The sequence below is a fragment of the Callithrix jacchus genome, chromosome 1, assembly GCF_049354715.1.
Source record: "Callithrix jacchus isolate 240 chromosome 1, calJac240_pri, whole genome shotgun sequence".
Classification (NCBI taxonomy): Eukaryota; Metazoa; Chordata; class Mammalia; order Primates; family Cebidae; genus Callithrix; species Callithrix jacchus.
The window spans coordinates 205842851-206130459 of record NC_133502.1 but is presented as its reverse complement, the minus strand read 5'-3'; the positions used below and the strand labels follow the sequence as shown (position 1 = coordinate 206130459).

Genomic DNA, 287609 nt, shown 5'->3' with positions numbered 1-287609 from the left:
ACATTTCTTAGTTTGAAACAGTCTTCAGAGAGAGAGGAAGAGATGTCATTTACAGGCGAGAACACAATTTTTCCGATTTGCCATGGAGAACTCGGACCAATGGGTGGAAATTACAGTGTGCAGAACTTGATTTAATATAAAGAACGCCAGGGGCGGTGGCTCACACCTGTAATCCCAGCACTTTGGGAGGCTGAGGCGGGCGGATCACCTGACGTCAGGAATTCCAGACTAGCCTGGCCAACGTGGCGAAATCCCGTCTCCACTAAAAATACAAACATTAGTCAGGCGTGGTGGCGGACGCCTGTAGTCCCAGCTACTCTGGAGGCTGAGGCAGGAGAAGCGCTTGAACCCAGGAGGTAGTGGTTGCAGTGAGCCGAGATCAAGCCACTGCACTCCAGCCTGGGCGACAGCGAGACTCCGTCTGAAATATATATATGTATGTATATATGTATGTATGTATATATATATATATATATGAAGAACTTATTTTTCTAGTACAGTTCAATAGTATAATGGCCTTCCTTGTGAGTAGTGGGCTCCCTTTCACTGGAGGAGCTCAACAGAAGCTGGTGTTACTGTTAAGCAGAGAGGTTAGAGATGTAGATTGGCTTCTAGAGTTGTGAACCCCATGCAACATAAAATCGTGCGTTTGTGCAATGTGCAATGTGTATTTTCCTGGGGCCGAGGCCCCAACAAAAATTAAGAACCCCTGTCCTAGCAGATTTATCATTGCAGAATTAGGTGAGTGCTTGAAAATGATGTGGTCATGAGACCACACTTGGCCGAATTACTCTGCCTCCCAAAGTGCTGGGATTACAGGCCTTGGCCACCACACTTGGCCGAATTACTCTGCCTCCCAAAGTGCTGGGATTACAGGCCTTGGCCACCACACTTGGCCGAATTATTCCATTTACAATGTGCCACAACCCCCTGATTTGAATATTTTGCAAATGTGAATGTTCTCATTTGGTTTTCGATTCAGTTCAGTGAATGTCTGTTACTAAGTATTGTTATTATAGTGTTAATTATTGTTATTACTTAACTGTAATTGAGTTCTTACCATAAGCCAGACTTTGGGTTAAACACATAACATGCAGATTTAGTTAATTCTCATGACGAGTCTGTAAGATGGGCACTTACAGACTTCTTATGAGAATTAACTAAATGTTACAGATGAGAAAACTGAGGCAGACCGAGGTTAAGTAGATGACTCAACCCCACATGAACAGCAAGTTCTGGAGTTAGGAGTCAGACTTCGCAGCCGACGCTCCTAATCACAAGTAGTGTTGCTCTTCAGGACGGACTTCGCATGCAAGTCCAGTGACTGTCTACAAGGCACTGGTGATTAAACAATGAGGCCTTAAACAGGTGAATGGTTAAGCAGACTGTGGCACGTCCACATCGTGGAATCCAATTCAGCAGCAGCAAGGAATGAGCACTATTGACCCACACAGTAACCTGAATGACTCTCCAGAGAATTATGCTGACTGCAAACAGGCAATCCCCAAGAGTTACACACTCTATGAGTCATTTATTTATTTTGAGACAGTCTTGCTTTGTCCCCCTGGCTGGAGTGCATTGGTGTGATCTCATCTTACTGCAACCTCCGCCTCATGAATTCAAGCGATTCTCCTGCCTCAGCCTCCCAAGTAGCTGGGACTTCAGGCATGCACCACCATGCTCAGCTAATTTTTATATTTTTGGTAGAGATGGGGTTTCACCATGTTGGCCAGGCTGGTCTTGAACTTATGACCTCAGATGATCGACCCACCCTGGACTCCCAAAGTGCTGGGATTACAGGTGTGAGCCACCTTGCCTGGCAAAGTATGAGAAGGGGGAAAGAGTAGAACAAGGAGTTTGACCTGCTCTGTGAATCTCCAATCAAGATAATGCACCACCTTTGGACCAGCCGATACCATTTATATAACATTCTTAAATGGATCTGATTACAGACTAGATTAGCAATTGCCAAGGCTTAAGTAGGGATTGGCGAGGGAGAGAAGTGGGTGTGGCTATAAAAGGGCAACAGGGATCCTCATACTGATGGAAATATTCACTATCTTGATTATATCAATGTCAGTGTCCTGGCTATGATACTGAAGAGGCCAAAGCTGCATTTGGTACAATAAAATACAATTAGCAGCCCATAACCCCAAAGGAGACAACTGGCCGGCTGTGTATTAAATCTTTGTGTGTTTGCATATATGACATTTAAATGCTTAATTTATATGCCGACATTTAGCATTTTTGTGAGATGTTACCGTTGATGGAAACTGAATGAAGGGTACATGGGATCTCTCTGGATTACTTTGTATAAATGCAAACAAAAATGTTAATTTAAAAAATAGAGTGAGGCCAGGTGTAGTGGCTCATGCTTGTAATCCCAGAGCTTTGAAAGACCAAGGTGGGAGGATCGATTGAAGCCAGGAGTTCAAGACCAGCCTGGCCAACATGGCAAGGCCCCATCTCTACAAAAAACTAAAAACTTTAGCTGGGCATGCTGGCATATACCTGTAATCCTAGCTACTCCAGAGGCTGAGGCAGGAGAATCGCTTGAGCCTGGGAGGTCGAGGCTGCGGTGAGCTGTGATGGTGCCACTGTACTCTAGCCTGGGCAACAGGGCAAGAGAATGAGGCAGGGGGAAGCCCAGCCTGGCAGGAAAGGGAGGTTGTATTAATCAGGGTTCTCTAGAGGGACAGAACTCACAGGACAGATGTATACAGAGGGGAGTTTATTAAGGAGCACTGACTCACACCACCACATGGGGAAGTCGCTCAATCAGCTGTTCACAAATCGAGGAGCAAGGAAGCCAGCCTGAGCCCCCAAACCTCTAAAGTAGGGAAGCTGACTTTTAGTCACAGCTTTTAGTCTGTGGCCAAGGCCTGAGAGCCCCTGGCAAACCACTGGTGTAAGTCCAAGAGTCCAAAAGCCAAAGAGGAGCCTGGAGTCTGACGTTCAAGGGCAGGAAGCACCCAGCACGGGAGAAAAGCTGTGCAAGGGAGTGAAGGCTCAGCAAGCTGGGTCCTTCCAACTTCTGCCCGCTTGATTCTAGCTGTGCTGGCAGCTGCTTAGATGGTGCCCACCCAGACTGAGGGTGGGTCTGGCTGTCCCAGGCCACCGATTCAAATGTTCATCTCCCTTGGCCACAGCCTCACAGACACACCCAGGATCAATACTGTGCATCCTTCAGTCCAATCAAGTTGACACTCAGTATTAGCTATCGTGGAGGGCTTCCAGAGCAGTGACAGCTGACCTCAAGGTTAGTCTGAAGGACAGAAGGGAGAGAAGGACAGGAGGCCTGAGGCAGGCAGGACAGCATGTGACAATGGGCTGCCTGGATCTTCCTTCCCCAAAGTCACCCTGGGGCAGTGAGATCTTGGGCCATTCATACCATTGCACAGATGCATTAATGCAGGTTGTCTTCCAGCTTGTTCATAAAAATGTCAAGTGAGGGGCTGGGTTCAGTGGCTCATGCTTATAATTTCAGCACTTTGGGAGGACAAGGCAGGTGGATCATAAGATCAGGAGTTTGTTCGAAGTAGAATTTTTGATGCCACAAAAGAAGTAGCATTTGAATATAAATTTCCTCAGCAAGGCAATTTGCTTCTATAGAAGCATGCGGCTCACAGATGGAAGAATGGTGAGCGCATGCCTGGACAAGGAGGGGAAGGGCTTAAAAGCCTGATGGAGGTTGCCCCTACTGCTGGGCTGTTCCCCTATTGGCTAGGGTTAGACCCCACCGTCTAGTGTAATTCTGATTGGCTGTTTTAAAGGGAGCAGTGGGATTAGCCAAAGTGGGGTGGGTATTTGGCTGGAAGGATGGTTATAGGCAGGTCAGAGCAGGTAAGTGGGTGTCAAGCCAGGTGACTGGGGTGAGTCAGGGCAGGGCAGAGGACCAGGGGAGCAGATGTGAACTACTGGTTAGAACTGAAACTACAAGGAAGTTAAGCTTTAAAATAGAGAATTAAGGAATAAGAGAGCTGAACATATGGACATACTGATTCTTTGAAGAGAAACTTGGGGTTCACTATAGCTAACAAGTTCGAGACCATCCTGGCCAACATGGTGAAACCCCATCTCTACTAAAAATACAAAAATTAGCCAGGTGTGGTGGCGGTGCCTGTAATCCCAACTACGTGGGAGGCTGAGGCAGGAGAATTGCTTGAACCCAGGAGATGGAGGTTGCAGTGAGCTGAGATGGCGCCGCTGCACTCCAGCCTGGGTTATAGAACAGAGTCCATCTTGGAAAATATAAAATGCTAAGTGTCAGACAAAATGATGTCTTTACATGTTTCTTAAACCTTTGGTTCCTGCTGCTGCTTATCTCATCAGAGGAGAAAATGAAGGAATATTCCCTTGTCCAACATCACATCGGAGAGCAAGTGTCTTTATTCGGTCTATCAGGATCATCTTTCACATTCAATTCAGGAAAACTGCAGGTGTTAATGTTTTTAAAATGTTTGGTTTCCTCCCCCGCTTGGTATGCCTAGTCCTGCTTTTTATACTGTGACATGGCAAAAGCCCCATAAAACTGCTTGCCTCAACCATACCTCGGCTTTCTGTTGAAACTGCTCTCTGAAACTCTGATGTGACAGGCAAGCAGTCCAAACCCACGCCATCTTGGCCCTTGCGACTTGTAATAAGTAACTAAGGTCTGTAATTTCCACCCTACCCACGCAATGTGTTAACTACGCTTATCTTGACATCTGTGAACCACTTAAGTGACAATCGGAATGTCTGAAGCCCCTCACCCTCACCCCTGCCCAGGAGGTATTTTACAGAATGTTCAAAGTCCACTGGCCCTTGGAATGTCCAAAGCCCCTCGCCCCCACCCCTGCCCAGGAGATGGTTTGCGGGCATAAAAGGTCTTGACAGCCTCCTTTCGGGGCCATGGGTTGGAGAGATGCGAGTCCTCCGTGGCCGCCGGCAATAACGACCCTTCAATTTGGCATACTTTTGTCTTGGTGTTGACTTTCTATGCTCGCTCCAGTACAACAATAGAATAACAGCTTAGGGGTGGAAAGAGTGAGAGTTTGGGGGACAGGGAACCCTACATTTGAATCTTAATTCCACCACTTATAGGCTATGGTTATGACCTTTAGTCCGTCTCCCTGAGTTTCACTGCCTGAGGCTAATTACACAGAATAGGCCAGTATTGCCAAATCCCAGTGCTAGGATGGGGATAATGAGAAAACACTTGCCAAGAAACCTACTATACCTAGTATAATACCTGACACATAGTAGGTGCTCAATAAGTGATGCTCGTTGTTGTTTTTTTTTTCTTTTTTTAGCTGGAATCTTACTCTGTTGCTGAGGTTGGAGCACAGTGACATGATCTCAGGTCACTGCAACCTCCACCTCCCAGGTTGAAATGATTCTCTTGCCTCGGGCTCCTGAGTAGCTGGGATTATAGGTATGCACCACCACTCAAGGCTACTTTTTGTATTTTTAGTAGAGATGGGGTTTCACCATGTTGGCCACGCTGGTCTCAAACTCCTGACCTTAGGAGTTTGCCTTGGCCTCCCAAAGTGCTGGGATTACAGTTGTGAGCCACCACACCTGGTCAGTAAGTGATACTCATTGTTAGTAACTATTCTAGTTTATCTAAGGAATTGAAGCTCTGTACCTTTCATAGTGCTCTACAAACAGCTCCCCGATTCCTAGGAGCTTTGCTTATATCAGCCAGGATAGTCTAGGTTATGCTGCAGTAAAAAAAGCCCCCAGGTTGGGTGTGGTGGCTCACGCCTGTAATCCTAGCACTTAGGGAGGTCAAGGCAGGTGGATCACTTGAGGTCAGGAGTTCAAACCAGCCTGACCAACATGGTGGAACCCTGTCTCTACCAAAAATACAAAAAAATCAGCCAGGTATGGTGGCACACACTTGTAATCCCAGCTACTTGGGAGGCTGAGGCAGGAGAATCGCTTGAACCTGGGAGTTGGAGGTTGCAGTGAGCTGAGATCGGGCCATTACACTCCAGCCTGAGCCACAAGAGTGAAACTCCATCTCAAACAAACAAAAAACAACCAAGCCCCCTATCTCAGTGGTTCACAACAACAAAGGTTTCTTCTTGCTCACACTACATGTCCATCATGGGGCAGGCGTAGCTCTGTTCCCATTGTCTTTCCTCCTGGACTCAGGATCGTGGAGCAACCAGTTTCTGGAAGATTGCTGGTTGCCACAGTAGAGAAAAAGGGTCAGTTTTTTTTTTTGAGACGGAGTTTCGCTCTTGTTGCCCAGGCTGGAGTGCCATGGCACCATTTCGGCTCACTGCAACATCCACCTCCCAGGTTCAAGTGATTCTCCTGCCTCAGCCTCCTGAGTAGCTGGGATTATAGGCATGTGCCACCATGCCCGGCTAATTTTGTATTTTTAGTAGAGACAGGTGTCTCCATGTTGGTCAGGCTGGTCTCGACCTCAGATGATCGCCCTCCTCGGCCACCCAAAGTGCTGGGATTACAGGCCTAAGCCACTGAGCCCAGCCGAAAAGGGTCTTATATCAGCATTCAATGCTATGGCTTAGAAATGACACATATTATTTCCATTCAAAAATCTTTTGTCCAGAGCTGGCTACATACTCTCACCCAACCATAAGGAGACCAAGAGGAATAATCCCACCATGCATCTGGAGAAAGCCCGACAAATGTGGCCAACGGCCCCAGTGACAAACACAGTGCTTTTGAAAACCACTGCCCAGAGCAGAGGGAGGGAAGCTCAGCATGGGGGTGGGAGGAAGGGTAGAGCCAGAGGGGAATGGGGAGGAGCCAGAGATGCCTGGTATGGAGAGCCATTCTTGTCAATGTGCAGGGCTGAGTCGGGTGCCTTTCTGGACCCAGACCTAGACAGACCCTGGGCCATTCTGTTCTGCAGGCAAACAAGCTAGTCTCGTTAGAAGGTGGCAATCACAGGCTTTCCACATGGACAGTGAAGCTGCCTGGACACTGTTTTTGTTTTGTTTTGTTTGAGACAGAGTCTTGCTCTGTCGCCCAGGCTGGAGTGCAGTGGTGTGATCTCGGCTCACTGCAACCTCCCCTTCCCGGGTTCAAGCAATTCTCCAGCCTCAGCCTCCAGAGTGGCTGGGACAACAGGCGGCTAACTTTCGTATTTTTTATTAGAGATGGGGTTTCACCATATTGGCCAGGCTGGTCTCAAACTCCTGATCTTGTGATCCGTCTGCCTCAGCCTCCTAAAGTGCTGGGATTACAGGCGTGAGCCACCCACTGCGCCTGGCAGATGCTGTTTTTTGTGTTGTTCCTGTTTGTTTTTTTGAGACGGAGTCTTGCTCTGTCACCCAGACTGGAGTGCAGTGGCACGATCTCGGCTGACTAGCCTCCCTGGTTCAAGTGATTCGCCTGCCTCAGCCTCCTGAGTAGCTGGGATTACAGGCATACACTACCGCACCTGGCTAATTTCTGTATTTTTAGTAGAGACCGGGTTTCACCATGTTAGCCAGGGTGGTCTCGAACTCCCGACCTCAAGCCATCCGCCCGCCTTGGCCTCCCAAAGTGCTGGAATTACAGGCGTGAGCCGAGCCCAGCCAGATGCTGTGTTTTCCTGGCACTCCACTTTATGAACAAAACTGTCACCTGTATGTCCCTGGCTCCACCCCTTCGGCTCTGCTGCATTCCTGGACCTACTCACTAATTCAAAGTGTTCTCAGTTTGGCCTCCTTGGCTCCTTCCTGGTGCAGCCGTTTACTCCCCTGCTCAGGCTTTGTGTCTCTGTAACTGCTGACGTCACAAGCAGCAGCTCTACCTGCCTGTCATCCAAGGTCCGGGACTGCGGCTTCGCAGCGCTAACAGCGCGATGTATGTGCCGACAGTGCCACCTCCTGGCCCTGCCGAGGCTGCCCGCAACAGGCAGGGCTCACAGTGCGCCCTTTTTTCTGCTGCAGTCCTTGAGATTCAGCAGGAGGCCTGGCTAGGGGAGCTTGAGCGGCTGGCACGGGGGTCTGGCCCGTTTCCATTCTGACCCATGCTGTCCTTCTTTCAGATTCTAGAACTTAATTCTTCTCTGGACCTCCCTCTCAGCCACAGGCCTTTGAATGTGCTGGGCTGCAGCTGGGATCCCCTCATCACCACTCTTCTCCCCAAACTTCTTCATCCCTTGGCCGACCTTGAAGACTTAGCTGAGGCTGGTGTGGTGGTTCATGCCTGTAATCCCAGCACTCTGGGAGGCTGAGGCAGCTGCATCACTTGAGGTCAGGAATTCAGGACCAGTCTGGCCAACATGGTGAACCCCTGTCTCTACTAAAAATACAAAAGTTAGCTGGGTGTGGTGGTGGGTTCCTGTACTCCCAGCTACTGGGGAGGTTGAGGCAACACAATTGCTTGTATCTGGGAGGTGGAGGTCGCAGTGAGCCAAGATGGCAAGCCACTGCCCTCCAGCCTGGGCAACAGAGCAAGATCCTGTCTCAAAAAAAAAAAGTTTTAGCTGAAATGTTACTCCCTCGACTCCTGGGACTTAGTCAAGCCTCCCTGCTATGAGATCTCTCCCCTTCTTGCTGGATGGGTGGGCAATGCTGGAGGATCTGGAGAGAGGAACATTCATGGTTCAAGAGCATTTCCAAACAGCAAACAGAGGTTTCAGAACCCTGTGAGCACCGATGCCTCCCCGCTGAGAAGCTGCTCACACACGCTTAGTGACCCTCCCAGGAGAGATGGAGGCCTGTCAGACACGCCGGCCTTGGTGAGAAAGCCTCTGTGCATTTCTAGTTTATCCCAATAAGCTGATTCAGGAAAGGGAGCATCGACTTCCTTCTGTTTACTGTGGAGGACTCACATCTTCCTTCTGCCCAGGAGAGTGGCCACCTCCTTGCCAGTGCAGACCTAGTGCTCACTGGAGGCTGGAGAAGGCACCCCCAAGAAATGTTCAAGCATGATAGTTACCCGAGGCCCCTAGTGCCCCAGGAGCTGCTCATCAGCCCAATTTTGTTCCTAATATTAAAAAAAAAAAGTAAGGAAATTCAGTGAAAGTGTAAGCGTACAGGCATATGTAGTAGGTAACCTGGGATTCACTCTTACTGGGGGAATGCCACCCAGGTTTTGACAAAATACAGAAGGCAAAAGAAACTGCATTTGGTATAATAAAATACAATCAGGCAGAGCAAGGTGGCTCACACCTGTAATCCCGGCACTTTGGAAGGCCGAGGCAGGTGGACCGCCTGAGCTCAGGAGTTTGAAATCAGCCTGGGCAACATGGTAAAACCCTGAGTCTACAAAAAATACAAAACTTAGCAAGACACGGTGGTACACACCAGTCATCCCAGTTTCCAGCAGGGCTGGGGTGGGAGGATCGCTCGGAGGTCACGGCTGCAGTGAGCTGTGTTCACACCACTGCACTCCAGTCTGGGTGACAAAGCAAGACCCTGTCTTGAAAAAAACATTAGCAGCCTATAATTCCAAAGCAGAAAACCAGCTGGCTGGTTGTGCACTAAATCTGACCAGCCGTTATGTGTACGCTGTGTGCGTGTGCAAGTGCGTGTGCAAGTGCGTGTTTGCATATGTGTCGTTTAAATACTTTACTTACCAACATTTACATTTCAGGAAATTTCACATCAAATAATCTATAGGATCTTTTTAAACATGAAGTGGGCAACATGAGATCCCCACTTCTTTTTTTTTTTTTTAAGATGGAGTCTTGCTCTATACCCCAGGCTGGAGTGCAGTGGCATGATCTCGGCTCACTGCAACCTCCACCTCCCGGGTTCAAGCAATTCCTTACCTCAGCCTGCTGAGTAGCTGGGATTACAGGTGTGTGCCACCATATCTGGCTAATTTTTTTTGTATTTTATAGTAGAGACAGTGTTTCACCATCTTGACCATGCTGGTCTTGAACTCCTGACCTTGTGATCCACCCACCTCGGCTTCCCAAAGTGCTGGGATTACAGGCATGTAAAGGAAGCTTTTTTTTTTTTTTTTTTTTTTTTTGAGACAGAGTCTTACTCTGTTGTTCAGGCTGGAGTGCAATGGTACAATTTTGGCTCACTGCAACCTCCGCCTCCTGGGTTCAGGTGATTCTCTTGCCTCAGCCTTCAAAGTAGCTGGGACAACAGGTACGCATCACCATGCCCGGCTAATTTTTGTATTTTAGTAAAGACAGGGTTTCACCATATTGGCTCCTCACCTCGTGATCTGCCCACCTCAGCCTCCCAAAGCCGTGGGATTCCAGGCGTGAGCCACCATGCCTGGCCAAGACCCCCACTTCTATCAGTAGCCATGCTGGCTGGATCCAGGTAGGCTGCTTGTGTTTCCAGTTCACCCCAGTCCCTGCCTGGCCTCTGCAGGCCTCTGGGTTTGCAATCCTAGCTCTCCACCACCGCCGCTACTACTGAGAGTGTGCCCCTCCACTACTCAGAACCTCATTGCTAAGCCCATCTATCAGGTGAAAAACCTGAAGCCCAGAGAGAGAAAGTGACTTACCTAGAGACACACAGCTCTTAGTAAGCAGAGTGGAGGCCAACCCCGCACATTCCCACTCTGATATTTAAGAAAAAAAATGATTTAATAATCCCAAAGTTTCTTCCCTCCCTCTCTCCCTCCCTCCCTCCCTTCCTTCCTTCCTTCCTTCCCCTTCCCTTCCCTCTTCCTTTCTTCCCTTTCTTTCTTTTCTTCTCTCTCTCTCTCTCTTTGAGACAGGATCTCAGTCCTCACTCTGTCACTGAGGCTAGAGTACAGTGGCGTGATCACGGCTCACTGTAGCCTCGACTTCCTTGGGTTCAAGGGAGCCTCCCACCTCCGCTTCCCAAGTGGCTGGAACCACAGGCACGGGCCACCACCATACCCGGCTAATTTTTTGTAGAGATGGGGTTTCACCATGTTGCCCAAGCTGGTCTCAAACTCCTGGGCTCAGGGAGGCCTCTTGCCTCGGCTTCCCAAAGTGCTGGGATTACAGCCGTGAGCCACCGTGCCCGGCCAATCGCAAAGTTTCTGAGTAAGAAATGGGATTCCATTCCATCCCCAGCTCACTGTTCCTAGCCGCTGGTGGCAGCCTGGTTTGTCTCCTGCTTGGACAAACACAGAAGCCTAAGCTCACACTTTTTCTTTTTTACGGTTTAAAAAAAATTATTTTCTATTTTTTTTCCCTATGACGTAGCTCCAGGAGATCCTGAGAACACGTGCCCTACAGTTTGGCTTTCAATCTTCTGATTGCAAAGCTGGGATCATCCTGCAGATGCCATGCTACAGTGTACCCTTCCCACCAACCCAGCCCCCACGAAAGCCCCTGAATGGCCATCTTTCCCATTCAGGACACACAGCACAGTGTCTTTCTTTCTCCTGTCACCCCACAGGCCTGAACAGAGGGCCAGAGAGGCAGAGTCCTGCGATTCACCTGCTCAGTCTCCCATCACAGGACCCTGGGCAAGTCACTCCTCTTCCAGAGCCTCAGTTTCCCTGCAGGAAAGAGGAGGTGCTCAGAGGCAAGGTGGATGAAACAATTTCTGGGCTTCTTGTATCTCAAAAGAAATTCTCTTCCCATGGCCGGGCACGGTGGTTCACACCTGTAATCCCAGCACTTAGGGAGGCTGAGGCGGGTGGATCACCTGAGGTCAGGAGTTCAAGACCAGCCTGGCCAACATGGTGAAACCCTGTCTCCACAAAAAAACACAAAAATTAGCCGGGCATGGTGGCACACCCCTGTAATCCCAGTTAATTGAGAGGCTGAGGCAGGAGAATCGCTTGAATCAGGGTTTAAAGGGATCAGAAACAGTGATTCCTGTGATTCACCTGTTCACCTCTCCAGCATGACCAGTTCTCAACAGGGAAACTACTGTTTTCCAACAGCAGAACAAAGTAGGAAGCTCATCAATGGAAGCTGCAATTCCTCAGCTGTTCCTGTTAATGAAGGAAATGAACGCAGCCTGCCGCTCTCGGTCTGTACCAACCGGGCTTCTTGGTCAAGCAGAGGCACCAACTCTGTTTTTTTAGGGCAGGAAACAACATGAAATTCACTGGAATAATATCAGAAGAACCCCACCTGCTCAGGAGTCTGGAGATTGGCTTAGAAAATTAACAGACGCTAAGACAGCAGCATGGTGTCCAAGGCAGCAAGCACAAGAGCCCCGCTTTGTGGGCTCACAGGAGTGACGCGGCCACAGCGCTGCCCCACCACCTGCGGACGTCATCTCTGCCGGCACAGGACTTGTCGCGCCCATCTCTATTCCCCTCTGGGGCGTTCCTGCTGCTCTCACTGGGAATGGGTTCTGAGCACCCGGGGTTGGCCTTGCCTGCTCGGGATTCAGGATCCCACGTGGAAGCAGCCAGTTAGTCAGCCTAAGCCTTGTCTAGAGCCCTGGATGTCAGGGGAAAACACTGTTTTTCCTTCCATCCTCCAACCTGTCCTCGGTCACATCCGATGAATCGTCAGCTTTGCTTAAGACAACTAGACCCTGTTTCTGTGGCTTGCAGCAGATACTCACAGTAGAGTGGAATTGCATCAAATGCGGAAAACGTGGTGGCATTTTTACTATAAGCGTCAGGGGCAAAATGCTGATGGATCACTGAGGAAGTAAATTGCTCAGTGCTGGAAATCTTCAGTGAAATGGATGAAAAATTGTGAATTAGCCGAGAACTGATGAATAGTTGACAAATGACACACATTGTTCCTGAGTTAGGCAAGTCAGTGGCTGTGGCTCTGTTGACTTCTTCAGGAAGAAATGGGTGAATCAACTGAATGTCAGGGGAACCTCGGCTGACGGGGAGTTACAGGGACTGAGGCAAGTCGTCTGCTCCATGCTACACACACAAAAACTAAGTAGGCCTTAAGGCACTTTTTGAGTCACTCAGGAGAGGTTCTGCCATGATTTCGTGCATCTTGTATCTCTCGCCCCTGCTCTGGGCTCCAGCCAAGGTGTCCACAGGTTCTATACATGGAAATATAGATAATTAATGCCCGCGGAGCAAGCCCATCAAGAACAGGAGCAGTGGTTAGAGGCCTCCCTCTCTGCTCCCTGTAGGGGAAAATTCTGAGGATGCTCCTTGAAGCCTCCTCAGGAGGTCTCCAATCACCCTATCAAATGCTTCTCCAGGCATCCGTCTTTCATTCTTCTCTGTATCACTCCTCCCAGACCCCACGTCCTGCCGCTAGAATCGCTTCCCAAACATATTCTCTGCATGTGAGCTTTGCCTACGGCTCTCTCTTTCGGGGACCCCAGGCCACAGTTAGGCAGCATGAAGGCCCTGGGCTTTTGTGCTAAAAGTAATGGGAAGCCACCACAGAATCGGAAGCAGGTGTTGATGAAATCTATGTTCTTAAGGGCCAATCTGGCCCAGGGTGGAGGATGGGCTGGGATAGCGGCAAAAGCTGTGTAACAGGGAAGACCATTCTGGAAGCTCTTGCAGGAGTCTGGGCAAAATGAGAGGGCACCCTGGATAAGGGTGTTTGCAGACTGAATGAGGGTGTTTGCTGTCTGGCTGTCTCTGTCCCTTTATGTGTCATGGACTTCCTTTTCATTTTTGTTTTTTTTTTTTGAGACGGAGTTTCGCTCTTGTTACCCAGGCTGGAGGGCAATAGCGCGATCTCGGCTCACCACGAGCTCTGCCTCCTGGGTTCAAGAAATTCTCCTACCTCAGCCTCCCGAGTATCTGGGACTACAGGCATGTGCCACCATGCCCAGCTAATTTTTGTACTTTTAGTAGAGACGGGGTTTCACCATGTTGACCAGGATGGTGTCGATCTCTTAACCTCGTGATCCACCTGCCTCAGCCTCCCAAAGTGCTGGGATTACAGGGGTGAGCCACCGCACCCGGCCCCAGACTTTCTTTTAATCTACACACAGGCTCCTCTGATTTTAGTAGCCGCATGTGACCCATGTCACTCTCAGGCCCTGGCTGCTAGATGGGGACCACACATGGGCTCGGCCCAAGCCAGATGTCTATAAGCTTTTCCTGAGTGCCTCGGGGGGACACTGGGCACTGGGGTCTCAGAGTAATGACGGGCCAGGAGAGCAAACAGAAGGGGCCGTGGAGACCTAGCTCCCTGAGACACTGGAAAAAGGATCGTGAGGAAAGAAGGCAGGCACCTAGAGCCCGGGGGAGCCTCCATCAGCACCACAAAGGTACAGGCATCAGTCAGTGTTGCTTAAACCTGAATCTCCAGAACGCAAGAGGGGAGAGCCAGGTAGACCTGAGCTCATCATCTCATCCTGCCCCCTTTCCCAGCTGATGAGCAAACGGAGGCGCAGAGACGCAGGATCTCTTGACTGCAGGCTGGGTTATCTTTTCAATGCACCACGAAGTTACTTGACTTGTTGCTGGCATCTGGTTTTGCTTTTATTTTCCTTCACTAATCAACTACTTTTCAAATACGGCATTTGGAGCTTCACTGGAATGTCATCGGCCCCTCAGCGTACCCTGTTCTTAAGGAGAACCAAGCACGTGTCAAATTCTCGCACCGTCGGCTGACATCACCACCATCAGCTTTACCACTGTTAGGACAAAAACTTGAGACGGTAACTTGCCCCCAAAGTGGGAAAGGAGCCGTGAGACTGAGGAATGACTCGAACAAGTCCAGCTTGGCCAGCAGGTGAGTTTATTAGGACGTCCACACAGGGCGCTCAGCAGGACGGCTCTAGAGATCCATTCCGCCTTCGGTCTCCAAACTGCTTTTCAGTTGACTTTCCCGCTCTTTGCCTACCGTGTATGAGCCACTTTTTCTTGTTGTCTCTCATGTTCTCCAGGATGTTTAGATTCTCAGAGGCACCTGGTCCTCAGCTGGGGACCATGGCCATGGCTCATTACCTGGCTTTCAGGGTTCAAGCAGGGGACATACACCCTTAAATAACCTAAAAGGGGACCCATCACACTACAACCACCACCAAGAAGGCCCTGTCTAACTGAGACACACCCCGGAAGGACAAGGGGGAGTGGATGCTGGAGAGACAGGGTGGGAGCCCATTGCCAGGGAAAGGCTTCATTCTTAGAAAAACATTGAACGAATGGGCAGGTCTGCATTTTGGCTCTTTCTCTTCCTGGCCTCCTCATTGGTTGTTCCTGCATGCCTCCCCTCTATTCCTCCCCCCATGTACTCTTTAGCCTAAAGCAAACTGTTTCTTCCCATTCCCCACACTATCCAGTCCACTCTTTTCCCTGATTCCAGGCTCCGGCGTTCCTGCCTTCTCTTTGGCACACTTGCCATCTGCATTAACCGCTCCCCTGCTGTGCTCAGCTACAGAAATGCCAAAGTCCCTAACACTCAGTTCCATTGACTTTGCCTCCCCCTCCTTATCCCTCTAATAAAATGTGTGCATTTTGTCCTGGCCTGTGTTCAGCTCGTCTCCCCTTGTGGCCACACTGCTCTGGAGTTCCCCACTACATTATAGGTTCAGATGCCGATAGAGCTGAGAGAGCACCTTTAGATTTGCCTCTAGCATCTGAGCCTGCTGCCTCAGCTGCTCCGCTGACTGTGAATTTGCCCCCTCAAGCAAGTGCTTTGACTTGTACACAAGGTTGACCACCTCCAGCACGAGCAGGATGCCTGTAGAGGCTGTATTTACCATCCGGCCTCCTCTGCCTGCCAGCCAGTTGGTGGGTCCACTTGTTAAGACTAAATCAGCACTATTTTGAGCTGAGGTTTGCCTAGGGTGTTGGGCACCGGCTCTGGCTCCCCTCATGGCACGGACCTGCTCCCCAATGACTTCTGTGGCTATATAAAAATCAGTAACGCGGGAACGCGAGTTGGGTGTCATTTCATGCATAAGTTCACTAAATTCTTTCAGTTTGTCAATGCTGGTCCCAGACAGCCTGCTGGCTTTGGCTTGTGCTGATGATGTGTGTGAGTGCTCCACGGCGTTGGTGATGAACCTAGCCACAACAGACAGTGTTCCCAGCCCTGCCCCAGCTGCAGTGAGGGCCAGACTCGTCCCTCCTGTAAATGGTGCCAAAACAAGGCCGAGAATAGACATGATGCCAGAGGCAGTGCCAGTGGCGGAGGACACCACATTGGAGATGGTGGAGTCTCTGTGGACCTTTGCAATCCTATCTGCAAGGGCATAAATCTCCCTTATGGACTCCTGAATATCCCTTCGGAGTCGAGGAAAATTTTTCAAAAACCACTCTCTAAACTGCCGGTCTTTTTGCCTCTTGTCTTTGTCGTCAATATCCTCATGTGTTGTAAGTGTCTTCAGAGCTTCATAGAGAGCATCTGCTTCATCTCTGTACCGATAAAGGACAGATGATTAAGAAAGGCAGCTACTTATCTGTAAAATGAGCTCAATAAGATCCATTCTACCTCAATCACAGAACTGTTACTGGAAGTCAAATGGAAATAAAGTTTTAAAATATAAATAATTTTTCAAGGCTAAACATGTTTTGTACGTCATAGATACGCCACGGTACTTACTCAGTGTGGGGAGAAATCAGTTAAAGTCATCTTCAGATGCACCTTACTGGCAGGTGTTGGATAAAGACGGCTCCCCATGCAGGGAGGTCAGCACCGTCAAGACCAGAGTGTGTGAGAGGGGAAACGTTGTAGCAAAACAGAGAAGTCGGATGGGAGCAAAAAGACCTTCATTCAGAGCATCACAGAACAGTGAGAAATTAACTGCATCGGAAGAGCGGTCCTGTGCCCCTGGGAAGTGGTCTCTGGGGCCCTGGAATGTCCTGCCTGGTAGGAACGTCTTTAATTCCCTTGTGGTTTGGCTTCAGGACACTATAGCACTGTGATGGATGATGGGAGTTTGGGGATTCTGGGTTTCTCTCCTGGCCGTCAGAAGAAGTGGAGACTAAGGGAGTGAGGCCTTGGAGATGGACTGGAGACTCCATGTCAGCCACGGGGCCAGTTCGTGCTCCAGACCCGGGAAGAGCTCTGCATTGAGGCACGGGTTGAAAAAGACTTTCTCTTTGTCCAAACTCCAGTTGGGTTGTTCTGAGCCTCTTCTCCTCTAAGCGCCGACCTTGGCCTTCCACACCCATGCTGTGCTTTCTGGGCCTGCACCACCCCAGCTCAGCAAGATTCCCCCAAGTCAGTTTAGGGAGGGTCCTCCCCTGTTGCTGTCCGAGCACCCTTGCTATCCGATCACAGCCTTCATCCGCTCATTGGATGGGTGAGTGTCTGACCTGCCTTTAGGGAGAATCCTCTCAAGCCAGTTTAGGGCAAACCCCCCACTCTGCTGTCTTCTGTCAGTCAGGTTTCATCTCCCACCCCTCACCCTGGTGTCGGCTGTGACTCCCCTCTGTCTTTACTGTATTCAAAGCTGCACTCAGTCTCTCTCTTCTGTAAAAACAATCCTGATAAAGGCTTCCCTCCTGACTTAATGTGATTCTCAGGAACTTTTCCTTAACTGGGTCGTCTTCGCCGCTTGGCAGAACCCCACGTGTTTTGACCCACACTGACACGGGAGAACACAGCGTCCTGGGGACAGTGGAAGCTTCACACCTGAAACCCTCCCAGACTCCTCCCCGTGTGTCTCTTGCTTAGACTGATTTTAATCTATGTTCTTTTCCTGTGATAAACCACAATCCTGCAATAACAGTTTTCAGTGAGTTACATGAGTCCTTGTATCGAATTATTTAGCCTGAGGGGAGCTTAAAGCCCCTCAAGTTTGCCACTGGTGTCAGAAGTTCAAAAGGTGTACTCAGACGTTGCATTTTGGCTAAATCTGAGTACTTAAGAATTCAAACTAAACCTCAGACAGGAGGCATCACTTTGCCCGGTGTGTCCTCTCTTCCAATGCCTCATGCCCTTTGACCTTTCAACTGAAGGCCATTGGGTCCAGTCAATGTCCTTTTTGACTGAAAAGTAGAAGACCTGGCTATGAATCCTGGCTCCACACAAACTCTGCAGCCACCTTACTGCCTCCTGATCTGGCACCTCCACACTTCGGAGACTCCCTCTCACATGTCACCAGCCAAACTAATCTCTTGGCAAGTGACAGCTTCAACTGTATGCATGCCAAGGCCATGTGCAATTTCGTGGACCCTCTTGAGGACTCATGAGACTTTGAAACTCATCTCTGTCAATCACTAATGCTGAAAAGACCCAAATTTGGACCAGATGGTAGAGAAGGTGTTTTTCTCTTTGGTTGGGGACTTGTGAGTCTCCTGAGCACCTACTATGTGTCAGTCATCATGCCAAGCACCTTCCCTTGTTTTTCTCACAATAAAGCTCAATGGATGAAGAAAGGCAGAAAGTAGTCAAGTAACCTGCACCTACTTGTAACCAGTAGGTGGCAGAAATGACCCTGCCCTTACAGGCTTCCTCTCCTCTCGGCCTGAGGCCACTCACTGCCAGTGAAGGACTTGGAGGAAATATTCCTCCTGGACTACTGAGAGGGGTGACCTCAGGCTCAGCAGAGGGGGCTGCCTGGAGGAGGTGTGCCTGAAACAGAAAACCAGCCCAGGGTAGATCTGGGTGTCATCGTGGGGGCACCCCATAAAGGTAACCCCCTGAAAGTTACCTGGGCAATCCAGCCACAGCCACAAATCTTTGCCAGGCTTCACTGTCAGTCCGCAGGATTTCCAGATGTGCTGGATCAACTTCCTTCTGGAAGAATTCGGCGATGTTTTCAGTAAAGTATCTAATTTCTAGTTGGAAGCAAGAAGGATAAGATTGGAGGAAAGTTTGCTGCAGTGCAAACGGCATTGAGCACAAGGTGGTTCCGTGTTAATCCTCCTGACCAGCTGTCACATGGGGTATTTTTGATGGAGGCATCAGTTCTATAGACTGAAATGTATCCCCTCCAAATTCTTCTACTGAGTGATTGTATTTGGACATTGAGCCTTTGGGAAGTCATTAACTTAAAGGAGATTGTAAGGGTCGGACCCTAATCTTGCAGGGCTGGTGTCTAATTAAAAGAAATACAGAGACATAAGATCTCTCTACTCCCTCTCTTTCTGCTCTGTCTTGCCCTCTCGCCCTCTCTCCCTCATTCCTTCCCTTTCTCTTTCTTTCTTTTTTTGAGACGGATTTTTGCTCTTGTTACCTAGGCTGGAGTGCAATGGCCCGATCTCGGCTCACCGCAACCTCCGCCTCCTGGGTTCAGGCAATTCTCCTGCTTCAGCCTCCTGAGTAGCTGGGATTACAGGCACGCACCACCATGCCCAGCTAATTTTTTGTATTTTTAGTAGAGACGGGGTTTCACCATGTTGACCAGGATGGTCTCGATCTCTTGACCTCGTGATCCACCCGTCTCAGCCTCCCAAAGTGCTGGGATTACAGGCATGAGCCATTGCGCCCGGCCCTCTCTCTCTCTCTCTCTCTCTCTCACGCGCGCGCACACACACACACACACACACACACACACACACACACAGAAACATGGGGGAAGACCATGTGAGGACACAACACTGAGGCAGCTTCTGCAAGCCAGGAACAGAGCCCTTTCCAGACACCAACCCTGCTAACACCTTCACCTTGGACTTCTTGCCTCCAGAACTTTGAGAAAATAAGTCAGTTGTTGAAGCCATCCAGCCTGTGGCATTTTCCTAGGGCAGGCCGAGAAAAGTAATTTACCAGGGAAATGCCATGGTGCTTTGGGGAGGAACCCATCTATTTCAGCTGGCCTCTCTTGGGGCTTGGGGCAGACTCATTGGCTCCTTCTTCATCCGGGTTCCTCTGGGGCTCACTGGCTCTGGAGGCACCACCTTTCATTCTAGGTGTGAGTAGGAACCAGCCAGGGAAGAGGAGGTGAGCCTACCTGAGTCTATGATGCCAGCGACAAGGTCACTGAGAGGCTTACCTGGGAGCTCTGCAGCCGCTGTCCAGTCTGGACGGTTTTGCTGCACCCTTGAGGAGGAGAAAACAAATTGTGGGATCGAATGTGAGCCACCTGTGGACAGCGGGAGGTTCGAGCAGCCGAGCTCTGCAGATCCCTCTGGGGTGGCGGCAAATGACAAGGCCAACCTAACCCAGATAGTTTCTCTGTCACCTGGCCCCCATCATCTGCTCTTTATAGACACTCAACTCGCTCCAACTCCCTCTGCCCTCACTCCCACACCAAGGCAAAGTCAGATTGTCCAGCTGGGGTATGAGCAGAAGATAATCAGAGGACGGGCAGCTATCTGACAATAACAGAAACTACAGAATCTATACGCAGAAAGAGAGATGGAAAGGAACGTTGTGACAGTGACCTGGGCCTGGGCACGTGTGTGATAACTAATGGATGACAGCCAGTGTGTGCTGAGTGTCTGTGGTGCACAGGGCCTCTTCCACGTGTCTCATTAGATGACCACACACAGGCCAGGAGGTGGGGGCCACTTTCCCACTTGAACGCAGAGGAATCCACAAAAGTCAGGGAACCTGCCGGTGTTTTCACAACAGTGCTAGAGCCAGGCCTCCTGCTTCAATCCCATGTCTTCAGTGACTCTGCTCTACTCCCTTAAATAACCCATACTGAGTCATGGATTCGAGCTCATTGTAAGTAATGCCTCACTGCAAATCCATGTCTCACATCTGTGCCTAACCCTTGGTCTTGGTGAATTCACTGGTGCTGCAGAGGATGGCCAGCACCCCTGTTGCTTCTCTAAGATCCTTCATCCCACAAAGTCCTGGATCCTGCCAGATGCTGGCCCGGCCCCTGCTGTGGCTGCGGCACCCTCCTGGTGCTGCCCTGTTCCCTCTGCTGTCCTCCCCTAGCTGATGGACCTCACAGTGTTTCTAATTCTTCTTCTAAATTTAGCTATGAAGTGTTCTTTCCAGTAAAACTTTGCCCACATCTGAGATGATTTCCTTAAGATATCTGTAGGAGAAGAATGACTAGGTCAGAGGCTATCAACATCTCAGAAGGTTTTATACCTAGAGCCACACTGTACGCAAATTGTACCAGTTCACACTCAGACTGGCAGTCTCTGGAGATGCCCATTCATTCAGTCTTACTAGCTCTCAGCAGTCTCTTCTTTAGGACGAAAAATACATACACAACCTATAAATATGAGAACTAGATATACTTGTTATCAATACAAATTAGGACAAAATTTTAAGCACAAAGGCAGCAGTTGGGATGTGAAGCACGAATGAAGGAGAAGGAGGATTAACATTGTCATTTTTAAAAGAGGGAAGTTAAGAAACACTGGGTACAACTGAGCATATAGGAAAGTTGTAAGTAAATTGTTTCCAGCTAGAATGTTGCTCATGGAAGACATCAAACTGGCGAGACAGTGTCAGAAAAAGGTGGCGAGGAGAGGGAGGGGCAGTGTGCACGCAGGATGAGAATGACTAATAATGGCACTGTAGGTAATAACACTGACACCGCTTCAGCCCGTCACAGTTAGGGGCGGCTCCAAGCATTACCATTTTTCTTTCCTCACAGTGTGTCTCTGCTCACTCCCTGGCACAGCCAGTTCCAGATTAACAGCACAGTGGTTCACGGGGGCTCTGATGGGGCTCTATCCTCCAGGTCTCATACAAAAGCCGCCTTCTCAAAAGCCACTCACCTCTCTTTCCCCTTCCTGCCTTTGTCTCAGGGTTCAGGCCCCCAGATGTGTGTCTTCTGGGTCCCCCATGAAGCAAGGGTAAAAGGGGGACTCAGTCCTGAACAGAAGTTCACCAGGGGAGTATGCAGAGGGGTGTCTGGGCGCTCGCTGCTGTAAGGAACAGGCGTGAGAGGAGAGGGGCTTTTCTTCCCCTTCCTCCTGTTGTTCTCTATGTGACCCTCTAGGCCAGGGCAGCTGTCTTAACACCATGAGCCAGGAGGACCAGGAGAGAACAGAGGAGCAGGAGGGCAGAGACAGCTGGGGCCTTGGACACGCCCCACACTTGTGAGGAGCTGCACCTGGGATCCCATCCTTCCTGGTCATTGTTGGCCTCCGCTGAATATTAAGGCTGGATCTAGGACAGCAGGTGTCCTAGTCCTGGGCAAGTCTGCCGGTCGGTCAATTCTTGGAAGAAACTTTGGTTCCTGGAAGAAGCCCAGATGGTGCCTGGTCCAGCCCACGCCCTGCCCAACTGTGTGGCCCAGACAGGGAGCCCTCCCTCCTGCCTCAGCGCTCTGAGCCAAGCTCACCAGATGCAGAGGACATAGACTCTCAGACTGGGCGCGTTGGCTCATGCCTGTAATCCCAGCACTTTGGGATGGGTGGATCACGAGGTCAGGAGTTCAAGACCAGCCTGGCCAACATGGTGAAACCCTGTCTCTACTAAAAATACAAAAATTAGCTGGGCATGGTGGCGTGTGCCTGCAGTCCCAGCTACTCGGAAGGCTGAGGCAGGAGAATTGCTTGAACCCGGGAGGTGGAGGTTGCAGTGAGCCAAGATTGTGCCACAGCACTCCAGCCTGGCGCCTGGCAACAGAGTGCGATTCTGTCTCAAAAAAAAGAAAGAAAGAAAGAAAAAGAAAGAAAAAATATATATGTAAAAGAGATGAGATCTCACTATATTAACTGGGCTACTCTTGAACTCCCGGCCTCAAGTGATCCTCGCACCTTGGCATGAGCCACTGCACCAGGCCTGCTTTTGTTGAATGCCATGCCTTGTGGCTTCTAGACATTTGCTTATGAGGGTCTTCTACCAGCAGCACCTGCTTCCCCCACTTGGAAAAATCATGCTCATCCTTCAATGACAAAATCAGGAACTGCTTTTTTTCAGAAACCCCCAGCGTCCTCCCAGCAGGGGCCACTGCCCCGAGTTCCACTCCCAAGGAGCACTCGGTAGAGGAACTGAGACCACTGCTCAGCCACACTTCCACAGCTAAGAAGTCGGGTCACCAGATTGCCGTCAGACTTTTCTGCTTTGCCGCAGGCAGAAGAAGGGCCTCAGAAATGGCATGCTGCCAGTGTAACAGTTACACAACCGACTACCTGTATTTGTACTGCCGCCGGCAGATGCCCAGTCCATCACGTACAGCGTACCTGATGTGACATTGCCCTGCTCTAGCCTGAACAGAAACCATTTCTGGGAGTGTGCACGGTGGCTCACGCCTCTAATCCCAGCACTTTGGAAGGCCAAGATAGGTGGATGACCTGAGGTCAGGAAATTGATTTCAATGTGGCCAACATGATGAAACCTTGTTCCTGCTAAAAGTACAAAAATTATCCAGGCATGGTTGTGCACGCCTGTAATCTCAGCCACTCAGGAGGCTGAGACAGGAGAATTGCTTGAACCCAGGAAATGGAGGTTGCACTGAGCCAAGACCCTGCCACTGCCCTCTAGCCTGAATTACAGAACAAGACTTCGTCTCAAGAAAAAAAAAAAACAAACAAGGAAATTGTTTCTGGGTTTTCTTGTGAGCAGAGAACTCACTGTGGGATGTGCCGTGACGACACAAGGGAGGCGGGTGGGAAACCTTGTACCAACCGTAGGAGTGTCTCCAAGTCCCCACCTTATCCACTGGGGTGCGCCATGGTGGGCCTGCCGAGGAGAAGGGCAGCCGCTCCCCGCACACCCAGCGGTCCGTTTTGTTCTGGGCCACAGTCTGCATCCAGTCTGCAAAGAAATCTGCTGTGTGCCCGCTATGGACAACAGGTGAGATGTTGAGCAGGCACTAGAAGGGGAGTCACAGCTATTCAACAAGACATAGGAGGGGGTGTCCTTTTGACAGAGCCACACCCAGGCAGCGGTCAGGTGCCTGTCCTGCAATAACAAATGGATTGGTGCCCCCTGCGAGGTGTTGCAGGAGACCACAGTAGGACAGTGGAGGCATTACAATGTCCCATTAAGACGGGGTGATTGTCCTGTTGCATAGTGGAGGATCCGGGCCCACTATTTCAGAAGTGCAAGGGATAGTAGGATGTAATAGGGAATGACTTGTAAATCCTCCTCCAGGCACTTTCCTCCTGGGGTAGAAAAACTGAACCAGTGGGAACTGGTTTGTTATTTCCAAGGTACTTAGTCATTGGCTGCCTGGCGCATAAGTCCTGTGGCAAGGGCAGCAGCAGCTTACCTGGAGTCCCAGGTGGGAGGCAAAGGAGTACTGTCCCCAACACTGTCGACCTGGTTCCTGATGGTGGCGTCAGGCCCTTGTGTCAGAAGAGTGTATGCTGGGGTGCTGAGAACGTGCACAGGCTCATTCAGGCTTAATACAGCTGCTGGTGAGCAGCAGGCCCACAGAACCAGATAGCAGAATTGTCTCATGACGAGCTGTCTGTGTCCCAAGCCTGCTGAGAAATAGGGCCCTGCCCCTTCTGTATGAAGGAGGGGTTTGTGGAGGTTCCGCCACCCCGTCAAAGCCTCCCTTGGCCGTCACACAGGTGACAGAGCGAGCGCCGAGTGAAGCAGCGTACTCACGAGCCTGCTGCTCAGTGTGCTCCTTAGTTCAAGGATTCTTGTCACTTAGCAACAGTTGGTGTTTGCACATTCCTGGATTTTGGTTTCTGGAAAGTGTCTCTCCACCATCCTGTTATTTGGCACTGGTGTGTACTGGCACTGGGGACGCCTCGGAAATGACCTGCACTTGCTGGAGGGCGTGATATATTGGCCTGAGTTGTTACAGCCAGCTCTGGCTCCTTCCATGGTTGGGACCAGAATGGTAAAGGGACATGTTTCTGTCCCCGTCTTTGCCACAGGTCCCACCCAAGCCCCTCAGCGGCAACTGGCTGTGTCCAGTTGACAAGGCTGTTCCTGCACTGATTCTCCTGGGGCTTGTGTTTGCTTCGCTGCAGCCTCAGCTTGCTCAGAAGTCCCATTCTCTTTTGTGGGCCAGTCCACTGGGCTCCCTTCTTGACCAGGCTCTATAGGGGCTCATGGAGTGGGCTATTTGGGGGTCCAGTCGTTCAGAGGCTTATGAATATTTGCAATTGCTTTCGTGGAGTGGAGCATGCATTTCACTACCCTAACTCTCAGCTGGAATTCCTTAGAAGTCATTTGGAGTGTGAAATATGATAAAATAGCCATGCCCAGAATGCATTTTGGAATGAGAATTATGTATACCAAATAGGGTTTTTGTGGCAATCTCTCAATGAGTAATATAAACTGCACCTGCCTCACCATCACAGCTGCTTCTCCTAACCACTTATGAGTGTCATAAGCCCTTGCAACAAATGGATCTTTTTTTTCTTATTTTTGAGATGGAGTTTTGCTCTTGTCACCAAGGCTGGAGTGCAATGGCGCAATCTCGGCTCACTGCAACCTCCGCCTCCTGGGTTCAGGCAATTCCCCTGCCTCAGCCTCCTGAGTAGCTGGGATTACAGGCATGTGCCACCATGCCCAGCTAATTTTTTGTATTTTTAGTAGAGACGGGGTTTCACCATGTTGACCAGGATGGTCTCGATCTCTTGACCTCATGATCCACCCGCCTCGGCCTCCCAAAGTGCTGGGATTACAGGCGTGAGCCACTGCGCCTGGCCCAAATGGATCTTAACATACAGATAATAGAGCACTTGGCTCCCATGTCCACTAGGACAAGAACGGTCTGTTTCAATACATAGCGGGTTCTACATGTGTTCTCCAGTCCCCAGATACCTTGGCCGCCATTATTCTTATTAGGAGCCTAAAGTCCTGGTCCTTATCCTGATCTAAAGGGTTGGTGCCTGTGGGAAGGCAGTGAGCTATTCCCGTGGTTCTTTAGGAAAGTGCTGCTCTGGCTTAAGTTTCTGGCACATGCAAACATCGCAGCATTGGGCAGTTCCCCTGCCTTTCCAGTAGCTTTTCTTGTCGCCACCTTGATCGGGGGAGTCGCTGTAAAGGCCTTTTTGCTGCCTCCTTTCCCTTTGCTTCCTTGTCTTTTATCTCAACTGTGCACTCTCTGCATTTGAGGTGATCCTTGTAGAACACCCCAAACGAATGCCCTGAGTAGCCACCCCTGGCTCCATATCTCACAGCAGCGAACAAACATTCATTAAGGAACATGTGGTCATTCCTGGGATATTCCAGAGTCGTTTTCTGGCAAGACATGCCCACAATACAACATCTGACAGTGTTTCCTGTATGATTTTAACGTACCAGATAAGCCAACCACGTCTTTTCTAGACTTCAGGGGACCTAATATCTAAAAAGTTAAAAAGGTCAAAAGACCAAATTTGGATTTGGATTTTGGAAAGTTTGTCAAATATCAAAGGCTTACAACACTCTATATTACTAAATAAGTTATTGTAAAATAAGTCATTCTTTTAGCCAAAGCAATAATTCAGATATTTCAAAGCAGCGAAAAAAAAATTTTTTTTTGAGACGGAGTTTCACTCTTGTTACCCAGGCTGGAGTGTAATGGTGCGATCTCGGCTCACTGCAACCTCTGCCTCCTGGGTTCAGGCAATTCTCCTGCCTCAGCCTCCTGAGTAGCTGGGACTACAGGCATGCGCCACCATGCCCAGCTAATTTTTTGTATTTTTAGTAGAGATGGGGTTTCACCATATTGACCAGGATGGTCTCGATCTCTTGATCCACCCACCTCGGCCTCCCAAAGTGCTGGGATTACAGGCGTGACCCACTGCACCCAGCCCCAAAGCAGCAAAATTTATTACTCTTTGATAGAGGAAGAGTCTCACTTTCCCAAACAGTAAGATCTCATAAAGACAGCATGAGGTCAATGGAATCTGCCTTTCTCGCTCTACTTTTGATGCAGCTTACTCAAAAGGCAAAAAAAAAAAAAAAAAAAAAAAATTACTCTCTCTTACAAGAAAATCTTATTTAAAAGAGAAAATGAAGATTTACCTTTGCATAGTGTATTATTGTATTAGTCCATTTTTACGCTGCCGATAAGGACATATCCATGCCTCGGCAATTTACAAAAGAAAGAGGTTTATTGGACTTACAATTTCCTCAAGGCTATGGAGACCTCAAAATCGTGGCCAATGGTAAAAGCGCATCTCACAGGGAGGCAGACAAGAGAAGATATCGTGTTCAGGGAAACTCTAGTTTTTAAAATTATCAGATCTTGTGAGACTTATTCACTATCACAAGAACCGAATAGGAGTGACCTGCCACCGTGATTCAGTTATCTCCCACGGGGACCCTCCAACGACAGGAAGGAATTATGGGAGCTACAAGATAAGTTTGGGTGCAGACACAAAGCCAAATCATATTATTTCTAATTACTTCTAATCTTGCCTTCCCAACAGTCCCCCAAAATCTTAACTCATTTCAGCATTGACCCAAAAGTCCACTGTCCAAAGTCTCATCTGAGATAGGGCAAGTCCCTTCCACCTATGAGTCTATAAAATCAAAAGGAAGTCAGTTACTTCCTAGATACAATGAAGCCTGTACCCCATTGGGTAAATACAGTGATTCCAAGTGAGAGAAATTGCCCAAAAGCAAAGGGGCTCCAGGTTCCAGGCAAGTCTGAAATACAGCAGGTCAGTCAATCAAAGCTCCAAAAGGATCTGCTTTGATTCCATGTCTCAGGACCAGGTCATACTGCTGCAGGAGGCATAGTCTTGGGCAGCTCTGCTCTGTGTCTTTGCGGGGTACAGCCTCCATCCCAGCTGCTTTCATGGACTGGCGTTTAGTGTCTGTGGCTTTTCCAGGCACACGGTGCAAGCTGTCAGTGGATCTACCATTCCGGAATGTGGAGGACAGTGGCCCTCTCTCACGGCCGCATTAGGCCGTGCCCCTGTAGAGACCCTGTGTGGGAGCTCCAACTCCACATTTTCCTTCGGCACTGCCCTAGCAGAGGTTCTCCATGAGAGCACTGCCCCGGAGGCAACCTCTGCCTGGATATCCAGGCATTTCCATACATCCTCTAAAACCTAGGGGGAGGTTCCCAAACCCCAGTTCTTCACTTCTGTGCAGTGGCAGGCTCAGCACCACGTGGAAGCTGCCAAGGCTTGAGGCCTGCACTGTCTGAAGCCGTGGCCTGAGCTCCAAACTGCCCTAGTTTTCATCCACTGGCTCCTCTTTCTCTCCATAGGTCAGCCAGACTGTGTTTCTGTTCCCTGTAAACAAAAGAATCTCCGCTGACACAGGCATTACAGCAGAACCGCATCAAATGCAGCTAGCATGATGAAGTTTCATAAGGTTTCAGGGGTAAATGGGTGCGTTATTCTTATAAAATAAGTCAATTACTCAGAGACTGAAACCCTCGATGCCCAAGTGAAATCTGTGAAAGGAAGTAAATTATCCAAGAATTGGTAAAGAAGTGAAACATCGTTTATGCCATCAGGCAAGTGGGTGGCCATGGCTCTCTCACCTTCTTCAGGAAGAAATCAAGAAATCAATTGAAGCCTCAGGAAAACATTGGTTGATGGAGAGTTGGAGGGACTGAGGCAAGTCTTCTGCAGAATGTGACACACAAAATAACTCAGTAGGCCCTGGATCTAATTTATGAGTGACTTAGGGGAGGTTCTAGGGTGATTCTGTTCATCCATGTGATGAGGCTTGGATGTTTGTTTCTCAATACTTATGCTGAAGTGTGACTTCCAATGTTGGAGGTGGGACCTCATGAAAGGTATGGGGTCATGGGGACAAATACCTCATGAATGGTACAGCACCATTTCCTAGGCGATGAGAGAGTTCTCAGTTCGCACGAGATCGGATTGTTTAAGAGTCTGGGCCCTCTGACCAGACCCTTCCTCCCTCTCTCAACATGTGACATGCTGGGTACCCTGGCCCCAAATAGAGCCACTTGCCACGTCCTCCCCCTCTCTGCCATTCTCAACACCATCTTCACCACTGTTAGGACAAAATCATGGAAATGCCACATCCTCCCCAAAGCCGGAAACGAACCACAAGATCAATGAATGACTTGAACAACTCCAGCTTGACAAGTAGGTGAGTTTATCAGGGTTTACATACAGGGCACTCCTGGGCTGTAGCAAGAACGCGCTGGAGATCCATGTTTTCTCCTGTCTCTAAACTGCTTCTAAGCCAGGATTCGGGCTCTTCACCAACCGTGTATGAGCGATGAGAATGTTCTTGGTTGGTTCTCAGATACTCTTCAGGATGTTTGGTTTCTCACATACACTAATTTCTCAGCTGGGGACCATGGCCTTGATCCCCCACCTGGCCTTCAGGGTTCAAGCAGGGGACATACCCTCAAGTAACATGAAGGGACCTGTCACACTCCAACCAGCACCACCACCACCATCAAGAAACCGCTGCCTGACAAACCAGTAGGAGGGCAATAAAGAGCAGATGCTCGAAGGACAGGGTCGGGGACCATCACCAGGGAAAGACTTCATTCCTCGAAGGACATCAAATTGGGAGGTGGGTCAGTAGGGGAGCCGCTGCTTGTTCTCCTGTATTCACCTGTTCCAAGTCTTCAGCTTTCCCCGTTTGCAGCCCTTTCTTTTCCTGGCCTTCTCATTGCTTGTTCCTGCAAGCCTCTTCTTTCTTCCTCCCCTGCTATATTCTGTAGTCCAGAGTAAACTGCTTCTTCCTATTCCCCACACTCTCCAGTCCCCTCTCCTCCCTTACTGCAGGCTCCAGCATTGCTGCCATCTCCCTGGTGTACTTGCCGTCTGCATTAACCCCTCCCCGGTGTGCTCAGCTACAGAAATGCCAAACTCTTTAACACTCAGTTCCAGCAACTTTACCTCACCCCCTTTATCCCTCTAATAAAATGTCTGCATTTTGTCGCTGCCTGTGCCTGGCACACCTCCCCTGGTGGCTGCACTGCTCTGGGGTCACTGAGCCAGGCATGGCTGAAGACTCTCATGGATGTGGGTGAGCTTCCTTAGCTTCCCCTCCAGCTCCTGAGCCAACTCAGACTTTGCCCCCTCGTGAAAGTGCTTTGACTCAGTGAGTTAAAGTCGTCTCAGATGCACTTTAGTGATAGGTATTTGATAAATATGCCACCTCACTCAAGGACAAGCCAGCACTATCACTTGCAAAGTACTAGTAGAGTGGAAACTCAGTAGATGAACAAAAAGCAGTGATATTGGAGCCAGAAGACCTTGTTCTGTAGAGTGAAGAATTAACTTTACCTGAAGAGAGGTCTTCCCTTTGTCCTTGGCTGAGTGGTGGTTGCCAGGGGCCAAGGGCAGAGATGGAGAACGAGCCGTTCTTGTTTAGTAAATACAAAGCTTGAGTTTTGCTGCCAGAGCCTGGGGAGAGCGAATGAGGAGTTATTGCTTACTGGATACAGAGTTTCAATTTTGCAAGAAGAAGCGTTCTGCAGGTGATGGAGGTTGCAGCAATGTGAATGTAAGTCCACTGAGCGGTACACTTCCACATGGTTAAAATGCTCAATTTTAGGTCAGGAATATTTTACCACAATTTTAAAATTGTAAAAAATTCTTTAAAACCCAACCTTGGCAGAAAAAAAATTAATAGCACCTGAGCTCTTTAGGTTTGCTAAACATTTTCACTCACGTAATCATATCAGTTTCAACAACAGCCCTGTGATGAAAATATTTGCTAACCTGGTTTCCCAGAAGAGAAATCCAAGGTTCAAATGGGGTGAAATGACTTACTTAGAAACAGGCGGAGCTGGACTTGTAGCCAGGCCTTTCTGGTTCTTGTTCTGTTTTCTGGACCAGCCTATTGCCCCAAAAGACAGTGACTTCCCAGAATCTTTCAAGTGTTCTGAAAATGTGATTTTCTTGCTCACTTTCACCTTGTTGCCTTGAGATGGACTCCAAATACCACCAGGATGTGTTGCCCAAGTCCCGCCTGGCCTGTGGCTGATGGCCACAGGGACCTGGGTCTGGCTGGGCCGGTGACGACCAACTGTAACCCACATCAAAAACTAACGTGCTTCCAAAACAGAACCCATGTCTTGCAATTTGCAAAAGTTGCCCTGAAATGTTGACCTCACAGAGAGTGCCGCAACGTCCTGTCCAGCTCTTCCTCCCTCTTGGGAGCTGGAGAGGATATTTGGCCTCACACAGATAGCTGGAATTCACTTTCCCTAGTTTTTGGCTTCATGACTCAGTTTCCTGGCTTGTAGAATAAAGCTGATAATAGGGTTTACCTCCCAGTATGTCTAAGAGAATAAATTGAGGCAGGGTGGGGAATATGCACCCACCCTGCTCACCTAGATGCTCAATAAACAGGAATCAATATCTCAGAGCACTCACTCTATACAGGCAGTGAGCAACCAGCACGTCCGCATTATCTCCATTTGTAACTGAAGGAAAGTTCAGCTGCTTACTGTTTGCAAAGCCAAATGAACAAGAACGAGAAACGGTGAAAGGAAAGTGACTTCATTCTAAAAGCCAGTCTCTGGGGATGAGGTCAGGCTCGTGCCATTTCAGATTTTGAGCTGAGGGCAGGGCTTTCAAAGGGGAAACTTGATAAGACAAGCACGCAAGAGTGGTGAGGAGGTGCCCGTCTACGTGACTTGTTCCAATGACCAACTCTGTTATTGCCTCGCGTACCGGCAGGGGGCATCTCCAGTACAGCCAGGTTGAAAATTCAGTGTAGCCTTGAGGTCCTTGCGTAGCTTCGTGGATGGTTTCCAGATTGATTTGCTGGAATTTCTAAGCAATCACATGATTAAATAAAACAGAGTGCATGGGAGGGGAGTTCCTGGTAGAAAAGGAGAGTAGAGTCACACATTACTAAAAGCAAAACAAGAGATGGACAAAGAAAGGAGACCAAAAACAACAACAAAAAACACTTAAAATGGGTACTTGGTGACATCTTCATCTTCTCAGTGCCCCCTCTAGTACTCTTGATGTTTCTCCTAGCCCCACTGCAGACCAGAAACAGACTTTGAAAAGGAAATCATTTCCCCAAGGCCATACAGCTGGCCACGGCTTCCCTTTTCCCCCTTTTTCTTTAGAGACAGGATCTCACTCTGTTGCCCAGGCTGGAGTGCAGCAGCAGAATCACGGCTCGCTGAAGCCTCAAACACCTGGGCTCAAGTGCTCCCCTCACTTTAGGAACCCAAGCAGCTGAAACTACAGGCACGTGCCACCAGGCCTGGCTAATTTTTCAACTTTTTGGTAGAAATGAGGTCTCACTATGTTGCCCAGGCTGGTCTTAAACTCCTAGCCTCAAGTGACCCTTCCGCTCCAGCCTCCCAATGTACTGGAGTCGTAACCGAGTTTCCCAGCATTAAATGTACTTAAACGTTACTTTTCATTCTGACCTAATCTCAGAATGTAGCCTTAAAATGTACTTCAAAACTGTATTCCCCTCCCTTTCTCACCGGGCTCTCCTGTGCACAGTGCTGACTTTTCTAATGATGTGGGTGTCCAGAAATTCCAGAAGCTAATTTTGAAAAAAACAAAACAAGGCCGGGTACGGTGGCTCACATCTGTAATCCAGCACTTTGGGAGGCCGAGACGGGTGGATCATGAGGTCAAGAGATCGAGACCATCCTGGTCAACATAGTGAAACCCCATCTCTACTAAAAATTAAAAAAAATTAGCTGGGCATGGTGGCATGTGCCTGTAATCCCAGCTACTCAGGAGGCTGAGGCAGGAGAATTGCCTGAACCCAGAAGGCAGAGGTTGCAGTGAGCCGAGATCGCACCATTGCACTCCAGCCTGGATAACAAGAGTGAAACTCTGTCTCAAAAAAAAAAAAGGAAAACAAACAAACAAAAAATCAGGCAGAGAAACCCAGCTGCAAAATCCTTCTGCTTAGCGGAGGTTACCAACAATTAATCCACCACCAACAGGGTGAAGTCAAAACGATGCCAATAGGATCTCCTGATGGGCTATTTCTCAAGATAGTCATTGGAACAACACACGGATCTGCGCCCTCCTGCGCCACTCCCACACACCTCCCATTCCAACTTTCCCTTTCTAAACCCCTCTCTCTAGCCTCAGGTAGAAATGATCTCTTAAGAGTGTGAGCCTGGCCATTTCCCCACTGCGCAAAAACTGCAGAAAAAAAAAAGTTAAAAAACAAAAATCTGTCAGCACCCTCTGAAAATAACTATTCACTGTAGCAGCTGCCATGTTCTATCTGTAACAAGATATTTCTTCCCTAAGTAGTACACTCACTCAGGGTATTTTCTCACAGTGCGAAGTGATTTCTGATACACACTCAAAAGCCAAAAGATCAGGTAACAGCATAGAAAAGAAAAAAGAATTTTCCTTTAATCAATCAACCTCAGGCCAGTGCTTTTTTCATAGTGATCAGAGCTGCTCTTGTCTTCCAGAAGTTACAATGATGAGAACCCAGGCACCTGAGCTGCCGGGAAAAGGGTAGATATTTCCTACTAGCCAGGGTCCTGTCTTCCCTCTGTGCACTGCAGGAGAGCAAATGGTAGAAATCACTGTTTGCCTCGTCTGCAAGGTTTTGATGAATGGGGAAAAAAAAAAAAAAAAAAAAAAAGGCTTGTGTGTGACTCGTCTTGGTCTAGAAACTCTGGTCTAGAACATTTGGTACTTTGTGATCTATTGAAATCAAGGATGCCAGGGAAAATTCTAACCATTAATGGCCAAAAGACAGATAAAAATAATTTTCTAAATAACTGATTGGAAACTCAACATTGAAAAAGAACACATAGCATCACAGCTCCTTTTGAGAAATTGATTCAGGGAACCCTGATATAAAAATTAAAATCCCGCCAGGTGCAGTGGCTCGCAACTGTAATCCCAAGACTTTGGGAGGCCAAGGCGGGGGTGGGGTGGATCATTTTAGGTCAGAAGTTTGAAACCAGCCTGGCCAACATGGTAAAACCCCATCTCTACTAAAAAATATGAAAATTAGCTGGATGTGGTGGCGTGTACCTGTAATCCCAGCTACTTGGGAGGCTGAAGCAGGAGAGTCGCTTGAGCCCAGGAGGCGGAAGTTGCCGAGAGCAGAGATCCTGTCATTGCACTCCAGCCTGAATGACAGAGCAAGACTCTCTTTAAAAAAAAAAAAAGAATTAAAATCCCTTTCAAGCTTTACTGCCTGCTCTGGATTCCAGTTTGATATTTGTGTGATTTTGCCTTTCACACATTCTTCTCCCCTCCACAGATAGCTTTCATTTCTGTGAGGGATATGCGGAGAATTTTTGTCCTTGTGTATAGGAGCTCAGCTATTCTGCATCTTAAAAACAAACAAAAACACCTACCTGCCACCTCCCTGGAGACACCTCAGGCACCCATGATTAAGTTACAATGTTACTTAAAGCTTACTGGTTTCACTCGGGAGGTTGCCTTTCATAAATGAGTTCAAACACCAGAAACATCAGCTGGTACTTTGTGATCTCTTGAAACAAAGGACACCAGGGAAAATTCTAACCATTGGCCAACATTTGGTAGTAAGAGGTTTGAAAGGATTTTTTTCAGAGCTCTTAAGTCACAAGTTGACTTCATTGAAACTGATATTGAGGTTGTGTGTGTGTGTGTGTGTGTGTGTGTGTGTGTGTATCTCTGTCTATCTGTAGGGTTAAGGCCATTAATCCCTCTCTGTAAAAATGTCTCAGCACCTAAATTCTGTCTGTTTCTCTGTTTACTTCTGTCTTTCCCTCCTTCCCTTTGCCATCCTCAGGGCAATCATGACAGAACCTTCAATAATTTCTAACTGCTAAGATCTCTTGGGAAAAACAGAAAAAGCACCACTGACCCTGCTGGGGAGAAACCTCTGTTTTCCTCATGGAATCTCCAGAGTTGGAAGCAGACAGATTCTTCTCAAATTCAAAGCTGTTCTCTCTTATCCTGTCATCTCTGTTTAAAGCACTTTTCCTGGATGTCTTAACTAAAGGTGGCTTATATCACTTTGTAATCAGGTAGCTTATCTTCAAAATGCATTTTAAACTTTTTTTTTTTTTCAGTTTCAAAATTTATCTTGAAGGAGACTGCAGAACCTTTCCTCTCAGCCTTAAAATCAACTCCACATTCCTCCCTTTCTCGTCAGATACACTCCCTTCATATTTATCCGACTGTGGCAACACCTAATCGTGTGCTTTCTCTGAAGTTCATGGGCTAATCTTGAGACACATAGACCAAGCCTGGAGACCCAGCTGCATAAGTCCAGAGAGTACTCACGGTATCCAATTAGCAACCCAGCCATCGTTGAGATGATGCCAGCCCAAGATCCAGGTGGACTGAGACCAAGAGAGCCACTGGAACAGGACGTACACACGTTGTCCTCAGCACAATTCTTGCGTGCGTTCCTTATCAAACTTTCCTTTTTAAACTCTGGACTTTGCCGGGGATGGTGGCTCAGGTCTGTAATCCAAGCACTTTGGAGGCCAAGGCGGGCCAATCACCTGAGGTCGGGAGTTCAAGACCAGCCTGACAAAAATGGTGAAACCCCATCTTTAAAAAATAAAAATAAATAAATAAAAATAAACTCTGAACTGCATCCAAAAAAATCAAAGCAGTTGCATTTTGTTTTCAACTGAAAGTTTGATTTTCTTTTTCTTCAACTCTTAAGTTTCAGGTACCTGTGCAGGATGTGCAGGTTTGTGACATTGGTAAACGTAGGCTGCACAGATCCACCCATCACCTAGGTACTAAGGCCAGCATCCATTAGCTATTCTTCCTGATGCTCTCCCCGCCAACCCACCCCCTCAAAAGGCCCCAGTGTGTGTTGTTCCTCCTCATGTGTTCCTGTGCTTTCATCATTCAGCTCCCACTTTTATTTTTATTTATTTATTTATTTTGAGATGGAGTTTCACTTTTGTTACCCAGGCTGAGTGCAATGGCACGATCTCGGCTCACTGCAACCTCCGCCTCCTGGGTTCAAGCAATTCTCCCGCCTCAGCCTCCTGAGTAGCTGGGATTACAGGCACGCGCCACCATGCCCAGCTAATTTTTTGTATTTTTAGTAGAGACGGGGTTTCACCTTGTTGACCAGGATGGTCTCGATCTCTTGACCTCGTGATTCACCCACCTCGGCCTCCCAAAGTGCCGAGATTACAGGCTTGAGCCACCGCGCCCAGCCTGGGATCCCTTAAAGTAAGTTCAGGTGGAGGGGGATCAAAAGGAGCTGGACTCAGGAGTTCTGATTATAAAGTCTGAATTTAACACTTGCTGTTAGAATCTGGCTCACTCTGTAAGCCTTAGAGAATAAACTTATGGGCCTCATTTGGTACAGCATTTCAAGTGGTACTAAGTTGGTGTTTTCAGTTTTATTTCAGGATTTACAGCTGGAGACAGGCCCCAGCGTACTGTGAAGTTAATAAAATGGGAAACAATAAAATGTCCTTTTTGGCGGGGCATGATGGCTCATGTCTCTAATCCCAGCACTTTGGGAGGCGGAGGCAGGTGGATCACCTGAGTTCAGGAGTTGGAGACCAACCTGGCCAACATGGCAAAACCCCATCTCTACTAAAAATACAAAATTGGCTAGGTGTTGTGGCAGGCACCTGTAATCCCAGCTACTCAAAATGCTGAGGCAGGAGAATTGCTTGAACCCAGTAGGTAGAGGTTGCAGCGTGCCGAGATCACACCACTGCTCTCCAACCTTGGTGAGAGTGTCACTGTCTCAAAAAAAAAAAAAAAAAAAGTTGTTAATGTTTCTGTGTGGAGGATGTCTCAGCTCTTTTCAGTTTAAACACCACTGTTACACTTGGATCACCTTGCTGGACTACTTTAGAGCAGCAGTCCCCAACCTGTTTGGCACCAGGGACTGGTTTCATGCTAGACAATTTTTCTACAGATCAGGTTTGCAGGGGCGCGGATGGTTTTGGGGTGAAACTCTTCCACCTCAAATCATCAGGCACTAGATTCTCATAAGGAGTGTGCAGCCTAGATCCCTCACATGTGCAGCTCAATGTAGGGTTTGCGTTCCTATGAGAATCAAATGTAGCTGCTGATCTGACAGGAGCCAGAGTGCTAGCGGTAATTTTCTCCCCTCTCTGTGACCCAGTTTCTAACAGGGCATGGACCACTCTGGTCAGCAGCCAGGGCATGGAGAACCCCAGCTTTAGAGGACATATTTAAACTGCAGAGAAGTTTTCAAAATACACATGCCTCGGGTAGTTACCAAGTGATTTTTTTTTTCCCTAAGAGACAGGGTCTCACTCTCACCTAGGCTCCAGTGCAGTAATGCAATCAGAGCTCACTGAAGCCTCAAACTCCTGGGCTTGAGCAGTCCTCCTGCCTCAGTCTCCCGAGTAGCCGGGACTGCAGCCATTCTCCACCATCCTGGGCCAATTATTTCATTCTGTGGAGACAGGAGTCTCACTTTGCTGTCCAGGCTGGTCTCAGACTCCTGGCCTCAAGTGATCCTTTCACCTTGGCCTCCCAAAGTGCTGGAATTCTACAAGCGTGAGCCACCATGCCTCTCCCCAAGAGGAGTTTTAAATGTTTGTCAGTGACATGATATTTACACACCTGTGGTAAATACCTCCTGTTGAGTGTCTCTGTGCTCAAGATTAAATACAAAAAAAAAAAACAAAAAAACAAAAAAAAAAACCACGGAGGTTTTAGAGCTTTTCATTTACTTTATATATGTTGATGGCCCTCTTCTTTCTTAACTGATTTCTTAAAAATGTTTGCTTTTAGATAAAACATATAAATATTTCTTTTACTTACCAATACAGATCGAACACTGAGACTGTAGTTAATATGCGGTTTCAGGCCATTTAGTTTCGAGCACGTTTGATCTTTATGATGCTGTTGCCCTTCCAATCTGGAGAGTGGGTTGCTGTCTTTAGGTTTAGCCTTCCTAGCAGCCATGTGGTCCTGGCCAGCAAGAGCCTGGGAAGGAAGCCTTCCTTGCGTTTTCTTTTTACTAATGATGGTTTGAGTTTTCTCTAAGTAGGGAAAAAAAGTGACTGCTCCTTGTTTTCCCATGGGCACATTCAGGAAGCGTGAGCCCTGTCTGTGTTTGGGAGGCTTTATGCCAAAAGAACGGTGGATAATATTTGCAGGTGAAAATGACAATAACTATGGAGTTTTATTCAGTACAATGTATTTGGGAAGATAGTAAAACTGACCTCTTCCCTTGTCCTGGAACTCTTAGAAAGTTAGAGGGTTCCAGCACATGTCTGCACATGAAGTTTTGGATATCCAAATGTATCCAGATGGTTCTTGAGAGTGGTGAAAAATGACACAAACAGTATACATAATCTTCATTTAAAGATTGATTTGTTTATAGTGGAATTCAAGTAATGATAGGTTTAATGTATAAAACCTATGACTGTTAAAGAAGATTGAAACAATATTTAACATGGAAACGTGAAAGTCCTGGGAACTCCTTTTGTGCGGCTCTATATGAAGTAAGATCTGGGAGCTCATACAGTGTAATTGTCTGTGGGGTGCGGTGGCTCACACCTGTAATCCCAGCACTTCGAGAGGCCAAGGTGGAGGATTGCTTTGGCCTAAGAGTTCAAGACTAGCCTTGGCCACATAGGGGGACACAGTCTCTTAAAAAAAAAAAAAAAAAAAAGGAAGTGGAATCAGGCATACTAACCTGTGATTTCTTTTACTTTGGATTTTTATTTTTAATAAAGTCTGGTTTGATTTCATAGTTAGAATATATTTTTCATTTTAAAATTTTAATCATGGAAAATTTCAAGCAGATATAAAAGTAAAGAGAATAGTATGATGAATCATTATTGTCCAGCTTCAGTGTTTACCAACACAGGGCCATTTTTTTTTTTCATCTATTTCCCTTTTTTCCCTTCCGTTTCCACCCTCGTATTATAGTAAAGCAAATTCTAAACATAATTCATCCATAAAATTTTCAACATGTATCCCTGAAAAATTAGGACACTCCTCTTTTTACTAAACTCCAGTACCAGTACTAGAGCTTTAAAAAAGCGCAATTTAGTAGACAATACTCACAGAATTTTAAAACATAGGACCTTGGTATGATTAATCACTTCCTTGGTACCTGTCTGTATCTGTGAGTGTACTAAGGGCTTGACATTATTGTCACTCCTTGTGACAACACTGGTAGGTACCTATTACTGTCCCATTTCATGTGTCAGGAAACTGAAGTTTAGATGTAATTGTCTGGTCAGAGCTATCCAGTGGTTCTGTGTGGAGAATGTGGGCTGCCTGACAATGAAACACATCCTTTTTCCACTCTACCACGTATTTATTTATGTCTGTGGCCACCAGTGATTTTTTACAGAAGAGAAAGTCCTCCTTTATGTGCAAGGCATTTTATTTTCTTCTGGTTTTTCATTTTTGTAGCCTGAAATCTCTCACATATGGTGATATACAATTTTCCGTCTGTTTTAGATTAACAAGTGGTGGAATAACCTTAAGTGATGGCCGGCAGACTGTGGCAGGTTTGTGTGAGCTTGCACATCTTACCCACTTAAGAGAAGAGGAATCAAACCAAAAAATACAGTGTGTCACAGGCGACGGCTTTTGTTCCATGCTCAGCAGTGGTTTAGAAGACAGTCTCTGTACCTATAGGCGAATGTAAGAGCATATAAAGAAGTGAGGTATGAAGGTTTCCATGATGCTGCGGGTCAGTTACTTTCTCACTTTGATGCAGTATGATGCTGATTGGTTCGTTTTGTTGTAGAACACCAGCTTGTGGAATAGCTAATTATTAATGATTACTTCCCTTTTTAAAGAAACTAACAGAAACATTAAGTGCTTCAGGATGCTGTAAAACACATTCTGTCCCTTCTCAGAGTTGCTCAGAGTAGCTGTCTCCCTTTTTACAGATGAGGAAACCGACTTTCAGAGAAGGAACTTTTGAAGGTCAAACTGCTAGTCAGCAGTAGAGCTGAGTTTCAAAACCCAAGTCTGTCTCATTCTAAAGCCAGTTTTCTCTCTTCTCCCCCATGCTATTGTTAAGACCCTGTTTAAATGGAAGCATGACATGCATGTCAGCATAATTTTTGTTCTTTATAAATTGTTGGGGAAAGACAGTTCTGGCTCTTCAAGGTAACACCTCTGCAGTATTTTACGAACTTAGTTATTTGAGAAACTTGAAAATGGATTTTTGCTAGGAACAGTGGCTCACACCTGCAATCCCAACACTTTGGGAGGTCGAGGTGAGCGGATCCCTTGAGCTCAGGAGTTCAAGGCCCGCCCGGGCAACATGACAAAACCCCGTCTCTACCAAAAATACAAAAAATTAGCCGGGTGTGGTGTTGCACCACTGTGGTCGCAGCTACTTGGGAGGTTGAACGGGGAGAATTGCTTGAGCCTGGGAGGTAGAGATTGCAGTGAACTATGGTCACACCATTGCACTCCAACCTGGCTGACAGAGTGAGACTCAAAAAAAAAATTAACTTTTTAACGATTGTGTAGAGAAGAAAAAATTATTTCTAGAGAACTGCAAAGTATTTTCTCAAATTTGATTAGACTTATTTGGTACTTTTAATTTTCTGTACTTTAAGTAAAGAAAGTATGTTTAGCTTTCTGCATTCAAACTGTTTCTTCTCCCTGGAAGGCTAAATTTTTCTGACTTCATTGGAACCCGATCCAGCTTTCAGGCTTATGGTTCAGACATTGCTTCCTCTAGAAAGTGCTTGCTCTTTTTCTGAACTCACAGCAGGTTTCGTCATTGATAATGCAATGTGCTTTCTGTAATTGTGGTGTAACATCCTCAAGGGCAATGTAAGCAACTGGAGGACAACAATGAGATTTTAAATTTTGTTAGAGCACCTAGCATATATCATGTGCACAGTAAAGGCACTCATAATCAGTTGGGTGAATGAATGGTGAATGGAATCTTAACCAACGGATGGAGATTTTTCAATGTTGCCATACCTGAGACCACAGAATTGATAGGTTGGCGACATCTTAAAATGATTACTTCAAAGAGTTCTGTAGTAGGACATCTGTTTCCACTAAATTAATGTATTTTGTTTACTTATTTTATGAAAGTAATGAGGCTGAGTGCAGTCATGCCTGTAGTCCCAGCACTTTGGGAGGCCACGGCAGGCGGATCACCTGAAGTGAAGAGGTCCAGACCAGCCTGGCCAACATGGTGAAACCGTTTGTACTAAAAATACAAAAAATTAGCTGAATCTGTAGTCCCAGCTACTAGGGAGGCTGAGGCAGGGGAATCACTTGAACCCAGAAGGCAGAGGTTGCCGTGAGCTGAGATTGTGCCTCTGTACTCCAGCCTGGATGACAGAGCAAAACTCTACCAAAAAAGAAAGTAATGAAATTAAGATTTCTTTAGGGTGGCAAGATTTTGCTTTCACAAGTAATTGATACCTCACATTCTTTAAAGTGTTCGTCATTTTATGCCATTTAACGTGAAGAATCCTGGGGTCAGAGTTTAAAACCTTTTCTCATGCTGATGATTAGTTTATTCAAAGAAGCTGGAGGTAATGAAAACCCAGAATTCTTTCCTCCTAGTCTTTTTCAGTTTTGAAATCAAATCAGTCTTTGGCCTGAAGAGCATAGCAGTAGACAGAAATACTTGTGATCTATCTTGCAACTTGAATGTAAACTGCTTTGAACAACATAAATGTGAACAATCACGCTGCAGGTCTTAAATCTTTGTTGTTAGGTTATCTGCATGACCTGACTGTAACCTCAGGAAATGCTCTTTGAACTGGTTTGTGTCACCTCACACTTTTCTTGTCGGAAATAATTCTAGTAATAATGATTCTAGCTTTACAACGTCTATAAGCGCTGCTTAGTCAATTAACTGCATCTGATATTCTCAAGAACAAACTGTTGATTTCGTATGTCTTTTTTTGTTTCTGAAGTGCCAATTAGTGCAGCTTTCCTTGCTGAGCACTCCTGATGGCTTCCTGTGGACTGCAAAGTGAAGTTGGCTCAGCTCCTGATTTTACTCTGTGATAGATTTCTTTCTTTGGATTAGAGGTGTTTTCCGAATGCGGTGGGGTTTTTTCTCGTTTTATATTTTGAAAGAACTTGACAGGTCTGACCTAGAGAGTTTTTAAAGCTCTGTAAGACCAGTGTGCTGCTCTGCTTTGTAGGAGTCATTCCTAGACAAAGGCAGCGTGAAAGCCCTAGTAGGTTAAAGATTTCTCACTACCACAGCAAACACTTCATGTGAGCATTCCTTGCTGTTGAATCCGTTGAGCTCCTGAATTTGGATGGAAAGATTTTGGATGTAGTAAGTTCAAACAGTAAAGTGTTAATCCAAATACATGTAGTTTCTGAGTTTCAGATAAAGAGGGATATCTCAAATTTATCCACGTCTCTCTGGTTTCTAGGTATAGATAAGAATAGTCAGATTGTGAGGCATACCTATAATTTGTTGTTAAGGTGGCATCTGGTGGTGAGGTAAAAAACCTCCATTTCTAGTCAGGTGCTGTGGTTCATGCCTGTAATCCCAGCACTTTGGGAGGCCGAGGTGGGTGGATCACCTGAGATCAGGAGTTTGAGATCAACCTGATCAACATGGCAAAACCCCGTCTCTACTAAAAATACAAAAAAATCAGTCGGGTGTGGTGGCACATGCCTGTAATCCCAGCTACTCAGGAGGTTGAGACAGGAGAATCACTTGAACCTGGGAGGCGGAGGTTGCAGTGAGCTGGGACAGGGCCACTGCTCTCCAGCCTGGGCGACAAGGTGAGACTCTGTCTTGGCGGGGAGAAGATTCTGATAAAATGCTGTGAAGATCATCTGCAGACCTTGTTAATGTGAAGTCTGAGTCAGGGTAGGGGGTGGGGTCTGAGATCCTTTCTAGGCAGTTCTCACGGGGAGCCAATGCTGCCTGTGCAAGGACCACCATCCAGCAGCAAAGATCCACTGTACTTCGCAGACAAGGAAGCTGGCCGGAGAGGGAGTGACTTGTCCAGGGTGACAGGGCAGGGTGGCATATATGAAGCTAAGGGCCCGGGAATGTGCATGCAGCTATTTTGCCAAATTTTGTCCCCTCCTTAAGCTGACCCCGGATAGTGTCTACTATTTATTTTTATTTTTTGAGACTGAATTTCATTCTATCCCCCACGCTGGAATGCAGAGGCACAAAGCTGACTGCAAGCTCTGCCTCCTGGGTTCAAGTGATTATCTTGCCTCAGCCACTCGAGTAGCTGGGATTACAGGCGTGTGCCACCACGCCTGGCTAATTTTTTTTGTATTTTTAGTAGAAACGGGGTTTCACCACTTGGGTCAGGCTGGTCTCGAACTCCTGACCTTGTGATCCACCCACCTCAGCCTCCCAAAGTGCTGGGATTACAAGCGTGGAGCATGGGCCACCACACCCAGCCTTTTTATTTTATTTTTGCATTTCAATAGAATCAGCTTTATTGATGTATTAAAGCCAAAGAAACGGTCTAAAAGCAAATACATATATGTACCAAGGGATAGTGGACATGACCTGATACTTACAAGGGAACTGATGTGTCATAATGGAAACAGCATAATAGAAGAAAAAAATATATATATTTTGAGACAAAGTTTTATTCTTGTTGCCCAAGCTGGAGTGCAATGGCATGATCTCAGCTCACGCAACTGCTTCTTAAGTTCAAGAGATTCTCCTGCCTCAGCCTCCTGAGCAGCTAGGATTACAGGCATGCGCCACCACACCCAGCTAATTTTGTATTTTTAGTAGAGATGGGGTTTTGCCATGTTGGTCGGGGTAGTCTCAATCTCCCAACCTAAGGTGATCCCCGCCTTGGCCTCCCAAAGTGCTGGAATTACGGGTGTGAGCCACCTCACCTGGCCAAAAAATAGCATCTCGTGCTGTCTGCTTGAGTTATCTGGAGATGGAAGTTAACTGAAAGGTGCTCCCACCAATGCCATTCTCCCTCCAACAGGGTGTCTCACACAGTGGAGACAATGAGCAGATAGCACCTAAATCCCACTGACAAGTAAGGTGATAAATATTTGCTTCAAGCTTGTCAAACTACGTCCTTCTAAACATGGTTTGAAAGGAAAGGCAGTGAGAAAGCCTTGGAATTTTATCATTTACTACAAGAAAGGAAGAGAATACTTTTTCTTTCAAAAATATCTGTGTGGGTGGCAGTTATTCATTCATTCATTTATTTCAGTTTCGCTTGTCGCCCAGGCTGGAGTGCAATGTTCACTGCCACCTCTGCCTCCCGGGCTCAAGCAATTCTCTTGCCTCAGCCTTCTGAGTAGCTGGAATTACAGGCATCTGCCACGCCTGGCTAATTTACATTTCTAGCAGAGAAGGGGTTTAACAATGTTGGCCACCAGGCTGGTCATAAACTTTTGATCTCAGATTATCCACCTGCCTCGGCTTCCCAAAGTGCTGGGATTACAGGCCTGAGCCACTGCCCCCCGTCAATTTTTTAAACCATTCTGTGTCAATGGTGCAGATGAACTACCCTTGTGCCCAGGAGAAAGCAGTAGGGCATTCAAACCTCAGGCCACCGAAGCAGACCCCTGAAACGTGAGCCATGGTGAGAAATAAGCACAGAGGCAAAGCCCCTTGCCCGGTGTCACAGGAAGTGGTGGAGCTGGAACCTGACCTGGAAGTGTCTGATGTATACAAGCATGGACCGACTCTGTAGCCTGAAACTCCAACATTATTGAAGGAAAAGAGAACCACACAAAGCTCTCCAGTGCCCAGTCTCAGCAGCTCTCCCGTCATTTCCTCCTCCCTGCCCAGGGGCTGAAAGGGAACCTGCTCAGAGGCTGCACAGGTTTCTGTCGGAGGCCTGAACGGTGTCCTGTGTAGCAGCACGAGGTTTCCCTAGCAACCCCACCAGCCAAATGCACACATTACAGAGAATGCCACAGCCTTCTCCAAGGAAAGCCTCTTCCCTGCAACCAATCACAGGAGCATCTGCCTTAATTGCCCTCCTACTCCCCGCACGTAGCAAGGGGCTGGTTAACGCTCAGGCTCTGTTGAAAGAATGAATGAACAAAAGCTTTGTCAGTCCTATGAAGAGCTTCCAATCCCCACTGGGCGTCCGCAGCACCAGGCTGCCCCTCCATAGAGCAGGTGTGTTGTTCACTAAGTAGGAAAGATCCCACGTGTTAGGGCCTGGGCCCATTTTGTGCCTCTGTCCCTAACGCAGCTCAGCGTGCTGCACTTAGTAGGTGCTCAGAACTCAAATAAACCAGGGTTTCTTTTTATCCCTGACAGAGTTTTGCTCTCATTGCTCAGGCTGGAGTTTAATGGCACAATCTTGGCTCACTGCAATTCTCCTGCCTCAGCCTCCCACCATGTCCAGCTTTTTTTTTTTTTTTAGACGGAGTCTCGCTCTGTTGCCAGGCTGGAGTAGTGGCATGATCTTGGTTCACTGCAACCTCCAACTCCCTGGTTAGACTGATTCTCCTGCCTCAGCCTCCTGAGTAGCTGGGATTACAGGCACACACCACACCCCGCTAATGTTTGTATTTTTAATAGAGACAGGGTTTCACCATGTCAGCCAGGATGGTCTCAAACTCCTGACCTCAGGTGATCCACCTTTCTAGGCCTCCCAAGGTGCTGGGATTATAGGCATGAGCCACCGCGCCAGCCTTAAACCAAGGTTTCTAAGATGCTCTCAGCCTCCTCAGATCTGGCCCAGCCCACCTTTCCACCTTACCTTTTCTGCACAACTGCCCACAGCTAGCCCAGCCTACGCAACAGCCAATCTGGCTCCCCCACAATGCAGAGCCGGCACTGGCCACAGGAGCCAGGCCCAGTCCCATCCAGGGCCTGCCTGCCGCAGACGAATGCTACAGACACAGCTGGTAGCACACGGCAGTTTATTGTGACGCACGGTGGAAAACATCTGTAGACCAGTTTACTGCAGTGGTGACCGCTGCAACACATGCTCAGGCACTTTTATTATATAAAATAGGGGGGAGGGCGGGAGTTCCACCCGCTCCTTTGTGACAGCAACTGGGACCTGAACTGAATTCAGGTCCTTGTAGGCATATGCAGCTTTCGTATCGCTTCATGATTTGAGAGTTTGTTTCCTTTTTAAAAAAATGCCTTCTTGCCGTAAGTCTCAATGCAGCATATAGAAAACGGTTAGGAATACAGGTAAATTTGGCAACCAGTGTAGACCACTGAGGACAAGCTACTCTCTTCTAAAGAAAGGCAGTGAGAAAGCCTCAGAATTTTTTTTATTAGTAGAAAGGGGAAAAAAGAAAACTTTTTGTTTTTCTGCTTTCAAAAATATCTGTGCAGGTGGCAGATTTTTAACCCATACTGCATCTACCGTGCAGGTAAACTACCCTCGGGCCTGGAGGGAGACGGGATGGGGGTGGGAGGCACGTTCACAACAGTCCCAAGGTCGAGGGAGGTGTGCGGCAGGGTCTGGGAAGGGGAGGCTGCAGTGTCCGCCTGTCCATGTGTCTCAGGCTGCAGGAGAGGAGGCTTATTCAAAGGTTTGGCCTCAGCTCCATCCGCTTTGCCATCCACCTCCTCATCCGAGCATTCGTCGGGGCAAACGGCAGGTCCCCACACCTGGGGGCAGAGGCAGAGGCAGAGTCAGCAGGGAGTTTGTGTGCTGTGCTCCCCTGGCCAGGGAGGCCGCAGCACAACACACAAATCCCAAAGCAAATTCGAGAGGGAAATCAGGCACCTGGCTGCTCCCACCAGAAAGAAGCAAGGCGGAGCCTTGGGAGCCACAGCTCAGCTGGACAGGAACGCTCTCAAAAACCTCTTCCCGCAAAATATTTAGTGGTCAGACATCTTCATACACAACAGCAGCACACAAACAGTTCAGGCAAACAGGAACACTTACAACAAGAAAGGCAGAAAAGTGTAAAATGCCACCTTCTGTTCCAACTCATAAAACAGGTGAACCACAGCGGGTACACAGGTAAACCACAGCGGGTTCACACAGACAGGCACCTTCTATCCCATGGCAGGAAATTCACATCCAATACTGACTACTGGTGCTTAAAAAAAGGCCCCATGAAGGCCAGACATGGTGGTGCATGCTTGTAATCCCAGCACTTTGGGAGACCGAGGCAGGTGGATCACCTGAGGTCAGGAGTTTGAGACCAGCCTGACCAACATGGTGAAACTCCATCCCTATTAAAAATAGAAAAATTAGCCAGGTGTGGTGGCAGGCTCCTGTAATCCCAGCTACTGGGGAGGCTGAGGCAGGAGAATCGCTTCAACCCAGGAGGCGGAGGCTGTAGTAAGCCAAGATTCTGCCATTGGACTCCAGCCTGGGCAATCAGAGTGAAGTCTCCAAAATAACAAAAATTCCCATGAAAAAGAGGTAAGAAATGAGAATCTCAGAAAATAAGATCCTCTGCTGCAAAGCCGCTTGCCCAGTGTCACAGGAAATGGACGTGTGATGTGGGACCCTGGTTAGAAGCTCTGGGCGTGCGGCCCACCAGCCCCACTGCCCCGCCTGCTGCCCCTCTGGATGCCCCCAGCGCCCGAACCTGGTCCTTGTACTGCTCGGCGTTCCTCGGCTTATCATCCACCTGCAGCAGCATATCCTTCAGCTGCTTCTCTGTCCGACGCACCTGCTTACAGGCTGCCTGGCGCTCCCTGTGTGGTAGACAAGGTGGCTCAGAGGGAACACCCTCCTTCAGAGGGTCAGGCCAACACATCCTAATCTGGTCACCCCACCCATTCCCCGGGCCTCACTGGCATCTAGGGATCACCTAGGGAGGCCTTTGCTGGACACCTACGACGTGCCTGGCTTCTTACAAGGGGCACTGCAAATAGCCCCATTTACAAATGAGGAAACAGGCCTCAAAGAGCATCTATGTAGCTGGAAAAGAGGTTTGGGGCCTGGTGTAACTCCCATTGTCTCAGTCCTGCTGAGCCCAGAGATCAGCTGTCCTGGTGGGCAGGACTGCCCTCTACCTCCTCATCCTTAGACATAGCCACCAAAGCTCCTGGCTTTAGAGGTGGAACAGATGATCCTGTTCAAACCCCACAAGCTCCCCCCACCACCCATCCAGTGGAAGGGATGAGGGCCCCATCAGGAGGGAGGAAAACAGCCCCCAGGACTGAGAAGACACAGCTACACAGCTGGTTGCTGACCCAAATCTGGGAAGGACTATAGAGGGGCTGGAGGTTTTTCCAGGCCAGTGCGGGTAGAAGCAGGGGCAGGAGCACGTACTTAGTCTCATTCTCCAGTTGCTCCTCCAGCTGTGCCATCTTGGCCTCGAGGGCAGTGAGGGAGGCCTTGTACATTAACTTCACAGAGCCCTCCATCTCCTGCAGCTGGACCTTGAGCTCCTCGTTCTGCTGCTCCAGTTGCTGCCGAGCGTTCTCGATCTTCTGGGCGTGGCTGCGCTCCAGATTCAGGTCAGTGTTGATCTGGTCGATCTGCAGGAGGAGGAGGGCCCTGGCTGGAGGGTATAAGCAGGGCAGGAGGAAGGTGGCAGTAGGATGCCACCACACCCTCGACACCCAGCAAAGAAGCCGGAGAGTGATCTTTCATGTCCAGTTGCCTGGACATACTCCCTCAAGCGGCGGGGAAGCGGCGGCACGTGGCCTGTGCATCTGCTGGCTAGGTCCGAGGCCAGCTCCACCAGGGTGGCTCCAGAGCCGAATGGGAGAAGGCTGGCCGGCGCTGGCACTCACCTGCAGGATGGCCTTCTGCAGGCAGTCATAGATCAGCTCCGTGTTGCCCTGCTCCTCCTCCAGCTCCTCGATTAGGGCTGCCAGGGCTCTGTGGGGTGGGTGGGAGGAGTGAGGGGCCCAGCCCAGGGACACACCTGGTCCCTCCCAACTCTGCCCCCTTACTTAGCTCACCCTTTGCCGTGGGTGTTGGCAATCTCGTCGGCCAGCTCGTCCCGCTCCTGCTGGGCCTGGCGCTTGGCACGCTCCACGGCTGCCAGTTCCTGCCACAGAGATCCAGAATGTGACCTGAAGGCAGCCACAGCCCTACAAGACCATCCTTCCCAGCCCTGGGCACCCTCCTCTCAAGCCCTTCCCCAGCCCCACTTCCCCAGAAAGCTCTTCCTCCGGGATTCCTCTAGCTCACAGGGCTGGTGCCCCTCTAAAGTCATAGCTTAAAAGCATTGTATGTTTATAAAACTCAACTACATTTAAGTGCTAGGAATCAAGCCAGGTGCCAGGCTGTGTTGATGACTTAACAAGTGTCCTGGCCTAACCAGGGCAGACCACATGGATAGAGCCGCTCACTGCTGCCCCAGCCCTGTTCTGCGTAGCCAGAGCCCAGAGTCAGCTCCGGAGCCTGCAGGCAGGAGACGGCTATAACCTGGGCGCACTCACACCCGGCAAGTCACACTGCAGGGCACCCTCTAGACCCAGGGAACACTTCAGGACTGGCTCAGGTGCGACACGGACAGGGCAGCCACGGGGATGCTGAGACCCTCCGTCACCAGGAAACGGTCACGGTAGAAGGCGGTGGCAGCCACGGAGCCTCATCTGATGTGAGGCATTTCACTCACACACAATCTCATACCAGGGAGGCCCGCTATGTAACGGAACCCTGGAGGGAATCCTTTTGTAACCTGAGAGCTGTCCCCAGCCAATTCCTGGAGCTGAGTCGGACCCTAGCCCTGCCCTCTGCTGAAAGCCCTGTGCTGCCACCTGCTGGCTGCAGGGCAGCAGTGCCACTCTCCACTGCCGCCCCACCCACCTCCTCCAGCTGGATCATCTTGGCCTCCATGATCTTCAGGTTCCTCTCATTCTCTTTGGCCTGGGCCAGGATCTCCTCGTGAGAGGCGCGGGTGTCATCCAGCTCACGCGTGAAGTCTTTGACCTGAGCCTAGGGCAGGGACAGAGGCTTGGCACCCCACCCAGGTCCTTGGCCCTCGGCCCTCCACCCCCACCCTCCCGCGTCATTTCACACACAGGGATGTTGGCTGTGCTCTGCTCGATATTTAACCAACTAACCGTGGTGACAGGGAGAAAAAGCAACTGAGGACAAAAATCTGTGTCCCATTTCATAACGCACACTGACAGTGTTGGTCACAGTGGACGCAAGCCCAGGCTGAGCTTCATTTTCCACTTCTGTCCCCTCTGTAGGCCGGACACCGGTGCCCACAGTGCCACCCCTAATGCACACCTGCCGCTTGAAACCAGTGCCCAGCCTGGCAGGTGTCCCCACCACAGGCAGGAAACACCTTTCCTTTTGTTACTCATCTCCTATTTGTTTTAATGCTAAAGATTTTTGGCAAATACTCTTTTTTTCCATTTGCAGATAACTCCAAAAACAGATTCCTCAAGCCAAAGCGCATGACTGGGTGTGTGCAGCCAGACCGCAGCAGCAGAACATGCCAACAGCAGAGTATCTGTGCCCCACAACCTTGCCCACAGTTAGCTTTTACAGATTTTTTTTTTTGCCCAGGCACAGCAGCTAACGCCTGTAATCCCAGTCCTTTGGGAGGCCGAGGCTGTCAGATCACGAGGTCAGGAGTTTGAAACCACCCTGACCAACTCATTGAACCACTGTCTCTACTAAAAATATGAAAATTAGCCAGGCATGGGGACACGCACCTATAATCCCAGCTACTCAAGAGGCTGAGGCAAAAGAATCGCCTGAACCCAAGAGGCAGAGGTTGTGGTGACTCAAGATTGCGCCACTGCACTCCAGCCTGGGCAAAAGAGCAAGACTCTGACTCAAATGTATTTTAAACCTAGGGTTATTCTTGCTACATGATATGACATATCAGAGCTGTTTTTATGTGTTCATTATTCTTCAATTATTGGTGACAATTTCCAAGTATGTATCCCACACTCTAGGCTGCTTCTCGGAACCATCACGCCGGAGCCCAGAAGGCTGGAGCGTCAGGACGCGGCTGATGCTGGAGTCTGCGCTGGGTGAGGCCTTCTGAACTCCCCCATGCCTGGGCCTGCACTTGCCTGTTTGCTTCTGCGTTTCATGTACTCAGCCATGCACCGTTCTGCAAGTTTGCTGTTGGACTATTGTTTCCACTCACCTCTGAGCCTGTGTCTCCATCAGTGAGATTGGACTGGAAGCACCCAAAACCTCCCCAAGAGGCTCCACCCTGCCAGGTTCCTGCCCTCGCATGTAGCTGGCTCAGCTGGGCACCGCCTGCCCTCACCCGCCACTTCTGCAGCTGCTCGATGGCTTCATCTCGGTTCTTGTTGGCCGAGTCGATGTCAGCCTCCAGGTCCATCTCCAGCTTCTTCCGGGCGGCCACTGCCATGAAGTGCCGCTTCCTCTCGTGCTCCAGCGCTGCCTCCATCTCCCGCACCTGGAGGAAGGAATGCCGACACCTTCGGAAGCTGGACCCACTCAGAGACCCTGCTCTGGCTCTGAACCCAGGTGCCTCTGCAGGATCTGCGGGGCCTCCGGAAGCCAGTGGCGATTACTGACTCGAAGAACTCTAAGAAGGTGAGTTGCTGACCCAAATGACAGGGGACTGGACAGGAGAGACAGGGGAGGGGAGGCATGGTCCAGGGCAACCCTGACCACCGTGGGGTAGCAGGAGCCCACGCATACCTGTCTGACCAGCTGCAGCTGCTTCTCCTCAATCTGCTCGTCCCGGAACTGCAGGTTCCGCTCAAACTGGGCCTTCATGGCCGGCAGGTTGACCTCCAGCTGCAGATTGGCGTCTTCAGTGTCTCGCAGCTTATCCTCCAGCTCCTCCATCTGGGTCTCCATCTCCTCCACCTGCTGCTTCAGAGCCTGCCTGGACTTCAGCTTATAGACCTGAGCCCCAGAGAGCCCAAGTCAGGAGCAAAGGGACTGGCAGGGACCTGGGACTGCTAGACCCGGAACGTGTGTATGTGTTGCCCTCTGTGATGACCCCGCTCGGGCCCCTCCCAAGGCCTGGCTGCCAGGCCCAGCACTCACGCTCTGGCCCTTGGAGATCCTGATGTCCTCTATCTCCATGTGGAACTGCTTGTTGAGCTGCTCCAGCTCCACCTTCTGCTCCATTACTTCCTCCAGGGCCCGGGCCAGCGACAGCGCCTTGGTCTCCTTCTCTCGGGCCTCGGCCTTGGCCCAGTCACGCTCCTCTGCATACTTGGCAGAGATGGTCTTCTCCTCTGCCAGGAGCTGGGAAAGAGGGGCACCATGAGGCTCAGCCCCACAGGCTCCGAGCTACAGCCCCCAGCAGGGCAGAGCAGCTGGGCCCAAGCTAATTTTTGTATTCTTAGTACAGATGGGGTTTCACCATGTTGGCCAGGCTTCCCTCAGATCTTTTGGAATAAGGAAGCAATATGAGTGCACAAATAAATGGTGTAAATGGCAGGAAAACCAGTTCATTATAGAAAATCTGAAAAACGTTCCTCCTCAACCCATGAAGACACCCTCTTCCGCTGGCCTTCTCCCCAAGCCCCTCAACAAGCCAGAGACTAGGGGTCCTCTAAGTGCTGGCCCCGCACGACCCCTCCCGGGCAAGGTCTCGAGGGAGCCCAGGCTTTCTCTGATGAGGCCCTCGCCTTGGGCTGAGTGCCGGAAGGAGAGGAAATGCAAAGGATGGGGTGGATGGCTACATACCTGGTCAAACTTCTTCTGCTTCTCCTGCAGGTTGCACACCCTCTGGCGCTGGTGGTCCAGCTCCTGCTGCAGCCATGTCTTGGTATTCTCCATCTCCTCATACCACTGACTCAGGCCCTCCAGGTCCTCCCGGACCTGCCCCTTCACCTCCTCTGCGGTTTCCAGGCACCCCACACTGTCAATTCTCTTCTTCATGTCGGCCACCTGGGCAGGAGCAAGGAGTAAGCAGATGCCCGAGATGGCACATACCTGTCCCTGGGGCAGCTAAGAGCCTGCCTGCCACACTGTGAAAGGGGAACCAGGGATCTGCCCAGTTATGAAACTGCCTCCCCCAGTCACTTCCCTCTCCATGGCGGGGGAGACAAATGAAGTTTCTGCACAAAGGCATCCATCTAGTGTGTGAAGCTGCGGGGAGGCTGACTCCTAGGCCCGCTGTGGGGACTCCAAGCCCTCATCCATACCAAGCCTCTCGCTCTCTGGGGGACCACTCCCAGACAGCAAGGCCAGTGCCCTGTGAGGGTGTACACAAGGTCCCCATCACTAGACCCTTGCATCTGCAGATAAACCTGCACCCACATGCGCTCGAAGGCGACTCCTACCCTGACTTTGGAATGAACTCCCAGCCCATCCCGAGGTGGGTCAGGCCTTCTGGCCTGCCACGTGGAGGCCTAAGATAGAATCTATGACAGGGGCCCTGACATTAGTCTAGGGACCCCTTGACAGTCTATAGAGAGGACTAGGGACTCCTTCTCATGACAATGTTTTAACAGGCATGAAATAAACATAAGGAATCACCCAGGCAACCAGTATAGAGAAATGCAGTTGCCATCACTCAGGAAGCCATGTGACGCCAGGTAGCACATCAGATAGCAAACTCAGCGCAGGCCTGGCAATCACGAGGCCAAGGAGCTCAGCCATGACCCTGACAGGGTAACTGGCCATTTCTCCAGGTGACAAGGGCGCAGGGACTGCCAGCATTATGACTACGTTCATAATGGAAGCAGTGCTACATTGTAGCTAGACTGGCGAACATTAAGTGTAAATTGCAGTGAAAATAGTGGTGTCCCCCATCTAAGTCCACAGACCCATGGATTCCTCTTATAAATTCAGGCTAAGAGCACTGACATGAGACAGCTGGGGGGGGGTTCCTAAGAAAGAGGGCAATGGGCTGGCCCAGCGGTAGGCTGTCCTGCAGTGCCCAGGCAGGCAGCTCTCCTGAATATCTAACTGAAAAAATTCTTTTCATCCTCCACCTGCTTGAGCTGCTCAGGCCCAGCTTCTGCCGGTTCTCCTCCCGCAGCAGCTCCTAATCCCGGGATGAGATGAATGTGGGTGCTCAGAAGAGCAGTTTCTGAACCCCAGAAACCCCACGCCCTGGAGAAAAGGAAGGAGCCGGTCCTGCTGATTCACGGGATGATCATGTAAAGACCTGGTGGGAGCTGGGAGCACGCAGAGACCGCCCCCTCCAGGATGAAAAGGAGAATGGGCAATCTGACCGGCTCTAGAGCTAATAGGCCGAGGGGCCTTCCTAAATGAGTCCACCTTCCAAAAACCTGGGTTTCCATGGGATATTGAGCAAGTCCATGTTGGCTGCCAAATACAAAATTGTTTTTCAGGAAGAAAATGTTGCTACTGAGAAATAGGCTCACTACTAGCTTGTCAGTGATGTCACCTTTTGTCCGACATCATCAATCAGGCCTCAGTTGGTCATAAGCTCCAGTGACTGGTAGCTGGAGTCCATGACAGCTGAGGCCGGATTCACAGTGGCAGTCAAAAATGATAGTCCCTTGATATTCTAGAGCCCCAAAGACATCTCTCTTCAAGACAAAGAAATGCATCTTACCACGTGAGGTGACGTCTCCTCCGGAGGCCCCTTGGTCGTACCCTCCTCCGGGTCTTGAACGGAGCTAGGAGGAAACAGAGAGACAGTCAGTGCACTGGTGCCGCTGAGGAATCCCACGAGGAGGCTTGGGGGATGTGGACCGAAGCTGCAGTGTACGGAGCGGCGCTGCTGACAAGCATGGACTGAGCTGCTCCTGGACCACTCTCCTTGGTGTTGAAGGAAGGCAAAGGACAGGGGCACAAATGAACCAAAGAGCCTTGGGCTTTCTAGCTACAGCAACCTCATCACTGTGAGACAGTCACCTTAAGGACCGGCTAATACAGAAAGGCACTTTATATAGAAACAAGAAGTACATTAGGGCTGCCTATAACCGGGGTGCAAGGTTGGGAAAAACAGAGGGGGGTCTACTAATGAGGTTTCTTTGAGGAGGAATGAAGAGGTTTTGAAATTAGATTGTAACATGCGTGCATAGCCTATAAACATAGTAAAAACACCAATCACCCCCTCTAAATGGGTGAATTGGGTTGCGGGTCCACTACATCCCAATGAAGCCATGTTCAACAGAGAATACGTACGGTGGTGATATTCACAGGCTGCATCTTCCTGCATGAGAGGGGGGAAAAAAACCATCATGAGGATGAGATCATACTGGGTCCCGACTGCACCAGGTATCAAACAGTGATCAAGTCACTGACCCCCAAATACAGCCTAGAGGATGCCTGGAGAAAGGGCTGTGGGTTTCTGTCTTTGGTTTTGGACAGATTCTTGCTCTGTCACCCAGGCTGGAGTGCAGTGGCATGATCTTGGCTCACTGCAACCTCAGCTTCCCGGGTTCAAGCATTTCTCCTGCCTCACTCAGCCTTCCAAGTAGCTGTGACCACAGGGGCCTGCCACCACGCCCGGCTAGTGTTTGCATTTATAGCAGAGATGGGGTTTCATTATATTGGCCCTGTCTGCCTCAGCCTCCCAAAGTGCTGGGATTCCATGTGTGAGCCACCGAGGCAGTAGGTTTCCATGGGATACTGAGCAAGGCTGCCAAATACAAAATTATTTTTCAGGAAGAAAATGTTGCTACTGAGAAATAGGCTCACTACTAGCTTGTCAGTGATGTCACCTTTTGTCCGACATCATCAATCAGGCCTCAGTTGGTCATAAGCTCCAGTGACTGGTAGCTGGAGTCCATGACAGCTGAGGCCGGATTCACAGCGGCAGTCAAAAATGATAGTCCCTTGATATCTCTCTTCAAGACAAAGAAATGCATCTTACCACGTGAGGTGACGTCTCCTCCGGAGGCCCCTCGGTCTTACCCTCCTCCGGGTCTTGAACAGGAGCTAGGAGGAAACAGAGAGACAGTCAGTGCACTGGTGCTGCTGAGGAATCCCACGAGGAGGCTTGCGGGATGTGGACCGAAGCTGCAGTGTACGGAGCTGCGCTGCTGACGAGCATGGACTGAGCTGCTCCTGGACCACTCTCCTTGGTGTTGAAGGAAGGCAAAGGACAGGGGCACAAATGAACCAAAGAGCCTTGGGCTTTCTAGCTACGGCAACCTCATCACTGTGAAATAGTCTGAGAACCGGTTAACACAGAAAGGCACTGCATGGCTCAGCGAGAGCATCTCATCAGACCTGCTGCCCACGTGAAGGTCTAGGCGAATCCCAACATTTTATGAAACGTTACAGGATTATTTAACTTCTGTGGATCTGCATATCCTGATACTACAATTATCATTCATCCTGTTTTATTTTTAAAATTGTAGTAAAGCATACATACTTATTATTTTTGTTATTAATTGTGCATTTTAATGATATTATATTCAATGAGTAACATTCATGATGCTGTGTCAATAATGAGAAAAATCTAAATTCATAATCTAGCTTCCACTTTGGGCAATGAAAGAAAAACAGCAGTGTAATGTCAAATAGAGGAAAAATACATAATGATTGCAGAAATTAAAGGAATAAAAAACAGGAAATCATCAGAGAAAATCAACAAAACCAAAAACCAATTCTTTGAAAAGATCAAAAACATTGATAAACCTCTACCTTGTCTAACCACAAAGGAAAAGAAGGAAGTCACGATGTATCAATAACTGTAAACACATCTGTGCTCACACTTGGATACATTATATGAAATGAACTAATTTTTTGGATCTGTTTCAGAAGGTTTAAAATCTTCTCAGGATAAATGAATCATCTGAATAGGCCTATATTTAATTTAGAAATTGAATCAATAATTAGTATCCTCTCAAAAAAAAAAAAAAAAAAAAAAAAAAAAAAAAACAGAAAACACTACCTTCAGATGAATTCACCGGTAAATTCTACCAAAATTCTCACAAAGAAAGGTAGTCTTACCATACAAGCAAGTAACCATAATTTTAGCATTGCCTTAGTTACATTGTAAAAATTATGTTTCCAAACAAGACACAAGAAGGTTTATAACTGCTGTATTCATAATTGCCCAAACTGAAAGCAAATGTCTAAATATTTGGGATGTCCTTTACTATCAAAAGTGAACCAAGCCTGGGCAACATGGTGAAATCCTGTCTCTACAAAAAAAGTAACATTAAAAAAAATAGCTTGGTATAATGGCATGTGCATTACAGCCAAATTGCTTGGGAGGCTGAGGTAGAAGGATCAGCTGAACATGGGGAGGTCAAGATTGCAATGAGCTGTGATTGCACCAATGCACTCCTGGGTGACAAAATGAGACCTTCTCACAAAAATAAAGAAACAAAAAGAACCAAACTCTAAGCTGTCAACGTAACTTTCCTTGTGTAGTTGCATCACCCGTTGATTAAATGCATTTCAATGGGCACGAACGAAATAAATGAAGAACCTGACATAGCATTTACTGAGCTTCTCTCATATGGGACACTGGATGAGTAAACTGAAATTATTTGCTTCAATCAACTTCATGATATAATTTCCACCCTACCTTCATTTTCACTGCAGCAAATTTTCTTACGCCTCCTTTTTGCTGCCCAGCTCCTGGCGCGGCCAGCCAAACCTGCAAGGCAGAAATGCATCATAATAGACAGTGCTTGACATCTTGCTGGCAGAGGACCACGGAGAAATTAGTAAAAACGTTCTCAGTTTAAAGTTTTGATCCTAGTTTTCACCGACTGCTTTTCAATGAGACCTGAATTAGATCTGGGTTCTAGGAAGATTTGTTTGTGCAGGCAAATACCTTTATTCAGATGAGACAATACAGAGAAGCAGAAGTTCCAAGTTACCAAAAAATAGGCTGGGTTCAAATCCTACTTAGAATCTGCACATACCTGGGAGAGGGATATGAACCCATCTGTGCCTCTCTTCCCTATTCTCAGATGTGGAAACATTAGTAGATCTAGGCTATAGACCTAAGGTCTATAGTGTCTAAAAGAATGAAATGCAGATAAAGACTTAAATAGACTCATGTTTTTGGAAATGCCCTAAAATGTTCAATCAATGTCGAGAAGAATAATCCGACATTTGGTAGTGGTTGAATACAGAGAGGGAGCTTGCATGTCTCTGTGCAGGGTTAGGATGGAAAGTGCAGGGTTAGGATTGTTCTGCTTTCCCAGCTCTGACAATCCTAATTCTGGCTTCCAAACCAATCCTGTACATCCCTCTCTGTTCTCAGACTTGCCTCAACTGTTGGATATTTTAATCACTGTTGTGACCATGACTGAACGGTGACATTTCATATGCCATAGTATATGTTTATCTTTTTACATATTTCTTAATAGTATTTAACTTATTGTTTCAGACTTTTAGGAACATTTCTGGGCTAGGTGTGCTGGCCCATGGCTGTAATCCTGACAGTTTTGGAGGTTAAGGCAGAAGAACTGCTTGAGGTCAGACGTTTGAGACCAACCTGGGCAACACAGTGAGACCTCGTCTCTACAAAAAATCTACAAATTACCAGATGTGGCGGTGAGCCCTTGTATCCCTAGCTACATGGAAGACTGTTGTGGGAAGATCGTTTGAGCCTAGAAGATTGAGGCTGCAGTGAGCTATGATCATGCCACTGCCTGGGTGACAAAGCAAGACCCTGTCTTTTCACAATAAAAAGCATTACTGTGTCACAAGTATCCCCATTTTATTTCTCATTATCTAATATTGCTATTTTCATCCTGAGGCTTAATTGCTTTAGTAAGCTAAGAAAAAAAAAGTTTTTTTTTTTTTTTTTTTTTTTTTTTTTAAGAAAAGGTACTATTTAAAGCAGGTCATATGCATGCCCTTTTGTAAATCCTAGTTTTATATGCCATATATCTAGAATTTACACTCTTGATGTACTGAGTCTTCTTCTTAGAACCAGCCTCCTCTTATGTAACACAGTATAATTCCCATTTTACACCTGACTCAAAACATTGAGAGGATAGAATAAAATGCAAGAGCAGTCTGTATACCACATAATGCACAATGAATCACAAAGCGAAGTTTTCTCTAACTCAAAGGCGAAAAGTGCACAGTTAGCGTCCTCTGCAGAACCCATAGCAAAATGAAATTTTGAGAAAATATGCACTTTGGCTGCCCAGTGAAGTTAGAAGGAAACTGTCACAGGTCATCATCAAGACTTCCCCAACATTGGCTTTTATTTTTAAATAATGAAATACACATGATTTCACCTGCTTTCTTTCGTGTATATTACTGCATGTTCTCTTTGCTTTTCTGCATACCCTATCTTGGGCATCACTCCATAGCAATAAAAAGACATCTTACTCTTTTTTACAGCTCCATACTTCTCCTTTATGTAGAAATACCAGCTTATTTTTTTTTTTTTCTTAGAAACATTTAATAAGGACTGATTAACAGAAGCCATGTCTGTGTCTTGAGGGGTGGCAAGACAAGATGGTGGATCCCTGTGCCATTACCCCTCACAGCCCTCAGACCGAGGGCGTGTATACCATAGGGAAGGAAGGTGTGGGACAATTGAAGGTCTTTTTACATTAAAATCTTTTTACCTATAGGCAGGGTTTAGAGTAAGTACTGCTCTACACAGTGGCTCACAATGCCCCGCCCCACAGCCCCACCCAGGTGCTCACAATGCCCCGCCCAACAGCCCCACCCAGGTGCTCACAATGCCCCACCCCACAGCCCCACCCAGTGGCTCACAATGCCCATCCCTGCTTCTGCCCACCTGTGTGGGCAGAAGTCCCCTCTGTGTGACTGCATTATTCATCCTGGGCTGCCTGAGCTTTCCAGTCCTGAGAAAAGTGTGTGTGTGGAGAGGAGGGTGGTTGTTATTAAAAGTCACCCTGGGCACTGAACTCAGTAGAAAACCCTGGTTACTAATGTCAGTTCCATTAGCATCTCTGGTTTTCTGAGTCTGGTAGCTTCCATTTGCTCAACGAACATAGTGATACACAAATGTTTGACTGATTTTGTACCTAAATGCTCCTCTCCTGTCTTACAAGTGTTAGTTTTTGTCTTCAATTTGACCACAGCAAAAACATGAAATGTTTCCTCTCTCCTCCCCTTTTCCATCCTGTAGGAAGGGGAGCCATGAAAACAAACTCTTTTCCACAGGCAGGGTCTGGCCTTCTAACTCCAAGTCTTTACCTTCCAAATTCAAGTCTAAAGTCATTTCATCTCTTTTGGAACCTGTAACCATGAGCTAGCTCTACCTTTCAGAACAAGGAGGTAAACTAAGCCCGTGAAGTTACTGGAGTAGGGCTGAAGAGACATTCATGTCAAAGTGGGAATGTTGAAGCAATCAGAGCTCCACGGCTAAACTTTTGGGTAAAACCACAACAAAAACAACTTTTTTACAGCTCGGGCAGTAACATTTCATACCTTTTGCAGTCTTTAAGCATGTCCCTCAATTTTTCCTTCGGTTTTCAAATTACAATTGGAAGACATAAAGCTGCTTCTGTCAAGGTGACTTAAAACCATCTATTAAGAACACCATATAATCTCTTCCATGGTAAACTCTATTTAATATTTAAGAAGTCTCCAAATATTTGAGTCTGAATTATCCCAATTATTAGCTTCTCTATCAAATAGGAGAAAAGAAATCATTGGGCCTTTAACCGGCTCCTTCACTGAGGTGCCATGGTAGCTGGACAGCCAAGGCTAGAGAATGGGATGGAGACTCCAAAACTGGAGTATCTGAATTTTCATCGGGGAAAGGGAGAGACTAGACCAAAAAGGCCTCAAGCAAGAAGGCTCAACAACGAAGACAAGAGGCAGGACTCGCCTTTGTCCCCCATGCCCAGCCCCGGGAAAGCTGGCTATAGGCAGGAGGGAGCTGGAAGCTGAGGATGTCTCTGGCTGGGGTGAGGGGATGGGAAGGAGGCGGGGAGGTGGTGGCCAGAGATGTGCCAAAGAGCAAATGGCACCCATGGCTTCTTTACCTTTCCGCCTCTTAGATTTTATGGGCTGCGTGTCCTCGACCTCCACCACTCCGGGATGTATCATGGCAGGCTCTGCAGTGGTGGATGCCACAGACTGGCCACCAGGCCCGCAGCAGGCACAACTGGGGGCAGCGCTGGGACGTAGACAATTCCCCATGTGTGATCCACAAGGGGACTTTAAAAACAAAGCAACACAAAATAAAATAAAATAAAATAAAAACAAAAACAAACAAAAGAAAACAAAACAAAGCAACACGCAAAAAAAAAAAAAAAAAAGAAAAAAAGAAAAAACAAAGCAACAGACAAAATAAAATAAAACAAAGGAAAAAACAAAGCAACAGAGCAAGCGCCAAGGGCACAAACACTTCCGTGAGAGCAGTCGGAGCTCCTCCTCCTCCCACTACCAGCTTCCGACTGAAGGCTGCTGGTCCTGGCTGATGCCTGTCCCCCACAAAGCCTCCTATGTCACCTGATTGCCAGGAAACCACAAAGTCAGGCCAGTGACTCACAATGCCACTTCTCACAACCCCATCCAATGGCTCACAATGCCCATTCCTGATGCTGGCCACCTGTGGCCACCCTGCCCCTCTTGGTGACTGCATTATTCATCCTGAGCTGCCTGAGATCATCCATTTTTCACTACAAGCCTCAAAAAATTCAGCAATGTCCCTTCATAGATTCTATATAGAGTGTGTCTAACCTGTGAATAAAAACAAAGGTTTCATTCTGCGTGATAAATCCACAAACACAAAGCATTTTCACAGAATCCTTTGGGGCCCAACTCTCACCTTCAGCGTCCCCTTCTTAGTTATTTGGGCTTCTGTCTTGTATGATCTGTCAGGTTCTAGGCCTTGTAAGGGTCAGTTCCATGTCTCCACTCACATGTGCCCAAGACGGTTAGCTCTTGGGAGGCTCTTCATGGTGATTGAGGCCATTGATCCTTCACACTGTTCCTTGAATCCACTTGACACGAAATACTCATCCTGAAATGATGCTTTGAAAGCGATGCTTCCAGTCAATTGTGGGTCCACTGTATTATGGATCCCTAGTACCCAATACACGGCATATAAGAAATGAATGATAAATGAGGGCATGGACTCAAGTGTGCCCACAAGGTGAGAGAAAAGGGCCCTACTTACTAGGTGTGCTACGAAGGCACCTGGGACCATTGGCTTTGCTATTTCATAGCAGGCCTGGGGCTTTGAAGGCTGGTATTTCCTCATTCTAAACCTCAGAGTCCAGTGAATTACCAAGTGGACAAAGGTCCATGGGCCAGAGCTCTTGGTGTGAACAACATACCTTTTTTGGGTGTGATTCATGGACGGGGACTATACAAAACTAAGAACCATGTTTGTGTGCTGACTACCTGCAAGCTGTGGTGAGAAAACACTCTGTATACATGATCTTATTCAATGCTTGTTACAAATCCCTAAAGTGGATTTTTAGACAAACTTTCTATTCTAGAGCTTTTTGGAACAAGAGGCTAGTGTAGTGAGCTTCCACCTACTCAGCAGCAGATTCAGATATTTGTTATCTGACGGCCAATCGCGTTACATGTATGCTCCTACATGCTTCTCCTCTTCCTCTCGTGATTTTATAGCAAATCCCATACATCATGGAATTTCCTCCCTGACCATCTTGGTGGATGTCTGTAAAAGATATGATTCTTGTTTGTTCTTTCACCACGAGGTCTCTGTCACCCAGGCTGGAGTTCAGTGGCATGATCTTGGTTCACTGTGGCCTCTCCTGCCTCAACTTCCTGAGTAGCTGCAACTACAGACTCACACCATGCCCAGCTCATCTTTTTATTTGTATTTTAGTGGAGACAGGGTCTTGCTATGTTGCCTGGGCTGGTCTACAATTCCTGGATTAAAGGATCTTCCCACCTTGACCTCCCACACTACTGAGATTAAAGGTGTGAACCGCCGTGCCTGGAGACAAGAAGTCATTAAAAAATAGAATCCCAATACCATCATCAACCAACTATCTCACACCATTGCTCTTTATCACTGTCAACTCTCCTTCTAGCTCCAAATTTCCAGTCCTTTCACGTATTTATTGTTTGAATCAGGATCCAAATAAAGTCTCTCTTTGGGATTGTGTGATTCGCCTCTTAGGGTTTTTTGATCCTGACAGCGTCCCACTTTGATCTCTGTGCTGTCCCTTGCAGTCCATTTATTGAATAAATCAGGCCATTTCCCCATACTTTGAATTATGCTAAGTGTATTCTCATTATGCTGTTTCTCATACTGTGAATTTCGCTAATTGTATCTTATGATGTTGGTTAACTTGCTCTTCACTTTGTTCTAGTTTTGATAAATTAGTAGTTTAATCTCAAGACTTGGTGAGATTCAGGCTGGACTTGATTCAGGGCAAAAAGGCTGTGCTAGTTTCTTCTGGGAGGAGGTGTGTACTCTCTGGATATCTTTTTTTTTTTTAATTGGTGGTGTTAATGGCCACTGATCAATTACGGATTGAACAATGAAGGCATTGTTGTATCATTCCTTCTTCGTTTATGAGCTGCCACCCGTCGAAGAGATACTGCTACCCTAAGAAGGGCCGTACATGAAGAGACACTGCTACCCCAAGCAGAGCCTTGCATTAAGAAAAAAATGAAGTAAATTTAAAAAAGAGATGCTGCTTCTTATGAACTGTTACTCACTTGTACAACTTATATAGAAAACACCAGTTCATGGCTTGATTTCTTGTTTACCATTTTTCAAAATCATGGGCTGTTTCATTTATATCCTTCAATGGTGACCACTTCTATTAATTAATTTTTTTAGACAGGGAGGGTCTAGCTCTGTTGCCCAGGTTGGTATGCAGAGAAGCAGTCATGCCACTATAGCCTCAAACTTCTAGGCTCAGGTGACCCTCCCCATCTCAGCTTCCTGAGTAGCTGAGACCAAAGACACGGGCCCTCAAACCTGAGTAATTTAAAAAATCTTTTCTTGAGACAAAGTCCCCGTGTTGCACAGGCTGGTCTTGAACTCCTGGATGAAGTGATTCTCCTAACTCAGCCTCCCAGAGTGTTGAAATTACAGGCACGAGGAGCTGTGCCAGCCCACTTTTATTTTTTCAAAAGGATCATTATGAATGCAGATATTCAAACATATCTGATATATCTCAATTCACTGCAACTATTATCCTAACTAATGTACAAAATGTCCTATCTTTGGTTAGAAGGAGGCCCTTCAGATTGGCCCTTTGGACATGTTGAAATCATCCTAATAATCTTTGATGGATTCTTTGCTATCCAGAGTGATAGTATGTTCCAGGCTCCTTACACATTTCCGGCCTGGACCTGGAATCAGCACTTTGTCCAGGAAGCCTTGTTTCCTTTCATTGGGCAATGGTATTTTGAGACCACAATCTTGGTGCTAGGGGCAAATAGTATAATTTTAGAACTTAAAAAACTGCCTGGCTCGTGTCTGTAATCCTAGCACTTTGGGAGGCCGAGATGGGTGGATCACCTGAGGTCACGACTTTCAGACCAGCCTAAACAACATAATGAAACCCCATCTGTACTAAAAATACTAAAAATTAGCCAGGCATCATAGCGGGAGCCTGGAATCCCAGCTACTTGGGAGGCTGAGGCAGGAGAATCACTTGAACCTGAGAGGTGGAGGTTGTGGTGAGCTGAGATTGCGTCATTGCACTCCAGCCTAGGTAAAAACAGCAAAACTCTGTCTCAAAAAAAAATAAAATAAAAATAAAAATAATTTATAAATTAACAGCTTTATAGAGGTGTAATTTACAAACTAAAATCTACCCATTTTAAGTGTACAATGATTGTGTGAGAGAGAGAGAGAGAGAGAGAGAGAGACAGGGTTATCACTGATACCAACGCTGGAAGGCAGTGGTGCCATCATGGCTCACAGCAGCCTCAATCTCTTGGGATCAGGTGATTCTCCTGCCTCAGCTTGTGCCACCACACCTGTTAAAGCGTTTAAATTATTTGCAGAGATGTTTCCCAGGCTGTTCTTGAACTCCTGGGCTCAAGTGATCTTGCCGTGGCCTCCCAAAGTGTTGGGATTACAGGTGTGAGCCACTGCAGTAAGTCCAATTCAATGATTTATAGTATATTTAGAATATTAACAGAATTATGTAACAATCACCAAAATCTAGTTTAAGGACATTTCATCATCCCAGAAAGAAACTCATGCCCATCAGCCACTTTTCAGTCTCATTCCCAGCCCTAGTCAACCAGTAAGCTGCTTTCTATCTCTGTATTAGGCTATTCTGGACCTTTCATATAAACGAAATCATGTGATGTGTGTTCTTTTGCACCTGGCTTCTTTCATGAAGCCTTGCGTTGCTGAGGTTGATCACTCTGGTAGCATGCCTCAGAACTCATTTTTGATTGCTGAATAGTATTCCTTTGTACTCCCCACATTTGAATTCCTTCATCAGTTGGTGGGCATTTGGCTTGTCTCCACTGTTTGGTTCTTATGAGTGGCGTTGTTGTGAACATTCACCCACAAGTCTTTGTGGGAACATACATTTTCATTGTTCCTGGTTAGATACCTAGAAGTAAAGTTGCTGACTTTAAGGCAATTTGACTTTGTTTTATTTTACTATTATTTTTGTCCTGAGCCCCTTGCAGTTCTGCTAGAGAAGGCGATTTTATTTTTAACGTTTTGAGAAACTGTCATACTATCTTCAAAAAAAGTGGCTGTACCATTTTACGTTCCCACTGGCAGTGTATGAGGGCTCTGTTCTCCACGTCCTCTCCAGCACTTGGTGTCATGCGTCTGCTTGGTTGTATTCTAGTGGGTGGAAAGAGACATCGTGTTTTGGATTAATTTGCATTTTCCTAGTGACTGACGATGTTGAGCACTTTATAATGTGCTTCTTGGACATTAAAATATTATCTTTGGAGAAATGTTTCTTCATGTTCTTTTCCCATTTTTAAGTTGGATGTCTTTTAATATTGAGTTGTAGGAGTTCTCCTGGATATATCGGTTGTTAGACATATGATTTATAAATCTTTTCTCCCATTCTGCGGCTGTCTTCCCCTTCCTTGATTGTATCTTTTGCTGTGCCAAAGGTTTAAATTCAGCTGATGCTCAATTTTTTATTTTCTTGCTTTTTCCCTTTCCTCCTTTTCCGGGTCTCACTAGGTGGCCCTGACTGGTCTTAAACTGCGCGTTTGATGTTGTATCTAAGACATCAGTGCCTTACACAAGATCACAAGGATTTACTCTTACGTTTTCTAAGAGTTTCATTGTTTTTAGTTTTACATTTAGGTCTGTGATCCCTTTTCAGTTAATTTTTGTGTATGGTGTTAGGCAGGGACCCAGATTAATTTATTTGTACATGAATATCCAGTTGCCTCACCACCGTTTGTTGAAAAGTCTATTCGTGGTTGGAAACGGTGGTGGGAGGCCAAGGCTGGAGTATTGCTCGAGTCCAGGAGTTTAAGGCTGACATCTGCCTAATTCTCCCCATAATTTCTCCAACATCTGCCTAATTCTTCCCCCACACCCAGCCCGGGGTAAACACCATTCTACTCTCTGCTTCTATGACTTCAACATTTTTTCTTTTTTCCTTTTTCTTTTTCTTTCTTTCTTTCCATTTTCTTTAATGAATCAGTTCCTAAGCAGAGTTCAACTTTTTAAGGATCCACACATGAATGACATCATGCAGGGTTTGTCTTTCGGTGCTCTGCTTATTTCACTTAGCATCATTTCGTCCAGTTTCATCCATGTCATCGCAAATGCAACAATTTTTAGGCAGGTGTGGGAGAAATTATGGGGAGAATTAGGCAGATGTCAGCCTTAAACTCCTGGACTCGAGCAATACTCCAGCCTTGGCCTCCCACCACCGTTTCCAACCACGAATAGACTTTTCAACAAACGGTGGTGAGGCAACTGGATATTCATGTACAAATAAATTAATTTGGGTCCCTGCCTAACACCATACACAAAAATTAACTGAAAAGGGATCACAGATCTAAATGTAAAACTAAAAACAATGAAACTCTTAGAAAACGTAAGAGTAAATCCTTGTGATCTTGTGTAAGGCACTGATGTCTTAGATACAACATCAAACGTGCAGTTGAAGACCAGTCAGGGCCACCTAGTGAGACCTGGAAAAGGAGGAAAGGGAAAAAGCAAGAAAATAAAAAATTGAGCATCAGCTGACTTTAAACCTTTGGCACAGCAAAAGATACAATCAAGGAAGGGGAAGACAGCCGCAGAATGGGAGAAAAGATTTATAAATCATGTGTCTAACAACCGATATATCCAGAAGAACTCCTACAACTCAATATTAAAAGACATCCAACTTAAAAATGGGAAAAGAACATGAAGAAACATTTCTCCAAAGATAATATTTTAATGTCCAAGAAGCACATTATAAAGTGCTCAACATCGTCAGTCACTAGGAAAATGCAAATTAATCCAAAACACGATGTCTCTTTCCACCCACTAGAATACAACCAAGCAGACGCATGACACCAAGTGCTGGAGAGGACGTGGAGAACAGAGCCCTCATACACTGCCAGTGGGAACGTAAAATGGTACAGCCACTTTTTTTGAAGATAGTATGACAGTTTCTCAAAATGTTAAAAATAAAATCGCCTTCTCTAGCAGAAAACTGCAAGGGGCTCAGGACAAAAATAATAATAAAATAAAATAAAGTCAAATTGCCTTAAAGTCAGCAACTTTACTTCTAGGTATCTAACCAGGAACAATGAAAATGTATGTTCCCACAAAGACTTGTGGGTGAATGTTCACAACAACACCACTCACAAGAACCAAACAGTGGAGACAAGCCAAATGCCCATCAACTGACGAAGGAATTCAAATGTGGAGAGTACAACGGAATACTATTCAGCAATCAAAAATGAGTTCTGAGGCATGCTACCAGAGTGATCAACCTCAGCAACGCAAAGCTTCGGGAAAAAAGCCAGATGCAAAAGAACATACGTCGCATGATTTCGTTTATATGAAAGGTTCAGAACAGCCGAATATAGAGATAGAAAGCAGCTTACTGGTTGACTAGGGCTGGGAATGAGACTGAAAAGTGACTCTGATGGGCATGAGTTTCTTTCTGGGATGATGAAATGTCCTTAAACTAGATTTTGGTGATTGTTACATAATTCTGTAAATATACTAAATATACTAAAATCATTGAATTGGACTAACTGCAGTGGCTCACACCTGTAATCCCAACACTTTGGGAGGCCACGGCAAGAAGATCACTTGAGCCCAGGAGTTCAAGAACAGCCTGGGAAACATAAAGAAACTCCATCTCTACAAATAATTTAAACACTGAAAGTTAAAGGATGGAAAATATATTCCCCACAAATAGTAACCAAAAGAGAACTTGGGTTGTTATACTAATATCAGACAAAATAAACTTTATGTCAAAAAAAAATTGCAAAAGATAAGGATGTTACATTAATATAAAGGCCAATTCACCAAGAAAACATGATAATCATAAACATATATGTCATAAACTTCCCAGCCCTAAAATGCATTAAGCAAACTGACAAAATTTAAGGAAGAAATACAGTTCTAAAAAAAACAGTTGGAGACCTTAATATTCCACTTTTTTTTTTTTTTTTTTGAGACAGAGTCTCACTCTGTTGCCCAGGCTGGAGTGTAATGGTGTGATCTTGGCTCACTGCAACCTCTGCCTCCCAGGTTCAAGTGATTCTCCTGCCTCAGCCTCCCAAGTAGCTGGGATTACAGGTGCCTGCCACCATGCCTGGCTCTTTTTTTTATTTTTAGTAGAGATAGGGTTTCGCCTTCTTGGCCAGGCTGGTCTCGACCTCCCGACCTCAGGTGATCTGCCCACCTTGGCCTCCCAAAATGCTAGGATTACAGGCATGAGCCAACACACCCAGCCCTCATATGCGACTTTTAACAATGAGTAGAAAACTAGACTGAAGATCATTAAGAAAATAAAACAACACCATCAACCGATTGGACCTAGCAGACATACACAGGACACTGCATCCAACAGCAGAACACACATTTTTCTCAAGTGCACATGGAACATTCTCAAGGATGGACAATATATTAGCCCAGAAGAGAAGGATTAATCAACTTTAAAGACAGAAAGTATACAAAGCATCATATCTAGTCACATTAAATTAATTAACAGGAGAACTTTTAAAAAATCACAAATGTTTCCATTGTTTGAAAAATCAGATTAGATGTGGTAACTCACACCTGTACTCCCAGCACTTTGGGAAGCCAAGGTGGGTGGATCACCTGAGGTCGAGAGTCCAGGACTAGTCTGGCCAACCTGGTGAAACCCTGTTTGTAATAAAAATATAAAAATTAGCTGGGCATGCTGGCGGGCCCCTGTAATCACAGCTACTTGGGAGGCTAAAGCATGAAAGTCACTTGAACCTGGAAGTCAGAGGGAGGCTGCAGTGAGCAGAGATTGCACCACTGCCATCCAGCCTGGGTGACAGAGCGAGACCCTGTCTCAATAAATAAAAAGAAAAGAAAAACTAAACAACATACTCTTAACTAGCCAATGTATCAAAAAAGAAATCACAAGGGAAGTCAGAAATTATCTTGAGATAAAAGAAATAAAAAACATAACGTACCAAAAACTTACAGATTCGAGCAAACGCAGTGCTAAGAAGGTAATTACACACATACCGTTTTAGCCCATTCAGGCTGCTGTAACGAAATGTCATAAACTGGGTGGGTTATAAACAATAGACATTATTAGAGTTCTGGAGGCTGGGAATTTCACATCATCTCACCAAAAAATTTGGTGTCTGGTGAGGGTTCATCGACAGATGTCTTGTTGTTGCCTCGGCTGGGAGCAGTGGCTCACGCCTGTATTCCCAGCACCTTGGGAGGCTGAGGTGGGTGGATCACCTGAGATCAGGAGTTGGAGACCAGCCTGACCAATATGGTGAAACCCTGTCTCTACTAAAAATAGAAAAATCAGCTGGGCATGGTGGCAGGCACCTGTAGTCCCAACTACTCGGGAGGCTGAGACGGGAGAACTGCTTGAACTCAGAAGGCAGAGGTTGCAGTGAGCAAAGATCGTGCCACTGCACTCCAGCCTGGGCAAGAGTCAGCCTTCATGTCGAAATTAAAATAAATAGAAATTTAGCTGTCTTGTTGTGGTCTCATATGGAGAATGAAACAAGGAAACTACTGAAGTCTCTATTTAAAGGGCACTAACATCACTAATCAAGGAAATGCAAATGAAAACCGCAGTGAGATACAACCTTACTCCTGCAAGAACTGCCACAATTAAAAAGCTGAAAACCAACATCAGCTTGAATGTGAAGAGGGAACTTTTACACGACTGGTGGGAATGTAAATTAGCACAACCAGTATGGAAAACAGCATGGAGAGTCCTTAAAGAAGTAAAAGCAGAACTACCATTTCATCCAGCAATCCCACTACTGGGTATCTACCCAAAGGAAAAGAAGTAGTCACATGAAAAAAGACACAAAGACACGTGCAAATGCATGTTTATAGTACAATTTGCAACTGCAAAGATACGGAACCAACCTAAGTGCCCATTGACTGATGAGGCATACAGGAACAGTGGTGCACACACACCATGGGCTACTCCTCAGACATCAAAAGGGATGAAATGATGCCTTTTGCAGCAACTTGGAGGAAGCTGGAGGCCATTCTTCTAAGTGAAGTAACTCAGAAATGGAAAACCAAAATATCGTATGTTCCGTCACTTTACTTGATGCCAGTAAATTGTGTGTTATGTTTTACGTAAATAAGGAGAAAAAACAAGTCTCAATGGAGGCATACCAATGTTTCATGGGCATGTAGATATGGTATACTCAGAGAAATAACACAGAGCAATATACTGATGTTTTTAATCAGCTAGCTAGTTTGTAATTTATGTTAGAACATCCATTTAATTTGTTCTCTTTTAGCTGTTGCAACACTTTCTTAAAAGGATTAGATTTGCTCTTCTATGATGTGCTGGGACATGAACCCAGGTAAAGATAGAAGGCTGAGGCCTCATTCAGCATGGGCCTATATTACTTTTCTGGGTGTTAAGATCATAGAAACACCATCAAAATTATAAGTTAAAGTGCACTGACTGAATTTTTTAAATAATGAGACACAAAAAAGTTACATTTCTGCTGAAACAAATGTTTTATAATTGTTGTAATCTTTCTGAGAGACACGGTCATGCTACGTTGCCCAGGCTGAAGTGAGAGAGTGGCTACTCACCGGCACCGTATTTCACACTACAGCCTGGAATTCCTGGGCTCAAGGAATCTTCCTGCCTCAACTTCTGGAGTAGTTGGGACTAGAGTTGTGCACCACTGCACCTGGCTTTTGGGATTTTCCCACAGTTGAAAAACAGCCAAACCCTAGACAAATTTCTTAGTAAGTCAAGTATTACTGTTTTTTTTTCTTACCAACTCTATCACCGATACACCTTTTACTTTTATATCCCTATGTCCTATTTGTCTGTAGTATTCTATGTGCCTCAATCCAGTTAATGATCTTATATCACTCTTACATGTCCTTCCAGAATTTGGGGGAAATTTTTAACTGTTTTATAACTCTTATATAGTTTAAGTCACATTTGTTTACTGAATTATTATTTTTTTTTTGAGATGGGGTCTCACTCTGTACCCCAGGCTGGAGTGCAATGGCATAATCTCGGCTCATTGCAACCTCCACCTCCCGGGTTAAAGCTATCCTCCAGCCTCAGCTCTTGAATAGCTGGGATTACAGGTGTCTGCCACCACGCCTGGCTAATATTTGTATTTTTAGTAGGAATGGGGTTTCACCATGTTGACCAGGCTGGTCTCAAACTCCTAACTTCAGGTGATTTGCCTACCTCGGCCTCCCAAAGTGCTGGGATTACAGGCGTGAGTCACTGTGCCCAGCCTACTGAATTTTTGATACTGGAACTTATTTGTGCATAAGTCCTCTTTTGATAAATGTCTTTGTTATTTCTACCATTTCACTAACATTTACCCCAATTTAGATGATCAACTGATGAACCACCCGACTAGTACTGTGTGCACAATATTGTTAACTGAAGTAAATGTAGGTACTCTTTTACCAAATCAAGGTGGAAAGCTACAGAAAAAGAAAACAAAACAAAACTTACCCTGACCCTTTCTATCTGTTAGTGACATAAACACAGAAAGATCACCAAATGGACCAAATGAAGGAGCCAGACAATCAGACCAAAATGATATAAACACATTTTTCAGAAACACACCAAAGGCACCCAGGTTGAGAAACCTGGCTATTAACATGCAGAGGACTGAAGTGAGACCCTTACGTTGCACAAGAATACAAACATCAACACAAAACCAACTCAGCACCTAAGTTTAATCCTGAAACTTAACAAGCTCTCAGGAAAATACATAGGGTGAGTGTCTATTTTGGGAAGACTTGAATCTGTGTACAACAGTTGCAGAAAGGAAAAATTAGAAAGAATATACCCATAAATAATACAACATTTTCGTCATCTCGCTCGCTTTATTTCCCAATGGGAAACAGAAATCCCTGCTAACAAAAGCAAATATAAACAGGTTAGACAAAGGACAACTTTAAAATTTATAAACAAGGAGAAAATGGTGAACCCAAAGAAAAGGCACCCTACAGATTGGGATAAAATTACAGAAAATCATGTATCCGAAAAGAACTGTTTTCTACCATATGCAAGACACTAAAGGCACTGAGTGAGCATAATGATAAAATAACGAAAACCTCTATTTTTCCAAACAACCTGCCACTGGCATAAAAACAGAAAGGCTACCCAACGGACAGAATGAGGGAGTCCCACATGCCACCCAAATGAATGTACACTGAACACATTTTTTAACACAACACAAATAGACACAATGGGAAAAGAATAAATGATTTTGAGCAAACTGAATAACCACATGAAAAACACTGAAATAGGACAAAAATCGATGTAAATTACATGGAAGGCCTAAACTCAATCTTGAAACCATTTCCTTCCCTCAGGAAACAATGGGTAAGCACATAGTTTAGAAGACTAATCTATGCACACAAGCTGCAAAATGTAAAATATAAAAAGAAAAAGAAAATTAGAAGGAAAAAAAACATAGACAATGCCATGGATTGGCAATCTTTTTCACCGGTTTTAACTGCACACGGAAGTCACCACTAACATGTAAACACGTGGAAGTACGGAAAACATCAGATCTTATGCTGCGAAAAGAAAACAATGAACAGAAGAGAAGGTGCCTCACAGACTGAAAGAAAACTATGGAAAATCCTGTCTTTGAAAGGGGTTGTTATAAAATTTGGGAAAGACACTGACACTACCATGTGGGGGGAAACAAAAACAAACACCCAAGCAAAGTCTGGGCAAAGGACCTGAACAGACGTCTCTGTGAAGCAGATGGGAAACTGACTCACAGGTAAAAGAAAAGTCTCTCAAAAGCGCTAATCCTCACAAGAATGTCAAGGAAACCTGTACTGAGATGCCGCTTCCATCCACATCTAATGAATGCTACCTAAAACAGAAATAAAAGTTTTAAAAGGAAACCACTAGTACAGACTTTCAGAAGGGGAAACTCTTCTCATACACTATTGGTGGGAATGTCAGTGTCTACACACACTACAAAAAACAGCTGGAAGTGCCTCAAACAAAGTAAAAACGCCATTTCATCCAGCCATCATTCCATTCCTACGTGGAAGAGATACCTGCCTTACCCTCTGTACTGCAGTACTCACGATAGCCAAGATAGGAAATACACCTACCTGTTCTTCCATTGATGAAGGGATGAAGAAGCTGCAATATACATCCAGAGCAGAATATTCTTCAATCGTAGAAATGGGTGAAATCTCGTCACTTGCGGCCACGTGGAAAAACCTGAGGAACGTTATGTTAAATGAAATAAGCCAGGCAGAGAAAGGCATATACTGCATGATCTCATGCATGTGGAATCTGAAACAACTTGACCTCACAGAAGCACAAAGTTCAATAGTGGTTACCAGAGGCTGTGGGGAAGGGGCGCCTAGGCAGGGATTGGTCATGGGTACAAAGTTACACTTAGAAAACAGATGAGTCCTGCCCTTCTCTTCTATAGCAGAGAGACCAGGGTAAATATTGTAGTGAATTTTCCAAATAGCTGGAAAGGATTATGAGTATCATCTCCACAGACAAATAATACCTAGAGGACTTCACAGATGCTAAATATTGTGATTCGATCAATATGCTAGGTGCACCCATATCAAAATGGCCCCTGTATCTTCTAGTTATATACATATGCTCTAGGGTAATCTCTTTTTTTAAAAAAAAAAAGAATACCAATGACGCTAAAATTTACATGGAAGCATGAAACACCCTGAATTTCAAAGCAACCCTGAAAAAACAAAGTACATGGAATGCATCACTATCCTCCATTTGAAATTATATTATAAGAAGCCAGTTATCTAAACAATAGATGACTGGCACTAACCGAGAAACCCAGACCAACAGACAGAATGAGGGAGCTCAATCACAAACCCAAATTCCTAGGTGGTGTATACGTTTTGTAAAAGAACACCGACAGACACAATGAAGAGGGGGGAATCTGTTTAGTCAATGGATTTGAAAACTGGATATCCCTACGTAAGTAGAATAGGACCCCAACTGTGTAAAAAGACCAAGGATTAACTCCAAATGAATTAGAGACTGATCAACAAAAGTCGAAAGCATCAAACTCTTCCAATGAGAAGACACATGGTGTGGGTATATTTAGATCAACGTGGATCTGTGCTCACAGTGTGCCAAAAAAAAATAAAAAATACAGGGGGAAAAACTCATAGGTGATGAATAGTTTGGTCATGATTCTGTTTTTCCTCATCAGTCACCTACATCAAAGGACAACAAGAAAAAAGACACACGTGGGACTACATCATACGTTAGAGTTTGTGCCCAAGCAGATTTCTAAAAAATCTATCCCATCACCTATGAGTTTTTCCCCCTGTATTGTTGATCAGTCTCTAATTCATTTTGAGTTAATCCTTGGTCAGGAGGCTGAGGCAGGAGAATTGCCTGAACCCAGGAGGCGGAGGTTGCGGTTAGCCGAGATCGCGCCATTGCACTCCAGCCTGGGTAACAAGAGCGAAACTCCGTCTCAAAAAAAAAAAATTATCCGTAAGTTTACAAGAAAGGTTTCGGCAAACCTACATATGATGAAAGGTTGTCTTCAAAATGTCTAAGCAACAAACGCTACTTACTAGCAAAAACACAAAAGAGAAACTAATAACTAAACAAAATGGGACCAAATAACCTAAACAGACATTTCTGCAAAGAAGACGTAATGTTGAAAACAAGTTTTCAAAACTTAGATAATATCACAAATCATGAGAAAGATGTAAATCAAAACACACATGATCTCACTATAATTCATACGGGTGTTATCAAAGCAATCAAATACATTAAAAGAGACACAAATGCTGCTGTCAATTTCCACAGAGGAGCTCATTTGGTAAGAATGTTAGTATACATACTACAGACACCAGTGGGAGCTTCCTCCAAAAGTTTAACCTACGACTACCACTTCATCTAACAAGTCTACTACTAAGTATACTTTCAGGACGAAAGAAATCAGTCCATGCAAGAGGCATCTGCCATCCTATGTGGACTGCAGCACTATTCACAATTGCCAAGACAAAGAATAGACTTACCTGCCCATCCACACATGAAGGGATACCAGGTGTATGTGCACAAATAGAATCGTCTTCAGCTAGAAAACCGGAATGAAATGTCATCATTTGGAGCCACACTGTTGAACGTGGAGGACATCATATATGACCTAAGACAGGCAGAAAAGGAACAACTAATGTAGAATCCAAAATAAAAGGCTTTATTGCATAGGTCTAGAAAGCACAATAGTAGTTACTAAAGGTTGGAGGGAAGAAGGGGCACGGGCAGAAGTCAGAAATAGGCACAAAGTTACACTTAGATGAGAGGAATGAATTGTTCCTCGCTGATCCACAGCCAAGTGACCAGAGGTTAACACAACATCACACCCTTTTAACAAAACCTGGGAGATTCCAAATGTTTTCACCACAGAGAAATTCACAACTGTTTCTGATAAGAGAGGCTCTAAAGATCCTGATTTGATCATTCCTCTGTGTCTGCATTAATCAAAATGCCCCACTCTAACTCCCCGCATTGTGTACCTTCACTATATGACCAACCTTTTAAAAACGATGTCAATACGCAATGCTAAAATTCATGTGGCCCATAAAACACACTGAATTTCCAAAGCAATCCTGAGAAATCCCAACTACCTCGGTTGTGTCACACTTCCTGATGTTAAATTTCATTGAAAAGCTAGGGACCCCGTTCCACACAGAGCAGTGGAACAGATTAGAGGACCCAGACTGAAACCCTCACCCCTAACACCATCTGATCTTCAACAAAATCCACAAAAAGAAGCTTTGGAGAAAGGACTCCCTCCTTTCAATAGACGGCGCTGGCATAAATGACTAGCCAGCTGCAGAAGAAAAACAGTGGGCCCCGTGTCTCACGGTGTACAGACAAACTCAAGATGAATGAAAGATGTAAATGCAAGACCTCAAACTATGAAAAGCCTGCAAGAGAACCTAGAAACGCCCATCCTGACAGAGGATTTGACACAGCGTGGATGTGTCTCAGTCTCCGAGAGCAAGTGCAACTAAAACAATTATTGCCCAGTGGCACCTAATACACAAAGAGCTGCTGCACAGAAGAAATGACCAACAGAGTGAACAGACGGCCCGCACAACGGGAGAAAATGTTCCTGCGCATGCATCTCATGAAGGCTAATATCCCGGATCTACCTTAAAGATGTTAAGCAAATAAACCAGGAAAACAAAAACTCAATGAAGAAAGGGCAAGGGGCATGAAAACATGCGCCTCGAAAGAAGGCTTACAGCAACCAACAGACATGACAACACTTCTCTGCCTCAGTCAGCATCAGAAAGAGGCAAAGCAAAAGGCCCACGAGATAGTATTTCACAGTGGCCAGAATGACGATTAGGATACAGTCCACAAGAACGAATGCAGGCGAGGCAGAGGACAGGGACGCTGCTCTGCTGCTGGTGCAAATGCAAACCAGTTCAGGCACCATGGAAAGCAACGTGGGGATTTCTCAAATGACTTTCTCCACATCACTAATACTCACAAAAATGTCCATGGAAACCATGCTAAGATTCCGTCTCCTTCCACTCGCTATGAATACTACCAAAAACAAAACACAAATTTTGGAAGGTGCCAGCCAGTGTAGACTTACAGAAAGGTAACCTCTTCAACACTATTGGTGAGGCGTAAACTAGTATACACACACTGAGAAACAGCAAGAGGTTCCTGAAAAACTTCACGGTACAACTACCATGTCAGCTGGCAGCCCCACCACTGGTTCCACATTTAAAGCAGTTGAAATCCCTGGGCTGAAGAGAGCTATCTGCCTTCCATTGGTACTGAAGCACTTGTAACTGTGGCCAAAGTACCAAACCAACCTACCTGTCCACCCACAGCTGCAGGGATGAAGAAACTGCTGTTCAGATACACCATGGAGTATGTTCCAGCCATAAAGCTCTGGGAATCCTGCCATCTGCAGCCACATGAAGAAACCTGGAGAACATCAGGTCCAATGGATGAGCCTGGTAGAGAAAGTCCCATTCCACACGATCTCAGGCATGCAGACTGAAAACATCTTCATCTCCTACAAGCAGAAAGTTCAACAGGGGTTACTAGAGGTCACTAGGAAGATGGAGAGGGTCTGGGAAGGAATCAGTAATGGGTAAAAACTTCCCCTCAGATGAGAGCAATCAATTCTGGTCTTCTATTCCACAGCAGGGTGACTGGCCTTAACACAAACGTATCATATGTCTCAAAGCAGCTAGAAGAAAATATTCTGAATGTTGTTACCACAAAAAAAAATCATAACTATACGAGGTGAAGAGATGCTAAATAACCCAATTTGATCATTACTCAGAATACACATGTATCAAAATCTTCCCTGTACCCTCTAATTATATACATTTATATATGGCAAATGGTGTTTTAACATATATATAAAGAAAACAATGCCAAAATTTATATGGAAATGGGAAACACCCTGAATTTCCACAGTTACCCTGAGAAACACAAACCATGTGGCATGTATCACATTCCCTGAGTTCTAATTAAATGAAAATCCCTAACCAACCCATATGCTACTGGTAAACACAGAGAAACACAGACCAGTGAGCAAAATGAAGGTGCTTAATAATAAACAGAAATTTATATAGAGTGAATACATTTTTTCAAAACACTACCAAACTGACACAATGGGGAAGGTTTTCAAAACTAGGTATCCATATGCAAAAGAATACTACAGGACTCTCATGGTATGAAATACACAATAATCAACTGAAAAGGATTAAAGATTATACACAAAACTTGCAACCATAAAGCTCCTATAAAGACAACCTCGGTGTGCGGATATTTATTGCAACTTGGATGTATGCTCATGATTTGCAAAAACAAAAATACAAGGAAAAGAAAATCGTGGACAATGGACTGCTTTGGTAGTAATTGAGTTTTTTCTTCATTAGTAACCAACAGCACAGCTAACCAAGAAATCATACACATGTGGGGCCACGTCACACTGAAGAGTTTGTGTCTAACAAACAATGAACAAAATGAAAAAGCATACTAAAAACTGTAAGAAACATTTGGGCAAACATTCAGTTGGATAAGAGGTTATTTTTGAAAAGGTACAAGCCAGTAACACTACCAGCTGGCCAAAAAAAAAAAAGGACAAAAATAACCAAACCAAATAACCTGAAGAGATATTTGTGCAGACAAGAAACTGATGCAACATTTGCAAAAATGTGGTTACCGTTACTATGCATGAGAAAAATGAAGATCAAAATCACACTCAGACCTTATCTCACTCCAACTAGAATGAACATTACAAACAGATTAAAATATTTAAAAAGACAACTTCTAGTATGAATTTCCACAAAGGGGAACTGTTTGTGGAAACGTAAATTAGTATTAACGCTGTAAACAGTTGGGGGTCCTGCAAAGAATAGAAAGGAAAAACAGCATACCAGCTAGCATTCCCTCTACTGGGTATACATTCTACCTACCTGTCCATCCACAACGGCATCAAGAAACTCTCGTATGCATACACTACGAAATATTCTTCGGCCACCGAAATGATGAAACAGTGTCATGTGGAGCAACCCAGATGAACCTGGAAAACATTATGTTAAACATAATGAGCTGGGCCAAGAAAGACAAACACTGAATCTTAAGATGTCTCTCTTAAAGAGGTAAAAAGCACAATATTGGTTACCAGGGTCTAGGAGACAGAGGGGGAGTAGGATTGGTTATGGAAGCAAAGTTATCTTAACTTTAAAGGAATCAAACTGAGTGTTCTCCTCAGCCTGGTGACCGGAGTTAACAATATTATATTTTTCAAAAGAACAAGAAAGGAGAATTTTATGTGTTCTCACCACAGAAAAATAATACCTTATGAAGAAGGAATAGAGATCCTAAGTACCCTGATTTGTTCATTACCCAATCTATACGTGTGAAAATGTACCCCTAATTATGCACCTTTATGTTGTGGAAAAAAAGTTAACAGAAATAAATACATATTGCTAAAAATCACAGGGAACCATAAAAGCAATTCATATCTAAAGGAATCCTGAGAAATACAATCAAAGTGAGGACCCACAATCCTCGATATTAAATCACACTGACAAGCTGCAGTCATGCAGCACATATATGGTACCTGGATAAAAACAATACCTAGAATTGTGGATGAAAATGGGGAGGCCAAAACAAGATCAACGCAAATATGAACATAGTCAACTCACTTTGATAAAGACCACCGCAGTGTGGCAGGCAGAGTCTGCTCAATGAATACCTTTGAGAAAAATGTTAACTGAATGCAGAAGAGAGAAAAAGGACCCTGATTTTACATGGTATATGAAAATCAACACCCCCCCGCCGCAAAAAAACAAACAAGCCAAAAAAACCCCCGAAGACCAGAACAAAAGACCATAAAGCACAAAATGTTTTTAACTAAAACACAGGTTGAGCATATATTCTGGGTCACTTGACTCTCTGCTCACCTTTGCAAAGAGAGAAAGAAACAAACACCCTGGAAGAGAAACCTCCTTGACAATTAAATGCTTTGTCACTGATAAGTATTTTCTTATATGGGTGACCTAATTACATGCATAAAACGCAAAAATAAACATGGACTACATCAACCTGAAAAGTTTCTGCACGGCAAAGAAACTACCTTCCAAATTAAAAAAGCATCCTATAGATTAGGCAAAAATTTCAGGTAGTCATGTAATTCATGAGTTGTCATCTAAGGTGTACACAAAAAAACACTACAAAGTAGCAAAACAATCTAATATTTCGCAAAGGACCTGAACAGACAATTCTGCGACAGAAAATCGAACAACAGATAAAAGGTCCTCAAAATTAACTATCCAACAAAGTTAATTAACTGTGTGTGGTTTAATTGAAACCCACACACAGATAATCTCACACTTATTAAATATCCCTAGAAAGTTTCTCAAAAATAGGAGAGGCCAGGCTCAGTGGCTTATGCCAGTAATCCCAGAACTTTTGGGAGTCCGAAGCAGCAGATCACCTGAGGTCAAGAGTTGGAGACCAGCCTGATCAATATGGAGAAACCCCGTCTTTACTACTGATACAAAAATTAGCCTGGCGTGGTGGCGGGCCCCTGTAGTCCCAGCTACTCAGGAGGCTGAGACAGGAAAATTGCTTGAACCCGGGAGCGCAGGTTGCAGTGAGGTCAGATGGCACCACTGCACTCCGGCGGGGCAGAACGAGATTGTCTCCAAAGGAAAAAAAAAAAAGGAACACGGGTATGGTTTTGGAAAAAAGGGAACTCATACACTGTAAATGAAAATCAGAATAGACACTACGGAAAACAGCGAACTACCTGGAGACTCCTCAAAGAATTCACACTACAAATGTCACCTGTTCTATTGGGTTCTAGCGAGGTCTCTCTCTTAAGGTCCTGAAACACCAAAATAACCCTGGACCTCAGCTCAGAGGGCCAGGGGCTCCGAGAGTCCCAGGTCCCGCGCTTCACCGCGGCCTCTGGGCCAGGTGCTATAGGCTGGACGCGGGTCGCACACCGTTCCCGGCCAGGGTGCGCACGCTGCGGCGGCCAGGACCCCACAACCACCGCCACGCAGACTACTGGGGCCCAGATGCCCACAAGGAGTCAGGGCCCAAAAGCGAGCGGTGGGGAAGGAGCAGCGGGGCCCGGAGCATTCCGTGGGGGGGGGGGGGGTCCATGCCCCGCCACTTACCGCGGAAGCGTCCCTCCTGCTTCCCCATCACATGGAAGCCACCACGGCTTCTCCGAAGCTCGCCGTTTCTGCTCGCTGCGACGTCGACTGCACTTCTGCCCACTAGGACTACGCCCCAGACTCTGGCCGCCGCTTTGGCTCGCTCCGACCACATCGCCGCTGCTTCCGTTCGCTTCAGCAACGCCGCGGCTTTTGCCAGGGCCCCGCGGAAAGCGCCGCCTCGGCTTTGGAAGAGGCGCGCAGCGACCCTAGCGACTGGCTGAAGCACCACCCCCTCTTAAAGGGGCCGCGGCTCGTACTCCACAGAAACGGCTTCGCGTTGCGGCACAGGCTGAGCCTCTGCCCAGCCCCACCGGTGGACGAAAGGTACGCAGTGTCTCCTCCCGGCTCTAGGGCCCTAGAGATCACAGGAGTGGAGCCCTGTGACCCCAGCCCCGAGATTGGCTCCCTTTGCCTGCGGAGCTTCCAGGACCTGCCCCTGCCCTCCTCTGGACCTCAGCTTCACGATCCGCAAAGGAAGCGGCCTGGCCGGAGCTCTGGGGTCCCTCAAGCGCGGCGCCTCAGGATGCAGGGAGGGCTCCCTGGTCCCTTTGCAGAGGGGGCCCTTAGAACCACGGAAAGCTGGGGGCTTGAGGGACAGACAGTCCAGCCTCCCTCAAGCCTCCCTGTCCGCATCCGTCCTGTAGGAGCCCGGGGCCTCACCGGGGCTGCCTGGGTCACCCGGCTCCCCAGGAGGCAGGCAGGGGTCCTGGGGTCCAGCGCCGCCGCACCTCAACTCCATCCTAAGTCAGCGCCAGGAGGGGCCCTGCGGACTGGACCCAGCCCGCCCCTTCCCAGGGAGAGGGACCCGCATCGCATCTCTCTGACACCCATGGGAGGGCCGTGCTGGCCTCTCCCGGGGATCTGGGGTGAGGCGGAGGAATCCCAGCCACCTGGTCATCATGCTGAAACCTCGTCTCTACTAAAAATACAAAACTTAACCGGGAGTGGTGGCGCCCGCCTGTAATCCCAGCTACTGGAGGGGCTGAGGCAGCAGAAGCGCTTGAACCCGAGGAGGAGGTTGCAGATCTGGGGTCACTGCAGTCTCCGCCTCCTAGGCTCAAGCAATTTTCCTGCCTCAGCTTCCCGAGTAGCTGGGATTACAGGCACCCGCCACAGTGCGTGGCTAATGTTTGTATTTTTAGCCAATGCAGGAGGATGGCTTGAGTCCAGGAATTCAAGGTTATACTAAGCTTTGATCACACCACTGCGTTCCAGACTAGACAACAGAGCAAGACCCTATCTAAAAAAAAAAAAAAAACAGGCCAGGCCAGAGGTGGTGGCTCACGCCTGTAATCCCAGCACTTTGGGAGGCCGAGGTGGGTGGATCACCTGAGGTCAGGAGTTCAAGACCAGCCTGGTCAACAGACGGGGTGAAATCCCGTCTCTACGAAAAATACAAAACTTAGCCAGGCATGATGGTGGCACCTATAATCCCAGCTACTTGGGAGGCTGAGGCAGGAGAATCGCTTGAACCCGGGAGGCAGAGGTTGCAGTGAGCCAATATCGTGCCACTGCACTCCAGCCTGGACAAGAGCAAGACTGTCTCAAAAACAAAAAGAAGAAAAAGAAAAAACAACAAACAAACAAACAAATTAAAAGGCCAGGATCAAGATATCATTTTTACTTCAGCTTGTGAAAAATCAAAGTATGGCAACATAATAGAAAAACGTCCCTCTGATACTCAGCAACACCTATCAAAAGTTTAAATGTGCAGACCCTTGGAAAACAATTCCACTTCTCAGAATCTGTCCCCTTGTTCTTACCTTATGCGCACAGCAATATATATACAAGCAGCGTTGTTTCTAATAGCAAAAGTCTGGAAATGAGCTAAATGTCGAGCAATAGAACATGCTTAAACAAATTATGATTGAAAAAAACAAAAAACATAAAACCTTACTATGTAATACTATGTAGTCATTTAAAAGAATTAGGTTGAGTAACAAATAAAATGTTCTCTAAGACATTTTCTTCGGTGAAAAATAAGGAAGAATCTTTTGGTATATAAACGGGGTATAAATCTATAAATATTTATGTGCACAGAATTTCTCCAGAACATAAAAGAAACTACTAATGCTTCTATCACACCAACACTCCAAAAAGAACTTCAGGACTCTTCTAGTTGAGATGGAGTCTCACTCCATCACCCAGGCTGGAGTGCAGTGGCACAATCTCAGCTAACTGCAACCTCTGCCTCCCAGTTTCAAGTGATCTTCCTGCCTCAGTCTCCTGAATATCTGGGATTACAGACATACACCACTACACTCAGCTTTTTTTTTTTTTTGTATGTTTGTAAAGATGGGATTTCACCATGTTGGCCAGGCTGGTCTCGAACTTCTAACCTCAGATGATCCCCCAACCTTGGCCTCCCGAAGTGCTGGGATTACAGGCATGAGCCACCACGCCCAGCAGGACTCTTCTAGTCTAAATAGCTCCTACATTAGTTAAGTTTTTCCAATTACTAATTTGCAATTACTTTCTTAAAAAGATTCTCCTTTCTTCAAAAGACACTCTTTGAACCCCTATACAATGAAGCTGTTCCTTCTCCAACTTCGTCTTCTGACAGCTTATCAACTGGGCCTGCTGGCACCCCCTTCTCTGTTCTTATAACTTTGATTTTTTCTTCACTCTTTTCTTCTTTCACATCCTGACATCAACTCATTATTCCCATAAACATACTTTGCAGCTTTCCAAAGCCTGAAGACCATTACTAGGAGTTGGCATTATTTTTGCTCCTCATTCATTTATTGGTTCAATTCATTCAATATTCAGCAACACAGCTGAGTGACAACTGTGTACCTTGTATTATAATAATTCAAAAAGAAAAACCAAAAACCTGGTCCCTATCGTAAGAAACTTGCAGCCTAGGACATATTTTCAAAACTAAACTTCTTAGCATGGCATAAAAGAGGGGGAAAAAAACTAGATGTAGGGAAGCAACCTCCAAATGTCCAGCTACACGTATTAAACTGACAGCACTGGGTACCTCGGAAAGAACGGAGATTGGAGGTGGCGGTCAAAGTGGCCACTGGCCTCATACATTTGAGTTGTTGGCTTTTTATTTCTAAGAATATACTTGCATATTAATTCACAGTTAAAAATAAACTTTAATCAGAACAAGGATCACTAAGGGGGAAGAAAAAAAAAAAACTTTAAGAAAGAGGTGATGCCTAATTAATTTTATATTCCTAATGACTACCTAGCATGGTACCTTTGCACATAAATGGAGCTCCATAAACGGTCACTAAATGAAGGAACAAATGGATGTGGAGAGCTCTACAAAGCAGTGTAGAAGGGGAGAGAAACAGTCACATGCAACAACCATTCCCTTTACTTAACAATTGCTCTTTTAAAGATACTGCAGAGTTTCTCAACCTCGGCATTACTGACATTTTGTGCCAGATAATTCTTCATTGTAGGGGACTGCCTTGTGCATCTGAGGGTGTTAAAATAACATCTCTGGCTTCCACCCTCCTGATGCCAGTGAGTCCTCCACGATTATAAAACTCACAAATGTCTCCAGAAATTGCCAATGTCCACTGAGGGGACAAAATTGCCCCAGTTGAGAGTCACTGAGTTAACCACTTACACCTCATTCTTTCCACTTTCCCAGGCTCCATGACTTTCTCTCGATTTGCCCGGTGATTTCAGTGCTTAGACCCAGATCATTTCAACACTCAAGGTGACAACACTCTCAAAAGCTAGACTCCAAGTTCTTCAACCTACTTATTTCCTGGGGGCTCTACCTAAACCAAACTCATCCATTGGATCCTTACACTTCATTGCTACCCCAAACTCTTCTAATGTCAAGATCTCAAACTTGTATGAAAAGCTCCTCCTGTCCTTTGTATTCTCCCACCCCCTTATTCCACCTGAACCGGTTCAACCCAGTTTATCGATACTTGGCCCTAGGTAATGTGCACTCAGCTAAACTCACGGACTTCTGAGTACTGTCTGATAGAGTTAAAAAACAGCCAGGTGCAGTGGCTCACGCCTGTAAGGCGAAGACAGGTGGATCACCTGACATCAGGAGTTTGAGACCAGCCTGGCCAATACAGTAAAACCCGGTCTCTACTAAAACTATAAAAATTACCTGGGCATGGGTGGCAGGAGCCTATAATCCCAGCTACTTAGGAGGCTGAGGCAGGAGAATCACTTTAACTTGAGTGGTAGAGGTTGCAGTGAGCCAAGATCACGCCATTGCACTCCAGCCCAGGCAACAAGAGCAAAACTCTGTCTCAAAAAAAAAAATTAAAACTATCAGGATCAACTCAATCCCAGCTGGCACTTCACTGAGACTTAGCAATCCTTTCATCCCACTTCTTGATGAATCCTTATTACACAGGAATAGCAGCTACTTCTAAAACTTCTCTCTCTCCTCAAAGGGTCAATACCACCTCTGCCTGCAGACTCCCATTCTCTAACTGGAGAAAGGTTGAGTTCCTCTCACATAAGCCCATTCAACTTCTCTTCTCATAACCCCATACACATTAGATGCTCAATAAATAGGTGTTAAAATTAGGAAGAAAACCCATCCTGGCTTAATTCTGGCTGTATTCGAAAGAATGTTTACAGGGAAAAACAACTCTCTCTGAATTTCATCCTAATTCAGGATTTTATTCTACAATACTAAGCAACCTTAAGGAAAGTCAACATGCCTCTCTAGTTTCTCAAGGCTACGACCACCAATCAGTGGCATACACTGCTGCTGCAAAGGAATCCTCTGGATAATCTTTAAAGCATACTGAGGGTCCAGAAGAAAGTATAAAATATAAACTCCGATGATAAATGGTCACACTGCAAATAGAAGGTGCTGCTCACAAATGTGAGTGATTCTTAATTCTACAATTCAGTGAGATGCAAAGAAGTAACTTCACAAAATGACAGAACACTGACGACAATTCCACATGCTAAACACCCATCACTTGGCACTTTGTGGGGTCTGACAAATATTCCGAGATCAAAAATTGCTCTGCAACAGAAGATAAGGATTTTAAATAATTAATTGGCATAGGCAATGTATAACAGCTTTAGAATTAAGTGTCCAATTTTCACCTAAACCTAGAGCCTTCCAGAGGTACAAATTCATTGTCAGAAGAGATAGGCAGCATATGTGTTCCACTCAAAGATTCTCTAGGTCCCCACGGAATCTAAAGCATACCACTTTCAACAGCTTTTGACTCATGAGGTAATTACAGAATAGGAGGTTTGGCAAAGACTTTAGCAAAATACAGCCAATCGGTTCCCATAATGTGTTCTAAACTTTTTTCTTGACCTTTAGCTTATGGTAGCTTAGACAAGTATCTTAAAAAGCATTTCTAGTCGGCCATTTTTGGTAACTTGTGAGCAAAATTATTTTTAGCTGAAAGAGTTTATTTCAATCCCTCTCTCATAACACAGAAGCATCTGACCAGGTTTAGCTCAAGCTTTCCAGAATAATTTGTCTTTGAGTGGAATTAAAGCATAAAACATTTCAGCTTCAAAGGAGAAATTCTCTCCTTAATTAACAGAAAGAGCAACCAAAAGGTGCAAATATGTAGGATATGTGAAAATAGTATCACCGGCCTACCTGCTGCTAGCCCTAGTATACTGTAGAAACTAAGCACTTAAATGTTGATAAAATTTTTGAAAGCCTCTAATGGACAAAACAATGGTGTTACAGCATTCCATGATATGAAGAGCAAAATGCCCACATGGTAGAAAGTGCTTCATGTAAACTCAAATATAATAAAACAAAACATAAGTTTCAAGTTGTTTTCATGAGGCACTGAACCTGTGGTTCCAAACAGAGGGAAAGTTTCTTGGAGGATGCAGACAGATGAGAAACAGAAAATAAGATTGTCTGCTGGAAGTGAGCACAACTCTATGTATACAACATAACCAAATACAGATTTTCTTTGTTCTTTTCTGTTTTCTCTTTTTTTTCCTTAATGAACAAAGACTATACTACTACACCTACCCTTTTAAGGATATGTTCCTGAAGTGGCAGGATAATCCAATCACCGGTACCTTATTTTAGTTAGCAGATTTCCTGTCAAAGAGCATGTTTGTTTCTTCAACCTTCTACTATTTCAAATAATGCTATAATGCATATTCTTACACACAGATGCAAGAGTATCTGTTGGATAAATTCCTAGAAGTGGAACTGTTGAGTCAACAAGTATGTGCATTTTACATTTTAATAGACATTGATAAATAGCTCTTCATGGAAGTTATGTGACTTTTCACCACTACAAGCAATCTGAGTTCCTGTTTCTCTACTTACACCCTTATCAATACACTGTTATCAAATTTTTATTCTAATTTTACAGCTGTTCTATACACCTCTCCTAAAACTCAAGTTTCCTAAGAACACTCCATTAACTCTGTAACTAACCCCAGCCTCTAGTAGTGCTTAACGTGTGGTAAACATTCAAATTTTGTTAAATAAAATTTTGTCTCCAAGCAAAAGAAGGACAAGGGCTCTTACACAGTAAGAGAGGATTACATTTAATATAAATAACGAAAGTGTTTAAAATGTTAGCACTTTTTCCCTTTTAGAGAAAAACGAACAGAGAGAAGGAAGAAAGGATGGATGAATGGATTGATTCTGATCTAAAATGGTTTCTCCTACAGGTTTAACAAAAAATAGGGGCCGAGAGCAGTGGTTCATGCTTTTTTTTTTTTTTTTTTTTTAATTTTTTATTGGATTATAGGTTTTGGGGTACATGAGCAGAGCATACAAGACAGTTGCGTAGGTACACACATGGCAGTGTGCTTTGCTTTTCTTCTCCCCTTCACCCACATTTGGCATTTCTCCCCAGGCTATCCCTCCCCACCTCCCCCTCCCACTGGCCCTCCCCTTTTCCCCCCAATAGACCCCAGTGTTTAGTACTCCCCTTTCTGTGTCCATGTGTTCTCATTTTTCATCACCCACCTATGAGTGAGAATATGCGGTGTTGGTTCATGCTTTTTATCTCAGCACTTTGGCAGGTGGATCACTTGAGGCCAGGAGTTCAAGACCAGCCTGGCTAACACAATGAAGCCCCATCTCTACTAAAAATAGAAAAAAATAGGTGGGCATGGTGGCACACATCTGCAATCCCAGCTACTCAGGAGGCTGAGGCACGAGAATCATTTGAACCTGGGAGGAGGAGGGGGCAGTGAGATTAGACCACGGCACTCCAGCCTGGGCCACAGAGATACTACCTCAAAGAAAAAAAAACAAGGAAAGATTCATACCTGTCTGAAATAGTTAAGTATTGTCCTACCTTAAAGTAAAATACACAATCTATCTTCAAAATGCCAAGAAAGCTAAAGGGGGGAAGGGGGGATGGGGGAAAGGGGGGAAGGGAGAAGAGGGGAAGGGGGGAAGGAAGGAGGGAAAGAAGGAAGGAAACAAGGAAGGAAGGAAGGAAGAAAGAAAGATTCCTTCTCTGAAACTGCCACAGGACACTGAAACTTCTCACATCAATGTTCTTTTTATACAGTTTCAAAAACATTGACTCTCATCATATATTTTACACAGTCACACAGTTAACATCTCACCATTTGCTTCTGTATGTACCCAGCACAGTTAACACTAAAAGTCTTTCCGTGAATACAATAAACACTGAACTCTGCAGCCCTCCAGTCATCCTGTGTTTGCCATGGTCTCTGGTGCCTGTTCTTTGTGCTGTAACAACCACCGTAACCACAGATAACACACAAAACTGTGATGACTCATTTAATACAACAACCTAATTTATTATCTACATTTTACAAATAAAAAACCAAGCACAGAGGGATTAAGTAACTTGCCTAAAGGACACACAGCTAAGTAAGATTAGAGACAGAACTTCTGCTACCAGAAAGGGCCTTCCTTTTTTTTGGAGACAAGGTTTCGCTCTGTTGCCCAGCTTGGAGTACAGTGGTGCAATCATGGCTCACTGCAGCATCTGCTCAAGCGGTCCTCCCACCTCAGCCTACAAAGTAGCTGGGACTAACGGCACACACCACTATACCCAAGTTGTTGTTTTGTTTTTTTGTAGAGGCAGGGTTTCACCATGTTGCCCAGACTAGTCTCGCACTCCTGGGCTCAAGTGACCCACCCACTTGACCTCCCAAAGTGCTGGGATTACAGGCATGAGCCACTGTGCCCAGACAGAAAGGGCCTTCATGACCCAATATTTTAATACAGTGTGCTTTAATACAGTGTATGCTAATACAGTATACTGTATTAAAATATTAAAGATAACTTCTCAGACAGAGGTATTCACAGAGTATATGTTACCACAGAACCACCTGCCACTACACTTCCACATATACTCTATGAATACTTCCATCCAAGCAATGATCACAGTGTATTAAAATTATCTATATATATCCACTGTCCCCAGCAAATTTAAGTCACCGTGCCTTGCAATATGAGACTCAATAAATTCTTCAACTGGGTTTTAGGTTACCAGGTGGGGTAAGAAAACACCATTTCCATTTCTCAGGTCCACACTTTGCCCTTCCTATGCTGGTACTTCTTTCACTCCTGTGTGCCACCATTCCCTAAAACCCTTCTCTTCTAAGGTAAAATCTGCATCTCAATGTGTGCTGCTGCCCTAGAGATGCTGGCCAGACCTCCCAACTTGCCTTGGTTTCATTCTTGGAGTCCTAAAACACTACTGAGACCCACATCATTCCTGCTGGGCAAAATGCAGGCAGTATAACTCCCACCCCTCAGCAGCCACTAGCCCAGATTGATTGCTCTTATCAAGAATATGGGAGTAACCCGAGCCACCTGCCAACCCATCTCTGGACTGCTATCAAGTTGCACAAATGCCTGGAAACCTTATACCGGGTGTGAAGGAAAAAGCAATAGGGGAAACAACACAGCATCTGGTGCCCTGCCTGCTTCCATTCACTGCTTGGGGAAGGAACACCAACCTGTGTGACTCGGGCCACAGAGACTGAGCGGGCCTAATTCATCTACTGCACAGCCTTGGGACCACCAAGACTGTATGGTGAGATCAGAAATGAGTAGAGGTCAACATTCACCTAGAGAGTGAGACACAACCCCACTGGCCTCATTATCATTCTCTCAACAGCTAAAACAATACCTCTTCTATATTTTCATGAAGAAAAAGGGCTATTGCAGATGCCAACTCTAAAAAAGCAAATTTATTTCATATCTTTAAATGCAGAAGTCTATAAAGGTTAACTGAACTACAGTCAAGCCTGCGCCTGACATCAATTCTACATCTGAATCAGAATCCAATTACTGTTCAGTATACACACACATATGTGTGTGTTTATATTCTCTATTTGTTGAACCAAATCTACTTACTTCCCATCAAGTCTGAGTCACGGAGAGGCCACAGCCCAGGGAAGAAGAGCATTCACTCAATCCTAGGACTTCCCACAGACAAGGGGTTAAGGGTAGCCTGCAGCAATGATGGCTGCTGAGATGGGAACACCTACTGGAAACTAAACCTTCCTTTCTCACAATTCAACACAAAACTTGGTTCACTGAACAGCATCTTGACATCAGTGGCATTCAATCAGGATAAACCCAGGCATCTGGGAAACATCTGGTATACAAGATGTCATCATGAATAAAAATCACACTGCAGTTAGATTCCATGTACAATGACTCATGGCAGATGCTGAGTATAATTACTAACTCAATGACATATACAATATCTCGCCCATAGTGCGCTCTACCAGTGCAAAAAGACCAGAGACAGCTGACTGGGGCACATGGAGAGATGAGGATTTCAATCTTTCACTCAGACATCTCTAAAAGGTTATCACCATCAGGTATTTGTAGGGTATTCATGTGAAAGAATAGAGATGTAGATTAGATCTCCCATCCTGTGATTTCATGATTCCATTAAAATGCAGAATCATACTGTATGAGGTCCTGTACTAACAGTCCAGAAAGTGAATGAATAGAAGAAAAATCTACAAACTGATATGAAATGATTTTCAAACAGAAAAGCAAAGCAAAGTGCAAAATAGTAGGCATACTAATACTATCAATTAAGTTTTTTAACAACGTATTATGTAGGCACTATCTCTGGAAGGATACACACATAATGAATGATACTAGTCACTTTCAAAAAAATAAAATGGGCAGCTAGGAGAAAGCAGAGAGTTTTGACTCTTCTACCTGTTGCATATTTGGAATCATTAACCATGTGAATATATATGCATTAAGGAAATGTAAAAGGAAGAAGAAGAAAATACTCCATACAAGAAACTCTCAGAAAAATCATACCAAGAAATAAGACTAAGAAATGAAAGGTTCTACTGAGCCTTAAAGCCAAAGTTTGAATTTACTGTTTGCTATCATTCTCTCTCAGCCTGAGATATATGTTGTCCACAAAAATGAGTACACTATTTTCCATGACTAACACAAAGGGCTGGTCCAGATAATTTCTAGATGCCTTCAGCTCTGATTTTTTTAAAATTTTTTATTTTTTGGTTTTAAAGAGTGGAGAGTTTAATGGGCAAGAAGTAAAGAGAGAAGACAGAAGGAAGAAGCTCCCCTGTACAGAGACAAAGAGACAGCTCTGTTGATTTTCTACTACCCACAATTATCAATCTATTGATCTGTTGTCGATCTGTTGTTCAACTAACAATAAAATTAGAAATGGAATAACTTTGAGGTTAAAAAAAAAAAAACCAACAAACAACAACAAATTATCACGAATACCACAACAAATTATCCCAGTTCTACATGTATCAGCTGCCAGGTAACAGGTAAAATGTTTTCCATATTAAACATTTGGCATGCCAAACCAATGAAGTCCCTATTCGCTCCATTCTTCATCAGTCATACTGTTTCAGTCTTAAGCATCATGAAAAGGCACTGGATAAAGAGCCTCAAGAGCTGCGTAAGAGCATCAGCTTTGCCACATCCCAGTCTTAAGCTTTAACGAGGTATATTTTAGCTGAAACACGGGAAGAATCATCACCTATCTTTCAGGGTTGTAGAGAATAAACAAGGGCCTGCACGAAAGCATTTTATAAACTGTAAAATGCATTTTATAAAGTGTAACATGGAAGCTGGGTGCAGCTACTCAGAAGGCTAAGGGGGGAGAATCACTTGAGTTCAAGGCTGCAACTAAGCTATGATCCTACTGCACTCTAGCCTGAGTGACTGACCGAATGAGAGTATCTCTTAAAAATAATAAAATACATTTTTTTTTCAGATGGAGTCTCACTCTGTTAACAGGCTGGAGTGCTGTGGCTCAATCTTGGATCACTGCAATCTTTGCCTCCCCAGTTCAAGCCATTCTCCTGCCTCAGCCTCCCAAGTAGATGGGATTACAGGCATGTGCCATCACACTCAGCTAATTTTTGTGTTTTTAGTACAGACGGGATTTCACCATGTTTGCCAGGATGGTCTTATCTCTTGGCCTCGTGATCCACCTGCCTTGGCCTCCCAAAGTGTTGGGATTACCCAGCGTGAGCCACCATGGCTGTAGGAAGCAGTAGCCATCTGGCTATCTTAAAGGTGATGATAAGCAGTCTTGTGGCCTTGTTATCTCTCCACATCCTGCCCCATTTATCTCTCCACATCCTGCCCCACTTATCTCTCCACTTATCTCTTCTCCACTTTCTTCTTAATCACGAGGCCAGTCTGTGCCTCATCTCCATGGTTACTCTCTGACTCGATTACCCCAAGTTTTCCCGCCTTTGCTTGCTTATAAGCTGCTGCTTTGTGCCTAATAAATGAGACTTGATCAGATCCCTTGACTTGTCTCCATTCTTCGCGTCTCCTGTCTCTCCCATAATCCCCACTTCCTCCCTAGGGTCCGCATCACCCGGCCATTAACAACATAAAAGTATCAAGTGCAATTTTAGTCACCATGCTTCAAATCTGGAGGATGACTATAGAAAAAGCAACACAAATTATTAAGAAGATTTTTTAAAATAGATTGTATAAAATGTTTGTTTTTCAACAAACATTTACTCAGTTCTTATTATATTATATCCTAGGCACAAGGCTACAAAAATTAAGAGATTTTCCCTTAGCTGGGTATGGTGGCATATGCCCATGCTCTCAGCTACTTGGGAGGGTGAGATAGAGGACTGCTTGAGCTTAGGAGTTCAAGGTTGCAGTGAACTATGATAGCACCACTGCACTCCAGACTGGGGGACCAAGTGAGACCCTCCAGAAGAAAAAAAAATGCTCCTACCTTTAAGAAGAATTCAAAAAGCACTTGGGGACAAGAATAAGAAAATAGGACTGAGTCATAATAATAAAAATGGCTATTATATAATAGAATACCTACTATGTGTCAGGCCCTGAACTAAGCACATTACATACAGTACCTCCTTTTAATTCTTACACTGACCCTATAACATATTTTACAAAGAAAGCTGAGGCTTAGATAGGCTAAGTAACTTAATGAAGATCCCACAGCTGTGAAGTGGAAATGATGGTACATCACCTCAGGGTTGTCTGTCTGCAGGTCCTTTCTACTTTTTAAAATCTCAGAGTGGGCCGGACATGGTGGCTCACGCCTATAATCCCAGCACTTTGGGAGGCAGAGGCAGGTGGATCACGAGGTCAAGAGATCGAGACCATCCTGGTTAACAAGATGAAACCCTGTCTCTACTAAAAATACAAAAATTAGCTGGGCACGGTGGTGCGCGCCTGTAGTCCCAGCTACTCGAAAGGCTGAGGCAGGAGAATGCTTGAACCCAGTAGGCGGAGGTTGCAATGAGCCGAGATCGTGCCATTGCACTCCAGTCTGGGTAAGAACAGCGAAACTCCGTCTCAAAAAAAAAAAAAAAAAAAAAAAAAATCTCAGAGTGGTAAAACTTTCACTAAGCAACACACACACACACACACACACACAAATGAAAACTTTAATAGACCCTATTGCATTTGAAAGATTAGCCTCTGATACAGTAAATGGAAAAAAGCAAGGAGCAAAAAAGAGTATATAGCGTATGCTACTGTTTGTGTTAAAGAGAGAGGAGGAGGGATAACAAACTAATAATAGTGGTTACTTGTTTGGTAAAGGGGATCGGGACAGGTAGGAAGCAGAAATGAGAGTGAGACATTTCACCACATATGTATTCATGAATTTAAGAGTTGGGAATTAACTTATAGGTAGGGAACTTGGGTGTAAATCCTGGTTTGGAAAAGTCAGTTTGGAAAATGCTACATAGTATCTCAGCATCACAGCACCTGCTTATGAAAAGTATAGTGTGATAGGTTTTTTTAAAAATATGTTTAATTCTAATGTCCGAAGTTATGTAACTTTTTTAGTAGAGGGCTTGGGCATGGGCAGGATGATACCTATTATTATTTCTCAAAGAGCTAAAATTAAAAATACAATACAGCTAAAATTAAATAATTTCCTATCTTAGAATGCTGAATCAAATTTTTTAGGTTTAAGCTCTGGGATACTGCTAAACCAAAGTATTTACCATTTGCCTCTAAAACTGCAAAAAATAATTCATAGTAAAGCTAAAATCCAGAATGGATAAATGATACATACATCAAACTCAAGAAAGTCAAATAAGGGATTTCTTAAAATAGGCTCCCCAGGATTGAAAAACAAACTACTCCTAGAGAGAGAAATGCAGAGTGAGCATAAAAGAAAATGGTGCATGCACACACAGAAAACAGGTTATCTATTAATCACAGCATTTTTATACAGCTGACAAAAATCACTAAGAGTCCCTGATGAGCACCTTTCTGAAGGGCTGCTACATGCACTTAACACACTTTAATGCTTAAGTCTGAAGGTAAGAAATGCCAACGTTAACCAACTGATCTCCAACACTGTACAACACAGCCAGCTCAAAGCTAAAATGCTGCAGCAAAAAGATCTATTCAGTATCACAACAAGCAACTAAAGACTTTTAACAAAGTAGAGAAACAGAAGAGGTCTATAGTAAGTAGTGAACAGCACCTGGGAATGGAGAGGAGCTAGCTAACAGAAAAATTAGTTTCTAAACCCAAATATAGACCTTTTGAATATAACCGGCATTACCTCAAAGTCTTGGATGATATCAAAATTTGCCAATTTACTATCAGCTTAATAAGAGTCATGAGTAAGACTATGACTTCAAGTTCAAATATAACACAAAACATACAGTAAAATCTTATGTAAGTATGTAACAAATACAGACGTATATGAAATGGCCTGCTTAAGCAATAGCTGTATAATAGTACTCTGCATTCTTTTAAACAATGTGTGCGTAGCATAAGACCAGGCTCAGATTTTCAGAACAAGTACTATCAACTCCCTGTAAGCTTTGCCAAAGGGGAGACTTCCTGAAGTTCCAACAAAGCCTCAAACCCACTGTGCCAGCCACTAACGGTAACCATGTTCCTGGAAGCTTGTATGAGGTGCAAACCAACGAGTTAAGCTTTGTGGATGTTGAGAATCACCACAAAACATCTTTCAATTTTGCCAGTTTTCACTCTGAAATCACACAATCCTACTACCTCATCCCCTAGAAACTAAGAAACAGCAGGTGAAAGCTGTCAAAGCCACATATTCAGATGAATTCAGGGACAGGCCAGTCTGACTAGACAATAGCGACCTCATTTGCAGATGTTTTTGCAGATGAGGGAGAAGCTGAATATGGAGAAGTTGAATGAGAGGTGGGGGAGAAGTGGGCCTAAAAAAAATCTACAATTCCTGCCCTCCAGCCGAAATTATTACCCACCCTCCCAAGAATTTCTGTGGACCACTGAACTGAAGAAGGGAAAAAAAAGAAACGGGGGGAAAACAAACTTTAGGCTGTTTAAGTATGACTGTATAAAAATCCCCAAGAGAGGGTGAACTATGAAACTAAACTCCATGCAACAGGGCTAACTATGCAGCTGCTTTTCCACTTGCCTAATGGCCCAAGATAAATAGAGCAGGCCCATCCCAAAGTCCCAGCAACTTCCAGGAAAATGGAAGCAAAATCCTCCTGTCTCAGAACAAGCCACACAGCCCTGAAAGTAACCCCTAATGAAATCCATATAGATCTACTTTGAAAACCATTCTGGCTGACGTCAATTAATGCCCACTCCTTCAAACTGCCAATTGGTACAGGGAAAAGATTCTCAAAAATAAATAAATAAATAAACTGAAAGAAATTCCCATGAGCCTCTGTCCAAAAGTATTCAACTCAAGCAATAGCTACAGGCCACATTTGGACATCCCCAGTCTCTCCAGGCCCTGTCTGTAGCTCCCCTAGTTTTACCAGCGTAGCTTTTGCCTCCACCCCAATCCCCAGAGCTAGGACAGTCCCACAGCCACACCACCCATCCCTCATGATAAATCATGCTTTGCTTGTGGTATTTCCAATTAGAATCTGAAAAAAATCAATGAAGCCAGAAAAAATAAACAAACAGTATGTCTCCTCAAAAACCACACGCCTGGAATAAAATATCCAATACCCGGTGCAAAATCTCTCTTCTTCAACAAAGGAGAAACCAAGGAACCAGCCTATACATGGGAAAAATCCCACATAGCAAGGTGTTATCTGGGAACCTACATCCCTAAAACAACCCAAGTCTTATCGTTGAACACACCCATGTGGAAGTCTAAACTTCGAAAGCTGTTTTCCACCCTTGGGAAAATAGGCTTTTAAGCAGTTATTCAATCATTATCATTTGACAATTCAAGAATGTCATCTACTTCATCAGTGGTATTTATCATGTGTCCTGTGCCTTGAATTTCCGGCAGAAATTTCTAGCTGCCATGTAAGTGCAAAGAAAGTGATATATTATAGGCTGCTGTCTCTCATTCCCTTCTCAGAATCACCTTTATTCATTTAGAATAAAAAATGCCAGAGGCACTATAAAGTATAATCATTTACAGCTAAAGAGGCCCCTACTAAACTGGCTAGAACAGACAAGGATTATCCAGGACCCTAAACCAGAAGCTGAAAGTAAAGTAGGAGGGGAGAACTAGGGCCAGAGAGAATTCTTACAAAATACTTCTATAAATCTATCTCCAAAACTGAGATTTAAGAGAATACCAAACTTCCTTATTTTCAAACACATCCAATATGAGTGATGTGAAAAATACCATGTATTGTGAAGTGTCTCCGCTTGGTATTTTCCCCAGATCCATGAAAACAAGCTACAGGGCTGGGCGCAGTCCCAGCACTTTGGGAGGCAGGCAAATCACGAGGTCAGGAGTTCGTGACCAGCCTGGCCAACATGGTGAAACCCTGTCTCTACTAAAAATACAAAAATGAGGCTGGGTATGGTGGCTCAAGCCTATAATCCCAGCACTTTGGGAGGCCGAGGTGGGTGGATCACGAGGTCAAGAGATCGAGACCATCCTGGTCAACATGATGAAACCCCATCTCTACTAAAAATATTAAAAATTAGCTGGGCATGGTGGTGCATGCCTGTAATCCCAGCTACTCAGGAGGCTGAGGCAGAAGAATCGTTTGAACTCAGGAGAGGAGGAGGTTGCAGTGAGCGGAGATCACACCATTGTACTCCAGACTGGGTAATAAGAGCGAAACTCCGTCTCAAAAAAAAAAAAAAAAATAATAATAATAATACAAAAGTGAGCTGGGCGTGGCGGCGCATGCCTGCAATGGCAACTACTCAGGAGGCATCTCAAAAAAACAAAAACAAAACAAACAAAAAACAAGTTATAGCATCTGACAAAATTCACTGGTTGAGAATGGAAAGGTTAAAGTCCCTAGCTGATCAAATCGTTCTCACCCCAAACAGTGGTAATATATGCGAACTACTACTGTAAAAAAGGAAATCAACAGCCTGCTCCAATGAACTGAAACAGGTTGGCTGTAATTGCCCCTCTCACTTGTGTTGCTCCTCTTTTCTCCTTAACCACACTATCACAAAGGAGCTTTTCATACATATACACGTGCACTCAATTAGTATCTGAACACAGGAAACTAAGTATCAGGTTGCCATGCCTACCCAACACATTCAGCAGTTAAATTCTCCTCCAGCTTCTGTTTTCAGAGACACCTCTCTCACCTTTAACCCTGATATCAATGAGAAGATCAGGTAACATTCACATATCACACAACATGCAGTCTTCACAGGGGATGGAAAGCAGACCAAGGGCCAGACCCCCCCAGGGAAAATCTGGATAAACTATTAAAGCCATCTGCAGGCCCCAACTGAGAAGCAGGAAGACAAAGTTCAATTTAACAAAAATGGACAGTTTCTTTACTACTTAGTGAAGGGGCCTAGGCATGGTGCTAAATCCTACAGATTCCTAAGGGTCTTCCTGTCTGGGTAAGTGTGGCGGGGTAAACTTTCAATCAAGTATTAATCTAAAAAGTCCTTTAACAGAACTATGGACATGATGTTTTGGAAGACAGCAGGAGAGTGAGAGAGAAGAGAGTAGTCACAAAAGGCATCCAGGAGGAATCAATATCCAAATGCATTATTGAAAATGGAGACTTCCGAATGTGGGATAGAAGAGATGAAGCAGGAACTTTGGGTAGAAGGAAAAGAAACAAAAGCACAGAAGTATTCATTAACCTGGGGTGCACGATTTGCTCAGAAAACTATAATCCCCTGGACGTGGACTTGGAGTGTAGAAAGAGATGGAGCTTGAAAGTTAATGCAGAAATCAGCCCAAACGAGAGAACAGACAATACTCTTTAAGTGAGGAGTAACAAATTGGCTGTTTTGTTTCATTTTTGAGACAGAGTCTTGCTCTGTCATCCAGGATGGAGTGCAGTGGCAGGATCTCCACTCACTCCAACCTCCGTCTCCTGAGTTCAAGCAATTTTCCTGACTCAGGCTCCCAAATAACTGGGATTACAAGCATGCACCACAACACCCAGCTAATTTTTATATTTTTAGTAAAGGCAGAGTTTCACCATGTTGGCCAGGCTGGTCAACAGAACTCAAGTCATCTGCCCACCTCGGCCTCCCAAAGTGCTGGGATTACAGGCGTGACCCATTGCGCCCGGCCAGATTGGCTCTTTTAGACAGATCACTGTGTTAGTCTGGAGAGTGGGTTTGAAGAGACTGAAATGAGACAACGAGAAACAACACAAAGGCATCCCAGCTCAATTTCCATAGACAAAATGAGAACAAAAAGTGCCACTTTGAACCAGCATACTTACCAAAACCTATAAAATTTGAAACACAGCATTTTCACTGTTCCTGCATTCCACATACCACTAAAACAGCCAGTGAATCTGTCACCAACCCTCCCAGCAGAGATCCCACGGGTTCTGGGAAACCTAGGTCCCCAATGTAGATACTGTGATACTGCAGCAGTCCTTTTACTCCTTAGCAAAGAATGGTCTGCCCTTCCTCTGACAAGAGAGACCACAATGAACAGATTCACTCCGCTCCTCCACCAGGGATGATGAGCAAATGAGACTTCTCCTTTAACACGTGCTCATCTCCAGTAGTTCCCAACTCTGGCACTTCATCAATCCGAAGCATGTTAACCACTCCACACAGATTAAACAGTAAGCAGGAACTTAGTGAGTGCTGCATAGCAGGATATAAGAAAAGGAAGAAATAAACATGTAGTGCACTTTAAAGAATCTCAGTTATTCATCATAGCAGTTTATAAGAGTGTATGTTAATTCTCCCAGTTCACAGATGTGTGAGCAGGAGCTCAGAGATGCTGAATAGGTCATTCATTTGGTAAGCAGAGAAGCCAGGATTCAAATCCCAATATGAGAAACTCTAACAGGTGTTTCTTTACTACATCATATTTCAAGTATACATGGATAACAAATATAATTACATATTAAGTTTGGCAACAAAAATATCTCCCCTTTTAAAACAAAGAAGGGACACATCTGCTATGGTCGCAGATTAAGGGATCACTCACAAAAGTCACAATTAAACAATCACAAAAAAAAAAAAAAAAAAAAAGCCAGGCGGAGTGGCTCTCACACCTGTAATCCCAGCACTTTGGGAGGCCGAGGTGTGTGGATCACAAGGTCAGGAGTTTAAGACCAGCCTGGCTAGTATAGTGAAACCACATTTCTATTTTTAATAAATAAATAAATAAATAACGGGTATCTCCAAATGCTACTAAAAGGTCACTTCTGAGCATCAGTGACCAAAAAATGTTCACACTCAAATGATCAATCAATCTGGCTATACTCTAGAGAAATGTATCAAATCCTCCACACACTTTCCCCTCAAGAGTCCCTAAGACAACATGAAAAAACTCATGGCTGAGTAAATAACTTCCCAAACTACTTTGCCCACCCAAATTACAGAAATGCATCCAGGATTCACATGGCAGTTCTGATCCGATTTGTCCCAATCCTGGCTCAAGCAGCTTTGCACTACTTTCCTAACTAGATCAGCATCAGCCAATGGGTTTATTCAAGCTGATCTGTGATGGATTAGATAATGAAACCTTAGCCATGTAAGTTGCCTGCTTGTATTGGGGTGATAGGGGAGAATAAGAAACTCAGTACTCCTAGGGGCCACCTAAAACACCAAATGCACTCACTATCCATCCCTCACTCCATCTGTCTGCTCATGCTCCAATTACTGCCATTTCCTTCCAATCATGTCTGTGGCTCTTCCCTCCTGTCTTTGAAGGAAGTGCACATTTGCCCCAGAATAAAGATGTTTTCTATGCTTTACACCAAATGTATATCAACAAAAATTCAAAGAAATCTGCTTACTAAAATGACTGTCTTTTTCTACAATTAAAGCCTGACATGAAACTGAAGGCCTGAGAGATGTTAAACTAGAGATTCACTAGTGACGTTTTTGTTTATACCAAGTAGTAGAACTGAATTTCTCCACAGTCCTATAATCTTGAGGCCTGTCTGCACCAGTCTGCTTTATAACAAAATGAAAGTTAAATTTCTAGTTAGCTTCTGTTGTATTCACATGTCAGTGTGATAGTGAAAAAAAACGACGGTAGCTAGAAAATGGGAAGGAGTTGGGAGACAAATTCAACTCAGGCTAAATCTCGAGTCACCCTGAAGAATAATCCTATTTTGAAATCAAACCTGACTTTCTCCTTCTCAAATACATTTCCAGTTTTACATTTGCAGACTTCTTGCGAGACCTGAGGAAAAAAACAACAATTTTTACATGACTGTGCCTCAGTTTCTCCATCTACAATATGACCACTCTGAAAGTGTTATGGGTTTAATGTCTGTGTCCCTCCAAATTTCCTATGTTGAAGCCCTAACTGCAATGTAATGGCATTTGGAGGTGAGGCCTCTAGAATTAGGTTTAGATTGGGTCATGAGGGTGGGACCCATGTGACAAAATCAGTGCCCTTATAAGAAGGGGAAGAGACCACTGACTCTCCCTCCTCGAGAGCACACATTGAGGAAAGACCATGTGAGCTCACAGCAAGAAGGCAGCTATCCACACACCAAGAGGTGGGTCCTCACTAGACACAAAATCTGCTGGCACCTTGATAGGACTTCCCAGCCTCCAGAACTGCAAGAAATAAACATCTGTTGTTTAAGCCAGCCAGTCCATAGTATTTTGCTGTGGCAGCCCAAGGAGACTAGGACAGGGAGAGATGAAAAATTCAGTAATTTCAGTGAAATATACAAAATTACTTGTAAAGGAAAAAAAAAGCACATTATTTTTATAACTCTTCTCAAATGTAGCACCAGGCTTAGTTTCAGCACCAAATACCCAAATGAAGGTACAAAGAGATATCCGCCTATGAGGAAATAAGCCATAAATGAGCAAATGGAAAGATAAACTACTTCAATAAATACAGCATCTACAAAGCAACTCCAGGCTATCTGGAACCCCTTCCCTGAAACCTGCGACAAAGTCATCCTGCTACTAGAATCGGCTGCTAACAGGAGTAACTGCTGAACTACTTGGCTAAACTGGATTTATGACTCTATGGTGAGAAGCGGTTACTCAGCCACATAATAATTATACCATATCAACAATTCACTGACATAAAGAATTTTGCTGAAAGCTATAATAAGGTGTACCTTACCTTATACAGCAGCTAAACTCTTAGAAAACCGCAGAAAAATAAAATTTTCGTTAATCAAATTGTTCACTAGAAAAGCTGACCAAAAGAACTCATTCCCCCAGTACGCTTCATCCAGCCTCAATGTCATACATACTAGACTTAAAGTGAAACGTAGCTCTAATTTACATGTAACTCAATTCACTTCCCCCCAAGCTTGAGTACCGTATTTCTAAGTACTCTCTTTAACTACATTTCTCAAACTGTCCATCAACTTTCCAGTTGAGTTTGTCACTTCTCTCCTACTCTGTGGTTTAGGTTTCTCTATTTCTATACTATTTCCAGGGCTGCACTGACTCCTCTTCCACTCACATCAAGATTCTATATACTGCCCTTGAAAGCACTGACCCTTCCTCTCTTTCTCCCAGGGTTCCTTCTGAGTCTAACAATTATAATAACAGCATCACAGACTCTCCGGAGTTTCCTAAACTCCATTCTGGGAAGTGATGATTTACTCCAAAAGCTTAGTGCTAGAACTTAACAGGTTCACCTTTGGAATCTGAAGCTCAGCACTACAGCTCCATTTGGTAAGCAGCCTTGGGAATGACTCCCGTAAATGACTCTATTCTATAAAAACGGGGTTAATCTTTTGACATTCAAAGGGTCTGAAAAATTCTGTGATGATACTCTCACTCTGGAATTTCATAATTTTTTTTAACCCTTAGCGATTTGTAAAAGGTAAATTTCAATTTCAATTTTACAGGCATTGAGCACTTACCACTTACCCAAAACTGTTAGGTATTACAAAGGATAAATACAAAGGACACATAGTTTCTATCTTTCAGAAGCTTACAATCTTAGTAGTGAAACAAGAATAATGAAACAATTAAGGGACAATAAAAGATGACACACAATTAAGCATTAATATAGCAGGAGGCAAGAGTAGGATCTGAATGCGGTGAACTAAGCTGTCAGGGAAGGCTTCACAGAAGGAGCTAGAAAAGGTGTTAAGAAAACAGGCCGGGCGCGGTGGCTCATGCCTATAATCTCAGCACTTTGGGATGCCAAAGTGGGCAAAATCACCTGAGGTCAGGAGTTCGACACCAGCCTGGCCAACATGGTGAAACCTCGTCTCTACTATGAACACAAAAATTAGCAGGGTGTGGTAGCGCACACCTGTAATCCCAGCTACTCAGGAGGCTGAGACACAAGAATTGCTTGAACCCAGGAGGCGGAGGTTGCAGTGAGCTGAGATCGCGGCACTGCACTGCAGCCTGGGTAACAGTGAGACTCCATCTCAAAAAAAATGAAAGAAAGAAAGAAAAAGAAAAAACATGTATTTTAAGACAAACCACATACCCAAAACACTAGATACACTAAGAGTTTTCTTTGTTTGAGACGGAGTCTCGCTCTGTCACCCAGGCTGGAGTCCAGTGGCACGATCCTGGCTCACTGCAACCTCCGCCTCCTGAGTTCAAATGATTCTCCTGACTCAGTCTCCTGAGCAGCTGGGATCACAGGCACATGCCACCACACCTGGCTAATTTTTGTATTTTTAGTGGAGACGGAATTTCACCAAGTTAGTCAGGCTGGTCTCACACTCTGTGATCCATCTGCCTCAGCCTCCCAAAGTGCTGGGATTACAGGGCTGAGCCACCAAGCCTGGCCCTACACTACGATTTTTCAAGTGTGTATTTACCTAGGGCCGATAGGTATTTCTACAACGCTGATATCATCTCCTAAGACTCCCTGCCCCTGCTCATTCTGCTCCAGCTATTAATACACTGGTCTCCTGTTCTCAAACAAAGCAATCTTCTTTCTCAATGCCTCTGTACCCTCATCTCCTTCTACCTGAACCCTCTTTCCAAAAGCAACTGAATGGCCCATTCCCGCACTTCATTCATAAGCCATCTATCAGAGAGGTCTTCATCTTCATTCTCTCCCTTTCCCTGCTCTATTTTTCTTTTTAGCCCTTATCACCACACAACTATAGGTGCTGATTTATTAGATGTCTCTTCCCATTCAATGAGTTCCACGAGAGCGGGGGGTTTTGTTGTTATCGTTCACTATCATATCTCTTAGGGTTAAACAGTGCCTGGCATGTAGCAGCTGCTCAGTAAATGTTAGCTCAATGAATAAACATTAAATATATTCATTTAATACTCAAACTTCCTTAAAAATGTACACTTCTTTAAACAAACCTTTCACCCATTTGTCTCCTAACACAGATTGCATGTACCTTAAGGACAGTGAACTGACTTACATCTTTCGGAAGGTAACTTAGAAATCATCTGTACATATAGTTTATTTTACAAACAAGGAAAACAAGAGGCCCCAAAATGAGAGATTTCTCCAGAACCATTCAGCTAGTTGAAGGCAAGGGCTAAATTAATGATGATTTGAATACTTATATGACATAGGGGAATGAAACTACAATGAGAATGTACAGAAGGCCGGGTGCAGTGGTTCACCCCTGTAATTCCATCACTTTTGGAGGCCGAGGCAGGTGGATCACCTGAGGTCAGGAGTTCGAGACCAGCCTGGCCAACCTAGTGAAACACTGTCTCTACTAAAAATACAAAAAAATACACCTGTAATCCCAGCTACTTGGGAGGCTGAAGCAGGAGAATCACTTAAACCCAGAGGTGGAGGATGCAGTGAGCTGAGATCGTGCTATTGCACTCCAGCCTGGGCAACAAAAGCAAAACTCTGTCCCAATAAAAAAAAAAGGGGGGGTGGAATGTAGAGAAAGAAAATAAAGAACACCCACAAATATACAGAGTGAAAAAAGGATTCTCAGAGGAGGGACAGATCTCAGTTGCCTATTTGTACCCCAAGGACCTAATCCACTCTTTCCTCTGCATACCCGCACGAAGTCCCTACACACTGCTCCATTTCCAAATATGACTCTCTTTAGCCAGTGTGAAGGCAGCAGATAACAGGCCCCAGGAGTAAAGGAGGGAAAGGGATGTGGGGAGGGGGGTCTCAGTATTAACTATGATTGAAACAAATGATAAATGAATACATACAGACATAGATAAAAATATATATACACACCCAGGAGAACCTGCTCACCAGCACCTACATCCAGTCTTCCCTTCTTACCATCCAATAGTTAGGTCACCTCACCTCAAGTCTCCCTCATTGCTGTCTCTTTTTCCATGGTCCTGAGCTTTCACTTCTCACAGTCCCTCTGCCTGACAGTTCTAATGGAAAATAAAAGCAGGCAAACAAAACAAAAGAATTCAAAAACAAACACCAAGAGGTGTTTACCCAAACCAACAGAAGTGACAGGGTAAACTCTACAGAGGAGACCAAGAAGCACACAACAAATACGCTAGGCTTAAATACAGCTCCCTCTCTAACACAGGAAGTCAGGCAGAGGCTTGCAAAGCAGGGAGCAGAGCACAGGAAGTCTTTTAGCACTGCAGAGATTTCCAAGAGTGGTGTAATGGAGAGAGCACAGGAATAGGAATTAGAAGACCAGGCTTCTAGTTCTCCTTTTACTATCAGCTAACTGGGCGGCTTTACCCAAGCCACTCATCTTCTCTGGACTTCTGATTCCCCATCTATAAAATAAGGTGGTTAAAACAAGCTGGGACTGGAATCCCCTCCCGAGAAAATCTATCGACTCTCCTCCACCGAAAAGTGAACATCAACTATCCTAAGAACCTTCCAAGTCTGTCCAGGTTAAGAACCCCTGGAAAAGATGTTGTCTAGTCCTATCTCAAACATCCTATGACTGAGAGAACTAGGTACATGTCTGCGCAACTGCTGATAGGTGAGCCTCACCATTTCATCGCAGTATTTTCTCAACAGAGACCAAACCCTACAACCTACAAAGATTTCAAGCTGTTCCTCAAAACTATAAAGTCGGCTCAGATGATCAATACCTTTCCCATTCCCTACCCAAATTAACCAGCTTTATCTTTGAATCCACAATTGAGAATCCAGTCTTCTAACAGCCCTATAATTTTTTTTATTACCCAGGACATTAAAGAGCTATTTTGTGTCCGGGCGATGGAGGATCCAGTTGGCAAAGTACAGGAGGGACATGTCTGGTGTCTCCCTTCAGACTCATTAGTATGCTCCACAAAGTTAATGAGACTGAGCACCACCGTGTTCCCACAACACTACCAAACTCCTTGTACTTCTCACACACACTGTGTGACCTAACCCACAATCCCAGCCACATCCCCTTAGGGCTCTCTCGAGTTTTCTTGCTTTTCACTCCTCTCCTTCAAATGCCACTTCCCTTACCCATCCCAGCGCGCGCCCAGGGCTGCCAAAAGGTACTCCCTCTTCTTGGGAGGTTCCCCACCAGGTCCCCTTTTCCTCGACTCAGTCCAGAAGACCCAGGATTTCCCAGCTTCCACTCCACGCAAAGGCAGTAAGGAAGGATTTGAAGAAATGGAATCCATCTCAAGCATGTTTGATTTCCCCAAAAAACCTGTCCACTCGTCGCGCCTCCTCGCCGCTCAGGAATCAGGACCCGCGGGCACACACCGGGATCCTCCTGCAACCTTCGTTCCTAGCCCGACCTCGCCCCACCTTCCAACCAGGCCCCGACCGGCCCCCGATTCCACCTCCAACCCAGGACCCCTGGAGGCCCTCCCTCTCTCCAAGCCGGGGAGCCCGGGGCCGCCCCTCACGGCCCCACTCCGCACCCCCGCGATAACTGGGCGCCTCGTCCCGCGCGGTCACCTGCATCCCGCCACCGCCGTCGGTCGCCGCCTCCTCAGTGCGAGGCCGCTTGCTCAGGCCCGGCTCGGCTCCGTCTCCTCCCGCTCCGGGCACCGGCAGCTCCAGCTCCGACTCCCGCTTCATGCCCCGGGCGGCACCGCCGGGCCCTAGCTGAGGCGGCTGCTGCGGCTGGGCGCCCTCCGCCATCCGCCCGCGCCCCCTTCGCCTCCGGGAGCCGGGCGACCCGCGACAGGCCACCTCCCCCTGGGCCTCGGCCCCGACTGTCGCGACAGGCGGGCGCGCGCCTGCCCCCGCCCCCCGCGTGCGTGCGTGCGTGCGCGCGGGCGGACTCCGCGCCCCTCTGTGGCTCGCGCTCGCCGCTCCTTGCCTGGTGGCTCGCTAGCCCGGCCGCCCGCCCGCCGGCTAGTCGGCGGGGGGCCACTGGCGGGTCGCGATGGGCACTCGCTCGCGCCCTCGCACGCACACGCGACACCCGGCCTGGCCCGCCGCGCGGCCCCGCCTCTCGCACTACCGGAGCTCGCCCGCCGGCCGCGCTGGCTCACACTCTCCCTCACAACACGCCGTCCGAGGAAGGAAGGGGGCGGTCCGGGCTCCCAAGGCGTGGGGAGGGCTGTTTATTTGTGGGGAGGAGGGGCGCGAGGCAGGAACGAGCTGACTGGCCGGGATCCTCCGACCCGCCACTGTGGCAGCACTGGGAAGGCGGGGAGAGAGAAAGAGGGAGGGAGGGACCGGGATGTAGGACTCCAGCCCGCGCGGGAGTCTGTGGCTAGGGGGGCGGTAGCGGCCCGTTGAGGGGGCGGGGCCATCCCCCTCGGCAATCTCCGCCGCCTCCGCGCCAACTGCCGGAGGGAAGCCGGGAAGCGATCGGGGAAGCTCGGGAATCTCCGGTACGGGCCCGGGATTGTCCTGAAGGCTCAGAGCAGCTGGAGTGTCTGCCAGCGCGGAGCGGGCGGGGTCTCGCTCCTTCTGGGCGGGGCCATAGCCTGAAGCAGGCGGGGTTTGAGAGACCTAAGGGCCAGGGAGGGCTCCTGCTTGCGGGACTAGTACAGAGTTGTGGCCTGAATTTACCAACCTGAGCACCTTGGTTCTCGGGGAAGAAAGAGGCACTCTGTGAGAGCCGGGCTATCTGCCTGCTTCCCCGCCCGCAGAAGAAGAAAGGTCTCGAGTTGGAAGGTCGAGAAACGAAGCCACCCCTCTATACCTCACCCCGGTTTTGAGAGCTTTAACTCTAATCATAACTATCACATTCCTAATGAACTTAGTGATAATACCCGATGTTTGCAAGAGCTTGACGGTTTGCACAGTGTATCCACAGACCCGTTATCAAACTGGTGATATAAGTAGATATCATGATCTCCATGTCATTGATGAAACTGAACCTTAGGTAAATCCTGCAGCAAAGAAGTGGCAGATCCGGAGTTCAGAACACCAGAACATATTCTCTTTCTCTACACTTTGCTGCCTGAGAAGCTATGACTTACTAACTTCCTGCACATAGAGATATCTGTGCAATAGAGTCTCTGCCCTACCAGACTGTGAGGACAAGGACCGCATTGACTTTCTGTGGGTTCCACATCATGCCCTGTACATTATAGGAATAAAAGGATATTGCATGAATGACCTGGATTCTAATTTTGGCTTTGCTAACTAGCTTAAACTAGTTGCTTCATCTCTTTGGACCTAAGCTCTATCATTTGTAAAATTACATGGTTTGGATCAGTGGCTTTCAACCAAGAAGGAATTTTGCCATTCCACCACCTCTGCTGCCACATTTGTCAGTGACTGAAGGCTTTTTTTTTTTTTTTTTTGAGACGGAGTCTCCCAGGTTGGACTACAGTGGTGATCTCGGCTCACTGCAACTTCCACAACCTGGGTTCAAGCGGTTCTCCTGCCTCAGCCTCCCCAGTAGCTGGGATTACAGGTGTGTGCCACCAAGCCCAACTAATTTTTGTATTTTTTGTAGAGTTGGGGTGTCACCATGTTGGCCAGGCTGGTCTCGATCTCCTGACCTCAAGTGATCCGCCTGCCTCAGCCTCCAAAGTGCTGGGATTACAGGCGTGAGCTACTGGAGTGAGCCACCAAACCCAGCCGACTGAAGGCATTTTTGATTGTTACAACTGGGAGATGCTGCCAGCGTCTAGTGGATAGAAGCCAGGAATGTTGTTTGACATCCTATCATGCACAGGACGGTACCTTCAGGAGAGTTTTCCAGCCCCAAATGTCAATAGTGTGGAGGTTGAGAAACGCTGGGTTAGATGATTTCCAAGGTCATTTCCAACCTGTCTTTGATTTGGCCTTTGAAATTGGGTTTAACCTTGCTAGGGCTGAAACAGTATAGCAGTAAATATCCCTGCTTTACAGTCAGACCAACCTAGATGCCAAATGAGAACCCAGGCTTCACCACCTCCTTAATTTTTTTAAGAGACAAGTCTTGGACAGGGCGCGGTGGCTCAAGCCTTTAATCCCAGCACTTTGGGAGGCTGAGACGGGTGGATCACAAGGTCAAGAAATTGAGACCATCCTGGTCAATATGGTGAAACCCCGTCTCTACTAAAAATACAAAAAATTAGCTGGGCATGGTGGCATGTGCCTGTAATCCCAGCTACTCAGGAGGCTGAGGCAGGAGAATTGCCTGAACCCAGGAGGCGGAGGTTGCGGTGAGCCGAGATTGCGCCATTGCACTCCAGCCTGGGTAACAAGAGGGAGACTCCATCTCAAAAAAAAAAAAAAAAAAAAGACAAGTCTTGCTCTGTCACCAGGCTGGAGTGCAGTGGTACGATCTCCGCTCACTGCAACCTCTGCTTCCTGGGTTCAAGCAATTCCCTGCCTCAGCCTCCCAAGTAGGTCGGACTACAGGCGCACCACAACACCTCACTAATTTTTTGTATTTTAGTGGAGACAGGGTTTCACCATGTTGGCCAGGATGGCCTCAAACTCCTGACCTCGTGATCCACCCGCCTCAGCCTCCCAAAGTGCTGGGATTACAGGCATGAGCCACTGCGCCCGGCCAGGACTAAGAATTTCTATATAAAAGGTGTCGAGGGATTGTAGACTAATTAGAAGGGAAGTCTGGAGGACTTACCTTGAAGGTGAGCTGTTGTAGTGAGCATATTGCTTGTATTAGTTAGGCTGTATTATAAACAAATAAAAATGGCCAAGTTTTAGCTCTGCCACCTACAAGTCATGATGCCTTATGACAACTACTTACCCTCTCTGTGTCTCAATTTCTTCATCTGCAAATTAGGATAACAACACCTTCTATAAAGATTATTGTAAGAATGCAATGTTATCATGTGTTTAGAACATCAAAAGAATGATTTAAGATAAGCACTCCATAAATATTAGCTATTATCATTATTATTATTTTTTTTTTTGAGATAGAGTCGCTCCCTGTTGCCCAGGCTGGAGTGCAGTGGCGCGATCTTGGCTTACTGTAACCTCTGCCTCCAGGTTCAAACAACTCTCCTGTCTCAGCCTCCCTCCCGAGTAGCTGGGATTAGAGGCGTGTGCTGCCACGCCTGACTAATTTTTTTGTATTTTAGTAGAGATGGAGTTTCACTGTGTTGCCCAGGCTAATCTTGAACTCCGGAGCTCAGGCAATCCACCTGCCTCGGCCTCCCAAAGTGCTAGAATTACAGGCGTGAGCCACCATGCCTGGCCAGCTGTTATTATTACAACCATTATCATTTTATTCACTTTTTTTTCAGATGGAGTCTCGCTTTGTCACCCACATCGGAGTGTAGTGGCTTAATCTCGACTTACTGCAACCTCCACTTATTGGGATTCAAGCGATTCTTGTGCCTCAACCTCCCAAGTAGCTGGGATTACAGGTGCCTGCCACCACACCCAGCTAATTTTTTTGTTTTTAGTAGAGACAAGGTTTCACCATGTTGGTCAGGCTGGTCTCAAACTCCTGACCTCAAGTGATCTGCCCCCGCTTGGCCTCCCAAAGTTCTGGGATTACAGGCATGAGCCACCAAGCCTGGCCTTTATTCACATTTTAAATGAGAGTGAAGAAACATTCATTGGCAAGATCAAGGAATATCATTATCCTTGGGCTATTTTTTTTTATATAAGATGGCTTGAGTGGGGCTGCTAGAGATTCACCTGGGGCAGACAAAGCACCCGAGTAACCCCTTGGTGCAAACACTACGCTGGGCAAATTATTTCATTTCACTAAGGCTTCCATTTCTCATCTGTAGGATAACACTAATAATAGTCACAGTGTTGTTCTAAGGATTAAATGGGACAAAATTAAACACCTAGCACAGTGCCTAACATATAGTAGTAACTGCTTAATAGGTGGTAATTATTCATCATCTAATTTGGTTAGTGATATAGTGACAGTAAGCTGTTAACTAGGAGCCTTGGAAAGAGAAGCCTAAACGTATTTTTTTTTTTTTTGAAACAGGTTCTCACTGTCTCCCAGGATGGAGTCCAGTGGCCTAATCGTAGCTCACTGCAACCTCCACCTGCCGGGATCAAGCAATTCTCTTGCCTCAGCCTCTCAAGCAGCTGAGACTACAGGTGCTCACCACCATGCCCAGCTAATTTTTGTATTTTCAGTAGAGATGGGGTTTCGCCATGTTGGCCAGGCTGGTCCCAAACTCTTGGCCTTAAGTGATTCTCCTGCCTCAGCCTCCTAAAGTGCTGGCATTACAGGCATGAGCCACCACACCCAGCCCAGAAACGTCTCTTAATATTATTATTTGGACCACCAAGTGAAAGTCCAAGTGCTTGAAGCTTGTTCTTGTGCTGAATTAGACAGCCCCAACCTAAGTCAGGGGTTTTCCAGTTGGCAGCACCCCACAACCTGATCCTGTCCGACCAAGAAGTGTGGCCTTGAAGGGTAATGAGGATATTTCCTGGTGGCCTATGAAACCACAGTGGTTTTTTGTTTTTGTGTCTTTTCTTTAGCCTAGGGACTTTAGCAGTTGGTTTTCTGAAAATTTTATTTATTGAACTGATAGCATAAGAATTCTCCTTTCCCAACTGGGCACAGTGGCTCACACCTGTAATCCCAGCACTTTAGGAGGCCGAGGCAGGAAGATCACTTGAGGCCAGGAGTTCAAGACCAGACTAGGCAAAATAGTGAAACCCCATCTCTACCAAAAATACAAAAAAATTAGCCAGGCATGGTGGCAGATAAGCACTCCATAAATTCCAGCTACTCAGGAGGCTGAGGCAGTAGAATCGCTTGAACCTGGGAGGCAGAGGTTGCAGTAAGCCAAGATCATGCCACTGCATTCCAGCTTGGGCTACAGAGCCCTGTCTCCAAAAAAAAAAGAGAGAGAGAAAGAGAGAGAGAGAGAGAGAGAGAGAGAGAGAAGGAGGAAAGAAGGAAAAGAAAGAAGAAAGAAAGAAAGAAAGAAAGATTGATTCTCCCTTCAGTACTTGCCTTGCCAAAATACTGAAATCACTTAAATCTAAATGATGTTAGATCCTTCCTGGGCTGCCCCATGACCCAGCAAGAAATGAGATTTGAGACCAGAGCTACCTGTGACTCAAATTATTGTTATTCAAGTAGTGCTCCAGTCCCTAAGAAATAGAGCCATGCAGTATAGGAACATCTGAATGACCCGACAGAACAAAGAGAAACTGGACCTTGCCCTGTAAACAAGCATTATATATTTAGGGAGAGAGTGGAGAATTAAACACCTACGAATCGCAGAAGAGGCAAAATGCATCCGTGGCAGCACAAAGACCAGGGTCATTTCTTTTCTATACATCTGCAGCCACCTGTTTGGAAACAGGTAGTTATGAACCATCACAGAGGAAGAGGACATTAAAGAATATTTTCGGCCAGTGGCTCATGCCTGTAATCCCAGCACTTCGGGAGGCTGAGGCGGGCAAATGACCTGAGGTCAGGAGTCAAGACCAGCCTGGCCAAAACCCCATCTGTAATAAAAATACAAAAATTAGCTGAGCGTGCTGGCATGCACCTGTAATCCCAGGTACTCCGGAGGCTGAGGCAGGAGAACAGCTTGAACCCAGAAGGCGGAGGTTGTAGTGAGCTGAGATTGCGCCACTGCACTCCAGCCTGGAGACAAAGCAAGACTCTGTCTCAAAAAAAAAAGAATATTTTCCTAGAAAGAATTTTTAGCTGCAGAAGCTACTGCAGTCCTAACATTTATTCATTTATTCAGTCAACAAATTATGGGCAGGAGTCTGGAATACCGAGATGGAAAAAAAATTATTCTTAGTCCCAAGGAGCTCACAATCTAGGGCGGAAGAGATGAACAAATCCAAAGGCAATTGCAATGCGTCGTGATGAGGAAGTCAGCGCTCACACAGACTCTGTCACACAACATGGGTCTGGGTCTGACCTTGCCATCTATCTGATTTTGGACAAGACCCTTAGCATCTCTAAGGCCTGGTTTCTTCATTTATGTGGCAGGCACTGGTAGTGACCAACCCAATATTTATTCTTCTCTTACTCCATCCTAGCAGACAGGACATCTTGTTCAGGACAGAAATCTGCTCAGCAATAAAAAAGAAAAGGAACAAGAATACCCTGGTTCCCTGGAAGCTAAGGGTGGCCACATAACACCATCCTGGCCAATGAGATGTGGGTGGAAGCTAGCATTCCTTCCCAGTTAATAAGACAAAACCACTGGCCATTTTGGGAGGCTAAGGCGGGTAGATCACCTGAGGTCAGGACTTCGGGACCGGCCTAACTAACATGGTGAAACCCCGTCGCTACTAAATACAAAGAATTATCTGGGTATAATGACATATGCTTGTATCCCAGCTACTTGGGAAGCGGAGACAGGAGAATCGCTTGAACCCGACAGGCAGAGCTTGCAGTGAGCCGAGATTGCACCACTACATTCCAGCAGGGGCAACAAGAACGAAACTCTGTTTCAAAAAAAAAAAAAAGAAGAAGAAGACAAAACCACAAGAAGAAAAGGCTCTTTTGTCCTTTGTCCTTTGCCCTTTGCCCTTTGCCCTTCACCCTTTCTTCTGCCTGGAGCACACACTGGGAAAACGGCAGACATCTTGTCTTCAAAATAGCAAAAGCCACATGCTAAGAACAGTATGACAGCCAAGGCGTGGGGGCTCATACCTGTAATCCCAGTCCTTTGCGATGCCAAGGTGGGCAGATCATCTAAGGTCAGGAGTTTGAGACCAGCCTGGTCAACATGGAGAAACACCATCTCTACTAAATATAAAAATTAGCCGGTATGGTGCCTTATGCTTCAGACTCCCAAGTAGTGGTCCCCACTTAGGTCTCTAAAAAAAAAAACAAAAAAAACAAAAACATATATATATATATAGTAGACCCACCATATCAGCCCGAGCCTGTCTATACTAATTTATTGTTATTTGAGAAAAACAAGTTCCCATTTGGTTAAGCCGCTGCAGACAGGTTTCAACATGCAGCCACACTTAACTCCCAACTGATAGAATCTATAAACCAAACACAGTAATACTGTCTCCCCTGACATTCTTTTGACCATTAAATAATGCATGTCAAACCCTTAGCGTGACACCTGGTTCACAAACACAGTTAGTGTTAACTCAGACCATTTTACTACTATTATTGCACCGACTATCTTTATTAATAGGATTAATATATGGGCCAAAAGCAATAGGGGTATTACAGAAGGATGTAACTCACTCTGCCTGGGGGAGACAGAACAAGTTTCATCCAGAGTGTTACACTTGACCTGGGTCTTTCAAAATAAGGAGGAACTTCCCAGCGTATGCTCTCTGATAAAAGGTAGTAAATTCTTGTGTGCCCTGTAAATTCTTGTGTGCCCTTCCATGGGCTTGGAAGAGTTTGGCACTGCCCACTGGGTTGCTACCAAGAGGAAACTCAGCAGAGGGCTTGGAGCCAAAGGACCAGGACTGGAGTCCACCGTGGTCTTCGGTGGAACAAAGACTGGGAGCGGTAGGTAGGCTGTTCATCTGTGAAAATGGAGCCAGAGTATACCCAGCCTCAGAGCTCTTGTGAGGTCTTTAAGAGATAAGCCATCTTAGGGAAACATCTATTCCAGAGCCAGCGGCAGTTAACCCAGTACTCTGGTTACCTACAACCTGGTGGTGTAAATCTCTTTGCGTTCTTTGAGAACATGAGCACTTTCTTAATTCCTTTTTTTGGTTTCTGCGTTCCTAGCACCTAGCACTGAGCTTGACATAAAGCGTATCTTTTCCAAGACTCCTGAAGATATTAAAAAACATGGCTGCCGGCCTGAGATTTTCTCTGGAAAAACGGAAAAGACCCAGAGCAGATAATACTATCTTAACCAGGCACTCCTCTGAAGAAAGACAGAGCCCAGGTCCTTCCCCAAAATTGATCACCTTTCTAATCAGAGAGAGGAGAGGAGATATAATTAGAAGAGACCATTTCGACTCCAAAGCTTTCTTTAACCAAAAAAAAAAAAAAGACAAAAAACAGGCAGAAATACCCCTGATAATTCACTGGCCAGAGGAAGTAGAAGCAGCTCCTGGCATGTGCCTGGCTGATCTGGGAGCAGATACAGAGTCTAATGAGAAACTGAATTCAGTCAAAAAGGAGCGTGTGATGTTTAAGCCTCATTAGGACTGTAAACCAGCGTTCTGACAAAGAAAAAAAGAAAAAAAACTGCTATTGACTTTGACCTCCCTTCCCTACCTCCCTGTTCGTGGGATTATCGAACCAGGGTTTTTCCTATAGGCCAGAACCTTGCCAGCTCTTTTGCCCTTCACATAATGTGTTTGTCTGGTTTCTATTTCTGTAGTTTGATGAAGGATGATAGCAGGGTATTGAGTTGTTGCTTTTCATTGAGTGCAGTCACCGCCCTCACCCTGCCCACCACCCCCAGCCCCGCTCTCAAGTCATTTTCTTTGTCTGTTTTGTGCCTTGAGGTTTTTATTGTTTCTTCCCCAGAGTGGAAGAAGGCTTTGTTTCATTTTGTTTTCCAGGCGCTGGTATATGTAACCTCATGTATCCATCTTTCCTGCAAAGAATTATGGTGTTTCTAAATGGGCAACAATTGAAAGGGAAAGGCAGGGAAGGTTCAGCTATTTGCTGAGCCCCTAACTACCAGGTGCAGAACTCAGCCGGGAAGCGGGGGAAGTTTGTTTTGTTTTTCGGATTTTTTTGCATTTAATCCTCACAAGCAGCCAGAGGAGCAGGTAGCATTACATCTTATTTTACAGATGAGAAAACTGAGAACCAGAGAGGTGAAATGACCAGCTCAAGGTCACACAAGATGGCCAGTGACAAAGAAACTCTTGTCCCCTCACTCCACATCCACTGCCTTCCAGCGCCCCACCCTGCCTTTCAGAACTTTTTAGGGTGTTTTGATTTGGGGAGATACAAATCTCATAGGGAAGAGGGGACAGAAGAGCCAACCATTTTTTTCTGTCAACTGGAAGTTACGTTTCTTCATCCTGCTTTCCATTGGGAGTATAAGCTGCTGGATTTTTGTTTTGTTGAGGCATGAGGTTGTCATTGTCTTTCTTGTCCCTGCTGGCACTTGCTCAGGTATCTTCCTCTGGGTCCCTGTCCTGCTGTCAGTATTGATCCAGGCTGGGCTCCACCCAGCCATCCCATGTGATTCTTGTTGTTGAGCCACTGACATTGCCATTGTCAAGGACATGGGGAAACCCTGGCTGCTCCCACTGCTCTGGAGGCCTTGGGAATCTCCAAGAGGCTATCTTGGGCCCCTGTGGTGTAGACACAAAAAAGGCATCCCTCGCTGGGAGGGGAAACACTGCAAGAGCCACCGCCTCCAGGGCCCGTGACAAGAAGTGAGGCACAGGTCTCCACTCCTTCCAGATGCCACAGCGACCCCCTGGGCTCTGTTTCTCCCTCTTTCCTCCCTGAAGCTCCATCTGGAAAGAGGCAGGTGACAAGGATCCTCCAGAGACCCATACCAGGCTCTGCTTCACCTCCTCTCTGTCCTCAGCCCGGCCGCCTTGCCTCTCCTAGGTGGGGCTGCCACACCCATCCTGCAGATTCTGCTTCTTTTGAACCTCTAGATTTTATAGAACACAGACTTCCAGAATCACATAGGATTCAAGCTTCTGGAGTAAAAAAGATGCAACTTTTGAAACACGGAGACTTTTCTCTCTAGCCACACATTTGAAATTTAAAAATATTGAATGTTGAAATTTAAAAGCTGAGTTCTGACTCTTCTTTCTCTTTGCATTTCCACTCTAATTGTTTTATTCCTGAGGGTGAGAACGAGGGAAGATACCTGGGAGAGTGAGGAGAAGAAGAACATATGTTAGTATCTGTGGCAATGACAATATCTGGACTACATCCTTCTGTGAATGCAGGGAGATAGGTCCAAACTTTTATGCTGTGCTTCCTCTTGAAAGCTTTGCCACTTAGAAATTTCTTTCACCAGATATCCTAACTCATCTCTCTCAAGTTCAAAGATCCACAGATCTCTAGGGCAGGGGCAAAATGCCACCAGTCTCTTTGCATAACAAGAGTGACCTTTGCTCCAGTTCTCAACAAGTTCCTCATCTCCATCCGAGACCACCTCAGCCTGGACTTCATTGTCCATCTCACTATCAGCATTTTGGTCAAAGCCATTCAACAAGTCTCCAGGAAGTTCCAAACTTTCCCACATTTTCCTGTCTTCTTCTGAGCCCTCCAAACTGTTTCAACTCTGCTACCAAGTTCCAAAGTTGCTTCCACATTTTCAGGTTTCTTTAGAGCAGCACCCCACTGTCTAAGGTACCAATTCACCGTATTAGTTTGTTCTCACACTGCTGTGAAGAAATACCTGAGACTGGGTAATGTATAAAGGAAACAGATTTAATTGACTCACAATTTAGCATGGCTGGGGAGACCTCAGGAAACTTACAATCATGATGGAAGAGGAAGCAAATATGTCCTTCTTCACATGGCACCAGGAAGGAGATGTACAGAGCAAAGGGGAGAAAAAACCCTTATTAAACCATCAGACCACCGGGTATGGCAGCTCATGCCTATGATCTTAGCACTTTGGGAGGCTGAGGCAGGTGGATCACTTAAAGTCAGGAGTTCAAGACCAGCCTGGCCAGTATAGTGAAACCCTGTCTCCACTAAAAATACAAAAATTAGCCGAGTGTTGGTCAGGAAACTTATAATCATGGTGGGAGGCATCTCTTCACAGGGTGGCAGAAGAGAGAATGAGTGCCAGCAAGGGAACTTGCTGTGGAACAAGGTGTGGTGGCTCATGCCTGTAGTCCCAGCACTTTGGGAGACCAAGGCAGATGGCTCACCTGAGGTCAGGAGTTGAAGACCAGCCTGACCAACATGGTGAAACCCCATCTCTACTAAAAATACAAAAATTAGCCAGGCTTGGTGGTGTGTGCCTGTACTTTTAGCCTACTTGGGAGGCTGAGACAGGAAAATTGATTGAACCCAGGAGGCAGAGGTTGCAGTTAGCCAAGATCATGCTACTGCACTCCAGCCTGGGTGACAGCAAGACTCTGTCTCAAAAAAGAAAAAAAAAAAGGCTGGGCGCCGTGGCTCAAGCCTGTAATCCCAGCACTTTGGGAGGCTGAGGCAGGTGGATCAAGAGGTCAACATGGTGAAACCCCATCTCTACTAAAAATACAAAAAAAAATTACCTGGGCATGGTGGTGTGTGCCTGTAATCCCAGCTACTCAGGAGGCTGAGGCAGGAGAATTGCCCGAACCCAGGAGGTGGAGGTTGCGGTTAGCCGAGATCACGCCATTGCACTCCAGCCCGGGTAACAAGAACAAAACTCCGTCTCAAAAAAAAAAAAAAAAAAAATTTAGCTGAGTGCTGTGGCAGGTGCCTAAAATCTCGGCTACTGGAGAGGCTGAGGCAGGAGAATCACTGGACCCTGGGAGATGGAGGTTGCAGTGAGTCGAGAGCACACCACTGCACTCCAGCCTGGGCAGCAGAATGAGAGTCCATCTCAAAGTAAACTCGTGAGACTCATTATCTCGTGATAGTATGGGGAGAACAGCATGGGGAAACTGCTCCCATGATTCAGTTACCTCTTACCAGGGCCCTCCACAACACGTGGGGATTATGGGAACTACAATTCAGGATGAGATTTGGGTGGGGACACAGCCAAACCACTTCAATTGCTAAGACTGGAATCATGAAAAAAGGTTTTTGGGTTTTGAAGGAGCTCAGTGAATACTACTTCTCTTCCCCATCAGGTCAGGAACAAATTTAGAGACAGACACAGGAGACAGAGAGAGGGAATAAAAATGTTTGATTTATTTATTTATTTATTTTTTGAGACAGAGTTTCACTGTTGTTACCCAGACTGGAGTGCAATGGCACCATCTCAGCTCACTGCAACCTCCGCCTCCTGGGTTCAAACAATTCTCCTGCCTCAGCCTCCCGAGTAACTGGGACTACAGGCGCGCGCCACCATGCCCAGCTAATTTTTGTATTTTTAGTAGAGACAGGGTTTCACCATGTTGACCAGGAGGGTCTCGATCTCTTGACCTTGTGATCCACCCGCCTCGGCCTCCCAAAGTGCTGGGATAATAGGCGTGAGCCACCACGCCCGGCCAAAATGTTTGATTTATTACCAATAAACACTAGGTCTGAGTTTATGCAGCTAAACTGGGCATACAGCCTAGGCTGTGCTATGAATGGATGTGCTGTGATGGAAAAATGAACCTTGACTATGAACTTTCACTCTTACATTAGACAGACTCAAAGACCAAGTCATGGCATAGCTGGAAAACCACAAGCTGCCCCAAACAGAGTTACCGTATTAGTATGTTCTCACACTGCTGTGACGAAATGCCTGAGACTGGGTAATTTATAAAGGAAACAGGCTTAATTGACTCACAATTTAGCATGGTTGGGGAGACCTAACCACATGACAAAAAGCAAACCAGAAATCTCCTTCTCAGTGGTCAGGCAAATTTAAAGAAAGGGTCAGGAAGGAGTTGAGCCAAGCCATTTCCAGAAATCACTCCATCAGTCGGCTTTGGCTAAGATACGCAGCATGAATAAACAGCCCCAAATGGTCAGTGACTTACAACCAGAAAGAACAGGAACAGGTCAGGCGCGCGGTGGCTCATACCTGTAATCCCAGCACTTTGGGAAGCCAAGTGGGGGATGGATCACTTGAGACGAGGAATTCGAGACCAGCCTGACCAACATGGTGAAACCCTGTCTTTACCAAAAATACAAAAACCAGGCTGGGCACGGTGGCTCACGCCTGTAATCCCAGCACTTTGGGAGTCTTAGGCGGAGGGATCACAAGGTCAGGCGTTGGAGATCAGCCTGGCCAACATGGTGAAACCCCGTCTCTGCTAATACTACAAATATTAACCTGGCATGGTGATGGGTGACTGTAATTCCAGCGACTTGGGAGGCTGAGGCAGAAGAATCACTTGAACCTGGGAGGCGGAAGTTGCAGTGAGCCAAGACTGCACCACTGCACTCCAGCCCGGGTGACAGTGTGAGACTGTCTCAAAAAAAAAAAAAAAAAAAAATTAGTTTGTAATCCCAGCTACTCGGGAGGCTGAGGCAGGAGAATCGCTTGAACCTGTGAGGCAGAGGTTGCAGTGAGCCAAGATTGTACCATTGCACTCCAGCCTGGGTAAAAAGAACAAAACTCCATCTCAAAAAAAAAAATTAGCTGGGCATGTTGGCGTGTACCTTAATTCCAGCTACTCAGAAGGCTGAGGCAGGAGAAAAGCCTGAACTCAGGAGGTGGATGTTGCAGTAAGCCAAGACTGTACCACTGCACTCTAGCCTATGCAAGAGAGCAAGACGCTATCTCAATAAAAAGAAAAGAAAAGAAAAAAGAATGAGAACAAAGGTTCTTGTTCACCCACCCATTATTGGTTGGCTACGTACTGTCTTCACTCTGGGACCTAGGCTAATGGTCACTGCTGGTCTGTGGCAGAGGGAAGAGAAGGAGACACAATAGAAGATACAAGGGTCACGTTGGTATTCCGCTTTCGTTCTGTTGGCTAAAGCAAGTGACCCGGCCAAACCTGCCCTCAACGGGGTGGGGACAGTTTATCCTCCGAAGAGTTTCACTCTTGTTGCCCAGGCTGGAGTGCAATAACACAATCTCGGCTCACTGCAACCTCTGCCTTTCATGTTCAAGCAATTCTCCTGCTCAGCCTCCCAGGTAGCTGGGATTACAGGCATGTGCCACCACAGCTGGTTAATTTTATTTTGAGACGGAGTTTCGCTCTTGTTACCCAGGCTGGAGTGCAATGGCGCGATCTCGGCTCACTGCAACCTCCGCCTCCTGGGTTCAAGCAATTCTCTTGCCTCACCCTCCCAAGTAGCTAGGACTACAGGTGTGTGCCACCATGCCCAGCTAATTTTTTTGTATTTTTAGTAGAGACGGGGTTTCACTATGTTGACCAGGAGGGTCTCGATCTCTTGACCTTGTGATCCACCTGCCTCGGCCTCCCAAAGTGCTGGGATTATAGGCGTGAGCCACCACACCCAGTCTAATTTTTTGTATTTTTAGTAAAGATGTGTTTTCACCATGTTGGCCAGGTTGGTCTTGAACTCCTGACCTCAAGTGATTCACCCATCTTGGCCTCCCAAAGTGCTGGGATTATAACCAAGGAGAAAAAGAAGTGGCATATACATTTCTCAGCCTCCACATCTGTTGGTAAGACAAATTTTTTTTTTTTTTTTTGAGACAGAGTTTTATTCTGTTGCCCAGGCTGGAGTACAGTGGTGCAATCTTGGCTCACTGCAACCTCTGCCTCCTGGGTTCAAGCAATTCTCCTGCCTCAGCCTCTGAGCAGATGGGACTGCAGGCATGCACCACCACACCTGGCTATTTTTTTTTTTTTTTGTATTTTTAGTATAGAAACAGGGTTTCACCACATCGGTCAGGCTGGTCTTGAACTCCTGACCTCAGACGATCGCCTGCCTCAGCCTCCCAAAGTACTCATAGGCATGAACCACCACACCTGGTGGTAGGACAGTTTTGAGAGACACAGCCTCTCAGAGGACTCAGTGGGAATGAGTGCTGTTTGTCCACAATGGTAACTTGACCATTAATGCCCCTTTTCCTCTCTTTTCTTCTCTTTCTTCTTTCCCCACTGCCTCACTGAGTAACCTGGGATCACCTCCCAAATAGCCACTGCACCCAAATCCCTGGGTGCCTCTGTTTTGAAGGAACCCAGCTAAAACAGGAATGGAAGTTTCTCCTCTCAAAGTCCTATTTCCTGAGCAATGGATTTAAAAAAAAACCTGTGGGGTGTATACACAATGGAATACTATTCAGCCTTTAAAAAAAAAGGAAATCCTGTCATGAATGAGCATTACACTAAATAGAATAAGCCAGGCACAGGAAGACAGGCACCGCCTGATCTCGCTTTATATGGAATCTAAAAAAGTTGAATTCAGAGAAGCAGAGTGAAGAATGGTGGTTTCCAGAGACTGGTGGGGGAGAGGGGAATGGGAGCTGCTAGTCAAAGGGTAGAAAGTTTCTGTTAGGCAGGAGGAATAAGTTCTGAAGAGGTATTGCTCAACATGGTGACTACAGTTATGTTAATGGTTTTGTTTTGTTTTTGAGACGGAGTCTCACTCTGTCACCCAGGCTGGAGTGCAGTGGCGCAATCTCAGCTCACTGTAACCTCCACCTCCTGGGTTCAAGCCATTCTCCTGCCTCAGCCTCCTGAGTAGCTGGGATTACAAGGCGCATGCCACCACACCCAGCAAATTTTTGTATTTTTAGTAGAGATGGGGTTTCACCATGTTGGCTGGGCTACTCTTGAACTCCCAACCTCAAGTGATCCACCCACCTTGGCCTCCCAAAGTGATGGGATTCCAGGCATGAGCCACCACACCTGGCCACTAATGCATTATGTACTTAGAATTATATACTTGAAGAGTAGATTTAAAATGTTCACACCACAATAAATGATAAGTATATGAGGTGATGAGTGTATAATGTGTTTAATTATTCCACAATGTATACATATATGAAAAGATCACATTGTATATCATAAATATATTAAAAAACTGACAAACTTTTATTTGTCATTTAAAAAATAAATAAATAATTTTTTAAAGACTTATTTTTCTTTTTAAAAAACCTTTTCAGTTCAGAGGTACATGTGCAGGTTTGTATATATAGTAAACTTGTGTCATGGGGGTTTGCTCTACAGAGTCTTTCACCACCCAGGTATTAAGCCTAGTACTGGTCAGTGACTCTTCCTGGTCCTCTCACTCCTGCCACTCTCTACCCTCCAATAAGCTTCAGTGTCTGTTGTTCCCCTCTATGTGCCCAGGTGTTCTCATCACTTAGCTCCAACTTATAAGTGAAAACGTGTGGTATTTGGTTTTCTGTTTCTGTGTTAGTTTGCTAAGGATAATGGCCTCCAGCTCCATCCATGTTCCTGCAAAGGACATAATCTCACTTTTTTATGCCTGCATACTATTCCACGGTGTATATGTACCACATTTTCTCTATCCAATCTACCACTGATGGGCATTTAGGTTGATTCCATATCTTTGCTATTGTGACTAGGGCTGCAATGAACATACACATGCCTGATTCTTTATGATAGAACGATGTCTGTTTCTTTGGGTATATATCCAGTAATGGGATTGTAGGGTTGAATGGTATTTCTGTTTTTAGGCCTTTGAAGAATCACCACATTGTTTCCACAATGGTTGAATGAATTTACACTCCCACAGTGTATGAGTATTCTTTTTCCTCTGAAGCTTTGCCAGCATCTGTTATTTTTTGACTTTTTAGTATTAGTCATTCTGCCTGGTGTGAGATGGTATCTCTGCATTTCTCTAATGATCGGTGATGTTGAGCTTTTCTCATAAGCTTGCTGGCTGCATGTATGTCTTTTCCTTTTTCTTTCTTTCTTTCTTTCTTTCTGGTTTTTTTTTTTTTTTGAGGTGGAGTTTCACTCTTGTTACCCAGGCTGGAGTTTAGTGATTCAATCTTGGCTCACTGCAACCTCTGCCTCCCAGGTTCAAGTGATTCTCCTGCCCCAACCTCCGAAGTAGTTGGGATTACAGGTGCACATCACCACACCTGGCTAATTTTTGTATTTTTCATAGAGATAGGGTCTCACCATGTTGGCCAGGCTGGTCTCGAACTCCTGACCTCAGGTGATCCACGTCTCAGCCTACCAAAGTGCTGAGATTACATGCATGAGCCACCGTGCCCCACATTTTTTTTTTTTGAGACTGAGTCTTGCTTTGTTGTCTAGGCTGGAGTGCAGTGGCAGGATCTCGGCTCACTGTAACCTCTGTCTCCCGGGTTCAAACAATTCTCCTGCTTCAGCCTCCTGAGTAGCTTGGACTACAGGTGCATGCCATCATGCCCAGCTAATTTTTTGGCATCATTGGTTGAGATGGGTTTTCACATGTTGGCCAGGCTGGTTTTGAACTCCTGGCCTCAAGCGATCCACCACCTCAGCTTCCCAAAGGGCTGGGATTACAGTTTTGAGCCACTGCTCCTAGCTCATGTATGCCTTGTTTTGAAAAGTGTCTGTTTATGTCCCTTTGCCCGCCTTTTAATGGGATTTTTTTTTCTTGTAAATTCATTTAAGTTCCTTTTGGATGCCAGATACTAGACCTTTGTCAGATGGATAGACTGCAAGAAATTTTCTCCCGTTCTGTAGGTTGTCTGTTTACTCTGTTGAGCAATTATTCTTCTGCCTACTCATCCTTACGGCACAAAATAGGCAGTGTGAGTGCCAGTTACTCTTAAGCATAACATTGATATCTCTGGCCACTGAGCCTCTGACACCCAGTGCTGGCTCCACCCACGCTCATGGAGAGGCTTCTGGCTTCTCGTCAACACCTTGGCTTTGTGGCCATCGTAGCTAGTGACAGCCACTCTCCATCTTGGATGTCTTGGGAGCCCTTTCTTCCTAGCCTGTAATTTAGAAAGTTCTCAACTGTCCCTTGGTATCCATCAGCATGCTTCATGCATAGTTCACTCACATTCAACAAACGCTGAGTGGCTCCTATTGGCAGGAATGTTCCAGGGACTGAGAATGTGACCGTGAAGATGACAGACAGATCCCTAGTCTCCTAAAATGTATATTCTAGGGAGGAAAGAGGAAAAATGAACAACAGAAATGTTAGATAAGCCAGGCGCGGTGGCTCAGGCCTGTAATCCCAGCACTTTGGAAGGCTGAGGCAGGGGAATTGCTTACCCAGGAGTTCGAGACCAGCCTGGGCAACATAGTGAAACCCCATCTCCACAAAAAATACGAAATAGTCAGGCGTGGTGGCATGTGCCTGTAGCCCCAGCTACTTGGGAGGCCAACAAGGGAGGGTTGCTCTAGCCCAGGGGGGTCAAAGCTACACTGAGCCATGTTTGCACCACTGCACTCCAGCCCGAGGGACAAAGCAAGACCCTGTCTCAAAAAATAAAAATAAAATAATTAGTTGGGCGCAGTGGCTCACACCTGTAATCTCAGCACTTTGGGAGGCCGAGGTGGGCAGATCATTTGGGGTCAGGAGTTTAAGACCAGCCTAGTCAATGTGGTGAAACCCTACCTCTAATAAAAATACAAAAATTAGCTGGGTATAGTTGCACACACCTGTAGTCCCAGTGACTTGGGAGGCTGAAGCATGAGAATTGCTTGAACCTGGGAGACGGAGGTTGCAGTGAGCCAAGATTGCGTCCACTCCAGCTTGGGTGACAGAGTGAGACTCCATCTCAAAAATTAATTAATTAATTAAATTTAATAATAATTTTTTAGAAGACCCTACTGTGGCACTGTAGTATGCCTTACAATCATTGCACTGGAATTCTACACTCTATTTTTGCTCCCTGCCTCCCTCCTAGACTGGGGGCCCTGTGCTGGCTGGAATCTCTCTCTCCCTCATTCTCTCCATCCCCATCTCACCACCCCCACTTTAAGAATGGAATGTTTGGGACATACAGTAAGTGTGTCATGGGACCCCCCACCCTCCTCCTTGCCCGCTTAGAACTTTTCAATAGTTCCAGTGAAGTACTAAACACAGCTTTACTTTTTTTTTCTTTTTTGATACAGAGTCTCCCTCCGTCACCCAAGCGAGAGTACAATGGCGCAATCTTGGCTCACTGCAACCTTCACCTCCAGGGTTCAAGTGATTCTCCCTGCCTCAGCCTCCAGAGTAGCTGGGATTACAGGCGCCAGCCACCACACCCAGCTAAGTTTTGTATTTTTAGTGGAGAGGGGTTTTCACCATGTTGGCCAGGCTGGTCTCAAACTTCTGACCTCAAGTGATCTGCCCTCCTTGGCCTCCCAAAGTGCTGGGGTTGCAGGTGTGAGCCGTGGCGCCCGGCCACATCCTTATTTATTAACATGTATAGCCTGCCTTTCAACTGAACACCAAGGGTGGCAAATTCAGATGCCTACAGGGGCCAGGCAGGGAAAGTGCATGATTGTGAAAATAGATAAATTGACTCTCCCACAGTGTATAAGTATTCCTTTTTCTCTGCAGCCTCGCCAGCATCTGTTATTTTTTGACTTTTTAACATTAGCCATTCTGGCGTGTGTGAGATGGTATCTCATTGCGGGTTTGATTTGCATTTCTCTAATGATCAGTGGTACTGAGCTTTGTTCCTGTGCTTGCTGGCTGCATGTATGTACACTGGGAGGCAAAGGCCGCAGTGAGGCGAGATCGCGCCATTGCACTCCAGCCTGGGCAACAGAAGGGGACTCCGTCTCAAACAAACAAAACAAAAAAGAATATCTGTTAAATGAATGAATAAACCAAACAAATGAGTGTGAATCAGATCAGCTTTTCTCGCTGGAGTCCATCTACGACTTAGTGTCTTCATTTGGCTTAGCCAAGATCAGACCAGATGAAATGGAAGGTAGGCTTAGTTTTCTTTTTCATATCAGGTGATAGGGTTGTTGCCTCACTACCCTAAATGACTCCAGTGGCCCTGGGGCTTTCTGGGAAGGAGCTCAAATGTCTCTGAAACAGGCTAACTCCCACAGGTGGCTCAGCTGGGTTCATACACGAATCAGACAGAGGACTCACCACTAAGCACTTAGACTCCAGATATGTTGCACTGACATTAATATTTGTTGAATGAATGACAGCTGAGAGTACTACTACTGTTATCAGTGGTCATTCATTCAACAAATATTTTCTTTTTCTTTTTCTGTTTGCTTTGAGACGGAGTCTCCCTCTGTTGCCCAGGCTGGAGTGCAATGGCACGATCTCGGCTCACTGCAGCCCACCCGGTGTACTAGACTAGACATTACTTGTGCAACCCCAGTTAGCAGAGGAGGAAACTGATTGGGAAAGTGACCTACCCAAGGACTCCTATTCTGGGAGGCCATCTCTCTTCCATCCACTGCTTTCTTTGGCTCTGCTCAGATGGGAGCCATATGTACTCATCTTTCACCATTTCCAAGGCAGTGACTATTCGAAGGAACGCCCAAGTATGTTATAAGCCTCCAGACCCGTTGACAGCGTGGGCTGGCTATAGTCCTTGGATTAACACCAGGACTGCTACCCTGAAAGGGCTTCTCTAGAAACAGAGAATTGGATTGAATACAAATATTCTACTACCAGAATCCCAGCAAAGGAATCTGGGGGATGTGAGTCAAGGAGAGGAATTGGCTCTGTCCTATTTTTGTATCACCAATAGCACCTAGCAACAGGCTTTCTGTGTAATAGACACCAAGTGCGTGTGCGTTGAGCAGTGCCTACTACGTGCTGGGTATTGTTCTAAATAATGTTTCTCAGTATTATCCGGGTGCCCCTGGGCCCTTTCAGGGGAGCCTCAAAAAAAAAAAAAAAGCTGTTATTTACTTTTTTCACTGTCATTCTCTCCTGGGTGTACAATGGAGCTTTCCAAAGGTGACTCGATGTTCAAGAGCTTATAGAACCTGCGCCTGGCCAGGTGTGGTGGCTCACACCTGTAATCCCAGCACTTTACGAGGCTGAGGCGGTGGTTCACCTGAGTTTATAAGTTCAAGATCAGCCTGACCAACACGGTGAAACCCTGTCTCTACTAAAAATACAAAAATTAGCTGGGCGTGGTGGCGTGTGCCTGCAGTCCCAGCTACTTGGGAGGCTGAGGCAGGAGAGTTGCTTGAACCCAGGAGGCAGAAGAGTTGCTTGAACCCAGGAGGCAGAAGTTGCAGGTCATTCTGTTTATTTTAAATTTTTCTCTGTTTTAATTTCAAATATGGTAAATATCAACAGGTACAACCCATTATAACAAGTTAATTTGAAGTCTTCAATAATATTTAATAGCATAACATTTTTAAACCAAAAATGTTGAGAGGGCACTATTCTAGGGGATAGAAGCAGTTAAAAAGAACTATTTTTAAAAAAGAAGAGTTAGAGCAGAGTAAGAGGAATTGAAGGGGCTTGGGATAGGTGTGAGTGAGGCGGGAGGAGTAGCTAGTATTAGGAGTAGCTAGCATTAAACAGAGTGATAAGAGAAATAAACCTATAAATCAAATATCTGGCCCAGCGTGGTGGCTCCCACCTGTAATCCCTGCACTTTAGGAGGCCGAGGTGGGCAGATCACCTGAGGTCTGGAGTTTGAGACCAGCTTGGCCAATACAGTGAAACCCTGTCTCTACTAAAAATATGAAAATTAGACAGGCATGGTGGTGCATGCCTGTAATCCCAGCTACTTGGGAGGCTGAGTCAGGAGAATCGCTTGAACCTGGGAGGCGGAGGTTGCAGTGAGCCAAGGTCATGCCACTGCACTCCAGCGTGGGCAACAAGAGCCAAACTCTGTCGCAAAAAAGAAAAAAAAAAAAAATCTCTGAATTGTCACTTAAAATCCCCTCACTTATCCTAAATTTAAAGGTTTTTATTGTGAATTGAGTCTTCAATGTATAAGAATCGATAGACCGTCTGGGTGCAGTGGCTCACGCCTGTAATCCCAGCACTTTGGGAGGCCAAGGCCAGTGGATCACGAGGTCAAGAGATTGAGACCATCCTGGTCAACATGGTGAAACCCCGTCTCTAGTAAAAATACAAAAGATTAGCTGGGCATGGTGGCGCGTGCCTGTAATCCCAGCTACTCAGGAGGCTGAGGCAGGAGAATTGCCTGAACCCAGGAGGTGGAGGTTGCAGTGAGCCGAGATCGTGCCATTGCACTCCAGCCTGAGTAACAAGAGCGAAACTCCGTCTCAAAAAAAAGAAAAAAAAAAAAAAAAAAAAAAGAATCGATAGACCAGGAATTTGAGACCAGCCTGGGCAACAAAGCAAGACCCCATTTCTACAAATTAAAACATAAATAAATAAGAAATAAAAGGGGTGTGGTGGCTCATGCCTGTAATTCTAGTATTTGGGGATGCTAAGGCAGGCAGATCACCTGAGGTCAGGAGTTCGAGACCAGCCTGGGGAACATAAGGGGCACCCCCCCTTTCTCTCTCTCTCTCTCTCTCTTTGAGATGGAGTTTCACTCTTGTTGCCTAAGCTGGAGTACAACGGCGGGATCTCAGCTCACCACAACCTCTACCTCCTGGGTTCAAGCGATTCTCCTCCCTCAGCCTTCCAAGTAGCTGGGATTACAGGCATGTGCCACCACACCCGGCTAATTTTGTATTTTTAGTAGAGATGGGGTTTCTCCATGTTGGTCAGGCTGGTCTTGAACTCCCGACCTCAGGTGATCCGCCCACCTCGGCCTCCCAAACTGCTGGGATTACAGGCATGAGCCACTATGCCTAGACTTTTTTTTGTTTTTTGTTTTTTTTCTGAGACAGAGTCTCGCTCTGTCACCCAGGCGGGAGTGCAGTGGTGCCATCTCCCTTACAACTGCTGCTTCCAGGGCTCAAGCGATTCTCCAGCCTCAGGCTCCTGGAGACCCTGTCTCTATACAAAAATAAAAATATTTCCAGCACTTAAAAATTCTACTATGAGCCCTCCAAGATAGCATCACTTTCTGTTTCCCGAAGGGTAACCACATTCAGGTTTCAAAAATTAATTCACTGGCTGGGCACAGTGGCTCATGCCTGTAATCCCAGCACGCTGGGAAGCCAAGGCAGGCAGATCACCTGAGGTCAGGAGTTCAAGACCAGCCTGGACAACATGATGAAACCCTATCTCTACTAAAAATACAAAAATTAGCTTGGCATGATGGTGACTGCCTGTAATCCCAGCTACTTGGGAGGCTGAGGCAGGAAAATCAAGGGAATCCAGGAGGCGGAGATTGCAGTGAGCTGATATCGTGCCATTGTACCTCCAGCCTGGGCGACAAGGGGGAAACTTGGTTTCAAAAACAAAAAACAAACATAAAAAAATTATCCAGGTGTGGTGGCGGGTACTGTAGTCCCAGCTACTAGGAAGGTTGAGGCAGGAGAACTGTGTGAACCTGGGAGGCAGAGGTTTCAGTGAACCAAGATTGTGCCACGGCACTCCAGCTCTGTCTCAGAAAAAAAAAAGCTAATTTATATTATTATAAAGAAAGAGTCTTGCTATATTGCCCAGGCTGGTCTTGAACTCCTGGCCTCAAGTTATCCTCCCATCTCAGTCTCTCAGAGTTCTGGTATTACAGGTGTGAGTCACTGCACAGGCCCCTTTTTTTAAGTTAAACATTCCCTTGCACTCCTGGGCAATTTTACCATCTATATGTGTATCCATATCTCGTTTAGTTTTCAAAAATCAAGAAGCGGCCAGGCGCGGTGGCTCACGCCTGTAATCCCAGCACTTTGGGAGGCTGAGGCGGGTGGATCACGAGGTCAAGAGATTGAGACCATCCTGGTCAACATGGTGAAACCCCGTTTGTACTAAAGATACAAAAAAATTAGCTGGGCACGGTGGTGCGTGCCTGTAATCCCAGCTACTCAGGAGGCTGAGGCAGGAGAATTGCCTGAACCCAGGAGGCGGAGGTTGCGGTGAGCTGAGATCGCACCATTGCACTCCAGCCTGGGTAACAAGAGCCAAACTCCATCTCAAAAAAAAGAAAAAAACCAAGAAGCAAGCTCAAACGGTAGTAAGGAAAAGGCGATATTGCTAGTACTAGATGAGGTTTCCCAGGAAAAAAAAAAACAAGCAGAAAGTGTGGATCATGGTCTGCCTCCAGCTGTCTGCAAGAGGGGCTTCCAGGGAAGTCTGTGCATATGGGGGCATCTGAAAGTGCTGCAGGGTGAGCCCTGAACTGCAGTGTGGCAGAGAAACACTGAAGGGGAGGAGTCTGCTCCATTTCTGGTTGGTTTGTCTTGGCCTGTCTTCAGGTCTCTGGAGCGGGCCAAAGCTGAAGACTGACACAGAGCTGAAATGCCTGCAGGGAGAACGGAAACTACCAGCACCTGGTCCAGGCAAGTCAGACCTGGACATAGTTAGAACGCCACATCTCTGAGCATTTTCTTTTCTTTGCTTTTTTCTTTCTTTTTTTTTTTAGATGGAGTTTCGCTCTTGTTGCCCAGGCTGGAGTGCAGTGGCACAATGTCGGCTCACTGCAACCGCCGCCTCCTGGGTTCAAGCCATTCGCCTGCCTCAGCCTCCCGAGCAGCTGGGATTACAAGGCACCCACCACCACGCCCAGCTAATTTTGTATTTTTGGTAGATATAGGGTTTCTCCATGTTGGTCAGGCTGGAACTCCCGACTTCAGGTGATCCGCCCGCCTCGGCTTCCCAAAGTCCTGGGATTACAGGTGTGAGCCCCCGCGCACGGCCATCTCTGAGCATTTTCTTCCTCAAACTCGAGCTAGGATCTTGGTGGTAACACCCAAACATGTCTGCCTATCTGCTGAGTCATAGGACTTCCTGGGGACTGGTTGGACTGGTTGCCCTCCCTCCACACTGTCTGGGGTATGACTGTCACTCTGTCAGGTAATAGATCTCTGGCTTACTGGACCCACACCTTCCCATTCCCTAACCTGTACTCTTCGTTTCAATGGAGCGTCTCCTCCTATAGCTTGCTGACAAAGCCTGCGTGGGAAGGTATTTTGAGATCGTAGATGTTTGGAAGTTTTTATGTCTAAACATTTTCAAATATTCATGCCTGGTTAATACGTGCACTGAGAATAGAGTTTTACCTTATAGATTACAGATCATTTTCATTCCGACCTTAGACATCACTGGGTCATCGTCTGGCCCTCAGTGTTGCTATGAGAAGGCTGAAGCTATTCTGGTTCTGTTTTTTCTTCTTTAGAAGTTTATAGAATCTTCCTTTTTCCCCTGAGCATTCTGAAATTTTAGTGACGTACCTTAACATGGGTCTATTTTCATCCATCTTCCTTGGTACTTGTGAGGCTCCTTCGGTGTGGAAATTTGCATTCTGCAGAATTTCTTAAATTGAGCATTAATACTTTCCTCCCTGGGGCTCATGCCTGTAATCCCAGCACTTTGGGAGGCCAAGGTGGGTGGATCCCGAGGTCAAGAGATCGAGACCATCCTGGTCAACATGGTGAAACCCCGTCTCTACTAAAAATACAAAAAGTTAGCTGGGCATGGTGGTGTGTGCCTGTAATCCCAGCTACTCAGGAGGCTGAGGCAGGAGAATTGCCTGAACCCAGGCGGCGGAGGTTGCGGTGAGCCGAGATCGCGCCATTGCACTCCAGCCTGGGTAACAAGAGTGAAACTCCGTCTCAAAAAAAAAAAAAAATTATTATTACTATTTTAGAGACAGGGCTTTTTTATGTTGCCCAAGCTGGTCTTGAACTCCTAAGCTCAAGTGACCCTCTCATCTCGGCCTCCCAAAGTGCTAAGATTATAGGTGCAAGCCAACATACCTGGCCCTTGCTCTAATTTTTTTAATCATTCCTCAACTTGATCTTCCAATTCTGTTACTGAGTTTTAAAAATTTCAATGATCCTGTCTTTGATTTCTAAAGCCCTTTCTAAACCTTCGAATGTTATCTAATGGAGCCCTGTTTTTGTTCCAGTTTTGGGATGCAGTAATGTGTTATCTCTCTGAAGACAAAATGTTTTTTTTTTAACTCCGGGCATGGTGTTTGGTGTCTGTTTCTTTCTTTCCTTTTTTCTTTTTTTTTTGAGGTGGAGTTTCGCTGTGTTGCCCAGGCTGGAGTGCAGTGGTGCAATCTTGGCTCACTGCAACCTCCACCTCCCAGGTTCAAGTGATCCTCCTATCTCAGCCTCCCAAGTAGCTGGGATTATAGGCACACACCACCAAGCCCGGCTAAATTTTGTATGTTTAGTAGAGATGGGTTTCACCATGTTGGCCAGGCTGGTCTCAAACTTCTGACCTCAGGTGATCCACACGCCTCAAGCCTCCCAAAGTGCTGGGATTATAGATGTGAGCCACCGTGCCCGGTCCATGGTGTCTGTTTCTTCCTGGTTGCTTTGATCCTGTCTGATCCTGTCTGTTTTGGTCTCTCTTCCATGTTCAAGGTTTTCCTTGAATGTGAGGTATTTCTTAGCTCTCTTCTCGATGAAAAGCTGAGTTGGAAGCTTGAGCACCAGGCACCATCCACTGAAACTTCACAGCAGGGTGGTCCGGGTGGCCATTTGCTGGAAAACCCAGTCCAGTGTTCTTGCTTTCCCTTTAAGCCAGTCATCTTCCAGTCCTCTTTCTGGGGCGGGGGGAGTGGTGGTAAGAGTTCGATTGTCAGGGTCCCAGGAAACAAGCAGAGTGGCAGACCTGGAAGGCCACATTCGCTATTAAGATACATTTGACTACTTTTTTTTTTTTGAGACGGAATCTTGCTCTGTCACCGGGGGAGTACAGTGGCACAATCTCAGCACACTGTAACCTCCAGCTCCTGGGTTCAAGCAATTCTCCTGCCACAGCCTCCCGAGTAGCTGGGACAACAGGTGCAGCCACCATACCTGGCTAATTTTTGTATTTTTAGTAGAGACCAGGTTTCACCATGTTGCCCAGCATGGTCTCTATCTCTTGACCTCGTGATCTGCCTGCCTCGGCCTCCCAAAGTGCTGGGATTACAGGTGTGAGCCATTGTGCCTGGCCAGTCTCGTTCTGTTGCCCAGACTGGAGTGCAGGCACCATCTCAGCTCACTGCAACCTCTGCCTCCCAGGTTCAAGGGATATTTCTGTCTCAGCCTCCCGAGTAGCTGGGATTACAGGAGTGTGCCACCACCATCCAGCTAATTTTTGTATTTTTAGTAGAGTTGGGGTTTTACCATGTTAGCCAGGCTGGTCTCGAACTTCTGACCTCAAGTGATCTGCCCGCCTCGGTCTCCCAAAGTGCTGGGATTACAGTTGTGAGCCACCATGCTTGGCCCATTTGACTTCTTTATCCCTGGTTTTTCTGAGCAGTACTCATGTCCTCAATATGCCTGGCGTCCCCTGATTCAGAACAGCTCTGTTTTACCCTCTTCTGAGAATAAAATTCCAGACTTCCACTGTGGGGGCGTGGGAGGTTGTGCGGTGGGAGGGGATCTAGGGATCTAAGAGCTTCCTAAATAGCTCCCCTGACCAGTTTTTCTTATTTTAGCACCATCCCCACCCCCTTCACTCACAGAGGGACCCGGCCCTGCCAGCCCTCTGTCTTTGCCAGAGTCTGCCGTGTCAATCGTATACATGCTTAGCCTTCCCACGGCTGCCTGGGACTTGCTTGTCAGGCTTTCCCAGGCCTGACAACCAGTGACCCCTGTCCCTCTCCTCTTGTGGCCGTGCTTTCCCATCCTGCTTTTCTCAACATTGTGGGTTTATGTCTTTTTAAAAAAGAATTCCTCTTCCAGAAGTTCTAATGGGGTTTCAGGAGGCAGCAAAGTTAGATGCATATGTGCAGTCTGTCATAACCCGAACTCTACCCTGCAATCCTGAGATCCAGTCTGCTCCTGAAAATTTGCTGTGGGACTTTCCCATACAGTTATGGGAATTCATAAGCTCAACTTATGCCACAGACTTTGCGGCATGTGACCACACAGCAGGCACTCTGCTGGAATCTGGGATACAGATGTGTTTAGGGCATGCTACCCTCCTAGCAGATATCAGCTAAGGAGAAGAGGTGAGCATATTCAAGGGAATAGAACACAAGCCCAGAATTCCTCACCCAAATCCTTGGGAGTCATATAGGTTTAGATTCCAGAATTTGTCAGATTTTAGAAAGGTAATATGGGGCCTCCATGTATCATGAGTCTCATGGCACTCTAAGGAGGCCAAAGCAACACATTGATATCAAACACAATATTGCTGCAGTGAAATGTGTGGATATTCACAATAAATTAGATTTTTTTTTTTTTTTTTTGAGACAGAGTCTTACTCTGTCGCCCAGGTTGGAGTGCAATGGCATGATCTTGGCTCACTGCAACCTCCGCCTCCCGGGTTCAAGCGATTCTCCTGCCTCAGCCTCCTGAGTAGCTGGGATTACAAGTGCGTGCCACCGGGCTTGGCTAATTTTTGTATTTTTAGTAGAAATGGGGTTTCACCATCTTGGCCAGGCTAATCTTGAACTCCTGACCTTGTGATACACCGCCTCCACTTCCCAAAGTGCTGAGATTACAGGCATAAGCCACCCCGCCCAGCCTAAATAAGATTTTTTTTAGAAAAGATGATCAATGACCTCACATCCATTTAGGACAAGCTTGAAAACTGAATATGTTAATAAATGAGGTCCAGTTTTCAGTTTGGGGATTTCTGAGTTGTTGATAAGGCCCTATGAACTGGAATGTCTTAGTCTGTCTGGCTGCTATCACAAAATTCCTTAGACTGCATAATTAATAAATAATAGAAACTCATTCCTCATAGTTCTGTAGGCCGGGAAGTCCAGGATGGAGGCCCTGGCAGTTCTGGTGTCTGGTAAGGGCTTGTTCCCTGCTCCATAGATGGTACCTTGTGGGTACATCCTCACATGGGGAAAGGGGAAGACAGCTTTCTGGAAATAAATTTTAAAAACATTTAGGCTATGGCCAGGCGTGGTGGCTCATGCCTATAATCCCAGCACTTTGGGAGGATGAGGCGGGTGGATCACGAGGTCAAAAGATCGAGACCATCCTGGTCAACATGGTGAAACCCGTCTCTACCAAAAATACAAAAATTAGCTGGGCATGGTGGCACGTGCCTGTAATCCCAGCTACTCGGGAGAGTGAGGCAGGAGAATTGCTTGAACCCAGAAGGCGGAGGTTGCGGTGAGCTGAGATCGTGCCATTGCACTCCAGCCTGGGCAACAAGACTGAAACTCTGTCTCAAAATAAAAAGAGGAAGGAAGGAAGAAAAGGAAGGAAGGAAGGAAGGAAGGAAGGAAAGAAGGAGGAAGGAAGGAAGGAAGGGAAGAAAGAGGTTCAATGACTTACAGTTCCACTGGCTGGGGAAGCTTCACAATCATGGCGGAAGGCAAGGAGAAGCAAGTCAGTGCTTACATGGATGGCAGCAGGCAAAAGAAAAAACAAAAAAAACAACAGGTTATGCAGAGAAACTCCTGTTTTTTAAAACAATCACATCACTTCAGACCCATTCACTGTCACAGGAACAGCACAGGAAAGGCCCACCCCCGTGATTCAATCATCTCTCACTGGGTTCCTCCCACAACACATGGCAATTATGGGAGCTACAAGATGAGATTTGGGTGGGCACACAGAGCCAAACCATATCACCCAGAGGTTGGAAGCATGAAAGAATGTCACTTCTTGCTGGGTGTGGTGGCTCAGGCCTGTAATCCTAGCACTTTGGGAGGGTGAGGCAGGCAGATTACCTGAGGTCGGAGTATAAGACCAGCCTGACCAACATTTTTAGTCTCTACTAAAAATACAAAAAAATTAGCTGGGTGGTGGCGCATGCCGGTAATCCCAGCTACTCGGGACGCTGAGGCAGGAGAATCACTTGAACCTGGGAAGCAGAGGTTGCGGTGAGCTGAGATTGCACCATTGCACTCCAGCCTGAGCAACAGGAGTGAAACTCCATCTCAAAATAAATAAATAAATAAAAATTTAAAAAGAATGTCACTTCTCGAGCAACTAGGCAGCTTGGTTCCGGTTCGAGAGCCACGTCTCTTTCTCTGCAGAATGAGTCTGTTCTTCCCAGCTGAAGCATGGGCTGCAGTAGAGATGGAATGGTCTGAGAGAACAGGCTGGAGAGGTTGGCAGGGGCAGGTCATGGAGAGCCATCTGGGCCACACCAAGAAGTTTGGTGCCTGTAAGGCATCATTTCTCAAAGTGTGGTCTCCAAATCCTCTCAAGAAGTCCAAGAGGTCAAAATCGTTTTTGCAATAATGCTAACACATTATTTGCTCTTTTAACTTTGTTGACATTTGTAATGATGGTGCCAGAGCAATATTGAGCTGGGCCGGGTGCAGTGGCTCACACTTGTAATCCCAGCACTTTGGGAGGCTGAGGCGGGTGGATCTCTTGAGATCGGGAGTTTGAGACCAGCCTGGCTAACATGGTGAAACTTTGTCTCTACTAAAAGTACAAAAATTAGCCCGGTGTGGTGGCAAGTGCCTGTAATTTCAGCTACTCGGGAGGCTGAAAGCAGGAGAATCCTTGAATCCGGGAGGTGGAGGTTTCAGAGAGCCGAGATCCCACCACTGCATAAGACTTTGCCTCACAAGCAAGCAAGCAAACAAAAATCCCACAAAATCACATCATCAGAGGGATAGACTAGTTGACTTCTTGGCCTAAACTTCCTGCCTAGACATTTCAAGATGCTTTGACAGTCTCTGTTGTAGGCATCAAATTTGCACACTGTTGATGTGCAGAAACTTTCTGTTGTTTCACATTGAACTGAGTTTTGGGTTGGGCTTGGTGGCTCAGGCCTGAATCCCAGCACTTTGGGAGGCCAAGGTGGGCAGATCCCTTGAGGTCAGGAGTTCAAGACCAGCCTGGCCAACATGGTGAAACCCTGTCTCCACTAAAAACACAAAATTAGCCAGATGTGGTGGTGGGTGCCTGTAATCCCAGCTACTTGGGAGGCTGAGGCAGAACTGCTTGAACCCAGGCAGAGGCTGCAATGAGCCGTGATCATTGCTTTTGCCTGGAGGACAAGAGCGAGACTGAGTCTTTAAAAAAAAAAGGGGGCTGGACGCAGTGGCTAATGCCTATAATCCTGGCGATTTGGCAGCCCAAGGCAGGCGGATCACAAAGTCAAGAGATCAAGACCATCCTGGCCAACATGGTGAAACCCCATCTCTACTAAAAATGCAAAAATTAGCAGGGCATGGTAGCGTGTGTCTGTAATCCCAACTACTTGGGAGGCTGAGGCAGGAGAATCGCTTGAACCGTGGAGGTGGAGGTTACAGTGAGCTGATATTACGCCACTGCACTCCAGCCTAGGTGACAGAGTGAGACTCTGTCTCAAAAAAAAAAAACAAAGAAAAAAGAAAAAAAAATCAGTGGTAATATCAGTGGTAACATGAATTAATGAGATTTTTCAACTAATAAAATTTATCAGCATTCAACAGTGTAATGAAATATATCAATCTTAAGTTAGTGAATCAATATCTTCCACGAGATCAATGCATGATACTGTCAAATCATCCATGGATGAAATATCTATTAAAAATGCAAGATAGATCAATGGATTTTAACGTAACAGAGTAAGAAAAGTCTTTGTATATTGAAATCTTATCCCACATTGCAACTAACCTTTAAGGAACTATCACTTGAACGATCACAAGTTGAGTTTTGGTGTAGAATTTAAGAAGACAATTATCTGAAAGTCTATAAAAATAGTCCTCATTTGGCCAGGTGCGGTGGCTCATAACTGTAATCCCAGCACTTTGGGAGGCCGAGGCAGGTGGATCACGAGGTCAGAAGTTCAAGACCAGCCTGATCAACAGGTGAAACCTCATCTCTACTAAAAAATACCAAAATTAGGCCGGGCATGGTGGCTCATGCCTATAATCCCAGCACTTTGGGAGGCTGAGGAGGGTGGATCACGAGATCAAGAGATCGAGACCATCCTGGTCAAGGTGAAATCCTGTCTCTACTAAAAATACAAAAATTAGCTGGGCATGGTGGTGCACACCTGTAGTCCCAGCTACTTGGGACACTGAGGCAGGAGAATTGCTTGAACCCAGGAGGCAGAGGTTGGGGTGAGCCGAGATCGTGCCATTGCACTCCAGTCTGGGTAACAACAGCGAAACTCCATTTCAAAAAAAAAACAAAACCAAAATTAGCTGGGTGCAGTGGCAGGTGCCTGTAATCCCAGCTACTCAGGAGGCTGAGGCAGAGAATTGCTTGAACCTGGGAGGCGGAGGTTGCAGTGAGCTGAGACTGTGCTATTGCACTCCAGCCTGGGCAACAGAGCAAGACTCTGTCTCAAAAAAAAAAAAAAAAAAAAAGTCCTCATTTTACCCCAAGTACATATTTGTGTGAGGTCCAATCTTCTCATAAACTTCAACCGAAACAATAAATTGCAACAGATGGACTGCAGAAGCAAAGATGAGAATTGAGATGTTTTCTGTTTAAGCCAAGCAACAAAAAGACTTACAAAGCCATGTTGCTCACTAATTATTTTTGTCTTGGAAGATTTAGCTATTTTTCACAAAAATCTTTACATGTAATGGGCTTACTATTTTATTTATTTATTTATTTTGAGATGGAGTCTTGTTACATTGCCCAGGCTGGAGTGCAGTGGCACAATCTCAGCTCACTGCAACCTCTGCCTCCTGGGTTCAAGCGATTCTCCTGCTTCAACCTTCCAAGTAGCTGGGACTACAGGTGCCCATCATCATGTCTGGCTAATTTTTGCATTTTTTGTAGAGACGGGGTTTCATCCTGTTGGCCAGGCTGGTCTCGAACTCCTGACCTCAAGTGATCCACCTGCCTCGGCCTCCCAAAGCGTTGGAATTACAGGCGTGAGCCACTGCACCTGCTCTTCAGTAACTTTTATAGCTGTAAAGGGGTCCTAAGACCAAAAAGTTTGAAAACCCTTGCTGCAATGAGCTACAATGAAAGAAAATTCAGTGTCAGATTTGAACAAGAGGTGGGATTTTATTCTAGAAAGATCCTTCTAAAGGCATATGGAAGCAAGGCCAGAGTGGAACCAGGTTGCAGGCAGGTGCCCCAGTCAGGGAGTGAGACATAAGAATGGAAGTGGGCTGGATGCAGTGGCTCATGCCTGTAATCCCAACACTTTGGGAGGCCGAGGAAGGAGGATTGCTTGAGCCCAGAGAAGTTCAAGACCAGCCTGGGCATCATGGCGAAACCCCATCTCTACAAAAGATACAAAAATTAGCCGGACATGGTGGTACACACCTGTAGTCCCAGCTCCTTGGGAGGCTGAGTTGGGAGGATTACTTAAGGCCGGGAGGTTGAGGCTGCAGTGAGCCAAAATCACGTCACTGAACTCCAGCCTGTGTGTCAGAGCGAGACCCTGTCTCCAGAAAAATAAAGAATGGAAGCGGTAATGAGGATGGGAGAAGAGAGGATTTTTGCAAAGGAGCATTCTGTAAGTTGAAATGACAGGACATGTTGGCTATCTGCCCACGCTCAGCCAGTCATTGCTCCTCCCCATAGCAGTATCAGTTTCATCTAAATTCCTTGTAGTCTTGGCTGTCCTGTCTAATGGGCTTCAAGCTCAATGTGTCCCAAAACAGATTCTTGATTTCCCTCAATCCAAACTTCTTCCTAGAGTCTTCCTCATCTTACAAATAAATACATATGTAGCAACTCCATTCTTCCAGTTGCTTAGACCCAAAACCTTGGAGGCATTAAATCCAGCAGCCAGTCCTGTTAGCCCCATCTTTTCTTTTTCTTTTTTCGAGACAGAGTCTTGCTCTGTCGCCAGGCTGGAGTGCAGTGGCATGATTTCTGCTCAGTGCAACCTCCACCTTCCGGGTTCAAGCAATTCTCCTGCCTCAGCCTCCTGGGCAGCTGAGACTACAGGGGTGCACCACCACGCCTGGCTAATTTTTGTATTTTTACTAGAGACGGGATTTTGCCACGTCGGCCAGGATGGTCTCCAACTCCTGACCTCAAGGGAGATCCGCCCACCTCCGCCTCTCAAAGTGCTGGGATTACAGGTGTGAGCCACTGCGCCCGGCCTAGTCCACATTCTTAACCAGTCTGCCGTGATACTTGGATTTGGGAGCACCCTAAACATCTAGTATTAAGGGGTTGGACCATGAACTCTAAGATGCTTCCAGTTCTCTGGGTCTGTGAGCTTGAGATTCTACCTACTTAAAATATTCATTGTTACTTGAATATTCATTGATTACTCAGAATATTTTGTTACTTGAATTAGTTAGCTAATTCATTTCTTCAACACGTATTTATTAGCTATTCGTTGCATGCTAGGTTCTGTGCTAGGCACTTCTCACATATTTTCTTTAATCCTGAGAAGTAGGAATTATGACGCCCAACTTATAGATGAGGAATCTGAGGCTTACAGAATTTAAGAATTTATCCAGCGTTCCCCACATTAGCAGGAACAAGATTCCAGGTCTGGTCTCACGTCTGCTTGTTTTCAAAACTCAAGCTCCTCCCCTGACCCTCGCCTGCTTCTCTTCCAGCTTGCAGGGAGCCTAGGTGCATGAAGTTTCAGTGAACTCAGAGAGAGGCCTGCAGGGGCAGGGGACAGGGGCTGCCTCTTCCCCTCCGAGGCAGGATTTCAGAGCCTGAGGGCATCAGCTTGGTCCAGAAACCCTGGCTGGGAAATTAGTAAAGGGGCAAGAATTCGCAAACCCTCACGAGGTTTGTGAATTGTTTTGTCCCGATCCTTTCCTTTCCCTCCAGCCTGCTGTGGCCAGCGTCAACCACTGCGGCAAATATCGTGCCACATCAGCAGAGGCCAGGCCAGGATCCCCAGATACTTTGACAGCAGGGGACTTTCACCATCGGACTGCTTTCCGATCAGGGAGCACTGAGGCTAATTAAAGCTCCCTCTGCCTCAGGGAAAAGGGAGACGGGCACCACCAAATCTAAAGACATGCTTGTCCGGGAATCAGGCGAGGGAGGCACAGGAAGAAGCCCAGCTCCGAGGAGCTCACAGCGGGGCCTGCAGGCAGGACCCGGTCACGTGACTGGTGGCCCTCCGGCTGGCCACGCAAATGGAGTCGCAGCCCTAGCAATACCCCGGATTGCAAACTCTCGAGGTCTCCGCCCATTTCATGGCAGGAAATCAGTGTTTTCCTAGGGCTTTCCAAGAACGCCCAGGGGCGCGGACACCGGCCTGAGTCCCGCCGCCCACTGCTCTCCAGCGGCCGGAGCAGCAGCTCGGTGGCGCCCCCTGGAGGCCGCCCTCCTGGCGCCGTCCCCCCCCCCCGTTCCCCCCTCCCCCGCTGTGAAGGCCGTGGCGCGCCTCCCTCCCGGATGAGCGCTGTGGGAGCCTAGGACGTGCCTATTAAAGGTATCGTTTGAAGTGAGAGGGACAAGAAAACGTCTTGCCTTTATGCGACTCTCTGGCCCCCATCAAAGCTGCCAGGGTCCTCCCCAACGACCGTAGTTTCTCCTTCACTCTAGGTTCCCCTGACGTCCTCTAGGGGGCTCGCGCGCACATGGCCAGGGCGACTTTGGGGTCCACAGCCCACGTGCTGCGCGTGGGCTCTTCTCCAGGCCACCTCGCTTGCCTAGCGATGCGCAGGGGGGCAGGAAAATTACGCAGCCTCCCTTACTGGTGGAGATCTGAGAGAAGAGATCTCAACGACCCCGGAAGACCCCTGCACCCAGAGTGGAGTGGGAGCAGGATGAGAGAGAATATTGCTTGACTGTGCCCTGCCAGCCGCTGTTCTAAGCACTTTTTCCTTGTTCTTGCTGATTTGTTCCTCACAACAACCATATGAAGTGGAGACTATGATTATCCCGTTGCACAGTAAGGAAACTGAGGCAAAAAGAGGTTAGTTAGGTAACTTGGTGATGTCTCCCTGCTAGGGATGGCAGCGGAGAACAGAAACGCAGGCCATGTGGCTGGGTGCAGTGGCTCACACCTTTAATCCTAGCATTTAGGGAGGTCGAGGCGGGTGGATCACCTGAGGTCGGCAGTTCAAGACCAGCCTGGCCATCATGGTGAAACCCCATCTCTACTAAAAATACTAAAATTAGTCATGGTGGGCTCCTGTAATCTCAGCTATTCGGGAGGCTGAGGGAGGAGAATCACTGGAACCGGGAGGCAGAAGTGGCAGTGAGCGGAAATCACGCCTGAGCGACAGAAGGAGACTCTGTCTCAAAAACAAACAAAACAAAAAAAAAACCAACACAAGCCACCCAGTGGTGGTCCCTATGCTCCTCCCACATCCCCACTGTGCTTGTTGGTGAGGTGGTGGGGGTGTGGAGTGGGGCACATCAGAGATTGCAAATCGACTATGGTCTGTTTTGTGTCAGGTTTTTTTTTTTTTTTTTTTTGAGACGGGGTTTCGCTCTTGTTACCCAGGCTGGAGTGCAATGGTGCAATCTCAGCTCACCGCAGCCTCCGCCTCCTGGGTTAGGCAATTCTCCTGCCTCAGCCTCCTGAGTAGCTGGGATTACAGGCACGTGCCACCGTGCCCAGCTAATTTTTTTTTTTTTTTTTTTTTTTTTAGTAGAGACGGGTTTTCACCATGTTGACCAGGATGGTCTCGATCTCTTGACCTCGTGATCCGCCCGCCTAGGACTCCCAAAGTGCTGGGATTACAGGCGTGAGCCACCGTGCCCGGCCCTTTGTGTCAGTTTTATGTGTCAACTTGACTACACTGTGGTCTCTTGTTATTTGATCAAACACTAATCTAGTTTTTATTTTTTATTGTTTCCTTTTATTTACAAAAAATAATTAAATAAATAAATCCTGGCCATTTTCTTGTAGAGATGGGGTTTTGCCATGTTGCCCAGGCTGGCCTCAAGCCCCTGGGCTCAAGTGATCTGCCACCATGCCTAGCCTCAAACACTAACCTGGATGTTGCTTGAAGGTATTTTGCACATGTGATTGATCTGCAATTAGTTTACTTTAAGTAAGGGAGATTGTCCCAGATAATCTGGGTGGGTCTGAAAGACTTTAGGAGTAGAACTGAGGTGCCCTCGAGGAAGAAATTCTGCCAGCCGACAGCAGTTTCAGCTTGTGCTGGAGAGTTCCAGCCTCCCTAACAATCAGCCCACAAATTTAGGATTGCCTAGCCAGCCCGTGAGTATAAACCAATTCCTTGCAATAATCGCACCCCCACCCTCACCCTGCCCCCCATATATATATATATATATACATATATAGAGAGAGGGAGAGAGAACACAAAAGTCATATGTGCATATCATGTATCTCCTACTGGTGCTCTCTCTTTAATTTCTGTAGTTGAACCCTGACTGATGCATTGGCCAAATAACAGGCAGGTGCCCGAGGGGGCGTTTATATCACCTCTCCTAGGATTTAGCTCAATCTGAGTCCCTTGCGAGTCCCTCCAATGGCCATCTGTCCCACCCTGAGGACAGTGGGAAAATCCCAAATTGACTAAGAGTACATTTCCATCATCAACAGGAATGGAGAATCAATAAAGAAATTGAGTTTAGATATTGAAAAATGAAGAAAGTCACATTTTTTGCACCATCGAGTTTATGGGCTAAGATTCACACCTCAATTTAACACCCTACATCTATTTCTGGGTGCACCAGAAGGACAGTAACACTGACCAAACCACAGTAAAAGCAGCAATAGTTGCTACAAATATCTGCAAATAACCAGATAATATATCTGATTAGGGTTTTGTATCCAGAATATATAAAGAGCTCTTGTTGCAACAACAAGTAGAAAACAGATCAATTTAAGGGCCGGCGTGGCTCACCCCTGTAATCCCAGCACTTTGGGAGGCCAAGGCAGGCGGATCACGAGGTGAGGAGTTCAAGACCATCCTGGCTAACATGGTGAAACCCCATCTCCGCTAAAAATACAAAAAATTAGTCTGGCATGGTGGCATGCACCTGTAGTTCTAGCTACTCCGGAGGCTGAAGTAGAAGAATTGCTTGAACCCAGGAGGTGGAGGTTGCAGTGACCCGAGATCACACCACTGTACTCCAGCCTGGGTGACAGAGCAAGATTTCATCTCGAAAAAAATGAATTTAAAAATGGGCAAAGGCAGCCCAGGCACGGTGGCTCACCCCTGTAATCCCAGCACTTTGGGGGCCGAAGTGGGTGGATCACCTGAGGTCAGGAATTTGAGATCAGCCTGGCCAACGTGGCAAAACTCTGTCTCTACTAAAAATACAAAATTGAGCCGGGTGTGGTGGCAGGCAAATGTAATCCCAGCTACTCAGAGGCTGAGACAGGAGAATTGGTTGAACCTGGGAGATGGAGGTTGCAGTGAGCCCAGATCACGCCATTGCACTCTAGCCTGGGCAACAAGAGCAAGACTCTGTTTCAAAATAAAATAAAATAAAATAAAATAAAATAAAATAAAATAAGCAAAGGTCTTGAATATCTAAAGAAGATAAATGAACGGTCAATAAGCAAACAACACCTTCAAGCACAAAAGACGCTCACCATAATTAGTCATCAAGGAGCAGGGGAATCAGAACCATAGTGGGACTCACTTCACATCCGCTAGGATGGCTATAGTCCTTACGGTAAGAGAATACGGGTGGCGGGTCTCGTGCTTTACTTGTATTATTTTCATTTTCTTGAGACGGAGTCTCGCACTGTCACCCGGGCTGGTGTGCAGTGGGGTGTGATCTCCACTCGCGGCAACCTCCACGTCCCAGGTTCAAGCGAATCTTTGGCTTCAGCCTCCCGAGTAGCTGGGACGACAGTCATGTGCAACCAGGTGCAGCTAATCTTTTGTAGTTTCAGTAAAGATGAGGTGTTACCATGTTGCCAGACTGGTCTCGAACTCCTGACCTCAGGTGATCCACCTGCCTCAGCCTCCCAAAGTGCTGGGATTATAGGCATGAGCCACTGCGCCCAGCCCATTCCTTTATTTTTAAATTTTATTTATTTATTTAGATACAAGGTCTAGCTCTGTAGCCCAGGCTAGAGCGCAGTAGTGGTATGATCACGGCTCACTGCAGACTCAACCTCTTGGGCTCAAGCAGTTCTCCCTCCTCAGCCTCCTAAGCAGTTGGGACTATAGGTGCATGCTACCACGCCCAGCTAATTTTATATACATATACATATATATATATATATATATTTATTTATTTTATTTTTTAGAGACAGGATTTCATCATGTTGCCCAGGCTGGCCTCAAGTGATCCTCCTACCTCCTTCTACCTCGGTCTTTCAAAGTGGTAGGATTGCTGGCGTGAGCCACTGCGCCAGGCCCAAAACAGTTACTGATTTCCATAGTAACCACCATTTAGCATTCCAACCAGTACTATGCAAGGGTTTCAGTCTCTCCACATCTCACCAGTACTGATCGTTTTCTGGTTTTTGGATTATAGTCATCCTAGTGGATGGGAAGTGATATCTCGTTTTGATTTGCATTTCCTTAATGACTAAGTATATTGAGCAGCTTTTCATGTGCTTATTGGCCATCTGTTATCTTCTTTGTTTTTGTGTTTGCTTTTTGTTTTTGTTTTTTGGGACAGAGTCATGCTCTGTCACCCTGGCTGGAGTGCAGCAGTGTGATCTCAGCTCACAGCAACCTCTGCCTTCTGGGTTCAAGCAATTTTCCTGCCTCAGCCTCCCAAGTAGCTGGGATTACAGGTGCCCACCACCACACCCGGCTAATTTATTGTATTTTTAGTAGAGACAGGGTTTCACCGTGTTGGCCAGGCTAGTCCGGAACGCCTGACCTCAAGTGATCCACCCACCTCAGCCTGCCAAAGTGCAGGGATTACAGGTGTGAGCCACCATGCTGGGCCAAGTGTGTCTTTATTAGCAGTGTAAGAACAGACTAATACATATGGGCCTTGTGACTGATTTGGTTAATGGAATACAGCATAAGTGATGCTGTATGGTTTCAAGGTCCAAGTCTTAAGAGACCATCTGTTTCCATTTTTGGTTTCTTAGAACATTCAATCTTGAAACGAAGCTTCCTTGCCAGAAGGAAACTCAAGTATCCTTGAGAAGTCCACATGGCGAGGAACTGAGGTCCCTAGTAGATAGTCCCAGCCAGCAGCCTACCTCAACTCACCAGTCATGTGAGGAAACCACCCTAAAAGTGAATATTCCAGTTCCAGTTAGGCCGCCCCAGCTGACGCTGCACAGAGCAGAGATGTGCTGCCCCATGGAGCCCTCCCAAAAATCCTAATTTCAGGAATAAAATACATGATTATTGTTGTTTCAAGCCACCGAGTTTTAGGGAGGGTGTAAAACAGCACTAGATGGTCACAGCCATGTTGAATAAATAAATATGTGTTGATGGCCTATGACTGTTGATAATCCATGATTGTTGGAGGTATAGAGGTAACACTCATTATCCTATTTAACTTCTCAACAATTCTGTTGATGAGCCGACTTGCCCAAGATCATATGCTAGTAAGTGGTAGAGCTGGGATTAGACCTTTCTGATGTCAGAACTAGATTTCCACCTCTATTTTCACCATACCCTGTCACATGTCCCCAGAGAACTAGCATGCTGAGTAGCTGGAATTACAGGCATGTGCCACCACACCCAGCTAATTTTTGTGTTTTTAGCAGAGATCAGGTTTCATCATGTTGGCCAGGCTGGTCTCGAACTCCTGACCTCAGGTGATCCACCCACCTCAGCCTCCCAAAGTGCTGGGATTACAGGCGTGAGCCAGTGCACCCCACCAACTGGGAGGTCAGCTAGGCTGCACACGGCCTCTCTATGTATCTCTTCACATGGGTACATTTGGGCTTCCTCGGAGCATGGTGGCTCTGTGAGTGTCCCAAGAGAGCAAGGTGGAAATATATAGCATTTTTATAACCCAGAAGTCAGAAGCCTCAGAAGTCACATTTTTTTTTCTTTTCTTTTTTCTTTCTTTCTTTTTTTTTTGAGATGGAGTTTCTCGCTCTTGTTACCCAGGCTGGAGTGCAATGGCGCGATCTCGGCTCACCACAACCTCCGTCTCCTGGGTTCAGGCAATTCTGGCTCAGCCTCCTGAGTAGCTGGGATTACAGGCACGTGCCACCATGCCCAGCAAATTTTTTTGTGTTTTTAGTAGAGACGGGGTTTCACCATGTTGATCAGGATGGTCTTGATCTCTTGACCTCGTGATCCACCTGCCTCAGCCTCCTAAAGTGCTGGGATTACAGGCATGAGCCACCGTGCCCGGCCCCTAGAAGTCACAGTTTTTCTTCTGCCATGAGGCAGTCATAAATATCTTCCCTGGCTCAAGCAGAGAAGAAGACATAGATTAAATGGTTGATATTTGGTATCCATTGTTTATAAATATGACCTGCTACAATGCATCTCATTGACATATTTGAAGAAAATACAAATCTCACATCCGGATCTTTCCTGTGCAATCTTGCTAGACAGGGTGGGCAGTTGTGATGGGGGTTAAATTCATAATACTCAACAATACTTCCTTAAATGATCTTTCTTGGAGGTGGGATGGAGATGGTAGACTGAGCACCTGCTTTTTTTTTTTTGAGCCGGAGTTTTGCTTTTGTTTACCCAGGCTGGAGTGCAATGGCATGATCTCAACTCACCGCAACCTCCGCCTCCTGGGTTCAGGCAATTCTCCTGCCTCAGCCTCCTGAGTAGCTGGGATTACAGGCACGCGCCACTGTGCCCAGCTAATTTTTTGTATTTTTAGTAGAGATGGGGTTTCACCAGGATGGTCTTGATCTCTTGACCTCGTGATCCACCCGCCTCGGCCTCCCAAAGTGCTGGGATTACAGGCGTGAGCCACCGTGCCTGGCCAGCACCTGCTTTTACTACTACTTTCTTTTAGTTTTTGTTTTTTGTATTTTTTAAAACACAGTCTCGCTCTGTCGCCCAGGCTGCAGTGCCGTGGCACTACACTGCACCTCACTCGGCTCACTGCAATCTCCCCCTCCCGGGTTCAACCTATTTTCCCGCTTCAACCTCCCCAGCAGCTGGGACTACAGGCATGTGCCACCACACTTGGCTAATTTTTTGTATTTTTAGCAGAGACGGGATTTCACTGTGGTAGCCAGGATGGTTTCGATCTATTGGCCTTGTCATCTGTCTGCCTTGGCCTCCCAAAATGCTGGGATTACAGGGGTGTGCCACAGTGCCTGGCCACTTTTACTACTACTTTTATTTCCCATCCCTAGCAGTGACAGAAAAGAAACACTTTAAAATACAGACTCATAACAGGGCTGGAAAACTGAAGATGTTAGTGAACCACTAATGTTGAAGAATCTCTGAAGGATGGAAAGCCTCAATTTGGGGCCAGGCACAGTAGCTCACGTCTGTAATTCCAGCACTTTGGGAGGCCGAGGCAGTTGGATCATGAGGTCAGGAGTTCAAGCCCAGCCTGGCCAACATGGTGAAACCGTGTCTCTTAAAAAAAAAAAAAAAAAGGAAAGCCTCAGTTTGTTGAAGAATCAATTTGTTAGACACACACACACACAGCTCAAAACATGCGCAGAAGGGGACAGCCATGAACAACAGGAATTTTTCTGAGAGTTTCCCAACTTAGAGGCAATGAATCTGAAGAGCAAGACGAGACTTTGAAGTTATCTTGAGGGTGTCTGTTTGAGTAGCAGCGTTTAGAACGAGACAGGTTAACCCTTGCCAAGCAGCAAGCAGCAATGGTAATTGGCCCCAGACCGCAGCTGTGTTGTCTTGGACTTGGGGGGAGAACCAAGATATAGGACAATATGGGACAGTGTCCTAGGCAGCTGGTGGAACCCAGGAATAATGGAAGGCCCCCTCATCTCAAAATACAGCTTCTATATCATATTCCCGCAGTTTTTCTTTTCACCATCACTGGCCCCAGTCATGTGACAAACTTCCCTCAAGACAATAAAAGCAAAAACATAAAAAAAAAAAAAAAAAGCTGACCAGGTGCAGTGACTCATGCCTGTAATCCCAGCACTTTGGGAGGCCGAGGTGAGCGGATCATAAGGTCAGGTGTTTGAGACCAGCTTGGCTAACATGGCAAAACACCATCTCTACTAAAAATACAAAAAACTTAGCCAGGCGTGGTTGTGGGCACCTGTAATCCCAGCTACTTGGGAGGCTGAGGCAGGAGAATCACTTGAATCCAGGAGGCGGATGTGGTAGTGAGCCGAGATTATGCCACTGCCCTCCAGCCTGGAAGGCAGCAAGACCCCATCACAAAAACAAAAAAAAGAAAAGCTCCAAGCTCTACAAAAGCTGCACTGGCATTTAAGGAAATAGAAAGGAGTTTCATAGAAGTTGTTCAGTGTGCCCAGGAATACAAGATCATAGAGTGTCCATGAAATAAGATGTAATAGACACCCTGCCCATGTCCCCTTGTTCTCTCTATTTTGGTTCACAGTGACCTGATTCTAACGGCCAGTACCTCTATTTCCTTCCCTGAGGTATTCCCCCTCCTTGTCCTCTTGTTATCTAGGGCCAATTAGTGTGGCATGGCTGAAGTGCTGAGGAATTAGCATCCTCTATCCCAAAAGCAGCCCTCAACCAATGACCAGTGGGATCTGGTAGGAATACCCCAGTCCCCTGACCCCTGGGGTGGAATTAGCCAGGTGTGGTGGTGTGTGCCTGTAATCTTAGCTATTCGGGAGGCTGAGGCAGGAGAATCGCTTGAACCCCGTGGGTGGAGATTGCAGTGAGCTGAGATTGCACCATTGCATTCTGGCCTGGGCAACAGGAGGGAAACTCCATCTCAATAAATAAATAAATTAAATAAAGTGTATAAAATGAAAAACAAATGGTGGTGTGCACCTGTAATTCCAGTCAGTCGGGCGACAGAGGCAGGAGAATTGCTTGAATCTGGGAGGTGGAGGTTGCAGTGAGCTGAGATGGTGCCATTGCATCCCAGCCCAGGAGGCAGAGACTCCATCTCAAAAAAAAAAATCCTCTAGCCTTCCTTCCTAGTCCCCCAGTTTCCTTTCCAGAGGCAATGACTTACCAATTCATTGTCTCTTCCACAGACACCCGGTGAATATGCAGGTGTTTTGTGCCCCTTTGTAAGAGGAAGGATAACCCTCCTATAAGGAGTGAGACCCCGGGGGAACATCCCGGCTTCATGGTAACTCCTCAGGTCTGTGTTCTGCTGCCCCTCATCTCCTCTGCATCCGAGCTGGCTGGGAGGGCAGGTGGGAGTCTCTCTTTTTTTTGGATCAGCTCTGCCTGACACCACCACGCAGCAGGCTGTACTGTGAGCCCCACTTTACAGGGGAGAGAAGCGAGGTACAGAAAGGCATGTAACTTGCTTTAAGACATTGGACCGGCAAGAGGTGTAGCTGGGATTCAAACTCAGGCAGTGGAGGTCTGGAGTCCCTACTTTTAGCTACTACATGACACTGTCTCTCAATGTATTATTTTTATATATTTAAAACGTCAAAGCAGTTTTCTGTGTTAGAGTGCCTTTTTTTTTCTCAATTCTTCACATGCTTAAAAAAAAAAAAAGAAACAGGGGCCAGGTATAGTGGCTCACTCCCGTAATCCCAGCACTTTGAGAGGTGGAGGTGGGTGATTACCTGAGCTCAGGAGTTCGAGACCAGCCTGGCCAACATGGTGAAACCCTGTCTCTACTAAAAATACAAAAATTAGCCGGACATGGTGGTGCATGCCTGTAGTCCCAGCTGCTCAGGAGGCTGAGGCAGGAGAATCACTTGAGCCCGGGAGGTGGAGGTTGCAGTGAGCTGAGATCATGTCACTGTACTTCAGCCTGGGTGACAGTGATGAAGGGAGACTTCATCTCAACAAAACAAAACAAAACAAAACAAAAAAACAGGCCAGGCCTGATAGCTTACGCCTGTAATCCTAGCACTTTGGGAGGCGGAGGCATGCAGATCACAAGGTCAGGAGTTCAAGACCAGCCTGGCCAACATGTTGAAACCCTGTCTCTATTAAAAATACAAAAATTAGCTGGATATGGTGGCACATGCCTATAATCCCAGGTACTCAGGAGGCTGAGGCAGAAGAATTACTTGCACCAAGATGTGGGACGCAGAGGTTGCAGAGAGTCATCGTGCCATTGCACTCCAGCCTGGGTTACAGAGCGAGACTCCATCCCCAAAAAACAAAAATGAAAACAAAAACAAAAAAACCCAGGAACACTGCATAGCCCATGATGAAGTGTTTTATATCTGCGATTCTTATTGTTCATTGGTTGCTTCTGTTCCTCCCTGACCACAGCCTGATGGGAGCACAGGCAAGCGAAGAACGTGGCTTTGGGAACTGGGGGACCCTCATTCTCATCCCAGCTCTGCACAAACTGCCGCACGACCTTGGCCAGGCCCCTTGCCCTCCTTGGCCTCAGCCTCCATCTGTAGAGCTGGGCTGATGCCGGAGCCGATGACCTCCTGCACAAGGATTCTCTGCCTCTTTCTGATCTATTTTTGCCTGATGCCTCTCCCAGGGGCCTGTGGACCAGAGCTAATTTTCCTGGCTGACCCCAATCCAGGCAGCTCAGGTGGAGAGTGCCAAGCTAATGAGGCCAAGGTCATGGTCCAGTTAGTGTCTCCCAGAGGAACTGTGGCTTTTCAGCCAGAATGTAGCTCCCTGACCAGTCACTGGGCTCAGGTAGAGGCAGGCCCCAGAGGGAAGGACAAAAGCAAAGCTGGATCCTTCAGGTTACCACTTCCAATAGGAGCTGCTCGGGGCCCAGGTCCCAGATACCGTTTGTGACTGCAGGAAAGCCTGTCAGGGCTCACGTCAACATACCAGGGGGACTCAAGGAATGTGTAGGTTGGGGGATAGGGAGAGGACCAGGTGGTTCATCAGGTACCTGCAGGTACACCCACACCTGTCAAGTCAGGAAGATGAGAACCAATTCTATCTTTAAATCTAAAGCAGGTTGGGAGGCCAAGGCAGGCGTATCACCTGAGGTCAGGAGTTCGAGACCAGCCTGGCCAACATGGCAAAACCCCATCTCTACTAAAAATATAAAAATTAGCCGGCTGTGGTGGCAGGCACCTGTCATCCCAGCTACTCGGGAGGCTGAGGCATGAGAATTGCTTGAACCTGGGAGGCGAAGGTTGCATTGAGCTGAGATCGTGCCATTGCACCCCACCCTGAGGGGTTGAGCGAGACTCTGTCTCAAAACAAAAAGAAAAACAATCTAAAGCAGAGTGCACGTCCACATTCTCTCCAGGTGACCCACGGCATGGCTCCTGCTTCTGACATCAGAAATTTCCTTCTTTCTACGTGAGGCGTTTCCACCACTTTTTAATCAGAAGAAAGACAGAGTAGGGCTTCCTCTTTTGTGTTGTTAGCTGCCATGAGGGCGGGGCTTGTCTATTTCTTCCCTAATACATCCCTGGCACCTAGACCCACGCCTGGCATACCTACACTAGGAGCTCAGTCAGTATTGTTTGAGTGAATCAGATCACCACTGTTCCAGAGTGAGTGGCCACAGTATCGCCAGTGAGTTCGACCCAGTTTTGTTCAACTATTTCAATTTCTTTTTCTTTTTTTTGAGCGAGTCTTGCTCTGTAGCCCAGGCTGGAGCACAATAGCGCAATCTTGGCTGACTGCAACCGCCACCTCCTGGGTTCAGGTGATTCTCCTGCCTCAGCCTCCAAAGTAGCTGGGATTACAGGCACCTGCCACCATGCCCAGCTAATATTTTTGTATTTTTAGTAGAGACAAGTTTCACCACGTTGGTCAGGCTGGTCTCAAACTATTGACCTCAAATGATACACCTGCCTCGGCCTCCCAAAGTGCTGGGATCACAGGCGTGAGCCACCACGTCTGGCCTCAAATATTTCTACTTCAATGAGTCTAGAGAAGCTTGTTATTTAGAGAGAAATATGTGAAGGCTCTAGAAAAAGTGATTCTCCTGCCTCAGCCTCCCGAGTTGAGTAGCTGGGACTACAGCCGCCCGCCACCACACCTGGCCAAGTTTTGTATTTTTAGTAGAGGCGGGGTTTTACCATGTTAATCAGGATGGTCTCGATCTCCTGACCTCAAGTGATCTGCCCTCCTCTGTCTCCCAAAGTGCTGGGATTACAGGCCTTGGCCACCACACTTGGCCGAATTACTCTGCCTCCCAAAGTGCTGGGATTACAGGCCTTGCCACCACACTTGGCCGAATTACTCTGCCTCCCAAAGTGCTGGGATTACAGGCATTGGCCACCACACTTGGCCGAATTACTCTGCCTACCAAAGTGCTGGGATTACAGGCCTTGCCACCACACTTGGCCGAATTACTCTGCCTCCCAAAGTGCTGGGATTACAGGCCTTGCCACCACACTTGGCCGAATTACTCTGCCTCCCAAAGTGCTGGGATTACAGGCCTTGCCACCACACTTGGCCGAATTACTCTGCCTCCCAAAGTGCTGGGATTACAGGCCTTGGCCACCACACTTGGCCGAATTACTCTGCCTCCCAAAGTGCTGAGATTACAGGCGTTGCTGTACAACAGAAGCAAGGTGATTTGTCTGAGACCACACTGCTAATTCGCGAGCAGATACAGATTAAAAGCCAGATTGTTGGACTCTTGTTGGTTCAGTGCTTTTTGTTATGTCATGCTCTCTCTTCCTCTGCACTGAGTAGAAGACTGATTCTGTTTCTTACAGATGCTGAGATGCTGAGATGTTAAAACACCTGAGTTAATGTTGCTGAAATTATTTGCAAAATGTAACCGCAAATACTTAATAAAACTAGCATGCCTTTTCCTCTGCAGCTCCCATCGTACTCACCAAAAAGACAGGCAGTGAGTTTCACCAAAAGGTGTTAGACTGCATTTCTGAGATACTTTGCCTGACATTAGGATTCCTGTTGAGATTTTGTTTGTTTGTTTGACTGGAGTCTCGCTCTGTCTGGAGTGCAGTGGTGCAATCTTGGCTCACTGTAATCTGCCTCCCAGGTTCAAATGATTCTTCTGCCTCCAGCTCCTGAGTAGCTGGGACTACGGGCACCCATCACCACGCCTGGCTAATTTGGGTAGAAATGGGGTCTCACTATGTTGGCCAGGCTGGTCTCAAACTCCTGACCTTGTGATCCGCCCACCTCAGCGTCCCAAAGTGCTGGGATTACAGGCGTGAGCCACTGCGCCTGGCCTCCCTTTGAGGTATTTAAGAGCCCTAATGATGTATTTCCTTTTCATTCTTTAGAATCCTAAATCCATTGGTCAGAATGATTTCAGTTGTGACAGAAACCCAATTCCATGTAGTTCCCCAGAAGAGGGGAATTTATTGGCTCACACGATTGAAATTTCCAGTCCCTGCAGACATGGTCACATCCAGCGATATAACTCAAGCTGGTCCCTTGATGTCTCTGTGGTGCTTTCCTCTGAGTTAGCTTTATTCTCTGATTCAGGTGATGACTCCAGCAGCCCCAAGCTTCATGCTCTTTCCTGCTAGCAGGGTCCCTGGAGACAGAGGTTTTGTTTGTTTTGAGATAGGGTCTTTCTTTGTCACCCAAGCTGGAGTGCAGTGGCATGATCACAGCTCACTGCAGCCTCCACCTCCTGGGTTCAAGCAATCCTCCCACATCAGCCCCCCAAGTAGCTGGGACCATGGGTATACACCACCATGTCCAGCTAATTTTTGCATTTTTTGTAGAGATGGGGTTTTTACCATGTTGCCCAGGCTGGTCAAGCTCCTAGACTCAAGTGATCCACCTGCCTTGGCCTCCCAGAGTGCTGGGATTAGAGGTGTGAGCTACCAAGCCTTATCTGGGAGGGAGTTTCTTTATCCTTTTTGCTTTGGCAAAAGGCATGGGATTGACTCTTATTGCCTGAACTGGATCGTGTGTCTAGACAAAAAACAATCCCTATGAGCAAAGGCGTTGGGTCTGCTGATTGGCTAAATTAGGTCACTTGCTTACTTCCAAAAGTAGGTCGGGGTAGACACAAGGAAAATTAGGGGTTGTTGTCAGAAGGGTGAGTACATGCTAGGAAGGCAAAAACAGTAACTGTCCCCACAGTGTACCACTAGCTTGGACCTAAAAGCCTTATGAGTCCCATTGGTCCCATTGCTTCTTTTATTCCACCTGAAGATGGGGTATATCAGGTTCTTGCTTATCTTAAGCTCCTGGAGACCTGAAGTCAGATCTCTCCTCAGCCTGTTCTCTCAATCACAAAATGCTATTAACTTGTTCCCAGTCATGGATCATGCATGTCCATTCATTAAACAGATATTTATTGAGAACACAGCACGTAGCAGGCACTATCCTAGGTGTTGGGAATAGAACAGTGGACAGAATTGAGAGTGCTTGGCCCCCCAGAAGCTTACATTCCAGTTGGATTGGGGGACACAAAATTAAGATAGAAATACTACATTCAGTGATAATCAGAGGTGGAGAAATGATGCCAGGTTGGCTAAGAGATTACTAGCTGGGGATGAGGGTAGGAACAACTTGTTCTTTGAATTAGTAATCAGGGAGGTTTCTTTGTTGAGGTGCATACCGGAGCTAGCTCAGCCAGAAGTGGGTTGGTGGTGGGAGCCAGGAGGTCATAGTTCTTCGAATGGATTCAAGTGCTTCCTCTGTACCTTGGTGGAAAAGTATTCACAGTTCTCTTGCATTTTTGAAACTTGGAAAGAGAGTAAAGAGGACCCCCTGGGGTGGCTTAGTCATGGTGGAGGTTTGTGAATATGAATGCCTTTTCCCAGCCAGGCGCAGTGGCTCACACCTGTAATCCCAGCACTTTGGGAGGCCGAGATGGGCAGATCATGAGGTCAAGAGATTGAGACCATCCTGGCCAACATGGGGAAACCTGGTCTTTACTAAAAATACAAAAATCAGCTGGGCTTGGTGGCGCATGCCTGTAGTCCCAGCTACTCAGGAGGCTGAGGCAGGAGAATGGCTTGAACCTGGGAGGTGGAGGTTGCAGTGAGCCAAGATTGTGCCATTGTACTCCAGCCTGAGGACTGCGTGAGACTCTGTCTCAAAAAAAAAAAAAAAAAAAAAAAAGGAGAAAAAGAAAGAAAAGAATGCCTTTTCCCATGGCAAGTGAGGATGACATCTAGGATATGTGAAGATGGAACACCCCTAAGTGTGGGCTTTTCTCTGGTCCACTTGACCTCAGGAAAACTGCCCGGTGCATGGCAGCAGCAGGTGGGGGCCTATCAAATTGTGCTTTGTTTGGGCATCTCCTTCTTCAGATCATTTTTCTGTGCTCTGCTCTTTCCAGATATGTTTTGAGCTGCTTCTTTGTATTAGATTTGATGGGAGGTTGCCATCCTGGGTACATACATCAGACAGGGCCTTTTGCTAGAAGTGACAGGACCTACGTATAACTACGTTAAGAGACAGGCAGAGGGACATAGCACAGATACTCAGTCTGTGTGTATACCCTAAATTGCAAAATGAAAAAATAAAGAGACCAGTAGAAATATATGTAACTCATGTAAAAAACAAAACAAAACAGAAACCACTCAGAGCCAGAGAGAAGCAGGCCTTCTGGAAAGCTGGGTCCAGGGATTCAAATCCTTCCCTTCTAACTCTGTTCTCTCAGGCTGGCAGTCTCTAGAGGCCTGGAATCATGGCCACAGGTGGCCTAGGCTTATGTCTTTATCGTCTCCTGACCAGAGAGGAAAGAGCATGTTCCCACATCAGCAGCACACACACACACACACACACACACACACACACACACACACACCCCCCAGAGAAGAACGCCAATTGGCTGGCATGGGGTCATGTGATTATTATATTATATTATAGTATTATTATAGACTGTTCATGGCACAACATAAAGTTGCAATAGGGTGTTAGTCCTTTCACAAAAGAAAGAGGATCTATTCTGGGAAGACAAATAATAAATGTCTCCTATGGTGAAGCAATGATACTTTTTTCCTGCTTTCGAGCAACTTATTATCTTCTTTGTATATGTGTGTATTTTGTGGGCAATGTCAATCAAGTCCAAGTGCATAATTAACATGGTACAAATGTAAAAGATAGATGTGCCTCAATAGATGGGCCATCTCTCATTGGGGTATTACAATAGCTTCCTAATTGATTTTTATCTTCAGGGCCTCCTCCCCACTTCCAAGTCCATCCGCCATTGCCATCAGGATAAAGCCCGGCTAACGTGTGCTTATACTCCAGCTAATGACTTATTTTCCCTCCCTCCCTCCCTCCCTCCCTCCCTTCCTTCTCTTTCTTTCTAGACGGAATTTTGCTCTTGTCACTCAGGCTGAAGTGCAGTGGCACAATCTTGGCTCACTACAACCTCTGCCTCCTGGCTTTAAGCAATTCTCCTGCCTCAGCCTCCCGAGTAGCTGGGATTACAGGCATTGCCACCATGCCCAGCAAATTTTTGTGTTTTTAGTAGAGATGGGCTTTCACCATGTTAGCCAGGCTGGTCTTGAACTCCTGACCTCAAACTCCTGACCAGCCTGGCCAACATGGTGAAACCCCATCTCTACTAAAAATACAAAAATTAGCCAGACATGGTGGCACGCATCTGTAGTCCCAGCTACTTGGAAGGCTGAGGCACGAGAATGCTTGAACTTGGGAAGCGGAAGTTTCAGTGAGCTGAGACCATGCCACTGTACTCCAGCCTGGGCGATAGAGCGAGACTCAGTCTCAAAAAAACAAACAACAAAAAAAAATTAAGAGGGTAGCTCTCATGTTAAGTGTTTTTTCTTTGCTTGTTTGTTCTTGAGACAGAGTCTCTCTCTGTGCCCAGGCTGGAGTGCAGTGACATGATCTTGGCTCACCGCAGCCTCCACCTCCTGGGCTCAAGTGATTGTCCCGCCTCAGCCTCCCAAGTAGCTGGGACTACAGGTGCCCACCACTACATCTGGCTAATTTTTGTATTTTTAATAGAGATGAGGTTTCACTATGTTAGCCAGGCTTGTCTCTAACTCCTGACCTCAGGTGATCCACCTGCTTCGGCTTCCCAAAGTGGTAGGATTATAGGAATGAGCCACTGTACCTGGTCAAAACTACCAGGTACAGTGGTTTTTTTAACCACCAAAACCAAGCCAAACCAAAACACCAAAAACAAAAACAAAGGGACACAGGGAAACTTTGGGAGGTGGTGGATATGTCTATTAACTTGATTTTGATGATGGTATCATGGGTGTTTGCATATGTCTCAGTCATCAAGTTTTACACATTAAATATGTACAGTTCTTTATATATCATTTATACTTCAATAAAGCTGTTTTTTTTGTGGGGGAGGAAGGGAGGGAAGAAGGACAGTAGGGAGGAAGGAAGGGATGAAGGAAGGAAGGAAGGGAGGAAGCGGGGAGGGAGGGAGGGAGGGAGAGAAGGGAAGGAAGGAAATCAAGCAATGAGAGAGACATTGCCGACCTGGATCTAGAGGTTTACAAGTTGATTTCTTTTTTTTTTTGAGAGAAGGAAAGAAAAAAAAATAAGTAAAGGAGAGGAAGAAAGAGGAAGAGAAAGAGGGAGAGTAAATGGAAATATTGCTAATAAAGCTGTTTTAAACAGATCAGCTAAAGCCACAAAAAGAATCTAATTTGAATGCCCCCTCTCCAAGTCATCTGATTTTCCTACACACCTAGTAGCATGTATCTATTCCTGCACTTCCCATGTTGCATTGCAACAATCTTTTTACACACCTTGTTCCCTGTTCCTCAAGGACAGGGCCTGTTTCTAAGTCATCTTTGTCCCTCTGGGTACATGGTAGGTACAGTATTCAATGAATCCTTTTGATTGGATGTCACTGAATGAAGAGTAGACAAACAACTTTTCTTGGGACTCAGAGTGGGCAGATGAGAGTTGTTTGGGAAAGTTATAGGAGGTCTATTGAAAATGAGTTTGGTTCACCCAGTCCATCCCCCATTGTCTGTAGCAGAAAATGCCACTGCCAGGAGTGGGCAGATAACTCCAGCCAAGGTAATCGTAATATATCACTTGAGCTTTCCCATAGATGTCTGAAAACTTCAGAAGGAGGCAAAAGGCCCTCTGTAGTTCTCATCAAGTGGTGAGGATTATGGGGAAACAGGGGCTGCTCTAAGCCATGTAGGGAGAGACTATGAAAATGAGAAATTCACAGAAAGAGGCTCGAAGATGCTTGGTGACTGGATCATGTCATCCCTGAGGTCCCTGCCCCTGCCCCTTCTGTGTTATGTCACGTGAGCCAAGAATCTCCCCCTTCTCCTCTTTGTGTAAGCTGGCTGGTTTTCTCCTCTGTCATTTAGAACCAAGAGGACCTCCCAGTTCATATGGTGATATGGTTTGGATGTCATGTCCCCTCCAAATCTCATGTTGAAATGTGACCCCCAAATTTGGAGGTGGGCCTAGTGGGAGGTGTTTTGACCTGCCTATATATCATATTTGAAGTGAAGGGAGATGTTTGGGTCATGGGGGCAGATCCCTCATGAATGGCTTGGTGCTGTGCTCGTGTAATGAGTGAGTTCTCACTCTAAATATACATAATGAATGAGTTCTTGCCCTATGAGTTCATGTAAGATCTGCTTGTTAAAAGAGCCTGGAACATCCTCCTCTCTCTCTTGCCCCTGCTCTCTCCATGTAACAGGCTGACTCTCTTTCCACCACGATTGTAAGTTTCCAAGGCCCTCACCAGAAGCAGATGCTGACACTAATGCTTCGTGTACAGCCTGCAGAACTGTGAGCCAAGTAAACCTGTCTTATAAATGGCCCAGTCTCAAGTATTCCTTTATAGCAATGCAAATGAACTAGTACTTGTGGCTTCAGGGAAGAGGGGGCCTTTGAGCTGGTCCTTGTCTGTGGGTTGGAGTGTGGTGGGGTACGATGGGAGGACATTCCTGATGGGAGAAACTGGGTGAAAGGAGGTAAGGAGGGTCAGCACTGCCTTGTGTCTTTGGGATGACAAGCAGTGGCATTGTCTGGTGTGTGGTGTCAATTCCTGAGAGTTCTAAGGGAAGGTTGGGACCATGCTGAGGGTTTGTACTTAGCCTGGAAGGACCTGGGCCAGCCCCCACCTTCTCTTCCAGAACTGCCTAAGATAATGAAATCAACAACGACAAAAAGTCTAATAGTGGTTTTCAGACATTATTTCAGGTATCAGGCAGCACAAGGGAGTGACCTCCGAGACAGGGAGACAAACGAGGTGAGCCCTATGGCTGCCTTGGCTTCCTACCTGGAGAGTTTCCAGAACAGTTTATTGAGGAGTGACCTCTTTGGAGCCCCAAGGTCTCTCTGAGTTGAGGAGATGGAAGGGGAGTCTGGGGAGGCCAACGTGGCTGGCACTCACAGGCTGACATGGAAGCAGAGAGTGCTGACTGGAGAGTGACAGTTCCAGTTCTTCAGGGAGTCACTCTTGTGTCTTCAGCAAATACTGACCAGTTAATGCAGGCAAAGACAGCACCCAAGGCTGGAGAGGGCCACCTAAAGGATGGCAGGGAACAATCTCTGTAGCTCATGGAGTGCTGGAATCACCTGGTTCCCATCAGTCAGGATGGACATCTGGTGGTGCACTCGGGAGTGTGGAAAATTAACTCTAGTGTAAAGGCCTCTCTGATCTGTCTAACAGGCTTAAAAACAAACCTTGAAGGGATCGAACTGTTTTCCAGTATCTTCACTGTGTCACAGAACAAAGCTCAAGGCAGTCTATAGGAATACAAATATCTAGTGCCCAAACCAGGTGAAATGCACAACACCTGGCATTCAATAAAAAAAATTACCGGGCATGGAAACAAAGCAGGAAAATGTGACCCACAATGGCAATCCATATAGACAGACCCAGAAAAGTTAGATGACAGATGACAGAATTAGAAGACAAGGACAATAAACGCAGTCATTACAAGTATATTCCATAGGTTCAGGAAGGTGGAGGGAAGCTTAAGTGTGCTGAGCAGGGACACATAAGATGTAAAAGGGACTCAAGAAGTCATCTGGTTCCAGGCTAATATACCAATTAAAAATAGATATATGCAGAGAATATTTAAAAACAGCCCAATTACATGATGTCTACCAAAAATTCATTTCAAATATGATATATAGGCAGGTCGAAAATAAAAGGATGGGAAAAGATACACTATGCAAATAATAATCGAATGTAGGAGTGATTTTATTAATATCGGATAAAGTAAACCTCAGTGTACAGAAAATAAGCAGACACAGAGTGAGACATTATACAGATCAAAGGGTCGATCCATCAGAAAATATAGTCATCCTAAATGTATAAGGACCAATCAACAGAGTTGAAAAATATGTGAAGCAAAAACTGACAGAAGTGAAAGAAGAACAGAAATACAGTTTTGACAACCTAGATGAAATGGATCAATTCTTCAATAAAAACACACACTATGACAAATAGGTCTTTCTACTGGCCCTATAAACTATTGAGGAGACCAAAATAATAATTTGAAAATTTTCAAAAATTAAATCTCCATGTCCAGATGATTTTGCTAGAGAATTCTCCTAAATGTTTAAAGAAGAATTAAAATAAAGTCTATAAAATCTCTTTCAGAAGACAGAAGAGGAGAGAACACTTTCCAGTGTATTTTATAAAGCTGGTATTACCCTGAGAGCAAAACCGGAGGAGACTGTAGAAAAAAAGACTCTACAAACATTCCTCGTGAATACAGGCACAAACATCTCTAACAAAATATTGGCTGTCAGGCCTCTGAGTCCAAGCCTGACTAGTATAGCCTTGCTGACCTGCATGTACACCTCTGGGCGGTCCCCAGAAGCCAGAAAATCTTGGGTAACCACAAGTAACCAGGTGGCCACAGAAAGAAGTGAAACAACTTGTTCCTGCCTCAACTCATTTCTCTCCACCTGCAACCTGCAACCATTGTTCCTGCTCAGCCTTGCAGAATTTCCGCCTTGGACATTGGGTTTCTCAAGACCCCAACTCCTGTAATTATGGAATTTACCATACCCTCCCCTCTGCTTGCAACCGATAACCCACACCCTTATGATCATGCCTGTTTGTAATAGATAACCCCTACCCTGGTGAGCATGCATCCCATGATGCCCTTCCCGTCCCTAAAAGAGATTACCACCCTTAACTGACCACTTGCCCCAATCTATAAAACCAACTCCTATCCCACCACCCTCTGCTGACACCCTTTTCAGCCTCAGCCTGCCCGCACCCAGGTGAATAAACAGCCATGTTTGCTCCCACAGAGCCTGTTTGGGAGGGTCTCTCCATTCAGTGCTCACATTTTAACATTAGCAAGACCAGGGATCCTGGCGGACAGGAAGCAGGATGAGATGGAAGCTCCGGACAGAGCAGTATGCAGAGGATTGCACTGTGGATTTGAGCTTGAGATCGACTGCAAGAACAAAGCAGCAATCCTGAGAGGACCCGCAGACCCTCTGAAGGAAGTGGACTGCTCCTGCAGGACCCTGGAGACACCCCAAATACTGTGAGTGCCCCAACTGTGGAAGTGGGAAAGGGAGACCCTCCTCTCCCCAACCCACACACTCCCAGTGGAGAAGCTGAAGGTCTGTTTGAGGGAGAAGTTCTTGACTTTACCTGGTGCTGAGTCAAGTTAGAGAGCCGAGCGGAGTGAAATGCAGGGGTGGAGGAAGCAACAGGGAGGCCTTGGGCGCTTGGTGGATCCTCAAGCAACCCTTTCCTGCCTGGCACCACTGGGATCTGTCCAGAGACTGACCAAAGGAGCAGGGGGCAAAACTGCACAGGGACAAGGCCTTCTCTAGCTGAACTTTGTAACAATTTGAATGGGGCAAGAAGCCTCCTGGCCAGTACTCGGGGGAGGGCATGACTCTGGCTTGCAGACGTCACAGACAGAGGAAGAACTAAAGCCGTTTTCTTTCCCAGCTGGGAGGCAAAAAAGCCTTGGGCAAGTTTTCAAGCTCAACTTGCCCTCCCCCGGAAACAGATTTGGGGCTTTTGCGGGGGTGGGAGTGAGACTGGCCCTTCAGTTTGCGTGGGAGCTGGATTAGGCCTGTGACTGGCTTTTCCCCATTTATCTGACAACCTGCATGACTCAGCAGAGGCAGCCATAATCCTCCTAAATACACAACTCCAGTGACCTGGGAATCTCACCCCCATCTCCCATAGCAGCCTCAGCAAGACCTGCCCAAGGAGAGACTGAGCTCAGACATGCCTAGCCCTGCTCCCACTTGATATCAGGTCCTTCCCTACCCAACCTGATAGCTGTAGACAAAGGACATATAATTTTGAGAGTTCTAGGGCCCTGCCCACTGCCAGTCCTGCTCTGTACTACAATATCTGATGCTTTCTGGAAAGCACCACCTCCTGGCAGGAGGCCAAGCAGCACAAAAATAGAGCATAAAAATCACCAAGGCTAAGGACTCCCATGGAGTCCATTGCACCCTCGGCCACCTCCACTGGAACAGGCTCTGCTGGTATCCACAGCTCAGAGACCCATGGACAGTTCACATCACAGGACTCTGTGCAGACAGCCCCCAGTACTAGCCCCCAGTACAGAGCTGGGTAGACTCACTGGATGGCTAGACCCAGAAGAGAGAAAACAATCACTGCAGTTCAGCTCACAGGAAGCCACATACACAGGAAAAGAGGGAGAGTACTACATCAGGGGAATACCCTGTGGGACAAAAAAATCTGAACAACCAGCCTTCAGCCCTAGACTTCCCTCTGACAGAGCCTACCCAAATGAGAAGGAACCAGAAAACCAACCCTGGTAATATGACAAAACAAGGCTCATCAATACCCCCCACTAAAGTCACACTAGTTCACCAGCAATGAATCCAAACTAAGAAGAATTTCCTGATTTATTTGAAAAGGAATTTAGGAAGTTAGTTATTAAGGTAATCAGGGAGGGACCAGAGAAAGGCAAAGCCCAATGCAAGGAAATCCAAAAAATGACACAAGAAATGAAAAGAGAAATATTCTAGAAGATAGATAGCTTAAAGAAAAGATAAAAAAAATCAAGAAACTTTATATACACTTTTAGAAATGTGAAATATTCTGGAAAGTCTCAGCAATAGAACTGAACAAGTAGAAGAAAGAAATTTAGAGCTTGAAGACAAGGTCTTCAAATTAACCCAATCCAACAAAGACAAAGAAAAAAGAATAAGGAAATATGAACAAAGCCTCCCAGAAGTCTGGGATTGTGTTGAATAACCAAGCCTAAGAATAATCAGTGTACCTGAGGAAGAAGACAATTCTAAGGCTTTGAAACTGTATTTGGGGGAATGATTGAGGAAAGCTTCCCTGGCCTTGCTAGAGACCTAGACATGCGAATACAAGAAACACAAAGAACCCCTGGGAAATTCTTCACAAAAAGATCTTTGCCTAGGCACATTGTCATTAGGTTATCCAAAGTTAAGACGAAGGAAAGAATCTTAAGGGCTGTGAGACAGAAGCACCAGGTAATCTATAAAAGAAAATCTATGAGATTAACAGCAGATTTCTTAGCATAAACCCTACAAGCTAGAAGGGATTGGGGCCCTATCTTCAGCCTCCTCAAACAAAACAGTTATCAGCCAAGAATTTTGTATCCAGTGAAACTAACCATCATCTATGAAGGAAAGATACAGTAATTTTCAGTTAAAACAGTCATCAGCCAAGAATTTTGTATCCAGTGAAACTAACCATCATATATGAAGGAAAGATACAGTCATTTTCAGACAAACAAATGCTGAGAGAATTTGTCATTACCAAACCACCACTAAAAGAACTGCTAAAAGTTTGAGTTCTAGATCTTGAAACAAATCCTGGAAACACATCAAAACAGAACTTCTTTAAAGCATAAATCACACAGAACCTATAAAACAAAAATACAAGTTTAAAAAGCAGAAACAAAAAACAAACCCAAAGTATGCAGGCAACAAAGAGCATGATGAATACAATGGCACCTCACTTTTCAATACTAACATTGAAAATAGAGCATAAAATCACCAAAGCTGAGGACTCCCATGGAGTCCATTGCACCCTCTGCCACCTCCACTGGAACAGGCTCTGCTGGTATCCATGGCTCAGAGACCCATGGACGGTTCACATCACAGGACTCTGCAGTCATCATGTAAATGGCCTAAATACTCCACTTAAAAGACACAGAACCACAGAATGGATAAGAACTCACTGGCCAGGTGCGGTGGCTCATGCCTGTAATCCCAGCACTTTGGGAGGCCGAGGTGGGTGGATCACGAGGTCAAGAGATCGAGACCATCCTGGTCGACATGGTGAAACCCCGTCTCTACTAAAAATACAAAAACTTAGCTGGGCATGGTGGCGCGTGCCTGTAATCCCAGCTACTCGGGAGGCTGAGGCAGGAGAATTGCCTGATCCCAGGAGGCAGAGGTTGCGGTGAGCCGAGATCACGCCATTGCACTCCAGACTGGGTAACAACAGCGAAACTCCGACTCAAAAAAAAAAAAAGAACTCACCAACTAAGTATCTGCTGCCTTCAGGAGACTCACCTAACACATAAGGACTAACGTAAACCTAAAGGGTGGAAAAAGGCATTTCATGTGAATGGACACCAAAAGCAAGCAGGGGTAGCTATTCTTATAGCAGACAAAACAAACTTTAAAGCAACACAGTGCTTAAAAGAGTCAAAGAGGGACATTACAGAATGGTAAAAGGCCTTGTCCAACAGGAAAATATCACAATCCTAAACATATATGCACCTAACGCTAGAGCTCCCAGATTTATCAAATGATAACTAATAGGCCTAAGACTGAGCTAGACGGCAACACATTAATAGTGGGGAGCTTCAGTGCTCCACTGACAGCACTAGACAGGTCATCAAGATAGAAAGTCAACAAAGAAGGGCCGGGTGCGGCGGCTCACGCCTGTAATCCCAGCACTTTGGGAGGCCGAGGCGGGTGGATCACGAGGTCAAGAGATCGAGACCATCCTGGTCAACATGGTGAAACCACGTCTCTACTAAAAATACAAAAAATTAGCTGGGCATGGTGGCGCGTGCCTGTAATCCCAGCTACTCGGGAGGCTGAGGCAGGAGAATTGCCTGAACCCAGGAGGCGGAGGTTGCCGTGAGCCGAGATTGTGCCATTGCACTCCAGCCTGGGTAACAAGAGCGAAACTCCATCTCAAAAAAAAAAAAAAAAAAAGAAAGTCAACAAAGAAACAATGGATTTAAACTATACCTTGGAACAAATGGACGTAACAGATATACACAGAACATTTCATCCAACAACTGCAGAATACACATTCTATTCAGCAGCACGTGAAACTTTCTCCAAGAGAGACCATATGAAAGGCCATAAAAGGAGCCTCAATAAATTGAAGAAAATTGAAATTATGTCAAGCATTCTCTCAGACCACAGTGGAATAAAACTGGAAATCAACTCCAAAAGGAACCTTCAAAACCATGCAGGTACATGGAGATTAAATAACCTGCTTGTGAATGAGCACTGGGTCAAAAATGAAATCAAGGTGGAAATTTAAACATTCTTTAAACTGAGTGACAATAATGACACAATCTATCAAAACCTCTGGGATATGGCTAAGGCAGTACTAAGAGGAATGTTCATAGCCCTTAACGCCTACATCAAAAAGTCTGAAAGGGCACAGACAATCTAAGGTCACACCTCAAGGAACTAGAGAAACAAGAACAAACCAAACCCAAACCCAGCAGGAGAAAGAAAATAACCAAGATCAGAAGCAGAACTAAATGAAATTGAAACAAACAAGCAAACAAATACAAAAGATAAATGAAAGAAAATGCTGATTCTTTGAAAAGATAAATAAAATTGATAGACCATTAGCAAGATCACCCGAGAGAGAAAATCCAAGTAACCTCACTGAGAAACGAAACAGGAGATATTCCAACTGACACCACATAAATACAAAAGCTCATTCGAGGCTATTATGAACACCTTCACATGCTTAAGTCAGAAAACCCAGAAGGGATGGATAAATCCCTGGAAAAATACAACCCTCCTAGCTTAAATCAGAAAGAATTAGATACCGTGAACAGACGAATAACAAGTAGCGAGATTGAAATGGTAATTAAAAAATTACCAACAACAAAAAAGCCAAGGACCAGATGGAGTCACAGCAGAATTCTACCAGACATTCAAAGAATTGGTACCAATTCTTTTGACACCATACCACCATATAGAAAGAAGGAACCTTCCCTAATTCATTTTATGAAGCCAGCATCACCCTAATACCAAAACCAAGAAAGGACACAACCAAAAAAGAAAACTACAGACTGATATCCTAAAATCCTTATAGATCAGAAAGAAAGAAAGAAAACTGTTTCTATTTGCAGATGACGTGATTGTTTATATAGAAAATCTCAAGATATCAACCAAAAACTTTGAACTAGTGAGTCTATCAGCATCACAGAATACCATATAAACATGTAAAAATCAATTGTATTTCTACATGCTTGCTAGTATATGTATGCCATATACTAGCAAGGAACATGCAGATACCAACATTTAAAATATAATACCATTTATAATCATTCAAAAAATAAAATATCACTTAAAATTGCTAAAAAAAGAGAAACAGGTTTAAATCTAACAAAACATGTATGGGGATTTTATGATGAACACTACAAAATGCTGATGAATAAATTTAAAGACTATGTAAATAAATGGAGAGACATGTTTCCATGGCCTGGGAGACTTAACATAGTATAGATGTCAGTTCTCCCCAAATGATATGTAGGTTTAACACAGTTCCTGGGAAGATTTCTGCAAGATTTTTTTGTAGCTATGGGCCAGATTATTCTAAAATTTATATAGAAAGACGGACAAACTAGAATAATTTTCAAAATAAACTATTTTGAAAAAGAAGAATATAGTATGAGAAATGAGTCTACCTGATTTCAAGACTTATTACACACCTACAGTAATTGCCAGTACCTTCTGCATTGGCGGAGGCGGAGATACACAGATCATTGGAACAGATTACAGAACATAGAAATTAACTCATACAAATATACCCGTCTGACTTTAAAAAAAGTTATTATTATTTTTTGAGACAGAGTTTCACTCTGTTGCGCAGGCTGGAGTACAGTGGTGCAATCTCGGCTCACAGCAACCTCCACTTCCCAGGTTCAAGCGATTCTAAATAGATATTTTTCCAAATATAAAAATGGTCCACAGACATACAAAAATGTGCACAGCATCGCTAGGGTAAATGCAACTCAAAACCGCAAGTAGCTATCACCTCAAACCTATTAGAATGGCCATTATCAAAAAGGCAAGATGTAACACATGTTGGTGAGGACGTGGGGAAAGGGAACCCTCTTACACTGTGGATGGGAATGTAAATTGGTACAGCCATTAAGGAAAACAGTGTGGAGGCTCCTCCTGAGGGCTTCAGCGCTTCTGAGTAGCTGGCACTACAGACATGTGCCACCATGCTGGGCTAATTTTTGTGTTTTTAGTGAAGAAGTTTCACCATGTCGGTCAGGTTGGTCTCAAACTGCTGACATAAAGTGATCCGCCCACCTCAGGCTCCCAGTGTGCTGGGATTACAGGCATGAGCCACCCTGCTTGGCCAAATACGCCCTACTGACTTTTAACAAATGGGAACAAATGACCCAATAAAGGAAAGGCAACCTTTTCAACAAGTCATGCTGTAATAACTGGACACCCAAAGGCAAAACAACAATGACAACAAAACCTTGAACTAAGTCTCACACTTTGTACAAAAATGAAAACTTAGGAAAACTTTGGAAAAAAGCACGGGGGAAAACCTTTAGAACCTACTGCTGGGGAAAGAGTTCTTACACTTGACATCAACTAAATGATCCATAAAAGGAAAAAGGTGATTAATTAGACTTTATCAAAATGAATAACCATTGCTTTGTGAAAGACTGGTAAGAGGATGGAAAGATACTCTACACAGTGGGAGAAAATATTAGCAAAGCACGTGTCTGAAAAAGGACCAGAATATAGAATACATAAAGAACTCTCAACAGGACATGACTTGCAGATATTTTCTTCCATCTGTAGGCTACCTTTTGGTCTTGTTGATTGTTTTCTTTGCTATGCAGAAGCATTTTCGTTTGCTGTAATTTCACTTAATTATTTTTGCTTTGGTTGCCTGAGTTTTAGCTGTGATATTAATAAAAAAATCACTGCCAAGGTCAGTATCAAGAAACTTCCCCCCGTTTTCTTCTGGCAGTTTTACATTTTCAGGTCTTGTGTCTAGGTCTATAATATATTTTGAGTTAATTTTTATATGATAAAATCTGAGTCCAGTGTTATTCTTTTGCATGTGGATCTAGTTTCCCCTGCATCATTTATTGAAGAGATTCTCCTTTTGTGTCTTCTTAGTGGCCTCGTTAAAAACTAGTTAACTGTATATGCTTGGGTTTATTTCTGGGCTTTCTACTCTTGTTCCATTGGTCTATATGTGTATTTTTATGCCAGTACCATATGGTTTTGATTACTGTAGCTTTGTAATATAATTTGAAATTAGAAAGTGTGATGCCTCCAACTTTTTCTTTCTCAACATTGCGGGAGGGGTTAATATCCAAAATATATAAGGAACTCGCACAACTTAATAGCAAATAAAGAAACAACACAAGTAAATTGATTAAAATACAGGCAAAGAAACAAAATAGATATTTTTCCAATATAAAGACAGTCAACAGATATACAAAAAGGTGCACAGCATCACTACTCATTAGGATAAATGCAAATCAAAGCCACAAGAGGCTATCACCTGAAACCTATTAGAACAGCCATTATCAAAAAGGCAAAATATAACACATGTTGGTGAGGATGTGGAGAAAAGGGAATCCTCTTACACTGTTGGTGGGAATGTAAATGGTACAACCATTACGGAAAACAGTGTGGAGGCTCCTCAAAAATGAAGAATAGAATAAAAGGTTAGAAGTTGCCAGGTATTAAAGAGGGAATGGTGTCAGGAAGGAAGTGGATTATGGCTATAAAAGGACAAACATGAGGAATCTTTGTGAAGATGGAAATATTCTGTATCTTGGCTGTATCAATGTCAATATCCTGGTTTTGGTATCGTACTCTCATTTTGCAAGAGGATACCAATGGGAGAAACTGGGTAAAGAGTGTGTGGAGCTCTCTATGTCTTACAACCACACGAGAATCTACAATATGGGGGGAAGCCAACTAATGAATGGAGAAAAAATGATGGAATTAAGTCAGTCACCATTTGGCAATCATCATCATCATCATCACCATCACCTATTCAGGTGGGAGTGGTCAAAGGATGCTAACGCAAGTGGGTGGAAGTTTGAAGAGAAGAGGACAGTTACATAATCTCAAATTAGCTCCCTGTAAGAAACTTATTAATTACAGAGGAAAAAATTGTTATGGAACAGTGGAGCAACCTGGAAGATGCCATTTCAGCCAAGTGATCAAAGTGCAGCTGCTCACAACTGTGATCCCAGCACTCTGGGAGGGCGAGGCGGGTGGATCCCTGAGCCCAGGAGTTCTAGCCCAGTTTGGGCAATATAGTGAAATCTCAGTCTCTCCAAAACTACCAAAATTAGCCGAGTGTAGTGGCACGTGTGGGTAGTCTCAGTGACTGGGGAGGCTTGAGCCTGGAAGGTTGAGGCTGTAGTGAGCCCTGATTGTATCACTGCCCTCCAGCCTGGGTGACAGAGTGACACCCTGTCTCAAAAGAAAAAACGTTAACATTACCTGTAATGGAACCAGTCGACACCATGAGCTACCCCATAGGAATCGCTGAGAAGAAGAAACCATCTCTCTTGTGATATTCCTACCGGAAGTGCATAAACTGAATCTAATGACGAGGAGACATCAGGCAAAGCCCCAATTAAGGACGTCCCGCAACAGAACGGACCAGCACTCTTTGAGAAAAGTCAGTGTCATGAGATGGGCTCACACGTACACACATGCAGCTGAGGAACTGTTGCAGATCAACAAAGATCGAAAAGAGGTAACAGCTGACCTTGACTGTCTGCCGCGTGGAACAAGCTGTTTGTCAATGTTTGTTGAATGAATGAAATAAAGGAGGTTGAAGTGGTTAGGCTCTGCATCCCCACCCCATCTCATCTTCACCTGTACTCCCCAGGGGTTGAGAGAAGAATCTGGTCAGACCGAAAAGAGGTATCCTGTTATCTTCAAACTTCCACGAACTTGCACTAGCAACCTTTGACCACTCCCACCTGAATAGGTGATGATGATGAGGATGAGGAGGATGACTGCCAAATGGTGACTGACTAATTCCATCATTTGTTTTCTATTTATTAGTTTGCTCCTCCCCCACCCCCCGTGAGGAAGCGCCTTCCCTTCTAGTGCATTGTTTACTTACTTTTATCAGTGGACTCAACTTCCTATCACAGGAAGCTGACCCGTTTCTTCATGTCACAGGAATGCTGTGCATGATCCCGGGTTTGACATTATTGGGACCAATTGGTAAAAGATAATAAGGTTTGTAGGGTAGATAACGGTATTGTATTTATGCTAATTTCCTGATTTTGAGGATTGAATTGTAGTTATATAAGGGGACGTCCTTTTTAGGAAATACGTACTGAAGATTTGGGGGCAAAAGAGGACTACATCTGTAGCCACCTGCAGACGGTTCAGAAGACGAGGCACACACAGGCATATCAAGAGAGAAAAGGGCAGAGGACACGGAGGGCTCTGAGTTTAATGTGCATGTTTTGGAGAATTGGAGGAAGAGACCCTGAGACTTCATCATTCATTATTCTTGCAACTTTTCTCTAAATCTGAAATTATGTCAAAATATAAAATTAGAAGAAAAAAGAAAGAGCACTCACTTAGTGTTCATTCACCTCATACCTACATTGTACCCTCTCCAGACATTCAACCATGAAGTGACTTTTTCCAAAGCCTGAGATGGGCCGTGAGCCAGGGATGTGCTGGAGGGAATGGGGAGATGAATGAACTCCCACCTCCCTCTTTTGGGGTCTGTGGAACGGTGCATGAGACAGACACACACCTTGGGGCTTGCGTGGTCCTTTGTGAGTGTGCAGTAAGGGCGATATCTTTAGAAGAGTTCATGCAGAAGCAGAAAAATATGGCCACATGAATACATTTTCTTTAAAAAATAACTTACATATCGGGAGGCTGAGGCAGGAGAATCGCTTGAACCCGGGAGGCAGAGGTTGCTGTGAGCCAAGATCGTGCCATTGCAGTCCAGCCTGGGCAACTAGAGTGAAACTCCATCTCACACACACACACACACACACCCCTTACATATCAAAGTGCCCTTTGTATAAAGCACTTACAAGTGAGTCCTTTTTTTAATTTCAGAGCTATCACAAGAGTGAGTCATCTTATTTAATTTTTTACACGCATCCTCTGAAGTAGATACGTATTTAATTTTATGAAGATGCGACGTATTTGCAGGAAAGGAAACTGAAGCTTGGAAGGGTAAAGTTACTTGCCCCAAATCAAGGAACTACAAGGAACTGTACATCTGGACGCTGAGCTCTGAGTTTCTAATAGTAATTATATACTTCTAGGATTAGGAAGGGCAGGTCTATAGGCTGAGGAGAAAGTGTCTAGGAAGCTGATGGCCAAATTTACCCGCGTGGCTTTATGCTGCCTGCGTGGATGTGTCTGAAGCGCAGAGCTCCTTGAGGCCTTCCTCTGTGGATCCACTAGAGGGCGCTGCTGGCCCGGTTCAGAAATAGGTTTTTGCCCTTGAATTCAGGTGTGGTCAGGGAAGGAATTGCTGTAAAAGGGAAAGCAGCTTAAGTGTCAGGACTTCTCACCTGTACAGGCCCTTTCTACTTTTGTACCCAATTTTGCATTTATAATTTTGCGTCATTTCCCCATAAGAGGGCTTCCTGAATAAGCTGCAGGCTCTTCAAAGCCGTAGTCCCCCCTGCTTCTGCCAATACTTTGGTAACTCAGGCTGGGGGACTGGGACACTGACCGTCTTGAGCATCATGAAGTGCAGATTTCCAGGGGTATCTCGCTATCCCTTTTCCAGCTGTGGACTCCCGGAGAGCAGAGGCTCCGCCCTGTTTGACCTTGACTGTCTACTGTGTAGAACAAGCTGTTTGTAAATGTTTGTTAAACGAATGAAATAAAGAAGGTTGAGATGGTTAGGCTGTGTCCCCACCCCCATCTCATCTTGACCAGGCGTTGAGGGAGGAACCTGGTGGGAGGTGATTGGATCATGACGGTGGTTTCCGCAATGCTGCTCTCGTGATAGTGAGTGAGTTCTCACGAGATCTGATAGTTTTATAAGGGACTCCTCCCCCTTCACTTCCTTCACAAGCTCTCTGCTTCCCCTTCCACCATGACTGTAAGTTTTCTGAGGTCCCCCCCAGCCATGTAGAACCCTGCATCAATTAAACCTCTTTTCTTTATAAATTAGCCAGTCTCAGGCAATTCTTTATAACTATGTGAAAATGGACTAATACAGAAATAAACAGCCCCCCCAGCACCACCACCGCTGCTTCGATCTTCTCTTTGGGTCTCAGTTTCCCAACTTTAAAGGTGGGAGTGGGCATTGGATTAGAGTTCATCTCTAAGTCTCTTTCCAGTCCGATGTTTAGGATTTCCTCCCTGTCCTCTCTCCTTTTCTCACCTCTACCACCTGTCATTTCATTGTGTTTTATTTTTCTAGTTCTGTTCTCCTCTCCAGCCCATGCCTTCCCATGGCAGAGCCTGCTTGGCTCTGCTAACGCCTTTGGAGGGAGGTCTTGAGCTCTCCATGGGAAGTGGTTTTCTGGGTTTCTGTATTTGAGGAACCAAGGATAGCACTGTTGAATGCAGTGGGCGGGGAAGGGGGAGCGAGCTCAGTCTCTCTTTCTGCAGCACTGAGAAAGGATCTGCTCCCTCCCTCCCTGATCCACCTCTGCCTTCTCCACTAGCTCCACCCCTCCTCCAGGCTTTTCAGGCCACATCAGCCTGGGAAAAGTCAAGGACTTAGATAACAGCCCTATGGTCACTTCTTGGACACTACTTCTGATTTTCCTTCCACTGCTCTGATTTTTTTTTTTTTTTTTTTGCAGTCTCATTCCTGAGCTTGCCCCATAAGTATTGGGGTTCTGCAAGGTTGCACCCTCCGTCTTCTGCCCTCCTTGCCCTTTGAACCCTCCCTAGTAACCTCATTCACTTCCCAGGTGCCTCTCATAGACATCCCTGAGACTGGCACGTCTCTGCAGCCCACACGCCTTCTCTGAGCTCCGGCCCCATCTCCAGCATCATATTGCCCTGGGGCCTCCAACACAAGGCACGCAACAGTTTTATCAGCTCGATGTAGGCAAAATTTATATAAAATCAATCATTTTAAGTTCTGACAAATGCATACTGTAGTGTAACCACCACCACGATCATGGCATAGAACATTCCTTTCTCAGTGGGGGTCTTGCTCTGTTGTTCAGACTGGAAGGCAGTGGCATGATCATAACTCAGTGTAACCTTGAACTTCTGGGCTCAAATCATCCTCCAGCCTCAGCCTCTGGAGTGGCTGGGACTACAGGTGCACGCCACCATGCTCGGCTATCTTTTTAAAAATTATTTTTTGTAGACACAGGGTCTCACTACATTGCCCTGCCTGGTCTTAAAGTCTTGGCCTCCCAAAGTGCTGGGATTACATGAATGAGCTGGAACACCTGGCCATGGTATAGAACATTTCTGTCACCCCGAAGAGCTTCCACATGCCCCATTGCTTCTCTAATCTCTGGCCTCTGGCAACTTCTGATCTGGTCTCCGGCAGTGTGTTTTGCCGTTTCTAGAATTTCATATAAGTGGAATCCTGCAGAAAGTAGTCTTTTGCGTCTGTCTCCTTTCATTCAGCATAATGTTTTTGTGATCCATCCAGGTGCTGTCCTGCATCTGCCCTCCATTCCTTCTTATTACTGAGTAGTGTTCTACGGATGGGTGTACCATAATTCACCTCCCAGTTGATGAGCAAGGCACCAAAATTACAATGGCCCGAGTTTGAAGTTAGCCTCTGCTATGCATTGGCCATATGATCCTGGGTAAACTGTGTAGTGCCTCCAAGCCTCGTACTTCTCAGCTGTACAGTAGGGAGAGTAATACTTTCCCCTCAGGTTGCTGAGAGGATTAGGTGAGCTCAGCTCTGAGGAACACCTTGCTGTGTGTCTGCTACTCAATAGCTGTTTGTCATTAAGGGTGTATTGAACTGTCTGAGCCAGGTGGGGGCATATTCTGCTCTGTTCTATCTTTCTAACAATACTGTAGGCAGATCCTGGAGATTTTTGGCCATTTGCAGCTAAATACTTCAACCCTATATTCCATTTAATGCTCCTTTCTCCCACCCTCCAGCTCAGGCTCGATCCAGTCCCAAGGACCTGCACCAGGACAGGGAGGGGGATGGTTGGGAGCAACGGGCAAGGTGCTAGCTCTTTCTTGGGGCACCTGTGTGGGTTCCTCAGAGATCCCCATGAAGAGCTCTTGTCGGAGCCCTGGACCGCCCCTTAGCCCTCATCGTTGCCATGGGTAGCCCACAGCTTCTTGTCCCTCAGGCTCCCTTGGGTGATGATTAGGATCTTTGGACATGGAAACTGCTCAAGCCTTGGTCTTTCTGTGGTGGGATGTGATGCATCAGTCTCCCAAAGGCAGGTGTGTTCTCTCTGCCTATGGGAGACTGATGCATCTTTGCCTTGCTATAGTGGGAGTGCCTGCTGCTGCACCTCCACCTCCTACCCTGTGCCTCTTTGCTCCCCTTTTCTGTTACACTTAAAGAGCAGATTAGAGAATCTGCTGCAGAAGCACAGATCTAGAGTCCTTTTCTTTCAGGCAGTCCGTAGCAGATGCTGGGGCATGGGTGAGGTCTCCTACCCACATTCCTTGGCTTTGCTAAAGTGCTTGCTCACTGGCTGACCTCCAGGGCAGCCCCTGTATCTCTTTGCCTGAGGGCTTTCCACAGTGGCCAGGATCCCGGCCAGAGTAGTGGGCCTAAGTACCAGGATGACTGGTGAGGGTTGGTGTATATTAATACATACCCAGGTCCCTTGCCCCTGGTGGGATGACTCTCAGGGTGGTCTTCCTCACTGGCTCCCAGCGTTTCACAGCAGGATGACTTCTCTGCTGTGAAACGCTGGGAGCCAGTGAGGAAGACCACCCTCAGAGTCTTCACTGTTATCCACAGTGGTCGATTCTCAGTAACAACACCCTTTTCATTGCCTTTCTTTCTCTAACTCTCTTTCTCATTCCCCTCCAGGAGTTTACCTGGATAATCTCTCAAGTTAGTCACTTGTCCTTGGATTCTTGCCTCAAAGTCTCCTTCTGGGGAACCCAAACTATGTCATAGCCCTAATGTTTCCAAATGGCTTTCTTGAAGTTGGCTCTGGTGGAGGCCACGGCTGCACAGGAGGTACGGAAAAGACACAGCATTCTCGTCATGGTTCAGATACTCCCTTGGCTAGGGAGTCCTCTGGAATTCCTCCAGGTCTTTTGCTGATAAAGGTTGGAGGGGCTTGGGAAGGGGTGATGCCCATGGAGCAGAGGTGCTTCTGTGCTTTCTTGGCTCATCTTGTGTGGCTATGTCACTGTGCTTTTTAGAATGTGAGAGGATTTCATGCCCATTGTCCCTGGTTTGGGGGTTTATGCACAATTTTGGGACAATAGGGAAAAATCTGTTTTTTTTTTAGCACAATACACAGCATTTATATATTAGTTTGCTCAGGCTGCCATAATGAAATACCATAGACAGGGTGGCTTAAATACCAGCCATTGATTTCTCACAGTTCTGGAGGCTGGGAAGTCCAAGATCAGGGTGCAACATGGTTGAGTCTGGTGAGGACCTTTTTCCAGGCTTGTAGACAGCTGCCATTTCACTGGGTCCTCAAAGGCAGAGGGGGAGCTCTGATGTCTCTTTCTCTTCTTATAAGGGCACTAATCCCATCATGAGGACCCCACCCTCACGATCTCATTAAGGCTAATTATCTCCCAAAGGCCCCACCCCCAACTACCATCTCATTGAAAGTTAAGGCTTCAATGTAGGAATTTGGGGTAACAGTATGGTCTGAAGCAGCTTATTGAAATGATGATGACACACCTCTGATTTTACCACTGAAATCTGTTTCTCCTCTTGTATTCCTTACATTGGGAAAAACATTCTTTCCTCCCTGATCCCTCCTCCCCTCGTGTCTAGTTAGGCATGAAGTCTTGTCGATTCTACCACCTCCTAAGTACTGAGTACCAAGTACTTCCTCTCTTCTGTCCTCCACAACTTCTCTAGGCCAGGCCGTCATCCCTCATATTGATCAGGATTGAGTAACAGAAAACGCTGCTCCAGTGCTTACAAAGGGAAAGAACGTATTGATTATGTGGAAAAGGAAGCCTGGGGCGGGCAGTCCAGAACTGGAACAAATGCCCAAAAATGTCATCAGGGACCCTGACCCCTCCTCCTGTTTCTACTCCACTGTCCTCACTGTTGGCATTGGGAACGGTACCAACAGTGGTTCTCATGGTCACAGGGTAGTTGTTGCTTCTCCAAGCATCACTTTCTCATTCCGGCCATAACTCCTAATTGAGAGCCTTTGTCTTTTTGCTGGGGAAGGGAGCCCCTTCCCAGGGTCTGCCATCTGCATTGGCCAGAAGCCATGTCACGTGACTCCCTAGCTGCAAGGGAGTCTGGGCAGGTGAATAACTCCCCAGCCTCTATCACAGAGGGAGGAGCTTGAGCAAGGGGTGTGCAGATGGCTTTGAGTAGCCAGTTCCTGGGAATCGTTACATCATCTCTTACCACAGCTGCCTCCTAACTGATCTTTCCGCCTCCATTTTCACTGGCACATTCTTGTTGACAGCATGTCCATCGATAGGCAGTAAGAAACCATTCTACCTAGCAAGTCAATGACAAGACAAACAGTAACCATAATACCAAAGGCAAGTACTTATTAGGGGTGGAACTCGCATGTGGAACATTCAGTGCTTATAAGGGATACTCATGAAAGCTGCTTTTTATTGTTTCATCTGTCCCTCTAATGCTGGCTGGAGAGGGCTGCCCTTCTCCTGCCCCTGGATAAAAAAACTCTGATGGTCTCCACGACTCTGTCTGTCTTTTGAGGCAAGAGAAAGCCCTATGGTCACTGGGAGGTGCAAAACAGAACCTGGGTCTCTTCCCAAGGTAACACTCCTCCCTCCGCTATCCAGCTGGGACTAGCTGCAGATAGGACTCTGGCTTTGGGAAGGGGGAGAGCCTTTTTCTCTTTTTCACTAAGATCTGCTATTTCTGATGCCTCTGGGGACAGTAGAATATTGAGTAGAGAAGAGCAGAAAGAAGGAAAATGGGTCAGCCCCGTTTGTATGTGCCTGTGAATGTCATCATCTGGCTTCGTGACCTTAGGCTTGATATGAGATGGGAGCTGACTGTCTGCCAGGCACTTGAGTTTTCTGGAGATTCCCTTGCTGCCCTCAACTCCCATCCTGTGCCCCTGGGCACTGCCACCCCACTTCAGCTGCTGGATTTTCCAGAATCTACTCACACAGACACAGAGACCCTCTCAGATGGTTGAGGTCCCCTGGCTGCAAACCCAGGGGCTGCTCCTGAGATGCACATTCATGTACAAATGGTGTATTCAGGAGGTGCTCCCAGGAGAAAGCTATGAGCAAATTGGGACAGACGGAAAGGAAAGGGAGAAAAGCCAAGCAAGGTGGTGAGTTCAGGTGAAGTCCCAGCGTCAGTCTGACTCTGTGGGCAGCTCTGCAGTGTGTATTTGACCTTGGAGTTCTTTCCAACTCAGTGAGGTTGCCTGCCTTTCATATCCCCACACTACATAGTCATTGGTTCAGGGCTGCTTTCCAGAGAGACTCAGCAGGTGCAGCCTTTAGAAGCAAAGGCACACAGGACCCAGTAAGAATCATAAAAAGGCCAGGTGCGGTGGCTCACATCTGTAATCCCAGCACTTTGAAAGGCTGAGGTAGGCGAATCACTTGCGTTCAGGAGTTCAAGACCAGCCTGGCCACCATGGTAAAACTCCGTTTCTACTAAAAATACAAAAATTACCTGGGTGTGGTGGCACATGCCTGTAATCCCAGCTACTTGGGAGGCTGAGGCAGGAGAATTGCTTGAACCTGAGACATGGAGGCTGCAGTGAGCCAAGATTGCACCAGTGCATCCCAGCCTGGGTGACAGAGCAAGACTCCATAGACCCCACCACAAAAAAAAATTATAAAAAAAATACAAGAAGAGCACCTACAGTGTCCCCAATATCATGCTTACTGAGTTCTGGGGGCTGTTTATTTTATTGTCCAAACTTGTTTTTCCAGCGACCATCTCCTCTTGTTTATCTGACCCTAGCTTTCCACCTTTAAAACTTATTTTTTTTTTTTGAGACAGAGTTTCTCTCTTGTTACCCAGGCTGGAGTGCAATGGCATGATCTCCGCTTACTGCAACCTCCGCCTCCTGGGTTCAGGCAATTCTCCTGCCTCAGCCTCCTGAGAAGCTGGGATTACAGGCACACGCCACCATGCCCAGCTAATTTTTTGTATTTTTAGTGGAGACGGGGTTTCACCATGTTGACCAGGATGGTCTCGATCTCTTGACCTTGTGATCCACCTGCCTCGGCCTCCCAGAGTGCTGGGATTACAGGCTTGAGCCACCTTTAAAACTTCTGTCTGAGAGGCTGAGGCCAGCTGCAGTGGAAGGAAAAGGGTATACAGAGAATGTCACTCTTTCTGAGGCCACTGATATACACCCCCCCCACTCTACTCCCCATTCTTCCAACATTTATCACAACTCATCACCATTAACATAAACTTTGACACACACTTTGTGTATTTCCATAATGTCAGCTGCCCATATAGCATCGAGAATATATTTCCCCATTCTAGAGTGCCGGTAACTCAATTTATAGCAATTTATTCCACAAACACAGACAGTAACTCAACTGTTGGGAGAAGGAAAAAAAAAAAAGGATCATACCAAACCACCACTGTCTCATCACTGGAAATCAGAATGGTAATGCATGGAATAGATTTCTGTGAGTAATAGGCTTGGTCGGCAGACGTGCGAGCTGATAAATGCCTTCTAAGTAAATCTCAGCATGAATTACCTGTTCACTCAGACATACATGCACGGAGACTGGAGGCTGTGTGGAAAGATGGCACATGCTGTAACTTCCATTATTCCACACTGATGTTCTTTGTGAATACCTGCAGTCAAAGGAACTGGATATTTTCCGATCACTGTGACAGGTGGCTACCAGTGTGAGTAGAGGCATCCATCCATCCATCCATCCATCCATCCATCCATCCATGCATCCATTCATCCATCCATCCATCCATCCATCCATCCATCCATCCATCCATTCCTCAAGCCTTTGTGAGGCCCCAGGTATGCCAAGCATTGTGTGCCATGTTGAAGGTGCAGAGATGCAGAGATGAATCAGACAAGGTCCCTGCCCTGTGGACTTCAAAATCTGGTGGTGGGGACAGAGCAGTGGGCAGGTCAGGTGGTGAATGTTAGCTCGCTGCAAAAGCTCATGCTCACTGCAACCTCCGCCTCCTGGGTTCAAGTGATTTTCCTGCCTCAGCCTCCTGAGTAGCTGGGATTACTGGTACCCACCACCATGCCCAGCTAATTTTTGTACTTATCACAACAGGTAAGGTTGCAGGCTCTGCAGTCACCAGCAGTGTTGGAATCCAGGGTCTGCTACTAGCTTGGTTGGGGAAGATGCTTCACCTCAGTTTCCTCATCTATAAAATGGGGCTAGAAATAATGTCTACCTAAGGGTGGATGTGAGGATGAGGTGACATAGGATAAAATGCATAGCAGAGGCTGGGCATGGAGGCTCACGCCTGTAATCCCAGCACTTTGGGAGGCCGAGGCGGGCAGATCACTTCAGGTCAGGAGTTCGAGACCAGCATGGCCAACATGTAGAAACCCTGTCCTACTAAAAATAAAAAAATATCTGGGTGTGGTGGCACATGCCTGTAGTCCAGCTGCTCAGGAGACAGGGAGGAGAATCGCTTGAACCTGGGAGGCAGAGGTTGCAGTGAGCAGATACTGTGCTGCTACACTCCAGCCTGGGTGACAGAGCAACACCCTGTCTCAAAAAAAAAAAGGAAAAAGTACATAGCAGAGAGCCTGATTATAGAAAGTAAGTGCTCGGTAAATGTCAGTTGATATCCAGGAGACCAGAGAGGTACCAGTGGGTGAAACGGGAAGATTTTATTAAGGAGGACACCAGCTCAGAGGATAAGCATCCCAAGTCTGAGCTCCAGAGAAAGAAAATCGGGTACTTTTAGGATGAGGTAGCAGCTTTACAGAAGCCAGAACAAAGAACAGTTAATTAATTTGCAACATGTCTTGTGATGTACGTTACATTTGAAAAATAGCATTTTGAGAAATGCATTGTACATTCTTTGGATGTCATCTTGCCCTGTGACCTTGCAGCTGGTTAGCAAGAAAAACAGGAGCCTTGAGATGCCTGGGAACTTTGCTGAGAACATGGGGAGAACAGATAAGGGAGGTTTTACAGGGAGTTAGTTAATTTTAAGCAGAGCTGGGGGTTACAGCACACAACACAGCACGATTTATTATATGGTAACTACAAATTATAAGGTTTTATTTTTCCTATTATTGCTATTTAATTCCCTTCCTCAGCGCTGTTACTGACCTCCATACACAGCTCAATGGAAGGAGAGTCAGGAATATTTTTGTTGTACACACTTCAGGCGGGCGACAGTCCAATGACCACAACCAAGGAAGATTTCCCGCGGGGATTTCATTGCCTGCAACAAGGAATGAGGACGTTGGGGACAGTGCCCAAAGCAGTGCCTCCCCAAACAGAGGTGCAAACAGGGCATTAATTAGGCTGATTAGCTGATCCTTATACATACAGGTGCACTTGCCAATCGTGCTTTTACGGCGGACATCGCATCTGCAGAAAATGACCAATAAGCTCCTCCCTGGGTGGGGGTTTTAGTGTGGTGATGAGGAGGATTCCCCAAAGTTTACTCCGATTCGGGCATCTCCGGGTCCTACCAGTTTTTGTGTTTCTGGAGTTAGGCTTCTTTTTGAAATTTTTTGAAACAGCAAACACTCAAGGTGCAACAGTTAAAAGTGGGTACTTTTTCACAGTGGGTCTCCCCAAATCCAGGGTCCCTGGGTTACGTTTTGGTGGAGGAGGTGATGCCCACTGAGGGATTTGAACCCGTGTTGGTACACCTGAGTCAGGACTGAAGTGCACATGAACGAGGCTCAGAGTGAGCGGGAGCTGAAGCAGCAGACATTTATTTTCTGTGGTTCTCAGCGCTAGAAGTCCATGATCAGGGTTGTGGCCATTTCTGTTTTTGGTAAGGACTGTATTCCTGGCTTGTACACAGCTGCCTCTTGCTGTGTTCTTGCACTGCCTTTCCTCTGTGCGTGTGCAAACAGAGATTAAGATCTATGTGTCTCTTCCTTTCTTTTACCTTTTTTTTTTTTTTTTAAATGGACTTTTGCTCTGTCACCCAGGCTGGAATATTGTGGCACCATCTTGGCTCACTGCAACCTCCATCTCCCGGGTGCAAGTGATTCTCCTGCCTTAGCCTCCCAAGTAGCTGGGATTACAGGCACCTGTTACCATGCCCAGCTAATTTTTGTATTTTTGGTAGAGACAGGGTTTCACCATTCTGACCAGGCTGATCTTGAACTCCTGACCACAGGTGATCTGCCCACTTTGGCCTCCCAAAGCACTGGGATTGCAGGTATGAGCCACCGTGCCCAGCCCCTTCTTCTTCTTCTTTTTTTTTTTTTTTTTTAGCAGAATGTCTGAAGTGAGAACAAATTCTTTATCTTTTTTTTTTAAGACAAGGTCTCACTCTGTTGCCCGGGCTGGAGTGTGGTGGGGCAATCACAGCTCACTGCAGCCTCAACCTTCTGGGTCCAAACAATTCTCCTACCTTGGCCTCCTGTGTGGCTAAGACTACAGGTGAATGCTGCCACACCTGGCTTATTTTTAAATTTTGTGTAGAGATGGGGTCTCACTATGTTACCCAGGCTGGTCTTGAACTCTTGCCAAAAGTGATCCTCCTGCTTCACCCTCCCAAAGTGCTGGGATTACAGGAATGAGCCATGGTGCCCACCCTCTCTTACTTCTTTTTTTGAGACAGAGTCTCATTCTGTCATCCAGGCTGGAGTGCAGTGGTGCAATCTTGGCTCACTGCAACCTCTGCCTCCCGGGTTCGAGCAGGAAGGGAAGCATCCCAAGTAGCTGGGGCTATAGGCACGTACCACCACACCTGGCTCCTTTTTTGTATTTTTAGTAGAGATGGGGTTTCACTGTGTTAGCCAGGATAGTCTCGATCTCCTGACCTTGTGATCTGCCCACCTCAGCCTCCCAAAGTGCTGGAATTAGAGGCATGAGCCACTTCTCCTGGCTAGCCTCTCTTCTTATAAGGAAACCAATCCTATCAGATAAGGCCCTGCCCTTCTGACCCTAATCACCTTCCTAATGATCTCATCTCCAAATACGGTCACATTAGGGGTTAGGGCATCAACATATGAATTTTGGGAGGACCCAAACATTCAGTCAATGACAGAGTCATTGGAAAACTGTGGCACATGTTTCCCTACTTACTAGCTGTGTGACCTTAGGATCTATACAATTAGGTCATTAGGCCAATAGTGGCTGACTCTTGGGACGTTTGTATGGATTAATCCAGGGAACATGTTGTGTTGGAGTGACAGGAGATGTTGAAGCATGGGGTTGTTTAGGAAAATGATGGGGCAGGACATGGCTCACAGCAGCAGGAGGAGAGCAAAATGGGTGCAGGAACATTTTTGGCACCCACGAGTGATGAGGATGTCCCAGTGACATGCAGAGTCTCTGGAGAAGTCTGCGCATACTCACGTGTGTGCAGAAATTCTAACTGAAGCTGTCCAAGACTTCCGCATCTGTTGTGGCAGATAACCCATCCTGCAAGAGCTGTGGGGGCCTTTTGTACCAAAAGATGTTGTGTGTGCCACCAGCCAATCGAAATGAGACATCGCACATCTCATCAGTCCTTTCTCAATTCAGTACATTCTGACTCCTTCCTTAGCAGGAGTATGAATGCAACATGACAAAGAAAATTGGATGAGCCAAGACCAGACAACAAGCCTACCTGAGATCCATGAACCTCAGAAATGCTCTGTAGTAGCCGGGCTTACAGCATGGCAGTAGTTGTGCATGGAAGAGTCATCCTACACAAGACTGGTATCTCAAAGCTATCACTTCCAATTGACTATCGACAATGTTAAAAATCTCATAACTCATATGAATTGTAGGCCACCTTGTGTCCAGACTCAGGGCTGCAAAGAAACCTCAGTCTAGACTTCAAAAGCAACTGAAAAGTCGATTTAATTTTTTAGTATGGTCCTTTTAAGAATGGTGCAGGGGATTTATATAAAAAGGCAAGACAAAACCTTAAACTCCTTTATCCTTCTTCCTCATCCTTTCAGTATTTCCCTCATATAAAGCCTTCTTTACTCTCTCCTCCCAGCTTCCCCCCCTCCCATGTAGTTCAATTACTTATTTATTGATTTAAATTTTTATTGTGTCTGTTTTATGTGCCAAGATCTGTGACGGACAAGATAGAACAGAGTCATGGCTGTTGCTTCTTCAAGTTGATACCCTTTGGGGTTATGGGTATCTAGTATCTTTTCCACTCTCCCCTGGAAGATTCCTAAAAGCCACGGGTCTTACATGAAATCGATACTTTGAAAAGGATCATCAGGACAAGAAAAACAGGTCTTACATTTGCTTACATTTTATTTTATTTTGTTTTGAGATGGAGTTTTGCTCCTGTTGCCCAGGCTGAAGTACAATGGCACCATCTCGGCTCACTGTAACCTCAGCCTCTGGGTTCAAGCGATTCTCTTGCCTCAGCCTCCTGAGTAGCTGGGATTACAGGTGTGCCTCCCCCACTACCACGCCCAGCTAATTTTTGTATTTTTAGTAGAGACGGGGTTTCTCAGTGAGCTGAGATCGTGCCATTGCACTCCAGCCTGGCAACAGAGCAAGACTCCATCTCAGAAAAAAAAAAAAAAAAAAAAAAAGAGTAAGGACGTTGTTAGTGAACAGGAAGATAGATACTTCCAGAACTGCTTCAACTACTCAGTGATGTCCTAGACCCAGATCTTTATCTGTCTGCTCCATCATTCTCAGCATGCTAGGTGATGACTCCTAAGTGAGGCATCAGGTCCTCACCGCAATGACCCAGCAGTAAGGAAGAGGGTGTCTGTCTCTTACTGGGGAGAAATCGCTTTCCCAGAAGCACTCAGTAGACTTCCCTGAGCATCTCATTTTCCAGAACTGGGTCAAATGCCCATTCCTGGACCTAGTATCTGGGAAAGCGAGATAAGATTGCGTGACTGTTTTGGACTGTATCATAATTCATGTCCCGAGGCTGGATACGTTGCTACTAGAATAAAACCGATGTTTTATTAATAAGAAAGAAGGGAGAAATGACAACTAGAGAGGCCACCATCGGTAGCTGCCAGGTCAATACTGCCTGTCAACAGGGGGTTTTTATGACCTTTTCCCCACATTAAGCCTGCATATCAGGCCTCTTCTTTCAGTCTGGCAGGAGCTAGAAGGAACTTTTTCTCCCTCTGGCTGATAGCTGTGGTCACCACCAATTCCCAGTGCATTGTGGAATGCAGGGCAGTGCATCTGATGATAACAGACCTCCAGTTCTCAGGGTTGGGACCCCTTTGGCCATGTCTTTTCTCCCTAATTCAAATGAAAAAAAATCCACAGGTGTTATAAAAGGATGGCAGACCTCCGTCTAATGAGCCAGTCAATGTCAAAATCTGGCTTGTCATCGTCTGCAGTGTTAAACTGGAAAAAGAACTTAACTCTGTGAGCTTCAATCGCCTTATCGGTAAAATGAGGGTAATAACAACATCTACCTCTTATGGGTAATGTGAAGATTGAATAAGAAGCCACATGCTAAGCACCTAGCATGGTGCCTACTGTGTAGTGAGTCCTTCCTATAGCAGTCAGGCATCTGCCGAAATAATGCCGAGTAACAAACAGTCTCCAAACTTGCTGGCATACAGCCACAAGCAGTGACTTTTGCACGGTCCTGTGGGTCAGCTGTGGTTTTGCTGGGCTCTTGTGGGGTTGGCTGGGCTTGGCTCCAGGTTCAGGCCTGTTGTACATGTCCATATTCTGGTACTAGCAGCTCCAAAGACAGGCTTTTCTCAAGGCACTAATGGAGCACGAGAAACCAGGCCAAACCACGCAAGTACATTGAAAGTCTCTGTCCATTTCATGTCCGCGCACAATCTGCTGGCCAAGGCGAGACACACAATGAGACTAAACGTCGATGGGTGGAGAAATATACTCCATAGGGAGGCCCCGTGGAATCATACAACAAAGGGCATGCACTTGTATACATGGAGAGTGGGAAGAATTGTGAACAATAATGGAATCCATCTCAGTGGAACAGCACTATTACCCCTTGCGTGCAAAAAATAAATGCTTGTTTTAAGGCTCTGAGTTTAGGGGTTAATTGTGCAGCATTATTGCTGCAGAAGCATGACTGATACACACCTTTTCCTCCTTCCCGCGGCATCAAAGCAGGAAAATGTGTACTTCTCATTGTCTGTGCTCTAAGCCCCACTCGACGGTGTGACCCTTGGAGGGTCCAGGGGAGGGATCCCTGGTTCACAGCCACCCCTCTTAGACACAGGTCACCGCTCAGCGTTTTTTTACAGTAGCCAGTCACATGAGACAGAAATTCACTTCGAACTAGTTTGGGCAAAAAAGGAATGTTTTGGCTCAGATGACCATAAGGAAAATAGGGGCTTAGTCGTGCTTCAGGAGCAATAGAAACGGGGGTTTTGGATGCCGCAAGGACTCTCTCCCCATCCTATTTTTGTTGTATTTGTTTGTCAGCTTCATTCTCTCAGACTGGCTTCATCCCAATGACAGTAGTAGAGACTGTCATTGCTTAATTTCATCACCAGAAAGGGGCTGAGATTTGTTTTCCCTGCCCAGCTTCTGAGGGAAGGGTTCTGATTGGTTTGGTGTGAGTCAAAGGCCAACTCTGGGCCAGTCCCTGACCAGGGTGGTGGGCTCCTACACTAATCCATTTGAAGTTATGGCAGGAGCAGAAGGCTGAGCAAGTAGCAGCTCCCTTGGTTGGGTGGTGTGGAAATGTCCTCCAGGAGGTAGCTGTGATTTCAGACAAAGTAATGTGCTCCCACCTACTACCTTCTGAAGCCCTCAAACTTAAGAGTGCATTGAGAAATGGAAAGACCTTTTTTTTGAGATGGAGTCTTGCTCTGTTGCCAGGTTGGAGTGCAGTGGCGCAATCTTGGCTCACTGCAATCTCTGCTTCTCAGGTTCAAGCGATCCTCCTGCCTCGGCTTCCTGAGTAGCAGGGACTACAGGTGTGCACCACCATGCCCAGCTAGTTTTTTGTATTTTTAGTAGAGACGGGGTTTTACCGTGTTGGCCAGTATGGTCTTGATCTCTTGACCTCTTAATCCGCCCGCCTTGGCCTCCCAAAGTGTTGGGATTACAGGTGTGAGCCACAGCACCTGGCCGGGGGGACCATCTTTGACTTGTCAGCAGCACCCATTTAATTATTGTTAAAAACTTTCTTCTTCTAAAGCTAATATCTGGGGTTTTCTAAAGGACTATGCAAGTGTTTTAACCAGGGGACTCCTGGGGACTTCAATTGGGACTTGCTGCCAAGGACCTATTCACTGCATTTGGAAACTATTCTGGCCTGAAAACCCACTTGCTACTGCTAACAATGCTCTCTCTCCTTTCCTTCTTTCCAGAAAGGACAATTCACTTTTTCTTTCTAGATGATATCTGGTGTGTGGCTTCATGCTATGATTCAGTCCAGAGAATGGTTCAGACTTTCTCAGTGGGGTGGGGAGCCGGATGGACTTGTTAACAGAGTGAGGTTTAGCTGGGAAGCGACAGGAATGCACACTGAGCTACTGCAAATGGGCGCGCCAAACTACCATCCACATGAACTTCCTGCTATCAACGGAGTGTTTTTGTTCTCCCCTCTGCATGACCCCTGCCCACTGGAATTAGTGTCCTTATCAAAGAGATGCCAGAGAGATCTCTTGTCTCCTCTGCTGTGTGAAGATAACAGGGAGAAGACAGCCATGTAGGAACCGGGAAGTGGGTCCTCACCAAACACCAAATCTGCCCACACTTTGATCTAGGACTTCCCAGCCTCCAGAACTGTGAGAAATACATTTCTGTTGTTTATAAACCACCTGGTCTATGGCTGTTTGTTATAGCAGCCCAAATAGACTAAGATATGTCTCCAAAATGCCCCTTTGGAGAGGGTCATGTCTTAGGTCCCAGCTGCACCTAGCTTGTTTCCCTAGAGCAGCTGATAAAGGCAGACATCTGGAAGCAGAGCCTCTGCTAAAGTGAAGTCTGCACTGGATGTAAGGACAGGCGGCTGCAGGGGCCAGGATGTTGTCTACTAGACCAGCAAGTCTCAAATGCACATTAGGATCATTTGGGAAGTTTATAAAAATCCCAGTGCCCAGGCTGAACCCCATGCCAGCTACATCAGAGTCTCTAGGAATAGGGTCCAGACATCAGACATTGGACATCAGATGCCAGACATCTCTAGGAGTGGGATCCAGACATTAAAACTCCATCGGTGGTTCCAATGTACAACCACATTTGAGAACCTTGATCATTCTATAGAGAGGTCAGCAAATATCTTCTTGGCGAAGGGCCTGATAGTGGATATTTTCAGCTTAGGCCATGAGATCCCTGATGTGAATACTTAACTCTGCTGTTGTTGTTAAAATAAATGACTGAGGTTGTGTTTGTTCATTCATTTGTTTTTTGAGACAAGGGTCTTGCTCTGTTGCGGAGGCTGGAGTACAGTGGCTCACTGCAGCATTGACTTCCTAGGCTCAAGCATTCCTTCCACCTCAGCCTTCCAAGTAGCTGAGACCACAGGTCAGTGCCACCATGCCTGGCTAATTTTTTAATTTTTTGTTGCAACAGGGTTTCATTATGTTGCTCAGGCTGATCTCGAACTTCTAGGCTCAAAGAATTATCCCATCTCAGCCTCCCAGTGTGCTAGGATTACAGGCATGAACCACCATGTGTGGCCGAGGTTGTGTTCTAATAAAACTTTATGTACAAAATAGGTGATAGGCTGGGTTTGGCCTGTGGGATCTAGTTTGCTGACCCCTGTCTGTTGTTTGGGTTATAAGCATCACCTGGGAGCTTGTTGGAAATGCAGTCTTGGACCCCATTCAGACCTATGGGACTAGCTTCTTTATTTTAATGGGACACTCCAAATTGGTTTGTATGTACATTGAAGTTTATAATGCACTAATCCAGACCAGCAGTTCTCAAAGCATGGTCCCTAAGTCAGTACCATCAGATCTCCTGGGAGCTTGTTAGAAATGCAACCCTCAGATTTACATCAGACCTGTCGATTCAGAAACTGGATGACTCTGGGGTGCCTTAAATGTTGAGAACCACTGATCTAAACAAGTGATTCTCAAACATTAACTCATCTGAAGAGGTTTAAATAATCCCCAGGCTTAGGCCTCACCTTGGACCAATTATCGGAATGTCTGTGATACAGACCTAGGCATCAGTATTAAAAAAAAAATTATCCAAGCAATTCCAAGGTGCAGGTGAGTTTGAGAACCAGTGCTGTAGGAAGAATGGGTTTATCAGGAGTGTGGTTCCCTAGCCCCACTTTAGTGCAGCAGGCAGTATCAGAAAGGCGCACCCTGGGTAGCAGGCCTGTGGCAGACACTGTTGGCTGGGGAGCCAACAGCTGCTCCTAAATTATTTTCCTTCTGAGAGAAACCATGTGCTTTAGTAGATGCTGGGTCCCTTCTCAGCCTCAGGGAGGAGATCATGATTAGCCAGGCTGGTGAATGGTTTAGGCATGGATGTAGGAGTCAATCTTGGCCCAAGAAACTGAGAGCAAGTCTGCTGTAGGGAACTCCTTTGTTTTTGCCAGATGCAATATGTGATGCCTGGAAGTGCTGCAGACTTTTCATGCCCATGGGTCATGCTGAAGCTCAGAGAGCAGGAAGAAAGTACCTGAATCCTTGAAGATGATGTTGAACCACTGAGTTACCTGACCCTGGAGAAATATTTGAGACTGGGTAATTTATAAAGAAAAGAGATTTAATTGCTTCACAGTTCTGTATGGCTGGGGAGGCCTCAGGAAACTTACAATCATGGTGAAAGGGGAAGCAAACATGTTCTTCTTCACATGGCCATGGGAAGGAGAAGAATGAGAGAAGTGTAGAATGAAGTGGGGGGAAAAGCCTCTCCCCAAACCATCAGCTCTTGTGAGAACACACTCACTATCATGAGAACAGCATAAGGGAACCACCCTCATGATCCAATCACCTTCCATGAGGTCCCTCCCCCAACACATGCAAATTATAATTCAAGATGAGATTTGGGTGGGGACACAGAACCAGATCATATCATCCTCTAAGCCACTTTCAGTTGGGTCTTCCGTTAACTGTAGCCCAGAGCATCCTAACAGATTTGGGGAATAATCACCGATTTGTGATGTCAGGATTATAGAGGTTTTTCTGAAGGTTTGCCACAGCCATCTGTGGGTGGGTCAGTGAAGAAGAACTAAGACATATTGAACACCTACCTTGGGCCAACACCTTTTTCTTCTGTGATCTCATGAAGCCCTGCAACGGAAGCTTATTGTTTCCATTTCATAAGCAGGATGTAGAAAGTTTGCCATTTACTTCAAGCGAATACAAACTCTGGTCTTTTAAATTTCAATGTCTACACACAGAAGCTTCCTTTCTCTTCTGATGAGACTGTAGGATTTTAGACTGAGGCTCCTGGTCACAGAGAGCCTGGGCTGGTAGGCAGTCCTCCCAACCCCTGCGAAAGCATTTAGTCACAAGAAACAATGCAGGTATCTTGTTATCATAAGTGGAATGCAGGTAGAATTTTTCTTGGAAAGTAGGCAATACTCTAGTTACACAAGTCGGCAGCAGGGAAGATTCAGGCAAGGTGTGTGGGCAACTGGAGGTTGCATCCTAAAATAAGGCTCGAGGCTGCTGTCTCCTGGGCATTCCCTGCACATCTCATAAGAGTACACATTCTGGTTCAGAAGGTCTTGGATTCTGCATTTCTAGCAAGCTCCCAGATGATGCTGCCAGCCTGGGGACCACACTGAGTTTCAAGCGCTTACATTCTCCCTGCTGAGGCTCAGTTCTCACTCTGTGTCTGTTTTGGTGGGGGCTGAACTCACAGCAGGGGCAGAGTTGTGGGGCGAGGAGAGCCCTGTGGTTTAGGATCCCAGCAAGAAACCAAGACTGGTTTTTTGGTGGGGCCCCAGGACTAATCTCATGCCACCATTGAAAATGGTTTCTGGAATTCCTGTCAGGGAATCACCTCCAATCCAGTTCAGCCATCTCTGCGGGGAAGTGAGAAGGAAATTCAGAGAAGGGTCCTTTGTGGATGGGTCTTTTGTTTCAGAAGTAGTATTGGCCTTGGGGGCAGTGTAAAATGTTGAAAAATGTGTGTGTGTGTGTTGGAGGCATCTGTTCATGTATGTAGGTGTGCATGTGTGCACTCAAGCAGGCATTCATGTGTGCAGTGGTGATGTGGCAGGGTCTTTCTAGGTCTCTGGCTCTAGCCTTGGACAACCCACTCTTATTTTTCTGATTCTTCATTTCCTCATCTGTTAAATGGGGGTGAATGGTCACCTATTGGGCTTCTTATAAGGATTAGATGAAATCTAAGGGAAACTGCTTTTTAGACTATAAGAAGCTACCAGGAATGTGGGGGAAGATTATGTGTGTTTTCTCATTCACCACACCCTCCAGAACCTTCTCCTCTGAACCAGCAGTTCCTCACCAGGTGTTCCTAGAGGCAGTGTTGGCAGGAGATGCTCTCGGAACTTCTGAGTCATGGCTGACTTTCGAAAATGCACAGCTTTGTTGCCTTCCAGCTGCTGATGGCATTCTGTCTTTTTCAGGTGGATTCCTTGGCCCTTGTGCAGGGCTGCGATAATGAGTTGGGGGAAGGAAAGAAAGCTGCTGAGGCTGGCTGGACTGGTGACTGGTTTATGCTGGGAAGAAAAAGAAGCATAGAGAAATAAAGCTCTTAAGGAAGATATTTTGGAAAGACACAAACATCCTCTTAAGGAAAAGACTGCATTTAAAATTAAGGCATTCATGGCAGGCTGGGAGCATGGCTTCCCCACAGTCAGTGTCTTCCCACCTCCTCTCTTCTTAGGGCATCCAGGCTTTGCTCAAGGGGTGGGTGCCCAGGTGCTTCAGGTTCTTCCCTTTACTGGAGGGACGGGAATGCTGATTGGTATAAACTGAACACAGAATTCCATTCCCTTGGCCAGTGATGGGTTGAGGCACAGGCATGTGACTCAAACTGCCCAATGAGGCTGCTGGAGGCTACTGGGCAGGTTTTCCTCATCCCTATAAAGGGGCAGAGGGCAGAGACTTGTCCTTCCTGTCCTAGGGCACTGTCACATGAAGGCACAGTGCTTTGGGTGGTAAACCTTGTAAGTGTCCACATAGTGCCATCTCTGCTGCCACACAGAGTGCACAAGCAGGGGCAGCATGGTTGGCTACCTCCTTGTAGATTTCAAGGAATGCCCTAGAGAGACTCAGGGCCAAAACGGAGAACTGCTGCAGAACAATGCCTGTGAGATTCCCCACGAGGGCAAAGCCCAGCAGAACCATGGGGTGGGGCTGACCCTGAGAGCCCAGACCAGTAGAGCCATCAGCCAGGGATTCCTCTCTGGAAGAGCCATGGGCATGCAACTCCAATCAGTAAGAGCTGCTGCATGGGCTGTACCCAGAAAAGTCATGGGGGGCAGGACAACTTGGAATCTTGGGAGCCTAACCCCTGCCCCAGTGTGTTCCAAAGACACAGAGTCAAAGATTCTTCTCCAGCCCTGAGACTTGATGTTGTTTGCCCTGTTGGGGTTTGGTCTTACATGGGACAAGCTATTCCTTTTTTCCTTCTTATTTTTCCTATTTAGAATGGGAATGCCTATCCTGTGCTTGTCCCATGCTTGTGTTTTAGAAGCAGACAGCTTGTTTGATTCAGTGGGCTCATAGTTGGGGAGAGATTTGCCTCAGGATGAATTATACCTGAGTCACACACAGATCTGATTTAGATGCTGCTTAGATGACACTTTGGACTTCGACTTTAAAGTTGATGCTGGAAAGAAGTGAGATTTTTGGGGCTATTGAGATGAAATATATTTAGCGTGTGGGAAGTGCATGATTTTGGGGAGCAGGGGTGGAATGCAATGGCTTGATGTTTGTGTCGCTCCAAAATTCGTATGTTTTTTTTTTTTTAATTTTTTATTGGATTTTAGGTTTTGGGGTACATGAGCAGAGCATGCAAGACAGTTGCGTAGATACACACATGGCAGTGTGCTTTGCTTTTCTTCTCCCCTTCACCCACATTTGGCTTTTCTCCCCAGGCTATCCCTCCCCACATCCCCCTCCCACTGGCCCTCCCCTTTTCCCCCCAATAGACCCCTGTGTTTAGTACTCCCCTTTCTGTGTCCATGTGTTCTCATTTTTCATCACCCGCCTATGAGTGAGAATATGCGGTGTTTCATTTTCTGTTCTTGTGTCAGTTTGCTGAGGATGATGTTCTCCAGATTCATCCATGTCCCTACAAACGACACAAACTCATCATTTCTGATTGCTGCATAATATTCCATGGTGTATATGTGCCACATTTTTCCAATCCAGTCTATTATCAATGGGCATTTGGGTTGATTCCAGGTCTTTGCTATTGTAAACAGTGCTGCAATGAACATTCGTGTACATGTGTCCTTATAGTAGAACGATTTATAGTCTTTTGGATATATACCCAGTAATGGGATTGCTGGATCAAATGGAATTTCTATTTCTAAGGCCTTGAGGAATTGCCACACTGTCTTCCACAATGGTTGAACTAATTTACACTCCCACCAACAGTGTAAAAGTGTTCCTTTTTCTCCACATCCTCTCCAGCATCTGTTGTCTCCAGATTTTTTAATGATCGCCATTCTAACTGGCGTGAGATGGTATCTCATGTGGTTTTGATTTGCATCTCTCTGATGACCAGTGACGATGAGCCTTTTTTCATATGATTGTTGGCCTCATATATGTCTTCTTTCGTAAAGTATCTGTTCATATCCTTTGCCCACTTTTGAATGGGCTTGTTTGTTTTTTTCCTGTAAATGCGTTTGAGTTCTTTGTAAATTCTGGATATCAGCCCTTTGTCAGATGGGTAGACTGCGAAAATTTTTTCCCATTCTGTTGGTTGCCAATCCACTCTAGTGACTGTTTCTTTTGCCGTGCAGAAGCTGTGGAGTTTCATTAGGTCCCATTTGTCTAATTTGGCTTTTGTTGCCAATGCTTTTGGTGTTTTGTTCATGAAGTCCTTGCCTACTCCTATGTCCTGGATAGTTTTGCCTAGATTTCCTTCTAGGGTTTTTATGGTGCCAGGTCTTATGTTTAAGTCTTTAATCCATCTGGAGTTAATTTTAGTGTAAGGTGTCAGGAAGGGGTCCAGTTTCTGCTTTCTGCACATGGCTAGCCAGTTTTCCCAACACCATTTGTTAAACATGGAATCCTTTCCCCATTGCTTGTTTTTGTCAGGTTTATCAAAGATTGTATAGTTGTATGTATGTTGTGTTGCCTCCGGTGCCTCTGTTTTGTTCCATTGGTCTATATCTCTGTTTTGGTACCAGTACCATGCTGTTTTGATTACTGTAGCCTTGTAGTATAGTTTGAAATCCGGTAGTGTGATGCCCCCCGCTGTGTTCTTTTTGCTTAGAATTGACTTGGCTATGCGGGCTCTCTTTTGGTTCCATATGAAGTTCATGGTGGTTTTTTCCAGTTCTGTGAAGAAAGTCAATGGTATCTTGATGGGGATAGCGTTGATTCTGTAAATTACTTTGGGCAGTATAGCCATTTTCACGATATTAATTCTTCCTAACCATGAACATGGAATGTTTCTCCATCTGTTTGTGTCCTCTCTGATTTCGTTGAGCGGTGCTTTGTAGTTCTCCTTGAAGAGGTCCCTTACGTTCCTTGTGAGTTGTATTCCAAGGTATTTTATTCTTTGTGTAGCAATTGCAAATGGCAGTTCGTTCTTGATTTGGCTTTCTTTAAGTCTGTTATTGGTGTAGATGAATGCTTGTGATTTTTGCACATTGATTTTATATCCTGAGACTTTGCTGAAGTTGCTTATCAGTTTCAGGAGTTTTTGGGCTGAGGCAATGGGGTCTTCTAGGTATACTATCATGTCGTCTGCAAATAGAGACAATTTGGCTTCCACCTTTCCTATTTGAATACCCTTTATTTCTTTTTCTTGCCTGATTGCTCTGGCTAGAACTTCCAGTACTATATTGAATAGGAGTGGTGAAAGAGGGCATCCTTGTCTAGTGCCAGATTTCAAAGGGAATGCTTCCAGTTTTTGCCCATTCAGTATGATATTGGCTGTTGGTTTGTCATAAATAGCTTTTATTACTTTGAGATACGTTCCATCGATACCGAGTTTATTGAGGGTTTTTAGCATAAAGGGCTGTTGAATTTTGTCAAATGCCTTCTCTGTGTCAATTGAGATAATCATGTGGTTTTTGTTTTTGGTTCTGTTTATGTGGTGAATTACGTTGATAGACTTGCGTATGTTGAACCAGCCTTGCATCCCCGGGATGAATCCTACTTGATCATGATGAATAAGTTTTTTGATTTGCTGTTGCAATCGGCTTGCCAATATTTTATTGAAGATTTTTGCATCTATATTCATCATGGATATTGGCCTAAAGTTTTCTTTTCTTGTTGGGTCTCTGCCGGGTTTTGGTATCAGAATGATGTTGGTCTCATAAAATGATTTGGGAAGGATTCCCTCTTTTTGGATTGTTTGAAATAGTTTTAGAAGGAATGGTACCAGCTCCTCCTTGTGTGCCTGGTAGAATTCGGCTGTGAACCCGTCTGGACCTGGGCTTTTTTTGTGTGGTAGGCTCTTAATTGCTCCCTCAACTTCTGACCTTGTTATTGGTCTATTCATAGTTTCAGCTTCCTCCTGGTTTAGGCTTGGGAGGACACAGGAGTCCAGGAATTTATCCATTTCTTCCAGGTTTACTAGTTTATGTGCATAGAGTTGTTTGTAATATTCTCTGATGATGGTTTGAATTTCTGTGGAATCTGTGGTGATTTCCCCTTTATCATTTTTTATTGCATCTATTTGGTTGTTCTCTCTTTTCTTTTTAATCAATCTGGCTAGTGGTCTGTCTATTTTGTTGATCTTTTCAAAAAACCAGCTCTTGGATTTATTGATTTTTTGAAGGGTTTTTCATGTCTCAATCTCCTTCAGCTCAGCTCTGATCTTAGTTATTTCTTGTCTTCTGCTGGGTTTTGAGTTTTTTTGATCTTGCTTCTCTAGCTCTTTCAATTTTGACGATAGGGTGTCAATTTTGGATTTCTCCATTCTCCTCATATGGGCACTTATTGCTATATACTTTCCTCTAGAGACTGCTTTAAACGTGTCCCAGAGGTTCTGGCATGTTGTGTCTTCGTTCTCATTGGTTTCGAAGAACTTCTTTATTTCTGCCTTCATTTCGTTGTTTACCCAGTCAACATTCAAGAGCCAGTTGTTCAGTTTCCATGAAGCTGTGCGGTTCTGGGTCGGTTTCTGTATTCTGAGTTCTAACTTGATTGCACTATGGTCTGAGAGGCTGTTTGTTATGATTTCAGTTGTTTTGCATTTGTTGAGCAGTGCTTTACTTCCAATTATGTGGTCAGTTTTAGAGTAGGTGTGATGTGGTGCTGAGAAGAATGTGTATTCTGTGGATTTGGGGTGGAGAGTTCTGTAAATGTCTATCAGGTTTGCTTGCTGCAGGTCTGAGTTCAAGCCCTGGATATCCTTGTTGATTTTCTGTCTGGTTGATCTGTCTAGTATTGACAGTGGAGTGTTAAAGTCTCCCACTGTTATTGTTTGGGAGTCTAAGTCCTTCTGTAAGTCATTAAGAACTTGCCTTATGTATCTGGGTTCTCCTGCATTGGGTCCATATATGTTTAGGATCGTTAGCTCTTTTTGTTGTATCGATCCTTTTACCATTATGTAATGGCCTTCTTTGTCTCTTTTGATCTTTGTTGCTTTAAAGTCTATTTTATCAGAGATGAGAACTGCAACTCCTGCTTTTTTTTGCTCTCCATTTGCTTGGTAAATCTTCCTCCATCCCTTTATTTTGAGCCTTTGTGTGTCCTTGCATGTGAGATGGGTTTCCTGGATACAGCACACTGATGGGTTTTGGATTTTTATCCAATTTGCCAGTCTGTGTCTTTTGATTGGTGCATTTAGTCCATTTACATTTAGGGTTAATATTGTTATGTGTGAATTTGATACTGCCATTTTGATGCTACGTGGCTGTTTTGCCTGTTAGTTGTTGTAGATTCTTCATTATGTTGATGCTCTTTAGCATTCAGTGTGATTTTGGAATGGCTGGTACTGGTTGATCCTTTCTATGTGTAGTGCCTCTTTTAGGAGCTCTTGTAAAGCAGGCCTGGTGGTGACAAAATCTCTGAGTACTTGCTTGTTCGCAAAGGATTTTATTTTTCTTTCACTTCTGAAGCTCAGTTTGGCTGGATATGAAATTCTGGGTTGAAAGTTCTTTTCTTTAAGAATGTTGAATATTGGCCCCCACTCTCTTCTGGCTTGTAGTGTTTCTGCCGAGAGCTCTGCTGTGAGTCTGATGGGCTTCCCTTTGTGGGTAACTCGACCTTTCTCTCTGGCTGCCCTTAGTATTTTCTCCTTTATTTCAACCTTGTTGAATCTGACGATTATGTGCCTTGGGATTGCTCTTCTTGCAGAATATCTTTGTGGTGTTCTCTGTTTTTCCTGCATTTGAGTGTTGGCCTGTCTTGCTAGGTGGGGGAAATTTTCCTGGATAATGTCCTGAAGAGTATTTTCCATCTTGGATTCATTCTCTTCGTCCCCTTCTGGCACACCTATCAAACGTAGGTTAGGTCTTTTCACATAGTCCCACATTTCTTGGAGACTTTGTTCATTCCTTTTTGCGCTTTTTTCTCTAATCTTGGTTTCTTGTTTAATTTCATTGAGTTGGTCTTCGACTTCAGATATTCTTTCTTCTGCTTGGTCAATTCGGCTACTGAAACTTGTGCATGCTTTGCGAAGTTCTCGTATTGTGTTTTTCAGTTCCTTTAATTCATTCATATTCCTCTCTAAGTTATCCATTCTTGTTATCATTTCCTCATATCTTTTTTTAAGTTCCTTAGTTTCTTTGCATTGATTTAATACATGTTCTTTTAGCTCACAAAAGTTTCTCATTATCCACCTTCTGAAGTCTAATTCCGTCATTTCGTCACAGTCATTCTCCGTCCAGCTTTGTTCCCTTGCTGGTGAGGAGTTTTGGTTCTTTCTAGGAGGCGAGGTGTTCTGGTTTTGGGTGTTTTCTTCCTTTTTGCGCTGGTTTCTTCTTTGTGTATTTGTCCGCTTGTCGTCTGCATAGTTGCTGACTTTTCGATTGGGTCTCTGAGTGGACACCCAGAATGTTGATGATGAATTATTTCTGTTGCTTGTTTTTCCTTCTACCAGTCTAGCCCCTTCGCTGTATGACTGCTGAGGTCCGCTCCAGACCCTGCTTGTCTGGGGTGCATGTCTAGCAGCTGTGGCACAGCGAGGGATGCTACCAGTTTCTTTTTCTGCTATCTTTGTCCCAGGATGATGCCTGCCTAATGTCAGTCTTTTGGATATAGAGGGGTCAGGGAGCTGCTTTTGGATATAGAGGAGACAGTTTGTACTTTATAGGAGCTCAATTGCTGAGCTGTGAACTCTGTTGTTCATTCAGGGCTGTTAGGCTGCTATGTTTGATTCTGCTGCAACAGAGCTCATTAAAAAAACCCTTTTTTTCCTCAAATGCTCTGTGTTGAGGGGTTTGGGCTTTATTTTTGGATGTCCGTTGAGGTCCTGCCCAGCTAGGACGCAGACTAGCCACTGTTTGCCTGCCGAGGCTCTGCCCTGCTGTTGTGAGGCTCGCCCTGGCTCTGCTGTTCTGCTGTGTTCTCCGCCAGCCCTGCGGCGGAGTCTCTCTGTTGTAGCGGGTTGCCTTGGCAACGGCAGGCTGCGTCAGCAGTGGGCGTGTATCTCAGTAGGGACGGGTTGCCTCGGCAACGGCTGGCTGCATCAGCAATGGGCGTGTATCTCAGTTGGGGCGGGTTGCCTCGGTAATGGTGGATGCCCCTTCCCCATAGAGCGTTTCGGGCCGTCTGCACGGGGCTTGTTTGAAATCGTGGTTTTGTTTCTCCCACTAGGCCACCCCTAACGCTCTGTCCCTGCAATCCCCTGGGCTGGCCCACTGTCCAAGTCTAGCTCAGTCTCAAGTCCAGCCCTCTCACGTATCTGGTTGCCGGTTCAACAGGGTACCTGGACAAGCGCGCCCTGTGGGGAGCGCTGGGCAGGGCCGGCCGTGGCCACCCCGGCTGCTGGCTTTGCCAGGCGGAGGTTCTGCCTGGTGTCCCGCGTCTCCTCTTCACTTGGGAATTTCCCCGTTCCGTGGGCAACAAAGATCAGTCTCGAAATGCAGCTCCGACTCACCTCTCCGCAGACTCAACGCGAGCTCCAATCCTGGGTTGTTCTCACAGCGCCATCTTGAGTCCTCCCAAAATTCATATGTTGAAACCTGAACCCCAGTATGGTGGTGGTAAGAGGTGGGACCTTTTGGAGGTGAATGGATGATGAGGGTAGAGTCCTTGTGAATGGGATTATCGTCCTTATGAAAGGCTCAGGAAAGCTTGTTTGCCCCTTTTTGCCATTCTGTCAGGATATAGGAGTTGCCGTCTAAGAACGGGCCCTCACCAGACATGGACTATGCTTGCCTCTTGACCTTGGACTTCCCACCTACAGAACTATAAGCAATACATTTCTGTTGTTTGTAAATTACCCAGTTGAAGGTATTTTATAGAGCACCCTGAAGGGACTAAGGCAACCACCTAGGGTCACGATGGGAATAAGGATAAGCAGGATAACGGTAGCATTTCTGGGATGGGTAGAGGATAAAACGTTAAGAACCTGAGCTGTTGGTAAGAACCTGAGCTGCACCCCGCTCCTCCACTTCCTAGCTGTGTGAAGTCAGGTGAGGGCATGACGTGGAGCCTCAGTTTACCCATCTATCGAACGGGTATATTAATAACATCTACATTGTGGGATCATTGGAATCTGAGAAAAAGTATGCCCGTGAAGCTCTTGTACAGTGTCTTGTGCATAGGAAAGCTTCATTCCAAGTTTCCATCATTGCGGTTACTCCTATTATTCCAGGTTACGTGACTTTCGACTGGAAGACTCTATCCTGGACATGCCTACAATCTTAGGACAAGGAGAGACAACCCAGGAATCTTGATCCCCCAGTGTCTCTTATAGTTTTAACTTCCTTCCTTTCAGACGAGGCTCTAGAGTCTCCAGCCTACCACTTGGTACTGATGAACTGAGCTGCCAGTTCCAGAGCAAGGAGCAGGGGAGGAGCTATTTTAGACAGGGTGGTCAGAGGCAGCTTCTCCAAGGAGGTCACCCTTGAGTGGAGGCTCCAGTGATGTCAGCATGGGGTATGTCTGCAGAAGTCATACACTGACTCAGTGTCAGAGAGGTAGTTCATCAGGTTCAATGCTTCCCATTTTACAGGTGAGGAAACCGAGACTCAGACCAGGATCGTGGACCTAGATGGTAGAAGAGCCCAGTTGTCTGCCTATGGGTCAGCACTCCTTTCATTTCCCTGCACTGTGAGCTGGCTAATCGTGGGATGTGAGTGGATGTCTGCTGGGAGGTGAGGGCAGGGCTGCTGAGAAAGCTTTTGCTTCACTGGTAAAGGGGACAGGTGGATTTACCTTTACTTGAACCCCCAGTGTCTCCCTTTCATCCTACTTGGGTGTGATGTCTGGAGCTCTAGCTGCCATCTAATAACCATGAGGGGAAGGCCAAGAGGATTGGAGGGACACTGCCCTGACATCACTGAGCTACTGAATGGACCTGTGGGCTCCTCATTTCTGTTAGTCAGATGTTCTGTTACTGGCAGCAGAAAGCATTTCTAACTGATAGAGCAGCTCTGCTTTTCCCTTGTTGAGCTCCATCTTATAGGAGAAACTTCGGATAGGAGAGGGAGACTGCCCTTTTCTTTCCTTCTTCTTTTTAGAGTCAAGCTCTTGCTCTGTTGCCCAGGCTGGAATGTAGCGGCAAGATCATAGCTCACTGTGGCCTCACACTCCTGAGCTCAAGCCATCCTCTTGTGTAGCTGGGACTACAGGCATGCACCATCATGCCTGGCTAATTTCTCTTTTTTTTAAAATTGAGATGGGGTCTTGCTTTGTTGCCCAGGCTGATCTCAAACTGCTGGCCTGAAGGAATCTTCCCACCTCGGTGTCCCAAAGTGCTGGAATTACAGACATAAGCCACTGTGCCTGGCCTGATGTAGCCATTTTTAAAAGCAACTTTCAGTTCTTGCTCGCCTTGGGGGCCTCATTCCAGCCTGTGACTTAGGGCTGAAAGCTCCGTTACCAGTTAATAACGCAGGCTGCCGCAAGATAATGCTTGCATGCCCTCCTTGCTGAACAATTATGATCCCTCCCCTGGCCCTCTGAGCTGCCAGGAGCCAATGAGAATGAACCATTTCACTTGTCCAAGAGACAGCAAGAGAAATGTAATTTTGATTTAATTCTTGGCTCCTCTGAAATGTGCCTGTACACTGCTCAGATGTTGGGGGGAGGAGAGAGTATGGTAGGAACACTTCTCATGAATGGAAAGGAGAGAAATGGCGGTTTGAAGGAGGATCAGGCCCCATTTAAAGGCCCATTTACCGTGTGACACTTTATAAATTATTTCAAATATGATCTTAATATAATCAACAGTTCCTTTCTGCCTCCTCCCTGCACACCCACTTCTTCTTGCACCTCTTTTCAGAGGAAAAGAGCTTGGCTAAGGCTGCCCTTGCATCGATTCCTCTGAAGTTGCAGGAAGCTGAAATTACAGGGTAAATTACCTCTTAACTTGAATGAGGGCAAATTTATGCTGACCACAAAGAGGGGACAAAGTAGGTTTGAATTCTGTAGCCAGAGTGGTTCTATCTCCCTCCCCTTAATTCCATGAATGATGCATTAATTTATTACGGAATTCTGCACAGGGCACTCACTCTATTTCAGGCACCTGGTCTACTCCGAGAACAGTGACTGCCTTTTTTTTTTTTTTACCTCCATGATGAAAAGTCTGTTTAGTTAGTGATCAAGTGACAGACTCTGTACCGGGTGTCCTATATTCCAGCCCTGGCTCTGGCATGTTGCTGCTTGACTCAGGGCAAGTTAATTTGCCTCTCTGTGCATTAGTTTCCTTATCTGTAAACTGGGAATACTCATAATACATAACCTCCTGAGCTTGTTAGAAAGCTTACGTGAAATGATACGTGTAAAGCTCTTAGCTATAGCACTGGATGTGTTAGCTGTGTCACTCACCGTGCCTGGCACGGGGCTGGGGTATGGTTAACGCTCAGGAGGAATGACTGCAGAAGAAGTATTCCAAAGAGCGCCTAACAGTGACTGAGCCCTCACCCTTACCAAGGCACTTTGTTATGCTCGTTCTACCCATGATTTCAATGAATTCCTATGCTGACACATCACTCCTTCATTCACTCCCATTCATTCATCCCTCATGGTTATCAGAAGCCCTGGCTCTGCCAGACATTGTGCACTCGCTGGAAACTCAAACAATAAGGCTGCAAGCCAGTGACTTCAGTTACATTCCGATGGGGAGAAAGATGATAGGTTCACAGAGAGGTGACAAATGTTGTAAAGTGACAGGAAAGGTGCTCTGAAGAGAAGCTGGTGGCCTGGGAAGAAGGGCATCACTGGAGGAGCTATTTTAGACAGGGTGGTCAGGGGCATCTTCTCCAAGGAGGTCAGTTTTGAATGGAGGCCCCCATGATGGAAACAAGTGGACTTCTTTGGGTGCGACAGATGGAGAAACAAGCAGAGCTGAACTCCAAGTCCCATCTGGACTGGGAGGGTTTATGCAGATGTTCCTGCTCTCATGAGGCTCCTGCTTTTGTGGGAAGTCAGATGTGCAGCCTGGACCTAGAATGAAGGATGACATAAGTATTCAGAGGAAAAGTGCAGGGTGCTGTGAGGACACACAGAAGAGGGGCCAGACTGGGTGGGGGCCAGATTGTCTTTCCTCTGCAAATGACAGAAACCTCATTCAACTGGGTTAATCAAAAGTGGGTGTTACTGGCTCGGGTAAGTGACAAGCTGAGGTTAGGGTTGGCTTCAGGCATGGCTACATCCTTTTGTTCAAATTGGCTTTAGCATGATGCCTCTGCTGAGTTTGCCCCTGCGTGAACTTTGTTCTTAGCAGCCTGTCAAAGTGGCACTGTCAACCCCACATGGATGGTCAGGAGGACGGTCAGCATGCTCTCATTGGCCAGGTGGAGTCCTGTGCCCACTGCCAGAGAATGAAGAGTAGATTTCCCAAAGGAAATTCAGGCTGTCGTGACAGCAGAAGGACTGCTGGGAGGATGGAACCAGCAGGTGTTCTGTACAGGTTCAGAGGACCGAGGACAGGGCCCTTTGCAGAAGGGACATTTAAGCAAGTTCTGTAGGATGACAGCTGAAGAGGCTGGAGAGAGGTGACAGGGTAGAATCCCAGAGTGTCAGAATTGAGAGGGGCTTTACGATTAGGGGTCCATACCATTTATTTCCCACTCTTAGACACTTTCAGGAAGGAAAGTAGCAGGAATAACAACTACATGGGGGCAACAGGCATAACAGGAACTGTTGGGAGAACTGGAATATAGGATCAGTCTACCTAAAGTCATCCACTTTGAGGATGTGGAGAAATAGGAACGCTTTTACACTGTTGGTGGGAGTGTAAATTAGTTCAACCATTGTGGAAGACAGTGTGGTGATTCCTCAAGGATCTAGAACTAGAAACACCATTTGACCCAGAAATCTCATTACTGGGTATATACCCAAAGGATTATACAACATTCAGTTATAAAGATACATGCACACATATGTTTATTGCAGCACTGTTTACAATAGCAAAGACTTGGAACCAACCCAAATGCTCATCAGTGATACACTGGATAAAGAAAATGTGGCACATATACACCATGGATTACTATGCAGCCATAAAAAGGATGAGTTCGTGTCCTTTGCAGGGACATGGATGAAGCTGAAAACCATCACCATCAACAAACTGACAGAAGAACAGAATATCAAACACTGCATGTTCTCACTCATAAGTGGGTATTGAACAATGAGAGCACATGGACACAGGGAGGGAACATCACACACTAGAGCCTGTCAGGGTTTGGGGGGGCGTGCTCTGGGAGGGATAGCAGGAGGTGGGGGGATTGAGGAAGGATAACATTAGGAGAAATACCTAATACAGATGATGGGACGATGGATGCAGCAAACCACCATGGCAGGTGTATACCTACGTAACAAACCTGCACGTTCTGCACATGGACCCTAGAACTTAAAGTATAATAATGAGAAAAAGTAAAAAAAGTCATCCCCTTTGAACCTCCTCCGAGACTCAGCTCTCTCTCAGATCCCTGTTGGGTGTTGTTCAGGCCTTGGCTTGCACGCCTCCAAGGCCGGGACTGTATTGCTTTCTGCATAAGCCCATGGTCTTGGAGTTCAGCTATGCTTGTTTCTCCATCTGTTACACCCAAATTTGCTATTTGATGCTTCCACCCATTGATCAAGCCTCCAGTTAATTGTTTGAAGATGAAGACAAGGATTGAATCTCCTGGAAATGTCTGCTCTGCAGTCTAAATCCAACCACTTCAGCCTGATGAAATTTATTCATCAAGAAACTGTGGATGGTGATGATCACTGCCCCCGCTGAGTCAGTGGAGCTCTCTCCCTCTCTTTGCCTGCTCCCTCTCCAAATCCCACTCTACCTTTGCAGTCTGGGTTACAACTTACTTTCCCCAGGAAATGTTCTCTGACTTGATTCATGCAAGCCGAGATCCCATCTCACATCACTCCCTCTTGTCTCTTGCTCCAGTCACACTGCCCTTGCCTCTGACCTTGGAAACCACTCATTCTAACCTCAAGGTTTTGGCATTGGCTACTGTCTCAGTCTGTTCTCACGCTGCTGATAAAGACATACCAGAGAGTGGGTACTTTATAAAGGAAAGAGGTTTAATTATGTCAGAGTTCTGCAAGGCTGGGGAGGCCTCACAATCACGGCAAAATAGGAAGGAATGTCTTACATGGTGGTAGGCAAGTGAGAGCTTGTGCGGGAGAACTCCCCTTAAAAAAAACCCGATCTGAGATTGATTCACTATGATGAGAAGAGCATGGGAAAGACCTGCCCCATGATTCAATTACCTCCCACCAGGTCCTTCTCAGGACAGATGGGAATTGTGAGAGCTATAGTTCAAGATGAGATTTGGGTGGGGACACAGCCAAACTGTATCAACTACACTCCCTGAAATGCTCTTCCCTTAGAACTCTGCTTGGTCCCATTCTTTTCAGCACATGTGTAGGAGGGAACATGCGTAGGAGGCCTTCCCTGCCCATCTCTTTCAGGCTTCATTTACTCAGCCATCCCCTACTCTTCATTACATAATCTGTTTTATTTTTGTCATAGCATGAAATCATTTTCTGAGACTGTCTTATCATTTGTTTACCTGCTTACAGTTGATTTCCCCACCGTGGGGGTAGGAGCCTTATTTTCCTAGGTCACTTTTGTTTCTCTGGTGTCTAGCTTAGGGCCTGCCACTTGGTAGTTGCTTAATAAATGCTGGTCAAATGAATGATTGATGAGTTCCCATCCCTGCACAGTTCTCAATTTTATGATATTTCCTGTATGTTTCTGATTTCCTCCTTCTATACCTTCTCCAACCCCTTCAGCACGAGTAGTCTGTTTAACATTGAGTGATACACATGAGCATCGCATTAGGATTCAGATGATATGGGATCCAGTTCTCTCTTGGCCTTTTACTAACTGCAGGAACCTTGGGGAAGTCACTGACTCTGAGCTTCAGTTTTCTCATCTGTAAAATGGTGACAAGAAAAGCGCCTAAAGCTTAGCCAGGTTGGTGGTGCACACCTGTAGTCCCAGCTGATCAAGAGGCTGAGGCAGGAGGATTGCTTGAGCCCAGGAGGTTGAGCTGAAGTGCGCTATGATAGTGCCATTGTATTCCAGCCTAGGCAAGAGTGAGACCCCCATCTCTACACAAATGTAAGTGCCTAAAGCTCAGAGAGTGTGAGGCTTATATGAGATCATGGGCATAAAAGCATCCTGCAAAGTGAATATGCTGTTCAGATATTAGAAAATGAGGTTGCTTATAGGTAAGCTTGTATTATTAATTATTTGGTTGTACCATATGGAATTACCAATATCCAGCCATTTTGACCTACTGTATTAGTCTGTTTTCATGCTGATGATAAAGATATACCTGAGACTGGCCAATCTACAAAGAAAGACTTAATTGGACTTACGGTTCCACGTGGCTGGGGAAGCTTCACAATCATGGTGGAAGACAAGGAGGAGCAAGTCACGTCTTACATGGATGGCAGCAGGCAAAGGGAGAATGAGAAAGACACAAAAGTGGAAACCATCAGATCTCATGAGACTTATTCACTACCACGAGAACAGCATGTGGGAAACCACCCCATGATTCAGTTATTTTCCACTGGGTCCCTCTCACAACACGTGGGAATTATGAGAGTACAATTCAAGATGAGATTTGGGTAGGGACACAGCCAAACCATATAGCCTACTAAAATGGCAATTTCATGTCATTTCATCGAATATTTTTCCACCTAAAAGTAGGTTTTGTTCCCCCTGCCACACCCCATAACTAGAGTACTCTGGTAAGTTCTTTGAGGGCAGTCATTGTATTCTTCACCAAGCTTAACAGACTGCCTTGTATACAGTAGTTGTTTGCATGTGTGTATTTGGATAATTCATCTTCCTGAAGAGTGATCAGAGGTTAAATCAACAGTGTTTAGAGGGCTCAAGGAAATCTTCCTAAAGGAGGCTCCATTGGAGCTGAGACTTAAAGGTTGAGTAGCTGTTCAGCAGGTGGACAAGAGGACAGGGGCATCCCAGGTAGAGGGAGGAACATGTGCAAACGTGTGGAGGTGGAGAAGTACAGTGCATTCTGGGAACTCCAATTCACTGTCTCTGGGTGGCATAAAACCTTTCCAAATCAAACCAACTGTCCCTGTCTCTCCCTCCCCAGCATCTCAGGTCACTCACTATCTTTACTATTCACTTGGCCCTTTGCACACCTGTTGTGGTGGTTTTTTTTTTTTTTTTCCTGAGACGGAGTCTCACTCTGTCACCCAGACTGGAGTGCAGCTGTTTGATTTCAGCTCACTGCAGCACTGCAACCTCCACCTCCCAGATTACAGCAATTCTCCAGCCTCATCCTCCTGAGTAGCTGGAACACAGGCATGCACCACCATTCCTGGCTAATTTTTAATTTTTTTCTGTAGAGATGGGGTTTCACCATGTTGCCCAGGCTGGCCTCAAATTCCTGAGTTCAAAGCCATTCACCCGCCTTGGCCTCCCAAAGTGCTGAGATTACAGGTGTCAACCACCACACCTGGCCCAGTGGTTGCTATTTTTTATCTTCACCTGCAGTCTCTCCCCTCAAGAGTAAGTAGTGAAGGGGCCTGCAGTGTGCCCTTGTGTGATCATCCAGAGAGCAATCGCCCTGCTGATGATCATCAGACAAACGGTGGCTGATTGAATTGGTTTTTTTCCTGTGAGATCCTAATCTCAAATTAGGCCAGTTTATGTTAGGGAAATCAAAGCCCTGTCCAGCCTGACCACAGCCAGGCAAAGTTTCTGGTTGTGGCAACAGGGAAAGAAAGGGACTTTTTAACTGAGTGTCAATGATGGCCTAGACAATTAGGTGCTCCACGAATAAAGGAATAAATGAAATACTAAGCATTTCATTTCATTTATTCCTTCATTCTTGGAGCACCTAATATGTGCCAGATACCGTTCTAGATAGGGATATATAACAGCGAACAACCCAAGTACTTGCCCACAGGATTACACTCCAGGGAGGAAGACAAGCAATGAACAAGGAAATGAAAAGATATATAAAGTAACATCATGTGATATAATGTAATATAGGGTCCTAATATCACACATAATACATTATAATGTGATAGTGAGGGATTTATTCAATCATAACAACACTCTATAATATGGTTTTTTTTTTTTTTTGAGATGGAGTTTAGCTCTTGTTGCCCATGGGGCAATCTCGGCTCACTGCAACCTACGCCTCCTGGGTTCAAGTGATTCTCCTGCCTCAGCCTCCTGAGTAGCTGGGATTGTAGGTGCCTGCCACCACACCTGGCTAATTTTTTGTATTTTTAGTAGAGATGGGGTTTCAGCATGTTGGCCAGGCTGATCTCGAACTCCCGACCTCAAGTGATCTTCCCAGCTCGGCCTCCCAAAGTGCTGGGATTACAGGCATGATCCATGGCACTTGGCTCCCTCCCTTTTTTTTTTGCATCTTTAAGAGAAGGAAACCAGGTCTCAGAAGTTAGCAACTTGCCTAAGACAGCAGAGCTACTGGGAGGGAGAGCCAGAGTTTGAACTTGCTACCTAAGTAGGTAACAAGCTGCCTCCCAGGCTTTTGACTGGAATTTAGGAATTTGTATCCTAGATCTGTGCATGATCACCGTGCACTTGGGCACATCGTTTCACCTCTGCAAGCCTTAGTCTTCTCACCTGGAAAATGGATGAATAGATTCAGTCTCCAGGAGGATTGCTGTGAAATGAGGGGTGAAGGAGGCTGTTTGCAAAGTTCTGTGGAAGTTTTCAGTTCCCACATCTGCTTTTGTGGCATGCCTTGCGTGGCTGGGACACTTGAAAAACTGGCCCTAGTGCTACGTCTCAATATCCTCAATTAATCCTTGCACACAATTAATCAGTTTGTTCTGTTGCTCTGAAGACAGAAACCAGCTCCAGAGGGGACTGGAGGGCAGGAGCTGGGTCTGGATGTGTGTGAGAAGGGAGCTGTTTTCTATAGATCCTCTCACAATTACCTGCACACAGATTATCCATTTCTCTAGCTATAAATAAAGGTGGCCCCACCGTCTCTGTGGTCAGGAGGAAATATCAATAACATGACTAATTATGGAAACTGCATAATGCATCATTAGTTAGTAATTATGACTTTGTCAAGTGCCTGTTAATTTTTATGTAAGAATCACTCAGTGTGTGATGTGGAAATATTAGCTTGTCATCCGGCTTTCCTTTCTGGTGGGGGAGAATGATTTGAAAGTTTAGGTTAATGATGTGTCAGGGTGAAGAAGGAGGAGAGGGAGGAGAAGGAGGAGGAAGAGAGGAGGAGGAGCAGAAGGAGGGGGAGAATTAGCAGGAGGAGGAAAAGGAGAAGGAGGGGGGATGAAGAAGGAGAAGGAATGCATAGCAGGACAGGAGATACCACACGAGGGTGGGGGTGCAGGTGGAAAGACCCAGGAGTTGGCTTCAGAAGGTGAATCAAGTCAAGCTTCCTACTTCTATCCCAGACCCAGAGTTTGCATGGGGTGTTGACACATTTCCCTAATAAGAAGGCGTTATCATTTTACAGCCTCCCTGGAGAGTCTTGGCATGTCTCATTTTGCTTGAATAAATTATTAATTTGGTCTAATTAGTCTCACCCAGCAGCTGGGAGGCAGGTCGAGCTAATTCAGGATTTCTGTGTGGGTCTGCGTGTGTGCTTGGTTCTGTGGAGGTGGGGGTTGAACTGGAAAGCGCAGCCCCCCCTTCCTGTTAGAGGGGTTTGAGGCAGGAGGGAGGGCAGTGGAGGTGGGAGGTAACATTTCATCCAACTCCATCCACTGTGACTTCACAGGCACCTGCTGATTTGGTTGCAAGTACTAAGAACCTATGTCTTTTTTTTCTTTTCTTTGAGACAGGGTCTTGTTCTGTCACCCAGGCTTGAGTGCAGTAGCTTGATCATAGTTCACTGCAGCCTCCACCTCCTGAACTCAAGGGATCCTCTTGCCTCAGCCTCCCAAGTCACTGGGACTACAGGCATGTGCCACCATGCTTGGCTAATTTTTTTTTAGATTTCACTTTTTGTAGAGGTGGAATCTAGGCTGGTCTTGGCTCCTGGATTCAAACTATCCCCCTGCTTCAGCCTCCTAAAGTGCTGGGATTAACAGGTGTGAACCAGTGCACTTGGCCAGAAGCTATGCCTTTCTTTGGATACTTGGAAACTGCAGAGTTTCCTTGGTCAGGAGAGGACATGCTTCAAGATGTTCCTCAGCCCTGTGGTCAAGGTGCTTCACATTTAGGGCGGATCCACCAGGTTTATTTTCTTGGAGTCCCAGACTCCCCAAGATGACTTCTGCTGCCTAGATTTTGAAGCAAGACAGCTCTGCTTCAGAACATAGCTCTATCCCACACAGCTTTTGAACTTCAGAAAGTTACATCAACTCTCTGTGGCCTTGGCCACAACGGAACAATGACCGCCTGCCCTTGCTCTGTCACATGGAGATGAATTGAGATGATAAATACATGCATACTTCCTGGTACTGTGTCTGGCTCATCACAGGTGTTCAATGAATGGTAGTTGTGAAGCTTATGAGAGAAGTGGGGCAGAAATAGTTACAGATATTTTATGCACAAGGAAATTAAAATCCAAGGAGCTGTCGTAACTTGCCCAAAACAGACTAGACAAAGTCCCTGTCCTTTTTTCTTCCTGCCCCAGCAGGTCATTTCTCATAGTTGACATTGGCATTTGGCTATTTATTTCTCTTTTGACAGAAGTTTGTGGTTGTTGGAACATAGGCAATAAAAAAGCTGAATGTGCTTCAGAGCCCTGATTATTTTTTAATGGCGTTCAAATCCCTGTGACATTTCTCCCCATGTAATAAGGTTTCAAGATTTAACTTGTTTTCGAGAGAACGGAATCATCTTCATGGGTTTTCCTGTTTTCCAGTGAATAACAACCTATTTCTAAGCAGCAGCTTCAGAATCCATCAGGCCCTCTTCTGAGCCCTCAGAGCCCAGGTACAAGCTTGGGCAGCTCACCTATGTCGGGTCTCCACTGGTTTTTTGTGTTTGTCTCCTAAGCTAGCTTTGAGCACCTGGAGGACGTTGCTCTTCCCCCTTGGGTAGGGGCTGCAACCTGGGTGCTCTTCCAGCCCAGGAGCTATGTCTTTATCTCAGAGTTCCCAGCTCAGGGTAGGGCACATGACAGCCTTTCTAGAACTTCTTGATGAATAAAGAAAAGACACTCAACCACAAAGCTGGAGTGACTGTGATTTAATCTTTTCCTTGTGTTCAGAAGGCTCTTGTGGCACCTCAAGACCAGCAATTTAAATCAATCAACACACATAATAACATCACCCACTATTGCACTGCCTCTGTTCCCAAGTACTAGCTCATATTAGAGAATCAGATACTGTTTGACTTCTTTGTATTATAAATGGAGAGACTGAAGCCCAGAAGAAGAAAGCATTGTTTGCAAGGACACCTATATTTAACTTGCCTCTCTACAGCTCCTTTCATCAGATTATCAGATGTTCTTAATGCTTCTGTTTATATGTATATATATATATATTTTTTTTTAAAATCTGCCTGCATTACTTGGTGCCAAATGCTGTAGCCCCTGCTCCTTGGGTCTTCCTGACTCTCCTCTCTTCCCTATCGAGTTGCTTAGCTATGCAGGAGACAGTCTCCTGAAAAAGAGTTTCTTTGTCTTATTCCATTTCTTCTTTTTTTCTTTCTTTCTTTTTTTTTTGAGATGGAGTTTTGCTCTTATTACTCAGGCTGGAGTGCAATGGTGTGATCTCGGCTCACCACAACCTCCGCCTCCTGGGTTCGGGCAATTCTCTTGCCTCAGCCTCCTGAGTAGCTGGGATTACAGGGATGCGCTACTGTGCCCAGCTAATTTTTTATATTTTTATTAGAGATGGGGTTTCACCATGTTGAGCAGGATGGTCTCGATCTCTTGACCTCCTGATCCACCTGCCTTGGCCTCCCAAAGTGCTGGGATTACAGGCGTGAGCCACCGTGCCTGGCCTCCATTTCTTAAAAGAAGCTACCATGGCATTTTTTTTTTTTTTTAGTGGTCTTCAAGGGTACCTGAAGTGAATTTGCACATTTGTTGTTTTTGTGTAAATCAGAGACATGGCCTCCCTGATGGCAAACATGGCTGGTTCACAGTTCAGTGGGCACATGGTGAGTATCAAAGACAACTTCCTTCCATCACTCTTCCCCTACCCCAGGCCCAATCCATATTCCCCTATTTAGCAGCCCTGTGGATGTTGCTAGGTGTTATTAAGAAACACACAACAGGAGAAAAGAATGGAAAAGGTCAGGATGCAGATGGCCTGGATGGGGTTGCCATTTTATTCAGGTTGTCAGGGAAGGCCTTGCTGATGAGGAGACACTGGGCAAAGGCTTGAAGGAATGGAGTGAGCCACGAGGCCATCTGGAAGAACATTCCAAGGAGAGAAAATAGCACAGGGAGAGAACCTGAGGTGCATGAGCTTTTGGCAGATTCAATGGACTGAAAGGAGTGTAGTGAGTTGGACGGGAATGAGAACATGAAAGGTTCTTTGACTCTTTAGTTTCATGCCTTTTAATCAGTTCTGGCATAATCTTAATCATTTTCTTTTAGTCTCTTTAAATATAACTCTTCATCATCCTCCCCATTCATTCTGAATCGTTTCTTGTCCTCTGCTAGCTTTGGGGTTGAGTTGTTCTTTCTTCTCTAATTCTTTCAGTTGTGAACATAGGTTGTTAATTTGAGATCTTTCTAACTTTTTGATATGGCCATTTAGTGCTGTGAATTTCCCTCTTAACATTTACCTTAACTGTGTCCCAGAGATCTTGATATGTTGTATCTTTGTTCTCATTATTTTCAAAGAACTTTTAAATTTTTCATTAATTTCAATGTTTGCCCGAAAGTCATTCAAGAGTATGCTGTTTAATTTCCATGTAATTGCGTGGTTTTAAGCAATTTTCACCGTCTTGACTTCTATTTTTATTGTGCTGTGGTCCAAGAGTGTGTTTAGTATGATTTTGGTTCTTTTACGAGTTATTGAGGATTGTTTTATGTCTAATTATTTGGTAAATTTTGGAGTATGTGGCATGTGGTGATGAGAAGAATGTATAGTCTGTTGTTCTGGGTGGAGGGTTCTGTAAAGATCTATCAGATGGTCCAGTGTTGAGTTTAGGTCCCTAATATCTTTATTAATTTTCTGCCTTGATTGATGATCTGTCTAATACTGTCAGTGGAGTGCTGAAGCCTCCCACTATTATTGTGTGAGAATCTGTGTCTCTTTGTACATCTCTAAGAACTCACTTTATGAATCTGGGTGCTCTTGTGTTGGATGCATATATATTTAGGATAGCTGGATCTTTCTTGTTGAATTGAACTCTTTGCCATTATGTAATGCCCTTCTTTGTCTTTTTTGGTCTTTGTTGGTTTGAAATCTGTTTTGTTTGAAATTCGGGTTACAACCCCTGCTTTTTTCTGTTTTCCATTTATTTGGTAGATTTTCCTCCATTCCTTTATTTTGAGCTCACGAGTGTCATTATTTGTGAGATGAGTCTTTTGAAGACAGTATACCATTAGGTCTTGCTGTTTTATACAGCTCGACACTCTGTGCTTTTAAGTGGGGCACATAGCTTGTTTATATTCAAGGTTAGTATTGATACTTGTGGATTTGATCCTGTCATTGTGTTGTTAACTGGCTATTCTGTTGGCTTGTTTGTGTGGTTGCTTTACAGTGACACTAGTGTGAGTGTTGTGTTAGTTGGTAGCTGTCTGTCCTCTGTATTTAATGCTCCTTTCAAGATTTCCTGTATGGCAGGTCTAGTGTTAATGAATTCTCTCAACATTTGCTTATCTGAAAAGGATCTTATTTCTCCTTCACTTAGGAAGATTGGTTTGGCTGCAAATGAAATTCTTGGTTGAAGACTTTTTTCTTTAAGAATATAGGTCCTCAATCTCTTCTGGCTTGTAGAGTTTCAGCTGAGAGGTCTGCTGTTAGCCTGATGGGGTTCCGTTTGGAGGTGACCTGCCCCCTTTCTCTCTAGCTGCTTTTAACATTCTTTCTTTCATTTTGACCTAGGAAAATCTGACAATTATGTGTCCTGGGGATGATTTTCTTGTGTAGAATCTTGGAGTAACTCTCTATATTTTCAGAATTTGACTGTTGGCCCCTCTAGCAAGTTTGGGGAAGTTTTCATGAAAGATACCCTGAAATATGTTTTCCAAGTTGTTTGCTTTCTCCCTGACACTTTCAGGGTTGTTTATGATTCATAGATTTGGCCTCTTTGCATAATCCCACACTTCTCAGAGGTTTTGTTCATTTCTTTTTATTCTTTTTTAAAATTGTACTTTAAGTTCTGGGGTACATGTGCAGATCTTATGGGATTGTTACATAGGTATACACATACCATGGAGGTTTGCTCCCTCCATCCTCCTGTCATCTACATTAGGTATTTCTCCTAATGTTATCCCTCCCCAACCTCCCCACCCCCTGCTATCACTCCCCTAGCCCCTACCCCACAACAGACCCCAGTGTGTGATGTTCCCCTTCCTGTGTCCATGTGTTCTCATTGTTCAACACTTATGAGTGAGAACATGTGGTGTTTGGTTTTCCATTCTTTCATCAGTTTGCTGAGAATGATGGTTTCCAGCTTCATCCATGTCCCTGGAAGACATGAACTCATCCTTTTTTATGGCTGCATAGTATTCCATGGTGTATACATGCCACATTTTCTTTATCTAGTCTATCCTTGATGGGCATTTGGGTTGGTTCCAAATCTTTGCTATTGTAAACAGTGCCACAATGAACATACATGTGCATGTGTCTTTATAGTAGAACAATTTATAATCCTTTGGGTATATACCCAGTAATGGGATTGCTGGGCCAAATGGTATTTCTATTTCTAGATCCTTGAGGAATCACCTCAAGGATCTAGAAATAGCATTGTGTTCCATAATGGTTGCATTAATTTATGCTCCCACAAACAGTGTAAAAGTGTTCCTATTTCTCCACATCCTCTCCAGCATCTGTTGTCTCCAGAGTTTTTAATGATCACCATTCTAACTGGCATGAGATGGTATTTCAATCTCATTTTGATTTGCATTTCTCTAATGGCCAGTGATGATGAGCCCTGTCTCACTCTCAAGGACATGATAGACTCACAGGGGGAAACAAGGCTTGTAGAGCAAAGAGAAACAGGCACAAATTTAATGGGATGAGTGCAGAGAAAGGGCAGGGGAATAATGTCATGTTGGAGAATCAGGCAGGTTTCAAAGAGGAGGGGATGTTCTGGTTGGGCCATGAATATGATTTCACTGGATGAAGAAGTGCAAGGAGGGAATTCTGGCCTGAGGCAACAGCAGCTGGATGGATGAACAGCCAGCTGAGTGTGTGTGTGTGTGTGTGTGTGTGTGTGTGTGTGTGTGTGTGTGTGGCTGCAGCATAAGGTGTGGATCTCAGGTGCTGTGCTAAATAATTTAATGCTTTTGACCACTCTGCAAAATGTATTTTTTTCATTTTACTTTTTCCAAAAACATTTCCCATTTTTTATTTTACAGATGAGGAGACTGAGACCTAGAGGGGACATCTAGTGTGGCCAAGACCACACAGCGGGAAAGCAGTGAAGGCTGGGGAAGGTCAGGAAAGGATGTGTTGTGAGAAGGGGATTTCTCTGGAGGCTACATGTGGAATCTGGCTCATGGGTAGAGGGACCCCTGCGGAGCTGCTGCACAGCATGGTGAGGGATGAGAAGAGGAGGGTTTGGGGGGTAGAAAGGTCCCAGCTCCTGTCCTATCTTTGAAGCCCTGCAGCCCACTCATCCTAGAGAGGAGTGAGGAGGCAGCTCTCAGGGAGAAAGGCCGTGACTCCACGAGACCATGCACAGTCTTCCCGAGAAGCATCCCCTCTCGTCACCCTGTTCCCATCCCAAGTCTGGGACAACCTTTTCTCAAAGGAGACTAATTGATAATCCAGGGTGATAAAATGTTATCACTGTCATTCCATTGAAATGCAACAGCAATGCCCTATAAATGTTCTATAAATCACCCAGAGCTTAAAGAGGAGAGTGAAATGAGCATTGCATTATAAACCACAAAGCCCATTAATCACATGGCTACAAACCATAAATATGACAAGTACATCCATCAATCCTGCATCTTTCTTTCTGGTCTGCAAATGCACGCATTAGCAACTTAATGGATTTAGAAGGCACTTTCTCCTATAGACTCGGAAACAGAGAGTATTTTATTATTAGCCTCCTGGGGCTAAAAGGAAGGAAAAAGGAGTCACCTTTCACCACAGTTCTCAGGGGCATTTCAGGGGGTGTCCAGGTGGTGTCCAGGTGGTGGCTACAGCCACTGACTGCCTGAACTCTGGACACATCAGAGACCTGGGACCTGGCCTTGGGCAGTAACAGGACTTTTGGGGACCAGGATCTGCCCTGCTTCCTGCCCTCCACCTGTTCCCAGCTCCAACAGCTGAAGGTTCAGGCCTGCCCTAGACTTCTGGGTCAGTCTTTCCATCAGATTAGAGAGATTGATGTTAGCATGAGTTAATAATAACAAAACTGCAGCCTCACTTCATTTCTATTACAGCTACTCTGATTTTGTGTCTTAATGATAGGCTTCTTTCTTCTGTCTCAGTCTGCACTTCCACCTGGCTCTGAGAAACCAATAGACACAGTCCTTGCCCTTTGGGGCTCACGATTGAAGGGGAGGTACACACCCTATGTGTGGAAACGCAAAGACAGGGAGATCCAGAGATGGCAAGAGCCCTGGTTCTCCTCCTGGTCATGGGAGTCCTTCCTCGTCCCTCCCCCTCTGACCTCAGGGCTGGGGCCTTGCTGGACTTACAGATTTTAGCCCTTGGTGGGTCCATCCTGTCTTCTCAGGATTGCATGATGGGCCCGGCTCACAGGTGTGGGAGCAGATGTCTTCTTTCCATTGCCTGGTGAAGAGAGGCAGTGTCTCAGATGAACAGGACAAAAGTTTTGAAGTCAGACAGGTCTAAATTTGGACACCAGCTGTGTGACCCTGGGCATGTCACTTTGTGACTCGGAACCTCGGTTTCCTTCCCCATGCATGCGGGTAGTCTGTCTTTCAGAGTTCGTACTACTAGTAACTGACATGTATTAAGTCTTTCACAGTACTTAGTGCTGTGCTAAGTACGTTACCCTATAAAGCTCATTCTATTCTTGCAACTGCTGTGAGGGGCTCTTGGGAGCCTGGAGTTGGCTGGGGTGGGGGCTATAGTTGAGAAGCCTCAAACCTCCAGGACAGTGGTTCTCAGTTGGGGTGATTCTGCTGCCTGTGGGGTGTTTGGCAATGTCTGAAGGTATTTTTAGTTGTTTCAGTTGTTTTATATAGTGGGTAGGGGCCAGGGATGCTACAAACAGCCTGCAATGTACAGGACAGCTCATCCGGGCTGATGAAGAATTATCTGACCTAAAATGTCAGTAGAGCTGCCGTTGAGAAATGTCGGTGTAGGAGAACCAGGCTGGCAGTAAAGCTAGGGGATCATAATTCCCGTCTCAGCTGTGGGTGCAGGATGCTGGTCTAACTGGGTTATGACCCAGACCCTTTCTGCAATACGAGATGTGTCTCTGAAAGCAGGCCCGGTGATGCCTTAGTTCCATCCTCTGGGCTGGGCTTCTGTTCCTGCAGTTCCATTCCTTTCTCACTGTCTCACTCCCACCCACTCCATCCCTCTGCAAACGTTCGCTGAGCACCCGCTTCATCCAGAAGGATAAGACCCAGCCCCCAGCCAGGAGCAGACAGCGCACAGCCAATGAAGGTAGAACGGCAGAGAATTGGATGTGATGAGGTAAACAAAGAAGTCTTGGCAGCTGGCATGGGGGCTCCCCTAAGGGAGGGAGGATCTTCATCTGGGAACGTGCCTCGGTAGGGCTGGAGCTTCAGTACTGACAGCACAGGGTCAAGCCCCCACATTCCAAAGTGGAGGTTCTGCCAGGGCTCTGGTGCTGGGCTTCACATTATAGTCATCTGATGAGATGGGGCCCGCCTCTCACCAATTCAATCAGAATTTCAGGGACATCTGCAGTTTGAAAGCTCCCCAGGGGATTAGAATGGGCAGACAGTTGAGAAGCACATGGTTTTGGCTGGCCAGTCTCCGAGACAGATGCCAGGTGTGCACCACATCCCACAGGTAAGTGTCATTTGGTAGGTTCAGGAGTCTGGTCTGCTTAAGGTGGCTGTGACATCTTGCAGGTGCAGGATTTCATAGAAGTTTCTCTCTCTCCATCCTCCATTCTGTCTGAACACCTGTTCAGCAGGAAAATACTGATTTTCTGTGGAATAGGAGATGAGAGAATGGAGGATGTAGAGAGAGGAATGAGAAACATGGAAGAAAGTTGGAACGAGGCGAGGACAAGGGCCAGGGAATTTTCCTGGGGAGGGGCCCTGTGGTTGTTTGGGGTGCTCCTGCTGCCTGTGGGTGTTCCTCAGTGTCTGAATGTATTCCCTCTGGTTGTCTGGGGTGATTCTGCTGCCTGTGGGTGTTCCTCAGTGTCTGAATGTATTCCCTCTGGTTGTCTGGGGTGATTCTGCTGCCTGTGGGTGTTCCTCAGTGTCTGAATGTATTCCCTGTGGTTGTTTGGGGTGCTCCTGCTTCCTGTGGGTGTTCCACAATGTCTGAATGTATTTCCTGTGGTTCTTTGGGGGGATTCTGCTGCCTACACGTGTTTGGCAATGTCTGAATGTATTCCCTGTGGTTGTTTGGGGTGATTCTGCTGCCTGTGGGTGTTCCACACTGTCTGAATGTATTCCCTCTGGTTGTCTGGGGTGATTCTGCTGCCTGTGGGTGTTCCACACTGTCTGAATGTATTCCCTGTGGTTTCTTGGGGTGATTCTGCTGTCTGTGGGTATTTCTCAGTGTCTGAATATATTCCCTGTGGTTGTTTGGGGTGATTCTGCTGCCTGTGGGTGTTCCTCAGTGTCTGAATGTATTCCTTGTGGTTGTTTGGGGTGATTCTGCTGCCTGTGGGTGTTCCACACCGTCTGAATGTATTACCTGTGGTTGTTTGGGATGATTCTGCTGCCTGTGGGTGTTCCACAATGCCTGAATGTATTCCCTGTGGTTCTTTGGTGTGATTCTGCTGCCTGTGGGTGTTCCTCAGTGTCTGAGTATGTTCCCTGTGGTTGTTTGGGGTGATTCTACTTCCTGTGGGTGTTCCTCAGTGTCTGAGTATGTTCCCTGTGGTTGTTTGGGGTGATTCTGCTGCCTGTGGGTGTTCCACAATGCCTGAATGTGTTACCTGTGGTTCTTTGGTGTGATTCTGCTGCCTGTGGGTGTTCCTCAGTGTCTGAGTATGTTCCCTGTGGTTGTTTGGGGTGATTCTGCTGCCTGTGGGTGTTCCTCAGTGTCTGAATGTTTTTCCCGGTGGTTGTTTGGGGAGATTCTGCTGCCTGTCGGTGTTCCGCAATGTCTGAATGTATTCCCTTTGGTTGCCTGGGGTGATTCTGCTGCCTACAGGTTTTGGCAATGTCTGAATATATTCCCTGTGGTTGTCTGCCTTGCTGTAGGGGCCCCTCTGATCCCCTGCCAGTCTTCACAACGTGTTTCTGTGAACAGCATCTTATGTATCTGTAAGTGTGTGTAAACCAAAGAGGGGGGCAAAATCTCACATACTGGTGAGTCTCAGGCAGAGCAAGACACCCACAAAGAAGCAGGGAGCCCACAGGAATTGGAGGTTAGAGAGCATCGGCTCAGGAATAGCAGATGTCTTTGGTGAGGGTCTCTGTTTTGAGATGGAGTTTCACTTTTTTTGCCCAGGCTGCAGTGCAGTGGCACGATCTTGGCTTACTGCAACATTCGCTTCCTGGGTTCAAGCAATTCTCCTGCTTCCGCCTTCTGAGAAGATGGAATTACAGGCATGTACCACCATGCCTGGCTGATTTTTTTGTATTTTTAGTAGAGATGGGGTTTCACCATGTTGGTCAAACTGGTCTCGAACTCCTGACCTCAAATGATCTACCTGCCTAAGCCTCGCAAAGTGCGGAGATTACAGGTGTGAGCCACCGTGCCCTGCCCAAGTTGCCTAGCTTTCTTTTGCCATCAACCTGTCCAGATCTCAGGAAATAAGACAATAAATGACAATTTCTTGTTTACGTGCAGACCTCTGTGGAGGCTTCCCAGTGCAGACTCGGGGCTCTGGTTGCTTTCATCTGGAGCTTACACACAGCATCTGAGGAAGAGGGGGAAGAACAAGAGCCTGGTGGAGCCTCATTTGCCCTTGATCATCCTGTCCTGGAAGTGACCCCTCACTTCTGCTCAGATTCCATGTGTGAGAATGAGGCACAGAGTCCCACGGACACACCAAGGGGCTGTGAGCTGAGGAAGAAGTAAGTTTGATGAACATGTGACCAGTCTCTGATGCAGACTTCTATCGTCCTCTGTGTTTCATAGGTGAGCCATTCAGTGGGAGAGATGTGCGGAGGTACAGTGAGGGCACATGGGAGATAAGAGTTTGTTTAGTCTGGGCAAGTGTTGGAAGGCTTCCCGGAGGAGGTGCTGCTGAATTCGGTCCACAGAAAAAGCCAGAGATAAGGGCCAAGAGGGCTAAGGAATGTGATTTCCATCTGTATCTCCATGCCTTGGCAGACGTATTAGTGTATGTTGCTGCTATATCAAATAGCCCAGCTAGTGGCTTGACACAACACAGATGATGTTACCTGTCTGTAAGTTAGAAGTCTGAAGCATGTCTCACTGAGCTGAAAAATCAAAGTGTCGGTCGGTCTGCTTTCCTTCTTGGAGGCTCCAGAGAAGAATCTGTTTCCTTACCATCACCAGCTCCAGGGTGCTGCCACATGCCTCAGCCCTCCCTCCATCTTCAAAGCCAGCCATATCCCATCTCGCTGGCATTCTGATATCACCATATCTCCCTCTGACCATAGCCAGGAGAGGAGTCTTTGATTTTAAGGACCCAAGTGATTAGATTGGGTCCACCTGGATAATCCAAGCTAATTGCCTTAACCTTAATCACATCTGAGAAGTTCAGTACTTAAAGTGACATATTCACAGGTTCTGGATATTAAGATATGAACATCTTTGGTGGTGCTGGGGGGCCATTCTATCTACCACACACATGCAATGTCTTCTAGCTGAAATTTCCTGCCTTCTCTTTGTCTGTCTGGCTAACCTCTATGCATCTTTCATGACCCATTCAAATATCTTTCCCCACTTCCCACCAAGAAACTTTCCCATCACTCATTGGGAGGTTAGTCTCGCCTTCAACATGTTTCTGTTGTGCGTTTTGTATCCTACCGTAATTATTAGTGCACTACCCCCAAACCCCATTGCAAAATCTTTGGGGTCAGGGTCTCTGACCCAGTTATCTCTGTGTCTTTAAAATCAACCATAATGTTGGGCACAAATGTGCTCTGTGTTTGTAGAGTAAATGGCTAACAATCTTTTTTTTTTTTTTTTTTTTTACAATGTTCTATTCAGAGAGACTGGAAGGCTTATATTACATAATTTAAGGAAATCTCATCTTGGCCTAATTGTTCCTGTAGGATCTCAACTTTTATCTGAAGGCCTTTTTTTTTTTTTTGACATGGAGTCTCCCTCTGTTGCTCAGGCTGGAGTGGAGTGGCATGATCTTGGCTCACTGCAACCTCCACATGCCAGGGTCAAGTGATTCTTCTGCTGCAGTCTCAGCTTCCCAAGTAACTGGGATTACAGGAGCACACTACCGCACTCGGCTAGTTTTTGTATTTCTAGAAGAGATAGAGTTTTTCTGTGTTGGCCAGGCTGGTCTCAGACTCCTGAGCTCAAGTTATCTGCCTACCTTGGCCACCCAAAGTGCTGGGATTACAGATGTGAGCCACTGTCCCAGGACTGAAGGCCTTTTATATCTTAAAATTTAATTTCTTATTTGTAACTTACTGTTAGTATTTTAAAATACTTATATAAAGATATATAACATATAACCTTTTATATTTATATTATATAACTGGAGTAATATTTTAATTATTAAATAATAAAATATTTGACCAATATTTAAAATATTTAATATTTTAAATTATTTTTAATAATTATTTTTTATAAAGCATACATAAAATAATATTTTTATTATTCCAGCTAAGACTGGAAGATACTGAAGGTTTACTTTTTAAGTTTGTGGAGCCAATAATTATTACATATCTGTACTACATTTCTAGAGTCATTGAAAAATTAATTTCTTTCTTCTTGAACTCCAGATAATAAAAGGAAAAAATCATGTTACTACACAGAAATGTGCCCTAACAAACACCCTGATGTATTTAATCTCAAACTTTTTTTGGTTTATATGTTACATATAAGTATACATTTTTGTTTGTTTGTTTGTTTGTAGAAAGTGATTTATTTAGAGACAAAGAAACAGGAGGAGGAGAGAAAAAAACAGCTAACTCTCACGCTGAGTGAGAGAATCCGGAAAGAAGGAATCCAGGAGAGGAAAGCAGCTTCCACACTGAATGGAAAGGAACAGAGAGAGATGGAGTTTAGGAGGGGAAGACAGGCTTCCATGAGCGAATGTGGAAGGGGACCCCAGAGGGAAAATCCAGGAGAGAGAAAGATGGCTTCCATGAGAGTGTTCATGGAAGGCGACCCAAACATGGAGTCCGAAGGGGTATGGAAGAAGGGATTTTTAACCTGGAAGGAACCCTCACTTTCTCCAAGACCCCTGGCCATTGAAAGGAGTTTCTTAGAACTTCCGCTGGAATGATTGACTCAGTTTCTTCCCATTCCCGTGAAATTCAAACATAAACTGTTAAATCTCCCAGATGGAGAGAGAAGGGAGAGGGGCATGGTGCTGGGAAATTCTTGCCGTTAAAACGAAGCCCCCTTGTGGACCCAGAAAGAGAACACCTTCCCTCATTCTCTCCCTGTCTCTGAACAAGAAAGCCCAACTTCTGTTGGAACATGGGTGGCGATCCTCTTTACTTCCTGCTGAAATGGGGCATAGAAGGGGCCCTGCATTTGAGGTTTCCTCTGGAGGGGAGCCTTTCAGGGGTGCAGGTTGATCTAGAGGCCCACGATAGAGCTCATGAGCCAAGATATCCAGGGCTCCAGTGTCAGGATTATTTGTGACCTTATGGTTTAGTTTATAAAATAGCAGCATTTTTCCTAGAAAGAGGCAGGTTCCCTTCCCACTATGAAAAGGATACTCATAGTTTGAGAGATAGCAAAGTTGAGGGTTATAGTCCTATTAATGCCAGGATATAACTTAGACATGAGTGGTTACTTCCCTGGGGATCTTGTTGGAAAAGCAGATGTAGATCATCTAAGGGCTTGTGGGGATATAAGGGTTGTATCCTGGAACTTCAGGCTGTGGAGTGGAGGGTCCATGACTTTCCTCAGGAGGTATCCAAGGCTTCAGCTGAGTGTGATGAATCCATGAGTCTATTTCCACTACCTTAACTGCCATTGCAATGGACAGAATGACCGAAAATGGTCCTTCCCTGAGTGGTCCTAGAGAGGAAGGGTCTGAGGGAGAGAATTAACAAGCACCAAGTCTCCAGGGCAGGAGAGAAATACTGAGAAGGCCCTGCAGTGTCTAGGAGAAGACCAACTTCCTGGGCCTCTCTGGTCAGCTTTACCTAGGGCTCTGTGAGGGTGACATCTCATGCTGGCACATGCTCCAGGAACCCTCAGTCCTGCCATTGGATCATCTGGTCAGACACCTCAGGCCCTGAGAACCTTCGTCCCCTGGGACCATGTGCTTTCCAGTGATTCCCTTGGCACAGTGGGCATGGAGGAGATGGTGATCCCTTCCTCTGGGGACAATTTCTTATAAAATGTCCCTTCAGACTGCACTGGTAACAAGTTCTGCCAGACTGTTATTTACAAAAATGCCAAGCCTTTTCCTCATTTGAGCCCCTAGGGTCTGCTTGCCTGAAGGCCATGACTAAGGCTGAGCTCTCTATTTCTTTCAGCCTGTTCCTCCTGGTCTCTATTCTAAAACACCGAGGTTACCTGGTTCAATAGTGATTCTAGGCTCAGCTCTGGTCCCAAACCAGCTTGTGGAGCTTCCTCCTGATATCTGCTGCTGAATAAGTAATAAACTTGTCCTTTCTTATTCACTGAACCTCTATGGAGTCTGGTGACAGGGGGTTTACTTCCTTAAACCTCCCACAATCACTCAAGGAAAACTGTTGGGTTTTCTTCTCTTCCTTTTGGGGGTTAGGTTTTCCATTCGACACAGGGTAATTTGGCCATGCTGTTTGGCAGAGAAAAATAAGCCGCTTCTTCTTTAAAGACTGTGTGCTAAATTGGTCCCAGTTTTCCAATATACATTTTAATGGAGACTTGAGCTTGGGAATAGAAGCACCCATCTGAAATCAAACACAAGGGATGCCTGCACCCCTGGTTAAAGAAATTACAGCAGCTTCAACCTGAGGTGACCCCCAGGTAAAATGGGTACTGAAATGAAACGTCTTTCAGTCAGTACCCTGAAATCTCATGAGCCCAAGATGCGTGATCCATCTTATCAGAGGGGCTCCCATGTACCGGATTTCAATCATGACCTACCAGCTTCATAGGACCACTCACTGCCTGCATGACCTCCAGTGACTCCCAGGGGCTCAGGAGATGGGTACCAGTATTTCCTAGCAGAAATCCAGTTTACACAAGCCAGATTATAAAACTGCCCCAGAAGGGTAAATTTCTAGGGATGGGCTATTAGAGCACACAGCTCAAAGAAGGCAGGCCGGGCATGGCTGAGGCTGGAATAATACTCTCAGGACCTGAGCCTCCTCTCCCCTAACCCATTTTCCATTGTAGGAAAATGCTCTTAAAGTTGTGAGACCTGCCATTGACTATTTGGCCCTGTCACTGGTTTAACTATGATCTTCTAGATGGAAAAGTTCTGCCAGAGAGAGAGCTAATCCTAAGCAAGACAAATTATACACCAAGCACAAAGTTCCATAGCCTTCAGCTTCTGAATTTCCCCCAAAAGCTTTTACCAATTCAAGACTAGCTCCACCAGCAATTTGAACCAGCAACCTTGCAGTTGCAGGTGCTACACCTTAACCAACTATGCAAACAGGCCACTTGCATTAAAGGAAGGCACAAAGCTTTCTTAAGTCATGTTTTGAATGAGAATGCTGCACCGTGCCTAAAAGCTGGGTGGGGCTGATGGCCATCAGCTGCTTCAGCTGCTTCCTTTCCCTCAGAGCTGCACCAGCTGAGGAAAAAAGCACTTGCTGCCTCTGTTTAAAAATCCATGTTCACAGCTGCTGCTGGGACGGCTGTGAGTTCCTCCGCCCCCATGGCATTTAGTCGCCATGTTGACCTTGCCAGAACCATTTGCATGCCTGGACCACTTCCTGAGCTACTGCCCATGCAGGGAACCATGGCCGGCAGGCAAATGCCTTGGGGAGCCTTGTTAAGCTGCTGCCTGGGACTGGGGAGTGCTGGAGAGGCCTGTCCGAGCCATGCACCAGGGTGCCGTGGGTTCCACCCCTGGGGCTGGGCTGTTCCTGGCTGGCAAGGAACAAAAGGCCTGGGGGCAGTGCTCACCTGCTTGGCTCCACAGGCTCCCTCAGGTTTTGGTCCCAGAAATAATATCCAAAGGATAGAGAAGGAGATGAAAGCCAAGAGAGAGCTTGAAGGTAAAAACAAAACAAAACAAAACAAAACTGTGCTTTTGTGCTGCTTAAGAGGGGCTGGGTCGTGCCTCAGAGGTGCTGCTGCTCAGGTGTGCCTAGTGGTCACTTCAGGTATTCTTCAAGAGACAGGACAGAATGGGGCTGGTTTTACAAATGACTTTGAAATCTTCTCTGGCTGTACCCTCTTCCTGGTTGTACCCCTCTTCTGGTGTATCCCTCTCCTGGCTGGCTCGCCAAGATGTAATATTGGGATTCAGGGGTTCAGGGTGCCCTCAGCTCCCCTGAGGATGTTTCTCCAGGTTCTTGGTCTCCTGCCCTCTCAAGAACGAGGGGACCACAGTGCAGTGCGCAGTAAATGTTGGACTCAAAAGTGTTTGTAGAAAGTGATTTATTTAGAGACAGAGAGAGAAACAGGAGGAGAGAGAAACAGCTAACTCTCACGCTGAGTGAGAGAATCCAGAAAGATGGAATCCAGGAGAGGAAAGCAGCTTCCACACTGAGTGGAAAGGAATAAAGAGAAATGGAGTTTAGAAGGGGAAGACAGGCTTCCACGAGAGAGTGTGGAAGGGGACCCCAGAGGGGAGATCCAGGAGAGAGAAAGATGGCTTCCATGAAGGGAGTGTTCATGGAAGGAGATCCAAACATGGGGTCCCAAGTATGCATTCTTAAAAATGAGACATTAAGAAATGTATAGATTGCTTTTTAATTACTCTTTTAACTTTACATTTTTTTTCCATGCAAATGAGCAAAACTCTACCGATGACAGAAACTTAGACTGGGTACAAAGGCTTTATTTATTGATATTTATCAATCATCTGCAAATATCAAGTCACAAGCTGGAAGCACAAGGCTCACTTGACACATGGAAATAACATGAGATTCACAGCAAATGAGTAAAGACATTAGGAAAATGCAAGAAAAAAGAAAACAATGGGAATCACAATATTTACCTCATGGGAAATGCAAGGAGTCCTGGCATAGTCAAAATTCATCATGATGGTCATGGGGACTAGAGAACTTCCCATAAGGATACACAGACAATTCCTCAACTGTGGCTCTCTATTTTCTCCTGATACCTCTCATCTCCTCCATGAACATTACCATATCATCTCCCCCTCTATCCATCCCATCACCGACCTCCCTATTGGGTATGGCCCATTGAAAATTAGGGGACAATAAAAAAGGATGAGTTCATATTCTTTGCAGGGATGTGGATGAAGCGGGAAGCCATCATTCTCAGCAAACTAACACAGGAGCAGAAAACTAAACACTGCATGTTCCACTCATAGATGGGAGCTGAACAAGGATAACACAGGAACACAGGGAGGGGAACATCACACACCAGGGCCTGTCAGGGAGATGGAGGGAAAGGGGAGGGAGAGCATTAGGACAAATACCTAATGCATGTCAGGCTTAAAATCTAGATGATGGATTGATAGGTGCAGCAAACCACCATGGCACAAGTATACCTATGTAGCAGACCTGCATGTACTCATGTATCCCAGAACTTAAATTTTTTTTTTTAATTAGGGGCAAGTCAGTGAGCTTGTTTTTGTTTATTCTTTCCTGTAGGCTGGTAGCCTTTTCCTTCTCCAAGGGTGGTCTTCCTCTCCATTCTGCATAGGAGGCTCTATTTCTTTGTTTTCCTGGTGGATACTGGCCATGATGAGTTTTTTTTTAGTGGCTTTTCTGCTCTGCTTTCCCCAGGCCTGATGACTGTTAGCATTTTCATGCATTTCCTTCTACCTTCTTTTTTATACCCATGCTTATGTATTCCGAAAGTACCCACTTTTACCTATGGATATCATGACATAGTCAGTTTTCTGGCTTGTATTCTCACTCAACATTATGTTAGGAGAAATTCTTCATGCCATTGAAGTGTTTTTTGAAAACATGACTTCTAATGCCTGCATCTATTTCATTATGTGAAGGTACTTCACTTCACTTAACCATTACCTTGTTTGGCAACTGGGTTGCTTCTAATATTTCTCTACTGTAATTAATTCTGGGATGACTATTCCTATGTAGTGCTGTGTTCATATCTTTAATTATTTTCTTGGGTTAAATTTGTTTTTAAAAAAAATTTATTTATTTTACTTTAGGTGCATACTATATCTGGCATTTCTCCCCATGTTATCCCTCCCCACTCTCTCCCCTCCCTCCCCATTTTCAACTGTCTCTCCCCTACCTCCCCCAACTGCCCCCAGTGTATGATTTTCCTCTCCCTGGGTCCATGTGTTCTCATTGCTCAACACCCACCTGTGAATGAGAACATACAGTGTTTGGCTTTCTGTTCTTGTGTCAGTTTGCTGAGAATGATGGTTTCCAGATTCATCCAAGTCCCTACAAAGGACATGAACTCATCGTTTTTTATGGCTACATATTATTCCATGGTGTATATGTACCACATTTTCTTTGTCCAGTCTTTCATTGATGGGCACTTGGGTTGGTTCCAGGTCTGTTGTTGTACACAGGGCTGCAATGAACATACATGTGCATGTGTCTTTATAGTAGAATGATTTATAGTTCTTTGGGTATATACCCAGTAATGGGATTGCTGGGCCAAATAAAATTTCTATTTCTAGATCCTTGAGAAATCACCATACTGTCTTCCACAATGGTTGGACTAATTTACACTTCCACCAACTGTCTAAGAGTGTTCCTATTTCTCCACTTCCTCTCTAGCATCTGTTGTCTCCAGATTTTTTAATGATCACCATTCTAACTGGTGTGAGATGATATCTCAGTGTGGTTTTGATTTGCACTTCTCTAATGAGCAGTGATGAGGAGCATTTTTTTCATATGTTTGTTGGCCTCATATATGTCTTCTTTTGAAAAGTGTCTGTTCATATCCTTTGCCCACTTTTGAATGGGGTTGTTTTTTTCTTGTGTATCTGTTTTAGTTCTTTGTAGATTCTGGATATTAGCCCTTTGTCAGATGGGTAGATTGCAAAAATTTTTTCCCATTCCATTGGTTGTCAATTCATTCTAATGAAGGTTTCTTTTGCTGTACAGAAGCTCTGGAGTTTAATTAGATCCAGTTTGTCTATCTTTGCTTTTATTGCCATTGCTTTTGGTGTTTTAGTCATGAAGTCCTTGCCTATGCCTATGTCCTGGATGGTTTTGCCTACATTTTCTTCTAGTGTTTTTATGGTGTTCGGTTTTATGTTTAAATCTTTAATGCATTTAGAGTTAATTTTAGTGTAAGGTGACAGGTAGGGGTCCAGTTTCTGCTTTCTGCACATTGCTAGCCAGTTTTCCCAACACCATTTATTAAACATTAAGTCCTTTCCCCATTGCTTGTTTTTGCTGGGTTTGTCAAAGATCAGATGGTTGTAGATGTGTGGTGTTTCTTCTGGGGTCTCTGTTCTGTTCCATTGGTCTATGTCTCTGTTTTGGTACTAATACCATGCTGTTTTGATTACCGTAGCCTTGTAGTATAGTTTGAAGTCCAGCAGTGTGATGCCTCCAGCTGTGTTCTTTTTGCTTAGGATTGTCTTGACTATGCAGGGTGTTTTGTGATTCCATATGAAGTTTAAAGTGTTTTTTTCCAGTTCTGTGAAGAAGGTTATTGGTAACTTGATGGGAATAGCATTGAACCTATAGATTACTTTGGGCAGTATGGCCATTTTCACGATATTGATTCTTCCTAACCATGAGCATGAAATGTTTCTCCATCTATTTGTGTCCTCTCTTATTTCGTTGAGCAGTGGTTTGTACTTCTCCTTGAAAATGTCCTTTACATCCTTTATTAGTTGTTTTCCTGGGTATTTTATTCTCTTTGTAGCAATTGTGAATGGGAGTTCGCTTTTGATTTTACTCTCTGTTTGTTATTGTTGTATAGGAACGCTTGTGATTTCTGCACATTGGTTTTGTATCCTGAGACTTTGCTGAAGTTGCTTATCAGTTTGAGAAGATTTTGGGCTGAGATGATGGGGTCTTCTAGATATACAATCATTTCATCTGCAAATAGAGACAGTTTGACTTCCTCCTTTCCTAATTGAATACCTTTATTTCTTTTTCTTGCCTGATTGCTCTGGCTAGAAATTCTAATACTATATTGAATAGGAGTGGTGAGAGAAGACATCCTTGTTTAGTGCCTGATTTCAAAGGGAATTCTTCCAGATTTTGCCTGTTCAGTATGATATTGGGTGTAGGTTTGTCATATATAGCTTTTATCATTTTCTGATATGTTCCATTAATACCTAGTTTATTGAGAACTTTTTTTAGCATGAAGGGCTGTTGAATTTTATCAAAGGACTTCTCTGCATCTATTGAGATAATTATGTGGTTTTTGTCTTTGGTTCCATTTATGTGATGGATTACACTTATGGATTTGCATATGTTGAACCAGCCTTACATCAAGGGATGAAGCCTATTCGACTGTGATGGATAAGCTTCTTGATGTGCTGTTGCAATCTGTTTGCCAGTATTTTATTGAAGATTTTTGAGTTGATGTTCATCATGGATATTGGCTTGAAGTTTTCTTTTTTAGTTGAGTTTCTGCCTGGTTTTGGTATCAGAGTGATGTAAATTTCATCAAATGAGTTAGGGAGGATTTCTTCCTTATGTATTGTTTGATTGTTTCAGAAGGAATGGAACCAGCTCCTCTTTGTACATCTGGTAGAATTTGACTGTGAACCCGTCTGGACCTGGACTTTTTTTGGTTGGTAGGCTATTGATTGCTGCCTCTACTTCAGCCCTTGTTATTGGTTTATTCAGGGTTTCAGCTTCCTCCTGGTTTAGTCTTGGTAGAGTACAAGTGTCTAAGAATTTATCCATTTCTTCCTGATTTACTGGTTTATGTGAATAGAGCTGCTTATAGTAATCTCTGATGGTAGTTTGTATTTCTTTGGGATCACTGGTGATATCCCCTTTATCATTTTTATTGCATCTATTTGATTGTTCTCCCTTTTCTTTTTTATTAATCTGGCTACTGGTCTATTTTGTTGATCATTTCAAAAAAGCAACTGTGGATTTATTGATTTTTTGAAGGGTTTTTTTGTGTCTCTATCTCCTTCAATTCGGCTCTGACCTTGGTTATTTCCTGTCTTCTGATAGCTTTTGAGTTTTTAAAAATCTTCCTCCTCTAGTTCTTTAAATTTTGATGATAGGGCGTCAATTTTAGATCTTTCCTCTCTTCTCTGATGGGCATTTATTGCTATAAATTTCCCTCTCAACTCTTCGTTAAAGGTGTCCCAGAGATTCTGCTAAGTTGTATCTTCATTCTGATTGATTTTGAAGAACATCTTTACTTCTGCCTTCATTTCATTGTTTATCCAGTTGACACTCAGAAGCAAGTTGTTCAGTTTCCAAGTAGTTGTGTGGGTTTGAGTGTGTTTCTTAATCCTGAGTTCTAGTTTGATTGTGCTGTGGTCTGATAGACTGTTTGTTATGATTTCCGTTCTTTTGCATTTGCTGAGGAGTGATTTGCTTCCAATGATGTGGTCAATTTTAGAGTAAGGGCAATGTAGTGCTGAGAAAAATGTATAATCTGTGGATTTGGGGTGGAGTGTTTTGTATATGTCTATTAGGTCTGCTTGGTCCAGCTTTGCATTCAAGTCCTGGATGTCCTTGTTAATTTTCTGTCTTGTTGAGCTGTCTAATATTGACAGTGGAGTGCTGAAGTCTCCCACTATAATTGTGTAGGAGTCTAAATCTCATTTTAGGTCATTAAGAACTTGCTTTATATATCTGGGTGCTCCTGTGTTGGGTGTATGTGTATATATATATAATAGTTAGCTCTTCTTGTTGGATTGATCCTTTTACCATTATGTAATGCCATTCTTTGTCTCTTTTGATCTTTGTTGGTTTGAAGTCCATTTTATCAGAGACTAGGATTGCAACCCCTGCCTTTTTTTTTTGTTCTCCATTTGCTTGGTAAGTCTTCTTTCATCCCTTTATTTTGAGTCTATGTGTGTCTTTGTATGTGAGATGGGTTTCCTGAATACAGCACACCAATGGGTCTTGACTTTTTATCCAGTTTGCCAGTCTGTGTCTTTTGATTGGGGTGTTTAGGCCATTTACATTCAGTGTTAATATTGTTATGTGTGAATTTGATCCTGACATTTTGTTACTGGTTGGTTTTCTTTCCCATTAGTTGACTCATTTTCTTCATTGCATTTTTGGTCTTTGCCAACTTGTTTGCTTTTGCAGTGACTGGTACTTGTTCCTTTCTGTGCTTAGTGTTTCTTGCAACATCATTTTGAATAGAGGGAACAGTATGTGCAAAGATAAAGAAGGAGAAAAGGGCCTGCCCTGTGGGATGTGCTCAGAAGAGCAATAGCTGGTATTTCCTCAATATTTATCATGCGTTAGAGGCTTCTATGTAATTGTTTTACTTCATCCTCACCAAAATCCTATAGTAAGGTACTATTGTTATTTCCATTTTATAGGTGAGGAATCAGAGCACAGAGCTATTGAGCAACTTATCCAAACTTGTAAAAGGCAGAACCAGGATTTAAACCCAGAGACCTCTGGCTACAGAGTCCCCTTGTTGTTATCTGCTCTCTTGCTTACTCCAGGGATGACCTGATGCACACGATTCAAGCAAAGGGGTGAGAATCCAGTTCAGCATTACTCAGAAGCCAGATGGATTTGCCAAAAAGACCCCATTTCTGAGAGCCTCCTGTATGTGTTGGGAGTTTCTCTGGCCCTGGGGCTCTCCGTTGGGATCAGGATTTGTCTGGGAATCTGCTGTCTTCTGGGTCCAGTTCACAGGCCTTCCTCTGCCTTAGCATTCTAGCTGTAGGGATGTGGCAAGTAGGGAAATTTGGGGAAGGCTGCAGGAGCCCATACTTACCCCTAAAACAAGTCAGAGCCGTGGTTACTGTTGATGGGTTGGGGGAGAACCACCAGAGGGGGGCTACTGCAAACAAGGTCCTCAACCACTCAAAGGAAGGCCAGCCTTGTCACCTTTACCTGAAGAAAACTTCAGTCTTGCCCCAAGGCCCAAGGACCACATTTCTGCCTGTGCCCTGAGACCTGTGTGGTTAATCAAAGGGATCTCAGAGGGCACAAGGAAATTAAAACCCAGGGCAAGTGATCCATTTTACCTGCCTGTGTGGGCCTCTCCAGAGCTCAGAAGAAGGTCAGTCCAACTCCCTCCTCCATATAAGAGCCCCCTCTGCTCCATGGGGTCCCAGCAGGAAATAGATGACTCGCTCAAATGGGGTGATTGGGAAGAGTTTACTCAATGGACTATCTATAAGGCATAGACAGAGCTAAGGACACCTGCAAGGAATGGTGGAGATTCCTAGGCCTGAAAACATCTGGAGTCACTATAAGCCCCAGGCCTGAAGTTACAAGGGAAGTAGCTATTAGGGAACTTGAGAGAGTCACAGCTGTAGGAGAGGCTCCCCTGCAGGAACTGGGGTGTTCGGTTGAGGATGATCACCATCACTCATTGCTCAGCAGGGAGGGAGTAGGGAGTAACTGGTCCATCCTCTTTCCTCCTGTCCTCCAGCCTGCTTCTGCTACCACCCATTGGCTGAACCCAACAGGAAGGCAGAGGGCAAGAGAGCCTGTGCCACAGCCAAGAGGCCTCCTAAGAGCACGGAGCAGTGAAGAGGGTGAGAACAGGGAGTACCCAACACATTCTGGGTCAAGGTCATCCCCTACCATCACATGCCTGTAGAGGCACTGGGCCTTTGCTGCCCTCATGGGTGTGTAAGGGGGAAGCTCTAAGTGCTTTCTCTGAGGCTGAGCTGGTCTCAGAAATCAGTGGGGCCAGGGGAGTGGGACTCCTGAGCTGAATCCCTGGCTCTTGCTGGCTCTGTGACCTTGAATAACCTATGGTAGGTGAGTCTCGGGTTCTTCCTTGGAACAATGGGGACAGCGACAACCACAACCAAGCCTCCCATAGAGATGAAATGTGAAGGTGTTTATAGTTTCAGGCCCTGTTCCTAGTGGGTTTTACCTCCCTTGATATTTCTGTGTGATACCCTCCTTAATATTCTTTTTCTTTCTTTCTTTCTTTTTTTTTTTTTTGAGACAGAGTCTTGCTCTGTCACCCAGGCTGGTGTGCAATGGTGTGATCTCAGCTCACTGCAACATCTGTCTCCCAGGTTCAAGCGATTCTCCTGCCTCAGTCTCCCGAGTAGTTGGGATTGTAGGTGTGCACCACCACGCTTGGCTAATTTTTGTTTTTTTAAGTAGAGATGGGGTTTTGCTATGTTGGCCATGGCTGGTCTCGAACTCCTGACCTCAGGTGATCCCCTGCCTTGGCCTTCTAAAGTGCTGATATTATAGGTATAAGCCACTGTGCCTGGCCCTTAATATGCTTATTTTACAGAGGAGGATACTCAGTGAGGCCAAATGACTTGCCCAAGGCCGTGCCCCCAGCTAATAAGTGGCAGGGCCAAAGCTTCAACCTCTGCTCAACTCACTGCCTGTGAAAAGTTCAGACAACTTCATACAGAGCCTGAGATATGTAAGAGTTCAGGAAATGGCAGTTAATATTCTAACAATAATACTTTGTAAATGAATACGAATGAATAACTATTGAGCATCTCCTATGCTCCCAGCACTGTATGAAGTACTTTCCTTGAAGTGACCTTAGCAGCTGGTATTGTCATCCTCATTGATGGGGAAACTGAGACCAGAGAGGTAAGATGGAGTTTCGCTCTTGTTACCCAGGCTGAAGTGCAATGGCGCGATCTCGACTCACCGCAACCTCCGCCTCCTGGGTTCAGGCAATTCTCCTGCCTCAGCCTCCCGAGTAGCTGGGATTACAGGCACGCGCCACCATGCCCAGCTAATTTTTTGTATTTTTAGTAGAGGCGGGGTTTTACCATGTTGACCAGGATGGTCTCGATCTCTCGACCTCGTGATCCACCCGCCTCAGCCTCCCAAAGTGCTGGGATTACAGGCATGAGCCATGGCGCCCGGCCCGACCAAAGAGGTTAAGTGACTTGTCTAAATCCTCCTCTGGAGGTAAACTGAATTTTAGGAGATGGTTTTGCTAATTTTGGGAAAAATAAACCATGCATTGTTATTTAGTTTGCTCATGAGACTTTTAGGTATGGCATATTTAGAGGTGAAGAATAATTGAAAATTTTACAAAAAAATAGAAAAAATACTTGGAATAAAATATTATATCCTCACCTCGTTTTTTTTTTTTTTTTTTCCTGGAACTTCATATGTCTGATGAGGAGTTTGAGCTTTGGGGCCTGCCACTGACAGGAAGGCTGGTGGAGCCAGACACGGGCCAGATGAAATGTGCAAAGTGTCCTGTCTGTCCCTTTAATAACTCCTTGGTCAGGGTGACCTGTCACTGTAAGCAAGGGGGAGGGAGAAAAATGAGCGAATTCGTTTCTAAATGGCTCTGTAACTCCAGGGAGTTATCGAGTGGAGACAAAGGACACCCCATAATTCTTGGAAAGGGAATCAGGATCTCCAGGAAGGAGGCACAGGCTCCATTCCATCCACTGAAGCCTCCTGCCACTCAGCGATCCATGCTCCATAAATACACAGAGAGATAGATCTCCTTGCCCCATTGATTTCCCCTTGCCATTATTGATTGCATGCTTAGATGAGCGGAGACTTTTTGGCCAGAGCTAAGCTCTGTGTATCTTTCTTGGAAGCCTTTGCAATGCCAAGGGTTCGGCTGAGGGAGGAAGTGGTGTCTGCCCTCCTCTCAGAACGCTACCCACCAGCTATGTCCTGGGTAAGAGAAAATAAAGGGCTCTCCCTGGGCCCCTCAGTTTTCCAGAGCATGTCATGTTGGGAGTTTTTCCAAGGGGAAAAGAAAGCGGCTTCAACTGACAGAGCTTCTATAGGTGTTCAGTGTGGATGACATAAACATTGGTTATAATCCCTTAAATTATGTGTGCAGAAGGGTAAGTTTGCCCTTCGCAGAATTTCTTAAACTTTAAAAGGCACACAGGTCTCCTGGGCATCTTGTATAAAAGCTGCCTCTGATTCAGTAAGTCTGGAGTGGGTCCTGAACCTGTGCATTGCTGACAAGTTCCTGGGTGTGTGGGTCCTAATGCTGCTGGCTCTGGGTCCCCACTCAGGTTAACCCTGTACCCTCTCAGGCTATGCATGTGAGCCTTTGCTGGCCTTCAGAGCTGCATTTAATTCACATATTAATTCATTCATCAATAATTTATTAGATTCTACTGTGTGCCAGGCCCTGTGCTGGGCTCTTGATAGAAGATGAAGGGAACATAGTACCCACCCTCAAGGTACTTACAGCTGGGGTGGAGACATTACTGTCCAACAAGTACTGCTAATGCAATGTGATTGCAATGTGATTCCGTCCTGAGCAAGGACAGAAGGCCCTGCTACAGGACCCTTTTTAGGTGAGGGTCAATTAATTCTGCTGGGAGGCCTCAGGGAGGGGATAGTAAAGCTGGGTATTGAAGCATGAGGAGGGGCCTTTCAGATGAGAGTAGAGGCAGAGGAGAGGAGTATATGAAGGTCTGGAGGTTTGAAATCTTTTAAAATCTTATTACTGGACAATGCCTTGGAGATGATCTCAGCCAGCACCCCAACTCCTCCACCCCTCCTCCATGCTTTTTTTTTTTTTTAATAGTTGAGGCTCAGAGAGGAGAATTCATTTACATGAGGTCATGCAACCCAGTTATGGCACGAGCAGGATGCCAGGAAAACATGGATGCTAGTTGCAAATGCCCCCAGAGATGGCTGGCTAAATGTGAAGTGCTGATTAGGCTATCACCAACAGACTCATCTGGCTCATCTCTACTCCCCAAGCTCTGGCAAAGACTGCCCAGAAAATAAACCAAAATGAAGTTGATTTGTTCACTTCTGGCAGATGTGCTCATTCTTGAGTGCACATCAGAATGCCCTGGAGTGCTTGTTCAAAAGACTCATGGACCCCACTCTCAGTGTTCTGATGCCATAGATCTGGGCTGGTGGCTGGCATTTGCATACCAGGCAAGTTTCCAGGCAATACTGCTGCTGCAGAACCAGGAACCACCCTTTGTGAACCACCAATGAACATCCAACATAGTTGTTTTAAAGTGAGTAATTCCTCCTGAGGCAGGGGAGTGGGTGGTCATAGAAGGCAGTGTGGATTAATGTAGAAAGCATGGCCTTTAAAGCTGCATACACTAGGTTCAATCAAGTTCTGCCACCTGTGTAACCTTGACAAAATTCTGCCTTCACTTTCCCCATCTGTAAAATGGACACACTCCCACTTGGCCATACCTTGTTGTGATAGACAATTCCTTCTCCATAAAGAAAGAGCCTTTGGATCAGACATTCCATAATACCTACTTAGGACTCTTTATAAAGTTTCAGGTGAGAGAAACCCAGCTCAAGAAATAAAAAAAAATGATTGGGCTATATAACTCAGACGTTTGGATGTCTAGAGTCAGGTGTGCCTGGATCCAGGAAGTCAGGTCAAGCCCTTGGTCTCTTTCCACCCTTTGGCTAATCTTTCTTCTGTATTGGTTCTATTCTCAGGCAAGCACTCTCCCTGTAGCATCTAGGTTAACCAGGTAGCCTCACAATGATATTTTTTTGTTACTGATCTCAGAGACAAAAGTATATATTTTTCCTAGTGTTTTTTAAATTGCATTTTAGGTTTTGGGGTACATGTGCAGAACATGCAAGATAGTTGCATAGGTACACACATGGCAGTGTGTTTTGCTGCCTTCCTCCCCTTCACCCACATTTGGCATTTCTCCCCAGGCTATCCCTCCCCAGCTCCCCCTCCACTGTCCCTCCCCTATTCCCCCCAGTAGACCCCAGTGTGTAGTACTCCCTTCCCTGTCTCCATGTGTTCTCATTTTTCATCACTTGCCTATGAGTGAGAATATGTGGTATTTCATTTTCTGTTCTTGTGTCAGTTTGCTGAGAATGATGTTCTCCAGATTCATCCATGTCCCTACAAACGACACAAACTCATCATTTTTGATTGCTGCATAATATTCCATGGTGTATATATGCCACATTTTCCCAGTCCAGTCTATCATCAATGGGCATTTGGGTTGGTTCCAGGTCTTTGCTATTGTAAACAGTGCTGCAATGAACATTTGTGTGCATGTGTCCTTATAGTAGAACGATTTATAATCATTTGGATATATACCCAGTAATGGGATTGCTGGGTCAAATGGAATTCCTATTTCTAAGGCCTTGAGGAATCGCCACACTGTCTTCCACAATGGTTAAACTAATTTACATTCCCACCAACAGTGTAAAAGTGTTCCTATTTCTCCACATCCTCTCCAGCATCTGTTGTCTCCAGATTTTTTAATGATCACCATTCTAACTGGCGTGAGATGGTATCTCAATGTGGTTTTGATTTGCATCTTTCTAATGACCAGTGATGATGAGCATTTTTTCATATGTTTGTTGGCCTCATGTATGTCTTCTTTTGTAAAGTGTATGTTCATATCCTTTGCCCACTTTTGAATGGGCTTGTTTGTTTTTTTCCCTGTAATTCTGTTTGAGTTCTTTGTAAATTCTGGATATCAGCCCTTTGTCAGATGGGTAAACTGCAAACATTTATTCCCATTCTGTTGGTTGCCAGGTCACTCTAGTGACTGTTTCTTTTGCTGTGCAGAAGCTGTGGAGTTTGATTAGGTCCTATTTGTCTATTTTGGCTTTTGTTGCCAATGCTTTTGGTGTTTTGGTCTTGAAGTCTTTGCCTACTCCTATGTCCTGAATGGCTTTGCCTAGATTTTCTTCTAGGGTTTTTATGGTGCCAGGACTTATGTTTAAGTCTTTAATCCATCTGGAGTTAATTTTAGTGTAAGGTGTCAGGAAGGGGTTCAGTTTCTGCTTTCTGCACATGGCTAGCCAGTTTTCCCAATACCATTTATTAAACAGGGAATCCTTTCCCCATTGCTTGTTTTTGTCAGGTTTGTCAAGATCAGAGGGTTGTAGATATGTTGTGTTGCCTCCAATGCCTCTGTTTTGTTCCATTGGTCTATATCTCTGTTTTGGTACCAGTACCATGCTGTTTTGATTACTGTAGCCTTGTAGTATAGTTTGAAGTCCAGTAGTGTAATGCCTCCCACTGTGTTCTTTTTGCTTAGAACTGACTTGGCTATGCGGGCTCTCTTTTGGTTCTATATGAAGTTCATGGTGTTTTATTCCAGTTCTGTGAAGAAATTCAATGGTAGCTTGATGGGGATAGCATTGATTCTGTAAATTACTTTGGGCAGTATAGCCATTTTCACGATATTGATTCTTCCTAACCATGAACATGGAATGTTTCTCCATCTGTTTGTGTCTTCTCTTATTTTGTTGAGCAGTGGTTTGTAGTTTTCCTTGAAGAGGTCCCTTACGTTCCTTGTAAGTTGTATTCCTAGATATTTTATTCTCTTTGTAGCAATTGTGAATGGCAGTTTGTTCTTGATTTGGCTCTCTTTAAGTCTGTTATTGGTGTATAGGAATGCTTGTAATTTTTGCACATTGATTTTATATCCTGAGACTTTGCTGAAGTTGCTTATCAGTTTCAGGAGTTTTTGGGCTGAGGCGATGGGGTCTTCTAGATATACTATCATGTCGTCTGCAAATAGAGACAATTTGGCTTCCACCTTTCCAATTTGAATACCCTTTATTTCTTTTTCTTGCCTGATTGCTCTGGTTAAAACTTCCAGTACTATATTGAATAGGAGTGGTGAAAGAGGGCATCCTTGTCTAGTGCCAGATTTCAAAGGGAATGCTTCCAGTTTTTGCCCATTCAGTATGATATTGGCTGTTGGTTTGTCATAAATAGCTTTTATTACTTTGAGATATATTCTGTCAAAACCGAGTTTATTGAGGGTTTTTAGCATAAAGGGCTGTTGAATTTTGTCAAATGCCTTCTCTGCGTTGATTGAGACAATCATGTGGTTTTTGTTTTTGGTTCTGTTTATGTGGTGAATTATGTTTATAGACTTGCGTATGTTGAACCAGCCTTGCATCCCCGGGATGAATCATACTTGATCATGATGGATAAGTTTTTTGATTTGCTGTTGCAATCGGCTTGCAGTATTTTGAAGATTTTTGCATCTATGTTCATCATGGATATTGGCCTAAAGTTTTCTTTTCTTGTTGAGTCTCTGCTGAGTTTTGGTATCAGGATGATGTTGGTCTCATAAAATGATTTGGGAAGGATTTCGTCTCTTTGGATTATTTGGAATAGTTTCAGAAGGAATGGTACCAGCTCCTCTTTGTGTGTCTGGTAGAATTCGGCTGTGAACCCATCTGGACCTGAGCTTTTTTTGTGTGGTAGGCTCTTAATTGCTGCCTCAACTTCAGACCTTGTTATTGGTCTATTCATAGTTTTGGCTTCCTCCTGGTTTAGGCTTGGGACACAGGTGTCCAGGAATTTATTCATTTCTTCCAGGTTTACTAATTTATGTGCATTTACTAGAGTTGTTTGTAATATTCTCTGATGATGGTTTGAATTTCTGTGGAATCTGTGGTGATTTCCCCTTTATCATTTTTTATTGCATCTATTTGGTTGTCCTCTCTTTTCTTTTTTATCAGTCTGGCTAGTGGTCTGTCTATTTTGTTGATCTTTTCAAAAAACCAGCTCTTGGATTTATTAATTTTTCAAAGGGGTTTTTGTGTCTCTATCTCCTTCAGTTCTGCTTTGATCTTAGTTATTTCTTGTCTTCTGCTAGGTTTTGAGTCTTTTTGATCTTGCTCCTCTAGCTCTTTCATATTTGACAATAGAGTGTCAATTTTGGATCTCTCCACTCTTCTCATATGGGCACTTATTGCTATATATTTTCCTCTGAAGACTGCTTTAAATGTGTCCCAGAGATTCTGGTATGTTGTGTCTTCGTTCTCATTGGTTTCGAAGAACTTCTTTATTTCTGCCTTCATTTCATTGTTTATCCAGTCAACATTCAAGAGCCAGTTGTTCAGTGTTGATGAAGCTGTGTGGTTCTGAGTTAGTTTTTAAATTCTGAGTTCTAACTTGATTGCACTATGATCTGAGAGACTGTTTGTTATGATTTCAGTTGTTTTGCATTTGCTGAGGAGTGCTTTACTTCCACTTATGTGGTCAATTTTTGAGTAGGTGTGATGTGCTGAGAAGAATGTATATTCTGTGGATTTGGGGTGGAGAGTTCTGTTAATGTCTATTAGGTTTGCTTTTCCAGGTCTGAGTTCAAGCCCTGGATATCCTTGTTGATTTTCTGTCTGATTGATCTGTCTAATATTGACAGTGGAGTGATAAAGTCTCCCACTATTACTGTATGGGAGTCTAAGTCTTTTTGTAAGTCGTTAAGAACTTGCCTTATATATCTGGGTGCTCCTGTATTGGGTCCATATATATTTAGGATCATTAGTTTCTCTTGTTGTATTGATTTTTTTAGCATTATGTAATGTCCTTCTTTGTCTCTTTTTATCTTTGTTGCTTTAAAGTCTATTTTATCAGAGACAAGAATTGCAAGTCCTGCTTTTTTTTTTGCTCTCCATTTGCTTGGTAAATCTTCCTCCATCCCTTTATTTTGAGCCTTTGTGTATCCTTCCATGTGAGATGGGTTTCCTGGATACAGCACACCAATAGGTTTTGGTTTTTTATCCAATTTGCCAGTCTGTGTCTTTTGGTTGGTGCATTTAGCCCTTTTACATTTAGGGTTAATATTGTTATGTGTGAATTTGATACTGCCATTTTGATGCTAGCTGGCTGTTTTGCCCATTAGTTGATGCAGATTCTTCATTTTTTTGATGCTCTTTAGCATTTGGTATGTTTTTTGAGTGGCTGGTACTGGTTGTTTCTTTCTATGTGTAGTGCCTCTTTCAGGAGCTCTTGTAAAGCAGGCCTGGTGGTGACAAAATCTCTGAGTACTTGCTTGTTTGCAAAGGATTTTATTTTTCGTTCACTTCTGAAGCTCAGTTTGGCTGGATATGAAATTCTGGGTTGAAAGTTCTTTGCTTTAAGGATGTTGAATATTGGCCCCCACTCTATTCTGGCTTGTAGAGTTTCTGCCGAGAGATCTGCTGTGAGTCTGATGGGCTTCCCTTTGTGGGTAACCAGACCTTTCTCTCTGGCTGCCCTTAGTGTTTTCTCCTTCATTTCAACCCTGGTGAATCTGACGATTATGTGCCTTGGGGTTGCTCTTCTTGCGGAATATCTTTGTGGTGTTCTCTGTATTTCCTGGACTTGAATATTGGCCTGCCTTGCTAGGTTGGGGAAATTTTCCTGGATAATATCCTGAAGAGTATATTCCCACTTGGATTCATTCTCTTCATCACATTCTGGTACACCTATCAAACGTAGGTTAGGTCTGTTCACATAGTCCCACATTTCTTGGAGACTTTGTTCATTCCTTTTTGTGCTTTTTTCTCTAATTTTGGTTTCTCATTTTATTTCATTGAGTTGATCTTCGACTTCTGATATTCTTTCTTCTGCTTGGTCAATTTGGCTGTTGAAACTTGTGCATGCTTCGTGAAGTTCTCGTGTTGTGTTTTTCAGCTCCTTCAATTCATTCATATTCCTCTCTAAGTTGTCCATTCTTGTTATCATTTCCTCGAATCTTTTTTCAAGGTTCTTAGTTTCTTTGCATTGATTTAGAACTTGTTCTTTTAGCTCACGGAAGTTTCTCATTACCCACCTTCTGAAGTCTGATTTTTTCATTTCATCACACTCATTCTCTGTCCAGCTTTGTTCCCTTGCTGGTGAGGAGTTTTGGTCCTTTGTAGGAGGCAAGGTGTTTTGGTTTAAGGTGTTTTTCTCCTTTTTGCACTGGTTTCTTCCCATCTTTGTGGGTTTAACCTCCTGTCGTCTGAGTATTTGCTGACTTTTTGATTGGGTCTCTGAGTGGACACCCAGATTGTTGATGATGAAGCATTTCTGTTACTTAGTTTTCCTTCTAACAGTCTAGCCCCTCTGCTGAACGACCGCTGAAATCCACTCCAGGCCCTGCTTGTCTGGGGTATACCTGTAGCATCTGCAGAACAGTGAGGGATGCTACCAGTTTCTTCTTCTGCTATCTTTGTCCCAGAACGATGCCCAGCAAATGTCAGTCTGATCAGTCCTTTTTGAGGTGACTCTTTGGATATACAGGGGTCAGGGAGCTGCTCGAGGAGGCAGTCTGTACTTTATAGGAGCTCAAGTGCTGAGCTGTGAGCTCTGTTGATCACTCAATGCTGTTAGGCAGGTATGTTTAAGTCTGCTGCAGCAGAACTCATAAAACCCCTTTTTTTCCTGAGATGCTCTGTCTTGGGGAGTCAGGGCTTTCTTTATGAATATCCGTTGCACTGTCCTGCCCAACTAGGAGGCAGTCTAGTCACTATTTGCCTGCCGAAGCTCTGCCCTGCTGCCATGGGGTCCGCCTTGTTGCTGTGGGCTCTGCCCTGCTGTCGTGGGCTCTGCCCTTTTGGCGGAGTCTGTTATGGCGGGTTGCCTCGGCAATGGCAGGCTGCGTCAGCAATAGGAGTGTACCTCAGTAGGGGCAGAATGCCTCGGTAATGGTGGACTCCCCTCCCCCACTGAGCTGCACCATCCTGGGTTCAGCTGTGCCTGCAGTGAAACTCTCAACCCCGAGTGTTTCGAATCGCCATTTTGTTTGTCCCTGTGGGGGTGGGACCTGCTGAGTTTGATCACCTGGCTCCCTGCCTCAGAGCCCCTTTTTTTTTTTTTTTTTTTTTTTAAGTTGATCGGTTGACTCTCTCCCAGGTGTTTCAGTCGCCTATAGGGCACCGGGATCTGTGTGATTTCCCATGTAGCGACCCATTGCACCAGCTCAAATGTCGTTTCCTGGGAATCTCCTGGTCTGGCTCACTGTCCAAGTCCCATTTAATCAGATGGATATACTAATCTGCCCTCCCAAATCTCAGATTGCTGGCTTAACAGGGCACCCAGACCAGTGCATTTTGTGTGGAGTGCTGCTGTGCTGTGGCGCCGGCCCAAACAGTCGTGCCAGCTGAAACAGCTGTGCTGGTGTCCCGTGTCTCTCCTACACCTGGGAATTTCCCCGTTCCATGGGCAACAAAGATACATCTGGAAATGCAGCTTGGACTTACCTTCTGCGTCTTCACTGAGAGCTGCAATCCTGAGTTGCTCCTACCACGCCATCTTCTTTTTTCTCCCCCTTTCCTAGTGTTTTTAGCAAAAGCCCCAGAGATTCCTTTGATTGGCCCGGCCTGGGTCATGTGCCCATTCCTGAACCAATCATTGAACCTGGGGGATGGAGAGCTTTGATTGGCCAAACCTTGGTCACATGGGTATTTCTTAAAAATTGTGTGTGTGTGCACGTGTGTGTCTGTCTGTGTGTGTTTAGGGTATTGTTGAAGCAGGCATGGATCACCTGGATGGATGGGATTTTCCTGAAATCTGCTCTGTTGCCAGAAAAAGGGGGCAAGGAAAGTATATATGCTGGGTGCTTTAAAACTACCTCACTTTCAAAATATTTCAAAATTTTGAGTCATCATTATTTTAGAATTCCCCTCAGTCGGCATGGCTTAATGAGGTTTTTAAAGGACTGATAAGGAATTAGGAGCACCTCACGTTATAGCAGTTGTGGATACTGATGGGTACTTAGAAGGACCCATCAGTATCCACAACTGATATAAGGTACTTATATATTTTACACATCAATTCATGTATTCTTTCTGAGAGCCTTATGAATAGGTCCTCTTCTTTTTAACAGATAAGGAAACTGAGGCACAGAGAAGTTAAGTAACTTGGACAAGGTCACAGAGCTGGGGACTAATAGAAACCAGCTACAAACCTAGGCAGTTCAGCTGTCTGTGTGCCTAACCACTATGTCCACAACCTCTTGAGAATCTTGAAATCTTATACTGGAAAATGCCTTGGAGATGATCTCAGCCAGCACCCCAACCCTTCCACCTTTTTTTTTTTTTGAACAATTGAGGCCCAGAGAGGATAATTCATTTATATGAGGTCGTACAACCCAGTAATGGTACAAGCAGGATGAGAATTTTGGTCTTTGAATGCCGAGTCCAGAGCTTTTTCTGCCCTGCCATCCCTCTACTGCCTCCTACTGGGTTTTCTGGAAATAGTCGCTTTTCTTAAGCTTGTGTAGGAATCAACTTTCACGGCTCTCCACGACCACCAACCACCTGGAGCACTTTGTCTTTGTATCCTGAGCACCTGGCCCTGTGTCTGTTACCTTGGGCAGATACTGTTCCTATGTGCAATTTTTTGGTAATACCAAAAGGTTTTCTTCATGTGTTAACTGGGTGTTATAAGTAGAATTTTCAAGGCTGCAAGAGAAGTAGCACTTGAATATAAATCTCCTGAGCAAGGCAATTTACTTCTACAGAAGGATGCGGCTCACAAATGGAAGAATGATGAGCGCATACCTGGACAAGAAGGGGAAGGGGTACTTATGCCTGATGGAGGTTGCCCCTACTGTGGTGTCATTCCCCTACTGGCTAGGGTTAGACCACACAGTCTAGTCTAATTCTGATTGGCTGTTTTAAAGGGAGCAGGTGTATGAGTTGGAGTGGCAGGGTGGGTAGTTTGGCAGGAAGGATGGTTATGGGCAGGTCAGAGCAGGTAAGCAGGGGTCAAAGCAAGTTTCCAGAGCAGGTGACTGGGTTGATTTAGGATGGGGCAGGGACCAGGGGAACAGATGTGAACTACTGATTAGAACTGATGGAAAAGTTTATTTACAAAAACTACAAGGGCATTAATCTTTAAGATAGAGAATTGAAGAATAAGAGAGCTGAACATACTGACATACTGATTCTTTGAAGAGAAACTTGGGGTTCACTATATGTAACAAGGGGAAGCTGGGCACACTGGAACTGCTGATCACACAAAATCCCCGTGGATGAGCCCTTGCAAGTTGGCAACTGGTCAGCACAGCTCAAAAATCCCATTTTCCTCACCCCTCAAAGTGGGGTCTGAGGATATACAGTAGCAGGATCCACTGGGAGCTCCTTGGAAATGCAGAATCTCAGGCCCCATCTCCATCCACTTTTTAACAAGATCCCCAGGTGATTGGTTTGCACGATGAGAAGCCCCATGGCCAACCTGACTCTTCACCAGTCCTGGAGAAAGAGGAGAAGGTAGCCACTAGGTGAGGGTATTGCCTGGGCCGAGGACGAAATGGCTGGAGCAGGAGCAGTGGGATCCCTGCAAAGAAGAGGCGTGAGGAGGAGCGCCTGAGCCAGCCAGGCCTTGAGTTGCGAATGGCGCAGATGTTTTGGATTTCATGACTGCATCCCCTCCCTCTGCACCTGTGTATTTCCCTACTCCCGGCGGCTGGGGAGTGTCTCAAAAAATTCAAACTAATCTTTAGCATAAAGATGTCCCCACAGAAAAGATTCAGAGAAGGTGCCTGAGGCCCTGTAGACATCCTTGTCATTGAAGAGACAGAGGGTCCAGGTGGGAGGCGACCGACTTGGAATCCTCTGTGAGGATCTTTGACTACAAAGCCCGTGTCCATCCTGCCCCTGCACCTTTGGCTCCAGAAATGTCCCGAGCATGGAGCACCTTGTTAGAATCAGTGTCCAGTTTGTACTGGGGACTTCTTTAAAAAGTGTAGGCACAAAGGTCCAAAAAAATTTGCCACTGGGCAGTGCAGGTCTAGATGTTACACTGTCTCCCAAAGCGTTTCTTTTTAAGCTGTCTCTCTGATCAGGGAGTGATATTCTTCCAGTCTCTGGCTCTGCCACCCACTGGCTGTGTTTCTTGGGACAGGTCACTCAGTCTCTCTGAGCCCTTGAGTTGGGGATGACGGTATCCATCTCTTGGGTTTATCATAAGAATCAAAATCAAATGTCATCATAAAGCAAAAGCACCTTCTAAGCTGCAGAGTGCCATAAAGAAATGAGGGGTGATTGGGGATTTGGCCATTACGAGGAGATAAATCAAGGGTGATTTTTGGCAGCAGGGTTGACACAACATTGTCTCCGCTGCAGAGGTTTCTTCTCTGTTCTCCCAGCTCCTGTTCCACCCCCCTCTTTTTTTTTTTTGAGACAGAGTCTCGCTCCATCGCCAGGCACCAGACTGGAGTGCAGTGGCGCAATCTCGGCTCACTGCAACCTCCGCCTCCTGGGTTCAAGCAATTCTCCTGCCTCAGCCTCCTGAGTAGCTGGGATTACAGGCACGCGCCACCATGCCCAGCTAATTTTTGTATTTTTAGTAGAGACGGGGTTACACCATGTTGGCCAGGATGTTCTTGATCTCCTGACCTTGTGATCCGCCTGCCCTGGCCTCCCAAAGTGCTGGGATTACACTTGATACTGTAGCCAGAGTGATATTTCAAAGAAAAAAATCAGTGTGTGACCCTACCCACCCCTTAAAACTTTTCAGCCCTTTCCCTTTTCCCTTAAAATTAAACCCAATTTCTTAGCTGCAAGGTTCTTCTGCTCCCTAATCCTGTGCAGGGCGTCCTGCTCGCTCACCACTCATCCCGCCTTCTCTTACTTTCTGCCCCTCATTCCCACCTTAGGATCTTAGCATTTGCTGTCCCCTAGCCTGCTTTGGGAGCACTAGCTCTTTCTTTTCATTCACCTCTATGTACCTGTCACCTCCCCAGGGAGCCTGTCTCCAGCCATGTGGTCTGAAGTGGCATCTAACCAGCCCCTCTCAGCACAGTGCCTTATTGAATTCTCTGCGCGGCATTTCTCATTGTCTGATATTCTGCTTGTTTATTAGTCTAGTCTCCAGGACTAGAGTGTAATCGGCAGTTGAGAGGCGATTTTGTCTGCCTTGCCCACCTTGTCTCTCCAAGGCCTAGAAGGAGCAATGCCTGGCACATAGCAGACACGCCATGAATTTCTGTTGAGTGAATGAATGGCTGAATGAGCACATCTACTGCCCTGACTGCTGGGAATACTCCAAACCCAGTGGAACACCAAGACCGTTTGCACAGACAGGATGCCTGGGCCACTGCGCTGCATGTGCCGCCATCTTGGCCCTTTGCATTCTGCCTTGAGAGATTGGAGGAATTCGAAGGGAAACACCTGTTTTGCTACGTGAAGGCAGGCGTTTGCTCCGAAGCCCCTGAATTCCTGAGAGTTGGGAGAATAATTAAATCCCATTTAATGATTCAGTGTTATCTCACACTTTGGGTTCTGTTGTAATTATTAAGCAGGATGGAAAATAAAACATCCAAATACCACAGTTAACTTTCAGATCAGAACAGATGTCAGCTTGGGGAGGACTCACATCTCTGGGGTAAGTCTCTTTCTTCTTCCTGCAGTCGCCTGCTTGTCCCTTACCTGTGTCTCCCCTCCCCCCATCAACTAGACGTGCTAATCCTAATGTGGTAGGAGTTATTAAGAAATTATTTTAGGCAGATAGAGAGGAAAAGAGATTCTTGGAGAGTTTTCCTTTCTTTTAAAGCAGCTCCAGAAACATTTCTTGTCTAGCAGGAAAGCCCCTGCTCTTAGAGCCGGAGGCAAACTTTGATATGCAAATGTTGGCCATTAGAAACCGGGTCCACCCAACATGGGGATTTCCACTGTTGTCCTCTTGTCCTTATTCCCTCATGTGCCTGGCAGCATGGCTGCCCCCACATATCCCCAATGTGTGTAGAACATCATGGTGCCCTTCATTTGCGTATTAAAAGACTGGGGTGGGAGGGCCAGTTTTTTCCGAGGGCTACGTGAATGACATGCGTGGTTAAACCAATCCCCTGAGCCCTATTCAAATCAGACGCTGCCTCCTCCAGCCTCTTCCAATACCTGGTTGATTTCCACTGCCCTTGGGGTCTCCTCTCTGGGCTCTGGAGCCCCCTCCACATCTCTGTACAGGGGAGCTTCTTCCCTCTGTCTTCTCCCTTTTTTCTTGCCTATTAAACTCTGCTCCTTAAAACCACTCCAGGTAGGCCTGGCGCGGTGGCTCACGCCTGTAATCCCAGCACTTTGGGAGGTCGAGGCGGGTGGATCACGAGGTCAACAGATCGAGACCATCCTGGTTAACATGGTGAAACCCCGTCTTTACTAAAAATACAAAAATTAGCTGGGCATGGTGGCGCGTGCCTGTAATCCCAGCTACTCAGGAGGCTGAGGCAGGAGAATTGCCTGAACCCAGGAGGCGGAGGTTGCAGTGAGCCGAGATCGCGCCATTGCCCTCCAGCCTGGGTAACGAGCGAAATTCCGTCTCAAAAAAACCACAAAAAAACCACAAACAACAACAACAAAAAAACCACTCCAGGTGTGTCCGTGTCATTTTATCTGATTTGACACGAGACGAAGAGCCCTGGTGTTCCTCCACTCATCAGAGCCATATCATGAATCCTATTTCTCTGCTCATGTGGTCAACATATATTTACCGAGCATTGCTTAGTCATAGATTTTTATGGAGAACAAGAGGGAGAGAGAGGACTTCTCATATGTCAAAGCTTAGCACAAACATCAGCTCTATTTACTGGCTTCCTGAGTTCTTTTCCCCCACTCTGTCAGAGTTGGTTTCTGCCTTATTCTGTATGGGGTTTGCCCCCAGCGCTCAGTGGAAGATGTGCTGGACACGTGCATGTCAGTCCCCCCAACCCCACCCATTCCGACTGCACCTCGAAGATCCTGCCTGCCTTGTGTGTCATCACAACCCAGTGCCTACAAGACAGCCTGGTACTTAGTAGGTGCTCAGTCAGTATTTGCTGATGAATAGAAGTTCTTACTCATTTCTCTATCTCTAGGAACCAGTCCGTCGTCAGGCTCAGTAAATATCTGGAGAGTAAATGAGCAAAGGGGGTATCTTCAGATGTGGAGGAAAAAAGAGAGTGAGGCAGGGGGAAGAGAAGAGAGAAGCAGGCCAGGAAGGAAAAGGACTAGGGGGTGGATGAGTTGGCTGGGGCTGCCAAAGCAGCGTACCACACGCTAGGTGGCTTAAAGAGTAGAAATTCACTTCTTACAGTTCTCAAAGATCAGCAGGCCAGCTTTCTTCTGAGACCTCTCTTGGCTGTGGAGGGCTGTCTCCCTCCTCTGCGTGTCTGTGTTCGAATCTCTTCTTCTTCTTTTTTTTCTTTTTTTGAGACGGACTTTCGCTGTTGTTACCCAGCCTGGAGTGCAGTGGCGCGATCTCGGCTCACCGCAACCTCCGCCTCCTGGGTTCAGGCAATTCTCCTGCCTCAGCCTCCTGAGTAGCTGGGATTACAGGCACGCACCACCGTGCCCAGCTAATTTTTTGTATTTTTAGTAGAGACGGGGTTTCACCATGTTGACCAGGATGGTCTCGATCTCTTGACCTCGTGATCCACCCGCCTCGGCCTCCCAAAGTGCTGGGATTACAGGCTTGAGCCACCGCACCCAGCCTTAATCTCCTCTTCTAATAAGGATACCAGGCACATGGGTTGGGGTCCACTTTCATTACCTCGTTCTACCTTAATTACCCCTTTGAAGGTGCCGTCTTCAAATACAGTCACATTCCGAGGTACTAGGCTTTAGGGCTTCCGCATACAAACTCTCGAGGGGACAAAATTTAGCTATAACTGGGCCCAAGGCCCTTTCTGTTGCTATGATGGGGGAGGAAACTGGACCAAAAGATTCTAAGAGAGGAAGGGATAGTGACTTTTAGGCTGCATGGGTGGGGGCGGTGATGGCGGTGTCTCTCTCCTCCGCTTCTTCCTGCTATCCTTGACACAGGACCGTCACTCTGGGCACGTTTCTGGTCTCGCCACCAGGGGGAGCCAGAGATCTTAGCTTTGGCCCCGTTGGAGGAAGCCAGACCTGCTGGGGCAAGCCAGGGACTTCTCACCCGGTCACTAACACAAACCCAGGACCCCAATTCAGAGGAAGCAGAGTGGTACAAGCTGCCCTGTCCAGAATGTCTAGAGTCCTGGGTTGGAGGGGACTCGGTGGGTGCAGCAGGTGTCCTGGGGCTTCTCACTTGTCAGCTCTGGGCACCCCCCAATCTGTGAAATGGAGGGGCTGTGCCCCTGCTCCCTAACCCCCTTCCAGCTGGCATTCTGCCAGGGGGCTGCCAAGCCACCACATCTGGCTGTAATCTCCAGCTGTCACGGAGGGATAAATATAGCAGCATGACAGGCGATGTTAACTTGTTTGGATGTTTCCCCTGCCTTTTTTATGCATGTCAATTTCTCTTTTCCCAAGTTAGGGAGAGTCCTTGATACAATCAGGATTATCCCATAATGCTTAATGAAGGGCCTCCTGGTGCCTGGGCCACAGATTACTTTAAGCTCTTGCTAACCCGCTGAAAGGATGATGGAAATCGGCGCAGGTACAAGCCCAACCCCTCCTCCAGCAGGGCCATCAGAGCAGCAAGTGTGAGGACTCGTTGCAGCCTCTGGCAGGCCTGCTGTTGTGGCCTGTGGTGTGCTGAGACAGATGTTCAACAAGAGACGGGAGCTAAGCCCCCATTGCTCACTCACGTACCCAGTGAGACTGACGCTGTCACAAAGAGCACTGGGTGTCCCATTCCAGCTCTGGGTCCCATCCAGTTTGGTCCCATTCCAGAGCTGACCGTGTGCTGGGGAAGAAGCCACTCCTCTAAGCAGGGCCTCCTCTGGAAAATGAGGGGAGTAGGTTTTCTCCTGAGTTGTTTGACTGGGTGCCTGAAGGTCATGCTGAGAAGGGTTTGGAGGCCAAGACTGGGAGGGTGGCCATATACATGCCACTCAACCTCTCTGAGCTTTATGTACTCTAAGGCTCATTCCAACTCTGTCATCTTATTCAGTCTTATGGATATTTATCCTATGATCAAAATAGCCGTAATACTCTTCTTACTGTGGCTTCTTGCCAAGGCCTTCAATCATCTTTTCCTATCAAAGGTGGTGAGTGTATGTAGTGGATACTGTTGTGTGCTACCCAGCTCTCCCCTTTAGGATTGGGGTTCTTCCTTCTTTCCCCCAGCTGCCAGGATTGGGGGCTGCCAATGGCTCATGATCCCTTTCCTGGAATTGCACTGGGTTGAAGGGAGTGACTTTGTTTTAGATCATGCCTGCCCTCTTCCCCAAGGAGATATCTGTATCCTGTGACTGGTCTATTTAGGAGTATGGTATGGGACAATATTCCCCCTAGTTTTGACAATTAAAGTCTGTCCCAGCTCTACAGCAGCTAGAAATTCTGCACTGCACAATTTCATAGCACCAGGGACTAGGGCTGGAAGGGACTGCAGGAGGTTATGTCATCTGTCCCCTGTCCTCTGATTCGATGGAGGGAAGGTGGTAACTTATGTAACAGGCAAGAAGGAACAGTGGCATGTATCGACCAGCTGTTGTGCCTTCCCATAAGCAAAGTCTCTGCCTATGGCAGAGCTGAGCTTCTGTTTATCACACCGTTAATTGCATCTCAGCTCAACTTTTCCATTTCCTCTCTCCCCAATCCTGTATCCTTCACTGTCTTGTAAATGCTATTCCTGAAACGGTTCCCCAAGGAACTGGCTGCATGTACATCGTTATCTCAGGGTCAGTTTCTAGTGAGCCCCATCCAAAGAGCAAGCTGATTCCTGCATGTCAATGACCTGGGTCACCTGGGTTTCCAGCCTTCCTGTTCACAGACCTTTGAGAGAAACGAATCAACTGGCTGCACAGCCAGCTAAGGGAAGAGACAGGAAGCCATGACAGCTGGTGAGTAGATGCTGCAGCTCTTTTTCACCAAAGTTATCTAAGTTACAACCTTCCCACAGTCTAATTAGAGGGCGGGAGACAGATGATGTAACCTCCTGCAGTCCCTTCCGACCCTAGTCCTCGGCACTGTGAAATTGTGCAGTGTGGGTTGTGTGCTGTCATGCAAAGGCTGGAGACCCAGGTTCTGATTGCTGCTCTGTTACCAACTTGTATGACCAATGTCAAGTCACTCCATCTGTCTGAGAAAACTGAAAACTGAATGGACCAGTTGGATGCGTGGCTTGGAAACTCACCTGCACTCACCTCCACAATGGCTTCCCCCGACTTCCCTATCGCTTAATCTTACTTCATTGCCCAATGGGTAGAGCGGATTGCACGGGAGCTGCTCTGGTCCACGAGGGATGGCTGGTGTAGAGCCTGACCTACTTGTCCTACACACTCCGGCATTCCTGCTGGAGATGCCCCCAGAGGCCCTCTGAGGGTTTAAAGATTATTGACCAGGCTAGATGCAGTGGCTCACACCTGTAATCCCAGCACTTTGGGAGGCTGAGGAGGGTGGATCACCTGTGGTCAGAAGTTAGAGACCAGCCTGGCCAACATGGCAAAATCCGGTCTCTACTAAAAACACAAAAATTAGCTGGGCATGGTAGCCAGTGCCTGTAACCCCAGCTACTTGGGAGGCTGAGGCAGGACAATCATTTGAACCTGGAGGGTGGGGGGGAGGCTGCAGTGAGCTGAGATCGTGCCACTTCACTCCAGCCTGGGCGAAAGAGCAAAACTCTGTCACACACAGAAAAATAGGGTTATTGACATTATTGGCCAGAGGGTCTCTAAGTCCCTCCAGTATATCCTTCTTTATTAGCTTCCTGTGGTCCTCAAAACTTGGTGTCTTAAAACCACAGAAATGTATTTTCTCATAGCTTTGGAGGCCAGAGTCTGAAATCCAGGTGCCGGAAGGGCTGTGCTCCCTCTGGCAGCTCTGGGGAGATGGCGTTCCGCACCTCGCTCCTAGTTTCTGGTGGCTGCTGGAGTTCTGGGCTTGTGACCGCAGCATTTTAATCTCTGCCTCCATCTTCCCATTGTCTTCTCTTCTGTGTATCTGTCTGAACTATTTAGATTTAGGCCCCCCAGGATAATTCAGGAGAAGCTCCTCTTCTTAAGATCCTCTACTTCATAACATCCGCAAAACCCCTGTTTTCAAATAATGTGCATCTACAAATTCCAGGGATTTGGTATCTTCCGGGGGCCATTTTCCATCCTGCTACAGCTAATTGGGATGGAGTGAGTCGTTCTCGGGAGGCCAAGCTGCTAGTGGGACACATAGCCTATCATCAGGGCCTCCCAGGCCAATCCAGCGTGAGAGCCGGGTGCACTCTGGGTGGAGTTCGGCTGTCTGGTCAGAGTGGGTCTTGTCTTCCTTCCCTGCCTTCACTCCCGGCTTCTCCTGCACCCTCTGAAAAAGAGCTATGTTGTGCTTCCCTCAATTTCCTTAAAATGGGATTCCAAAGACAAAAATGGTCCAGAGACAGTTCTGGATGGGGAAACCCAGTCTGGGTCACCATTCACCTACCAGTCACGGTCACTTACAAGTCTGTCCCCAAAGCTCAACTCCCTTTTTGACACATGTTATGAATTCAGCTCATTTCTGGATCATGGCCCTTCTGGGGAATTAGCAGAACATAAAGAAATCTCTTTCTAAGGTTTCAACACTTTTCATAAATCAATAGTTAAAAGTCAATGTTCTTTTTTTGACATTGACTTTTATATCGGTCAGAGTTTGGTCAGAAACACAGAAACCTCTCTGCGTTCCAGGCATGAAGGTTGTAGGGGCTTACAGGACTGCTGGAAGCAGGGACTTACAGAATGGCTGGAAGATCTGGGGTGTCAGAGGTCAGAGGAACTGCTGACAATATTCAGGGACATTGACATAGCCAGGAACCTGAGTCAGAGTACTGAATCTGGTGGTTCTCACAAGCCTGCGGGAAGCTGCTGCCATGATCGGGGATCTCCAGAAGCTTCTTCCAACTGTTTCGGTGGGAAGCAGCAACAGCAGTTGTTCCCAAGCGGCTCCTCTTTGGGACTGATGGCTTCTCCTTCACTTCTGCCTTTCAAATCTTGTGCCCACTCTTCTCAGTGATAGGGTTAAACTCAGAACCACATGGGCAAAGAGATGCTGGAAAATGTGATTTCTAGATTTCTAAGTGAGGAGAGAGTGGAGGATGCCGAGCTGGAAACACACAATCCAGTGTGGTTTTCAAATGATTTTGTGTTTTTTGAAGACTTCCTCTACCTTTTCTTTCTCTGAAAAGAGGATACCAGTAGCCCGGGGTTGGGTAAGGAGTCCCATGACCTTTAGGGACAAGGATCTATTCATACTTAAGTGACATGGAAGAAAGAGCATTTGTTGTGACTTAGAGGATGCTTGGAGGTAGGGGCCGTTGGCAGGCAGAGGCAGCAGCCTGGTGCAGGGGAAAAAGCATGAGCTCCACACCAGCTTGGGCCAAATCCTGGCTCAGTCCCTTGACTGTGTCCACTTCAGTTTTCTTTCTTCAAAGGCTCCCAAATAATAATCTGCCTTAGAGGTTGATATGAGTATTTAATGAAACAGTGGCATGTCCATGCCAGGATGTTTATTGCACCCTTATTCACATGGGTTAAAATTTGGAAATAACCTAAACGTCCATCAAAAGGGGAATGGCTAAATAAAGGATAGAAATCCATGCTATGGAACAGTATACAGCAGGTAAAAAGGCAGAGGCAAACCTATAGTACTAACCTAGAAAGATTTCCAAGGCTCTTAGTGAGTGAAGAAACCTATTTGCACAACGCTAATGACAGAAAAACAACACTAATGGCTGATGCTTATATAGCCCTTTTATTGCTATGTGTACGTGTGTGTGTATGTGTGTGCATGCATGCACATGCCAGGCAATGCCCCTGATTGTGTGGGTCTCACAACAACCCCAGGAGCAGGGTGCTATTATTATTCTTGCTTTCTAGGAGAGGATACACAGAGGTCAAGAATCCTGCTGAAGCTTGGGCTGCCATTTATATAAAACACATCCAGGGCCGGGCGCGGTGCTTCATGCCTATAACCCCAGCACTTTGGGAGGCTGAGGCGGGTGGATCACCTGAGGTCAGGAGTTCAAGACCAGCTTGTCCAACATGGTGAAACCCCGTTTCTACAAAAATTAGCCGGGTGTGGTGGTGGGTGCCTGTAATCCCAGCTACTCAGTAAGGAGGCTGAGGCAGGAGAATTCCTTGAACTCAGGAGGCAGAGGTTGCAGTGAGCTAAGATTGTGCCACTGTACTCTAGCCTAGGTGACAGAGCAAGACTCTGTCAAAAAAAAAAAAAGGAAAACCTGTTCAGCATTATGGTCTGCATGCAAAATCGGTACCGTTGGTACTATTTATGTTATGAACCCCAGAAAAATTTAACATATATGCTTAAAAGTAAATGCATGAGGAAAGACAGGTTGATGTTGGCTAAATGGTCACAGCAGTTCCTGGGGGAGAGTTCGGGGAGGTTACAGTGATCGAAGTCACTCACAGACTTGTCTATAATGCTTTACATTTTTCATTAGAAGGCTCTTGTGTTACTGGTGTAATTTAATGCCACCTTAAAAACATTTAAGGTGTGAGATGAAGGGTGTAGGAATGTGGCACCCGGCAGGAGCTTGAGGTCAGTGCATTCTTCCTCCTGTGTCCTCCCTTCTGGGGAGGGCAGGGGGAGCTGAGATGGGTGTGGAGGTCTGAATCGCTCTTGCCACTCATCCGCCTGCTTCAGCATCATGCTGGCTGGACATCATTTTCCTCAGGAGGTGCCAGGGAAGGCAAAAGGCCTCCTCAAGCCCATTGAACTAACACGGCGGGCTAGGCCCCGAACAAACTGCCAGCAGACAAGGCGCGCACGTAACCCAGGTGCCTCCAATTTTCCTGGTGACCTCTCACAGCCGAACTATTTAACCTCCTCGGGCCTCATGGCTCCATTGGCAAGCCGGTGAGAAACCATCCCTGCCTCCTTGGAAGGGGAGGTCCCCTCTGAGATGAGCTGGAAAAGCTTTTGCCAGGCACTGCCCAGGAGTAACCATCAGTCAGGACAGGTGGGAGAGTCTGCTGGGCCGAGAAGGTCACATCACCCAGGGTCAGGGCGGGCGGCGACTGGGGAGGACAGCAGACATGAATCTGGGGATCCACAGAGATCCCCCAATAGCCCACATCTGTTCTGTGACTATTTCTCCTGCTAACACCCGCCTCCATCGGGGGGACATGAGATCCAGGCTGGACCTGCCTGAATCCATCCTTCTCAGCAGGTATGTTCGTGGACCTGGAGCATGGTGGGGCCACATGCTCGTCACACAGAGAAAGCTCATGCGGTAGGAGAAGATGAAGGTGATGGCAAAGAGACACAAGGATGTGTTTCAGCTCCTGAGTTGGTCTCTCTTGAGGGGGGGATGTCCTTTCACCCCTACCTCCATCGTCATGATTGCATTGCGAGAGCCATAAATCTCCCCACCTTTGTTTTTGCTTAGCTTCCTTCACCTTCAATGTCCTTATTGACCAGGTACTTAGATCAAACCCACCTCCTCATTTTACATAGGAGAAACTGAGGCCCATAGAAGGGGACTGACCTGCCCATGATTCACAGACAGGATGGACAGACCTGGGGCTAGACCCTAAGGACATCTGCTCCTTGGATCAACCAGGCTGGCTCTGTGTGTCCATGGCAAGAGGAGCCCTTTCCTGCTTGATGCTGGAATGGCCACTTGGCCCTGTCCCAGCAGGGTGCACTGCTCTGAAAGAAGGGACCAGTGCATTGCAGCTGGAGAGCTGTCAGACTGAGAAATGTTCTTTATGTTCTGTTTCTCTTCCATGAATCAATTCTGTGATCTCTCAGTGTCATCTGCTTGTCCTGCTCACAGCCCGTGGCCCCGTGTGTGGACCTCCCGTTTGGCTCTTGTCATCGTCCACCTTGGATTAGAATCATGCAGGAACATGGTTTGCCCTCCCCTTCACTCTGAGCACCTCTCCCGACTCGTATCCGCCCCATCCTGCTATCGCCTTAACGCTGCTATGTCTCACCGTGACTACGCCAACAGCTTCCATGTTACATAGAGTAACACTCATTAGCTGTGGTAACAAGCACCAAGCTCCATGGCTTAATGCAGTCAAAGTTAATTTCTCACTCATGTAACAAGCTGGTGAGGGTTGGGCTGCTCTCTTAGGCTTTCCTCCTCCAAGTGGTGACTCGGGGATCCAAGCCCTTTTCATCCATCACTAGACCATCTTGGAGTCCTTCTCTTCCAGTTGTGTGCATGAGGGGAAGGCAGGCCAGGTACCTTGCCACCCGGCCTTGGAGGTGACTTACATACTTCCCACTCCATTGCGTTGCCCTGAGTCAAACACATGGCCAGCCAGCTGCAAGGAAGACTAGAAAATATGGAGGGATTTCCGCACAAAATATGGAGGAGTGCTAACAAATTCTACCGTGTCTTTCTTTTTCTTTTCTTTTTTGTTTTGAGACTAAGTTTTGCTCTTTTTGCCAAGGCTGGAGTGCAGAGATGTGATTTCGGCTCACTGCAACCTCCGCCTCCCAGGTTCAAGTGATCCTCCTGCCTCAGCCTCCTGAGTTACTGGGATTACAGGTGTACACCACGACACCTAATTTTTGTATTTTTAGTACAGATGGGGTTTCACCATGTAGGCCAGGCTGGTCTTGAACCCCTGATCTCAGGTGATCCACCACCTTTGCCTCATAAAATGCTCGGATTACAGGCATGAGCCACTGCACCCGGCCTCTACCATGTCTTTCTAACTGGATTTCAGCCTCGCATGAATCTTTTAGATAGGATAGTTGGGGCTAGACTTTTGGTACTGCAATTGACTAATTTAAATGTCTTCCACCTGTGACAGACCCTGTAGCAAAATAATAGCCAGATGGCAAATGTATAGAACTTTTAATGGCTAGACAAATATCTGACAAATGAGCCCCAAACTTTCATCCTAAATGTAGGATTTTTCTAGTAAGCCTTGTGGGAGGAGAGGTTCAGGTCCCATTTCTGTCTCTGCAGCTAAATGAGCGGTCTTCCAGCATGTCACTCAATTGCCATGTGTAAAAGGCCCTAGAGCCTGCTTTGGTGATGGCGATGTTAAGAGATGGGAACTCTTCTAGAAGGTATAAGAAGGAGGAGGAGATGCTCCTTTGTGTGGGCCCAGGTAATGACAGAAAGCTGATTCTTGGGACCTGCATTTAAGGCACAGCTGTTCTGCCTGGTAGTCACTTAGGCCTGGGAAAGAGGGGTCCTGTGTTTTAAAAGGTCTTATTTGCTCTCCTCCAGCTATGTCCCTTCTCCCAGAGGACATGGATAGCTGGAGCTCTGCCCTCTTCCTTTCTAGATCATGCTCTGGGTACTCAGGACCCGGGAATTTTCTGGCAAAAGGGCCTTAAGGCAATTTCCAGCACCTGAACCCGTCTTTCATGTCTTTATCCTTTGCGAGGTGGACCCCACTTTTGGGGGGTGCACTTCTAGATCAGAGGGTACCAAGGGGAAGCTGGTGGAGGTTGTGTGGAGCTTGGATGTGTGGCCGGAAGGACACTTGTGCAGGTAGGGAGCGGAGAACACAGGATTCAGGACAGAGGCACGAGGGGCTGCACATGGGGGGGTCACTCCTCAAACCCTCTCTTCACCATATTCTAGCACATCTCTCTAGCTGTTCTAGCAGAATAGCTGTGTTCACCAAGGAGTTGGAGTAGCCGAAATTTGGACCCGTACTTCTAGGTTGCTATGAAGGTCTATTTATGGTAGGTAGATAGCATGTATTTTATGGACTTCTCTTGTTTGAGTGATAACGTTTAAATATGTAAATGTGTGGTCAGGGCTGCTTCTTGGGTGTGTAGGAGCTGGGGCAAATTTTTTAAAGTGTGTACGAGCTGGGGTAATTTTTTTTTTTTGAGATGGAGTCTCGCTCTATCACCCAGGCTGGAGTGCGGTGGGGCAATCTCGGCTCAGTGAAACCTCCGTCTCCTAGGATCCAACGATTCTCCTGCCTCAGCCTCTGGAGTAGCTGGGATTACGGGCACCCACCACTATTCCCGGCTACTTTTTGTATTTTTAGTAGAGACGGGGTTTTCGGCATGTTGTCCAGGCTGGTCTTTAACGTTTGAGTTCAAGTGATCTGCCTGTCTTGGCCTCCCTAAGTGCTGGGATTCTAGGCTGAGCCACCCCGCTCTGCCTGGGGCAAATATTTGAAAGTCTCTATTTATGTAAATAATTTGTCACCCCAAATAAGTGTTGGCGCTAGTCTACTGACCCAATCACAGGTTATCGCATGCTAGAAAAACTGGCCAGGGAGAACCATCTGCTTGTGGGTTCCTTTCCAGAGCAGGAGTCTGGCCTTGGGTCAGAGGAGGGAGGCTGGGGGCAAGGGAGAGGGTCAGAGAATGCCCCACAGGGGAGAAATGGGGACTGCAGCCCACCTGGGACCCAGCTGGGAGCCAGATTGCACCCCCAGGTTGGCACTGCTGGCTCTGGCTGGTCACAGACCCTGGCGGAGGATGTAAAGTGTTTAAGGGAGGCAGGCTACAGCGGGGGGGCCCCTGAAACATGCGGTGGTCTAGGGCAGTACTGGGGACGCCATATAGGCTCTGTTTGAACTCTCGCTCTGGGCCCTGCAAATGTCAGGCACGGAGCTGATCCGCCCCCAAGATAGCTCAGTCTTGAATTACTCCGAGGAGCAGCCGGCTCTCCCAGGCGGGGGCGCTCTCTCCCCATAATCTCTCTCTCTGAGCCAACCCTGAAACTCAGTCTCCTTTCCCAGTGAAAATCTTTTCTTAAAAGCCTCAGGTCAGACCCAAGCCCTTAGCCTGGCATTCCCGGCCTTTCCTGAGCTGGCCCCATGTGTCTTTCCAGATCTTCCTCCTGCTACTCTCTTCCGAGCAATTTACACGCCGTTACCCCAGGAAGATTCACGAATTCCAATTCAATTTGAATTTTAAAACACATATAATGAGCAGTTAGCTACAGCCAACACGTAATAAACCCCTCAAGCAGCGGTTTCCAACCTTGGGCTTCCGTTATTTCCTCTTCTTGGAGTGATCTTCTTGGCAACCCTCTTCCTCTGATTCAAATATCATTTCCTATAGTTTTCTCTTCTCCTTTGAATAACTTTGCTCTCCACTTAAAAACATTTTTTTTTTTTTTTTTTTTTTTTTTTAGTAGAGATGGGATCTTGCTATGTTGCTCAGGCCAGTCTTGAATTCCTGGCCTCAAGCCATCCTCCTGCTATGGCCCCTCAAAGCACTGGGATTATAGGTGTAAGTTACTGTGCCTGGCTGGTTCCCACCTTTTATCATGGCATGAATTCAATTCAATCAAATTTATCACAAAGCAAAGCATGATACTTAGTGGATAAGACGCAGCCTTTGGGGTCAGTTTGAATCCTGGCCCTAAAATGTACTAGCTGTCTGACGGTGGGCTAGCCACTTCCTCTCTGAGCCTCAGTTTTTTCATCTGTAGAATGGGGATAGCAATAGCACTATCTCATAGGGTTTTTGTGAGGATTCAATGAGCTCATGAGGGTGCTGATGATACTTAGAACCTATTGCTAAGCCTGATGCCTGGCACTAGTGCTCAGTGACAGTCATTACAGTCATCGTGACTGTTATTAATATTAATTGTGCACCTCTGGGTCCTACACACTGTGCTGTTATAATGAAGCACAGCACCTGCCCTCAGGGAGCTCACAGCTGGATGCAGAAGCAGACAGTTGACTCTAACACACCTGAGTTCCGTAACAGAGGTCTTCTGGCAGAATCAGGAAAGGCTTTGCAGAGGAGGTGTCCCTTGGACTTGCCTTGAAGGACGGGCAGGTGTTTGGCAGGTTGGTGCATGAGGGGTTGGGCTGGGAGGCGCCCTAGGTCTTGTATACAATGTTTGGAACCAACTGGATGATCCAGTTGGCCAGTGGGCTGCGATTCCAGGAAGTGACCTGAGTTGGCTTGGTGGCCTGGCTGTCACACGACATCACTGATGGTGAGCCCTCTTGGCCCTCCTCATGGGAGGACCGAGGGGGACTTATTTTGTCACTTTTCTCTCTCCTGGGCTCCCTCTCCCAGACCTGATCTGGTCCCTCTCCTCTGCTTGGAATGCAATTTCCCCGGGTGGTGCACTCCTATTCAACCTTCAACACCCAGCCCTGGTGTCACTTCCTCTACCTCTGAACACGCTTCCCCTGCAGTCTTGTGGATCCTGGCATTCCTGCTTTTCTGACACTTATTGCTGTGGGCTGTGATATTCCATTTGCCTGCCTCTCTTCTTCCCCAGTAGACGAGGGCCTCATGGGGCTTCTGGAGGCCAAATTTTGATGTTTTTTTTTTTTTTTTTTGCATTCCCAGTGTCTAGAATAGAGAGCATTTGCTGCTGGTTGCGTGTTGATTACCCAGAATTCCTGGACTTTCAGGAGAGCCGCATTCCTGTCTACAGATGCTCCTGTTTTATTTAGCCAGCACAGCCTGACTCCTAAGCAATCCCGTTCTGAGTTTTCTGTGCATTCTGGATGTGGTGCATTCAACCTCGCCACCTGTTGGGAGATGGAAAGACGATGAGACAAACGGCCTCACAAGGACGAATTGCTGTGGCAGGGCACTAGCTGCGGGCAGCCCTGGCATTGTTGATCTCCACAGCTCATCAGATGTGATTTGGGGGCCTGGAGTGGGATGCATTGATAATTGCAATGTGCCCGGAGCAATGCGAGCCACCCTTTTCTGTCCCAGATTGTCTATACAGGGAACCCTTCCCGTAGCCTCTGAGTCAGTACCACCCCCATTTTACAGGTGAGGAAACTGAGGCTTGTAGCAGTGTGGTGGCTTGTCCATGGTGAGGCTGTCAGCAAAGGCAGAGACTGAGTGGAATCCCCCAAGCTTTTCCTTCTCAGGTGCTGAGAGCAAAGGTCCCAGCATCTCTCTAGTTCTGTGCTTGGGAGAGGCCTGAAAAATGAGCTGCCTATACCCTTGGCCAACGTTCACCTTTCAATAGGTGTTTTCTCAATATTTACTCGGCATTAGATGGAGGGGGAGTCAACAGTGTGAGAGACCCTTCTTCCCCACTCACATTCTCCTCTCTGCCTTCCATTCATCCATTGCCAGGTCATCAGTGTGCCTTTATTTCCAGCACAGTTTTGTCTCCCAAGCCCCAGACTGCTGTATTCCTGTTTGTGATCTCTTATTGTCTTTCTCAGAGTCCCCCAGACCTATCCTGGGGAAGATGAATGAGATGTTTTCCTTGCCCTCAGGGAGCTGAATTCTGGTAGCTGAAGAACAGATCAGAAAAAGAAGATTCAGAGAGCTTAAGTGTCCCTCTCAAGGTCACATGGCAGAGAGCCACCCAGGACTCACACTTGAGACTCCAGACCCCTCACTCAGTATCCTGGTGCTCTTTTCACAGTGCCAGGTTATAGCTCTGCTCTAGAAAGGAGGGAACTCAACAGTTAAGAACCATGTAAAAGAAACACTGAAACAGAGCAAAGAGAACCCAAACATGGACCATGCGTCCTGGGTTCTAGTCCTGGCTCTGCTCTCTCACTGTGCAACCTGAGATAACTCAGTTTTCGTCTCTGGATCTCGCACTCTGCCTGTAAAATGATGTTTGAATGAATACTTTCCATCATCAAAAGCCCACAAGTCCCCACACACATGCCATTGCTCCATCCTCCATGTCCACTGGCAGCAATAATTGTGGTTGCTGTCTTATTCATTCCTGACTGATTTACTGACCTTCTTCATACCCCTTACTCTCAGTAGAACTTGGATTCCTTAGGAGGATAAACTGAGTGCCATCTGTCTCTGTTTTTTCATAACACAGAACAAAGGGCCAGTTAAATGAACAGGGATTAATTCTGTAGGCAATAAAGAGCCAGCGAAGGCTTGGGAGCAGAGCCCAGGTGTATATACAACACGGTTTCAGGTTTTTCTCAATGTATTCCTGTTCTTTAAGTTCTAAGAGACAAAAAGTCCTGTGGTGGTGCAGTCTTGAAGGCTAGACTTGATCAAGAACGAATAGCTGGAAGCACAGCAGGAGAGCGTAGCCAGGGACAGTGCCGCTAAGTGCATCCCCATTGGCACCTTTCAGCACCTGTCCAGCCCTAAAATTGGGTAATTATGCCCACTGAGAAAGCTGTTAGCAACTTGTGCTCAGCACAGTGGGAAACAGTCGGTGGGTGAGTTCAAGAGAGCATGATAATTGGATAATGCCTGATGATGCTTTAAAGCATCTTTGGTGGATAGATGGAACCAGGTGACCTCTCTGAGGCCTTCCAGCTTGAACATTCATGATCTTTTGGGTTTTTCTGTTTCTCAAGTGGGGAGAGGAGGGAGAAGATGCAGAAACCACTAGAGAGAGGGAGCTACCTGTTGAAAGCTCTTGGGTCCACATGCAAAAATGAAAATCCAATCTTACAATTATTGTGTGACACCTTCACCAGACTTCCCCCTGGTCTCGACTTTCCTGCTATAGGGAAGCTTTATGTCTTACTCTGGTGAGCATCCTAAGATGGAAATGGGATGATAGGGCAATACCACTGGGAGGTGAGGGGAGGTGGTAAAGGGAGGCTCCCACCAACAGATGGATTCTCAGGGCAGATATTCCAGGCAAAGGAAGTCATTTCCAGCACTGGAACACTGGTGGACATTTCCTCAAGAGAAACCCAGGTAGGGAGGAGGTGGGAATAAAACTCTTTAAACTGAGTACCTGCTACAGTTCAGGTTCTATGCTTCCTGCTGTAGATTTATTTTCTGGGTTCAGCCAGGAAATGACGATAAGCCCAGTTTTTATGATAACACTGAAGTTCAGGTTCTTTTTTCTTTGAGATGGAATTCCACTCTTGTTGCCCAGGCTGGAGTGCAATGGTGCAAACTCAGCTCGCTGCAACCTCTGCCTCCTGGGTTCAAGTGATTCTCCTGCCTCAGCCTCCCAAGTATCTGGGAGTATAGGCATGTGCCACCATGCCCAAATTATTTTGTATTTTTAGTAGAGATGGGGTTTTGCCATGTTAGTCAGGCTGGTCTCGAACTCCTGACCTCAGGTGATCCACCTGCCTCGGCCTTCCAAAGTGCTGGGATGAAGTTCATGTTCTTCACCATGCTTGATGAAGTTCAGGTTCTTTAAATCGCCTGAGGTCATAGAGCTAGAAAGTCTCAAAAATGGATTTAATGAGTTCCCTCTCACTAGTGGTTTCTGTATCTTCTCCTAAGGTCACAGTTGCCACCAGCCCATGTGGCACATTCGCATACATTAGAAGAAGTTGCATCTCCTCAGGTGGATGCGATCCCATACCAGGGTGCACAGCTTGGTGAGCAGAACCCAGGCTGTACTGCAGCCCCACCATCTGCCCCCCTCAGCTGAGCACCATTGTGCAGTGCACAACTTCAACAAACATACATGGCAGCCCCGTCCAGGTCTGTCTCCTAATCCTGTTTCCTTCAAGACACTGAATAAGGTTCCAGAGACCGGGAGGGCAGGCCATCTTGCAGCCAGGTAGAATCACCTCCTCTGTTGCCTCTTTCACAGACATTCCTTCCATCCGGGCATAAGTGATTGGATGAGAATCACAGAATCAGAGAAGGAGTAGATAGAATTGGAATAATCAAATCCAAGCCTCTCATTTTATAGATGAGGAAATTGACAACCAGGAGGTGGAAGTTACAGCTGAGGACACATGGTGAGTCATGAAGAGAAACTGTCAGCTCACTGGACCCCGACCTATTTGCATCTGACCCTCAAAGGAGTGTGTTCTCAGCACCTGCCCTCCAGGTCTCTGGAACGTTATCCAAATGGCAACAACAGCTCCTTTCCTTCTCAGGATGGCTGAGAGTTTGAGCTTTCACCCTTCACTCTCAGTTTCCCAAAGCCTCTTCTTAAGACACACAGAAGGAAATTTGGTAAATGACTTTCTCCTCCTCGTTACTCTCAAGGAGCAGTGCCACTTCCCTGCGGTTAGGATTAAATGAGAGAAACCGTTTGACGAAAGGCACAGTCGCTCCCCAGGGGCATGCGAAAGGGCTGTTCTTTCTTCTGCCCTCTCCCTGGCCCTCCTGCTTTCAAATACAGATGGTGGAGCCATTCTCCTCTAAGATCTTCACGCTCCGGAAATCAGCGTTGTTGGCAGGGGAGGCATTCAGAATATTTAACCACCAGCAGGACCTGGGCGCTGTCCAGACTGTAGCTACAGCAGAGTCCTGGGGACCCCTGTGGCTCCTGAGGCTGGATGAAGGGCAGCAGGGGGAAGGTAGTGGTGGTCTAGTTGGCCCTGGAGGAGGCACAGGGTGGCAGAGGCTCAGACTCAGGACAGAAATGGCTCATTGACAAATGATCTGCTTGTCACTATGACTCCAGACTTAGACTCAACCCTGGCTGTTGGTGAGAAGTGGGTTAACCTCTAATGCCCACTTGCCAGGCACCTTCCCCAAGTCTGGGACAAGCCCCATGGTGGAAGAAGGTACTCAGGCCGAGGTGCCTATGGCCCTCCCCCATCAGGTCAGAATTCCAGCTGGAGACTTTCCCTGGGACAGCACGCGGTGCCGCCGGCTCCTCCCTTTACCTTTTTACCCTCGTGCCCTGCTGGTGACCCAGGTTTATGGGGCAGCCTATCTTCTTCTACAGTTGCAGGGGGACGCTTATCATGGTGCTGATTACACTCAAGGCAGAGACACCCGCCCTGCTCTGCTGGGAGAACAACTCGGAGCTCTAATTGTTTTATGGCCTCTTCACACTCAGAAAAGAGGGGCGACGTGCCAGCCACCTCCATCCGGTTTCTAAGGCTTCGATTCCACAGTTACCTCCTTGTCAACAACTCCTGAGTCCCAAAAATGTCCTGGTGCAGGGGAACCCACATAGGGAAGCCACCCGAGGGCTGTCTGAGAGTTTCAGGGTAGCTTGAGAGAACACATCCCAGAATTGGCTTTTCCATTTGGTGAAAGAAACTAGCTCCCTTAGATCCAGACCAAGCCTCCATCTTGTGGTCCTCTCACTAGACCCCGTAACAGGCACTGGGACTTGAGCCCAGTCGAACAAGCGGCTGCACAAAGCCCACCAGGCTGAGTAGAAAAACTCACTTTTCTCAGGAACATAGTGACCTTCCTCCCATCAGCCAAACTGCAAAGGCTGACATCTGCCATCTCCCAGTGCCTGCGGCAGTCCAACGAGTGGGTGGCACTGGGGAGGGTGGAGGGCGGGCAGGGAGAGGTAAAGATTATTATCCACACTTCAAGGTTGAGGAAACAGACTAGGAATGTTAAGGGACCTTCCAGAGACAGTGGACAGCGGAGCTGGGATTTGAACTCCAGTCTCAATCTTTCTCTCCTTTTCCCTCCCATTTCCTCCAGGGCCATCTTCTTTCCTCTCCTTTCCCCACCGCCCCTCACCTGCGCACATGCACGCGCACACACACACACATGCACACACGCACACTCGCTCATGTCTTTCCTGGGTCTTTCTCAGGTCCCCTCTCTCCCCTTCCTCCTCCCTTGTTACCATCTCACCCTGCTCTCTCTCTCTGTTTTCTGGCCATCTTGCTCTCTTTCTTCACCCCTCTCCCTCTCATTTCTCTTTCATTCTTTGTCTGCTTTCTGCATCTTCCGCTGCTTGGTGGACACTGTGCTTCCCCTTCTCTTCCTCCCTCCCTGCAAACTGCTTTTACATGAGGGTCCAGCGAGCCTCTGCCTCTCCCTGTCTCCTCTGAGAGCGAGTGTCAGAGCCCCCTCTGCTTGGCACAGGGGCCCTGGCCCTGACTCAGAAGCCCAAGCTGGCCTTGGACTCCCCCGAAAGCACATAACCTGTTCCCTGAATGGATTGCGACCTCGCCTTGGTGTCTCGGTGCCTTCGTGCGAGAGCGTCCCCTCGACTTCCTTGGCCAAACCATTAGTTCCTTATGCTTGTACTCAGCAGTGGCCCAGTGTGTCTACCAAAACACTTTCAATTATTTTATTTTATTAAAACTATTTTATTTGATCTTCAAAACTGCATGGTAAGGCAGGTTGAGTAAATTGGACGGTCCTCGTATTACAGAATAAGAAATGGGAAGCTTGCATTTATCAAAGGCTTTCTCTGTGCCAGCCCCTAAATGTACCCCTGTAAGGCACACGCCAGCACTCCTGCTGACACTGGGCATCTGTGTGCAAATTAGGAAAAAATGCCTACTCTTTGGCACACTTTCTTGCTACCTGCTTGAAGACTGCCATAGTAAAATAGAAATCCGTGCTGCTGCTGCTGCTGCTATAAATGGTACCCTCTAGAGTTGTGCAGTGCACAACCTGCACACGTGTACATGGTGGCTCTGAACAATAGCAAACCTGAAAAGCAGAGATTATTGCTTGAATTTTGCACACAAGGACACTAATTCTGCTCCCATCGTCTGAAGACAGCAGACTGCCCTTTCACTCCTACAAGCCTTTTGGTCCCTGGTCTGCTTTTCCTGGTTCCTGGGTATCGGCTGGGTTGGTAGCCACTAGCAGTCTCTAATCCTCCGCCTTGATGTGTTCAGCTCAGGTTGTTCCGTGATACAATGCAAAAGACACCAGGCTGGGGGTTAGGAGGTTTGGCTCAAAGCTGAGCTCTACCACTTACTAGCTGTGAAACCCTGGATTAGTTATTTTAACTTCTTTAAGCCTCAACTTTCCCATCTATAAAATGGGAGGAATCATGTCTACTTTGCCCACAAGGTTGTCTGAGGATTGAGTGAGATAATGGATGTGAAAATAAATGTCATGTGTTAGACATTAATACATGTTTGATGAATAAAATCATTCATGAATAAATATACGGGAAAATATTGCTTCATAGGAGAAAGTGGACTTAGGAGACTGTATTAAGAGCCAAGGCTCCTGGGTGAATTCCTGGAGTCAACAAGGTCGGCTGAGCCTTTAGAACCAGCAAGGTGTTCCTGTCACACAGACCCCCAGCCTCTCAGCACCCCAGGGACAATTGTCTTGAGCTGCACTTTCTGTTCTTGTCATGGCCTCTAAACTTGTATCTCAAGGACCCAGAACATTCTGGAAGAGAGGAGTCAGTAGGCACTAACTGGCTCTTTTAACTCCTGGTAGCTCTACCAGTCAACATCTGGTCAGACCTCCTCTATGACAAATTACCTTGCTTTCCACCTTGGGAACATTCTAGAACGTCAGGAGTAAATTAAAATTTGGCAAATCAAATTCTATTTTCGTGGCTCTAACTTAAATCTTCTTGATGGTGTTGTTTTGAAATGGGCAACCGAGTCCTCAGTTACGTGGACTTCACCAGTTAGAGGCATTGTTTGCTTTAATGTTAGAAAACATAGAGTCACATCTGTGACCCCTTCGCAGCGAGTGGCCAGGACTGAGCAAATCCCAGATCGCAGCCTCTCTTCCTTTAACTTCCCTTTGCTTATTTTACCATCTCCTTGTTGATGTCATTAGCTGCTTTATCTTGTGTCTCACGTATATCTTGGTACACTACCTCAAATCCTTTGGGGAACAAGGCAGGGCAGAGATAAATTAATTTAAATGTGTCAGGTTAGTTGAAGCAAAGTCCACCTATGAAACTGAGACGATTCTGCAGATGCAAGGGTGTTACTGGGCTTCCTTTTGCTAAGCCTCCCACGCAGCCTCAGAGGCTGCACTGAAAGCCGGAGTGAATTCACAAATGACTCCGTGGGCATCTTGAACCAGCCCAGAGGTTTGCAAACGATGATCCGTGCAATGTAAGCTCTCTGTGGACCTGGGTGTTGCAGCTCTCCGAGCACAAGACCCCTGGCTCCCAGATTCCACTAGAACCATCCGCATTTCCTGTTTTACGTACTGGACTTCCACGTGAGAGTAAAGAAAGTGTTTCACAGCTAAAGACCTGAAAAGCCACAGTAGGAGGCGGCCTCGGGAGAGTTTGGTTATAACTTTCCTTGTCAAGTTGAAAAGGGTAACACTCTGAGAGTCACCCTAGAGTTCTTTCAAGCTTTCAAGTCCTGTAAGTTTGGTTATTACTTTCTTTTCTTTTCTTTCTTTTTTTTGGAAAAGGGTAACACTCAGAGTCACACTTGTGCTCTGAAGCTGTCACCTCAATGACTCCAAGATCTCAGTTCTGGGCTCCGGTGAGGGTGAAACCAGCCAGGCTTCTAGGAGGCACAATTAAGGAGGCACATGGTCTCAGCGTTGGGTAAATGCTGGCCCTGCCCTTTAAGGAACGAGCTCTCCTTAAGTTTTGCCACCGCCCCTCCCCACATTCCCCGTGGACCTCCCTTGCCTTAGCTTAGCCTCGCTTTAGTTGCCTTCCCTCCCCCGCATTTTGCCGTCTTGGATCTTTAAAATATGCTTAAATTCCACCTGAGTTTTGAAACACAACGACCCCCACAACCACCTTGGCCCCACACTCCCTCGTAGCTGTGTTCGCCTGCCCCTCCCCTTGGCTGCCATATTCTTCAAAGGTTGCCTATACTCATGGTCCCTGTTCCTTCTCTCCATCCTCTCCCTCCTCAATCCACTCCCATTTGGATTCTTCCCCACAATCTCCAACAAAGAGCTCTCGTGGAGGGCATCATGGATGTCTCCACATTGCTAAAGTCATGGACACTTTCAGACCTATCTCCTTCTTGCAGCAGCTCTCTATTGGATTACTTGATTCAAAAGTGTCCTGACTCAGCTCCTAGTTCTCTGGACACTTGCCCTTTGTCTTCTCCATTATGGTCGAGCACCCTTTACCAGGCACTGAATGTTGATGTTCCTCAAAGCTCCATCCTGCCTCCCCTGCTCTTCCTCACTACGTTCTCATCCGCTGCCACGCCTTCAGTTGCCACCTGCACCCCATGTCTTCAGAATTTACTGCTCTCTCTGCTGGGTTCCAGACCAATATACAAATTGTCCCTTGTCATCCCTACTTGGATGTCTCCAGTGTGTCACAAAATCCACATGTTTAAAACGGAACCCACGATCTCCTTGTTCCCCCAGTCCACACTACCCGCAAAGACCTGGTTTTGTTTATTCTTTCTTCTAAATCTTTTTATAATCATGAGCTGGATGATGGTAGAATGTAGAGGCAATGTAGATGGGAGGAGGTGTGGAGGCTGCATGACCTTAAATCCCAAGGAGAGGGAAAAGTTATTTACCTGTCAAAAATATGACAGGACCGTCAAAAATATGTCAGATGAGAAACGTAAGTTGCGAAACAGCAGTCACTGTTCTATTCACTCTGAGATGCAATCTTCATGGTGAACTTTTCATAAAAAATTATAAGTTGCTGGGTGCGGTGGCTCACGCTTTTAATCCCAGCACTTCAGGAAGCCGAGGCGGGTGGATCACCTGAGGTCAGGAGTTCGAGACCAGCCTGGCCAACATGATGAAAACCCATCTCTACTCAAAATACAAAAATTAGTTGGGCCTGGTGGTGCACATCTGTAATCCTAGTTACTTGGGAGGCTGCAGCATGAGAATCGCTTGAATCTGGGAGCTGGAGGTTTCAGTGAGCTGAGATCGCACCACTGCACTTCACCCTGGGTGACAGAGCAAGACTCCATCTCAAAAAAAAAAAAAAACTATAAGCACCATGGTGAAATCTACTGATGATTGTACTTGATGAAATTGGTGGAGTAAACTCCACCACCACATTTGAGGAACTGTTGCGCAATCCCCACGCTACTCCCAGCCCACCAGTGGGGAGTTTTACTGAGTTGCAGGAGATCCCCAGAGGTGGCTAATGACAGCACAGCTCTACTTTGCACATGCTGTTCCCAGTACCTGGGATTTGTTTTCCTTCTCCTCTCCCTCCCCAGCTCCTTTCTACTCTTTCCCCTAACCAAGTGTTACTCATCGTTTGGTTTTCAACTTAAATGTTACTTCCTCTGGGAAGCCTTTCTAGAATGCCCTTCCCAAGATGGTTCTGGGGCAGAGTCGGCCAATGGGAAGTGCTCATGGGAAGTATAAGCATGGAAGAGGAAGAAGGTATTGCTCTCCAGGGGCACAGCAGCCAGGAGGTGTACAGGCTTGAGCCTGGAAGCAGCTTCCAGGGGGAGCGTCTTAAGAGTCACCTACATCAGGGTTGCAGGTGGAGGAGCTTCTTGGTGGCATCTGGGTGGAGCTCCTGAAAATCACTCCCTTCAATGCGGTGGATAATAAATAATATCCATCTTCCCCGAAAACCATAAGCTCTATGTAGTCAGGGTCACCATCTCTATAATACATGACTGTATCCCCAGGTATTAGACTAAACTGAAAAAGAGCCTATTTGGTCCCATTTAACAGATTAGAAGACTGAGAACCAGGGTGAGTCACAAGGAGTGTCAGAGCCACCATCAGCCTACTTCTGAGTGCATTCTTTCTTTGCCATGAGAACACTAGAAATGAAAGAGGGAAATGGCTTGAATTTGAAATAGCTTTTGAATCACGGTCTCAGGTGTTAAGGCTCCAAACTGAGATGCTAGTCACACCGAAACCAAACCACAGGCTTCTCCCTAACACCACTGAGTTATGATCACCACTTTCCCGTTGACAAAATTATTTCTGATCTTTGTGCTTTACAGGTATAGCAATAAAAATTATTGTCAAGGGTATTATTACAATTTTTAACTACTAATGGAATTATAATGTTTGATGGAGTATTGGCAGCGAAAACGTACTCCTCACAGCATGTGAGAACTTTCTATTTGTCATTTCTGAGCTCTTCAGTTGCTATAGCAATAAAATTCATACTCACCAGGATTATTACCGTTTTCAACCACTAATGGAATTACTATTTTTGTTTGTTTGTGGTTTTAGGCCTTAGAGTAAAATGTAATTCCATCCACAGTATTGAAAATTTTCATGTCCTTAAACATTACCATGAAAGATCAACATAATAACAGAATTCCTTGAAGCTTATCATTGTCACTTCTCTTTCCGCCACAAGGTCTTCTTGTTTCTCTCACTATGCGATCCACATTTGTTAAAAAGTCATTTGGGGCATTCATTCATTGTACAAGTATTTAGTAAGCAGGCCCTGTGCTAGGGGTGGAGGCTGCAAAGACAAGTAAGATGTCTGGCATGGTAGTTCAGGGTTCAGGCTTTGGGACCATCTGAACATGAGTTCGAATCCCGGATCTGGTGGGTGGCTTTGGGCAAGTTACCTAACTGCTTAAAGTTTCTGTTTCCTTATTCCAAAATAAATGAGGAAACAATTCCCACTGTTTGCTGTTGGGTGAAGATTGAAAGGGACTGTCTTTGCAATGTGCTTGGGAAAGTGCTTGGTGCAGAATAGATGGTCAGTGAATGACGGTGGTTCCTGGGTTTGTGATTGCTGATGTTATAGTCATTGCCCAGCCCCTTCTCTCAAAGGATTTGTTTTTAAGCAGGGACATTCCATAGTTGTGACACATGCTACACAGGGTATCTCAGGGGAGCTGTCTAATCCAGCTGGGAAAGGTCAGGTGACTTTTTCCCTAAGCTGAGTCTTGAAAGATGGGTGGTATTGCTACTCAGGGAGAAAAGGAGAGGGCTTTCCAGGCAAGTGCCAAGTCAAGAAAGCCAGTGAGAGCTTAGTGCCTGTGGGTAGGAAAACAGTCATCAGAGAGAGAGCAGTGGGCTTCTCCATGAGCTGAGTGACCCCCCCACACCCGGCAACTCTGACTTGGCCAATTCCCTAAATCCCTTCCTTCTCAACATGTGAAAATCCATTAATCATAGTATATCATGCTTGGAGAGCCCGCAGGCTGTCTTTGGATGAAAGGAAACATTATCATATTAACTAATTGCATGAATTAAAATAAATTAATTAAATAAGTGGCTTAATGAGATTAGTGCATTTATCGTTTAATTATCCATTACTACTATTGATGATAATAATGGATTCTGCCCTTATACCAGGTGGCAAATCTGTCAGCAAGCAGTGGGATTTAAAACCACAAATCGGGGTAACATACATAGGGTTGACAGAAGATGCTGCAACTCTCCTGGCCTTGTCCCTTAGAATCCCATGGTGATGGAGGCCAGGGTGTGGTCAGAGCGCTTGTTTTCATCCCTCCCGTAGGTGACCTCTCAGAGTTTTGGTTACCTCACCTGTCAAAAGGACTGGGGCTATCTCATCTTTGTGGGATTCAGTGAGACTAAAATTAGATAATGTCCACAGCCAGATTGTTGGGGTTGCCTTTTGTTGGGAGCACCACTGTTGGGGTCTTCACTTGTCGGGGGGGGGTCTGTCCTGCAGACCTCAACTCAGCAATAGATGAATAAAGTACACGGATGCACAGATACTATGCTTGCTGATTCAGCTGAGGGGTTGTGGCTGCTTACAGGCACCTTGGAGGGTGCTGTAAACAGTTGCAACTGCTGGCTTTTAATTGCTCCTTAACTAATTTATGGGCTAGCTGTAATTTCTCTCCTTTCAGAGGTCATTGTTCTCCTTACATAGGATTTTGAGATAACTTCATTAGTGGTAGGGTTGGAATGACAACCGTGGGCATTATCAGGAAAAGGTTTTATAAATTCTTAAATTTTACTTTATTTTTAAATTTATTTTTATTTTTTTTTAATGTGAGATGATTCAGTCCCCGTAGAGACTGCCAAAAATTGCCAACACTGACTGTATTTCAAGTTGTCATGGTGGGGTATGGGGAAGTTTTCAATTAGCAATAATCTTGCCTTAGATAAACCTCATTGGCTAAGATATTGCCGCTGTGCAAAGCTTTTCCTTTTATTTTTTATTATACTATAAGTTCTGGGGTATAGTCAGAATGTGCAGGTTTGTTACATAGGTGCACACATGCCATGGTGGTTTGCTGCATCCATCGTCCCGTCATCTACATTAGGCATTTTCCTAATCTTATCCCTCCCCAATTCCCCCACCCTCCACTATGCCTCCTCTAGCCCCCCATCCCCTGACAGGCCCCGGTGTGTGACGTTTCCCTCCCTGTGTTCATGTGTTCTCATTGTTCAACACCCACTTATGAGTGAGAACATACGGTGTTTGGTTTTCTGTTCTCGTGTCAGTTTGCTGAAAATGATGGTTTCCAGCTTCATCCATGTTGTTGCAAAGGACATGAACTCATCCTTTTTTATGGCTGCAGAGTATTCCATGGTGTATATGTGCCACATTTTCTTTATCCTGTCTATCATTGATGGGCATTTGGCTTGGTTCCAAGTCTTTGCTACTGTGAACAGTGCCGCAGTAGACATATCTGTGCATGTGTCTTTATACAGACTCAATGACTTATTAAAATGTGTGTGGGCAATGTCTGCTTCTGAGAAGGTAGGACAGACATACCTTTCCTTATTCCTCTTGCTAGATGCCACTAAAGACCCTGGACATAAAATACAAAACAAATGTAAGACTCTAAAAGGTGGAGAAGAAGGCAGATTGGCTAGGGACTTTGGGATCTGAGGAAAAATCAGGCGGCGAGTTCCCAGGAAATGTCAATCCAGATTCCTATACCCAGTGAAAATATCATTCAGGAATGAAGGGGAAATCCAGCCATCCTCAGATAAAGGAAAACGAGAATTTGCCACCAATAGACCTACCCTAAAAAAATGGACAGAAGGACTAGGCATGGTGGCTCACACCTGTAATCCCAGCAGTTTGGGAGGCCGAGGCAGTTGGATCGCCTGAGGTCAGGAGTTCCAGACCAGGTTGGCCAACATGGTGAAACCCCATCTCTACTAAAAATACAAAAATCACCTGGGCATGGTGGCACATGCCTGCAATCTCAGCTACTTGGGAGACTGAGGCAGGAGAGTCACTTGAATCCAGGAGGCAGAGGTTGCAGTGAGCTGAAATTGTGCCATTGCATTCCAGCCTGGGTGACAAAACAGACTCTGTCTCAAAAAAAAAAAAAAAAAAAAAAAGAAAAAAAGAAAAAGAAATTCTAAACAATGTTTAAGGTGGGGTAGGGATTGGAGGGAAGCGGCTTGGTATAAAAGGGCAACATACACATCTACAACCATCTGATCTTTGACAAACCTGACAAAAACAAGCAACGGGGAAAGGATTCCCTGTTTAATAAATGGTGTTGGGAGAACTGACTAGCATGTGCAGAAAGCAGAAACCAGGCCCCTTCCTAACACCTTACACAAAAATTAACTCCAGATGAATTAAAAATTCAAACATAAGACCTAACACCATAAAAACCCTAGAAGAAAACCTAGGCAAAACCATTCAGGACATAGGCATAGGCAAGGGCTTCATGTCTAAAACACCAACAGCAATGGCAACAAAAGCCAAAATAGACAAATGGGACCTAATTAAACTCCAGAGCTTCTGCACAGCAAAAGAAACTATCATTAGTGTGGACTGGCTACCACAGAATGGGAACAAATTTTTGCAATCTACCCATCTGACAGAGGCCTAATATCCAGAATCTATAAACAGCTTAAACAAATTTACAGGAAAAAAAGAAATGAACACATCAAAAAGTGGGTGAAGGATATGAACAGACACTTTTCAAAATAAGACACTTATACAGCCAACAAACATACGAAAAAATGCTCATCATCACTGGTCATTAGAGAAATGCAAATCAAAACCACACTGAGGTACCATCTCATGCCAGTTAGAATGGCGATCATTAAAAAATCTGGAGACAACAGATGCTGGAGAGGATGTGGAAAAAAGGAACACTTTTACGCTGCTGGCGGGAGTGTAAATTAGTTCAACCATTGTGGAAGACAGTGTGGCGATTCCTCAATGATCTAGAAATAGAAATATCATTTGACCTAGCAATCCCATTACTGGGTATATACCCTAAGGATTATAAATGGTCCTGTTATAAAGACACATGCACACGAATGTTCATTGTGGCACTGCTTACAATAGCAAAGACTTGGAACCAACCCAAATGCCTATCAATGATAGACTGGATAAAGAAAATGTGGTACATATACACCATGGATACTATGCAGCCATAGAAAGGATGAGTTCATGTCCTTTGCACGGACATGGATGAAGCTGGAAATCATCATTCTCAGCAGACACACAAGAACAGAAAACCAAACACTCTATGTTCTCACTCATAAGTGAGTGTTGAACAATGAGAACACATGGACACAGGGAGGGGAACACAGGGAGAACATATGGACACACCGGGGCCTGTCAGGGGATAGGGGGCTAGGTGAGGCATAGTGGAGGGTGGGAGAATTGGGGAGGGATAACATTAGGATAAATACCTTATGTAGGTGACGGGGTGATGGATGCAGCAAACCACCATGGCATGCGTATACCTATGTCACAATCCTGCACAATCTGCACATATACCGCAGAACTTAAAGTCTATATTTAAAAAAAGGGCAACATGCCACAAGAGGGATCTGTTTGGTGATGGAATGTTCTGTATCTTGATGATATCAGTCAATATCCTGGTTGCGATAGTTCTGCAAGACGTTAGCACTGGGGGATTTCTCTGTATTATGTCTTGCAGCTGCATAGAAAGCTCCAGTTATCCCAAAATATAACTTTTAGTTAAAAAAATGCATGTCTTCAGGCAAGTTACTTACATCTTTCAGCCTTAGGTTTTACCATCTGTGAAATGGAGATTATACAGAGATTCCCAAAGGTACCATGGAAATGCCACAGAGTATTGCTCTAAATAAATGAAATGAAACAAGACAGTTACTCAGAACAGCATCTGACACGTGGCAACCATCGTTAGCTGTTAGCAGTCATTACTACTCACAACAAAAAGAACTACTTCGCATTGGGAAGCACACGAAACCCTTAACGTAGGTTCTCTCACTTCATCCTTATAATAGCCCTGGGAGGCAGATGCTACCAGGAAGGCCATTTTCAGATGAGAAAATGGGAGCTTCAGCATTTTCCAAGGTCACACAGCTAATACGACGCACATGCGGGATTTGAACCCAGGCTTTCCTGCTCCTCCTGCCTGGGTTCGAAACCTCTTTGTACCATTGCCCAGATACTGGTTCTTCTTCCAAGAGGGATTTTTGTTGTTGTCGTTTTTATTTGTGTCCTTTGCCTCTTCACTGGAGAAAGGATTACAAAGCTGTATGAAGCTGGTCTTTGACTTAGAGAGACCATGCCCCATGCCCTGAGTCCTCCCCCAGTAGCCATAAAACCAAGAGATGGAGTAGGAGGAGGCAGTGAAAGAGAGGAACACGAATAGGCAGGCTGGGGTTCTAGAGCCTGCAGTGGAGAGGTATAGAGTGGGAGAAGGCTGGGCGCGGTGGCTTGCGCCTGTGATCCCAGCACTTTGGGAGGCCAAGGCGGGCAGATCACTTGAGGTCAGGAGTTTGAGACCAGCCTGGCCAGCGTGGTGAAACCTCATCTCTACCAAAAAATGCTGACGTAGTCCCAGCTACTCGGGAGGCTGAGATGGGAGAATCACTTGAACGCAGGAGGCGGAGGTTGTAGCGAGCTGAGATTCCACCACTGCGCTGCAGCCTGGGCAACAGAGTGATACCCTCAAATATAATGATGATAATAAAGAGTGGGAGAAGTCAGCCAAGGCCAGGAGACGTCCCCCAGGGGCCTACCCAAGTGGGAAGCAGAAAGACAGATGAAAGTTTAGCTCCACTTACCCCTACCTGCTGTTGCTATGATCTTGAGCAAGTGCCCTAACCTCTCTGAGTCCCGGTTACTTCATTGACAAAACGGGGCTTGTGTTAGCACCTCTGGGTGCTCCGAAGACTAGATGAGGTCCCAGCAGTAAGCACGTTGCACCATTGCTGGTACACAGCAAGCGCTTAATAAATGTTCCCTCCTTCTGCCCTTCTCACTGGTGGCTGATTTAAGAGGGTGAGGTGATCCTCACCTTTTGGCTGACAGCTTGGGGGAACTCTGCTGCAACAGAAGTCAGAGATCAAAAGTGGTGGAAGTTGTTTGCTGTTACTGAGGGAAGCGTCTGCTAATATCATGTTGCGTTAAGGGTATTGCACGTGGTAGGCGTGGGAAGGAGTGAGCCGAGCTGTCTGGAAAAGCCCCTTTCCCCAGGTTTCAGGGAAGGAGGCTCAAGCCTAAGGTAGTTTTTAAATAATAGTCCCAGCTGTGCGGTTCAGGAAATGAGGATTTCATAATGACAACAATAATAAAAATAGCAAGCGCAAGGCAGATACTTAGCATCAATAGCAGGCTAGTTTATCAGCCGAGCACCCAGCAGGCCTTGACTAATTAAAACTGCTCCAAGGTAAGCAGTTATTGATTTCTGAGGACAGGCTGAACAAGGAGTTAGTCTAAGACCCGAGAATGGCTTCATTCCTAGGGGCAAGGGGTGATGCCTGCGGGGACTTCTGGGAGGCTGGGGGTCTTCTGGACCAAAAGCTTTTTTCAACTGCAGAGAGGAGACAGGCACCGTTGTCCTGCAGGGCCTGGGTCTAGGGAAAGAAGGTGCTGTGGGATAAGCCACAGGGACAGTAACACCGGCTGCTGTGAATTGAGCTTACTGTGTGCCAGTGAGTTCAGTGCTGACTCCCATTATCATATTTCATTTGCATAACAGCCCTATGAGGTGAACACCATCATCCCTACCTTACAGATGGAGAAACTGAGGTTGTGGGAGGCGAAGTAATTTTCCTAAGGTCCCATAGCTAGTAGGAATGAGCCTTAGCTCAGGGTTTCTTGACGGTTTTATACAGATACATTCTCAGTTGATCCTTCAAATGAACATCTGGTGTTAGGGACATGTTCTCTTCTTACAGGTGGGGAAAATGAGGCCTAAAAGAAGGACATCCTTATCAGTGGTGGGAGGAGGACACACAAGTACAGGTCTGTCCGACTCCAAGACCACTTCTTTCTCCGCCTGGATTCTGAGATCCATGGAAAGAGGGGCTCTCCAGGCTCTACCTTGAAGAGGAAGTTTTCGACGTCAAACCTGGTGCTGAGGGTTTGTGACCTTGGCTCAGCACACCGGTAGTGGGGATCAGAACTGTAGATTAGATTCTCCAGCCACTCTGCTCTCTTTCCAGGCTTGATCTGTGCATCTGCAAAGTATTCCATGTCTACAAAATGCTTTCGTATTCCTCTTCTCAATGCTGCACAGCAGGCAGGCCTGGAAAATGAGTCGAGTGCTCAGACCTAGTCACGGGGCAGACTCACTACGGAGCTTAGGGCATCTGACCCTGAAGGCCAGGGCTATGATGAACCCCAGGTGCCTCCTGGACCAGAGGATCCTGGTCAACAACGGAGCTAGCATCCTGGGACCACTGCTGGAGAAAAAGGAGACGGAAAGGAAGCATGGACTGAAAGCCTATAGTGGCTTCATGTTGTGTTAGACATTTTCACTTACTCCTAAATTTAGCCCTGCCGCAAAGCTAACAAGGAGTTAGTCTAAGACCCGAGAATGGCTTCATTCCCAGGTGCATGGGGTGATGCCTGCATGGCCTTCTGGGAGGCTGGGCCCCTCTGAAGGCCTTGGATCTTCTGGATCAAAAGCTTTTTTCAGCTGCAGAGAGGAGGTAGCCATCCTTGCCCTCCAGGAGTTAGGTACTTTTCTTGATTATCATCAGCTTTGCTATAGTACAGAGGAGAGAGCGGGCTGACCCAAGGGCACACAGCTAGCAGGGGAGTGAAGCAGAGCTTGATTCTGGTATGACAGGTCCAGAGCCCACCTGCTTACCCATGATGCATGTCCACCTGCCCTGGAAATGGGGCATGCATAGTGCATCGTTAATAATAAAGCTCATATTTCCGAGCGGGTTATATGCCAGACACATGGCTCTTTTGTGTAATCCCTAGGACAGTCATATGCAGAAGGTGTTTTTGTGCCCATTTTATAGGTAAAACATTCAAGACCAGGAGGTGTGTAGCTTTTCTGAGTGGCCTTTCTTGGTGAGTAAGGAAGCAGAACTTGGTAATCAAGTCTGACTCCAAAATCCAACTCTAGCCTACTACGCTTATTTATTTTATCTTTGTTTCTCACGCTTGGACATCTGGTATCACCTCTTCATAGTCTTTCCAGCTTCTGTTCTTGGCTTTAAAGTCAATGTATTGGCCGGGTGTGATGGCTCACACCTGCAATCCCAGCACTTTGGGAGGCCATGGAGGGTGGATCACGAGGTCAGGAGATCGAGACCATCCTGGCCAACGTGGTGAAACCCTCATCTCTACTAAAATACAAAAAATTAGCTGGGTATGGTGGTGAGTGCCTATAGTCCCAGCTACTTGGGAGGCTAAGGCAGGGGAATCACTTGAACCCGGGAGGTGGAGGTTGCAGTGAGCCAATATTGCGCCACTGCAGTCCAGCCTGGTGACAGAGCAAGGCTCTATTGCAAAAAATAAAAAGTCAGTTTATCCCAGTTTGAGGTTGGTATCGTTAGAGCACAGTAGTCAGAAGACCTGGGCATCAGTGTTTAAAAAGCTTCCCTGTGAGGCTCTAGTGTGTGGCCTGGGCTGAGGATCACGGCTGAAGGAAAAGGTACAGGATCCTAGCTCTAGAACAAGCTTCTGAGATCTTCTGGTTCAGTGCCCTGTCTTCACCCGTTTCACAGGTAAGTCAGGAACCTGAGACCCCGGAACCTGAGGAGGCACGTGAAAGGCATGTTGGGTGTGGGTGGGGCTGAGAAGCGGATCTCCTCCTGGTTCTGGTGTGGGGCTTTTTCTTGTACCACTCAGCTCTGTAGCCATGGTCTTGAATGTGAATCTTGCTAACCCTTTCCCAGGCAGCTCTGGTTTCTCCCTGGTCCCCACTCTTATGGCTTTGTCCTCCCAAGGGCCACTTTCTTCTGACCAGCCTTGATTATATCACAAGTCAGGGCCTCCATATACCCCATGGCCAAGGAATTGTGGAAGTTAGGGGCAGGAGTACCCGGAAGGACCATTGTTGTGGTGAGAGGGTCTTTCCTTCTGTTAGATCTGATCATGCCTCAGACACACTAGCCCTTGCCACCTCTCAGCTTTGGCCTCCATCTGGAAGTAAGATGACAGAGAAGGGCAGCCCAAATAGCACCTTCGTTACTGATAGTGCCTGGCATAGAGAATGGGGCTTAAATCTGGAGGCCAGGGTTGACAGCCCAGCTGGGATACTGGCTGGGTGGGCACAGCCCCCTGCCCTTCCCTGAATCCATCCACGGACAGGGATCCCTATAGAGGGCCAAGGATTCAGGTCCTCTATCTGAGCATCTGGCTCCTAAGAGAGGGGGAAGAGAAAAGGGCAGCATTGCAGGCGCCCTGCTTCTCCTCTCCAGCCCATCACTCCACAGGCATGAGGGCAGCAGAGGCCAGAAGTGGGGTGCTGAGGGCAGGCAGAGAATGCTTCATAAACACCCGTGTATTAAGAGGGTCTGCAAAGTGGGAAGGGTGATATTCATGCTCCCAGGATGCCTGAGGATTCAGTGAGGCTGAAGCAATTCTGTTGAGATGAATTCTCTTGTAGACGCTCGAGGGTTTATTCTGAGAAAGCAAGCGGTGAAGGAGCTCTGGGTCTGGGTTCTCATCCTGGCTGTGTGGCCCTGTACAGGCTGCTTCTCCCAGCCTCAGCCCCCTATAGAGGGCCAAGGGTTCAGGTCCTCTATCGAGCATCCTCACTGGTAGTATGAAGGTAGCCCTACAACCTGCCCATTCTCAGTGTTGCCCTGAGGATGCAATGAACAAAGGCGCGCTGCCATCCCTGGTAAGGGTGGGAATACTGCCCGGCTTCTAGGGCTCTGCAGTGTGCCTGGCTCGGTGCCCTGGCAGGGTCTGGTGAGCCTGCCCTTCCCGGACACCAGGAGGGAGCCCCAGGATCACTGGCTTGGCCAGCTGAGCTGCACCCCTCCTCTGTGCTGTGACAGCACCACTTTATAAACCAGGCGCTCTCCTCGAAAGTGATGCCCCGGGCACATGTTTTTATCCTGCAGCCATAAATGCAATCAGGGAAGAATTTACAATCAAGGCTATAAAGTAATAACAGGAAAGAGGCCATTTTGCTGGGTTCAGGTGGAGGTGAATGAGGAGTTCAGAAGTTCAAGACCTCGAGGCATTTCCTGGGTGGCTGATAATCCTGCCCGTGCTGAACCTGGCTGTGCCCCAGTCCTGGGGGGCTTCTCACGGTCAGAATGAAGGGGATCATTGTTGATGGTTCTCAGCTTGGATAGGTGAACATCTGTGGGCTTGAGTGGTGCCCTCGAGTTAGGGAACCGGGGGTGGGGTGCACTGTTGGGATCTCACTTCTATGCCACCTGGGGAGGAGGTCTTCCCTAGCTCCTGGGTTATTCTGGGCATGTAAAGGAAGGGGTGGAGTGTGGCCAGGGAAGTCAGCTGAGCTGGGTCATGTGGGCTTCCTCGGTCTGGGTTCCTGTCCTAACTCACCACTCACTGGCTCTGTGGCCTTAGACAAGGCCCTCTACCTCTCTGGGCCTGTTTCCACACCTGTTCCTGGGAGAGGATAACACCTCTTTTAAATGTACTTATATCCTGGCACGCAGCTGGTGGATAACAAAGGCAGCTCCCTGCTCTTCCTCTGCCAGCCTCATCCTCTCTCCTGCTGGGCTTGACACCTTCCCAGTACTCAGAGACATGGATCTGATGGGGTCTTGGAGTCATCCTAGCCTGAGAGGGGCAGAGTTAGGAGGTCTGGCCTCTGGAGTCCACAGCAGTAGGTTCTAGTTCCCATATGAACACTTCCTAGCTCCGTGATCTCAGGCAAGTTGTTTAACCTCTGAGTCCCCATTTCTACCTCCACAGAAGGCAGATTTTGGTGCCAGTGTTCTGGAGCTGTTCTTTGGACACCCTGCCACACCTGGCCACTGTGCCTGGTCCTAGGGGAGGCTTTTAATAAGTGCATTTACTGAGGGGAGAATGAGGCCCAGAGAGGTGGGGGGACTTCCCCAGTGTCACCCAGCTGGGAGCTTGATCTGAAGAAGGAAGGAGCTATTGCATCTTCTAACTGGGATTTCTCAGGCTTTCAAGGATAGACTTGAATGTCAGTGGCAAGCAGATTTGTGGGGTGGTGAGAAAAAGTGACCAGTCACAGCCACTTTGTATTCAAATCCTCTTTTCCACCACCGGAGTCCAGCAATATTTTGGGATTATTGAGGGCCAATGATGGCCTGTGGGATGAATCCAACCCACTGAGTGATTTTGTAAATAAAGTTTTATTAGAACACAACCATGCCCATTCACTGATATACTGTCTCTGGCTACTTTTGAGCTACCATTGCAGAGTTAAGTCATTGTGACAGAGACCGTAAGGCCCGTAAAGGCCTAAACTATTTACCATCTGGCCTTTCATAGAAAACAATCGCACTCTTCCCTAGCAGCTCTGGGATCTGGGGCTGGGATCTGTGCTCGAATCCACTGTCCATCTTCCCTTTCTAGAAGCTGAGGGGCAGCTGCCTGCCCACTGCCCCACTGTGTGGCCGAGAATGACTGGAGCCACAGGACACCCAGACAGCTGCTAGCATCAGGTTACAGCATGGCTAATTTGAATTGTCCTCACCTAGGGTCAGACCAGAGAGAGGAGGCGATGGTAGTGGGAATGTTCCGTGGGTCCCCACAGCTTTCCCTCCCACGCATGAAATGCTCTGTGGTTGAAGCGTGTGCCAAGCCACCTCGTGTTTCCTCAATTCCCACAACAATCCTCCTAGGCACGTTTTTGTCAATAACTGTTGAATGGATATTGCAGGAGGGAATCCCAGTTGTGTATTTTAGGTGAATTGCTGAAGGTCCCGTGGCTTCTCCATCAGGCTCCGAGCCTCTCCCGTGTTGCCACCTAGCACCTGCCATCCCCGTGGTGCCACTGAGCACATCTTGGGTGGAGGCGGGCAGAGCTCTGGAGCCTAGCCTGTCTCTGATTCCTCACATGGGGCTCTCTGCCTGAGATTCCTCCCTTTGTTCTCTAGGCCCAGCACACCACATTCACTTTGTCCACTCACTGGTTGTGCAGAGTTTTACAGAACTCTTTAAAGACACTTGAGCGAGTCACTTGTGAGTGTGTGTTTTCCTGTTGTAAAAGAAGTGTGCAGCCAGAGCTGGCTGGGTGCATGTGGGGCTCCAGCTGGTGGATGCTCTCTCTCCTTCCTTTCATGGTCACCAAGCCTGGGAAGCTTCTCTTCCTAAAGGTTCCTTGGAGACCTTCTGGATGCCTTTTCTAGAGAGCCTGGCTCAAGGTCAACAAAGGTACCCAAGATACAGCGAGTCAGGATCCATTTCTTTGGACTCCAAATGTGGACCAAACATTGTAATGTGGGGGTGGAAGAAAGAGCAAACATGAGGGAACCAGGAGGACCTGGCTTTGACTCCTGAAATTGTCATAGGTGTGTGATGTTGAGCCTGTTCTAAGATCCTTGGGCCATCTCTTTCCTTATCCGTAAAATGAAAAAGTGAGGACTGCCTCATTCATTCAGTGAATGTGTTCTGGGTCTTCTTCCAGATGTCAGCAGCTGCCACAGAAGTTAAGTGAATTAATTCCCCCAGAGAATCTGGGCTCAGCAAGTCCCCTTTGGAGAGCTACTTTGATTCTTATCTATGTTCTTGTCCTTGGTCCTGGATTCCTGACTTTTTTCCTCCCTGGAGCCCTAGAAATGGTCTGGCTATTTGCATAGAATCTTGGCATGGGCCCACAGGAGAACGGCAAGGCTAGAGAGGGGCTAGAGACCCTGGCCTGGGAGGAAGCACAGAAGGACCAGGGGCCATGGAGCTGGGGAAGATTAGGGTCACAGGAGACAATCCCCTCAGTCAGAGCATGGGTGGGCACCTGGACAAGGCTGTAGGCACAGTGAGGAGGCACGCAGACTGGTGGCTAAACGGCGGGCTCTGGAGCCAGATGGCTTGGGCACCAAGGATCTGCCACCTGGGATCTGTGGGATTCAGGGCGGGTCATCGGTCAGTGTCTCCCTTGGGTACTGGGAATACTTACCGACCCCACCTCACAGGTTGCTGTAAGACTCAGATGCATTAGTCTGTGAGAATGAAGCCTGACATGTGGGGAGGGCCACAGATGTATGTGTTTTCATTCTAGAGAGTTCCAGAGGGAGGAGCTTTGTGAGGAAAGGCAGGAGAGTGGAGTGGTTAGGTACATCCAAATCCTTGGGCTTTCGGTCAGATGGTCAGGTTGAGTCAGCCATCTGCTTCTTGTTAGCTGGGCGAGCTAGGAGAGTAATGGAACTTCTCCAAACCTCTGATTCCTCAGCTGTAGGAGAGGCACACTCTGACCTCACAGAGTACTTGAAGAGTTTCGTTGAGATCACACATGAAACATACACAGCACAGACCCTCGCCTATAAAAGATGTTAAATAAATGATAGTAGGATAAACATTACTGTTATTAATAATGAAAGGATCAGGGAGGTGGATTTCAGCTCATTCCAAGGAAGGGCTTCAGATGGAACCTCACCTCCGACAGTGGGAGTGGGGCTTCCTTGACAGATCATGAGTGTCTTGTTGCTGGAGGCATTCAAGCAGGGACCCAGGGATTGCTTGCTAGGGATGGAATGGAGGAAATCCATTACTGATGCGAAGCTGCATTATTCACACCCAGCATACCTTCCAGTTTAAAAATAGAGGCTGAGCGCGGCGCTCACAATTGTCATCCCAACACTTTGGGAGGCCAAGATGGGTGGATCACCTGAGGTCAGGAGTTTGAGACCAGCCTGAACAACATGGTGAAACTCTTTCTCTACTAAAAAATACAAAAATTAGTCGGGTGTAGTGGTGGATGCCTGTAATCCCAGCACTTTGGGAGGCTGAGGGGGGTGGATCACTTGAGGTCAGGAGTTCAAGGCCAGCCTGACCAACATGGTGAAACTCCATCTCTACTAAAAATACCAAAACTAGGCCGGGCACGGTGGCTCACACCTATAATCCCAGCACTTTGGGAGGCCAAGGTGGGTGGATCATGAGGTCAAGAGATCAAGACCATCCTGGTTAACGAGGTGAAACCCCATCTCTACTAAAAATACAAAAATTAGCTGGGCATGGTGGTGTATGCCTGTAATCCCAGCTACTCAAGAGGCTGAGGCAGGAGAATTGCTTGAACCCAGAAGGCGGAGGTTGCGGTGAGCTGAGATTATGCCATTGCACTCCAGCCTAGGCGACAAAGCCAGACTCCATCTCAAAAAAAAAAAAAAAAAAAAAACCTCTTTGTCAGGGCTCACTGGCTTGTCCAGCCAGCAAGGTTAACCCTAAGGTGGTGCTTTTCTTTTTTCTTTTTCTTTTTTTTTTTGAGGTGGGCTTTGCAGCAGGGGAAAGAAAAGGGAGGTAGTGTGTGTTAGGTTCCTGACCATCCACCAATGGTGGTGGAACCTGGAAGTCTGAGGGAGGGCAGAATCTAGGTGTCAGGGATGAATAGTTCATTAAACCAAGTTGCTCAGCTATTTCATAAAAACAACAACAGTAATGAATAATTATAACATGTGCCACTTCTCCTGATCACTTTACACGAATCATCTCAATGCGTCTTCACAACAATCTTTTTTTTTTTTTTTTCTAGAAAGGGGGAGAGAGAACAGGAATCTTGCTCTATTGCCCAGGCTGGAATGCAATCTAAAAATAGGTATTAAAAACCTATTTTTAATTGTGCTTATCAGTGGAGACAGGAAGGAATAAGGGAAGAAAATAACAAACAAACAGCCAACCAATATTTCATTTAAGTCTGTGAAATGCTATGCAAATACTGAAGAATGATTTACTTCCAATTATGTGGTCACTTCCAAAACAGGTGTAATGTGATACTGAGAAAAATGTATGTTCTGTGGACCTGGGGTGAAGAATTCTATAAATATTCACTGTGTTTACTTGTTTCGGGTCTCAGTTCAAATCATAGATGTCCCTGTTAATTTTCTATCTCGTTGATCCGTCGAATATTATCAATGTGGTGTCAGAGTCTCCCGCTATTATTGTGCGGGAGTCCAAGTCTCTTTATAAGTCATTAAGAACTTGTCTTATGTATCTGGGTGTTCCTATAATGGGTGCATATATATTTATGATCATTGACTCCTGTTGCATTGATCCTTTTACCATTATATAATGTCCTTCTTTGTTTCTTTTAGTCTTTGTTACTATTAAAGTCTATTTTGTCAGAGATGAAAGTTACAACTCCTGTTTTTTTTTTTTTCTCTCTCCATTTGATTGGTAAGTCTTCCACCAAAGCTTTGTTTTGAGTCTTTGTGTGTCCTTGCTTATGAGATGAATCTGGATACAGCGTACCAATGGGTTTTGACTTTTTATTCAATTTTCCTTTCTGTGTCTTTGATTGGGGCATTTAATCCATTTAAATTTAGGATTAATATTGATATTTGTGAGTTTAATATTGTCGTTTAATGCTAGCAGCTGGCTATTTTGCCCATTAGTTGATAGAGATTCTTCATTATGGAGATACTCTTTACCTTTTGGTAAGTTTTTGGGATGACTGAGTCATCCTAAGGTGGTGTTTTTCTAACTGCACAGGGAAAAATATTAATATAAATCCCTAGGTAAAAATGTTCTAGATCAGATAAGATTGGAATGTGTAGGTCCATCTCAGGAAGCCATAATGCATATCAGCGCACTCAAGGCTCTGAGAAGTCCTGAAAAGAAACCAAAATCTGAAGAAATTTGTTTTTAAATGGAGCCCCTATTCAGATATTGCAAGACAGTTGCATGTTCTAGAACATACTCTAGAAACATCTGTCTATCAAAGATCCCCCCCTCTTGGAACTTGCTCAATGTGATGACCCACCTCATCCTGAAACCCAGACCCTCTCAGAGACTCCTGGAGCAGTGAGCTTTCCTCTCCGATACCCTGTCATTGCTGAGGGAGCCTGAATTTGTAAACTGTAAAATCGTCCCAGTCCCTGCCTTCTGTCACTGGTTCCTATGACAGATGATGACCCATAGATACACAAAGACTGTCTTGCAGGCCTCTCTTTGCCCCTTAAAAATGTTAGTCTGCCAGGCATTCAGCAACTCGGGCTGTAAGTGGGTCCCTGGCTGTGACTTCTGCCCTGGTTTTGCCAGAGGCTTCACACCCCATCCTATTTCCCTGAGCCCCAGGAAACATCAGATGCCTCATTACATAATAACCTTTGTGCACACAGCACAATGACAGCTGAGGAATTAATAGAATCTTGTAGGAAGTTGCTTATTCTTCAGGTCCCCTCCTGGGAAGCAGGCTTGGATATCACAGCAGCTGTGTCTGTTGTGTTTGCTCATGAATTCTTAGCACCAGGCAGTGCCCAGCACACAGTAGGTTCTCAGTGAGTACTGCCGAAAGGATGAACATCTCAGTCCTGAGGGTCATTTGGAAGTAGAAACTGAACTTTGCTTTAGGGCTGTTAATGCGATTTCAGAGATCGAAAGCTGGATAAGAAAACAACTTTGTCCTGGGCTTGATTGCATCATTATGAAAAGCTCGAGGAAGGATTCCAGGATGGAGAATCTTGTTTCTCTGGCTCTCACACCCTGGTGCTCCCACACTCTGT

At 46.0% G+C, this 287609-nt stretch overlaps 2 protein-coding genes, 1 long non-coding RNA gene, 1 other non-coding gene and 1 pseudogene across 26 annotated transcripts; all 5 read right to left on the bottom strand.

The window, feature by feature from the left end:
- Nucleotides 1-14510: 14510 nt before the first annotated feature.
- On the bottom strand, nucleotides 14511-24004 carry LOC100387072 (apolipoprotein L3). Its single transcript, XM_078339386.1, has 4 exons — nucleotides 23811-24004; nucleotides 19674-19720; nucleotides 18393-18519; nucleotides 14511-16149 (listed from the first exon to the last, which is right to left on the bottom strand). The coding sequence occupies exons 1-4, from the start codon at nucleotides 23999-24001 to the stop codon at nucleotides 15312-15314; spliced, it is 1203 nt and encodes a 400-aa protein (XP_078195512.1). The 5' UTR covers nucleotides 24002-24004; the 3' UTR covers nucleotides 14511-15311.
- A 2581-nt stretch (nucleotides 24005-26585) lies between these two features.
- LOC144578003 (uncharacterized) lies at nucleotides 26586-34740 on the bottom strand. The gene is made up of 2 exons (XR_013522940.1): nucleotides 29725-34740; nucleotides 26586-27735 (listed from the first exon to the last, which is right to left on the bottom strand). It is a non-coding gene; the product is annotated as an uncharacterized LOC144578003 (long non-coding RNA).
- Nucleotides 34741-45181: 10441 nt separating this feature from the next.
- On the bottom strand, nucleotides 45182-172495 carry LOC100406723 (myosin-9). 23 transcript variants are annotated; one of them, XM_078339264.1, is made up of 26 exons: nucleotides 172245-172495; nucleotides 171893-172040; nucleotides 171420-171512; nucleotides 154956-155040; nucleotides 153247-153917; nucleotides 114323-135036; nucleotides 112978-113144; nucleotides 78097-78203; nucleotides 76481-76682; nucleotides 74659-74786; nucleotides 72745-72856; nucleotides 60820-61025; nucleotides 56629-56700; nucleotides 54961-55025; nucleotides 54270-54297; nucleotides 53695-53758; nucleotides 51852-52055; nucleotides 51204-51407; nucleotides 50850-51059; nucleotides 50323-50601; nucleotides 49020-49148; nucleotides 48167-48255; nucleotides 47996-48083; nucleotides 47529-47737; nucleotides 46840-46948; nucleotides 45182-45904 (listed from the first exon to the last, which is right to left on the bottom strand). In XM_078339264.1, the coding sequence occupies exons 17-26, from the start codon at nucleotides 52044-52046 to the stop codon at nucleotides 45653-45655; spliced, it is 1764 nt and encodes a 587-aa protein (XP_078195390.1). In that variant the 5' UTR covers nucleotides 52047-52055; nucleotides 53695-53758; nucleotides 54270-54297; nucleotides 54961-55025; nucleotides 56629-56700; nucleotides 60820-61025; nucleotides 72745-72856; nucleotides 74659-74786; nucleotides 76481-76682; nucleotides 78097-78203; nucleotides 112978-113144; nucleotides 114323-135036; nucleotides 153247-153917; nucleotides 154956-155040; nucleotides 171420-171512; nucleotides 171893-172040; nucleotides 172245-172495; the 3' UTR covers nucleotides 45182-45652. The 23 variants fall into 23 exon arrangements, 17 of the variants coding, with proteins under 17 accessions (XP_078195390.1, XP_078195394.1, XP_078195388.1 ...); XM_078339268.1 differs by lacking the exon at nucleotides 171420-171512; XM_078339262.1 differs by lacking the exons at nucleotides 154956-155040; nucleotides 171420-171512 and having other exon boundaries at nucleotides 114323-132360; nucleotides 134976-135036.
- A 53377-nt stretch (nucleotides 172496-225872) lies between these two features.
- On the bottom strand, nucleotides 225873-226555 carry LOC128928931 (protein BEX3-like; annotated as a pseudogene).
- Nucleotides 226556-272839: 46284 nt separating this feature from the next.
- On the bottom strand, nucleotides 272840-272978 carry LOC118147949 (U4 spliceosomal RNA). Its single transcript, XR_004734655.1, has one exon. It is a non-coding gene; the product is annotated as a U4 spliceosomal RNA (small nuclear RNA).
- Nucleotides 272979-287609: the final 14631 nt, after the last annotated feature.

Excerpts from the sequence above, each read along its gene's own strand:
- LOC100387072 (XM_078339386.1), bottom strand. The coding sequence starts at position 24,001 with ATGAGACAATTCTGCTATCTGGTTCTGTGGGCCTGCTGCTCACCAGCA. Across the intron at positions 19,721-23,810 it reads CCTCCCACCTGGGACTCCAG|GGTGCAGCAAAACCGTCCAG; the intron begins GTAAGCTGCTGC and ends CTCCTCCTCAAG. Across the intron at positions 18,520-19,673 it reads AGCGGCTGCAGAGCTCCCAG|AAATTAGATACTTTACTGAA; the intron begins GTAAGCCTCTCA and ends GCTTCCAACTAG.
- LOC100406723 (XM_078339264.1), bottom strand. The coding sequence starts at position 52,046 with ATGAAGAAGAGAATTGACAGTGTGGGGTGCCTGGAAACCGCAGAGGAG. Across the intron at positions 51,060-51,203 it reads GGATCTCCAAGGGCCAGAGC|GTCTATAAGCTGAAGTCCAG; the intron begins GTGAGTGCTGGG and ends TCTGGGGCTCAG. Across the intron at positions 49,149-50,322 it reads ATGGAGACACAGGCTCAGAG|GCTCAGGTCAAAGACTTCAC; the intron begins GTGAGTGGAAAC and ends TCCCTGCCCTAG.